The 288,358-nt window shown below is 35.7% G+C and overlaps 1 protein-coding gene across 4 annotated transcripts; it reads right to left on the reverse strand.

The window, feature by feature from the left end:
* Positions 1-99,058: 99,058 nt before the first annotated feature.
* On the reverse strand, positions 99,059-242,667 carry TTC39B (tetratricopeptide repeat domain 39B). Of its 4 annotated transcripts, none has more exons than XM_074197541.1 (20): positions 242,538-242,667; positions 191,329-191,363; positions 149,216-149,320; positions 146,493-146,624; positions 145,493-145,569; positions 141,710-141,777; positions 138,624-138,688; positions 136,305-136,410; positions 135,385-135,450; positions 134,313-134,421; positions 133,517-133,584; positions 133,366-133,425; positions 132,102-132,263; positions 131,476-131,567; positions 127,924-128,047; positions 123,142-123,253; positions 118,883-118,969; positions 113,263-113,380; positions 106,200-106,316; positions 99,059-102,668 (listed from the first exon to the last, which is right to left on the reverse strand). In XM_074197541.1, exons 1-20 carry the CDS (start codon positions 242,577-242,579, stop codon positions 102,572-102,574), a joined length of 1,842 nt encoding a protein of 613 aa, XP_074053642.1. In that variant the 5' UTR covers positions 242,580-242,667; the 3' UTR covers positions 99,059-102,571. The 4 variants fall into 4 exon arrangements, with proteins under 4 accessions (XP_074053642.1, XP_074053641.1, XP_074053643.1 ...); XM_074197540.1 differs by lacking the exon at positions 242,538-242,667 and adding an exon at positions 193,951-194,293; XM_074197542.1 differs by lacking the exons at positions 118,883-118,969; positions 242,538-242,667 and adding an exon at positions 193,951-194,289.
* Between the last annotated feature and the right edge of the window lie 45,691 nt (positions 242,668-288,358).

Below are 288,358 nucleotides of genomic sequence, written 5' to 3' on the forward strand. Positions count from 1 at the left end.
GATATAGGTAATATTGGTAATATTTGACAGATAAGGAAATGGGCTCAGAAAAGTCATCAGTTGCCAAGGGTTAATCAACTGGTAGAATCTGAACCTTGATCTTACTTCCATCAACTGTCAGCAAATAATAGTGCCCTAGAAGTAGAAATGCTTTCCGCACCACCAATCCTGTTTTCCAGGCCAGCTCTCACCGTGGGAGAATAACTCCTATGGAAAAGAGCTCAGCTGTCCCTATTAACTGCCAACCAATTGCCAACCATGGGGAAGAGGGAGATGAGAAAGTATGGACCAAGCAAATCAGACTTCCATCACCATCTTGACCATCATCTCCTCTCAGATTCCGATGGAGACATCCCAGGATCCTGTATCCAACAGCCTTTGGAATGGCTATGCTTCCAATCTGGTACCCAAAGTCATTCCTTGGTGATACACCTTGGCAACTGCTCCTACAAGGGTATAGATACATCCATTAAAATGACAGGAAAGAACGTTCTTGTCACCAAAGTCTTTGGCACTGTCAAATGAATTGGCATCAGAATCACCAGAAACTGATGTGATTATATCAGTGGAAATAATATTACCATCTGTTTTTCCCTTACACTCAAAGGATAATGGGATGTTTTTAATCTCTCTTGTAGCTGAAACCTTCTGTAGGTGTTATCTCCCCCATTTGAAGGTCTGCTCCTTGAAGGCAGGAACTGTTTTACTTTTGTGTAATACCAGCCCTTACCTCAGTGCTTTGCAATTAAATGCTTCATTGTTTTATTCATTTTTTTTTTTACTCTAAAACTAGTACTCTATCTTCTGCCTAAAACTTCCCTTCTAGGATGCCTTATGACAGAATATACTACATGTAGCATTTTATAATATTTATCTATGTAATTTTAAGCTGAAAGTCATGAGAGTAGAAGTTAAGAAGCCTGAAATGCATTCCCAACAGCTTAACTCTGACAACTTTGAAATCATGCATAATTCAACTACATGAACCTGGTGAAGCATTACAAAGCTGGTCACTTGCTAAATTCTTTGAGCTCCTTCATGGAAAATCTCACAGATTGAGCAATAGGATTCAGACTTTTTGAAATTATAACTAAGGCAAATTTAACTGTTTCAAGATGTTTGCAATAACGAAGTACAAGTTCTTTTCACAGAAAAGACTTCTTGTATTTTTGTTGATTTTGTGGGTCACCATAGCCACAAAATTCATCATTTGATGACTTACCTATTGGTGGTAAACCTCTTCATACTCATACAGGCTGATTTTCAAACCACATACCCAAGTCATTGCTGGGTCTGAGCTCAAAGTCTTTAAAAATTGGTAGGACCTATAAGGGTTGGCACTCCATTGACATAACCTTGTAGAAGACAGAAGTACTAGAAGGTGTCATCAGACAAACATGCTAGAATATAAAAATTTTGGCTCTACAGTCTGATTTGCTTAACCTTGGCAATGTAAAAGTGTCTCAAATGTTTCCAAGAAACTTGACAGCTACCCTCTCATTTTAATATCCTGGCTTTAAAAAATATCTAGCCCAAGTGGGTGGAAAATTAAAATAAGAACACAAAAAGCTAGGGTCCACATTTTTTCCACCAGAAGTACACACTGTCCTATAAAAAAGGGGTAAGGTATTGGGAAGGAGAGATTCACATTTGAATAAAATCTATTACCCTGTCAGGCTTTCTGCTGAAAGAGCTCAGTGAGAAGTTCAGAATAATGATACCCAGAGCAAAACTGAGCAGCTGCTATGAGGATCACATTGAGTCCAATTACTCTAATTGCTTCCAGGTCTGGCTTAGCAAGCAGTTTTTTCCAGTCTTAGGATGGATGAGTGCTGCAAAGAAAGCCCTAATAAATGAAAAGGAAAAGATGAAAACCAGTATAGCAGAAAAGTTTTTCAGAGCATCCTTGGACAGTGTGATGATTCTCATAGCTGGCTAGGAAGCAAAGTGGATAGAGTATCTGGCCTGGAATCAAGAAGATTTGAATTCAAATCCAGGCTTAGATATTAGCTGTATGTCCCTAGGAGAGTCTTTTAAATTCTGCCTCAGTTTCCCCAAGCCATAAAATGTGGAAATAATAATAATACAGTACTGCTTTAAGGTTCAAATGATATCATTTACAAAGTGCTTACTGTGGTGGTATCCCTCTTCTCTTTTAAGTTTTGAGTTTCATTTAACTCTAGGATCATAGAATCTCAGAAGTAGGATAGACCTCAGAGATAATCTCATCTACCACCTATGTTGATCATGAATTGCATCCTGCACTCAGGGAACTTAAAATCTGTGAAGTGATATACAAAACACACAGACATATAAGCATGTACAAGTTAATATAAAACAATAATCAAGAATACACTAAGAACTGATGGGATAAAGGAAGGTCTACTCCTTGGGGAGGTAGCACCTGACCTTTAAGAAGTTTGCAGGATATGTAATTGTAGCAACTAGTCTTGGTTTAGGAAAAGAGATGAGAAAATGCACCCTTCTTTTTTTTTTCCTCCATGATCTGAATAATGCCCAGTCAGCTGAGTTTACTGTGTCATTTGGTTTTGCTTAACTGTTTTTCTTGGTTATAAGCAGAGACTCCATGGGTGGGTTTGTGGTGTGAAGGGAAAGAGAACAATGAAGAATATTCAAGAATGATCATGATATAAAAACAAAATATATTAATAAATTTTTTTAAAATAAAATTCTTTTTAAAAAGGCACAGTGATGTAACTATAGCAATTTGAGTTTTCCCACGCAGTTATCTTCATTACTGCTTTATGAGATCCTGATGCTTCCCCTGTAAGTAAAACAATCAGAAACTCATGTGGAACATCTATAGTTCCCACTAGGTACCTTATATGAACCAAGATGGCCCTGATACTACTCACCTGAGTTTAGAGTTGACCTGTGAAGCATAGACCTGATTCTCAAAAGAGCTCTGTTCCCTAGAAAACTGCCTAGGGATGGACACTTTCATAACCTAAGGTTATGAAAATAAACCCATCCAAGAGAGCCAGTTGCATAGCATTTATTCATTCATTTAACATGCATTTATTCTTTCTTTTTTTTGTTTTGTTTTGGTTTTTTTTGGTAAGGAAGGCAATGGGATTAAGTGACTTTCCCGAGGTCACACAGCTAGATAAGTATTAAGTGTCTGAAGTTAGATTTGAACCCAGATCGTCTTGACTACAGGACCAGTGCTCTATCCATGCACCACCTAGCTGTCCCACAAGTATTTATTAAGAGCTTACTTTGTTGTTTTGGGGTTTTGTTTTGTTTTTAAGTTTTTGCAAGGCAATGGGGTTAAATGGCTTGCCCAAGGCAACACAGCTAAGTAATTTTTAAATGTCTGAGGTTGGATTTGAACTCAGGTACTTCTGACCCCAGGGAGGGTACTTTATCCACTGTGCCACCTAGCCACCCCAATAACCTACTTTGGATCTAGAAAGAAAAATAATAATCTTATACTCTATTAGGGAGTAGAATACATAAATACATGGTTAAAACATGAGGTAGGATGTGGTAAATACAAAGGAAAGTCAAAGTCTGTATATGAATGTGGAGGCATGACTTGGAAATATCAGAGAAGTGATCTGGATACCAGCTTCCAGGTAAAATAAGTCAAAAGCTCACCCATCAAAACCCAGGGGAATTCCAGGGGCAGAGTCCTAGGTATGGGTGGGAGGGGGATGAGATGGATGAACGTAGAGCAGGCAGCCTGGTTTGAAAATGAAACATAATGGATGGAAAAAAAAAATACCCAAATGACTGTAAAACTATGCATACCCTTTGACTCAGCAGCAACCCTACTAAATCAGTTTCCCAAAGAGATAAAAGAAAAAAATATTTATAGCAGGAGTTATTGAGGTGGCAAGGAATTGTCAACTGAGGATTTGTCCATCCATTGGGAAATAGTTGAACAATATTGTATATATGATTGTGATGAAAAACCATTGTGCTAAGAAATGATGATTAGGATGGTTTCAGAAAAGCCTGGGAAGACTTAAGTAAACTGATGCACAGTTGTATACAGAAACAGCAAAATTATAAGGCTGATCAACTGTGAAAGACTAAGCTACTCTGATAAAGACAATAATATAAGACAATTCCAAAGGACTTATGATGAAAATGCTATCCCCCTCCAGAGAGAGAGAATGGATAAACTCTTAGTGTAAATTGGAGCCTACTCTTCTTATTTTTTGCAGTATGGCTAATATGTAATTATGTTTTGGATGACTTCACATGTATAATAGATATCAAATTGTTTGTCTTCTCCAGAGTGTGAGGAGGGTCGGAAGGAGGGCAAGAATTTGTAACTCATTTTTTAAATGTTAAGAAAATGTACATGTAATGGGGAAATATTTATAAAGAAATATTTATTTCTTTATAAAGAAAGTATAATATTAAAATACTCTCATAATTATCAAATTGCACTATGATAGAGTCTCTAAAAGGAGTTTGCTTCATTCTTTTGAACCAAATCCTTTTTTTCTGTAAAGAACAGAATCTGCAAGTAAACTGAAGCTTCTCTAAAGGATTCCCAAAGTTGTGACTCAAAGAACAGTTGTGTTTAAAAAAAAAAAACAGAACAGATCTTTATTCTAAAGGAATAACTGAAGCAAGAATGATGTGGGAGGCTCTGTCTCTATCGCCATTCCTTCCAGAGCAGTGAATGGGAAAACAATTTATACTGTCAGGGAAATCATCTCATGGTCTACAGTTCATGTGGAGCTCTAGGCAACATTTTTATATATTTCTGAAGGGATGAATTTGATCTGTCTTCCCTGCTCTGTCTTCCCAAGGACCAAATGGTAAATTCCAACGTGAACTCCCCAACTGGACCAGCTGGGAATCTTGCCGCGGAGCTTTCAAGGATTAGGAACAACAGCAACAATAACAACAAAGAACAGAGCAGTCTTCAGAGACCTCAGCACAAATGTTTCTCCAGAGTAGAGCCCAGGAGAGGAGAGAGTCAGTAGGTGCCTCAGGCCTCTTGGAAGGGTATCAGCTAACTGTCTTTTCCATGACAGAAGCCAGGCAGTTCTCATGGTGGAAACGTCTATGGAACCAGCCACAGGAGACTAAAGTGCTTCTGGCCACTGAAGTTAGGAGTATGGGGGAGGGGGAGAAGGGATTCTGACAGTTTGAAATATTGAAACAGGAGATAAAATTTAATTCTGGATCAGCTCAAGCTGGGCACTATGGCGCAACTGTAGATAAATAAAACCCAACTCTGGCAGCAGGGAGTCCAAGGGGAGGGAAGGTCTAATGCTTCCAAATGATAGATAGTCATCATCATAGAGTTTTAATTTATAGAGCACTTCAAGATTTTTAAAATTGCTTTGTCTCTTATCTTAGTTGCTTTTCAAAAAGAAAATTTGAATTTTTATTTTATTTATAGAGCACGTCAGGATTTTCAATACTTTTTGCATCTGTTATCTTGTTTTTCAAAAAAAACCAAAAAAAAAAAAATAACCCTGTGTGAGAGATGGGTCATATGAATATTCTCCCCATTTTACAAATAAGGAGACTGAAAAGTTCACAGGGAAGCTTTCAGCTACCATATTTCCCCATGTATAAGATGCACCAGTTTTTTAAAAGTTTGGAATCTAAAAACTGGAAGTGTCTTATATGGTGGTAATAGATTTTTTTTTTACTTGAAATTCCTGCTTTTTCACACTTGTTGTCTTTGCGTTCATTGTTATCAGTATATTAGTTTACATTTTGCCACATTCTGCCCAGAAATGATTCAGAAAAGATTTTCATTCAGTGCTGGATTCGAATTCAAAGTGATTCAGTTTGCAAAAGTGAATGGAAATCACACTGCTGAACATCAGTTTGGTCCTCCTCCAACTGAGAAAACAATCTGAGACTGGCTACAGGAAGAAGAAACCCTACTAAAAATGCTATGACAGAAGCAGCCAAATAATCTGATTTAGGGAGGGCATAGAAGAGATGGATTGAAGAGCAAAGGGCCATTGGAATTCCTGTGTCTACAAAGATGGTTCAGCAGGAGGGAAGAAGAATTGCTGATGGAAAAAAAAAGAGATTGATTTCAAAGGAGGATACAACTGGTGCTTCAGGTTCATGAAACAGAATGGACTAAGCATGTGTCCATGCACCAGACTTGCCCAAAACATGTCTGAAAGCTATGAACAGAAAGTGCTTGAATTTCATGATGAATAAAACTTGAGTTCAATAACTTTATGTAGAATTTTTTTCTAATTTCAGGCCCCAAAATTAAGCTGTGTCTTATACATGGGGAAATATGGTATATTCCCAACTTGAGGCAAAATTTTAGGGGAGGCAAAGTCTGTTTTCTGTAAATTTTTAGATCTTAGGTGACTCCAGATGCCTAACAGGCTATAAAGAAAGGAATTAAGGCACTCCAAACTTTCAAGACTCATAAGGTTTAATATGTAACTCTTCTCAAGGATTAATCACCTCTGCTTTTGGTTTTTTTGGGGGGGTTGTTTGTTTTGGGGTTGCTGGTTTTGGTTTTTTTATAATACTAGGCATGAGCAAACAGATAAGTGAAGAGAAGTAAGAAACTAGGACTGAGTTGAAGAGGTTAGGAGTGGAGAAAAGTAGGACCTTGGTAGTAACTCTGTTGTATGACCTTCCTGGGGATAGTCATGATGTTTGAGGTCAAAGATGATTGCGGAGAAAATGGGAAGAGTTCTCTTATCCCACATTATTCCATGGAAGAGAAAATGAAAAAAAGTTCAAAGGCAATGAAGAAGTCAGAATTTGGAAAATATGGTAGGATACACACTTTACAACACAAAACACAATATAGTACAATACTTCCAAGAATCTTTGACTTCTTCCATCAACAATTTGGGTATTTCTCTTCATAAATCATAATTGGGTATTTCTCTCAGTCTAATGTAATCACTTTTTCACATTCTTCCATGGGTCCTAACCAAGAAAAGCCCTTCTCTTAGGGTCTTTTTATATTTCTTAGGTACCAGTACAATATTTTGATTATAACTCTCACTGAGTGACAAGTTCACCTGTTTTTCCCACTTTTTTGTATGTAAGTCATCATTAGAAATATGGTAAATCTACTTTTGGCCACTGTGAGTCTTTTTACTTTCCTTTGAATAACTTGAATCATTAAAGATAATACTCTTAAGATTTAAAACCAAATCACATAATAGGAAGAATAGTTGCAATTCTTTTTAATGAATGGGAACAAGGCTATTTCCCAAAATAAAAACAAACCTACCCTTTTGTTTTCTTTTTGCAGGGCAATGAGGTGAAGTGAGTTGCCTAAGGTCACACAGCTAGGTAACTATTAAGTATCTGAGGCCAAATTTGAACTCAGGTACTCCTGACAACAAGGCCAGTGTTCTATCCACTGTGCCAACTAGCTGCCCCCAACCTATTCTTTTCCTTTTTCTGGGTTCAATTTTGTATAATTTCAGTATCTGGTGAATTTCCAGACTTTGTATACTGAGGATAAAAAGTTTTGCATATGGTAGGTACTTAATAATTTTTGTTGAATAGGACAGAATTTGACAAACTCTGTACCTAAAATACAAATACTAGTTTCTACAATAGAATTTTTTCATCCATTTAGTTTTTTTCAATCTCTTCTTATATTATCATGAATTTCATGGAAGAGGATTGATAATGTTATGAGGTTTGATTCAGCCATCACAAATCATTTTCAGACAGTTACATATTGAGGACCTCACCACCTATAGGGAATATCTCTTCCATTATACTATGTATAAAATAACCTACAATGATGATCATATTTTATGAGAATACATACCCCTCTTTTATGCCTCACTTGATATTAATAATCAGAGGCTTTTTGAACAGAGCTATTATCTTTAGAGTTGCATCTATTAAGAAATTGTTACAGGCCAGGGTACTGTTGGAACTGGGGAAGTCTGAGTTAAGCCTCTGCTACTTCCCTTCCCCTACTCCTCCCCATCCCATTTCCACAACATCATCCAGCACTGTTGTGAGAATAAAATGGCATAGATCTAGGGCAGTTTGAGTTAACTTTGCCCCCAGATGGATTGATCTGTGATCCAGCTTTGAGCCACTTGGGTCAAAAGAATATAAAACTGGTTTCTGGGGCTTTGGAGGGTAGTCCCCTGAGATTTCAGTGAACCTCTGAGACAAACATTTTAAATTTCTTTGCCTGCAGTTTGGGCCTGCTTTTACTTTTTTTTAACTTTCCTTTAATTTTCTGGAGAATAGACTGATCCTGAGGCTATGTGTTTATATTTTATTAAAGGGATTGATTATTTGTATTCTCAATCTCTGAGTGATTCATTGTACCAATTCTACTCCCTGGATGAAGATCTTAAATAATGTTAGTATATTCATAGTAAGTTCATTTAGTTTTCAGTCTGCTCTCCCAAATCAGGTATGGTTGGTTTGTTTTTTGAGGGGGGAGTAGATTTAGTAATCAGCAAAAATAGTATGATCGTATATTCTCTTCACCTTTCAGTCTATTATATTGCTGTAAAGATGTTCTCCATTAGAAAAAATTTTTATGAGACCTAATCCGTGCTTTTCTCATATTTCCACATCAAGAATACCCTCCATACATGTACAGATCATTCTCATAGAGATTTTTTTTAGGTTTTTTAAAGGCAAATGGGGTTAAGTGGCTTGCCCAAGGCCACACAGCTAGGTAATTATTAAGTGTCTGAGGCCGGATTTGAAGTCAGATCCTCCTGACTCCAGGGTCGGTGCTTTATCCACTGTGCCACCTAGCCACCCCTCTCATAAAGATTTTTGTAAAGAACTATAAGATATTAGTTACCCATGATCTCTAGACCATATTTTAAGAGTAGTAATATCATTCATTATTTTTCTCTTTTATTCATTGTGTTATTCTTTCCTCCCTGAGATATCTTACAAATACTTTCAAGATAATCATTTCTACCACAGATTCTTTCATTGTGTATGTGATCTCATTTAGTCATTTGTTCCAACACACACACACACACACACACACACACACAAACACACACAGACACAGACACAGACACATAGACACACACACACACACACACACACACACACTCATGAAATATTATCAGTTCCCACCATATGAAGAATACTGTGCTAGGCAATGGAGAAAAATTCTATATAGAAAAGACATGGTTACTATAGGAAAAGACAAGATAGAGAAATACATTTTTTTCCCTAAATGGGACCTACAATTTCAGTGGTATAGGGAATTCCTGAAAAAACTATTTCCAACTTCACTATAACTTAGTCTTAGAGAGTTATTGCAGCTAGGTGGCGTAGTGGATAAAGCACCGACCCTGGAGTCAGGAGGACCTGGGTTCAAATCCGACCTCAGACACTTAATAATTACCTAGCTGTGTGGCCTTGGGCAAGCCACTTAATCCCATTTGCCTTGCAAAAACCTAAAAAAAAAAAAAAGACAAAGAGAGTTATTGAGAGAGGGAAGGCATTGAGAAGCTCTGTGAATTGCCAGGGACACATGGCCATTGACTTGAACCCAAATTCCTCACTCAGAGTTCTCTCTCCATATTTCCTTTCAAAAAACATTTTAAAATGCATTTTAAATTTTTTTAATTTAATTTTTGAATATAATTTTAAAAATTTACTTGTATGGAATTTAAAATTTGTAAGTGCTCTAGAAGAGGTCTGGGTAGGCTCCTTGAGGATCTCTGAGTGACATCTGAGGCTACTATTCTGGAAAGCAATATGGTGCTATGGAAAGGGGGGTGAATGAGGAGTCAGAAGATCTGGGTTTGAATTCTCACTGGTGTGACTTTAGACAAGTTACTTCATAGCTCTGGGACTGAGTTTTCTCATCTGAAAAATGAGGCTAAAGCAGATCAGAGGTCAGCAAACTTTTCCTGTAAAGGACTAAGATGGTAAATATTTTAGGCTTCATGGAAAAAGAGGCAAAATTGAGGATGTTATGTAGATAATTTTGTAACAAGAGCAAAAATAATTTTTAGCAAATTTTAATTGATAAAAGTCTAAATATAATCATATTAATTGAGTCTGTAATACAGATCTAATAAAAAGAATAGAATGGGGGAATAATACTTAATTTGAATCAAAATTGATTGCAAAAAACAGATTTCATCTGTTAATGCTGATCTATAATGAGATTTTTTTACATATTTCATCTTAAAATTTCTTTTACACAGAGGTACTGTTGAATCTGGATACCAATCCCTGAGCATGTGATTTTAATTAAATATATTCATGGATTGATAGGAATTTATAGAATTCTTTTGCATTCTTCTCTAATATTTGTCTTTCCAAGGACTATTAACTTTAATTTAGAAAAAAACTGATATCTTATTGTCTGATCTTGTTATCTCTTATACTTTATGTTTCTTCCTTAAGGATATGATTTCTCTCTCATCACATTCAATTTGGATCAATGTATACCATGGAAACAATGTAAAGACTGGCAAATTGCCTTCTGTGGGGAGGTGGGGAGGGAAGTAAGATTAGGGGAAAATTGTAAAACTCAAAGTAAATAAAATCTTTAAGTCTAATATTTGTCTTTTAGCATAGTGTATCATTACATTGCATGTTAATCACTTGTGGTTGAAGGTTAGGTGGAAGTTCCTCAACTGCACAGTTTAAATAGATTATAGAATATGGAAATTTCTTTTGCACTAGCATCAAGATCCCCAAAACTTTCTTGGAACTGCAATTTGAAAGCAGAAAATATTTCTGCTGCAAATTTGTATGAGAATAGAGATTGTACTTCTTTTAACATTTGACAAAATAAGAAATATATAAAGCAGTTTGATGTTATTTGTGGTTTGTTGATTGTCAAATTGACTTTACTGTAATAAATTTTGCATATAAGCACAATTTTGCCTTGTAATTTTCAGTTGAATTCATTAAAAACATCAAGTCTGTACCAATGGCTAATTTTCAGAACCATTCAGTATGTTCAATAGTAGTAGTTGAAGACAGTTCTCATTCAGAAAAATTTCAATCTCATCCTTGATTCTAAAAAAATCATAATACAACTTTTATATTCATTCTTCTTTTTATGTGATAGTTATGCACAGATAATTTTTAAACTGATTCTAGAGAGACAGATTTTTGAAACAAATGTCAAATTATAACATCATCAATGCAATCTGTAGTATCTAGGCAGCAGTGTAAATCGATGAGAGTGAAAGATAAGGTCGCTTCCCAAATACTAAGCTCAGCTATTGCAGCATGAAAGTAGCCATAGACAATATGCAAATGAATGAACATGGCTGTATTTCAATAAAACTTCAATGACAGTCATTGAAATTTGGATTTCATACAATTTTCATGTATCGGAGTATTATATTTAGTTTTTTTGATCTTTTGATTATTTTTTCAGTCATTTAAGTTTGCAACCATCTTAGTTGGGGGCATCACAAAAAAGAAATGGTGAACTGGCTTTGACCTGCCCATTAGAATTGGCATGTACCATATTCTATACAATTATCTTATGATCATGTGTATGGGAGGATGGATAGAGTTAAAATTGACAGATACCAGAGTGTTATACTCGTTAGGCTTCTGCCTCTCAGGAACTAGTGTTAACCAAAAAAAGGTCAATATTATGTGTATTAATGCATACCAAGACTCTTGCTCTTTTGAAGTCATTGGGGGATTGTGACTAAAAATAGTCATAACTAATTTTAATACAATTGCTTTCCCCCCTTTATCGAGATTATTCTCTTTTTTTTGATGGAGGAAAGAAGAAAAGGAGACTCTAAAGTATACTGTCTTAGAAAACATAATTACATTCACGTTCAATGGAACAAATTTATGAGTTCCTGAGCTCCCCTCCCAAATTAACACCATTTTAACATCTATTGAAACTCAGTTGAATGTGCAATTAAACCTTTTTAAATGTAACCCCCTCCACCAAATGGAAGAACAGAACAGACAAAAGAAATAAATGAAAGCAATGGAAATGACATCAGATTCATCAAATAAATTGAAAATAAGAAGATGAAGTGAGGGCATCTTCAGAAAAATCACAGCAACACTTTCTTCGTATTGTGGAGAGTGGAGCATGAACTTATCTCTCTTATATAAAAGCAAATCAGAGTACTCGGATGGGAGAGTCTAATGCAACCAATAGGACTTAAACAAGGAACAATTATACAGCTGCAAAGATGACCTGGCTTTCATGGAGTCTGCCAGACCAAAAAAATGCAGAGTCCTCATAATTGCTAAAAAATGCCTGGTGAACTCAAGTAGGAATATTAAATAAAACTTCTTGTAAAGTCAAATCCTCAACTTTAATGGGCTTATCTTGGAGAATGATTAATAACTCACATGTGAAAATTTAAGGTTGTTGGCCTCCTTCACAACTAATACTCCAGCAAGGCAGATTCCACAAGGATTATTATCCCATTTTACAGATAGAAACAGGTCTGACTTGTCCATCACTCTATGGCTAATAAGAGTTTAAAGCATGATTTGAGACTAGGTTTACTGGCTCTTAAGACTGGATAATCTATGCTACCCCTCAACTAAATATGATATTCCTGCAATGGAAGAAACTTTATGTGGAGTAATAAATACATTGATCTGATTCCCAAAACCATAAACGAATTTAAATCATTAACTTTTTGTGTGTTTTCCAAATGTGTCCCAGTCACACTAGGACAAGTATTTGATCAGTAAGTTTCCTGAAGCAATGAGAATGAAAATACTTCCTTTGAAAATTTTTTCCATAACACAGTGAAATCATTTGCAAGGGGATGGGGCAGTGACCCTTTAACTAATCTCCCCTCCACTATAACCCTCTCTTTTACATGGCTAGTCACAAACAAAAATTACAGAAAGGGGAGAAAGTAATCACCTCATGTCCAACAGAATATAAAATACAAATGTAAATTTAATATGTTTCTATTGGCCTTTAAAATTTCTAAAAATTTTTCCTTTCAGCAACCTGATAAAATAGGTACCAAGCCAGCAATAAATCATCATTTATAAAGTACCACCCAGTGTGCAAGGCACTGGAGGTATAGAGACAAAGAATAAAACATTTTCCCCTATTTCCCAAGTGGAGAAACTGAGGTTCAGGAACATTAAATTACTTGTCCAAGGTGGCATAGTCAGAACTAGAATTCAACCACAGGTCTACTCATTTCAAACTTAGTGCTCTTTCCATGACATCACATTGCTTTTGCTTTATTTCTATTATTTTTCTTTTTCATTAGTTTTCAAAAAGTTTACAAACTAATAAAACCTGCTCAGAATAATAGAACTAGAGGAGCTTCAAAGTATCTTCTTTTTATAGATAAGGAAACTGAAACTTAGAATTATTAACTGACTTGCCCAAGGTCATAGTTAATTAGCAACAGATTTGGGGGCTCCTATTACAGAGCTTCCCCCATGGCACCACTATAAATGAATGCTGTGTACTGTTTGTCCTTGTCTGCTGTGATTTTGTTATCTTTATTGAATGAGGGGATAGAAGGAAGGGGTCAAAACTAGGGCTACAATGAGAGGAAGATGGCCCCTGTGGTCTCAAAAAGAGAAAAGCCTACAGGGGAGTAGGTGAGGAGGATGAGGAAAAGATTGAAAGGAAGGGGAAGGAAAGAGGAGGGAAGAAGAGAAACCTTGCTTTGTTGGTAAGAGGGGACTATACTGATGAATTACTTCTATGAATAAAGAGAGATACTCTGTGAAAAGAGAATCATGGAACAGTGTTCTCTCTGACACCTAAAATACCTGGAATTGTTCTGGGAGTGAGGCACAATGCAAAGGGGGAATCCCCTAGTAACTAGGTCTACAAATCAGTGGCAGGACTGCCTAGACTCAAGAACTTTCCATGAAAGTTTTGATTATATGAAGATTATATGAAGAATTGATCATATGAAGATTATGTGAATAACTGTATGAAGAAAACAGAGTTACTAGGGTCATGAATCAGAAAATGAGGGCCTCAAATAGGCAGAGGATTGATATTGAAGAGGGTGAGAGAAATCCTTTTTTGGAAAGAGGTTAAAATAGGAAATTTTGCAAATTAATAGGAGAGGAGGAGAAGAAGGAGTAATCCACTTAACTATTCAAGAGGGGAAAAAGGAAGGAAGAATTACATAACCTGATAAAGGCAGGAAAAGAAAAAGTTATTAATAAGTAAAATCCCAAAGGGAAAGGGATAACAAATGAGAGAAGAGGATAAGGGGTAAAGGAAGAGAGTCAGTGGCAAGAAGGCCTCCTTTAAAAAGATTAGGCTACAGTCACTAAAAGAACATGGTAAAACATAACTCAAAAAAAAATGTTAGACACAGATGGATGAAAATATAAACCTAACTCTCATAACTTTAAATGTGAATTGATTGAATGATCCAATAAAATAAAAAAGAGTGACAGATTGGATAAGAAAACAAAACTACAATCTGTTGCTTATATTAAACATATTTTAAAAAACAAAGATATACACAACATAAAACTGAGAAGGAAAAAATTTTACTATGTGACAAGTGAATCCAAAAAGCTGGGATTGCAGTCATGCTATCTGACAAAGCAAAAACAAACATTTGAAAAATAAAAAAGGATAAGCAAAGAAATTATATTCCCTGAAAAGAACCACAGACCAAAAAAACCCAATATCAGTTATAAACTTAAATGCTCCAAATGCCTTAGCACCCCAATTCATAAAAGAAACATAATCTGAGCTACTAGAAGGCATAGTAACACAAGGCTTTAATATCCCTCTCTTAGTAAGCTTAAAAGATAAATAAAAGGAAAAATATGGGTCTGAATAAATTTCTGGGAAGATGAGTTAAAAGACTTATGGTATCTGCTAAATGAACATCAAAAGAATATACATTTTTCATAGCTCCATATGGATTTTTTAAAAAAATTCTAAATTAACCATGTGTAGTATGGCAAAGAGATTTTGCAAGAAAATATAAAAATACTTTTTTAAGAAAAGAAGGAAGATAGAGCAGTTAGGTAGCACAGTGAATAGAGCAATGGCCCTGTACAGGAAGACCTGAGTACAAATCCCACCTCTGACACTTAATAATTACCTAGCTTTGTGACTTTGGGCAAATTATTGAACCCCATTGCCTTGCAAAAAAACAAAAAACAAAAAACAAAAAAAGAAAAAGAAGGAAGAATCCCAAGAAAGAGAATTACTATTACAAATAACTAAAAATTTCATAAAATATCTGGGGATCAACCTGCCAAAACACATAAAAACTTATATAGATTCAATTGTATAGTGCTCCTTAAAGAAATAAAGGAGGGGGCAGCTAAGTGACTCAGTGGATAGAGCACCGGCCCTGGATTCAGAAAGACTTAAGCTCAAATCCAGTCTCAAACAATAATTGCCTAGCTGTATGACTTTGGGCAAATCACTTAACCCCATTGCCTTAAATAAGTTAAGAAAGAAAGAAAGAAAGAAAGAAAGAAAGAAAGAAAGAAAGAAAGAAAGAAAGAAAGAAAGAAAGAAAGAAAGAAAGAAAGAAAGAAAGAAAGAAAAAGATGGAGGAATATTTTCAGTGCTCAAGCTTAGATAATGCCAATAAAATAAAAATGACAATACTGACAAATTTAGTTTATACTCAATGCTATATCAATCGAATTTATGAAAGGATATTTTATAGAATTTTATAGAACTTGATTAAAAATGACAGCATTCATTTAGAAAAGCAAAAGATTTAGATTATAAGGAAAACTGTGAAGAGAAATAGGGATGAAGAGGAAATATCTTTTCTAGAACTCAAAGCAGCGATAATCAGAAATCATCTGGTTTTTCTTTATAAAATAGAAAGATAGATCAATGGAACAGATAAGAACAAAAAAAGATCAGGAAATTAAACCAGAAAAAGGAGAATCAGAAAGGAACTCAATAGTCCAGCATTTGATAAAGTGAAGCATGCAAATTACCTAGGAAAACAATGCTTATTTTATTTTTAAAAAATGCCAAGAATACTGAAGTAGTCTGGCAGAAATTAGGCTGAGACCAACACCTTACCTTCTAAATACATTATACATAATACATTCCAAATGAATACATGACCTTAATATTAAAAATCATAGCATTTAAACAAATGAGAAAAGGAACAAATCTTATACCTCTTATAGCTATGGGTAGATGTATCCTTAATCAGACCAGAGATCAAGGCTATCACAAAAGATAAAATACATTACTTTGATTATATGAAATAAAAAAAACTTCTGCAAAGACAAAGTGAATGTACCTAGCATAAGATAGGAAGTGATTGAATAGAAAAAAAAAACCTTTGTATTATATTTCTTTGATAAAGGTTTGGTATCTAATATATGTAAATAACATATATATATATATACATATATATATAAAATAGACTAATAACATTCCCCAATAGATAAATGATCAAAGATATGAACAGTAACAGTTATCAAAAAAATTGCAAAAGTATTCACAACCACAAGAATGCTCCAAATCACAAATAAGAAGATAAATGCAAATTAAAATAATCCTAAGGTTTCACCTAACAGCCTGCACAATGACAAAAAATGACAAAAAAAATGGCAATAGCCAGTCTTTCAATGATAGGTTCAGTAATATATTGTTGGTAGAGCCGTGCAATGGAACAAATATTTGGAAAGTAAATAAAGTAATTAAGACATCCATACCCTTTGAACCAAAGACTCCAATTTTGAGTTTGAATAAGAAGAAAATTCTCATAAACTCCAAAATATTTATGGCAGCACTTTTTATGATTGCTAAGACCTGGAAACAAAGTGGGTGCTTATCATTTGGGGAAAGGCTAAGCACATTGTAGTAATATAATGGAATTTTCCATGCTATAAGAAAATATGTGTATATTGAATACAGAAAATATGAAAAATTATATATGAATTGATGTAAATGAAATAAACAGAGCCAAAATAATATATACTGTAAGTATAATAATATAAATGGAAAGAATAAATACATACCTAAAAAGTAAAAGTAACAAAATTATTAAAAATAAGTAAGACTCAATTGGAGAGATATATATATGAAGATAATTCTAATCAAATTACACATATTTTTGAAATTTTTGGAATGTATTGATCAAATGTACTAATGGGTTATCTTTTTCTCTTTAAAAGTACTATTTACTATATGAGATGGCTCTCAAGAGGTGAGAGGGGAAAGGGAGATATACTTGGAATAGTTAGAATGAAATAAAAAGTGGAAGATATCAGTAAAATGTATTTAAATGATAATGAAATTACATGGTTACCCATGGAACATTCATCTATTACTCATTTTCCTTATTCTATGACTAACCCACCTTCTTATGATCATATACTTCTGTCATGACATCGTTTAACCCACTTCTTTTGTTACAGTTCCTTGCAAATGGTTTGGTTTGCCTCTCCATTATTTCCTGGGTGACCCTGAAATTTAATCCTTCTGGGACTAATTTGTAGCATGTAACACAGTACAAGAAAAAAATATTGTTATTAAAAGCATAGGTCTTTGTTTCAGGAAGAAGCTTGGAGTCACTAAGAGCTCTACATTTTCCAAAGGCAATAGAGCCAATCTCTTTTTTCCCCCCTCCTCTTATTCTCTCCTGGTCCCCTGTCATTAATCATCTGCAGTGTTGGTCATTATTCCACATACCATCTCAGTAAATTAGGAAGGGATCAGAAAGTGAAATTGGGGGACTATTTATTCCTTTACATATGCAGATCATAAGATCTAGAGTTGAAAGACAACTTAAGAAATCAGTCAACTGGGTAAAATGGATAGAACAGAGGATTTGGAAACAGAAAGGAATTTCACCTATGCTGCTTACTAACTGTGTAACCCTAGACATGTCATTCAACCACTCCTCATCTTTAAAAATAGGTATTAACAGTATTCCCTACTTCACAAGTAAATTGTAATAATGGTAAAGTGCTTAACAGAGGACCCAGCAACTAATAAATGTTCTAAATGTTATCATAATATTCGAATTAAATAAGATAATAATTGCTAGCATTTATATAGGTCTTTACAAATATTATCTCATTTGCTCTTCATAGCAACTATGGGAAATAAATTATTATCATCCCTACTTAACAGATGAGGAAAATAAAGCTAACAGATGTTAAGCAATTTTCCTAGGTTCATGCAGCTACTAAGTATCTGAGTCTGCATTTGAACTCAAGTCACCCTGGTTTTATAAGTCCAGTATACCACCTACCCTGACACTTATTCAAGATAAAATATATAAAACATTTTCCAGACTTTAAATGCATCATGAAATTGAAGACCAAGAAAATTCACTCAGTGACAACTTCAAACCTTTTCATCTCTAAAACCCTAGTCACATTTGAACAATATGATACATGCTAATCACAATTACTAAGGTTACTTCTACGAACACAAGAGGTTAAATGTTCCAAAGTAAGTGTTCAAATTTTATGTGAAGACTGTTTTATTGTATGCCAGTAGGATTTCTTACAACGGCCAAATTAAACAAATTAAAGTCATGCTGACTTTGGAAAGTTTGATTCATTCCAATGCTGTAAAAAACACCATATTTGCTTCTAACACAATCATTAACTTGTAAGTTTTAACCAGAGGGGTCTATGATTAGAAGCAAAGAGTTGTTCTTATTTATGCTTTCAGTTGGTAATGACCACCTCCAAGGAGGATTACTGACCAGTCTAAAACAGAAATAGCTGAGCTTCCTCTCACAGTTAAATGCCTATTGGCAGCTCCTGGTTCCTTTGACCTGTAATGGAAAGAGGAGTTGCAATGAGAGGATCTGCATTCAAGACCCCAGATCTGCCATTTCTTCCTGTGTAGTCTTAGACATCTTATTTAACTTTCTAAACATCTTTTCTAAAATATAAACTGAGAGTGTTGGACTAGACAACTGTGACATAATGTATTGAACTTGAAGCCAGGAAGACCAGAATTCAATGGTGCCACTCAATCACACAACTAACTAAAAGGTATAGAAATAAAAAGATGTCACTGTGTCTATTTTTTAAAAGCATATGATTTGGTAAAGAAAAATGAGAACTTAAAGGCTCTTATCCAACATGGAGTCTCAAATGCATATATACTAAAATTATATAATTTTCTTTAAAGGGTTGCATTGACCAAGATGATTTTGTTTAACAACCTATTGTTAAATATCAGTTGTTAAGTATCATATAAGGCATAAACTTGCCGAAAGTGTATATCAGCATCATGAATAATGACTCTAAATAGAAGAGATATTTTCTAAGAATGGTGAGGTCCACTAAATACTCTTATTTGTAGATGACATTGTGCTAATTACAAGCAGCATTGAATTTGTGCAGTTTTCTAAATAAGATGTATAAGAGAACTCAAAAGAGTTAAGAAGAATGCTTAATTTCCAGATTATGTTACATAGTTGAATTCAGATTCCACAGAGCTAGGCAATAAATAAAAGATGCATACCTTAGATAGATGCTGCAAAGGAACTATAACTTGGTTCACAATTGGAAAGGAAGAGCAAATAGGCTACATTGCTTTGGAAAAAGCTTTGATAATACCTGTTCTATCTCAGAGGATTGTTATTGCAATCAAATAAGATTCTTTTTGTGAAAGAGTTTTGTTAATGTGCTATACAAATATAAGGTGGTGTTTTTAACAATAATTGATATTTGCTGATTATTCACATACCATTTATGAAAGAGAGAGAGAGACAGAGAGAGAGAGGGAGAGGAAGACAGATAGACAGAGAAACAGAGAGAGACAAAGAGACAGAGAGATAGAGAGAACGAGAACCCAGAGGCCTTGGACAACTTTCTGTTATCTTCCATTTAATCTTAATTCTTGCAGTAAATCCTTCTATAAAGTGAATAACTAGAACTCAATTGATTTTTTTCTTGTGAATTAATTTTCTTTTATTGAAATTTCTTAAGCTTAAGAAATGTGTTTATTTGTCTAGTAAGTTAGAGACGTAATTCATGTTCAAGTGTGGCCAAGATCAGATGGGCCTCATTTAAGTGCTGAGATTTTAAGATGCTGTGATTCAGAAACAAAGTGAAAGAATAACTTCTTAATACCAGAACTCCTTGGTAAGGCTAATAGTCCAAGGATTTAGTGAAAAGTTTAATCACTTTGGATTAACTAGCAACAGGGAGAAGAATATATTTGAAAATCATCAGATGAAGAATTAAATAGTGCTATAATCTTTGAAATTACAATTTGTGCCTATTTTATTGTTGATAAGGTTGTTAAGGGGAGAACTCCAACACCAGGACCTGTATAGATTTTAAAATAAATATTATTATTACTATTACACAAAAATTAAATGAGTGTCAGGTTTTTTTTATTATATGGCAAGATCATTCATGTGTGAATGGAATAATTCTGTTTCTGCTTTACTGAATGACTCAGAATTATTTTTCCAAAACTTTAGTCTTAGAAAAGCCGCAAATGTCTCCCTTCTCATTCCCTTAAATTCATATTAATTTACAAGGAAATTTAATCCATAGGTCTTTGTCTAATCTTCTTAACAAGTCGAAATATTTTCTGGGAGAGGATTTATTTATATTTAAGAACAGTTTTTGTTTGTTTTTCACAGACCACCTGCAAGGAGAATTTTACCAGGACAGGGATAAGAATAATGTTTGTCCTTCATTTTTGTTTTTTTTTCTTTTCTTTTTTTTTAGGTTTTTTTGCAAAGCAAATGGGGTTAAGTGGCTTGCCCAAGGCCACACAGCTAGGTAATTATTATGTCCTTCATTTTTGAAGAAGACTACAACATCAGGGAGGTGATGCCATGACAAGCAGATGAATTGAATTTGAGTGAAGGGGAACCATTCTAAAGTCACCAGTCTCACTTTTTCCTCCAGAGCCATCTCAGTCCAGTGGCCAGATATGAATCAGGATGACTGGAGATGGTCCTAGATGTGAGGTAATCAATGTTAATTTTCCAAGATCACACAGCTAGTAAGTGGCAAATGTCTAAGGCTGGATTTGAACTCCTATCTTCTTGACTCCAAGGTCAGTGATCTATCCACTGAACCACAAAGGACCTAATGAGGGAAGAAAAGACCATAGAATTCTAGAATTTAGAACTAGAAAGGACTTCGACAGCATTTAGTCCAGTGATGTGGGATAGGGGAAAGAGCCATAAATTTGAGGTGAGAGGAAGTGTTCAGATATGACTCAATCACTTATCGTCAATATGACAGCATCTCTTGGTCTCAGTTTCCTCATCTGTAGATGAAAAGTTGAACTAAATAGCTTCTCAGGTTGCTTCCTACTTGTCCTTGGACACTTACTTCTGCATGACCCTGCACAAGTCATTTAACCACTATCTTCCTCAATTTCTTCAACTATAAAAGAGGGATAGCAATAAATTATTTTGTTAAAGAAAATAGCACACCAAATTTTGGGAGTACAGCCAAAACAATAGGAGAAAATCTCTATCTCTAAACACTTTATCAATAAATTAAAGAAATGCAAAAGCAACTAATTGGACAAGCAAATAAAAAGTAGAAAATGACAAATAAAAACCAAAAATGGAAATTCTGAAAATAAAAAAATAGATTATGATTGAAATCAGAAATCTATCATGTTGAAAAAGAAAACTAGAATCTGGTTTATTGAAAATATTAATAAAATAGTTTATTAGCTAATTTAGTCAGAGAAAGAAAAGATGAAAATGAAAGAAAAATGAAAAGGAGAATTTCCACTAAGCAAAGAAAAAATAAAGAAAATTGTGAAAACTAGTTTAGATATTTGCATGCCAATAGAACTTGAAACTTAAATGAAAAGTATATTTTCAAAAATATAAAATAATCAGATTAAAAGAATAAAAATTTAAATAATAAAATCAAAGGAATAGGAAAAAAACCTCACCCACAAACTCCCAAAAGTGGGGGCAGGGAAGACCCAGATAGACATACAATTGAATTTAATAATTAACTGAAATATTGTATAAATTATTTGCAAAAATAGAGAAATAATTTTACCAACTTGTTTCTTTAGACAAATATGCTTCTTTAGACAAATAGCCACTACAGAGAAAGATAAAGCAGGGAAAAAAATTATAAGTATTGCTAGTAATTATTGTTGAAAAATTATAGCAAAGAGGCAACAACAATATATTCAAAATTATTCAGTATATGAGGGTTGGATTTATGCCAGGAATTAAGAATTGGTTCAGTAGTAAGGAAACTATAAACAAAATAGACCATATTATTAACATAACAATAAAAGTCATATAATTATGTCAATGCATGCAAGAAAAGCATTTGACAAAATGAAATTCATTTAATACTAGAAATTATAGAACTAAACAGATCTTTCCTTAGTAGGGTAAAATAGTACCTACCTAAAACCCAGAGATAATGCTGGGATAATGGAGAAATTCTAAAGGCCTTTCCAATAAGATCAGGGGTAAAACTAGAATGTCCATTGTCACCATTATAATTTGATATTGTGCTAGAAATGTAAATTTAGAAATAGTAAGGCAGAAAAAAACAAAAAAAAGTAAATTAAGGTCAAAACAAGGTAAAACAAAATTATCACTATTTGAAAATAAGATGCTGGTTTACTTAAAGAATTTTAGTGATAAAAAAAAAATCAGTGATTCAGCTAAAATTAATTGAAAGCATAACCTCAGTTAAGTAACATGATATTAAATAAGTACATAAATTACCCATCTTTATATATATATACTAAAAAAACTAGAAGGTAGGGACTAAGAATAACAGCAACATATATATGTATATATATATATATATATATAATATTTAAGATTCAACCAACAAAGACAAATAGAAATTAGATGAATACAAGTACAAAAACATTATTTCCTGAAATAAAAGAATAAGAGTGATTTTAAATGTTTATGGCTGTCCATACCAATATAATTTGGTAGTAACCAAATTGATGTATAGATTTAGTTCTATTTTAATTGAGCTAACAATGTGTTACATTATAAAAAAGTCAAAATAATAATAGATTTCATCTAAATTCAAGAATGTCAAGGAATTTCAAAGAAATTATGAAAAAATAGAAATGAAGAAAACAGAATCAGCAGATTTCAAACTAGAGTACTAAGCAGTAATAATCAATATTAAAGCTTGAAAATCTGGCACTGCAAGTGAGGACAATGGAGGGATGGCTGTTGCTAATCATAAGTTTGTAGTGGTAACTCAGCAAGTGGTTATCCTCCTAGCATTAACCTTTAAGCCCCCACCAGTGTGCTTCCCCTTAACAGTCACCTAGTAACCTCAATTCTTTAGGAAAGCCATTTATTCAAATGTCATACCAAAAACATTGATTACAAAGCAATATCTCCTAAAAACTAGGGCATACTCTCTAGCAAATGTGTGCCATACGGATAAGAAGAGGTACCAATTTAAAATATCATGGAAATGAAGCATCCGTGTAATAATACATCATCAAGACAACTCAATATTATGGAACCTCAGTGCTCTCTCTTTCTCTAGAGGAGCCTGGAGTTTGCCATAGGTCTGCTACTCAGTTTGAACTGACTCTTCAAAGGGTTATGTATTCATTGGATGGATAAAACTAATTATTTTATTATGATCTTACCTCTTTATCAGGCTCAGCTCCCATTGGATGGAACAGGTTGTTTCACCACTGGGTTTAATTGTTTCCAGGACATGGTGGATGGTCATTTAACTGCTGGATGGATACTGGATGGGTCCAGGTAAACTACTTTTATTCACCTTTATTTACCAGTTTGACTGATTGGTATTGTGCTCTCTTCAACAGATCTTTCAACTAGGAAAACTGATTTTCATTGACTATATGTTTTAATGTAATAATAGCAGAAATTTAACTTCTTACTCTGGGTTTGAATCTGAGTTTTTCCCTTCTAGGCTAAAGAGGTCTAGTCTTACCTATTCTTTAGCGTTCCTCTGTCTAAAAGCCCTTGCCTGCACCTTTCCTTAGGCTGATCCCTCTCAAATTCAGTCAGTTCTATTCCCCATATTCCTTTTAGGATCTTATACAAATGAATGACAAGGGAACAAGGGAGGAATGCAGCCAGAGTCCTATCAATCAAACAATCAATAAATATTTATTAAGTGCTTACTATGTGTTAAGTATTAGGGATATAAAAAGAGGTAAAAGACAGTCTTGGCCCTCAAGGAGATTTTAATCTAATGGGGAAGATAACATGCAAAAAAATATATAAAAAGCAAGCTATGTACAGGATAAATAGGATATAATTAACAGAGTAAAGGCACTGGAATTTAGGCATTGGGAATGCTTCCTACAGAAAGTGAGATTTTAATTGGAACCTAAAGGAAGCCAGGGAGGTCAGTAGGCAGAGCAGAGGAGGGAAAATGGAGAAGCAGCAAAAAAGAATGCCCAGAGCCAAAAGATGGTGTATTTTCTTATGGAACAGCCAGAAGGTCCAGTGTCACTGGATCAAAGTGTATATATCAAGAAATAAGGTACAAGAAGACTGCAAAAGTAGGAGGGGACTGGGTTATGAAAGTATTGAATGCCAACCAGAGCATGTTAAATTTGCTCCTGAAGCCATTGGAATTTATTGAGTACAGGTGACATGATCAGATCTGAATTTTAGGGAAATCACTTTGGTGTCTAAATGCATGATGAATTGGAGAGACTTGGGCCAGGCAAACCAACCAATAGGCTATAATAATAATCAAGGCATGGGCAGCTAGGTGACACAGTGGATAGAACCCTGGAGTCAGGAGGACCTGAGTTCAAATGTGACCTCATATGCTTAATAATTACCTAGCTGTGTGACCTTGGGCAAGTTATTTAATTCCAATGATTTGCAAAAAAAACAAATTAAAAAATTAAATAATAATCAAGGCATGTGATTATGAAGGCCTACCCCAGAAGGGTGGCAGCAACAGAAGAGAGAAGGGGATGTATTGGAGAGGTGGTGTGAAAGTGAAATCAGTGGACCTTGGCAATGGCTTAAATATGGGGGGGGGGGGTCAGAGGGAATGAGGAATTCCAGATGACTTCTAGGTTGCAAGTCAAAGGAAATAGGAGATTGATATGTTCTCCTACAATATTAGGAAAGAAAGGATGGGGGGGGGGAGGGTCAGGGGGAGAGATAAGGGGCCCAAGGCAAGCTCATTGTCTCACTGACTTTAGTGAGTGTAATTGTACTAAAACTGCTTCTGCTCTAGTCCTTTTCAAGGATGGAGGATGTCTATTTATATCTGAAGTCCTTTTTCTTAACATTTAAATGTTTGTGTCGTTTAGCCCTGCCAGACTCTCAATTTTTGCTGAAGTCTCCTGGGGCAAACCTCTTAGAAAAGTAATGGATTCAAATATATAAAAACAGAAAGTATTCCCCAGTAGGTAACTTGTCAAAGAATATGAATAGAGAGGGATTTTTTAATGTTATTTATTTTACTTTTTCCACATGCAAAGATAGTTTTCAACATTCATCTTTTTTGTAAGATATTGAGTTCCACATTTTTCTATCTCCTTCCTTTCCCTCCCCCTCCACATGACAGTGAGTAATCTGATATAGGTTATAAATATACAATTTTGTTTAATATATTTCCTTATTAGTCATGTTGTGAAAAAAAGAATCAGAACTAAAGGGGAAATATATGGGAAAGGGGAAAATATAAACCAAGTTTTACAGAGTGAAAATAGTATGCTTTGATCTACATTCAGACTCCATAGTTTTTTCTTTGAATGTGGATACAAATTCACGAGACTTTTTAGAATTATCTTTGATCACTGAACTACTGAGAGGAGTAAGTCCATAATAGTTGATAGTCATACAATATTTCTGTTACTGTGTATAATATTCTCTTGATTTTGCTCACTTCATTCAGCATCATGAATAGAGAACTTTAAAAATAAGACATGGATGTTATCAACAATCATATGGAGCTATGCTCCAAATACTCATAGCAAAAATTGTGAATTTAAAAACTTAAGTTTTACCTTCCATCAATTAAATTAGCAAAGATAAAAATGGCAAATGTTTGAAGGGATATAGAATAAATGCACTGTTTGGTAGACCCATGGATGGATAATAATCATTCTAGAAAATAATTTGGAAATATATTTTTTAGGTTTGTTTTTGTTTTTTTCTGCAAGGCAATGGGGTTAAATGGCTTACCCAAGGCCACACAGCTAGGTAATTATTAAGTGTCTGAGGCCAGATTTGAACTCAGGTACTCCTGACTCGAGGGCTGGTGCTCTATCCACTGTGTCACCTAGCTGCCCCTGGAATTACATTTTTAAAAAGTTACTAAATTGTATATACTGTTGGACATACTTGTGCAAAAATATTGATAGCAAAAAAACTGTAAACAAAATGGATTCCCACCAATTGAGTAATGGTTGTAAATCAATTTCATGGAAAAAATTACTGCTTTGTAAGAAATAACCAAAATGAAGAATTCAAAAAAATTAAAAGACATGTGTGAATTAATATATCATGAAACAAACAGAACCAGGATAATCATTCACATGATAAATACAATAATGTAAAGAAAAATATAGAAAGACTTCAGAACTTGGATCAACACAGTGGCTAATAATGACTTGGGAAGACTAATGTTGAAGTAATCCTTTAGTCTTTTGTCTGAGAAGTGATGGACTAAAGTTGCAAAATGAGACATAAATTTTGAGAAGTGAACAATAATTTGATTTGTTTTGTTGAATAATGCCTATTTGTCACAAGAGAGGTCTTCCATGATGAGAGTAAAGGGGTTATGAATTAATGGGACATGATAGAAATGCCGAGAGAGAGAGAGAGAGAGAGAGAGAGAGAGAGAGAGAGAGAGAGAGGACTACTAATAAAATATTAAAATTATAGAAGAAAACAATAGTTATGAAGGGGACCCAAATAAAGACTTTTGTTACTATCTTGCTAAATTTAACATGCATTTTTTAAAATTATAAAATAGAAATGGAGGGTTCATACATAATTCTCTTTTTTGGTTCTTTGTACATCAAACTTTGCTGATAATAATTTAAGTTCATAACCAAAGAAAAAAATATATTTTTTAAAAAGCAGCAGAGCCCTTAATAATTACCTAGTTGTGTGACCTTGGGCAAATCACTAAACCTCCACTGCCTTGCAAAAAAAAAAAAAAGCAGCAGAGCCAAGACTAAAAGAGGTAACATTTCAAAATTCAAAAAATGGAATTACCAGGGCAGTTAGGTGGCGTAGTAGATAAAGCACCGGCCTTGGAGTCAGGAGTACCTGAGTTCAAATCCAGTCTCAGATACTTAATAATTACCTAGCTGTGTGGCCTTGGGCACGCCGCTTAACCCCATTTGCCTTGCAAAAACCTAAAAAAAGAAAAAAAATGGAATTACTATCTGAATGTTAGATTCAGATGAAGACACAACAAAAATTCTAAATTTTTTTTAACATTTTTTATCCAGCTGAGTCACAGCAAATTATTTTGTGTTGCTCATAAGAAAATATGTTTTAATCAAAAGAAAGATTAGATTAGAATCCTCACATAAGCTTTAAACTAAGATTTTTTTTTAATGTGTTATGCTCTCAATCACATATGTTATGATGCTATTTCTGTTTTATTTCTTAAGGATAAACCAGCTGCCTTAGAAGCACATGGCAGCTGTTACAATCCTATTCAGCTACATTCAGATTCTGAAAGTAAGAGTTACTGAGTATAGGAATGAATTAGAAGAATGCATTCTCAGGCCAGAGAAAGAAAAAAAGCAAAACTTGGAGACAAACAGACACTGGTTCAAACTAGACCTCCGACACACACTAACTGCATAACCATGAGCAAATCACTCAACTTCTCTTAGGCTCCAGATGACTCTCTATGATTTTAAGGAAAAGATGAATAGCAATCTGCATTACTGGGGAAATTTCTATACTGGGAGTTTCCCTACACAAATTAGACTCATGAATCTAACAAAAGCAAGCAAACACCCACTGAAGAGAATTTTATAACTGATCCTTGCATTGTCAATTCCTTAATCAAATAACCATGTTTTTTTTATTATTTTTTATAACCATGTTTTTGAATCACAATACCCTTGGATTCAGGAAGAACTGAATTTAAGTCCTGATTCTGCCAAACACTGGCTAGGTGACCCTAGCCAAGTCATTTAACTTCTCTGAGCACTCAGTCAAATCACTAAGTGGTAGAGTGTTTATTCTCCAGGAGTTTCCTACCACCCATCCCAACAAAGGAATCCCAGTACCTCCCACAATACCCTCCCACATCCCCCCAGTAACAAGAATATATAAGGAGACAATGTGAAAAACTCTCCCTCTAAGATCCAAGGACCTAGGGTTCAAATCTTTCCTAAGACTTTCCCTACCTGTGTGATATTGTGAGCAATTCACAATAATTTTCTTGAGTGTCTGTAAAGAAAAGTTAACTGAGAGTTAACTACAGGAAACTTAAAGCACTTTCCAGTTCTTATTCATATTCATCTTGAGTTTACTTATCCATGTTTATAGTGTTTCCTACCAAGAAAATGTAAGCTTCTTAGGGCAATGACTATCATTTTTTTCTAGCAAGTATCTGGCACATGATAGGCATTTAATAGATGCTTGTTGGACTGGATTGAATTGATATGCTAAATTGAACTGAACCTCCTACAACTTCAGTTTCCTAATCTATAAGGTGAGAATAAGAATATGTATAGAACAATTATGAAAAAAAATTCAAAAACCTTAAACTGCCTTATAAATGTTAATAACTAGTCATAACAAATCCCAGCTGTTAAGCTATCAATCATTATAATTCGCCTTCCTATAGTGTTCTAAGGCTTACAGGGCACTTTTCCTCAAAACAAAATAAATAAAGTAAGCAATTATCCTGATTTTACAAAAAAAGGAAATTGAGTCAAGAAGTGTAGAAATTTGCCACAACTAGTAAGAATCGAAGTCAGGATCCAAATCCAGTTCTCTGAACTCCAAACCTAGGATCATACTGTCTTCTCCTCATAAAACTACATTTAAAAAAAGAAGCAAACAAACAAAGAGAGAAACAAAGAAAGAAACAAACAAAAAAAAGAGAATCCCTAAGGTCACAGAAGCACTGATTAGAGAAGGAGTAGAAAGGAAAGAAACTTGAAAGGGAAGAGAGGAGAGAAGGAGAAAGGAAACCTACTCTGACCAATCCAATTTAGGTGTAGATTGAGTCTTGGAGTATAGAGGGAGTCTGTGATGCTTCCAAGGGCCCAGCCACTATGAGCATCTTATGAAGCACATTGCAGGATTGAGCTCTCACTGTTTTTCATGTGCATCATGGAAAAAAGACAGGAAGTTCACTAATTCTACAGTTCAAAGTTAAGTAATCTAAGAATTCCACAGCATTGCCAAGAACCTTCTGAGCTTATTAATGAATGTTAAGGATGAATGAACAAGTTACAGGAGGAGGAGGAAAAGAAAACAAGCTAGTCAAAAGTTCAACTACTTTTCCAAAAAGTTCATTCTTCTCTCATATCTCCAGTCACACCATCTTCTACCCTTCTTCTGTTGCAGCTACATCTTGAGAAATCATGGTGTCATAATGTGTGATGGTTTGTGACTTTCACTTCCACCTCTTTTAACTCTCTCTCTCTCTCTCCTCTCTCTCTCTCTCTCTCTCTCTCTCTCTCTCTCTCTCTCTCTCTCTCTCTCTCTCTCTCTCTCCTTCCTCCTCTTTGTCCTCCTCCTCTTCCTCTTCCCCTACTTTATTGCTCTAGAATATTGCTCCCCCCTACCAGTTTTCATCTCCTCTTTGTTTATTGTCTTTTGTTAAAATGTAAGCTTCTTGAGAGTATGGACTACCTTGCTAGCTTAGTTTTATATTCCATTGACTTAGCACAGGGACTAATATATAGTAAGTGCTTAAGCAAAGTTTATTCTCCATTTTCTCCCTACATTCTTTCCTTCTTTCCCTGACCCATCTCCATCTCTGTCCTCTTTTTTCCCTCTCCTTGCTCCCTCTCCTCCTTCATGTACTACCAAACTAATCTTCACTAATCAGGCTAGCAATGGCACTCTTCCACTCAAAATCATTCAAAAGATCACTAGGTGTGGATGTCATTAGGAGCTGATCCTGCTCAGGGATGAGTTGGTCTGGATGACATATTAAGTCTCAACCAATTTCTAAGATTCCCATGAGTCTTTATGAATCTATGAGATAGGAAATAAGTTTTTTTTTTAGGTTTTTGCAAGGCAAATGGGATTCATTAAGTGGCTTTCCCAAGGCCACACAGCTAGGTAATTATTAAGTGTCTGAGACCGGATTTGAACCTAGGTACTCCTGACTTCAGGGCCGGTGTTTTATCCACTACGCCACCTAGCCAACCCCAAAAGTAAGTTTTTATTCACTATGGGTAGTTAAAAGAAAAAGGAAAGAAGGAAGGAAGAGAAAAAAGATGAGGAGAGGGCACAGAAAGAGGAAAGTGGAAGATAAAATGTAAGGAAGGGGAAAGAGGTAGACAACCACAGAGAGAGAGAGAGAAAGAAAGATAGAGACACAAAGGAGGCCAGAGAAGCAAATGTATAGAAACAAAGAGCTAAGAGAAAGGAAGAGATAGAAGTAGAGAAGAAAGTGGACAGGATCTTGGTAGGTTGTGAAATGGGTGTAGACAGAAAGCTCTTGTCACACTCTGCTGTCCATATGGGTTCTAAGCTTCAGAGAACTTTATTAAAACTGTTTAAGGGAGCAGCTAGGTGGCACAGTAGATACAGCACCTGCCCTGGAGTCAGGAGGACCTGAGTTCAAATTTGATGTCAGACACTTAATAATTACCTAGCTGTGTGACCTTGGCAAGTCAATTAACCCCATTGCCTTACAAAAAGCAAAACAAAAAACAAAACAAAAAAAAACTGTTTAAATTGTAGGGGTAGGGGATGAAAATGTGCCTAGATTGAAATTTCTCCAGTTAAGGAAACTCACACTGTGGAAACTTCCATCTCTGTTGCAGATCAGCAACCAACCTCTAACATATTGTCTTAAAGAGTAGTCTATGGGGGCAGCTAGGTGGCACAGTGGATAGAGCACCGGCCCTGGAGTCAGGAGTCCCTGAGTTCAAATCCGGTCTCAGACACTTAATAATTACCTAGTTGTGTGGCCTTGGGCAAGCCACTTTAACCCCATTGCCTTGCAAAAACCTAAAAAGAAAAAAAAAGAGAGTAGTCTATGGGTATAGAGAGGTCATGACTCAGTAATGGTCCCATAGCATTATATGTCAGAGGCAATACTTGAAGCTGTGTCTTCTTAACTCCACTATCAACCCTTCATTCACTAGGCCATATTTCCTATCATTAATTTTCTTATGAATTCCTTTGACAAGGCTAATAATTAGATGTACCACTGTTCATAGCTCTTCAACCACTTTTACTAAAGTGATGCTGTTCAGATTCCATCCATATCTTCTCAATTCTTAGCATATTAATTAAGCTATTTTATTTTTTCAGTTCAATCAATCTATTAAGTACTCTCTAAGATACTATTTGTGTGACCTGGGTAAATCACTTAATCCTATTTGCCTCTTTTTCTTCATCTGGAAAATAAACTGGAGAAGGAAATAGAAAACCACTCTAATATCTTTGCCAAGAAAACCCTAAATGGATTTACAAAAGGTTGGGTATGACTGAAAAATGACTAAAAAAGAATAACAAACATATGTCATGATGCTAGGTGCTGGGATATAAAGAATAGATACTATACATATTCTGATGTCAAGAAACTTAAATATTTTGGGGTAGAAAGGCAAACACAGACATCACTGATACTAGAGAGACCAAGGAAAGGAAAGATCCAGGCAAAGCATTATAAGAAACTTCACTTTGACCAGGGTTGGAGGTTGATGATAAGAAGCTTCCTGAAGAAAATGGCACTAGAATTTAGCCAGTCCCCAAAGTACAGAGATGAGAGAAGGCAGAACAAGAACAAAGAACAGGGAGCGATTCATTTTGACTGAAAAATAGATGTAAAGGGTAGAAAGAGAGTAGGAAAGCATTTAAAGGATGAACAGTAAATTGAATTGTGAAGGACCTTGAATGCCATCTTACATTTTCTAGATCATATGAAGTCACCAAAGGTTTGTAAGTAGAAGAATATAATCAGAACAGTGCAATGGTTGTCAAAATGATGGACTGGAGAAGGAAGACTGAAAAGGAGAAATAATAAGATCCATTATGGAGTTATTCAATTTCACAAACATTTACAGAATGCTTATTACATACAAGAGACTGGAAAGGAAGATACCAAAAAGTAAAAAAAAAAAAAATGAAGAGTCTCTGCCCTCATGGAATGTATATTTGCCTGTGAATGCAATAATTTATACATAAATAAGTCAGGGGCAGGGTAAAAAGAGATAGTATCAGAAGAGATCTTGAGTAGAAGGTGGGGCTTAGAATGAACCTTAAAAGGAGCTAGAGAACCTAAGAAAGTGAAATTAGGAGAGAGAATATGGCAAACATGGGAGACAGCAGTACAAAGGAATAGAGATGAGAGGTGCTTTGTGGTATATAGGAAATAGGAGAAACAGGCCAATGTGCCCAAAGTATGGAGTTCAAGAAATCATTCTAGAAAGATCTAAAGAAGACAGATTTTGAATGATTTTAAATGACAAAGGAGATTGCAATTAATTAAAAAAGACAATATGGAGCCCCTTCTTTAGCATTAGAGTGATTTGGTCAGATCTGTGTTTTAGGATCAATTTGAAAGTCCTTCAGAGGGTAGATTGAGGGGGGAAAACATGAGGCAAGAAGACCAAGGAATTGAGAAGATGTTTCTCTTTTTCTTTCTGTTTCTCCAATCTTTTTATTTCCTTATTCTTTTTACTGTGTTTAAATACATGTGTAAGAGAGAAACAAGGAAAAGAGGAGGAAAGGAGAGGGAAATATAGACAATATGTATGAAATACTTATGGCCAGGAAGGGTATGGAGGAGGCTTGGACCCCAATAAAATAAGGTTTACCTTAAAGTTGGGGGGGGATCAAGGTGGAATACCAAGAGAAAGAGCTCACATCTCCAAGAGGTAGTTATTATTATTATTATCCTCATGAGAAAACTGAGGGAGATAGAAGTTATCTATGTGGTTCACCTAGGCTCATTAAGTGTACTAAGCATTTGAACTCAGGCCTACCTGATTCTAAGTCCAGTATCCTTTCCACCATATACTATGGTTTCCATCTTCTTAGTACGGAAAAAGTTGAAATAACCTGTTTAGAGTTTAGGTTTTTAGTGAAGAGACTAAACTACATTTAAACTACATTTGTGTAGAATGTGATAGAAATCCAGTAAGAGAAAATTTTTAAATACCATACAGTTGTAAGTACCCAATTAACAAAGCAAATTCATTAGACTCATTGAGCACAGTTTCATTATTTCCACCAGCAGCTTGAGAGATACAGCTGCAAAGGAAACATGGTAAAGCTTGCCTAGGATTTAAGATGGTAGAAAGGGCATTATTGAAACCATGTTGGACTGTTTTTCCTTCATACTATTGGCAAATTGAGTATGGTTCTGAACTGTGCCCTGGAAATGAATGCCAACGCATTATAATTCTAAAAAAAAAGGAGTAACATTGTATACTGGGGCATCACGGGTATTCATTCTTTCCCAACTTTGGGAAGAGCTGTTGCTCCTCACACCATCAAATCTGTTTCTTTCTCAACCCTCACAGAAGTCATTGTGGATAAGGGTTCACTTCTTTCACCACCAGTAGCAACTGTTGACCAACCATCACCAGCAGGCAGATAGACCCAAGAACTTTGGGAATGGCAACACCCCTTGATCACTGATGCCACTTCCAGACCAACCTTCATTCTCAGTAAGGAAGCAACTCCTTTGGAGAAGGAGTCAACCATCTCCACCAGTTACCATCCATCCACAACTCACATAGGACTCTAGTCAGCCTAAATGAAGTGGTAAGGTACTCTGAGGGAGACAAGAAACAGCACCAGTGAAGCAAGTTAAACCAGTCCTACCTCATTGAGCCTTGGGAATAGACATACTTCCAGGCATAAAACCATCATCCTAGGAAGTTATTCCAATGGACATGTAGTCTGACAACTACTGCTACCTGTGCCATAGCCTCCTAAAAACTTAGAAAAGAAAGTTCCTTCAATCAAAGTCTTTGGTACTATCAAGTAGTTCAATATTAGAAACTCATATTTTGTCAATGGAAATGGCATCAGAATTATTAGCATTTGCTTTTCTATATGGACCATGGGACTTTTCCATCTGATTTGCACCTGAAACCTCCCATACATCTTATCTCTCCTATTAGAGTGTGAACTCTGAGAGCAGAGACTAGCTTACTTTTTCCTTTTGTATTCTCAAGACACAGCAGAGTGCTTTGTCCATAATAAGTCTGGCTTCTTTCATTTATTCTTTCCAATTTTCTACCTGAGTTCATGTTAGTTGGTAGAATGCTACCGAAGGGAAGGAGAGAATTTTCCAACCTCCCTAAGTCTCCACAAGCAACTTCACTGATTTGTATCACAGGAAATGGGCTTTCCAAAGCATAGTTTAGTTGCTGTTGAATTGTCAGAAAGTCACCAGATGTTGCTATTACAGCAAATATAAAACATTTTATCTAAATGCGTGTGTGATTAGATCTAGGGGAAATACTCTATCATTACAGTAATGGGGAAGGATTTTTTTCCTATAAAGTTGAATTTTTTCTACACAAAATCTTCTTTGAATGGAATAATTCCCCATGTGTAACCAAAATATTGTTGGTGTCATTGTGCTTGGGGATATTTTTGCTCAAATTTACCCACATGGAAATTTCACCAAAAACATTCCTTGACAACAATTTTTTGTGAGTGAGATAAAAGCACTTGTTTTAAATAGAACCACTCATTCCTTCATTTCCAATACTTTTCTTGAAGCAAATAGGCATCTCCAGCTGCAAGATGTTTAAAAACATACTTCCTATGGAGACTGGAATCCCTTATTCATTCTTATGTAAATGATCTGATGGTTATATTTGTAATATGTGGAAACTAAAGACCACTTCCAAACTCCCAGACAAGCTAATGTTAAAGGTTTTAAAGGAAATGAAATTTTAAATGTATTATATTTATTTGTGGTGTAGTTAGGCGGCACAGAGGAGATAGAGCACTGGGCTTGGAATTAAGAAGACCCATGATCATGAGTTCAAATCCATCCTCATACCCTTACTAGTTGTGTGATCCTGAGCAAGTCACTTAAGCTTATGTACCTCAGTTTCCTCATTTGTAAAATGAACAGGAGAAGGAAATGGCAAACCTCCAGTATGTGCACCAAGAAAATCCCAAATGAGATCAAAAAGAGTCAGACATAACTGAAACAATTGAACAACAACATCAAATTCTTTTACATTTACCTGCCACCGTTTCCTATCCTAGTTCTACTAGAGATAGGGTATTTCGGCTCAGTCTAGCAGACAATTATTTGCAGGGTACCGTGCTAGTCAATAAGAAAGATAAAATCTGGACAAAACATGGTTCCTCAAAATGGACCAATCTGATAAAATGAAATGTAATAAGGATTTCAAAAGTTGGATTGAATCTATTCCACTAAGGCAAATTGGAGAAGGCAAAATATGAAAACTATATTTGGGAATTTTAGTGAACGGCAAACTTGACATGAATAAACAGTATAATACGGGGACCAAAATACAATGTTGACCTGCATTAAGAAATGAACAGCTTCTGAAGTGATAATGATCCCACTATATTCTGCCTTGCTCAGATCACAACTGGAACATTGTGTTATTTCTGGACACATTTTAGGAAGGAAATTAATATATTAGAGATGGTCTAAAGGAAGTCAAACAAGATGGCATAGGGCTTTGAAACCATCAGAGAACTGGTTGACAGAAATTAGAAATGTTTAGCCTTGAGAAGAGAAGACTTGGGGAACATTAAGTGTTTGAATAATTTTTTACATGGAAGGAAAATTAGCTTCATTCTGGTTGACCCCAGAAGGCAGAAATAGAAGCAGTGGATAGAAATTACAAAGAGAAAAATACTGATAAGATGTCAGGGAAAATGTCCTAAAAATTGAAGATATTGAGGACAGCAAGGTGGCATAGTGGATAGAACACCTGCCCTGGAGTCAAGAAGACCTGAGTTCAAATCCAGCCTCAGACACTTAATAATTATCTAGCAAATCACTTAACCTCAATGTCTTGCCCCCTTCCAAAAAAAATTGAAGCTATTTCATAATAGCTTCACACTTCATAAGTTAGAGTATTCTTTCACTGAACACTTTATTAAGTTGTATAAAAAGGAATTAAGTTACAAGTTAGACTGAATAGCCTCTGAGGTCCCTTTCAACAATGAAATTCTGTGATTCTGATCATTCAACCTCAACATGAACACCTCCAATGAAGAGAACCCCATTAACTTCAGAAACAGTCCCTCTAATTTGAGACAGTTCTAATAATTCTTTTTTCTTTTTTTCCTTTTTTTTAGGTTTTTTTGCAAGGCAATGGGGTTAAGTGGGTTGCCCAAGGTCATACAGCTAGGTAATTATTAAGTGTCTGAGGACAGATTTGAACTCAGGTACTCCTGACTCCAGGGACAGTGCTCTATCCACTGCACCATCTAGCCTCCCCAGATAGTTCTAATAATTAAGAATTTTTCCTAATGTGAAATCAAAATCAATTTGTTTTCTAATTCTACCCATCATTCCCTAATTCTGTCTTCTAGAGCAAAGCCACACATAAAATTCCAGTCTTTCTCCAACATGTCAGACCATATACTTGAAGAAACTCATCACATATTTCTTAAATCTTCTCTTCTCCAAGCAAAACTTTCCCAATCCTTTCAATCAATTTGATTTAATTAAATAAAGATGCTTTCCAAATCTCTCTTCCTTCTGGTCTGCATCGAAGTACAGTTTATCAATGTCCTTCCTAAAATTTGACACCTAGAACTGAAAAGCATAATCCAGATGCAGTCTGCTGAGAACAGAGCTCAGATAAGCCTATCATCATTCATGTTTTCAATACTATGCTTCTATTATTTACTCTTATTAAATTTCATCTTACTAGATTCAGCACATTTTTCTACTCCAATACCCTAATCTGTTATCCAATATGTTAACCATGTCTTCCAGCTTTGTGTTGGCTGCAAAATAGTTAAGGCTGACATCTGTGCTTTCATCCATGTGTGACAGGGTCGTGATGCATGCCCAGACCCCCTCAAATGGAGGCACCAATATGGGAGAGACAAGGGATGTGGTTCATCTGGAGTAAGTGATTTGAACTCATTGAATGCTGCCTTACCAGCTCATTTATTTAGGGTTTCAATTCACTTTTAACCATTTTTTTGTTATTGCTTTTCCAGACCCTGTACTGGTTATCTGCACATCTCTGGCAGCACTTATTGAAGAGGACCAAAGTCTCAACATCCAGTTGGGTAAATATATGACATGTCTGACTGAGATTGAGCAGACCAATACAAGCTCAGAAGACTCTGCTCCAGTTCAGTCTCAAATAGTCCATGTGAACTTTTGGAATGGAGAAGTCTCTAAATTTGCACAATTCATCTTCTTTCAAAGTGCTTAAAAAAATTCTTGTCACCTGCCTGATTCTTTTTTTTTAACTTCTCTACCATACAGTTTCCTCATATTTGAACTGAGCAGCTGGAACTAGATTATATTCTATTTCTAAATCTAACAAATGACCCTTGGAATATCAAGTCCCTTGATTTTTCAATGACCCAAATAACCCTCTAGAACTATAAGTTACAGATCAGTTGCCTATTTCTTGTCAAGAATTTTGTACATGAGTGAAATCCTAGGTTCAATATAAATAGAAAAAAGAGGAAGGAGAAATGAAGAGGGAAAGGAAGGAACAGAGAGAAAGAAACAAAGAGAGGGGGAAGAGAGAAAGACAGAAAGAGAGTGTATGTGTGAGAAAGAGAGAGACAGAGAGAAAGATGATCACTTATTTGAATATGGTTCAACATATAAAATGACCAGTGAGGCAGAATTTGCTATTTTTTAAAAGTTTCATTAGAGGTTTTTCTGTTGTTTTTTGCAAGGCAAATGGGGTTAAGTGGCTTGCCCAAGGCCACACAGCTAGGTAATTATTAAGTGTCTGAGACTGGATTTGAACCCAGGTACTCCTGACTCCAGCGCCAGTGCTCTATCCACTGTACTACCTAGCCACCCCTTCGCTAGAGGTTTTTAAGGGTCTCTTTATTAATGGCACGGGGAGCAATATGTGATTAATTCTTACTCAATCTCATCCCAACACAAGTATTATAAGATCTTTAAAGATTTAAGGTAGTTGCATAATAGGTCTGGCTACCCAATTCAGTTGAATTAAATTCAGTTCATACTAATTCAAAATCTTAATTATCTAAGTATGAAAAATGCTGTCCCTGTCCTCAAGGTGTTTATGATCAAAGGGGAGTACATATAGCAAAATACAAAATAGAATGTCATTTAGTTTATAGTATTAGTATTAGTAAAACAAAGCATTTGAAGAAGCTGGAATCAGTTCTATCTAAAGCGATCAGGAAACAATTTATGAAGGAAAGGGACTTCTTAATATGATGTTCAGCATCACATGCCTCAAATATACTGAAAATATACTGAATTTTCACTTTTTATATGGATTTTGTATTATGTAGTCAAAACTTCCTTGCTCTTCTCATTCATTTCAGAGCAGTTTATCTGCTAATTGTAAACTGATGAACTCATAAATGAACATGTTTTCCTCATATCCATTTTAGGACAGTAAAAGCAATTTCAAATAATCTGAAACTGTGTCCAAGGATATTTAACAATTTTGGACTGACTTTAGTTGACTTTCTGTTCCTAATATACGGCATGTATGTAGTAATCCAATCTGGACAAATGGTTCTTGAGTATCATTTTTAATCCATTGGGATATATAAAGTATTAGTACAGTAGCTTAGGCTTTCCATTGACTCTTCTTAGGAGTGACCCAAACTATTCTAATGCTAAGCAGAGGGGATCTGAAGCATCTAAGAATGATGGGACCCAGGCTGAACTAGAAATTATAAAAAAAAAAAAAAAGCTTCTGCAAATTTACGTATTAACCATGGAGTACTGAATTTTGAAGTAATTTGATTCTTTTAAAAATTATCTAAAATTTGATGCTGATTATTTTCCTTTCAAGTGAGTCCCACTCCACTCCATCCCCAGTTTCACACACACACACATACACAGTCACCATACATATGTTGTCATAGGATTATTCTGAAGAAATAATGTGAAAAAAATCATTGAGTTTTCTATGGGTCTGACCTATTACACCAAGGAAAAAATAAGTATTTAATTTTAAAATTCATCCAGGGAGTGGTTTTGGGGAACTCACAGATTTAACTTCTCTGGGTCTCAGTTTAAATAAAGGGTTGAGGGACAGCCGCAGTGGATAAAGCACTGGCCCTGGAGTCAGGAGTACCTGGGTTCCAGGCCGGCCTCAAACACTTAATAATTACCTGGCTGTGTGGCCTTGGGCAAGCCACTTAACACCATTTGCCTTTCAAAAAACCTAAAATAAATAAAGGGTTGGAATAAATGTCCTAAATCTACGATCCTGTGATCCCATGATTACTTACCAAATGTCTTTTGACATATATTCAGAATATCATATGCACCTTCCTTTTTTTAATTGAGCCTCAGCCTGGAAAGAGAACTCAGAGGCAGAAGGGTTTTTTGTTTTTGTTGGGGGGGGGCAAGTTTTAATCCAAGTCCTACTACTTACTACTTGAACAATGCATTTTACCTATTTATTCATCTGCAAAATTATGGAATGGAGCTAAATGACCTCTTAGGTCCCTTTGAGTCCTGAATCCATGATCTCACTTATACCTCTGCAGCTTAAGGCATCCCTTGACTCTTTAGACCTGAGTTTCCTCATCTTGTCCTTTTTGTACTAGTCTTTAAAGTACTGCCTTATTCTAAATCTATTACTTTTTTAATCAGACTATCCAAAGAGTGCCTATAGTAATAATGTATGGTAAATGAAAATGAGAGTTCAGTCTTAAAATCTTTGGTCTCCTCAGAAACTGACATTTTGCTAAACAGAACTCAGTTTGACTAAAACAAAAACTTATTAGGTTGCCTTTTTTTAAAAAGATGGATGCAATTATAAACAGAGAATCCCTAATACATATATATATATATATATATATATATATATATATATATGCAAATCTGAATAACCATATTGCTTTTGGGTATGGGGAATGATAGTGTTGATGGTTTAGCAAAGACTCCAAGAAATGGTACATGTTAGAGAGGTAGATAAATCCATCAGCTTGTGGCAAAAAGATATGTAGTCTTCTTATAACTTCAGTCAACTAATGAAATACTATACTCAAGGCAAAGCAGGTAGGGCTGTTCTTGATTCTTTCACCTTCCCCTGCTCTCTCAGTATCCATGACATTATTCTTTTTTTTTTTTTTTTAGATTTTTGCAAGGCAATGGGTTTAAGTGGCTTGCCCAAGGCCACACAGCTAGGTAATTATTAAGTGTCTGAGGCTGGATTTGAACTCAGGTACTCCTGACTCCAAGGTCAGTGCTCTTTCCACTGCGCCACCTAGGCACCCCCCCATGACATTATTCTTAATGTTACTTCAACATTACAAAAGACAAGGTAGCAAGACATGTATAGTGTGATTTGTTTCTGGACCCACTTTTCCCCTAACATCATAGGATCACAGATCCTGAACTGGAAAGGACCTTAGAGGCTATTTAGTCCAACTCCTTTATTTTACAGGTGAAGAAACTGAAGAGGCCCAGAGAGATTTGACTGTCATCCACTGGGTAACACAAGGAGTAAATGGAGAATTGGGATTCAAACCCAAGGCCTTCTGATTCCATGTCCATGTCTCTGTCCATATAGCCCTCTCTCCATTAGACCAGTTCATAAATCCAGGAAACAATGAAAGAAAATAATCACAACTATTTGAGAAATCTAATAAAAATGCTGGTTGAATTCAAGAATAATATAAAAGTCATTTATATGCACAATCTAATATTGTACCTTCAATAATAATTATAAATTAGTTTTAATTTTATTTATTTATTTTTAAAATTCATTTATAATTGTTATTGAAGAGAATTCTTCATTAATAACAAACAAACCCAGCTTACGTGTCACCTCATTCAAAAAGTCTTTTCTGATCCCCTTCCCAAGCCCAAATCAAGGGGATCTTTCCATCTCAATTTTTCCCCAAGGCACTTTGCCTGACTTTCTTTGGTCGATATGCTGTGTTATGGAATGTACAAGACATAATCTTTCTTTTAGATTGTACATAAGTAGCTAGGCGACTCAGTATATAGAGTGGAGTCAGGAAGACTGGTTCATATCCTGCCTCAGCTACTTAATAACTATGTGATCCTGGGCAAGTCATTCGAGCTCTTGGACTTAGTTTCCTCATCTGTAAAATGGGGAAATAATAACTTCTACCTCATAGTGTTATTATAAGTATCAAATTAAATGATATATGCGAAACACTATACTTCTTAAAGCTGATTATGTCTATTTTCAGCCTTACAACAGCTAATAATTAGGCTTTCCATATATTTTATCATTTCATTTGATCCAGAAAAATCAATTAAGTAAATGCTATTATGATTCCCACTTTATAGATTTGGAAACTGAGACAAAGAAATTTAAAGGACCCTTCAGAGTCACACAATCAACAAGTATCTGAGGCAAGATTCCTTCTCAGGGTTCTCTTGACTTTATCCATGATGTCACCTATTATTATTAGAGTGTGCATTCCTTGAGAAGAAGGACCTAGATGTTTTTGAGTTCCATATCTCCATCAGCATCTTACCATAGTGGTTTTCACAACTTAGGTGTTCCATTTTTTTTTAACCCAACAACATACACTGTGTGATTCTAACTACTGGGAAGGTGAACAGATTAGGTGAGAGCATTACAATAGCTGTGATGCTGTACTACAGGAAAAGTTCAATAGAGAAGTACAAAATCCTCTTTGAGATTTGGGGAGACATATAGGATTCTTGTTCCCCCTTTTCCAATATTTATCCTCACTTCAAGATTTGTTTGGCTTGATTTTTTTTTGATTCAAGATTTTAAATGAAAGAAAACGCTCCTCTTCTAAATGTTTAAGTTAAGATATAAATTACAGGTAACTCCCCCTATAAACACAGCTGCAGCATCTCTTTACATGACATTGAAGACAAACACTCCTGCTCTGGGCTCTCAGGAAATGCAGCAGATTCCTCCTGCCTTTGTGAGAGCAGAATTAAGACTGTCCCTCTGCCACCCCCCACGCTCAGTTCTTTTTGAAGCTGTGGGCAAACAAACTCCTTCCTCCCTTCCACCCACCCCCATCTCTCTTAGGGTGGGAGATAAGTGGGAACATTTCCTCTAAACAGTTTCTACATGAAAGGAAAGGGTTTCCAGCTGGAATGAGAGACTATGTCAATTATAAACACATGAGCTAAATGGTAACAGCACAACAAAAAAGAACAGGGCAGCAGGAGCCTGCCATGAGACAGTTGAGTGTAATGGTGGTTTCTTGTGTTGTTGAAGCATATTTGCAAAGATCAGAGAGTACACAATTCAGAAGTTGCGTCCTAGACAAAGAAGGGTTAATATGTGGTCTTTAAAGGACATTAGAGGGCTACATTGCCTGCCCTGGAATCAGAGGGATAAGTCACTTAACCCTATTTGCTTCAACATCCTTATCTATAAAATCAGCTAGTGAAGGAAATAACCACTCCAGTATCTTTGCCATGAAACCCTCAAATGGGGTCATAAAGAGTTGGACACAACTGAAAAACAAATGAACAACAGAAGATTCTAGCCTTGGTTACTATAAGTTATAAATGGTAAAGGAAAAGGTGGGCTAATCTCAGAGGGAAGGGAATGTATCCATGTGTTCCCATAAATTATTTGCAAATTATGGAACAAATGATTTATTATAAATTCAAAACCAACCAATATAACCATCTAAGCCTATTTTGTTACTACTTACATTTAAATAAATTAATTTCTAAACAAAATATCAAGAGATTTCAGTCACTTCCTTCAACTTTCTATTACGATTCTTTATCCATTATTCTAGGTATTATTTTCTTCTGGTTATTTTTTTTTGTTTAGTAGTATTTCATAAAGTTATTCCCAGATTTCATTGTATTCCTCATACTTGCCTGTCTTAAATTCATTATGCATTTTATTTGCATTAAAGTGCCTTAATTTATGTAATCTTTCCCCCATTGTTGGACATCTATGTTGCTTCAGTTTTTTCCTCCCAATTACAAATAAAGATGCTATAAAAATATTTTAACAGATAACTCTTTTTTTTCCTTTCACTCATACTTCCAGGGCATAATCCCAATAAAAGAATTACTGGGTCATAAGGTTCAACTATTTTCCTAACTTTGATGTTGGTGAATAATTAGGAGAATTCCCTAATCAACCTAATGATCTTGCAGGAAAGTGAACATTTGTTTGAGACATTTTCTATTCAATTGGAGATGAATTATTTAGCTCAGACAGTAACCCTTTTGAGTAGGGTCTATAAAAGGAAGTCAACAACAGAATAGCTACTCCTATTGCCTTTTTATACCCTGACAAACACCCTCCAAGGAACTAACTAATGTTCTACATATAGCCCACTGGAATGACTACATCTAGTGCAATAATGGCATATTGAGAGATGTTGAGTTCCTGGTCTCAGCCCTGAAGAATCAGGGGCAGAATCACTCAAGCCTTCATCTATTTGTTTCCAGTAGAAGAAAACAAGAAGTCAAATAGTGATTCTATAATCCAATCTTCTACCCTGAAAAGCAGTATTTCCCATGAGGTATCAGTATCTTAGAGAGAGAAGAGGATGGTGCATGTAACCCTCTATAGAAGGAAGAATCAATAAGGTACTAAAACCGTATCATGTACTGGGGAGAAGAATAAAAATAAAAAACCTGGAAATTGTCCTGGGCTGTACCTGAATTATTCTAATAGCTCAGATTCAATGGGAAGAGGGTTGCCATATAGAAGTTCATTTCTTTCCCAAGGAAAGTCCAAGCCCTCAAGACAGTAAAGAACATAAGGGTGGTAGTATATATGGGTCTCTAGGGAGAAAGAAAGACTCATCGGGGTGTCAAGAGCTGTCCTACAATTTGAATTTGTTTCTTAGGAAAGTCCAAACCACAGAATGGTGCTCTAAGTCCGGAAAACTGTAGAGCTTTGGTAAAGTTTCGACACACTGGAGGAAGTGAAATGTGTTGTCTATGAACTACTTCCAGTTCCTTTTGTCTTTTTCTGCATTTTTTTTCTGGAGTGAAATAAGGTCTGTCCTACACCCAAATTTGATTTTTAAAATTTGTTCTTGTTTGGAAAGTGAGACCCCTTTAACTCACATTTAGGGAGAACTTGACACGTTTTATTTTGAGATTTCCCAAAATAAAATATGGGCAAGGGCAAAGATTTAATCCACTCTATGTAAACCCAGAATTTGGGGTACAGGACCACAAGTTAGATTTATAACCAAAGGTTTTTTTAATAGACCTATATGATCTTTTTTTGAGGCAATCGAGGCTAAGGGAGATTATGATCATAATATCAATGAATTATCCTTTAACAACTCTATTGAATTTGGAATAAAAACAAGACCCAGTGATTGAGCATGCTTCATATTACTGAAGAAACAAAATCTTTAATGTCTCTGGGATTAGATAAGGAAATTACAATAACAATAGCTCAGAAACACAGATTTTGAGAGTTGGAAGGAACTTCAACAGCTTATCATAACATACCTAACTAGCAGTCAGTCATCTAACCTCAGCTTAAAGACCTCCAAGGAGGGAAAAACCAACACCTCTGCCAGCATTCCATTCCACTTTTGACTACTCTGACTGTTAAGAAGATTTTCCTACTATCTACTCTAAATGGACATCTTTGAAATTTTCTCCCTCTGTTCCTGGTTCTGCCTTCTTGGGTCAAGCCAAAACAAACCTAATCTATCTTCCACCTAATGGCTCTTCAAAGATTATTGAAGACAACTATCATCCTCTTCTTTCTCCCTCCCCTTAGTCTTTTCACCAGTCTAAAAATGACCATTTATTTCAATTGATTTTCATTTATCATGAACTCAAGATATCATCTATTTCCCTCTTCATCTTATCAGTGTCCTTTACTCTTAAACCATGATGTCCTCCAGATGAGTTGACAAAGGCAAAGAGCAATGGGACTAGCCCTAATCCTGAAACTATGCCTCTCTTAATAGAAATTAAAATTGCCTTTGTTTTTTGGCTTCCATACCATTGCAGTTGAAACCTTCAAATCATATTTAAGAACTGCTGAGATACATGCCTCTCCTATCTTATAAATTTGAATTTTTTTGTACCCAAGTGAAATACTTTAAATGTATTCTTATTGAATTTCATCATATTAGATCTGGCCCAAGGCTCTGTCCCATCAAGCTCCTTCTTGATCATGACTGTCATCCTGTATGTTCCCAATCCCAATTTTGTGTTATCTACAAATCTGAAAATCCGATCATCTATGCTTTTATTCCATTCACTAATAAAAATGTTAAACAGCAAATGCATCCCTCAGGTACCCTAGTTGTACACCTCAAGTAATTCATATGTCTTCTCTGATATTCTCATGCAGCTTTGATTGTTTACAGACACTTAGGGTAAGGGCACGCTTATCTTTATGAACTCAGGGAACTGCACCTGTTCACACTCCCCCTCTCAATTTGGAAAGTTCCTCTTCTAATTAGAAATCAGATTACCTAAATTCTATTTTTTCCTTTTAATTAATTGGTCTTATTTCATTAATTGTTTTTAATGTATTAAAAAAAAATCTGTCTCTTCCTATATTCAGGGCCAGGACTAAGTTGAGGAGGCTACTGGTCCCAGTTTGTTGGGCAACTGCCAAGTATTACTTAACAAATCAATATACAAAGATCAAACCTCTGTTTCCTCATTTTATCTTTTACCCTCCACACCTGGAAGGAAGCTTCCTCATCTGTAAAAAAAGGTTTTAGATTAGATGAGCTCACAGATTCCATGACCTACTAACATTCATTGGTTTGTAATTTTTTTAAGGTTCTAAATAGTTGCAGGGAAAACAACATTATTTTACCAGAAGCAGTCATATAAACCATAAAATCTATTACTGGACAATCTCAGTACTGCATACAGTAATATTTTTACTAACATTATCCCCACATAAATTAGCCCAAGGCAAATATGGAGACTTCAACAATGACAAAACATTCAAGAGAAACCTACTATCTTAAAAATACTAGGTCAAGCATAAAAGAAATGAGAGGAAAGAGTCTGGCCTGGCAGCTTTCAGGAAGCATGGGATGTCTAGAGTATGCCCTACAACTGTGTTGGGAGAAGAGATAAAGAAGGGAAGATACAGGAGTGTTTGGAGGAGGATGGGGAATGCCAGAATCACTACCTACCTGCTAGTCAGTGGAGGAATATATATTTCTTACTGTCCTGCTCAGCCCTCACTGACCATCAGTAGAAAGACAGCACCAGAGTCAGACAGTGGTTGCCAGTGCTTTAAAAAGCTATGTCCTCGGTTCTAATATGTTCTCTGTGCATCCTAATGGATTGTCTTATTCGCTCTTCTTGGGAGACCAGTAGAGCATCTTAAAAGACTGGGAAACAGTGAAAAGAATCTTGGAGTATCAAGAGTCCTGGTCTACCATAGATACTCTTACCTATGAGACCTAGAATAAGGTATATTTCTCCTCTGAGTCTCAGTTTTTCTTCTGTAAAATGAGAGGATGGTACCAGGTCATTTCTAAAGTAAGTTCCAACACTGATATTGCCGAATTTTGTGATTCCTTGGTCCAGTTTAGATAACCATATTGGTTTAGGGATACTAGAACTTGATATCCTAATCATATGTCAAAACTAAAAAGCCTAAAGTTAATTGAGCTATATTCAGAGAATCATAGTATTTTAAAACTGAGAGACATTAATCTCCAACCCCCTAGTTTTACAGGTGAGAAAATTAAGGCACAGAGAGATGCAGAGACTTATTTAAGTAAACAGCTACAAATGGAACTAAAATTCTGGACATCTAAATTACAGCCAAGTTATTTTTTTCTTCTTACTATACCTGCTCCTCAATATTTGGAGTCAGGAGTGGAAGATCCTAAGATCATTTTTCATCTCTTTTGGAAGGAAGTCAAAACACTCCCCTTCCCCTCTCAGATTTCTCAGAGAACTTTGCCTCATCTCCTTTGTCCCTATCACATTCTCATTTTTACCATATTAATTTACGTACATTTCACTCCCTTTACCTTTCCAGGAGATTATAAATTCCTTAAAATCAGGAATTATATGATTTTTCATCTTTGTCTCCCTGAGGTCAAACATGGGACATAGTATATAGTAGCACAATAAATGGTTCATGAAGTTAAAATTTTAAATCAACTCCCATAGCTTTAAAGTGATATTTAACACTTTATTTTCTCCTTCCCACTTCTTAAGGAAGTACCATAAACTATCACGTTATCCAAAGCCAAGAGAATACAGCTGCTATGCTGCAAGCAAGCCAGAGGATGCCTCTAAACATTGACCTTGACAAAAATGGGGAAGCCCAATCCAGAAATGAGCCTCCGGGGAATTCCAACTATAATGGAGTACGATTGATCGACAGAGCTGTGCACTGATTCGTACTATAGTACATCCATTTGTCATACAAATTATAATGAATCCTTATTTCTTGATTTACATTTAGGTCTTCACACAATTTGCTGCTCCTGCCATGTTTACATGGACCATCTGGAAGAACTAATGAGCCAAGCCCCACTAGAAATTAGAGTTGCTTTAACCAAACCTAGAAGAGTTTTACTGGCAGGAAATGGTTTGCTTTTCTCAGGAATTACAAAGAGCTTAAAACAGAAGTTTCACTAAATGAAGGAAGAGAATATATAAGCTGAACTCACGGTCAGCTGGCATCCCCATTTAGCTCTCAACTCTTTGGTCATGGCAAAGAGCATGCTCAGACATTAGAATTCATGGGCTGAACCAGAAAGGACCTTCATCTAAGTAAATAGAATCAAAATTGTCATTCATGCCTTCTAATTATTAAATAAGGGGCAGTTTCTCCTTCTAGATTTATTTAGGCATAACACAATTCTAATTTAATTCAACTCTTTCATTTTAGAGATGAGACAAATGAAACTCAGAGAGGTTAATGTAGCTACTCAAAACCACCAGGTAGTAAGAAGAGAAATAGAATTTAAACCCAGTTTTCTGATTTAATATCCGGGGCTCTTTCTATTATTGTATGTTTTCTCTTAAAGATTTAACAAGAAGGGCATGAATGACAATTCTGATGCTTTCTGCTTGCTTAACTACCACCATGGCAACAGTGTCTTCTACAGTCAGATAATCTTGGGACAGGTGAACTGTCATTTTTTTTTTACTCTTTCTCCTATCAATCTTTTAGCAGCTTCTCTCACTAACACTGTTTGAAAAGCCTTACAAAAATAATCAAAAGAAAGAGACAACAAAATGCTAAATATTACTTTAAAGCCATGATATTTAATGAAAATTAACTCAATAAATCATTTATTGTGTCTATCGTGTATCATGTCCTATGCTTGACCTTAAAGAGGAAAAAAGAATTGGTGCAGGGACTTAAAAAATGGTGCAGGTATTACTGGTGCAGGAACTCTGGGGTATGGCAATAAGATTTGTTTTCAATTTCACCTTAAGAAGCATCATGGTATATGAAAAAAGCATTGCATTAGTATTCAAGAATCCTCAGATCAAGTCTCAGTTCTATTTCTAATATTTAATTCACATCATCTCACTGTCTCAGTTTCTTCATCTGTAAAATGAAATTCAGTTATAATTTCTCTAAGGTCTCTTTAAGCTTTACCATTCTGAGTCTAAAACAAGAAATGGAAGTTAACTTATGATTTTCAGATTCCTTGTACACTGTAATAAGTGTGGTCCATCGCTTAGAGAAGAAAAATCCATAATAGGAAATCTTGTAATGCCCAGGATGTTTATTATAGCCTCATTAAAATGTAAGAAGGATCAAATGAAACACCTGGAATCACTTACATAACAGAACTGGTAAATCTTGGCTGTCTACAAGATTCCCAGTAGCTACTACTTCCATTACAGAAACAGAGACCATAGGCTTCTACATGTTCATAGGGTGGGAGAGATTCCCTGTACCATACTAGAAGCAATAACATTCAAGATAACACAGAAGGACCCCCCATCAAAAAAAGAGTAATTTTTTTACACCGGTCTAATTGACGTAACTAAAAAAATTGAGACCATTTACTGGGAGCCATCTCTTATTCCTTTCTCATATTAGATGCCTTTTATGTACTATTTCCTTCACTACTATCTCACATAAAGAGGTGGCCCTTTTCTTTCCCAAAGCTAATGTCTCTATATGAAGGAGTATCTCATTCTATGCTATCTTTTCATCTATCATCCCTACTCTCTTTCTAATTTTTAGTCTCTCCCTGTCTATTGGATGTATCACACCCATGTCTCCCCCATCCTTGAAAAAACCCTCAATTCATCCTTGCTAGATCTCCTATATTTCGCTTTCTTTTCATCGCTTATCTTCTTGAGTTCATCTATATTCTGCCTCCATTTCCTCTCACTCTTCCTAACCCTCTCTAATCAGACTTCTAACTTCATCAATTCCATGAAATTTCTCTCTCCAAAGTTACCAATGATCTCATGTCAAATTTGATGGTCTTTTTCTCAGTCCTCATCTTTCTTGACCTTTCTGCAGTCTTTGATCACCCTCTTCCTGATGCTCTCTTCTCTATATTTTAATGAAGCTGCTCTCTCCTGGTTCTCCTTCTAGCTGTCTGACCATCACTTTTTTCCTGGGTCTCTAGCTAGATTGTGGCTGTTACCTGGAATGTCCCCCAAGGCTCTAACTTGAATCTTCCTCTCTTTTCTAAAATTTTAAAAACCACTTAATAGTCACTATTTAACATTTTAATATAAAATGAGTTAAAAATTAACTTCACAAGCACAATATTAGAGGAGTTATGCCTAAATAATTTTGTCTGGAAAAGATCGGGGTGGGGGGGGTATTGGATTTCTCATTTGAATTCCAAAAAACTAACACTCTTTTTTTTTTTTTAGGTTTTTGCAGGGCAAACGGGGTTAAGTGGCTTGCCCAAAGCCACACAGCTAGGTAATTACTAAGTGTCTAAGACCAGATTTGAACCCAGGTACTCCTGACTCCAAGGCTTTATCCACTACACCACCTAGCTGCCCCTTACTAATGAACTCTTAAAAGTGCATTGAGAGAGGCTTAGCTTTTAGGAATCTGGATGTGATATGATAGCCCCTCTATACTATGCCTGGTTACACTGAACACATTGAACATTATATTCCATTCTAGGCATAATAATTTAGGGAGGACAATAACAAACTGGACAGCATTCAAAGAAGGGCAACCCAGATGGTGAAGTACCTTGAGTTTATGTTCTTTGAGGATCTGTTGAGGAAAATGGGAACATTTAGTTCAGAGAAAAGGAGACTCAGGGGACACAGAATAGCTGTGTTCAAGTATCTAAAGGACCATCATATGAAAGGATTGAACTTGTTTAGTTTGGCCCCAGACATCGGAGCCAGAAGGAATGGGTGGAAATTTCAGAGACAAATTTAGACTCAACATCAGAAAAAATCTTCCTTATATCAAGAGCTGTTCCAAAGTGGAGTGCCAGCATGAAAGGGGTTAGGTTCTTCCTTCTTAGAAGTCTTCAAGAGGAGAATATATGACCAGTTTGAGGACACATTGCATTAAGGATTCCTTTTGGGAAATGAGTTGGACTAAATGTTCTCTGAGATCTCTTCTAAATCCCTAAATTCTATGATTTATTCTTTTTGGCTCCATGGAATAGAACTAGGAGGGCTGAATAGAAGCTACACAGGAGTAGTTTTTGGTTCAATATGAAGAAAATTTGCTAAAAATTCAAGTTGTGGATTATTATTCAGGCTAATAATTCAAAAGTGGAATGAACTGCCTCAGATTTTAGTGTAGTATATTCTTTCAATAAGACCTTTATCTCTCAGCTCTGGGCATTTTCACTACCTGTCCCCCATGCTCAGAAGACTCCCCCTCTTCATCTGGGTCTCCTGGTTTCCTTCAAGTCCCAGCTAAAGTCTGGGTGAGGAACATTTTTTTTCTGTCAAGGACCATTTAGATATTTATAAAATCATTCTCCTGCTATATTTGGTCAAACATTTAAATAACTCACCCTAAAATACTTCTATATTTATGAATTTAGAGTCCCACCTGAGGTTGCCACAGAATCACCAGACCACAGGTCATCTACTATTCTGTAGGGAATACTACTTTTTGTTGATGATTTCCAATTTATCCCAAATAAATCTGGTTTATACATAGTGGTTTGCATATTTTCTCTCCTGAAGTATCTTGAGATCAGAGACTGTCTTTTGCCTTTCTTTGTATCCTCAGGGCTTAACTCTGTGCCTGGGACTAAGAAAGTGTTTAATAAACATTTATTGACTGACTGTGGAAGCTGAGATCTACTCATTTGGAAATAATAGAGAGGATTCCTATTCAGTTACAGATTAGACCAGGTAATCTCAGAGACCTCTCCCAGAATTTAGATTCAATGATTTTTGATTCTGAGGTGTGATCAGAGGGTCAACTATGTCATTCATTGTCCAGTGTCCTTTCCCTCATAAAATTTAATCCTTCTTTAAATTCCACATAACCAATTTAAGATACTAAATAGTTTATTTTCACAAACAGGCCTCAAATATCAACATTTAGAAGGTCTCTGTTGTTTGTTCTTCATTCTGAAGAGGACTTCATGCCATGACATGCAAGTGAATTGTGTTAAAATGAGAGGAGGGTGTGCAGGTACCAGCCTCATTTTCTCCTCCTGAGTTATCTGGGGCAAGTATCCAGATATTGTGATCAAATATGGAAACTAGAATTGGATGATCCTGAGCAAGTCACTTAAAATCTCTCCAACTTCAATTTCCTTATTTGAAAAATATTAATAACACCTACCTCCCAAAGTTATTATGGAGCTCAAATGAGATACCATAGATAAAGTTCTTTGTATACTTTAGAGACATATAAATGCTGGCTATTATCATTATGGGATATAAGCAAATTTTTTTAAAACTTAACAATTAAGTAAAAGTTCTCCCAGGTTCTTCCTCAGCAAACTTGAAAATGTAGCTATGCAGTGCAAAATCCTTTTCTCCTATATGCATAAAGCATAAAAGTGAAGATTTGTCATTAATCATTTATTTCCAAAAGGACATGATACTAATATGGAGAAGTATGTCTCATTCAAAAATGAGATAACATGTAAATATCTTTGCAAACCTTCAAATATTCAAGAAAGGCTGGCTGCTATTATTATTATCTAATGTAAACTTGGAATCAAAATAAATATTACTTGAAAGAACCAAGGGTGTTTAAGCTAGAAAAGAAAAGACTTGGGGAATAATGAGATCATGATAACTGTGTTCAAATGTTTGCTGGGTTGTCACATGGGAGGAAAAGTACATTTGCTCTATTTAGCCTCAAAAGAAAGAACTGGGAGCAATATGTGAATGCCAAGGCAAATTTATGTTTAAGGGGAAAAAAAAATTTCTAGCCATTAGCAAGAAGTAGAATGGGCTGCCCCAGAATCAAAGGGGTTTTTCTTTCCTGAAGGTCTTCAAGAAAAGGCTGGATGAGTACATGTCAGCTTTCTTTTAGAGAAGATTATTATTCATACGAGTCAACGATGGGATATTTTCTGACATTTCTCCCCAAGCCTACAGCTCTGTGATTCTAACCTAGAATCCAGTCTCAGCTCTAACCCTGTCTCGATTTTTTAATATCATAGACAATTTATTTCTCCCCTCTGGGCCTCAATTTTTACATCTGTAAAATAGGGATGTGCACTATTTGCTTCAAATGGTTGATAAGATAAAAGACCTTCATAATCCTTGAAGCAATTCTCCATCTTTTAGGATTAATAATGATAATTATAATAAATCAACATTTAATCAAGACTTTTAGATTTTTCAAAGGACTTCACAAATATTAATTTATTTTAGCCTCACAACAACCTAGGATAGTAGGTGCTGTTGTCATAGGGTTATAGATTTAGATCTGGAGGGTCAGCCAATAAACATTGTCTATTCTCTGCCAGATATTGTGCTAGGCACTAGGGATGAAAAGAAAAGGCAGAGAAAGTTCCTATCCCAGAGGAGGGGACAGCATGCAAACAACTCTATGCAAACAAATTCTATATGAGATAAATTAAGATGATTGTAGATAAAGAGGGGAAGGGAGCACACTTGCAATAAGAAGAGCCAGGGATGGCTTCTAAAACAAGATGGCACTTGAGCTGAAATGTAAAGGAAGCCAGGAAGTTTAAGTGAAATGGGAGAGAATTCTAGACATTAGAGATTGCTAGTGAAAACACTTGGATTGGGAACATTGAGTATCTTGTCTGAAAAAAGTATGGAAGTTAGTGCTACTGGGCAGCAAAAAAAAAAAATTGAGAGGAGTTAGAATACTGTAAAGATAGGAAGGGGGCAGGTAATCAAGGGGCTTCAAAAGCCAAATAAAGGATTTTATATTTGATCCTGGAGGAAATAGGGAGCCAGTGGAATGTAGGGGAGTGTTATCAACTTTAGGAAGACCACTTTCATAGCTGAATGTAGTATGGACTGGAGTGAAGAGAGAGAGACTTGAGACGGAGAGATCTCTTTTTAAGTGAAGAAACTGAAGTCTAGGGAAGGTAAGTAAGCTGTCCTAGATCACTAAGCCAGTAAGAGAATGATTTCAACCCAGGTCCTCTGAGTCCATAGCCCCTTGCCATTTCTATTTCATTCTCCTCTCACTCCTCTAACTTTTTCCTCTTTCCCCTTCCTTTTCATATTTTCATTATTATTATTATTACCCACAATTTAGATTATAAAGCAAAATACCCTAACAAAGCATAAAGAAACCAAGTGGAAATCTCAAATAAAATAAAAGTAAACAAAGAAGAAAAGCACAATTCACCAAAAGAAGATCACATTTAAATGATTTTTCCTTATCTGCTAGCAGCCTCCAGCCTGGCTAGGATCAGTGGGTTTCATGGGACTGAGTGAAGATACAACAAAAACATCTGGATGGAGCATTCCAGAAACTCAGACTGTTAGAGAGGGAGGAACAAGAATAATCTTGACAATTGGAGCACTGGGAGGAATGGAATTCAGATTTGCCTTGGGGCTTAGGCAACAACAACCTCTCTGTGATAAGGCTTTCTACATGATGCCTCCCAGCTGAAGCTTGGACATCTCTTCCAGACAGAGAACAGAGCACAGAGTTCTTTTCTTTCCCATATCTAGTCACCCACTTTTCACTCAGTGACTTTTATCATGCTAAATTAACATGACTTCTATTAGGGCCCTGATTGACCATCCAATAGCCCCAAACAACACTCGAAAGTCCCTTTTACTCCCTACTTCCTTCTATTCATCACCTATAGTCAGTTTAGGATCACAGATTTAAAAGATGGGAGTGTCCTTAGAGTCATTCAGACTTTGATGTAGTGTTAGAGGTTACTGGATTCAAGCACCTTGTTTTAGAAAGAAGGGGAAAAAACTCAGGTCCCCTAAATTGTTAAGAAATAGAGTCAGGATCTGAAACTAGGTCTTTAGAATCCATAATCCAGCTCCATAACCCTGGAAAATGCTGTCCATATTAACTTTTGAGTGTTGTACAAAAGGCTAAATAATAAAAAAAAATTTTTTTTTAAGTTTTTGCAAGGCAAATGAGGTTAAGTGGCTTGCCCAAGGCCACACAGCTAGGTTGTTATTAAGTGTCTGAGACTGGATTTGAACCCAGGTACTCCTGACTCCAGGGCCCATGCTTTATCCACTGCGCCACCTAGCCTCCCAATAAAAAACTTTTTTGAAAAAAATTACTGTGAACAATTGATAAGCATATCAACCATATGTATGCACACACTTAAATTATAAATATGAGTGTTTATATGTATAAGGGCAGCTAAAATAGAATGCCATGCCTCAAATCAGTAAAATTCACCTTCCTAAATTCAAATCTGACCTCAGCTATTTACTGTGTGACCTTGGGCAAGTCACTTAACCCTGTTTGCCTCAATTTTCTCATCTGTAAAATGAACTGGATAAGGAAATGACAAATCACCCCAATATCTTTGTCAAAGAAACCTAAATGGGGGTCATAAGCCATTGGATATAACTAGAAAAAAAAAATATAGATATATATATATTATCCTTGTGTCTAACCTGTCCATTTTGAGATCTTTTCCATTTGAATACATGGACTTAAAAGTCAAAGTTTCCCAATAGTCTGACTTCTAGTCATTTGTACCAAAGCGATCGAAAGAAAATTCAATATATCAATATATATTTTTAAGAGTGTGAGTGTATTTGGGTGGGTGGGAGTGGAGATAGCAAAGAACTGGAAGCACAATGGACAATTGGGAATAGAAACCTAAGATATATAGATGTTACAGAAGATTTTTGTGCAGTAAGAAATGACTAAAAAGAGAACTTTAGAGAGATCTAAGAAGACTTATATGAACTGATGCAGAATGAAGCAAATAGAATCAGAAAAACAATAGAGTGTAAATGAATTGAAAAGGCAGCTTAACCCTGAGTAATTATAATAGAGAACAGATAATGAAACATAACTCTCTCCTCCCAGAGAGGAAACTAAGGGAAGAGGGAGAGAATGGTACTTACTTTGCCAGATATGGACACTGCATTGATTGTTTTAACTATTTTTTTCCTTTTTTACAAAGGAGGGGGTCCATTTCAGGGCAAGAGGTGTTTCCTGGAATGGAACTGTGCTATTAAAAAAACTAACAAACAAAAAACTCAGCAATGAAATGTGTCATTTTTAAGCTTTTTTATTTGTTTGCTAGAGCTTCCTTTTTTTCTTTGGGGAAGCTTAGAGAGTTTGTTGAGAATTCATTTTAACTTAGCAGGCAAAAATGATAGCTTTCTTCATACACTTGGTGACAAAAGGATAGCCAAACAATGTGCCACAGCCCTCTCTTTGTAGAAGGGATGCTTTAAACACTTCCCAGTTTTCCTAGGGAAGGAAACAAAGAGCCAACACCCAAAACCAAGCCCCAGTTCATTGTAACATTAAAGTAGTTAATCAGACCCTCTGAATTCTTATCCTATCATAATCCAAGTATGTCAAGCAAACCAAACATATTTAGCTTCACCACCTGTTCTGGAAATGAAATATCCAGGCCAAAATCTCCCCAAAAGAGTATAGATATTTTCAGAATTCACTGGGAATATTTTCAAGTATGTTCCATATTAGAGTTTGTAAATTGAATTAACACTGAATGCCACATGGTTGATGGGTAAGGTTTTTTTATGCTTTGGGTCTGGGTCCTGAGAAAGCAGGGATCTGCTTCCCCGTCCAGGTTTTTAATTAAAATAATAAAATCTCTTGATAAGTCCCTTCCTTTATACCCCCCCCAAAAAAATTCAACCACTGACAAATATTAATGACCTACCATGTGTTTAAGGCAGCACAGTGAGTGAATAGAGTTCAAAAAGTCCTAGTCAGGAAGACCTGGGTTCCAATTCTACCTCAGACTATATTTCATGTTTTCAAGGTGTCTCCCTCATGACACCCTTTGAGCTCCTTGGGAGCAGAGGCTGTCTTTTGCCTTTATATAAGGGGCAAATTTTATATGATAATGGGCAAATCACTTTCTCTTTTGTGAAATTAGGGAATTGGACTAGATTATCTCTAAGATTCTTTCTAGCACTAAATCTATGATTCTCAGTTATAAAGGACTTTGTGGATTTTTGTGAGTGTAGTAACATCCTCCAATCATAAAGATACATAAAGTCCTTTATAACAGAAGATCATTTCTTTTTTGAGGTCAGTGTAGTAATATCCTCTAATCACAAAGATCCACAAAGTCCTTTATAACCAAGGATCATAGATTTAGAAATGGAAAGGAGGGATTGTAGGAAATTTGAAAACAGTAGAAAATATGCTCTACCCTCATGGAGCTTACAGTATAGTCAGATGATGAGACATTCACATTTAAACAATTAACACTCCTGTTCCTATTATACTTTAGGGTTCCAACCTTTCCTTTCACAGACTTTATAAATAGGTATCATGCATGTTTGTACAAATAAATTTAATGCAAGTAAGAGTAGAAACAGTGGACAAGGGAAAAAACTCTGCATTTTTACATTTCTCTAATAAGGATCTGATATCCAAAAATATAGAAATAGATCAAAAGTCATTCCTCAATAGGTATCTGATCAAAACATACAAATAGTTCTCAAAATAAGAATTACAAACTTAACAATTATAAAACAGAAGAGTTAAGATTATGAATAATAAGAGAAATGCAAAACAAAACAACTTTAGAGTTTTCATCTTATATCAGGCAAATTTGCAAAGATGATAAAATAGTGCATTGTGGGCAGAGTTTAATGGTGGTCCAACCATTCTGGAAAGCAATTTGTTATGAAATGCTATGTAAAAAAAATTTGGAAGTGACTAAAATATTCATAACCTTTGACCCATGCATAGGTTCCAAGGAGCTCAATTATAAAAATAAAGTTGTCACATACAATCAAATATTTAGAGCAGCACATTTTGTAATAGTAAATAACTGAAAACAAAGCAGCTGTTTAGGGAATGGCTAAACAGGTTGTGGTATAGTCTATAAGGAAACATCACTGCACCATGAGAAACTGGCTATTGCAAACACAGAGAAAGATGGGAAAAATGCTTATATGATATAATGCAAAGTGAAGTAAACAGAACCAAGACCACCACATTTGGAGTTCCACAATGTAAATGGAAAGAAGATCTACAAAAGAATCAAATTTGATGTTGTTATATTGTTATATTATATCGTTTACTTTACGTCTTTAGACCTCAGAAGTGGACAATCAAGGAAACAGCAGCTAGTAGCCTATATGAATGTCAGAATGAGAATGTGGATTCTATGTGCAAAAGGAAACTTCAAGGGGTGGCTAGGTAGTGCAGTGGATAGAGCACCAGCCCTGGAGTCAGGAGTACCTGAGTTCAAATCCAGCCTCAGACACTTAATAATTACCTAGCTGTGTGGCCTTGGGCAAGCCACTTAACCCCATTTGCCTTGCAAAAACCTAAAAAAAAAAAAAAAAAAAAAAAAAAAAAAATTCGGTAGGATTTCAAATAGGCAAGTAAAATGCTAAATATTTTGCATTAAAAAGATTAATCTGCAGATTAATTAACAGATATGAGGAGGAAGAGGTAAACTGCCTTCAGAATCAATTCATAAAAAAAGTAAATCTCTGATCTTAATAGTCATTCCTAGGACTTGACTAAAAGTAGTATTATCTGAGCTTCATCACATGTTTTATTAACCAAGTTCTATTTCAAATGACTTCACTGCTTCCAAAAATCCAATCTACCCTCCAATGAGGAGGATTTGCCCACCATTGAGGATATTCAAAAGAATGTGTGTCTCTGAAAAAAAATTCCAAAAGAAGAAATAATTTTGAGCAGACAGTATCATAGAAATAGTGAATGTTTAAATAAAGAAAGGCAGCCCTCTACCATCTAGACTTCCAAAGAAACTCCTTTGAAGGGGACAGTGATCATTTGGATAGATGAGTTTTTGCAAAGCTGTAATTGGCATGGCGCAAATGGGGGATTGCTTCAAGGCAACGTCTGAGGGAATAAGTCTCTTTGAAGGAGGCTTTCTTCCTCACTTCAAAGTCCTCTTCTGGTTCATGCTAAATACAGCAAAACCAACCCCAGACCATACCCCAGGGTCTTATCACTTGGTCATCCTCTTACGGGTCCACAGGTATAAGAGTTTTAATACCTCTCTTCTGGTCTAACTGCACTGATGGTCCAATTGTCTTCTGCAAGTTGTAAAGAAAATGCTCCTAATCCCTGTTCTGAATTCTGAAAAACTTCTTAAAAATGTCTATTCAATGTTTCTTACGTATAATATTACATTTTCCACTTTCATGCCTTTACTAATACATGGTTAGAACCCTCTCTATCATCTTAGAATGTTTAGTTTCCCTTCAAGGTTCTGATAAGACCCTATTTCCAATGACTTTTTCTGATCTTCCAGTATTGTTTACTCACTATCCCCTAAAATTACTTGGCTTTTTCTGTATATTTACTTATTCCTTTCCCTCTTTAGAATGTAAGTTCCTTAAAGGGAAGAAATATTTCTTTTTTGTCTTTTTAAGTCTCTTACTCCTAGAACAAGTACCTATGGTTATTGTTCTTAGGTCATTCAATGATGTCCAACTCTTCAATGACTCCATGGAGTTTTCTTGGCAAAGGTACTACAGTGGTTTACCATTTCCTTTTCAGTGGATTGAAGTAAGCTTAATTTATTGAATGACCTGCTCAAGGTTACATAGCTAGTAAGCACCTGAGGTCCAATTTAAACTCAAGTCTTCCTGACTCCAGCCCAGTGCTCTATCCAATGAACCAACTAGCTACCTCCATCTTCAACTTAGTAGGGACAAAATAAATTTTCATTGAAATTAATTGAAAATTCAGTCTGAAATCACATTCTCAGGCACCTGAAAGTGGAGATATGAGATCATTCCAGCTTATACATGTGCAACCTATGAGGCAGATTTATAAAATATGTCCCATATTCATAGATCATACACTTAAAAGACTGGTTATGACCCCAGGAGTAGAGGAGAACTGTCTAACTATTTGGGCTGGGATTTGAGTCCTTCACTAAGAAAGATCCCTCTCTCCCAGATGGTTCTCATTGTGTCCTCATGCCATATACCAAAGGACATCAGACAACATAAGGACAGGTTCAGAGAAATGATATTAAATAAACATTCAAGTAAATATTAAACTAAATAAATATTAAAGAATTAAGATTTGACTGTTTTATTTTCCAACATAAGGATTATATGAGAAATAATATTAAATCCTACAAATATACTCTTTAATAGAACAACTTCAAAAACCCCCTCAAAATTAAGAATAAGAAAAGCTAGACTAGGTTAGGGTCCGGCCATGGCTAAAATTGTTTCAACTTTTTCTATGGAGCCAACACCTACAATAAAAATACAGTTGTGCACACCTATTTAGATATCATTTCTCATGGTTGAAAGAGAGGAACTGTATCTGTGACAGACACCAGCTGCTGACAAAGTCGAGGTACTATCATGGGATGACCTTCATCTCTCCCTTTTCTCCTCATGATTCCCAAAACTCCTTTTGTCACATTGTGAGGAAAATCTCCCTCCATCACCCCCACTTTTAAAGTTCTGATCTTATGATAGTTTCCTCTCTTTCCAAACTGGAGAGTACGACAGATCCAAAGGATTTTTGTATCCAGTCAACCCATTGGCTTGGATTGTTACTCATAGAAAGAGATAAATTGTGAATTGTACTCTAAAGGCCCTGATCAACATTGTTTAGTGGCAAGGGACAGTTGCAGCAGTCTAAAGGAGCAAAAAGTCAAAAAAGCTATGTTCCTACTATTGAAATACTTGGATTCTACCCCAAACCAAAGGAACAAGAGGCTAAAAAAACAATCCTTATGTTGGAAAATAAAACAGTCAAATCTTAATTATTTATGCAAAAAGAAGAAAAGAGAGAAGAGAGGAGGGAAAGGGAGTACAGGAATAAATAATATTTCAGGTCAGCATTATAAATCATGCTTCTCTTTAAAAAATGAGTTGCTCTGTTTTACATGACTGTTTTACTTTAACACAAGGGAATTTTGGAAGAATATGGAAAGGGTATACCAAGAAATTATATACATATATATATATAAATATATATATAAATTACATATATGCTTTGAAATATGGCTCTGTTCATTTGCATTCTTAATTATACTTTTTAAATAAAAGGTTTTGTTTTATGTTGAGTGTAGTGGTGGGGGAGGTGGAGAGGTGATCAAGTCAAGCCTAGTCAGTCAGCATTTATTGAGCATCTACTGTGGCTTTTGGTGGATAAATGTTTTAAGTATTTATTCATCGATTAGGAGGAAGTCATGAATTCTGAAATTTCAGCAGCAAAATGTGGGATTTTTTTAAACATCAGTAAAACAAATAATCATGAGTTATTCAAACAAGACTTAAAAATCTTTGCATAATAGAGACAGCTGAAACTAACAGTATTTGAGCCCAAGGTAGATAGGAAAAATGGAGGACACTTGAAAGTCCTTGATGGGAGGGGAAGCAGAACTGGGCAGGAGGACATGAGGGAGCAGCAAACCAAGGGTGCAGTTATAGCAGAAATTATTCTTACTAATTCTGTGCTTGGCTCAGAATTGGCTAAGGCATCCCAAGTGCTATCACTGCCCTCCAAATTGGGGGAGACCTGGTTGACAAGGCCCTAATAGCCTTATCCTATTATAGCTCTAAATTTAAATGGGCAATATTTAGCCTCTTCTCCCCAAAAGAATTATCACACAATTGGATTCAATAAGATCAATTCCAATATATTTGACATTTTCCCATATTCACTTCCTATTAGGAACAACTGCTGTCAAAATTCAAAATTTATGACTTCTTCCTAATCAAAGGGGAAAAAAACTTGCAATTTTTGTATATTTTGTAAAGTATTTCTTGTTCCTTTCGTTATGTTAGGTTTTTTGGTTTTGCTCTGTGACTAGAAAGATTCAAATATAGCGCTAGACACCTCCCAACTGGATGCCTAATGCTATGCAAATCTCTTTCCTCTCAATCTCCTTCCATTTGCAAAATGGAGATAATTTCCATTTTCATAAGGTGTTATAAGGATCAAATGAAAACTATAGGTTAAATTGGTAGTTTGTAAATTATTATTATTATCCTTATTGTTAATCAAATCACTATTTCTCTCAACTTCAGTTTCCTTAGCTATAAAATTGTCTTTAAGAGACCTTCAATTCTAACATCTTATTTATCTACAATCTCTCTCTCTTTTAATACATTCTAGCCATTACATCACAAGAGCCCTGGGGAAGGGAAAGATTTCAAAAACAGATTATTTAAAAAAAAATTTAGTGGGGAGGGGGGGGAACTAGTCAGATTTTTCCAGAGACAGAAAACAAGAATAATAGTGGGAAATTTTTTTTGGTGACTCCAAGGAAGCAAATGTTTCTGATTAGTAAACAAGATCAGCTGAGGCAGTTTGCCCTGCTGCATCTGTGGCTCCCATTATAGAGTCTGAATTATTGATATTTAAAACAGCCCGATGATGATGAGATCGTTTGTGAAGGATGCCATCTAACGAGGATTGGAAGAAAGCACAGCCACACTCAGAATCAATAGGGGGAAAAAAGTCAGAAACGGGGAAGGGGCAAGCTTACAACATTGTTCAAGTCTCATTTGTAAAAAACAGAGACTGAGGCAAAAACGAAAGTTTTTGGTGTTGTTATTTGGTTGGTTGATTATTTTTTTATTTGTCTAGACCTGGCCCTCTGATTTGGAATAGGGATGTCCCAGTAAGGAAATGTTTTCTATACAACTTACAATTGCCTTTGACATTGCTTGTCCAAGTTCAAAAAACTAATGTCTGAGCATGATTTGACTCAGGTTTTCCCAACTGCAAATCCTTTGCATGGTTTTTTTTTAACTTAGAATGGTTTTTTATTAACGTATAACTTTATTAATAAACACAATTGAAGAAATATTGTCTATAATAACTAGCAAAAGTCTCCTGCCATAATTTTTATTAAAAGTATAAAATAATCAAGGCAGCTAGGTGGTGCAGTGGATAGAACACCAGCCCTGTGGTCAGGAGGACCTGAGTTCAAATTTGACTTCAGATACTTAATAATTACCTAGCTGTGTGACTTTGGGCAAGTCACAACCCCATTGCCTTTAAATAAATTTTTTTAAAGTACAAAAAAATTCAAATATTAAATTTTACAACATTTTGCTAAAAAACAATAATGACAACAAAAAAACCCAGATGTGTATACTTTGTGAAATCTATATTATAGTGCCATTAGGAAATAAATGGAATTCTACAAAATAGAAAATTAAGATTGACCCTCATATCCCAGTCCCTGATCTAAAAGCCTTATTGATGATTCTCTCAGCTTCTATAACAACTTCCTTTCATCTTTCTTAGAAAATACCATATAAAACTTGTGACACTCTGAAGAAACCATATCAGCAAGCTGGTGCTGACCAGTACTGTGAAAAATTGTGTGAGCAGGAAGCACATCATTGGCAGGCAAAGCCTCTTCAGCAAAACCATCTGATGGGCCTTTTTCAGCATCTTTTCTGATATCTACTAGCCACCGTCCATCAACAAGCAGGGATGCCAAAGTGCTTTTTATATACTGAGAAAAAGAGCAGGAGAAGATCAGCTTGAGCTGCATCATAAAAAGAACAATAGATTTGGAGTCGGAGGTCCTGAGTTTGGGTCCAGATACTTCCTACCTGCATGGCTTGGTCACATTCCATAAGATCATAGGATTTAGACCTAGGGTGATCCTTAGAGACAATGTTATTCAACTCCCTCATTGGGTTGAGGAAACTGAGGCCCAAATAGAAGAGAAAAGATTTCTCTAAGGTCACTAGAGTACTTTTGATCCAGGCTTCAAAGTTATATTTCTTCTCATGGATTAGTAAGAAATTTGGAATCTGAAATTCTGGTAACATTTATTCTTAAATACTGAATGAGGTTGTTAGAGATTCTGGGGTAAGTAGCATTGAAATTAATTTTGAAGATAGTCCAAAAGAAGCTTACTTGCATCTTGTAACAGATCACATGATAGAGACATGAAAAAAAGTTGAGTGGTTTGTATCAGTCTTCACCTCTCTTTCTCTATCCCCCAATAACATGAATAGTTAAGAACCAACTAGACTGTAAGATAGGCTTTATAATTTACACATCACTCTTTATTATGTATTTTTTATTTCAGTAAATATTTTTCAATCTCATTTTAATTTGATTGTATAGCACTCAGAAGTATTGGTGAAAAGAAGGGAAGGAAATAAGCTTTTGTATGGTACTATATACACAACTCTTGATCGTTTCCTATACAGATATACATACATGCATATACGTATATATACATATATGTATATATACGTATATATATATATATTTACATACATAGTTTTTGCATCTTATATTCCTCCCTATCCTCCCTCCTAGAAAGAATATTTAATTTTAATTTTAAAGACTGGGTCTCCCTATTTCACCCAGGCTAGCAATGCATCAGTCACTCTGACCTGACTCTTTGACTTAGAAGCTTTGATTTGTTGTTCTGTTTCTGACCAGGGCCTGTTTGTCCAATCTTTAGGCAATCTGGTGTCATAATGTTATCACTGTTCCAGAATGGACTCAGTTCAAAATCTGTCTCTAATAGAAAACTTTCCTTAAGAGATCTGTAAAAGGGGGCTAGGTGGCACAATGGATAGAGCACTGTCCCTGGAGTCAGGAGTCCCTGAGTTCAAACCTGGCCTCAGACACTTAATAACTACCTAGCTGTGTGGCCTTGGGCAAGCCACTTAACCCCATTTGCCTTGCAAAAAAACCCTAAAAAACAAAACAAAACGGAGATCTGTAAAATGAAGGGTTTGAATTCTAAATTCTATTATTGTTATCTAGAAGATTTTTAAAGAAGTGAGAATTCAGAGAGAGAATGGGAGACTTTGGAGGTTAGTCGTCTAGTTCAACCCATACTTCAGTGAGATTCCCCATAAAATCTGACAAGTGGTCATCTAACCTCTGCTTGAATATCTGCAGTGATGGTTAGCCCATTATCTTCCACAACATACAATTCCACATTGTTTAGCTCTAATTGCTAGGAAGTCTTTCCTAATATTAAACCTAAATTCTATTACTTCTGCCCAATCACTTAGTTATGTTTTTCTTGGGCCAACAAAGTGCAAGCCTAATTACTCTCTTCTACATAAGAACCCTTCGATACTTGAAGATGGCTATCATTTACAAGATCTTCTCTTTTCCAAGCTAAATATTCCCAGTTCTTATCAATCTTCTTGTGTCATGAACTTAAGATCAAAGAAATTTTGGCAACAATTATTTTTCATCAAGAATACTATATGTATCCCAGACTAAATGTGAAATTACTACCTTGGGTCTAGATACTCAGTTATTAATGCGCTAACAGGAACTTAGACAAATATTAGCAAATAATTTGGTTTTTTGAAGCATTTAATAAAAATGACAATGGACAAAAATATTTTAGATATTCTTAATGAACTCTTCCCAAATAAATGTACTTCTATTTTCCCTTTTCAATGACAAATTTAGAGAGTAAGCTCCTCCTTATTCAGGTTCTCAACTGTAATTTATAGAAAACTATACAATATTTTATCACCCATGAACTTTATTGCTTATGGCTTTGGGTTGTACTTTCATGCCACTTTCTAGCTCCTTTGCCTGTCCCTCTGCTAAAATTCTACATAATGTCTAGCCACTGGAGGATTCTAGTATTATCTGTCACTCTGCTGTCTCACTTCCTCATATCTTTGCCTGCATTCAGTCCAGAAGTCATCCTGTTCCTCTGTTTCTACTAATATCAACTGTTCAGGATTCTTGCTGTCTGCCAAATTATTTTCCAACTCTTTCAAGAAATGGAGCAATGGAGATAATGTCCCATGTCAAACTGGAAGCATTCAACTTTTTAGGCAGCTCAAAACTTTCCAGATGCCATATTTAGTCCATGTTTACACTTGGCTTTCTTTGGGTTTGACTCCTCAGTTTTTTTTTCCTAATCCAATATTTCCATAGTTTTCCTCAAAGAAATATCTTCTCGTAACCAAGTACCCATATTCTGGTAGAAGAAATCCTGGTTTTTGCTTGTCTTGCATCCTCAAAGCTTTACACAATGTCTAACATATAATAGGAACTTAATAAATGCTGGCTGTTGATTAGTTAGATGAGTTTGTTTCTGTCACATAGTATAGTGAAAATTATTATATTGTCATCACCTGATCCACCCATTATGCTAGAATGCTACAATCATACTCATCTTAGAGATGAAGAAACTGAGGCTCAGAGAGATTAAGGGATGTCTTAACATTATTTTCTTATTTTGTTTTGTTTTGTTTTTGTCTTAGCATTATTAAATGAAGCCCCCAAGCCAAATGACAAACATCCCTTACACCCAAAGTCAAGGAATAATAGTATCAGAGAATTATGATTCAAACCTGGGTCTTTCCTAACTACTCATGTACTCTTTCTGCCATATAATCTTTGCTTCTCTTACCTGAGTCAGTTGCTTTCTTAATTCCTTTGAGATTCAGTTTCCAATATTCCTCCATTCTTTCAATTCAAAAAAATACTTGTTAAGGATCCTCCATCATAGGGTAGACTTTTTTTTGGTTTTTGAAAGGCAATGGGATTAATTGGCTTGCCCAAAGTCACACAGCTAAGTACTTAGTAAGTGTCTGAGGACAGATTTGAACTCAGGTCCTCCTGACTCCAGGGCTGGTGTTCTATTCACTGTGCCACTTAGCTGCCCCTATGGGGTAGACTTTTATTTATTTTATTTATTTTGAGTTTTATTTGGTTTTTTTTTTTTTAGATTTTTCAAGGCAATGGGATTAAGTGGCTTGCCCAAGGCCACACGGCTAGGTAATTATTAAGTGTCTGAAGCCGGATTTGAACTCAGGTACTCCTGACTCCAAGGCCAGTGCTCTCTATCCACTGCACCACCTAGCCACCCCTGGGGTAGACTTTTAAGACATTAAGGATGACGACAAAGACCTTGTCTTTTAAGTGGACAGAGTGTGTAGGGGATGAGAAAGGAATGTAAATTCAAGGTAGAGTATGAAAAGTTCAAACAAGAAAGCCAGGCAAGGTGAAACAAGAAATTTGATGGAGAGAGCAAGTGACTTCAAGGAGAGTTTCCTAGAATGCCCTTTTCTCATTCCTGACTCTTAGAGACCCTAACTCTCTTCAGAGTTCAACACAACTGTAAACCGCTTCAAGAGACCTTTCCTAATCTCTCTAGGGCAGGGTTTCTTAACTTTTTTTTTGGGGGGGGGGGGTCATGGCAGTCAAGTGAAATCCATAAAACCCTTCTCAGAATGATTGCTATAAATGTGTAAAATAAATATATAGGACGACAAAGGAAATTAATAATTCTTGAATATATTTCAGTTTTTTATTCAGATTTATTAAGCACTGTGCTAAACGGTGACAATGAAAGATAAAAAAAACGCTCTACTCTCAAAGAACTTACATTCTAATGGGGAAATATGCAAACAATTATATTTTGGTTTTACTGTTCAGTCATTTCAGTTGTGTGCAAATCTTTGTAACCCCATTTGGAGTTTTCTTGGCAAGAATATTGGAGTGGTTTTTCATTTCCTTCTCCAGTTCATTTGAAAGACGAGGAAACAGGCAAACAGGGTTAGGTGACTTACCCAAGATCACACAACTAGTGATGGTCTGAGATCAAATTTGAACTCATGAAGATGAATCTTTCTAACTCTAAGCCCAGTTCTTTATCCGCTGTGCCACCTAATTGCCAAACAACTATGTTTGAACAAGATAGATGGATGAATGGATGGATGGATAGATCTTATGTATGAATTATGAATATATGTATTAAGTTGGGGTAGCACTAAGATTGGGAAGCACTAAGATTAAAGAGGACTGAGATGTTTATCAAAATATAAGAAAAAAGATTTTAGGGACCACCATTTTAAGAATTTCTGCCCTAAGAATATGAGTTTTCTTTGACCTTTATCCCAAATCATTCTGTATTTAGATAACATATATTTCCAAGAGTTGTTTTGAGTTTAAAATGAGATATTTTTAAAGTCCTTCACAAACCTTTAAGGATGATATAAATGCTAAAAATAGGTACTTTATATTTATTTCATATTTACTTATATGTGAACATATGTCCCTCAGAGCAAAGGTTGTTTCGTCTTTCTATCCACAGTACCTAGCACAGTGCCTTGCCATGGAAGACGCTTAATAAATGTGAATGGAATGAAAAGGGCACTAGGAAAGATGGACATGCAAGGGGTCACCATTCCAGACATTGGAGACTGCAGAAATGTATGGGAGAGTAGAACAGGAATGGATCACAGAGTAGTTTCTTCATATGTAAAAAAAATAGAGAAAATCAGCCTTATCCCTCTTTCCACTAAGGGTTGTTGGGAAAATCAGAGAATGTATTTAAAAGGTTTTGTACATGTTAAAGATGCCAGATGTCATTCTTTGGTTGCCTTCTAAGGATTATAGTCTTGATCCATGTCTACCTCTACTGGTTAAACTAAGGAACAGCAATTAAATATCATTTTTTCTTATTGAATTCTCTCCAGTTTTTGTGTTATTTTCCAGACTTTCCTTTACTCTTTCTTCATTCCATTTCATGAGATAAAGACTTTATTCATGATTAAAGCCTACTGGTGTAGTTCTCTGTCTAGTAATATTAACTAATTCTGCTTTGGAAATGTCTTTCCTAAACTAGATCAGTTGATCTAAGTGAAGATTACTCTCAGAGGTTCTCCAGTTTCATAAATGGGTGCCACTCAGATAGGGGTAAAAGAAAAAAAAATCTATATGAAGTACACAGTTCTTTGTTTTTCCTTCCTAGTGAAGTTAAAATAAGGAGAAGCTTCTTTGCTTCCTGAGTGTGTTTATAAACCTCTTCTAAAATTGGAAGTAATTTATGACTGAATGTTCTGTAAAATTCAGCTGTGTATCCATCTGGTCCTGGTGCTTTATTACCTGATATGTCTTGTAGGGCATGTTTTAATTTCTTTTCATCCAAAGAACTTATTTAATTTTCCTTTGCGTCTGGCTTTAATAGTGCCAAAGGCTTTATTTCATTTCTTCCTCCAGACCCTCTCTAATCACCCCCTCCATGCAAACACACCCAAACCAAAGCCATCCTATAATCCTAATATGCTATCTTCCAGAGTTCCTTTTTGAAAGATTCATCAATCAACTAGATGTTATACTTATATGAGTATAGAGTACCTGAAATAGCATTGGTCCTGGGAAGATCTGACTTAGGTCTTGGTTCTAACATTTAATAGCTATGACCTTGAGCAAACCAGATCATCTCTGAGCTTCAGTTTCTTCTGTAAAATAAATAACTAAAAAACTTAAACTACTTCCCTCTAAAGCAGTAGTTCTGATATGTGCACATACACATATAAATATTTATGCACAGATATACATATACATATGTGTTTATCTATGGCTACTATTTTGTTAAATATTAAAGTTAAAAGAAATGCATATATATATATATATATTATAATATGTATATGAGAAAGGTCCAGAATTTTTTTCTTTTTCTTTTCTTTCCTTGTTTTGAAATTCTACATAAAGAAACTTTATTTTTCTATGAACATATAAAGCAAAATGTCAGATTTAAATGACATCCCCTCTCCCCTCTGTTGGGGGGGTTCCTCTGATCAGACCTTCTTGTGAGGAGGGAGGTGCATGGAGGCTGTTTTAAATTTAACAGAGTAATTTTTTCCACCATTAGTACAGGACAGAAGCACCTGGACTCTGCCCTGGGGTTTCTCCTTGCGCAGTCCCAGGAGCCCCCACCCTTTCCCCATAAATACAATCCTACATGTTATGTTTTGTATACGGATGTTTGTATTTTTTGATGTTTGTGAAGTTCATAAATAAAAATGAAGGTTTAAAACTACCATCAGAATCAGATATAATTCAGGAAATTTCACTATATCTGCAAGAGTGACATCTGGTGGGTTTCAAGACCTATTGCAGTTCCTTATGAATATAGAATTTAAGCAAAAATGGAACAGCTGTAACAATAGTTCTGCAATGAATATAGCCAAAATAGAGGTAGCTAGAATCTACAGACTAGTCAGACCAATGGAGCAATGTACAAGTACTGGACAATGGGAAAAAGCATAGACAGGTGGGTAGGAAATGAGGATAATTTGAGCTTAATTTGGCATCCTAAACTCAGCATGTTCCAAATTGAACTTACCTTCCCTTTCTGCCCTGACTGCTTCTCCAGTTTTCCATTTCTGTTAAGGGCACTATTATCCTTTGAGACAGCAATATTTGCAATCTCTGAGTTATCACTGATTTCTCACTATCATATAATTAGAACATCATTTGTTCTTCCAAAGGTTTGCAAACAACAAAGTGGGATTTTCTGTCCTCTCCACCTTAGGTAAATGTACTGATGTGGTCATTTGCAAAGAAAAATTTTGCAGAGTATCATTTGCAAAATCCTGAACATTCCCTTCTCTTATCTGCAGCAAGTATATTCTTAGTGCATACGTAGATGATTCTCATAAAATATTTTAGAGGTGGACAAATAAGTGTATAGGTCAGTTGTTAACATTGTCTTATTTGTCTTTTTTATGAAGTCCATGGTTTTTAGTTTCTTTCCCTCTTTCAGATATTATGAGAATTGCTTCAATTACCCTCAAAAAGATATTTATTACCTCCAGTTCTGTCACTTTTTTTGAACACTTGCTTTAATATAGACTTTTTCTGTTTTGTTCAGCATCATTTCTACTTCTAGAAATTCTATGAACTGTGATATTAACTTTTAAATGAGTTAGCTCCTTTGTCCTTGACAGTGAAATGTTTACTATAATAAACTTTACAGATCTTTCTATTTTCCTTTTGTATATTAACCTTTACCCAGTTTCATCCTTAAATGCCTTTGGAATGACTTTATTTTAATTGGGTTTCTCCCCAGCTTTTCCTTAAACTTTTCCTTCCACTAATTCTTCTTTTGATAATCATAGTGCTCAAAATTTTCCACTGTTCTCCTCTATTAAATTTTATAATCCAGTTTATATTCTAGACTGGTTTTGTTCTTGGCTGCCATCTCTTTATTAGACATGAAGGAAAAGTTGTTTGAGATAGTTAAAACAATAAAAAATTTTTTTAAAAAAGAAGTGAATGAGATAGTTAAAATAAATCATCCATTAAACTTCTTGACAAAATGGTTTTCAGTCATAATGTCCATTCTTCCATCTTTTTCTTTTTTAGTGTCAATAGTTTACTTAAATAAATTATGCTGTAGTTCTTTTGGTTGCACACAGAGCCATTTCATATCGCACAAGAATATTCTATTTATGTGTGACAGTTTTTTCAGCCATTTCCAAACTGATGGACATCCATTTTGACTCATTTTGTGCCACCATTCTACTATAACTCTTTGCTAGTAAGGAGATAAAGTACTTCACAATAAGAGTCACTATAAATAATTTGGTACAAATGAGACCTTTCTTTCTGTCTTTGACTTCCTTGGGACCCTTGATCAGTAATGGAATCATTGGGTGAAAGGGTATAAATAGCTTAGTATCTTTTTTTTTTGCAAATTGCTTTTCAGAATATCTGTACTATTAGTTCAAAGTTCTAGCAATAGTATCTTCTTTGGGGTATTTCCACTTTTCAACATTTTATCAGTTTGATGGGCAAGAAATGAAACATCAATGTTGCTTAAGTCTTTATTTCTATTATTAATTATTAAGAGAGTTTTCATATGGTTTTTGATGGTGTCCTTGTTTTTTTTTCTTTTGAAAAGCTTGCTAATATCCTTTCACCACTTGTTATATTTGTGTCAGATTTTTATGTACTTTAGACATCAGATCTTTTTTTTGGAATATTTTTAACAAGGTGGTAAAGTGTTGGGTTTTTTCCTTTGATGTAATTTTAATTTCTTCAAAGGCTATGACCATGTGTAACACTATCCTTATTTGACTCATACAATCTCAGAGTTGGAAGAGACCCGTGTTCATTTAGTCCAACTTCCTTCTTTGTTCATGAATTCCTTCTATAGGAAATGGAAGCTCCCATTTTCACAGCTCTCATGAAACGCCTAAATAACAACCATCACAAGTAATAACAACTCCAGTGTCTGTTCCACATTATTGTCCAGAAGCCCAGGCTCACAAGCCAACTGCCAGCTCACTCAGTCTTGCTGTGAACTATCCATCTCATTCTGTAGCTAGGTCTGCCAGGGTACCAAAGGAAGATGCTAAACTGTAACAAGCTTCAGCTTTGTCTCCAGGTCCTCACCATGGCTCCTCTGGCAAGGACACATTCTAAGATACAAAGGGACCTGGGGCCAGGCACAGAGAGGCTGGTGAGTCTAGGAATGTTAGCAGCATTCAAGGAGAAGCCAACACAAAGCAGCAATAAGGAGACAGTTAGTAGCTGGCTGGGCTCTAGAAGCCATCTGGAGTAAGAAATCTGTTAACAGCCTTGGAGTGGGAGAGTTTGGGGTTTGGAACAAGCTACACTGCCCCCTCCCTTACAGAGTAAATTATTTCCCAAACACATCAAGAGACAGAGAGGTACAATGAAGAAAGGGTTGGACTTGAAGTTATGGGTTCAAATCTTTCGTCTGAAACTTGTTGGTAATCATCTCCTTGCGTAGGAAGACCACTCAACTTAGAGCTGGAAGACCCGGATTTGAATCTTATTTCTTTTACCTCCTACCTCTGAGCAACCTGACCTCTCTGGGTAAGAAATGAGTTGGACTAAATAATCTATAAGATCCCTTTCATCTCTAAATCTATATCAAAGAATACTAGGACCATAGTCTGTTTCCTCAGTCTTAGAATGGTTATAGTAATTTCTGTATCATGAACTTCAAAGGGTTGGTAAAGCCAAATAAGAATATATATATAAGTGAATGGTATATGTATAAGTCAGGTATCAAATGAATAACCTTATATCAGGATAAAAGGGAATAAACTATTAAAATAATTGGCATGGCTCTTTCTATGAGACATTAAAGCTTTGTCTTTTTAAATAGGAATCTAAGTAAAAGGGAATTCCAAAGATATGCAAACTAGAAAATTTGAAATGTTGAGCTATGTTCATTGGACAAGAGCATAAGGAAATGTTCATTTGACTTCTACAAAAATATAACCATTTGCCAAAAATTGGAGTCTAATTCTTTCTCCAGCTTGTGAAAAATCATGATGACCCTTTGTTCTCCATCCAGCAGCAAGTCTCCCACCTAGTTTTTTCCTTACCAAAGACAAGAGAAACCACCAGGAGGGTCACACTTCATACATGCTTGAGTCCCTGGAAAATGTGTCAACAAGCATTTAAGTTTGCTATGTGCTTACTTGTCTTCAAAGAGTTCTCATACAACATGCAACAACATGCAAAAAACTGTGCATACAAGATATACATGGGAAACTGGAAGGTGATTTCAGAGGGTAGAAACTAACAGTAGAGAGTAGGTCTCCTGAAAGAGGTAAGCCAGAGAAGCCAGTAGGTGGAGATGAGGAAGAAGGACATTCCAGGTATAGGAAATAGTCAATAAAAAGGCATGGAGTCTAAGGAGTTGAATATTGTGTGTGAAAAGGCATTGTCACTAAACCACATAGTACATAAAAGGGAATAAAAAGACTAGGAAAGATAGGAAGGGGCAAGGTCAAAACAGGTTTTTAATACAAAATGAAGGATCTTATATTTCATCCTGGAGGTAATAGGGAACCTGGAAGTAAGAGGAATAGTTTCCTGAGAGAGAGGGTGACCAGATCTATGCTTAGGAAAATCATTTTGATATCTGAGGGGAGGATGAATTAGGGTGGGGAGATGTGATTTGAATTTATTCAAAGGCTATGACCATGTGTAACACTATTCTTATTTGACTCATACAATCTCAGAGTTGGAAGAGACCTGTGTTCATTTAGGCCAACTGCCTTCCTAGTTCATGGAAAAGTTAAAGATCTGGGATTCCAACATAGATCTTCTGCCTCCACAACCAGTTCTCTATGAGAAAGTATTCATCTGAGGCACTGAGTATCTATCACCAGATTTCATTGCTATAATTGATAAATTTTCCTTCTCAGTGCAATGAGGTCAGGTTCATCCTACCCTAAGTTTCTTCTCTAATATGTATTTGTTGGCCTCAGGGGCGGAGCCAAGATGGCAACAAGAAAGGATGGAGACTTAGGCACTCTCTGATAAAACTTATAAACTAAGGACTCTAAATAAACTTTCCAGAGACAGAACCCACAGAGGGACCTAGTGAGGCAGTTCTAATATGTATTTGTATGAGTTTTAATATCAATTTTTTCAAAGAGAAACTAGGTTGTTAGTCCCAGTTTTTGTTGTGCTGTGTGTATTTTTAATTAATATTTTATTTGTTTTCTAATTATTTACAACAGTAGTTTCTACACATCATTTTCTATAAGGTTTTGAATTTTACAATCTTTCCTCCTCCTCCCTCCCCTCCCGCATCCCCCACAGAAGGCAGTCTAGTAACGTTTACATTGTTTCCATGCTATATATTGATTCAAATTGAATGTGTTGGGAGAGAAATCATATCCTTGAGGAGAAAATAAAATATCAGAGATACCAAAATTATGTGCTTCATTAGACACTTTTTTATAAAAAAAATTGAAAGTTATAGACTTTGATCTTTGTTTAAACTCCACAATTCTTTCTCTGGGTACAGATGGTATTCTCCATAGCAGGTACTCTAAAATTGTCCCTGATTATTGCATTGATGGAATGAGCAAATCCAATAAAACTGATAATCAGCCCCATGTTGTCATTAGGGTGTACAATGGTCTTCTGGTTCTACTCATCTTGCTCATCATCAGTTCATGCAAGTCTTTCCAGGCTTCTCTGAATTCCCATCCCTTTTGGTTTCTAATAGAACATTTCTAATAGAACAATAGTGTTCAGCCATTTCCCATTTGATGGGCATTCACTTGATTTCCAATTCTTTGCTACCACAAACAGGACTGCTATGAATATTTTTGTACAAATGATGTTTTTACCCTTTTGCATGATCTTTTCAGGGTATAGACCCAGGAGTGGTATTGGGGGAATCAAAGGGTATGCATATTTTTTATTGTCTTTTGGGCATAATTCCAGATTGCTCTCCAGAAAGGCTGGATGAGTTCACAGCTCCACCAACAATGTATTAGTGTCCCAGATTTCCCACATCACTTCCAACATTGAACATTGTCCTTTCTGATCATATTGGTCCATCTAATTGGTGTGAGATGGTACCTCAGAGCTGTTTTAATTTGCATTTCTCTAATCAGTAATGATTTAGAGCAATTTTTCATATGACAATGGATAGCTTTGATTTCCTCATCCAAAAATTGCCTTTGCATATCCTTTGGGGAATGACTTTTTTTAATAAATTTGACTCACTTCTCTATATATTTTAGAAATGAATCCTTTGTCAGAAATATTATTTGTAAAATTTATTTCCCAAGTTACTACATTTCTTTTGATCTTGATTACTGTGGTTTTGTTTGTGCAAAAGCTTTTTAATTTAATGCAATCAAAATTATCTAATTTGTTTTTAATGATGTTCTCCATCTCTTCCTTGGTCATAAATTGTTTTCCTTTCCATAGATCTGGCAAATAAAATATTCCTGGATCTCCTAATTTGCTTATAATATTGTCTTTTATGTCTAAATTCTGTAACTATTTTGATCTTATCTTGATATAGGGTGTGAGATGGTGATCTAATCCAAGTTTCTGCCATACTAACTTCCAATTTTCCTAACAGTTTTTACCAAAGAGAGAAGTCTTATCCCAGAAGCTAGACTCTTTGGATTTATCAAACAGCAGATTACTATAATTGTTTCCTGTTGTCTCTTTTGCACCTAATCTATTGCAATGATCCACCACTCTATTTCTTAGCCAATACCAGACAGTTTTGATGACTGATGCTGTATAAATTTAGATCTGGTAAGGTAAAGTCACGTTCTTCTGCACTTTTTTCTTCATTAAATCCCTGGATATTCTTGACTTTTTGTTTCTCCATATGAATTTAGTTACAATTTCTTTTAGCTCATTAAAGTAATTTTTGGAAGTTTTATTGGTAAGGCACTAAATAAGTAGATTAATTTAGGCAGAATTGCCCTTTTTATAGCCCTCAGTTATCCATAAGCAGTTGATATTTGCCCAGTTATTTAATCTGATTTTATTTGTGTGAAGTGTTCTATAGTTGTTTTCATAGTTTTTTGAGTCTGCCTTGGCAGGTAGACTCCCAAGTATTTTATATTGTCTGGATTCTCTTTCTAGCTCTTGCTAGTATCTTGCTATTAATATATGAGGGTTTATTTTATATCCTGCAACTTTGCTAAAGTTGTTAATTTTTTCTAGTAGTTTTTAAATGATTTTTTTCAGATTCTCTACATCATGTCATCTGCAAAGAGTGAAAGTTTTATTTCTTCCATTCCCAATTCTAATTTCTTCAATTTCTTTTTCTTCTATTGTTGCTAAAGATAACATTTCTAATACAATATTAAATAGTAATTGTGATAAAGGATATCCTTGTTCCACCCCTGATCTTATTGGGAATGCCTCTAGCTTATATCCCATTAAGTATAATGTTTGTTGATGATTTCAGATAGATACTGATAATCATTCTAAGGAACAATCCATTTATTCCTACACACTCTAGTGTTTTTAGTAGGAGTAGGTGTTGTATTTTGTCAAAGGCTTTTTCAGCATCTATTGAGATAATCATATGATTTCTGTTAGGTTTGTTATTGATATAGTCAATTATATTAACATTTTCCTAATATCGAATTAACCCTGCATTCCTGGGATAAATACGGCTTGGTCATAGTGCATAACTTGCTGAAATCACTTTGCTAAGATTTTATTAAAGATTTTTGCATCCATATTCATTAGGGAAATTGGTCTATAATTTTCTTTTTCTGTTTTGACTCTTCCTGCTTTAGGAATCAGCACCATAAAGGTGTCATAGAAGGAGCTAGGCAGAGTTCCATCTTCACCTATTTTTCCAATAGTTTATACAGAATTGGAACTAATTGTTCCTTAAATGCTTGATAGAATTCACTTGTGAATTCATCTGGCCCTGGAGATTTTTTCCTTAGGGAGTTCAATGATAGCTTGTTGAATTTCTTTTTCTCAGATAGGGTTATTTAGGTGTTTGATTTCCTCATCATTTAACTTGGGCAACTTATATTTTCATAAATATTCATCCATTTCACTTAGATTATCAAATTTAGTGTCATAACACTGGGCAAAATAATTCTGAATTATTACTTTAATTTCCTCCTTGGTGTTGAGTTCACCTTTTCCTTTATGATACTAGTAATTTTTTTCTTTCTCTTTTTAAATCAAATTAACCAAAGGTTTATCAAGTTTATTGGGGGTTTTTTTCATAAAACCAACTCTTGGTTTTATTAATTAGTTCAATAGTTTTCTTGCTTTAAATTTTATTAATTTCTCCTTTAATTTTTATAATTTCTAATTTGCATTTAACTGGGGCTTTTGATTTGTTCTCTAATTTTTTTGAGTTGCAAGCTTAGTTCATTGATTTTCTCTTTCTCTGTTTTATTCATGTAAGCAGTTAAAGATATAAATATACCCCCCCCAATAACTGCCTTGGCTGTATCCCATAAGTTTTGGTATGTTGTCTCATTATTGTCATTATCAAGGATGAAATCATTAACTCTTTCTGCAATTTGTTGTTTGATCCACTCATTCTTTTAAATGAGGTTATTTAGTTTCCAATTAGTTTTAGGTCTGTCTCTCCATGGCCCTTTATTGCCTGTGATTTTTATTGCATTATGATCTGAGAAGGAAGTATACACTATTTCTGCCTTTCTGCATTTGATTATAAGATTTTTATGCCCTAGTGCATGGTCAATTTTTGTGTAAGTGCCATATACTGCAGAAAAAAAAATTATATTGCTTTCTATCCCCATACAACCTTCTCCAAAGGTCTATCATCTCTAGGTTTCTAACATTCTATTTTTACCTCCTTAACTTCCTTCTTGTTTATTTTATGACTAAATTTATCTAAATCTGAAAGAGGGAGGTTGAGATCTCCCATCAGTAGAGTTTTGTTCTCTGTCTTCCTGTAGTTCATTCAGCTTCTCCTCTAAGAATTTGAATACTATACCACTTGGTGCATACATATTTAGTATTGAAATTGCTTCATTGTCTATGGTACCTTTTAGGAGGCTATAGTTTGCTTCCTCATCTCTTTTAAGGATATCTATTTTAGCAGCTGCTTTATCTGAGATAAGGATTGCTACCTCTGCCTTTTTCACTTCAGCTGAAGCAAAATATATTCTGCTCCAATCTTTTACCTTTACTCTATATGTATCTCTTTTGCTTCAAATGAGTTTCTTGTAAGCAACATATTATAGGATTCCAGTTTTTAATCCACTCTGATTCACTTATGCTTTTATGGGAGGGTTCATCCCATTCACATTCAAAGTTATAATTACTAACTCTTCATTGCCCTCCATGTTGTTTTCCCTCTCTTTGTATTTTCTCCTTTTTTTGTTTTATCCATATTTTCCAGTATTTTACTTCTGAATACCACCTCCTTCAGTGTGTTTGCCCCCCTTATATCCATCCCCCTCCCCATTTTTCCCCTTTCCTTATGCCTCTTCTTCCTTCCCTTCCTTCAGTTAGTTCCCCTTTTCCTCCCCCCTCCTCCTTTCCCCTTTTAATATTTGAAAGGTTAAGACGTTTCTTTAACTGAGTGTTGTGTATGTTAATCCTTCTTTAAGTCAAATCTGATGAAAAATTCAGATAGTTTTCACCTCTGCCCTTCTTCCCCTCTATTGCAATAGGTCCTTTGTACCTCTTCATGTAATATGATTCACCCCATCCAATCTCCTCCATCCTCCTGTCTCTTTACTGTACCCCCCCATTAAGGAATTGTTTTTAAATTATTCTGAGTCACAGACAAGTCATGAGTATCAATTACTTCTGCTAAGTATATTCTCTCTAATAGAGTTACAATTCTCAAGAGTTATGAGAATTTTTCTCCCAGGTGGAGAGGGGACATAGCCAGTTACATCTTATTGGATAGCAATTTTTATTCTTTTACCTTTTTTACCTTTCCATGAGTCTCTTGGTTCTACTGTTTGAAGTCCAAATTTTCTGTTTAGCTCTGGTCTTTTTGTCAGGAAAAGTTGGAAGTCTCCTATTTCATTAAATGTTCATCTTTTTCCCTTGGAAGAGGCTTAGTTTTACAGGACAGTGAATCCTTGACTACATTCCAAGCTCCCTTGCCCTTCAGAATATCATATTCTAGGTTCTTTGATCCCTTAATGTTGATGCAGGCAGGTCCTGTGCAATCCTTACTGTGGCTCTTTGTTATCTAAATTGCTTCTTTCTGGCTGCTTGCAGAATTTTGTCTTTATCTGAAATTTGGCCACAATATTCCTTAATGTTTTCATTTGGGGATCCCTTTCAGGAGAGGAAATCAATATATTTTTTCCCCAATAACTATTTCTGGTTCCACAATATCAGTACAATTTTCCTTCAAAAGATCTTGAAATATTGAATCCAGGCATTTTTTTATCCTCAATATGTTCAGGAAGCCCAATGATTCTTAAGTTGTCTCTCCTGGATCTATTCTCTAGGTCAGAGGAGGTATTTTATGTTTTCTTCTATTTTTTTCAATATTTTGGTTTTGTTTAAAAGATTCTTGTTGTCTCCTGAGGTTTTGAGTTTCCACAGATTCCATTTTTTTTTAGATTAAAATTTTCTTCATTTACCTTTTGTATCTCCTTTCCCAATTGGTCAATTTTATTTTTGAAGGAGTTTTCCATTTGCCCAATTGTGGTTTTAAGAGAATTAATTTCTTGTTGTGAGATGTTAATTTTCTCTTGGGTTTCTTTTCCCACTTTTTCCAATTGGTTTTTAAACTCCTTCTTGATCTCTTCTAAGAAGTCTTTCTGAACTGGAGACCAATTCAAACTCTCCTCAGAAGTTCTAGCTCTCTCTGAGTTGGGGGCTTTTGTCTTCAAGATAGTTTTCAATGGACCACCCCCTTTCCATTGACCTTTCTTCACTTTCCTACTTGTGTTGGGGGAGGAGCTGTTTCATAGACTTTTGGTTTTGAAAACCCTAGAGGCTTTGCTGACTGGGTTTAGTAACTCTAAGTGGACCGGCCACTAGGGAGTGCTGGAGGCTTTCTCTGAAGTGTCTATAACCTTGATTTGTTGCCCACTCCCTAGACTTGGGGGGGGGGGGGGGAGCAGCAGGGTCTGAATTATCCTTGAACAATGTGAGCTGGGCCCTCAGGCTATGTAGTTAATATTATTATTCACTCAGTACTGAGACAGACCTGTTGCCCCCACCTGGGGGGGGGGGGGGGTGGAGTTTGTTACTGTGTTTGTTCTGGGAAGAGTCCCTTTCTCTCACAGGGATTGAAGGGAGGGGCTTAACTGGAAACACCTGGACTCTGCTGAAAATATTGCCCATGACCCTGGTCCTCTAAATCAGCAGAGCTGACCAGATATGTCTAGCCATGCTGGAACTCTCCCTCCAACCTCGCTGGAGCTCTCCTAGCTGATTACAAAACCAAAAACTTCTGAGGTTAGTCCGGATCTCACTCCAGCACCCCTGTGCTGGCTCTCTGCCCCCTGGCTCACCCACATTCTCCTGAGACAGACCTTGTTGGTAGATGTTCTTCTCCTTTGCTCATTCTGGATTTTTGTGGATTTGAATTCTGTTGAGAGGCTCATTTCATATTAGCTCTGAGGGAAAGCCAGGAGATCTTAGCACAGTGCCTGACTTCTCTCCACCATCTTGGCCAGAATATGTTGTGAGAATTTTGATCAATGCCTGTTGCTTTGTACCTTTTTGTTGTAGCAGAGAACTAGGAAAAAAGTAGATTCCCATTGACTGAGGAGAGACTAATCAAGTTACAGCATATAAATGTAATGGAATGCTACCATTCTGTAAGAAATAATGAATACTAATATGTAACAGATTCATACAAACTGATATCAATTACAGTGCCATACTGATAATAAGCATTTGTTGAATTGATACAAAGTGAAGTGAGCAGAACCAGGAAGACAATATACACAATAACTACAACAGTGTAAATGGAAAGAACAACAACAAAACAATTGACAGTGAAAATTGAGAAATTCTAATGACCAAGTTTGACTGCAAAGAAGAGATAAGAATTTTTTCCCCTTATTTGCAGATTCTGGGGATTATGGTTATAGAACCATGCAGATTTTTTTCAATGTGCTAGTTAGTTTTGCTAAACTTTTTTTTATTCTCTCACTTAAAAAAAATCTTTTATTTCTTATAAATGCTGACTCTCATGAGGTTTCATTGAGAATGTCAGCAATATAAAGTAAATATAAAGCAAAAATAAAGTAACAAAGCAAAAAAAAGAAAGAAACAAGATTTAAATAAACTGGGGGTGAACCATAGAGAATTGGGAAAATATAGATCTATACAATAATGACTTAGAAAACACGATCAAAGATATGTTTAACTAGGAAAAAAATATGATTAATCGTATAGCAAAGAATGTAGAATCGGAAGGTACCTTAATGTCCATCTAGGTCAATTAAGATCTAAAAAGCAACCTCATCTATAACATATCTGACTCATAGTCATTCAGACTTTGCCTGAAAACCTCCATTGGGGTGGAATCTTCTATCTTCAAAATAGCCATTTTCACTTACTGATAATTCTAATTGTTAAGCAAGTTTTTTTTTCTTATCTTCAGCATGATTTGATCCCTTTACAATTTCCACACACTTGTACTAGATCTTCCCTCTGAAGCCAATCAGAATAACAGAATAATCATCTGTCTTCCACTGAAAACCAATTACTGGCAGCTCCTTCGACTGATCCTTCTATTCTTCAGGCTTTTAATCATCCTAGTTGCCAGCCTCTGGAAGTTCTGCAACCTTATTAATGTGTTTCTTCAAATGTGATATACAATGTCTAGATCTGGTCTGACTAAAACAGAGTACAGAAGGATTATCTTCCTTCTTGATCCTGGATTCCATGCCTTTCTTATTTTTAATTTATTAATTTTTTTATTATTCTTCCCCCCAGCTATATGCAAAAATAAGTTTCAACATTTACTTCTAAAACCTTGAGTTCCATATTTTCTCCCTTCCTCCCACCCCACTCCCCTTCATTGAAAAAGCAAGTCATTTGGTATAGGTTTTAAAAAATGTATAGTCATCAGAAACATTACTACAACAATCATGTTTTAAAAGTAAACATAACACCCCCCCAAGACACAAAAAAAAAGAGAAACTTCAAGAAAAATTAAGTGGAGGGGAAAAAGCATGCTTCAGACACTATCAACTCTGTTTTGGGCAACTCCATGCCTTTCTTAATTCATCTGAAATCATATTAGGCTTCTTGGCTGTCGTATACTACATTGCCAGCACACATCAAGCTTGCAGTAATTCACTAAGACCTCTAGATCTCTTTTTTTTAAATTGTCATCTGACCTTGCCTCCCTCAATTGGTATTTGTTGATTTTTTTAAACCCAAGTTAATGCTTAACCAATATTGCTTATTTAATTTTGGCTTTAGAGGCAATTTGGCATAGTAGATTAGAATACTGGTCAGGAGTCAGATTTAGTCTAATATTCTAGCTTGATGAGTGACCCTCTGGTCACCCTGAGGATAAGTTTCTCTGAATTTGGCTATACTGTTCCTTAGACAATAGAAATCTGTTCAGTCCTTCACCAGGTCCATATGTGAAGCTTTACTACCTTTGAGAAATCTGCTGTCTAATAATTCAGAAATTCTTCTGTGAGAAACAATGGTCTTTTCTTACTTTAAACCAGGATTTTAATTTACAAGGAACCTTGGAGATTATTTGCATTACTGTGTAGATGAGTAAAAAGTGTCAGAAAGAAAAAGGGAGTTGTCATGATTATAATTCAAGCCTAATAAATTAAAATGTAATGCCCTTTCTACCATACTATCTTGCCCTTTATAAATGTATGCTAGAAAATATGAGAGATGGTCTATGTTCCATTAGCTCCATGAGTCATGGGGTTGCTCAATTTGAAATGTCAAAATATAATATCATGAATGAGCTTATTTCCTATATTGGCTTAAAAGGTAAATGGTGCATTTTTAAGTCCACACCTGGTTAATGAATTACATCAATTCTGCCTGATTAAAGACTTCTAGAAAAGCTCGTCTAGAAAAACTAACATATTCCAGTAGATATTTTGCCCATCCATAGGCTAAAACAGAAAAGATGCAGACAAAATTTCAGATCTTATTACTTCCTGCTCAAAAAGGCAATGCAGAGAAAGTGAACAACCATGAACCCATGTGCCTACTTCCCCATTTTTATAAAATACTTATGAATATAATCTTTCATAAATTAGGGGTATACCCAAGAATTTTAGAAAGGAACAAGTAAGTTTGATATATAATACCTCATGGTAGTCATACCATCACACAAATGACTGATGATGCAGTAAATATGAGATCTCATTGTACATTTTTATTGACTATATGAAAAGTAATTTGGTAATGATAATAACAGGTAGCATTTCTGTAGTTCTTTAAGGTTTGCAAAATACTAACACTTCTTATTTCATTCGATCCTCACAACAACCTCATGAGGGAAGTGCTAGAGATATCTTCATTTTTACGGATGAGGAAACTGAAATTGAGAGGTGACTCACTTAGAGTTACATAGCTAGTATGTATCTGAGCTAGGATTCAAGCTCAAGACTTCCTAACTCCAAGTTAATACTCTTCACTGTGCTACCTACTTGCCACTTTAAAGGCTCTTTGTTCAACAAAATTTCTCCTAAATGAAAAATTATTTAAAGTTCTTTGAATGATGTAAGAACAGAGACAAATTGTATTCATAAATCTCTGATCATTAAGATCAAATGAGACACATTCGCCAAAGGTATCAGCTATTGTCATGAAAGAGATCTAGCACAAAGTCTAAGTAGAAGAGGAATACTTTGAAGATTAAGAGTTTATCCAAATGTTACTTTTACATAATATTTTGTGCCAATTACAATAAACCCTGGAATACTGCAGACTCCTGAAATTCATGCCCCATTCCCTTAGCTTAATTATCTACTTGAAAGATACCTACAATCCAGACCATGCTTCTGGATGGAAAACTTATAGAATTTGTTCACCAGCACATATCTTGAAATGATGCAAAATGAACAATGAATTAAGCCCAAAATTGAATAGGATTACGGTGAATCGAATAGGATAGCTTTGGGGGAACTACAAGTTCTTTTAATGATGTCAAACTTGTCCATGCAACAAAGTCCCATTTTTAATCCCAATAATTCTACTAGTAACTAGTAAGTATGACTGCTAGCAATTGAACACTACAGTCCCCAAAGAATTAAAAATAAAGCTTACTCAGAGGGCAATGAGAACATGTACAGGCTGTGAACCATAAAAACAAAGAAATAAGTAATAAAAATATTAAAGGATTGCAAAAAATATATGATCACAGAAGAATCTGGTAAGATAATTAGACAGCTCCTCTGCTATTTTTGCAGCTGGAAGAAGAGAACTCCCCCCCCCCAAAAAAAAAGTTGACTGAAACTGTCATGACTTTATAGAAGGGTATGGATGAGAATGACACAGAATGGGCAGGCAGGGATAGATTGCAATCTGCATACCCACATCAATGAGATCATAGATTCACTTTGTGTTTAAATAAGGAAATGGGACACATTATAAACAAAAGAGAGAAGAAACAAAAGACATGAGGCTTGAATGTTGTTGGATCTTTTGGGTTTTGGTTGGTTTGGGTTTTTTTTTTTAACAATTTAATGAATATCTTAGACATGCAATAAAGGAAATTTTGAATAAATTATAAGTTTATTTATAAAAAGGGCAAGTATCCCAGCTGTTGTGGGCTAATATCCAGAACTACAGATATGATTCATCTAGTTAGTTCAAATTCAAAACATCTCTGTCAGTTGTTTTCAGTTATGTCCAACTCTTCATGACTCAATTTGGTGTTTCCTTGGCAAAGATACTGGTGTGGTTTACCAATTCCTTCTCCAGCTCATTTTATAGAAGGAGAAACTGAGGTCAACAGGTTAAGTGAACAGTCACACATTTAGACTTTTTCTGTGGGGATATTCCTTTTCAAGAACGTGAGTATTCCTGACTCCAGGTCTAGAACTCTATCCACTGAGCCACCTAGCCGCCCATCAAAAATGTTGTGTCCTAAATTTCATGTGCCTTAGGCATTAGTAAAAGTAATTTAAGGTGTTTCTTATGCCTTCTTATAGTTCTTTCAATTCTGTTCATTCTTTTTTTTTTTTTTTTTTTTTTTAGGTTTTTGCAAGGCAAACGGGGTTAAGTGGCTTGCCCAAGGCCACACAGCTAGGTGATTATCAAGTGTCTGAGACCGGATTTGAACCCAGGTACTACTGACTCCAGGGCCTGTGCTTTATCCACTGCACCACCTAGCTGCCCCAATTCTGTTCATTCTTGTATTAAAAAGATAAACTTCCCTTATTCAGGACATTTTCAAATTGAAAGCCTGAATTATTTGTAGATAGAAAATTGTATATGTAAAGAAATTCTTTAATAGTCATGGAAATTAGCCTTCTGTCCTGTTCAAGTTATGAAATGTCTAATACTTAAATATAACCTCCCCTCCCCCCAAAATTCTAAAGAACATGGATGTCTTTAGAGAGCAGTGTGGAAGAGAGGAAAGAGCAGTAAACCTGGAGTTAAGGGAGCTCTGGATTCAAATGCCACTACATCTAACAATGAGTGATCTTGGGCAAGTCACTTAACCTCTCTAATAGTGACTACAATAATCTATAGTATTTACCTCATACCAAAAACTAAATAGTAGAATGCCTGCAAAACTCTTCTCAGCCTAAGAACTTGACCTCACGGAATCAGAGCAGTGACACTAGATTAGAAAAGAACTGCATGAAATTTATAAGATATATAATAGAAATTTAGGGAAGATTAGAAAGTGGTACTGACACACTACTTTGCAGAAAATAATGTTAATACAGTGATCATCAGAAGAATTCCAAATGACAGTCTTCCAGAAAAGTTATTTTACGAACAAAATAAGGATAAAGTTTGATCAATTCGCCTAACTAGCTTTCATGAGTGTTCAATTCCATTATTTCCAAACTCACTGCATGCTATCTGGATTCCCCCCACCCTCTAATTGAGATCTGAGTATTTGGTTTGGTTTTAGGGTTTTTTTTAATTAATGTTTTTAATTAGGGGAAGAGGAATTCAATGGAGATAAATCAAAATTATTCTTTTAACAGACATTTATGATGAAATTTTACTATGATGAATCAATGGTTTTACCTCAAGAATAAATGATCATATTCTTCTGTTTAGGCAGATTATCTTCCAGTACATATTGTAGCTTATCCATACGTTCTCATCCCATGCAATTCTTGATCATATCTTTCCTATCTTCTTCATAATGTATCCACCTAACGTATTAGAGGTATTTCTCTGGTTCAGTTAACATTTTGTGAAATTCTATTATCCCACTTAGTGTCCATTTGCTAGATGATCAGGGAACCTCCTTTTCCTGTTATGTTTTAACTTGATGTCTTTATCCACTTCTCCTAAACAATGCTTTTAACCCTCTCAAAATTTTGGATTGGAGAGGTAGAATAACATTCTCTTTGTTAGTAGGATAAATAAAAATATTCCCAATTATTTTATCATCCTTGTTCAAAATAACTATCAATTTCAAAAAACTTAAATCATTAATATTCGTTCTTTTAAGTGAAAAAAAGGAGAAAAGTTTCTGGGTCTAAAATACTTTAGTGAAAAGTTTATGGGCATAGTACTCAGTTTATCTGGGAAATTTCTTCTCTTCTGTAGATTATTTTGCTAGAAACAATCCTTGGAGATGATTGCAAATGCAATAATTACTGAGTTAAATGAAAATAGATTTTTGAACTAATTCCTTTTCGTGTTATTTTTGGCATGCTTGCTGGAGCAGTGGCATGGTGTAATGTTGACATAACTGGTTTCTTGGAAAACAAAATTTGTGACAATTTGCTCCATTCTGTTCCAGAGACAATCTGAGGCTTTTAAAGTGGGGCTAAAAATGCACATAAATCTGCCCACACACAGCTGCTTCTTGTTTGACATTGTCAAATTTTCTTAATTAAAATTTGAGGTTTTATGCTCAGCCTTTTTTTTTTCTTTTGTAAATTCCAAATGATGATAAGCTTCTTTTAGATCTCTGGAAGCCTGTGAAAAGTCAGATTACAAAGGTCCTAATTGTTTTATCTGAACTCCCGGTTCTTAAGTTTATATTTAGTGCAGTTATGTAAATTTTTTTCCATTCCATCAGAGCTTGAGCAGGCTCAGCTAAGCCTTGGTAGGGAAGAGGACATAATTCATAGTATAGACAGTGGAATACTGGACTTGGGAGTCAAAAAGACTTGGGTTTAAATCTCATTTCTGACACTCATTTTGTGATCTTGGGCAAGTCATAACCTATTTGAACCTTGGTTCCTTATTTGAAAACTGGGGGTTATAGTACCTCCCTCACAGTACTGTTCGTTAAGACTTAAATGAGGCAGTGTATGTAAAATACTTTGCAAAACTTCAAAGGATATATAAATATGAGTCATTATTAAACTTTAATAACATTATTTTCTGGCAATTACTACATAAAATATTCATTTCTAGGAATAAAATGTGGCTTAAAGGATAAAGGTGCTGAAATGAATCCAAAATTAGAACTATTGAATTATCCTGCATTTGACTACTTACCTAATTAGCAGAATATTGGGTAGGAATAAAGATTAAAGCAAGAGTGACCTACAGTCTAAGGCTTTCACCTAAATTTGAATTTGTTTAATAGATGTTTGTATCAAGTTCTTCACAACTGAGACAAGTAGGAATCTTACAATAGAAACTTTCTGGATTACTCTAAGAGACCCCTGCTTTTGAACCAAGAGGAGTCGATCACAAGAATCCTCCATATAACATGGAGCAATATGGATTATATGTAACTGTTATGGCCTCTCTTTTCATACACTTTTTTCAGTCCTTTGTAATCTTGTTTCCAGCCTCGTTTCTCAACTGAAAATGTTCTCTCCAAAGTTATAATGATTATCAATTGCTAAATCTGATGTCTTTTCTCAGTCATTATCCTTTTCAATCTCTATGCCAAATATGAAACTATTGAAGACCCTCTTCTGGATATTCTATCTTCTCTGGGTTATGGCAACATTGCTTTCCTTTTAGTTCTTTTCCCACCTGGCTATGACTAAATTTCATCAGTTTCTTTTTCTAAATAAGTATCCATTACAACTCCAAATTGGGAGGGAATTAGAAGATTCTGCCCTGGACTCTTCTCTTCTCCCCCTCCCTCCCTCCCTCCTTCTCCCTCTTCTCCCCTTCTTATCAGCCCTTCCCTCCCCAAGGAGTTAATTGGCATCTGTGCAGCAGACTCCAAAATGGAAATTTCCAATCTAGTTTTTCCTCCTGAGCTTCAATCCCACATTACCTACTGCCTATTGAAATATTTCTAACTTTATGTCCCATAGGCAACTCAAACTCAACTTGTTCAGAATATAATTTAACTTTTTCCCCAAAACCACTGTCTCTGGACTTCCCTATTTCTAAAAAAGGTATGTACCATCATCCTGAGAGACTTCAAGTTTTGCAACTTTGGTGTCTTCATAACAGCTCTTTCCCTAATTCCATTATTCAATAAAATGCCAAATCTTGCCATTTTTAATCTCTTCCACCTGTCTTCCCCATAAAGTCAGCACCCCGGTTTAGGTTCTCATCACCTGTCACCTAGACTATTACAAATAGCTTCCTAAATGACTCTTATCTCTCTCTACTCTTGTCTAAACTCCAGGAAGCTGATTTTCCTAAAGCAAATACATTTTTCCATCAATAATCTCCTGTGAATCCTTCTAAGCTTTTTTGTTCAATCATTTCAATCCATATCCAAGTCTTTATGACCCCATTTGAGATTTTCTTAGAAAAGATACTGAAATGATCTATCATTTCCTTCTCCAACTCATTTGACAGATGAAGAAACTGAGGCAGAGGGTTAAGTGACTTGCCCAGGGTAGGATCAATATATAATCTACTTAACATTTAAAGTTCCTTACAACCTAGCCCCAATCTATCTTTTAAAAATTCTACCTTCCTTCCCTTTTTGGTTGAGTAAGTTGGGCCTTTTTGCTCTTCATTCAATGACCTCATTTTCTTCCAATCTGCCTCTTAGAATCCCTGTCTTTCAGGGCTCAATTCAGTGCTATATGAAGCCTTTCAGAATTTCCCTTCAATCCCTCAGTGTTCTTCCATCTGACCCTGCAGATTATCTTATATCTACCCTTTGTGTGTTATAAGAAATACCCCAATCCCTCTCCATCTTAACATGTAGATTACTCTAGTTTTTCCTTTAAAAGTTTTGAGACAGGGGCGGCTAGGTGGCGTTGTGGATGAAGCACCAGCCCTGGCGTCAGGAGTACCTGGGTTCAAATCTGGTCTCAGACACTTAATAATTACCTAGCTGTGTGGCCTTGGGCAAGCCACTTAACCCCATTTGCCTTGCAAAACCCTAAAAAAAAAATTTTTTTTGAGACATTCTTTGAGATTTGGTTGGTTTAGGGAACTAAGGGCTCAGAATATTGATGTCACTTGCTCATTACCTAAATCCAAATGTCTCATTTTATGCCAGTTATCAAACCTAAACTACCAGGGGACAGGTCTGTTCAGGCCCAGGCCAGAATACCCTGGTTTTGTTGTCATTTTTCATCCTGTCCAACTCTTTTTGACCTTATTGAGTCTTTTCTTGGTAAAGATACTGGGGTGATATGCCATCTCCTTCTCCAGCTCATTTTACAGATGAGAAACTGAGGCAAAAAAAAGATTGAATGACTTGCCCAGGGGTAACATCTAGTAGATGCCTGAGATTCTGTTGAAATGCAGGAACATCAATCTTCGTGACTCCAGGCCTGGCCCTCTATCCACTGTGCCAGCGAGGTGCCCACCCAGAACACCTTACTAAATTCCTCAAAGGCAAGGACTATTTCTCTTTTTGTTTCTCAGTCTATATTTCTAATTGTTCTCTGAAACCCTATTCTTCCCTTGAGGTTAATCTCTTGCCATTCACTTCCATGTAACCTGTGATCATATATCTGGAATCCCAGGTTCATTCTAAAGGATCTTTTTTAAAAAATATTTTACACCCCCTGTTGCATGTGAAAACAATTTAAGCATTCTTTTTTTTTTAAAGTTTGGAGTTCCAAATTCTCTTCCTCCTTCCCTCCCATCTCTTCTCCCTGAGACATTAAACAGTTTGATATTAGTTATACATGTACAGTCATGTAAAACATATTAGGCATTTTGTGGAAGAAAACTGAAACAAAATCAAGTGAAAAAGTTTGCTCCAATCTGCATTCAGATCCCATCAATTCTCTCTCTTAAGCAAAGAGCATTTTTCATCATGTGTCCTTTGGAATTTCATCATGTGTCCAGAATTCCTAAGTCACTCACAGTTATTCCCACAATGTTGCTGTTACTCTGTACAATGTTCTCATTCTGCTCACTTCACTATGCATCAGTTCACATAAGTTTATCCAGGTTTGTCTGGAATCATCCTACTCGTCATTTCTTAAAAGCACAATAGTAATTCGTATACCATCTCTTGTTCAGCCATTCCCCAATTGATGGGCATTCCCTCAACTTCTAATTCTTTGCCACCACAGCAAGACCTGCCATAAAATATCCTTGTGCAAATAGGCCCTTCCACCACCCCAAAACTTTTTTAAAAATCTCTTTGGGATTTTAGATCTAGTAGTGGTATTGTTGTTTGGGTATAGTTCCATATTGCTTTGCAGAATGGTTGGACCAGTTCACAACTCCACCAAGAGTGCATTAGTGTTACAATTTTCCTACATCCCCTCCAATATTTATCATTAACCTTTTCTGTCATATTAACCATATCATATTTGATAGATTGGCGATACCTTAGAATTGTTTTAATTAGCATTTCTCTAATCAACAGTGATTTGGGGAACTGATTTCTTGTCTGAAAATTGGCTGCTCAGAGCATTTGACCATTTATCAGTTGGAGAGTGAGTTAAGAGAGACCATTTATTAATTGGGAATGACTTATTCTTGTAAATTTGACTCTATTCCCTATGTATTTAAAAATGAGGTTTTTTATCAGAGATACTTGCTATAAAAATTATTTCTCAACTTTCTGCTTTTCTTAAAATCTTGGTGGCCATTCTTAGGGACTTTAATAAGACGTCCTTCCTATATACCAATGTACTATTGGTGGAGCTATGAATGGATCCAACCATTCTGGAAAGCAATTTGGAATTATGCCCAATTATAATTAGGCAATAAAGCTGCATACCTGGAATACCATTATTAGTTCTGTATTCCAAGGAAATCATAAAAATGGAAAAAGGAATCACATGTACAAAAATATTTAGAGCAGCTCTTTATGTAGTGACAAAGAATTGGAAATTGAGGGGATATCCATTAACTGGGGAATGACTGAACAAACTGTGGTATATGAATGTGATGGAATACTACTGTTCTATAAGAAATCATAAGCAGGGGCAGCTAGGTGGCACAGTGCACCGGCCCTGGAGTCAGGAGTACCTGAGTTCAAATCCAGCCTCAGACACTTAATAATTACCTAGCTGTGTGGCCCTGGGCAAGCACTTAACCCATGGGGCAAAAACTAAAAAGAAAGAAAAAAGAAAAAAAAAAGACATCATAAGCAGGCAGATTTCAGAAAAACTTGGACTTACATGACCTCATGCTGAGTGAAGTCAGCAGAGCTAGATCATCATTGTACACCTTAACAGCAACATTAGGTAAGAATAAACTATGATAGACTTGGCTCTTCTCAGCAATGCAGTGATCAAAGACAATTCTAAAAAACTTGTGATAGAAAATGCCATCCTCATCCAGACAAAGATCTATGGAGCCTGAATGTAGGCCAAAGCATACTATTTTCACCGTTTAAAATTTGCTGTATATTTTTTTCTTTCTCATGGTTTTTCCCTTTTTGCTCTGATTTTTCTTTCACAACATGACTAATATGGAAATGTGTTTAACATGATTTTACATGTATAATTTATATTAAATTATTCATTGTCATGGGGAGGGGGTAGGAAGAGAAGGAGAGAGAAAATGCAGAACTCCAAGTCTTAATAAAAATGAATGTTGTGAACTGTGGTTGACTGAAGTGAGCAGAATCAGAACAGCAACATCGTGTGAAGACCAACTAGGGCAGACTTAGCTCCTCTCATCAGTTCGATAAGCAAGGACAATTCTATAACACTTGTAATGGAAAATGCCATCTACATCCAGAAGGGAAAAAAACTACAAAATCTGAATGCAGACCAAAGCATATTATTTTTACTTTTGAAATTTTTTTTTCCTTCTTATGGTTTTTCTGATTCTTCTTTCACAGCACAATAGGAAAATGTGTTAAATATGATTGTACATAGATAACCTATATCAGATTACTCATTGTCATGGGGGGGGCAGGAAAAGAGGCAGAAATATGTAGAACTCAAAATCTTACAAAAAAATGAATGTTGAAAATTAGCTTTACATGTAAATGTAGAAAAAATTAAAATATAAAAGAAATCCCTCCTTTCCGGGGCTCCTCCAGATTACTGTTGATGCCATATGTGAAGGGAGACTTCCTCCAATTCCATTATCATTGGAAAAACTACAATGTATTGGGGGTGAAAGGGGGAAATTGCAGTTATTCTGGACAAAGAATTGGAAATTCCAAATCTCAGCTATGCTCCTTGCCAAGGTGATACTAGGCAACCTACTTCACCCTTTGTAGCTGTCTTCCTCTTCAAGATGAGGAGACTCTACTAGAGGACATACAAGGCTCCGGATATCCTCTTAGTAAATGAAGAAGTCAAGAAGTATTTTAAAAAGGGCCTTCAAGGTCCCAGACCCTGTGCTAGGAAGCTGGCAATGCAAAAGAAAAAAAAAAAAACAGTCCTTGCCCTCAAGTAGTGTACATCCTCATGGAAGTGTGACAAACAGCCAAGTTGGAGATCTCAGAAGGAAGGCACTCAGTCTGAGGAAGCCTGGGAAAAGCTTCTTGCAGAAGGCTGAACTTTATCAGAGACCTTGAAGGCAGGGAAACCAGGAGGTAGAGATGAGGATCGAGTTCCAAGCACAGAGGAAAGCTAGTGAAAATGTCTGATGTTGGGAGATAGAGTATCTTATGCCAATGTCAATGGACTATGGAATATGTGGGGGAGAGGGAAGTAAAGGACAGGAAGATGAATGGTAGGAAAGGGATGGATTATGAAAGGGTTTTTAAAGCTAAACAGAGGAAAGCTAAGAGATATGCCCACATAGGCAAAAGTAGTCAAAAAGGAAACTGTTTCCTAAGATATATTGAGTCATTAAAAAGAAAAAACCATTAGGATATATATCCTTTCCCCACCCCTTTCCTGTCAGAAGTCTAGTAAATAGGTGAGGGTTTTATATCTGAGAAATGAAGGTTAAAATAAGATGAAAATCCCAACTAGAAACAGAACTTGAATCTTATCATGAAACATGTAAAGCATAACAAAGCAAAACTGCTAATTAGCTCATGTTACCATGGATCAATTGTTCTTATAGTGTGATGTGGGAATCACAGAGTATCAAGTCCCCAAGATTCATTCAGGGAAGAGTTCATGAGGTCAAAATGATTTTCAAAAATAATACTAAATGTTTTAATTTATAATATGGTAAATATCAGTAGATGTAACCCAAAGAAACAAAAACTTTTGGAGGTCCTTCAATAATTTTTAAAATCAAAAAGGTTTGAGAATTACTGCCCTAGAAGTTTCAATTTGTTTCTTGGATCTATGAGCTGATCAAAGAGAATCAAATGGTTGGTTCTTTCCTTATAAGTTATGCAGAAACTTAAATCAGAGAAACAAAGACATAGGACTATAAGACTACTCTAGAGACCAAAATAGCTAACCCCTTTATTTTACAGATGAGGAAACTTTAGCCCAAAGAGATTAGAGTGTTGAATTCAAAGACCTCTTAGGTATCTTCCAGCTCTTAAATCAATGACTTGCCTAAGGTCACAAAGTAGTAAGTAGCAGAGTTAGGAACCCCAATCATTTCCCTCCAAATCCAATGTTCTTTCCAGTGCATCACACTACCATTCCCTCTGACTATGGTGTACTTGATGGAAAGCCACATTAAATGGACTATGGGACTGGAAATGAAAAAATCTGAAAACCAAAATAGTCTCCTAGAAATGTCAACCCGTAATATAAAAACAGAAATAAAAAGTAAAAAAAAAGCAAGTTTGTATCTTTGGAGATGAAATAGTTTATTAGATACTTAAAAAATACAGCTTTGTATGATATGCTTTTTAAGTTATCTCATTATTAAAAATCAAACCACAGGAAACTCTTGTCGTCATCTTAAGGGTCAGAACCCATATAAGGATCTGCTTACAACTGACAGGATGAAACACAAAATACTCCGAGAAGAATATAGGATTAAATAGTATAGAATACTCATTGGAAATATATTAACTTTAAAGTATTAAAAATATCTGAGGCTCATATTTTTTTTCTTTTCTGGATTAGATCATAGAAAATTTTCATATCTGTAATTGTTTTTTGGTTACTAGATTCCTCTCCTATTTCAACAATAAAGGATGTTACTCATCTATACTCACATTTATCTTCCAAAAAACTCAAATAGCTTCAATTTCTTATTCTATTTTTTCTATTTGAGGTTCAGAGAAACAGGAGAAAGAAGAGGAGGAGAGTAGGAGGGATAAGATATTGACATTTGTCTAACATTCATTATAAAGTGCATCCATGTGACTTTAATGATTCATCACCAAAGAACTAAGCTAACACAGCGGCCCGTTATATAAACTCCATGTGATGGCACATGGCTCCTGTTATCCCTCAATCTCAATTTATATTTTAGTATATTCATTCAAAGAATGCATCAACAAAAGATAAAACTACATGGCTTGACAGAAGTCTCAAAAATCTCTCAACCTCAACTTATAATACTGGTTTAAAAAAAAAACTAAGAACAAAAGCAAACAGCCAGTTCATGAAATATCAAAAACGTGCATTAAAAAGCAAATCAGAGTTTCCCAGGTAAAGGTACTACAAAAATAACTGAAAAAATAATTTTACTTTGAAAATGAATTGCATTTAATGAAATAATACTCTTTACTTTTAAGTTTTGTGTTTTGTCTCTATGTGAATTCTAGCTATTTACATCCAAAAATCTCAAAGTATTTTATGAGCATTAACAAATGAAGATTCAAAACACTGGCATACAAGTGAATCATTTGATATTCATTAAGGTGCTGGGATACCATCTGTCAGAGAAAGGGGGAAATGGTACAAAAAAATAAACCTAGATATAAAAAATATCACCTAAAACATTGAAAGAATACAGCAGTATTAAAAATTAACTGATTTTTCTGGACAGCACAGAGCAGTGAAACATTCACATGAGCTTTCATTCTGCAAATCTTGTTTGTACAGAGGACTGAATAGTTCCCTGAAGTCTCTCAATTTTTAGACTTGTACAATATTAAAAGTTACATATGTCATAATCTCTTTTCACATAAACCAGTTTCTTAAATATGAAACACACTGATAAGTAAAAAGTATCTGACAGCCATGAAGGATAAATCATTAAGAAAAATAGTATTATAATAAAACACTTCCCTAAATCTATTGAACCAAACATTGCCACTTGGACAATTGATTCCATTAAAGAAATTTTTTAAGTAAATTATCTCATTATTCAATTTGGGTAGAATTTCCTATATTTCAAAGGACAACTAAAGAAATAAATGTTGAATTATCTAACTTTATACTTAAATTTTCAACTATTCTAAGGTTTTAATTCTTCCATCTCTAGAACATTTCTTTTTAGCAAATATTTTGCCATTAATTGAAGAAAATTTACTAATAACTACTAAATAGTAAAGTAACAGCTCTTAAGAAGACATCAAAATTCTTTAAGCTCTCACACTAAGTGAGATGTGTAATAACTATTTCAGAAAAGGCAAACTGTTATTGAGAAAAATTTACTTAAAGCTTGGCATTAAATTACCTTACCTTATTCTAAAGTGCAATTTATAAGCATTCTTTATCTAAATACAATTAGCCTACTGCTTTGATTTTCCTGGTATACAAGGTTGTTAAGTATTATTCTGTAAAATATAAGCAAATTTGCAAATTGTGAAAACAATGAAAAGGCCTATTGAAATTTCTCAGAAAAGAATGGGTGGTTTGTCTTACTCTGATGATAGGTCTATATAGTCAATCTAGACAACACCAAGCACATACTCTATCCACCAAATCAGCAGGGACCCTATGTTAAATAGTTGTTTACTACTACTACTACTACTACTACTACTACTACTACTACTACTACTACTACTACTACTACTACTACTACTACTCCTCTTATAGGAAAGCAAAAATAATAGCCCTGGAAGAGACTTAAATTATCTGGTCCAGGCCCTATTTTCATCAGAATGTCTAAATCCTCGATGGATGTCTATGTCTCCGTGAATTAAATAATGGTCAACATAAAAGTTAATTTCCAAATTCTTACAAATCATTCTCTCTCAATCTTTCATTCAGTAATTTAAGACAAAGAATAATTGTTCACATTTCTACAAAATAGTTCATGAAGCACTTTTCCCACAACTCTCTACCTGTAGGGTAGGTAATAATAAATCCTAATCCTAAAAAAAAAAAAAAAAAAAAAAAAGTCTAATTACGATAATGAAAGGCAAAAGTATGAAAGGTATTTCCCTTCCCCCTAGACTTTTTTGGTGGAGAAAGGAGTATAAACGGAGAATAGTATAACAAGCATATACTAGTCTAAACAGACACTATAAAATTACATATGAAATTTAGAAAAATAAAAATCTGGGGTGGAACTTAACTTTTTTAAGGTCGGAACTCGATACTGATCTGTTTTTGCATACTGATACATCAGAGATCTGTCCAAAGAGGAAAAGCCACATTCTAAATGTATTTATGCATAACATTTAGCATAAAGGCATGAAATTAATATTTTAAGTAAATATCTTACCATATTATTCTCTAGTTTGACTATGGTATAAAAATATTTGCAGAGGATTGATTAACTTAAAGACTAGCACTGAAATGCTAAGTCCAAAATTAGCAAAGTAAAACTTCCCCACACACACACAAAATCTATAGAATCAAATGCTTTTTTTTTTATCTTAAGAGATCATTTTGCTTAACCTTCTTTGAAAGATGAATAAAGAAGCCCAGAGGAGGAAGGACAATTCTCAGGCCTTCCACCTGATCACTTACTGCCACCAACTCTGTTTCATAAACAAGCCAAATCAATTCCATAACTAAAGGGTGGATGAAGGCATGTTTGGGTTGGATACTCTAGTTTGAGAGTGATAGGATGCACATTTAAATTCCACTGCCTCTTACCCCAGAGTCATTTTGGTCAGTTTTCTTCTCTTTCTAAGGCTGCTTTTTCCCCTTTGGAAAATGTAGGTGTTGACCTAGACAATGCCTAAAGCTTATGATCCTAGCTCATTAATGTTAGACTAAGTTGGACTAATAATTATAGCATAGGTCATAATCACGATGGTCAGTCAAATAACTATTTAGAAGTCATTTAAGTATACTGAAGACACTATAACACTGGTCCAGGAGTCCAGGCATCAAGTGAAATTATGGTGAATGGACACAATTAGGATATGATGGCATCCAGTCAGCAATTCTGGAAACAACTTCAGTGAAGAGTTCCCAAGGCTTGTTATGCTGATCTCTACACAACAACTTATATTGAAATTACAGTTTACGTGGTTTGGTTGGTGCAATATTTTACTTCCTGTTCCCAAATGTTTAAAAAATTTGCCATAAAGAAAAATAAACTTCCCCTAACCCACAGAAAAATGAGAATAAAAATTAATCTCCCAAGAATTAATTTACAATTGATTAGTTGTATCTATAAGCTGGGAATAAGGAGATAAGAATATGGAAAATACATGAATCCAGGGCACTTCACTTAAGAAAGGAAAAATAATCAATACAAATACTTTTTTTATACTCTGAAGCAAAATGGAAACATCTAGTAATCTCATTTAGTAGTCTACACAGTAGAGGTGTCAAATACTAAGTAAGCTGCAGCAGCTGGAACTAGATTAAAATGTAATTGGAAAATAGTTAATAAAATAAAAATACAACAGAACATAGAAAATGCTAATGTGTTTTTCAAGTCAATATGAGGCCTCCAGGAATCTAGTGCTGTACTTCAAAAAAAAAAAACAAACCTAATACTGAGAGGAAAACTAAAATACAGTATAACTGAATCACGAATTAATCCTCCAGTAATTAGCATTAGGTGAACCAATTTGAAATACCATAGCTAAAGGTATGATATAAATGTTAAACAATTTCTAGAGAAGTGCTAAAAATAATCACTGATGGCAAGGGAATTAATTCTATTTCTTTTTTTAAAAAGTGAAATGAACAAGTTTTATTTAGTCGAGAGAAAATGAAGATGAAGATTATAAAAAAAGACATTCCCAGCACATGAAGTTACTGTTGAAGCTAACAGCGACTGACTGTTCTGCTTTCTCTGAAGACAAGACATAGAGTTCAAACTGTACCTGATTACATTTGGATCAGATTAATAAAAAATTTCTTGACCTTACCAAAGCAAGTCAAGAATTTTCTTCTGAAGAAATATTAAAAGGATTAACCAATACTCTAAGAGATACCATACTAAATTCTGTACAAAACCAGGGGTATTAACTGAATGATGCCTTAAGAGCTCTTCCAGGTTTTATGGTTCATTAATATTAAGCATTAACAGATACTAGACTCACTGGAATAAACAGAACAGAGAGGTAGATAAAATCAAGGACAAATTAAAAAGCATAATTCCAAGACAACTTTAAATTTTGTCAAACTATTTTTATATAAATGAGTAAAATCATTAACTCTTATACATACAATACAGGTATCAAAAGATTAATTTGAAAAGGAAAAAAGTATACAGTGCTTCAAAAATGAACAATTGTGACTGTCTGAATGAGTCATAATAAGATTGTCAAAAGATAACTTCTAAATTAAAAAAAAAATCTCCATCAGAGAGAGAGGGAGTTTTTCCACAGAATACCTTTCCCCATAGTTTCTACCATCACACCCAACTGGAGATTGTTAGATGCACAAACAAATGAAAATATACAAGATTAAGGAATGATTTTTCATTATCAAGTATTAATAGACAATTTCTCTGTCAAAAGATTTAAAAGAATATAACTTCTTGGCATCTCTATTTAGACTCTATTATCATTCTGGTGCCATCATCAAAAAAGGAAGGTTTATTAGGTACCCTACAAGTTCTCAAACATACCGATATTGTATAATCACAAGTCTTGACCAACATGGCTCTCATTTCAAACACAGTATGATCAATAAATGATTTAGCAAGCTACTTTGTAAATAATAGAGAGGGTTCATAGTCAATTCAATTTGTTCATTTATTATGCTCCTTCGGTGTTCACATCACTGAAAAAGGTCTTGGGGGTTACAAAGATTAGTAAAGTAAGAATCCCTGCCCTCAAGGAGTTCATAGTTTAATCAGAAAAATAAGACTTACACACAAATGAATAAAATACAAGTGATGACATACCAACAAAGAGCAATGGAAGATATGGTGAGGGATAAATGAAACCTGAACTTTTTTTCTTTGAAGTGGAAGAGTTGCCTTTCAACAGATAGAGAACAAGAATTGGGGGGAGGGAGGGGAGGGAAAGACAGCAGATTAGAGCATTATATGGTGCTTTAAGGGAAAGACAAAATGATTTCCTCCTAACATTCCTACAAAGGAGTTAGAGGATGACTAAGATGAGTTTGGGCCACAAGGAAGGATGCTAAAAAATAAAGTGCAGCCTTGTGAAGTTTCTTGAATATGGGAATAAGGAGACTAGACTTTACTCAGCAGACAGTGGGAACTCAATGAGGGGTTCTGAGTAAGAGAGTGAAAAAATTATCAGTACTGTACATTAGAAAGACTACTCTGGGGCAGGTATGTGAATAAATTGGATAAAGGAGAAACTGGAGACAAGGAGATGAATAAGAAAAGTACAGCAATAATTTAAGTAGTATATAAGATGATGGAAATGAAGAGTAAGGGACAGATATATAAACTATTTCACTAGTTGAGAGGATCTGGGAAATGATTTCATATGAGGGAATAGATGTTTGGAAGAAGAAGAGTCAAAGTAATACCTACATTTTAAGTTTTGAGTTATAGGGGAAATGGTTGTGCAATGAACAGAAATGGAAACATTACGAAGTACAAATACCTGCAAGATGGAAAAATAAGTTTTAGAGATAAATTTGAGGTACTATCTGGGCAACGTGGTAGAGATAGTTAAAGATCAAATCTGAATATATAAAATTGAGGACCAACTATAGGTGATTATGGTGACAACTATTCACAGAAATGAAAGAGAACCCCCAAAAGAGAGACTCAGAAAGAGAAGGAAAAGGACCAAGGATAATCCTAGGGAATTCCTATATCTACAAATAGGAAAAAGAAGAATCTGTAAAAGATAAAAAAAAAATGACCAGGGAGGTAGGAAGAGAACCATAAGAGACTGGAATGGAAAAGCAGAAAGGAAAAAGTTTTAAGGACAGGTAGTCAATGATATCAAAAAGTTGCTAAGGCGTCAAGGAGAATGAAAAATTAAAAAAAAGGCCATTAGAATTGATAGTTATAAAATTCATTGTTGACCACCAAGATAATCGTTTCAGTCAAGTAACAGAAATGGAAGCAGAATAAGTGTTTGAGAGAACAAGAAGCAGCAAGTTGTAGAAACTGTTACTGGTGCCTAAAGGTATGCCTTTATAAAAATTGGTGCCTAAAAAATATTTGAAGACTGAATGAATGAACCATATTAAGGCCTCTAAAATTAGTTCTGGCTGATTTATTCATATTGCTTAGCATTTTAGGAAATAAAAGTTGAAGGTAAATATGAACATCAATTACTTTATAGTTATCAGATTTTTTTTAAAATGTGGTAGGCAATTTAGAAATAAAATAGTTTCTAAAACCAACAGCACAGGACTTACCATGGCTTCTAAAAAGCTGCTTGCCTTTTTAAGAGAGAGGGATATTTTTACTGACTGTGCAGTTCTGGATACTGCCTGAGGGGTGCTCAGTTAAAAATGAGGCAATCAAAATAATTCCAAGTAAAGCTATAAAACAGTTTTGTTTTAAATGTACCATCCAGGAAAAGTAAATGTAAAATTGTGGATTACCACACTTTTCCAAGCTAATTGCCATAGCTGAATTTTAAAAATTCTTTTTCTGAGTTTATTCTATAATTAGATATACTAAATGTACTCATATTAGTAGACCAATGAAAATTTATTAATATGGTATTAAGTGTCCCCATTAAATATCATATACCTGCTCAACAAGAGTTAATAATTATAAACAGGAGAATTAATTTCTGTTCCCTACATGTCTTGTTATCTATTCCAATTTGGAGGTGTGAATGAAAAAGACAAACATCAAGTAATTAATTGTATCCAAGCACAATGTATTTTTTAACTTGATTAGTTCCATGAGTCAATGTAAATGTGTTCGGATTTTCTTATCTTGCAATTTACAAAGGACTACTTGGACCAGACAATAATCATGTGCCAATACCATCCTCAAAGAAAGAATATTATTTTCTTAAAGTAACAAATAATACTTCACAATATAAATAAAAGAACCATGCTACATACAGGAACTACCTGACCTTCCTGATTATGGCCATTAGTAGCTGGTATTTGGTCCTAAGCCTCCCCTCAAAAAAAAAAAAAGTGGTGGCTACTGTGAAAAAAAATATTTAAAATACCATGTATTATGTATTTTGATATCAGCTATTTTTGAAAAATGAATGAAATGAATATTAATGAATATTAAAAATATTAAGCCCCCAAGACTGTAATTTTCAAATAAAGAACTGAATACATATTACTAATGTGTACAAATAGAATTTTAAAAAAAAACTAAGAACAATGAGAGATCACAAAATCAAACAATGAATTAAAAAGATAGAATTATATTGTACAAGCAATGTTAATTGTGCTTTGCATCCTGAGGAGACAAAAAAAATAATCAAGACTACTTTTTTTTCTCGCTACTGACTACTCAGGAACTTCAGGAACTCCATCTACCTTTTCAGCTTAGAGACACACACACATTCTGGGAAATACAAATGATTTCAATACATTCAAGGAGAGGCCAACATCTCTCTCAAAAAAAGGTTGCTTCTCTTATCAAATGGAAGAAAAAAGGCAACATTTTGGTTTCAATTCAAGTGAGGAAATGTCTTTAAGCCTATACAATCATTGCAACAATCATTCCTGACCCTCGCTAGTTTTGTACCGTATTCTTCAGAAGGGTATATATCTGTAAGCAATTTTTGTATTTCTGGATGAAGGCAATTTTTATTTTTGTATTAAAACATCTGGATGTGAAATGCTCATGGAGAGTAATTGGCTGATAGGAGACTCAACTCTGAAGTCCAAAGGTTGTGAAATAGCCCTCGTCAGAAATACCATCTCCCCTGAATCCTCCAGCTGTGATCCAGGATCATAAAATTTCATCCTGCTACTTCAACAATATCTGCAGATAGAAAAAAAATCACCTAAAGTAGACTTTATTGCACCTGCAAGTCTTAAAATAAAACCCCCACACCTCAATTCAAGTCTAACATTAAGACTCTTCTTGTGAGACAAAATAAAGACTTTCTAATAACAGACTGAACAAAGCTATGGTAAAATTCCATAGGAAAACATGGAAACAAAAAGACAACATCAAAACAGACAGATGAAAGAAAACATTGATAATAAAATCAATTTGCTTTTTCCCTCTCTCTCATGTACATGATCATTTATCTACTTTCATACAAGGACTTCTCTAGAGTAGAAGCTCCTGCCAGTTGAGAGAACTCTTCCTTGAGTGTAGCTTCCATCAAGGAGTAGAAGCAGGAGAGCCTTTCAAACTGCTGAGGGCTGCGTGGATCCTAAAGTGCAGTCTAGACTCCATGGAGTAATCTTTGTAGTTGGTTCTGAAAGGCAATAAGAACAAACAGGAAATTAGAGCCCTTCATGCTCTGACTAACCTTCCTTTTGAACTTGGGTTCTCTTTTCTCTATCAAGCACATTTCATGAAAAATATTAGGTATATAAACTATTCCTAAATTGTGTCAGCTCCAATTAATTTAGATGGAGAAATCTAGGGCAGACTACCTCTAGCTCTTTCAACATATCACAGAATCAGAACAAACACACCAATGTTAAATGACACAAACCATTATAGTAAGTTTGTATTCTAAGAAATGACAGGCTATATTCTAAAATTCAGGAAGCTGAGGGGTACAGTGGATAGGAGTGCTGGGCCAGGGGTTGGGAAGACATATTGAGCAGTTCAAATCTAGCTTTAATTGCTATGTGATCCTGAGAATGTCATTAACCCTCTTTGCCTCAATTTCCTCATCTGTAAATGAACTGAGGAAGGAAATGATGAACCATTCCAGAATCTCTGCCAAGAAAACCTCATATGGGGTCATGAAGAGTGAAACAAAACTGAAACAATTGAACAATCCCAAATTCATTTAAAGTGAGCACATTTTTTCTAAGTGCCTATTATGGGAAATGCTCAGCGGTAGGCCTTTAGCATCAAAGGAAATCATGAAACATTCACCAAGTTGAACTACTAGAATATAGCAAATAATCTCAGTTAATTATTAGGTGCTCTCACTTTTCTGCTTTAAATAACTATTAAACTGCTTAACTAACTGTGTAACTAACAAAAAAAAAAAGAAATTTAAAAAGAAGCAAGAAAAAGAGAATATTTTCAAAATGTTCCAGTCAATAATTCTATTGTTTTTGGCCTCAACAGCTCTGACTTCAAAATTACCATATCTCTAAATTTGAAGGGATTTAATAAATTACTAGTTCATAATTTGGAAATATGTTAAACATGATTGTACATGTATAACCTATATCAGATTACTCACTGTTGTGGGGAGATGGGAGGGAAAGGCAGGAAAATGTGGAACTCAAAATCTTACAAAAAAATGAATGTTGAAAACTACCTTTGCATGTAATTGGAAAAAATAAAATAACATTTAAAGAAAAGAAAGAAAGAAAGAAATGACATAATCCAAATCCCAACCTGAAGCACACTAGCTATAAATCTATGATCGCCTAAAGGGACTTCTCATCAATTCACCCTTCATATAAGGCAGATGTAGTTTGTTTACTGACGTGATTCCACTTCTCAAATAATCTTCATGGGCATCCCCAGAGGAAAGCTCTAGCTCTCTTCTCTGTCTTTTCAGAGCTTTCACAATCTGCCACACTACCCTCCCTTTCCAGTCTTACATTACTCCCCTCAGCATACTCTCCAGAGTTGTGTCCCTGGAGTCTTCTCCCTCCCTTTTCTTGCCTCCTGAATCCCTCCTTTTTCAAGGTTGGCCTCCAAAAGTCAAGTCCTCCAAGAAACAGTCCCTGCCCCCCCACTGGCCATCGGGCACCTCCCCCTAGACCCCTCCTGGGTATTTTCCACTCCTCCCCCAACCCAGGCACTGAGCACAAGTAAGCAAAGTGCCCTTCCTTATCATCCAGGACCCCTCCTTGAGGGTGATAGCTTAAGAAATAACAGAGAAAATGGAAACACAGTTCCTATTTAGCTTCTATTTAAGTGGCAAGGGGTACACAACACAGGGTCCTGAATACAGAACCCATTTGATAAATGTGTGCTGTGTGATTGAACTGAGGGGAAATTATCTTCAGTTTGAGGGGAATGAAACAAAAATTGTGAAGGAACTGAAGGATAAAAGAGGTGTGGACTTTTTTTTGAGGGGGGGTCACTGTGATGTATGTAAGGGACCTCTGAGTTTGAATTCAGAATACTAGACTTTGTTCAAGACTGTATAACCATGAGAAAATCATTCAAAAGATTATTTCCTTTCAGTCTTTGAACTCCCTATTGCCCAGTACACTGCTTTGGTGCTTACCAAACAGCTAATGAATTTAACTGGGTTTCTGTTTTATCATCTATAAAAAAAAAAAAGTTTTATCTACATGATCTAAAAGGCTTCTTCCACATCAGAAATTAGGATTCAATGATTTTACAATAGTAACAGAATTTTATTTATCTAAATAATTTTAAATATCCTAGCCTAAATAAATCAAATCCAATGCACTAAAATGATTTCTACCATTTCAATTATCACATCATCAGTGATTTTTAAGGAATTATAAAGTCCAGAAGTCCTGTAGAATCTGAAATGGACAAATTTACTAATTTTTTAAAAGAGCTGATAGATTTTTCCAAAGTCTGGATTAGTAACCTGAAAATTCATACCTACCAAAATTCTAGAAAGTTATGTTTAAAAAATTTAATTGTGAGCACTTAGGGGAAAAGTACCAATAATCCGATATTGACATAGATTCAATATGACACCTCATGCCACTTCCTTTGGGCAGTGTGGGGGAGAAGACAGAGGTCTCAACTTGCAGTTAAAGTTGGTTCAAATCCCACTTCTGACACTAGCATTGTGACCAGCCAAATCTCAGGTACCTGTCTAAGATATATCTATAAAATTATAGACAAGCTGTGATTCCTGATAACTAGTATATCAGGTGAATGTTAGAGTTAAAGCATTTGAAAATAGGTATTCCGTGATATAGTCATTGTCATACCATCAGAATTTAAGCCAAATATTTATCTAGGCTGAATGTTAGCCTAATCAGTAGATTCACAGCTGGCTAAATGACTGTAAAAAGTGTTAATTAATTTGGATGACTACTATGTCTTCAATGGTAGTCCACCAAGACTGCCCTCATTTACGTTTGTTTTAACATTTTTATCAATGCCAAAAACAAAACTGATACGTTTATCAAATCTGTGAAAGATGGGAAACAGGGAATAAGAGCAAATATGGTAAATGCCAGGATCTGGATTTTAAAAGATCCTAATAATCCTAGAAGAATGGATGGATTTTTTGTGATTAAATTTAGTAAAGATATGCCAAAAATCTTTTAATTAGGTTTTAATGATCAACTGTGTAAGTAGAAGGGTGAAAAAGGGTAGTGGGGGGAATACAAAAAGAAGGAAGTTGGTGTGAGCACCTGACATTCCACCATCTTTCCCAATGTGTCTGAGGCCAAGCTTTACCTAAGCATTAATGTAGACAGAGAGATCCAGAGAAAGCAGAAACAGATAAAAACCCAACGTAGAAGTAGTGAGAAATTACAGTTCTGAATGTATCTGTGATTTTGTTGGCTACAAGAACTAGAGCTCCATTCAAAACAGGAAATATTTATATAACATAGAGACTATGCTCAAAAAACATAGTCTCTCACTCTCAAAGAGCACAAAATACTTAACAATGATTGAGGAGAGAGGAGGACATGGCAGATAACTAAGATTTAAGGTAGAATGTGATGAGACAAAAAAAGAGACCTGAGTAACTCAGAGAAAGTTTTAGAGAAAGATCACTTTAAACTGAGGTAATCTGAGAATGCTTCAAATAAGCACCTATCCAGCGACTCTCCAACCAGTAATGTGAAAAGCTACTAGCACAACTTACTTTGCAGTCTCTATTATCCGTAAGGCCTTCTCTGTGTCTCCTTGCAGTTGGTATAAAAGTCCCAGTTCATAAAGAGTAAATGGCACAAGATAGTGGTCAAATTTTAATTGCTTCTCACTAGAAATAAAAATAAATTAGTTGGTTTTGACATAAAAAGGTATAAAATACACCAATATTTTATCCATTCTTCATTAAAATATATAAAATAGGCCTATTTTCTGAGCAAATTATTCTTAAATTGATATGGCATACTACACATAAAACAAAGAAAAGCTTTTTCACATAAAAATTATTACTTTTTATTTTAGGCAAAATATTGTTGCTGATCTATCAGATATATAGATATAGATATATAGATATATATGTGTGTATGTGTGTGTGTGTGTGTGTGTGTGTGTGTGTGTGTGTGTGTGTGTATGCCAGAAATACAAATCTCCATTCTGAACAAAATCATAACATATTTAGGAAAAGGTTTCCTTTTAATTCCTAAAGATGATTTTGGAGGCCAAAACTACTTTGTTTTATTGGGCAAAAATAAGGCAATTGAGAAAGGCAATATCTGTTTCCAAGCCAACAATCTAGTAACCATTCTCTGATTACAAAGTTCATTTCTTTCAGTTATGAGACTATGCAATGAAAAAGAGGGTATACATTTCAATCCATCTCCTTCAAATATTTTGATTCTAAAATCCTCAATTCTAACTTTTACTTTTTCTTATTAGCATCTAAGACTGAAAGCTACGGAGGCTCACAATTCTTATATTTTAAGCACCTCAGAGCTTTATTTTTTATACTTTTAGTATTTCAAATAATCTACAAATAAATTATTAAAGTTAAAAAAAACCCTAAGCTTTTTGTCTCTTCTGAAACAATTTTAACCAATTCCTCATATTCTCTAAGAGATAGAAAAGGCACTACTGCCACCCAAAGAAAACAAGTGAAATCACATCTTGTATTTAATATTGAAGCTTTTTTCCCTAAGAGTATTTCACTAAAAATGACTTTATCCATAACAAATGATAATCTAATCTAATCTAAAATAAATTAATCTAACATTCTTGTTACTTTAGGAATTTTTTCCATTTTACCCCAAAATTTTCTTTTTTAAAATTTCTTTTTAAGGGGGAGGTGGAAGGGGATCAAAGTAATCCTAGGATTGTGGATTTGTTTTAAACAACATATCACACATTAAAATTAGCTCCTATTTCTAAGTTTTGGGGGGTTTATAATGTTGCAGAGAATGACTTGGGTCTCCTAACTCTAATTCTTCACAGGAGGGAACAGAGCTTGGAGCAGCTGTGCAGTCAGAATACAGATAAGGTGCTGAAGTCCTCTTTTTTAAAAAAAAAAAAGATTTTTGCAAGGCAAATGGGGTTATGTGACTTGCCCAGGCCACACAGCTAGGTAATTACTAAGTGTCTGAGGCCGGATTTGAACTCAGGTATTCCTGACTCCAGGGCTGGTACTCTATTCACTGCTCCACCTAGCCTAGCTACTACCCCTGGAATCCTCTTCAGTCTAGCAGCCGCCTCTTCTCATTAGCTCATCAGAACGTGGCTCTCTGGCATACACAATCAAGTTTACTCTTCCTGGGAGTCAGCTTATTGGGGTATCCAAAACATCTTGGTATAATTTTTAAAATATAATAGCTCCAAACTGCATTAAGACTTTTGGGACACCACAGAGAGCTCTAGGCTACAACCTTCAGTTAAAACAGTTGCCTTGTGCAACTCTCAGAACAAAGAAATCAAAGCTATCTATAGTCATATGAAAAATTGCTCCAAATCATTATTGATTGAAGAAATGCAAATTAAAGTATCTCTGAGGTACCACCTCAACAACTCTCAGATTGGCCAATGTGACCAGAAAGGACAATGATCCATGTTGGAAGGGATGTGGGAAATCTGGGACACTGGTGCATTGTTGGTGGAGTTGTGAACTGATCCAACCTTTCTGGAGAGCAATTTGGAATTATGCCCAAAAGGCAATGAAAATATGCATACCCTTGGATCCAGCAATGCCACTGTACCCTTAAGAGATCATGAAAAAGGGTAAAAATCATATAAGTACAAAAATATTCATAGCAGCTCTTTCATGTATAAAAGAATTGGAAATTGAGGAGACACCCTTCAATTGGGGAATGGCTGAACAAATTGTGGCAAATGAATGTGATGGAACACTATTGTTCTGTAAGAAATCATTAGGATTGGGATTTCAGAAAAGCCTGGAAAGACTTGCATGAATTGATACTGAATGAGATGAGCAGAACCAGAACAACATTATACACACTAACAATAACATAGGGTGATGATCAACTATGATGGACTTGTTCATTTCAGTAGTACAATAATAAGAGACATGTTAAGGGAATTGCAATGGAAAATATCCAGAGGATTGTGGAGTCTAAATGGAAGAACAAAGTTTATTCTCTTCAATTTTTAAAAGTCGTCTTATGTATTATGTTATTTTGTTATCTCTAATGCTTTTCTCCCTCCCTTTTGGATCTGATTCTTCTCTAACACTATGTTCAATATCAATCATTTTTTGCAAGGTTTTGCATTTCACCAGTTTTTCTCCCTCCCTTCATTGACCCTTCCCCTGACAGAAAGCAATCCAATACAGGCTTTACATTTGTCACCATGCTAGACATAGATAGTAGTTGGAAAAACAAAATATTTATACAAAATAAAAAAAAAATTGCCTTGTTCATTTAGACTGGAAGGTACAAAAAGTAAGACACTGTGGTAGAATAGATATAGTTGGCACTGGAATAATCTGCCAAATTCATTGCATGACCTTAAGCAGAACATGTAACCTCTCAGGGCTGTAAGCATCTGATTAAAGTTCTAAGTTGCCATCAGAGTTCCTAAGTGTTTCTAATGCTGTTACTGCATAAACTGTTCTAGTTCTGTTCAGTTCACTTTCCATCAATTCATACAAGTCTTCCCAGGTTTTTCTGAAACCATCCTCTTCATCCTTTCTTGTAGCTCAACAGTCTTATTGAATATATTCATATACCATAACTTGTTTGGTCATTCCCCAATCAATGAGCCCATTGATTTTTTTCAAATCCAAAGTATAGAATATTGTCTACATTATGAGAAATGGAAACAAAACATAAAATAGTGGCAAGAAAATGACCAGATTCCCGTCCCAGCATCTACTTCTACCTGGACCTTCATCAATGGATTCGGACTCTCGGCTGACCCGCTCTTCAGCCTCCCTTCCTTGGAAGCTACTGATACACTGAAAGGTGCACTTGGTCCTCCAAGCTCAACAAAATACTACTTAGGAGTCTGGAATCCTGAAGAGCCCAGACACCAGAGCTGCTTGCCAGCAGAACCTCATCCAAGACCAGGACACGAGGCTTGACCAGGAACTATTTACACGATGCACAGATAAATATCTTTTGTATATGTTCCATCATCCCCTAATCTCTTAAGATGAGAAAAAGAAACCAAGGACTTATCTACCCTTATTGCTGAAGCTGTTGTCTGGCTCAATTCCTTCTGCCCTCCTTAAGGCAAGAACAGACTGAAATCACCCTTGGCATCCTCGGGCCTGAGTGTGAGAACACCAGGAAGCATTGATCCTTGCCCAGGGTTAGCAGACTTCTACCCTCTGCTTCCTTCTAACCTCTCAGTGAATCACTGTATCCAGAGGAGAAAACCCCCTTCTATAACTTCTCTCAGATACTGGCTCCATCCCTCCCAGATTCCTAGCTTGCTCTCTCCTCTCCCATTGCACCTTGAATAGTACAGGAGGAAGCTTCTCTAATGCACTCAGACAGTACATAAGGAAAAGAACAGGTACCTTGCATCTCACTGAGAGCCTCCTACTGCCAATACTCAGAGCCTCTCCCACTTTGCAGTTCATCCCAAACCACTGTTTCTCCCACTTCAATTCAGTACACATTTATGAAATAATGTACTGGAATGATACCTTGTTAAGCACTGGTAAATTTAAGAGAAAAATGAAACTGGTCTCATCTTGAAGGAGTGCTAATATCTCCAAGTCATTCTCCCACTTTTCTTGAGTTCAGTAAGTGAGCTCAGCTCACAGACTTCCTCTCTATTCCAACCCCTAATTTTATACTCAGTAACTGCAATATACTCCCTGATGTTCCCACAATCAACAAATTCCTCAGCCTTATCATTAACTAGAATCTGTACCTTAATTCTACCTCAGTCACACATAGTCCATACATGAAGTCAAACCTTTGTCATCAATGGCAACAAGACCTCCATGATCCCAAATGCTGAAGTTCCTTTCTCTGATCCTACCCTCTTAGCCATCTGTCTCCCCAATACAATCTTTCCTAATTCTACTCATCCCCTTTATCACAACCCCTCTATTCTTCCCAATACACCATCCTTCTTCTGGACTCACTTTTTTGCTTTGGCTCCATAGTTTATCAGTTCATGCACAGGCTTGTTCCTTTGTCCTATTGCTACTCAAGTCTTCAATCAAATAAATTACACAACTGAATAGAGTGAAATCACTATAATCTATGCCATATATTCTTAACTAGATTCTCACTGCAGAATAGTGATATTTATATGTATATATTCTTCTCTGATTATCCCATAACTCAGCTATTCCAAACTTTTCTTCACTCAATTCCACTAAGATTATTCCCTGCTTCTTTCCTCTTAGCAGTTAACTTTGCCATGAGCTCCCTCTTCTTTCTTAGTCTATATCTAAAACTTCTCAAAATCATTTCTCAATTTCTCTTTGTTTCAATCTTTGAATAAGAGGTGGTTTTTTCCTTGCCAAGGCCAATGTCTCTTATTTGAATTAATTTCCTCCCCTATTCTCCTCCATTATCTCTTGAAGTTTGTCCTTTCAATCATTCCCCCTCACACTTATTGTCAATCTTTCCTTACCTAATGGCTCCCTCTCCAATATCATTCCTATAAATTACACTCTCACACTGCCAACTTCTTAATGGATATCTCTGATTGGAAGGATATTCTATTAGCATCTCAAAGTCAACAAGCCCAAAATAGAACGGTATATTTATGATCAGCTGGCAAGTTTTATTCTTCTATCACTCACTACAACATCTCTTGCATCAATCTTTTTCTTTCCATTCGCACAATGATATTTATCCTACTTCAATTCTGCTCTCTCACTGGGACCACTGCAAAACTCAGTACCTCTCCTGGAAAACTGCAAAATCTTCAGAATGAGTCCCCTCTCTAATTCATCCTTCACATAATTACCAAAATATTGGTAAGGCTCTGCTCTATGACTATTCCCAACTCAGAAATCTTCAGTAACTTCCTGGTGTCAACTCTCAGTATGTAAAGTCATCAGCAGCTGGACCCTAATCTACATTTGCTGACACACTGCACAGTACTACCTTCTTATATTCCACCTTCCTGCCAAAGTAGCTCACAAGCTGTCTGTCCCCTGACCTTGGAATTCCACCTTCCATTTCTATGGTGGGGATGGGGGGGGCCAGGTGGTTGTAAGGGTCATTTTCAGTTGTGCCCAACTCTTCATGACTTGATTTGGAATTTCTTGGCAAAGACATTGGAGTGGCATACCATTTTCTTGTCCAGCTATTTTAATGGATGAGGAAACTGGGGCAATAAGGATGAAGTGACTAGATCAGGGTCACAGCTAACAAGTGTCCTAAGGTCAGATTTGAAATAATGAAGGGGTTTTCCTGATATTAAGCCTGGCCTCCTGTACCACCTGCCCATTCATCTAGTAGATATGAATTAAGTGTTGATTAAATTCAAAGTAAAAGGGAAAAAGAGTTATATGTGCTTACTATTACTAACAATGCACTTTTCCATACTTCCCTAAGCCCACCCAAAATGAATTTAATATGGACATTGTTTAAGAGTCTGAAAGTCTATGACTATGTGAAGCAGATCTCATCCTAACAAATAAGTCATTTCCCAAAGCAATTCTCAGCTCAGTTAAACAAAGATCACTGACTCTAATATTTGAAAGTAGAAGTGTCTAGTTTACCCTTTGTCCAGAGTTAAAAGCCCTAGATGGACAATAATAAACACAAAATCATGCTTCTCTCTTCAAGGTCCAAATCTACATATAGCAGGCCATCAGTCAGATAGAATTTACTCCCCTTTCTTCATTAACTCTTTCTTGCTCCCTGTGAGGGAGACTGTATACTACAGTCAGTCTAGCACTGAAAAGTATAGTAAAAATGGTAATAGCAATAAAGAGGCCACTGTTAAGGAGATCTAGACACAGAAAGAGGGCGGATTCAGGAACAGAATCACAAATGTGCTTGACCACACTAGTGGAAAGAGAGTCACTTCCATCAAAGAAGATGGAAATGTACTACAGAAATAGCAAATACTATTGAAACTTGTCACTTGAAATTCTTACCTAATCTGGAAATACACTAGTTAAGTAGGTCAGAAATTAATTATTTCAATGTAAACCTTAAATAGCAAGGACAAGGTACCCCCAACTTGTGTCCATTGTTCAAGGACCAATACTAGCTAAGTTTAAAAATAGTTAGCACTTGAGTGCTGAACAGCTTTTGTGAAACTTTTTATGGGTTTTTTTATTTAGGTTTTTTTTGGGGGGGGGGGGGACAAAGCAATGGGGTTAAAGGGCTTGCCCAAGGCTACACAGCTAGGTAATTATTAAGTGTCTGAGGCCAGATTTGAACTCAGGTACTCCTGACTCCAGGGCTGGTGCTCTATCCACTGCAATGCTTAGCCAATTTTAGGGCAGGGGGTGCAAGAGAGGGATAGAAGGGCAGAGCAATTTGTGAAACTATTTATAAAAGCACATAGTTTGCAACTGGGAAGAGCGGGGGGGGGGGGGGGGAGAGAACCTATACTGAAAATCCATAGCTCTTTTCAAGTAAATTCAAAGGCATTAGGGAAAATTCAAACTTGAATTCAAACAACATAAAAGTTTTCAAGAAAATTATACAAACATAATAGGTCACCACTTTGTATTATCAAAAAACAAAAAATTGTAATAACAAGAAATCAGAGTATTATGCAGTCATCTCTCAGAGCAACCCCCCAAAAACCAACAAGATGTCTTTGAATGGTTTTTTTATTTTTACCTTTGAATAACCTGATTGAAACACAGTTCAGCTTGTAAGAGTCGGCCTAAGTGCTTCAGACAGAGACCCTTCAGTAACTGCACCAAACACTGGTCATCCGTGGAGTAATCATTGCACTCTTAAAACAGAAATGGAAAGAAAAGTATTTTAAATTTAAATTTAAAATCAAAAACCAAAGCTGTCATTTGTGAAATTTCTAATAAAGGACCTCTTTAAATTATAGGAAATGTTTGTAATTTCAAATTACAAAAACTGAGGCTCTTTCTCTCAAGATAGTGCTTTAAGATATTCCTAGAGATATCAATCAGAGTTTAAAAATAAATATTTTTCTTAAAGGATATTAAACTTTATGAATTTTATTGATCGAGAATTTAAACTCTATCTTTGTTTAAAAGGATTTGAGAGACCTGCATCCCAAATTTCAAGGGCCCAAATACAATACTAGAGAATCTGAAAGGCTAAAAATGCCCAGAGACCTAAGAGAAGGCTCCAGGAAATCTCTAAGAGGCAAAGCAAGAACAAGGAGGCTGTCTTAGCTTGTTGTTGTGCCTCATAACAGTGTTGGCTGCACCGGGAGGAGAGGGTAACACATACATATGGAGAGACAGATGGCTTCAAACCCATTAAAAATTCAGAAAGTAAAATACCCTCTTCAGATCATCATGTTTACAACTCATTATCAATTCTCCTAGGTTCCATTCTTTTTTGAAAAAGAACTACCAAATAAAATTAGACAAAACAGTGCTAAGACAGATGAAAGGCATTTTAGGATTTGATTAAACTCCTGACTAGTTGAAAAAAATATAAAGGACTTTTCTTTCTTCTTTAAAGATTTTTACTTTATACCAAACAAAGTGAAAACTTATTTTACTTTTTAAGTTAGGGAACAGTGTGCGATGTCCATCCAAATAAGAAGGCCTTGGATATGTATGATCTTTTTGCTGTGTTTAATTTTGTGTACCATTTTAAAATATTTTTTCAAGTGAGGTATGGAGGAGAGGATTGGGGGATGCAAGTGTGCACAATTGAATTTTTTAGTAATTAAAAATTCAGATTAAATGAGATTCTATAGACTAAGGAGGGAAGGGGGAAATTAAGTGCAAATTCAAAGACAGGCTAAAAATTTCTAGCCCTGAAAAAGATAAAAAAAAAAAGGGAGGGAAGGAAGAAAAGATGGAGGAACCTGAGAAATATTTCTTAATACCTACTGAAAAGCATAATGTTTTAGAGAATAAGTTGCTACTTTAAGGGAAGTTGATGTTACAACATAGTGCCCTAAAAGTAACTCTCTTACTTTGAAACAAATTCATTTCCATGTTCTAGCCAACTTGGAAATAATGCTATTTTATCAAAGGTTGTGCTAAGAACACTCAACTATGTTAAGGATCCTTTTAAAAATACATACTTAAGAAAAACTTTGGTGATCTAAAAAGATAACCCAATTTCTCTAACAGGTACAATGGAATAATTTGCAATGATATTCCTAGTAACTCAGGTGGATTCTCAATCTCATGAGGAATCCACAATAATAAACATCTTTTATTGTTGTTAGTTATGATTAGGGAATTTTCACCTTGAGCAAATTTTAGTGTTCAAAGATTAAGAGTTGGAAGAGAGCCCAGATACCATCTAGTTTAACTCACTCATTTAACAGATAAGAAAACTTGGGCCCAGAGAGGGGAAGTGACTGTGCTCAAGGTTAGCCAGTCAAACAAAATAAGCAGTGTGGCCAGGATTCTTCCTCAAGTCCTCCAACCTCAAATCCAATGCTCTCTCCTCTCAATCATACTGCTTCTGAAGAAGATGGATATCAATGAGAGAATGAGTAGCAGAGACATTCTAAGCATGTCCTCTGGAAACAACGGCCTTCCTTTCATTTAAGGTAAGAGTGATGGCTCAAAGTTAACTTATTTCTCCATAATCCTTGCTAAAATCATTGCTTTTTTCTTCAAGTGGCATGGCTTTGTGAGAAATATGATAGTTATTTAATTTAAAATATAAATCATGAGATCACAGAACACAAAATTAGAGAGAAAGACTCTTAGAGATTTTACAGATGAGATAACTGAGTCCAGGAGAGGGGAAGTGATTTGTTATAAGTCAGGTTTTAGACCAAATTCATTTGATTCCAAATTCAGTTTTCTTCCACTATACAAAATAACTTCAGAGATTAGAAAACATTTACTTCTGATGTTGAGGAACAAACTGTCCCCGGGCCCAGTTTTCATTTTACTTTTGGAGTTGGTTAAAGATTAATGTGCTGAATCATATATTTTCATCCTCTGAGACCAATTACTGATATTTGTGTTATGTTAAACTAAAGGATACATTTTTGTTGTTGTCCAGTCATTTTTCAGTCAAGTCTGACTCTGTGTGACCCCATTGGGCTTTTCTTGGTAAAAATATAAAAGTGGTCTGACATTTCTTTCTCCACTTCATTTTACATAAGAGGAAACTGAGGCTAACAGTGTTAAGTTACTTGCCCATAAACACACAGTTAATAAGACCAGTATCTGTACTCAGGTCCTATCCACTGCACCCACTAGTATGCCCCGAAAGGATACTTTACAAGACATTATCAGGTCTATATAAGTAAATCTCAAGTGTCACAATATAGGACTTTAATTTGTATATAAAATTCATTTTTTTTTTTTTGCAAGGCAAACGGGGTTAAGTGGCTTGCCCAAGGCCACATAGCTAGTCAATTATTAAGTGTCTGAGGTGGGATTTGAAGTCAGGTCCTCTATCCACTGCGCCACCTAGCTGCCCTAAAGTTCATTTTTAAAAACATAAAATAATAGAAAGTGAATAATATGAGCAATAACAAAGGAAAACAGAAGACTTCCTTTTCTGTAACTCAAGTAATCTTTATGACGTGGTAATGTACAAAACTGAACAGAAAAACTCAAGTTCTAGGCTTACCTGTGATGTATACTAAATGTGACTATGGGCAAATCACTTTAACTCTACAGTGCCCCCCAAAACTGACAAGGATGAGAAGTTACAAGAAATTTTTGTCAACATAATTAACGGATGGAGGGATTTCCCTATACTAACAAAAATCATAGCTACAACTCCATCTAATAAATCTTAATTACATATTTTTCATTAAGCCAAGTAAGTTCAACAAACCATAAGTTAACTGAAAGTTCCCAAGATTAATTATTTTAAAATTTTAATTAGATCTCTCCTGGAAATGATTATAGGCTATGACTCCATGCTGGCTAAAATTCCAATTTTTATAGAAGATCTAAAAATCAATCTTCAAATGTCCCAGGCAGAATATGACAAGAGAAAATATCAAATTCTTCTACCATCATCTTTAATTCGAGTTATTTTTTTATTTCCTTTAAAACTTAGATACAGGGGCAGCTAGGTGGCGCAGTGGATAGAGCACCGGCCCTGGAGTCAGGAGTACCTGGGTTCAAATCCTACCTCAGACACTTAGTGATTACCTAGCTGTGTGGCCTTGGGCAAGCCACTTAACTCCATTTGCCTTGCAAAAACCTAAAAAAAAAAAAAAAAAAAAAAAAAACCTTAGACACAACAAACAAGTCACCCACCAAAGGCAGGAAATGGTGAAGCTGAGCTAGCCAGATTCACAATTCCATACAATTATTTATTACCCCTGTATAGAGAGAGGTATGGCTAAAAGGTCAATGGCTAGTTGACCTTTGGTTAACTAGAGGGAAAAAAAATCTTCCTTCATATAGAAGTTGATCAAGAAACCGCTATCATCCTTGTCAGTGTGGAACAGTGAAAAGGTTCAAGTTAGAATCATGCCACAGCCCAAAACGATAACCACGGGCAAAACACAAAATCTGAGCCTCTACTTACTCCTCCAAAATGTAGATAATAACACTTGCATTAATAAAAATCATTAACACATGCATCTCTCCAGGACTGTTTTTGGGAAAGCATTTTACGACCCATGAAGCCCTAATATAAATAGCAGGAATAATGATGATGTCATTTACAGCAGTTGGAAAGTGACCTTTAAGAAAAGACCAATCAGGGCAGCTAGGTGGCGCAGTGGATACAGCACCAGCCCTGGAGTCAGGAGTACCTGAGTTCAAATCTGGCCTCAGACAGATTACCTAATTACCTAATTACCTAGCTGTGTGGCCTTGGGCAAGCCACTTAACCCCACTGACTTGCAAAAACTTTAAAAAAAATAAAAAGGAAAAGACCAGTCAATGCTTTCAGCCAGTGATCTACAGTAGCCTCTTCCTATTTCTAACCACATTTGCACCCTTGATGATACCTTCTACCTGCTGCACCTATCATCCCAAGATGTCAGTATAGGAGAATATGAGAAACAGAAGATGGCATTGTGAATTCTGTAATTATTCTCCTCTAAGAAATTATTTATATTTTACCTTTTTTGTTCATATTTTAATACTAAGTATTTCTTCCTATATTTAACTATTTTTCATATCAATAAGAAGACACACTAGCATGTATGGAGAAAACCTGTTTGATTTGGTAATGGTCATGGTCCTCTCTGTCAGGAGTCTAACTACCCAAAGTTTAAATTGCTCTCAATTAGTTTGGCAGTGAGACCACTGAAAGAAATGAAGAATGTTCTCAGGCCCTAAATAAAAAGCTTACAATGAAGAAAATTTATAATTAGAAATTTATTCTATTGAACCAACTTGTAAGAAGAAAAAAATCTACATTAATTATTGCTGCTATTTCCAGAAAAATTAAGAGATGTTCTGTAGGGGAAAATTATAATAATGGATACTTTTCACTCAGTGAAAAATAATTTCTCCACCTTTCATCCCATGGACATTCATTCATTCATCCAGGAAACAGTATTTTTAAGCGTCTTAAAGATAGCTAGGTGGCACAGGAGATAAAATGTTGGGTTTGGAGTCAAGAATTTGAATTCAATCTAAATTCTGTCCCTAAACTCTCTCCCCCTCAACTTCAATGAATAATAATAATAGCACCCATCTCATAAGGCTGCGGCAGGGATCAAATAAGACTTGTACGTATAAAATGCCTTATAGTTTTCAAAACATTATAGTAATTATTAACTACTTTAGTTGATAGAGTGAAATATGGGCCACATTGTGCTGAACATTGAAGGATGGGAGAAGGTGGGAATGTGACTTGAAGATATGTCATGAGTTTTATTTAATATGTCTCAGGTTTGTCTATGAAATGAGGATATTATCAGTAGCTCATGGGGTAGCTGTGAATAGAGCATTTTATAAATCTTAAACAACTATATAAATATCAGTAGTTGTTAGCAGTAGTATTAGTAGAAGTGATTGCCTGCACATATATATTTAACCACTGCTGTTGATCTTTAATTAGTTTTTAATGCCTAAGGACAGGAGTAAAGGGCCTTTTCTATGTGATTTGTTTGTGCTCTGTAAAACTGCATACTCACAAATTAATGCATATGACCAAATTAGGTGAAAAAAAAGTCGGAATAACAAGCATTTCGATTCGTTTTGCCTTAAAACCAAGAGGAAGCTCTTTTAAATTGGTAGTTTTACATCTATACAGCAGGTCTGTCAGATTAGTATGGTTATAAGGTTCTAAAGCTGAAGACAATACAGAGGAAGAAATGTTTCATTTTTATAGTCTAATCTGTACTTATACATACTTTCACGTGACTCTTTTCCAAACCGTGAAAATCTTTCCCTCCTCTTTGTGTGCTCCCATCTTGTTGCATTCTCTTCTCCATGCTTCCCTGTAGCCCAGAATTCAAAGGGATTGTTTTTATGTCCATTGCTCAATCCCTGCAGATGAACAATTTTTTTGACTATTCTACCTAAGCTCCAGCCCAGCTATGGTACTGAAGTTTTATAACTTTTCTGTGAAAAGGGGGTGGGGAAAAAAAGAAAAAAAGGAATTTCTTTTAGCTGTATTAGTTACTCTTTTATAAATTCATTCTCCTTCATATAAAAGATGACATTATTATTCTATTTGTCAGTAAAGTTATTTTGAGTTTTTACAAGTAAAAGAACAGAGTCATCCATTATCTCTTACCCGATCTTCCCTGTGACCAATGATCCTAGCTGTGAGATAACTGGATGAGGTTAAAGGCTCAACAGTTGTCATTTTTACTCTGTGCTTCTAGTTTAGAGGCCTATTTAGGGTCTTTAGAATATTATAATCTTAGAGGAGAATGGGGATTTTAGTTTATACCTAGTCCAGGGGTTCTTAATTTGGGGGACATGAACCCATAAAGGTCTATGGAAAGACTTAATGAGGTCTAGAAACTTGGATGAGAAAAAAACATTTAATATATTGGTTTCTATTTTAATAATATGCATTTTATTTTATATATCTTATATATTTAAAAACATTATGTTCAAAAGCTTCAACAAACATCCAAAAAAGGATCATGATGCAAAAAAAAAGGTTAAGAACAGCTGATCTCATATATCTTTCCAAACAGCAAAGGAATCCCTTCCTTAAAAATTGTTTAGACTTCACTTACATAACTCCAATGACAATGAGCTCCCTAATTTGCAAGAGTCTGATCTGCTGTTGAACAAACTCTAAATATTAGAAAAATCCTTATGAAGAACCATAATCTACCTTCCTTTTAATTTTACCTCTACCTTCTGGGGGTGACACTGAATTACTATATTCCCACTTTCCTACTGTATAGTTTCAAATAATTAAAAGTGCCTCTACCTTTTCTTTTTCAGCTAAAAATACCCAGATTCATCAAACATTTTTCATTTACCATGTTCTCTAAATAATTCAACCTTCTGGTTACTTTTAAAATAACATTCTCTAATTTAACAAGACTTTCTCTAAAAAATGCAGCTTTCAAAACTAACCATAGCATTCTATATTGGTTCTGTCTAAGGTAGGTACAAGTAGTGTGAATAATGAATTCTGTGAATGGACCCACATATTCAAATTCACATTACTGGAAGTTATAATTATGTAAATATGATGAATCATTCTAGTCCAATGGAAATATGCAGTACATATTTAAATGATTCATAAAATTCACTATTCTCAATAATTGGTACCAAGTTAGAGTAAATTATGGGAGGGACACAAGATCCTCCTTTTCTGAATGTGTTTTTAAAAAATCTACGTTTGCATGAGTTTTTATTAGCTGTTGTATCACACTGGCAGTTCACTTTGCAATCAACTAAAAATCCACAAATCTTTTATTGTTAACTTCTCTTCAAGTCTTTCCCCATCATGTAGCTGTACAATTCATTTCTTAAAACTAAATACAGGACCTTATATTTATCCCTGCTAAATTTCATTTTGTTTATTTCAATCCAGCATTCTAGCCAATCAGCATCCTTCTGAACTTTGACTCTGTCAACCAATATATTAGCCATCCTCTATGCCTATAAATTTGATAACCATGCCTTCTTTGTCTTTATCTAAGTCGATGACTTTTTAAATGTTGACCAGTAGAGAGTCAAATATAGAGTTTCAGACCTATGTCACAAGAAAATTCTAAAATCCAGAAATTTTATCTCCTAAGTGAATATAGTCTGCTTTATCCATCTTGTTTCACAAGGATATCATGAAATATACTCCCAAATGCCTTGGTAAATTAAGTAATGTAAATGTTCTATAGAGGTCCTCTGATCTACCAATCATACGATGAATTTAAAAGAAGAAATAGCATTTTGGTTTAATGTTCTTAGTGAACTTTTGTTGATTCTGATCATTACTGCTTTCTTCTTTTCTAAGTGTTATGAACTAATATTCCACTCTAGAATTTTGCTAAGCATCAATATTAACTACACCAGTCTGTCCCATTATCTTAAATTTATTAACAGTGTGCATTAACCAAGGTAAATGATTTAACCATTATTATTTTGCCATCAATGGAGGAAAAATGTAATTTATGTCCAATTACCAGTAATTTTAGGAACGATAAAAATTCTTTCACAGCCTGACCCCCCTTTTCAGTCTTCTTGCCCCTTACTCATCCCCAGCTTCTTACTCTGTGATCCCATAACACTGACCTCTTTCCCCTCCCTCACACAAGATGTTCTGTCTCGACTCTAGGCCTTGTCCCCCAAACCTGGAATGTCTCATTCCCTATCTTCCTGTCTTGGCTTCCTTGAAGCCATAGCTGAAGCCCCCTCCTTCCCAGTTCTCCTTAGTCTTAAGGTCTCTGCCCCTTGAGATCACATCTAGTCTAAACTCTGGATGTGTATAGAGATAGATGCCAGGATAGCTGTAAATCCATCTTGTTTGAACATGGCTGCTGTATGGTGTTTCTCATAATGAGTAGGAGTGTCTTTTGCCCCTCACAGTGGGTCTGTTTAATAATTGCTTGCTGAATAAGTGCAATTTTTTAAATGTGCCTCATGTTGAAGAATCAATTTAAGTACTCAACATTTTGGTTTAGCCAAGGCATTTTTATTTTTTGCTCGCATTAAAGAAACTGGAATTTTGACACTCAAGTAGGTCCCAATAGATATTTTCTTTTCTCAAAGAGAGTCTGGCTAATCAATTTATCTCTTACAATTAGTTTGAGAAGACAAAGAATAAATTGGGGGTTACAGAAATAAAAGAAGAATAGGGCCCAATGAAGTGCTAGAACTTGGAAACACAAAGTAAGGTGATCAAGGAAGGTATAGAATGCAGAACTGTGACTATCTTATGACTGGAACATTCTAGGAAAAAGCTCTACAAATAGAACAGATGCTGTCCATCCACCATTCCACCTTTTATTTAAAGCAGCATTGTCTCCCATAGGAACACATTTCCCCTAATTTTTTCAAGGCAGTAATGCCAACATACTCATAGGTTTTTGCGATGCTATAGGTCTTTTCAGAAGCAAAAAATTAGAAAGGCCATGGCTTCTAATTCCCTATTTGGTATCAGAGAAGAAGAATGAGAAAAAAAAAACAAGTCTTCCATTTTAATTTGGTTCTTGCAGATAAAAACTGAGAAAAGCACCTGAACTGAGTTCTCATCCATCAATCATAAAGCCACATTTATTACTATCTATCAAAATGGAATCAGATCTGGTTGGTCAGTAACAGTTTTGATTCAATTATAAATTGAAATTTGGACCAAATCAAAGTGCCAACTCAGAGATCCTCGAGAATCTTTGCTCTTTATGATCTAATAAGCTGCATTTGACAAAATGTAATTCTATCTACCAAAACAGAATCAGATTAGGTTAAGTGGTAACTTTCAATTCAACTATAAAGTGAAATTTGAACCAAATCAAAGTGTCACTTCAGAAATCCTCCACTCTTTACAATGTAAGAAGTTGCATTTAACAGAATACAATTCAGTTCCAATATATAAATCATGACTTTTTCCCCCCAATAATTTCTTGAATTTTGTGTTTATATATTGATCATTTTGATTGAATTTCCAAGCAATTTAACTACCCACATAAGTCATGATGCTATTAAAATATCCCAAGTACTTATGGTAATCCCTTTTCTCTGGGAGCATTTGAAAAATTATTTGGAGGCTGTTGAAATATGAAGGCAATAAGCCTTGGAATTCAACAAAGACAACACCTTAAAACATAGTTTAGAAAATGTAACTCTCCTTCCTAAATAGAGGAATGTTTAAAATTTGAAAAGATTTCAATTTGCAAACAAACATTTTACCTTTGACTTCCCCAAGGTTCTCTAACAAGCCCCAACAAGAGTTTATGGAAATCACAGACAATCAGAATCCAGGTTAAAGCAAATTTGCCTGGTGGTGCTCTAACACAGTAACAATTGTTCCATACAATTCATATGAACCAGAATTTTATGGAGAACTACACTTCAATTTCCCCTCTTCTCTTACAATGCTTATCTATGGCACATGAATTAACCTCATTGGCAAATGAGCTAGAAGTACAAGAGAGAAAGAGAAAGAAAGAGATACAGCTTTCATGTTCTTACCTTTCATACTTACTTGTTTCATTTTGTAAAGTTGTTTCTGCTTTTTCAATGGTGATCAATAGATTTTCTGTGAGATCAGGTCTTTTACCCACTACTGTAAAACCATTCCAGATGTACATCATTTCCTAAAAGGGGGAGAAGGGAAAGAAGGAAGAATTATATTTAACTGATCCTATATGATAAATAATTCTGAATAATCTGGATATCTGCTAATTATTTTTAGCACATTTTTAAAATGTATGCCTGTTTATATAAAAGGTTTCTAAGAAATTTACTGAAATGAACATTAGGAATATTTTATTGGGTTCGTGTTCTTTTATGTCATTAAAACCTTTTGCAGCCCAGTAATGTAATCCAATATGTGGAAAACTAGTTTATTTAAAGACCATATGGCTAAATGACAGCTCCTGAAAATGTAAACTAATGCTTTCTCACTGCAGGTTACATTTAATAGGCCAAGAGATGAGAATTTTTTTCTGACAAAAAACAAATGAGCTTTTTCCTGGAAATATTTCCCTTTTCTAACTGAGAGAACTTGAAGGACATAAACACCAGGCAGGAAAAAAACCCAAGAAAAGAAAAAAGTAACATATTCTCTGAAAAAATTTAAAACTGAGAATCAGTAAATTGGAAGTGAAGCTTTAGAGGAAAACAGCAAGGGAAAAAAATCATCTTCACTTAAAGCACTGAAAACAATTATATTGAATCCAACTCTGAAAATTATTTTAAAGACAATAATTATGCATCTCCAATACTGCAAGTAGTACCTTCAAGGTGGTGGCTGCTGCACTGTAAAAGGGGAAAGCTACAAAGAAGCAGTTTTCCTCCAGAAGTGAATAAAAGCCAAGCCTTACAGGATAGGCTACAGAGTCAGGATACATTTATTCCAATCTCCTACACGATTTCCTCTCCTGAGCTAGAATACTTGGGATGTTTCATTTAGGCACATTCAGTTGTATCAGTCAACAAGCAACCACTAGATCCTTATTGCCATAGGGACATATTTTAGAAAGACTCTACACAAGCACACAAAAAAACACTTATATAAAAGTACAGGTTGGTGATTAGGTAAACAGCATCTTCTGCAAGTCTCTCTCGATGCTCACAAGCAACCTAAGACAATAAATTGCAATGGGTTTCCTACAGCCCAGAGTTAAATCTGATTAAGCAATATCCCCAGAGTTTTGTACATATTGCCTCTGGGTCTCATGTTTTCATTGTAAAATGAAGTGGTTTAAACTAGCCAACCTCTGAAGTTATATCATGTTTGAATGCTGCAATCCTATAAGCCAATCCTCAAGCACAGTGGCTAACTGAAGTTTTTATGTAGTTCCTTTCTAGTCATAATTTGTCATCAAGCTATATATATATATATATATATATATATATATATATATATATATATATGTGTGTGTGTGTGTGTGTGTGTGTATACATATACATACATAGGAGAATTTGAAAGGAAATGAACATGATTTTTAATGTCAAAAGTCAAACTTTTAAGAAGAGCTCATATCTTTCAATTATATAAAATCAAGGGGAGAAAAAAATCTCACATCTAGAAACTATGAGCCACCAACAGGGTTAAACAGCTGAAGAAATAGCAGAACAGATCTAGTAGAAAAGGGAGGTAGTTCCCATTCTTGCAAGGGGAATGGTTGATCACTAAGACAAATCAAAAAAGGAAGGAAACCACAAATGAAACAAAGGTAGCTTACCTTGAGGATTGAGTGAAAGGACCACAGAATTCAAGCTTGAAGGGATTTCTGGGGGCTTCTGGTTTTACTCCCTCGTTTTATAACCTGAGACTCAGAGGCCATGTGACTTTCCCAAGTCACATAGTAAAGCGAAGATTTGAACATAGAATTTGGTCTCTATGTATAAAACTCCAAGCATTCTGGTTAATTTGAAATTTCAGATTTAGCCTCTTTTAAGGGCTCTTCTACATTAAGAGTTGCCTGGGACATAAAGAAGTTACCTAGGATAGATGCTGGTTTCAAATCCAGAGCTGACCACCATCATACCATACTTGTCTTCCTACTGTAGGGAAGGTATTGTGGTATGATGAAAAGAGGTCCTGGGTTTGAATTCTGATCTACTATTTACCTGTCTATGTGACCTGAACAAGTCTACTAACTTCTTGGCCCTTAGTTCCTTCATTTATGAAATAATAGGGTTGTAGGACTGGATTAGCTCTAAGATTAATTTCATCTCTATGATTGTCCTATTGTGACACCACCTCATTTATTTTTTAAAAATAAGTTAGAAAAGAGTCAATTAAAACAAGTTCTAGTGAATTAAGTAGGATTGGGGTACAGGAAGGAAAGAAATTATTTGAACAATGATACTACTTTGTTCAAACTCCTGACAGAAGTACACAAAATTATCTTGAAATCTTATTGTACCACTGTCTATTGTAACAGTACTATTTCTTTTTATAAGATCCAGAGTACTGCATTTACATCCCTGCTAATCTCTAACAACTCTTCAAAATACAAGAACTAATATGTCTTACACACACACACACACACACACACACACACACACACACACACACACGCACAGGTGTGCACATGCAGATTTAAGAAAAAACATCTACTGGAAATGGGAAACATTATCATTAAACTATATGTATACAGCTATAACTTTGTACAATTAAAAACACTAATTTTATCAGGAATTATAGCTTGATACTAAAGCACTTGAACTCCATCCCCTAAGACCCATGATCAGGGTAGTGCAAAATTTCTTCTTCCACAATGGTGAAGAAAGGCAGTAAAACCAAGGATATAATCTGGGTCTCAAATATCAAGCTAATGGAGCACAAACTCTGGTGGTCCAGTAATGCTGGGAAAGGTTAAAGTTGAGATCCAGGGATGACCAATATGTCTGGCATCTGAGGACCAGCCTGACCATGTTCAAAGAGGTACACCATCAAGATGATTGTAGGGTAATGATTTTTTTCATTACGTTAACCCTCTAATACGTATCATCAATTAAGTCAAAAAAATTCTTCAATCAATTGGCAGAAAGAGAACCTCCACAGTTGAAATCAGAGATCACTTAAATAAGTCTCTTAAAGATAAAGAATCTGAGATTCCTAGAGATCAATTGGTTAATCAGGTATTAGAGTTGGGGCTGGAATCTGGTCTTCCTAACTTCAAATCTAGAGCTCTTTCAACTACACCATGTGGCAGTTAATTTAGTTGCGCTGATTAAGTGGAAATGATTTAGCCAAAAATCTCTGAGAGTCTGTTCTCCTGGGATCAGGAAAGTTACATCTTGAACACAAACATTGTGCTGTTCTTGAGAAGGGCAAAAAATCTAACCAGGATTCATTTTTGTAACTGACAGTTATTTCCTGTACAACCTTGTGTAAGTCAATTGACATCATCAATAAATATCCTTATTTGTTAAGCAACGCTATTGATGCCTGCAGAGCTGTTCAGAGATCTAATGTCAGGGAGTCTTTAGTGAATCTTAACTCACACCTATATAGTACCTCATGATCATCTTAACAGATGCTAAAAATTAAGAGGGGTACTCAATTCTATACAATTTAATTTATACAGCTCAGATAGTTGCCTAAGTAATTAACAAAGGACAGACTAAAAAAGGGAAAAAAGTACAGCTCAGATGATACTTTCTTACAATATTCTACCAGTCAGAACTGTATACATTTAAATTTACATGAGATAATCCAGATGCTTAAAACTAAGCTCAGGAAGAAAATATTTCCCACTTGAATTGTCAGGATAAAAATAAAACCACAGGGCCTAAACTCAGCACTTCTGATGATAGCTGGCATTTCTGCATGTTTTGTGTATGCAATTTAACTCCCACAAAAACTAAAGTTTTAAAGCTACAAATAGTAATTTTTATGAAGAGAAGTTTCTTTTGAGGTTCCATTTCTTTTTAGCTTTCATTAAGAAAATCCCTGCATTTTTTCCCTTTGTACTTAAAGATTTTATTTATCTTGAGTTTTACAATTTTTCCACTAATCCTACTTCCCTACCCCCACCCCCACCCCTCACAGAAGGCAATTTGCCAGTCTTTACATTGTTTCCATGGTATACATTTATCCAAATTGAATGTGATAAAAGAGAAATCATATCCTTAAGGAAGAAACATAAAGTCTAAGAAATAGCAAGATCAGACAATTAAGATATCAGGTTTTTTTTCCCCTAAATTAAAGGTAATAGTCCTTGGTCTTTGCTCAAACTCCACAGTAGTTTCTCTGGATACAGATTCTCCATTGCAGACAGACCCAAATTGTCCCTAATTGTTCCTGCAGTTTTTTAATAGGAAAACAACCTGAACCTAAATGTGAAGTTACAGAAATTCTTTTTTTTTTTTGGCAAGACAATGGGGTTAAGTGACTTGCCCAAGGTCACACAGCTAGGTAATTATTAAGTGTCTGAGGCTGGATTTGAACTCAGGTCCTCCTGATTCCAGGACCAGTGCTCTGTTTACTGTGCCACCTAGCTGCCCCAAGAAATTCTTTAAAAATATATGAAACTACCAGGGCGGCTAGGTGGCGCAGTGGATAAAGCACTGGTCCTGGAGTCAGGAGTACCTGAGTTCAAATCCCATCTCAGACACTTAATAATTGCCTAGCTGTGTGGCCTTGGGCAAGCCACTTAACCCCATTGCCTTGCAAAAACTAAAAAAAATAAAAATATGAAACTAAATAGAATTGCTCTACAAAAATTAGATGGAAACTGCTTTTTGCTTCCACAAAGACACTACTTTTTCTAGTCTTCAAACACAAGTGAAAAGAAATAGAAGTAACTACCAGAGCAGGTAAGATCAGCTTTACAGGAAAGGTCGCACTGGAATAACGCCGGGACTTCCTCACTGCAAACTTCTCCGTTGGGATAGACTTGCCAGCAATTCTCTGCTTCAAGCCCTCCACCTGCCTGTAATAATTCCCAGCCCACAAACAGAACAAAAAGAAAGGACAATTAAAAGACAAATATCTGCAAGCCTATGAGCTATCATTTTACTAGAAGAGTAGTTTGACATGTAGTAATCTGCTTTCTACAAAGTTCAGACATGATTCCAAAATGTCCTTGTGTCACTAGAGGAGAGGGAAATAACATGCTAAGAGGATCTTCTGTATTTACCTGCAAAGTTGAATAAAGCAGCTCAAAAGAATATCTTTAAGCACAAGTCATTTATTTAGTCCACATCAGTCTTAAGGAAATGAGGACCTCTGGAAAGGCAGAATGTACATGCTGAGCCTCTGAAAAACCATTTTGTTATGCTATGAAAGATGTCACAGAATTAACAAAATCAATCAAATGAAAACAGATAGGAGAGGGTCTGGCACAGAGGAAGGACAGGCTGGCTGCTTGTTTGGTTTCATTACTTGCTAGGGTAGGTACACTGTCCACTGGTGCAAGTCCTCTCTAGCTTGGTATCTGCTCTGAGAGTGGCTGTGGTTATAACCTGAAGCCATCCTAGTAATGTGCCTGGCCAGACCTTAAACATAGGCCCAGAGAAGAGAGGTTGAAGGGAAACAGGCACTATGATGCATTGTCGGTGGAGGGATGACTTCGTCCGGTCATTCCAGAGAGCAATGTGGAACTATGCCCAAAGTGTTACATGCATGCCTTACTAGGCCTATATCCCAAGGAGACCAAAGAAAGAATGTCCTAACGTCACAAAAATTACTCTTCTTGTGATAGCAAAGACCTAGAAACTAAGAGGGAGGGAGGAATGAAAAGGGGAAAGAATTGTCCATAAATTGAAAAGCTAAACAAATATAATGGAATACTACTGTGCTTGATGAAAGTAAGGAGAATTTCAGAGAAACCTAATAAGACTTGAATGAATGGATACAAAATGAAAAAAAGCAGAACTAGAAAAACAATTAATACTATAACACCAATATTATAAAAATGAACAATTCTTAAAGACAGCCATTACAAAATCTTAAACAAAGATTAATCACGAATCCAGAGAAATGAAGGTAAAGAATGATGCCTACCTTATAACAGAAGTGATAGATTAATATGCAGAATGAGATAAACATTTTCAGATCTGAGGGGTTTTTTTTAGCTTGACTATGCTAATTATATGGTACAAAAGACTATTTTAGGAAGAGCACATGCAAGGCAAGTGCTCACATGGAGATCAGAAGAAGTGAGACATGACACTCTCAAGATCTCCCTGAAGAATGTTGAAATTGGTTACATGACATGGGAGAACTGGCAAAGAAAAGTCTGTCCAGCATGACATGCCCACATTAAAGGAAGCATCATGCTTTATGAACAAAGCAGAACTGGAGTAGCTCAAAAGAAATGTGCAATATTGAAAATTTAAAGACATCTCTACTCCAAATGGCATGATAGAGCCTTCCAAGCTCATATTGGTCTGATCAACCACAGTTGACTACTTTATACCTTGACCTCAACATAGTGATGTCATTTTGGTTCTCTTTGAAAACAAAGGACATCAACCAATGTTAGAAGGGTTTTATATTTCTTATTCTCCCCTCCAGTAGAGTGAAAGTGATAGGAGAAGCAGAAAAAATAAATACTAGTTAAGTGGGTGAAAAGTTATTAAAAATTTTTTTAAAATGAAAAAGCAGAGCTACATTTGTGCTCTGATAGGACACTAAAGGAAGACATTATAAAGAGAGTATCATCCCTCTATCCTCTCACAAAGATCTGATTCTGAGTCACTTGAAGTCGTGTGCACAAGAAGATATAAGCAAGTTCCAGCAATTTCTACCAAGTTAGAAAGGATTTGACAAAGGGCCCAGAATTAAGGGGCGGCTAGGTGGCGTAGAGGGGCGGCCAGGTGGCATAGAGGGGCAGCTAGGTGGCGTAGAGGGGTAGCTAGGTGGCGTAGTAGGGGCGGCTAGGTGGCGTAGTAGGGGAGGCTAGGTGGCATAGAGGGGCGGCTAGGTGGCATAGTGGATAAAGCACCAGCCCTGGAGTCAGGAGTACCTGGGTTCAAATCCAGTCTCAGACACTTAATAATTACCTAGCTGTGTGGCCTTGGGCAAGCCACTTATCCCCGTTTGCCTTGCAAAAACCTAAAAAAAAGGGGGGGGGGGCAGAATTAATATTCGATGCGGATGTTGTATAAAGACTGGAGTAGGATAAGTTTGGATAGGCTCATCACCAGGTCAGATAGAGGATGATGAATTTTCCAGCACATTTCCAGTACACAGACCGCATAAAATACCTAGTAAGGGTATAAACTGAATAAGCAGGAAAAAAGATCTACACTGATGAAATAACAAATCTCTAAAATTCTTAAGTTAAAAAAATCATCTAGGAAACACTGTTAATAATCACCTGAAAAAATGTTCAAATTATTCCATTATTTGAGAAATGCAAATGAAGACAACTATAGGTTATCATAATATACATGAGAATGGCAAAAATAATAATGATGATGATGATCACTGCTAATTTTGGCACTATTACAGGGAAAACAGGTCACAGAATTAGTGCAAGAAAGAGCATGATTTAAATTCTGGCTCTATAATTTCCTGCCTATATGTCTTTTTGAGCAAGGTACTCAACTTCTCATCTATAAAATGAGGAGATTGTTGTGCATGACTTGTCAAATCCCTGTATAACTCTAAATCTCTAATACCAAAATAGATATCAGAGGAATCACAAAACTGATAGCTCTGGACCTAACAATTTCATTGCTAGGATTCTACTGCAAAAACCAGATCAAAAAAGAAAAATAAAAAGGACTCATGTCTACAAAAATATTAATAGATATTCCTTTTGTAATAGCAAAAATAACTGAATAATGTAATGGAATATTATGGTGCTATAATTTACTAGCCATGTGACCCTGGGCAAGTGGCTTAACCCCATTTGCCTCAGTTCCTTCATCTCTAAAATGAGTTGAAGAAAATGGCAAACCACTCCAGTACCTTTGCCAAGAAAACTCCAAATGAGGTCATGAAGAGTCAGACATAATTGAAATGACAGAACAACAAAATAAAAAAGATAACCATAAAGTATATAAGGAAACAGAAAGATGAAAAGCCTAACTGGAACCAGAGACACAACTAACAACAACCATATAAAGTAAAAAAAGGAAGAAGGAAGAAAAATAAGACCAAAGACTGGAGATAATCCAGCATCCCTATTTTTTGATTTTGATTCTTTGAATTTCTTTGGTTTTACTTTGGTCAAGTTTAGTGGTTTGGAGTAAGATGCTGTTTACTGCACTAAAGAGGTTAGGGATTCCTGCTCCAAAAAGACTATCCTAGGAAAGGAGGAAAAAATTGCTGGTAGGGAATACATCAGTATATTGATGATAGCTAGGACCTGTAAATGACTTTTTGTTACAGTGAAAATATCCTCTTTACCTAAACAAAGCCACAATATTCTCTCCAGTTGGTTTCACCTCTTCATCTGGGAGCATACTCAGAATTGCAGCTTTTTGAAACACATATATTGCCTTTAAAGAAAAAAAAAGAAATCAATTTTGATGCAACCCTAAATTCCTACTACTTTCAGGAATGATGTGCAAATTTTCCAGAAACTACATAGAAATAATACTATCAGGAAATTTTAAAATATCACAAAATGAGAAATTTGACCAGTTTCAATAGACTCTGCTAAACCACTAAATTCTAAACTACAAATAACAGTTCACTTCAGTGAAAGAACAATAGAAATTAACTGGTTATTGTCACATTGATGCTCCTAACTATTCATAAGTTTCTTTTTAAAGACAATCAATTCTTCAATGATGAGAAAAATGCAGGAAGCAGAACTAGGACAAAAATTCAGGTATTATGACTCCATCCATGGTCAGTAAGTACACTTTCTACCATTCTATGCTGATTCTTAATATTATCTGATTTTATCAACTCCATGTGTGCAACTGTGTATTTTACTATACTTTATTTTACTATATTCTACTATATGATGTTCAACCAAATGCAAGGACATTATGAATCCTATGGATAAGTGCACTCATTCTCCTTACCTTGGACCATCTACTCTCTTTGCAAAGCAGATCTGCATAATGATATGCCTTAAGCCATTCTTGCTGGAATGTATAGCACCACATCAGCTCCCAGTAACAGAGGTGATGAATCTGTTTCCATTCTTCCTGAGATTTAATACAGTTTTGGAATATCACCTGTGCCTACAATTGAATGTTATAAATTTGATCATGAAGTTATCAGACAAAGGTATAAATAATAAATGAGAAAATTCATAAAATATTTTATATAAAAAAGAATAAAACCTACTACTCATTTTATCATTCAATAACACAACAGTTTTCTTTCCTTAAATAAAATAATAGTCAAGTACTATATTTAAAATTAAGCTTTATTTTTTCAATCAGCAAAAATCTTCCTTCTCTCCCTCTCACCCTCCACCCACAATTAAGAAAAACAAAATCCCTGCTACAAACAGTCAAGCAAAATAAATTTCTATTCAACAATCCCAAAAAACACTATACTATGTCTCAATTCGCACTCTAAGTCTTTCATCTTTCTCTCAGGAGTTGGATAGCAGGTTTTTATCATGAGCTCTCTTGAACTGCACTGATCAGGATCCCTAATCCTTTCAAAGTTATTTGTCTTTTTAATATTATTATTACTGTATAAATTGTTGTCCTAGTTAATCTCACCTTACTCTGGTCTGAACCAACTCATACCTGTATTTCCATCTTTCTCTGAAACCATATCCTTCATTATTTCTTACAGCATGACAGATTCCATCACAATCATATACCATGGCTTTTTCAGTCATTCACCAATTTACCTCAGTTTTTAATTCTTCATCACCACAAAAAAGAGCCATAAATTGTTTATGCACATCTTTAAGTCAAGAGATTATTTTGCTTAGGACTAATTCCTTTTATTTTTTTTAAGGATTTTACAAGGCAAATGGGGTTAAGTGACTTGCCCAAGGCCACACAGCTAGATAATTATTAAGTGTCTGAGGCCAGATTTGAACTCAGGTACTCCTGACTCCAGGGCCAGTGCTCTATCCATTGCACCACCTAGCCACCCCTAGGACTAATTCATTCTTGACCTACCCTTCCTCTTATTTCCCCCTTTCTGTTTGCCTCCTGTCTTCCTATGGCATGAAATGTATTTCTGCACCTGAGTGCAGGTGCTCCTATGGTCCTTGCCCTGAACTGTGTATAAATATATATATGTAGTATACTCCTCCTTATAGCAACAATGTCAAGGAAAAACTAACATCAGAAGGAATGAAATAGAATCTGAAATTACCTTTTCAAAATTCCCTTTGAGTAGCTCTATTCTTGCAGAATAAAACAAAATCAGAGAACCCTAGAGAAAGAAAAGAAAATCTCCTATTCAGTAATTCCAGAGCTAGTTGACTAACTGTGACTGGAAAGTACATTAAAAGTACTTAGCATACATTTGGAAACTTCTGGAGATAAGGTTCAAGGAGAGTCTCAGCTTCCTCGATATTGGCTTCTCCTGTACCTGGAAACATACACAAAAACAATCCTCAGTCTCAATGGAAAATAATGTGCTTACAACCAACCCCTTAAATTTCATTACTGCAAAGATGCATACCTAATGAACTGATAATTTCATATGAAAGGAGAAAAACTATTTTTGTGACATATTAATTTCTATTTGGAAAATAAGATAAATATCATTAGACTTTAGCATAAGATTTCCTTATGGACAGAATGGACAGAAGGAAAAAGTAAAGAAAGATGCTATTCTTAAATTCTAAATCTGATTTTTCCTGTTTGTTTTAATGACAATTCTAACCATCACCTTCAACTTTATGCTTGCAGCTCTGGTTTAAAGAAACAACAACTAGAAACCAAATGATTAGAAGCAAGCAAACACTTTGTAGAATCTCTTACAACAAAAGTCTAGCACTGTTACTACAAATAAAAGCAAATCAATTTAGCAATTAGTATATAAGGACCTACTCTGTATCAGATACTATGCTAATTACTGGGGACACAAAACCAAAAATGAAACAGCCCCTTGCTTTCAGAATGCATGAGGCTCCATGCACATCTGATTAAAATTTAATTGTTTGTTCCCTTGATGCTTTAAGTCTTAGAACAAATATAGATCTAACAAGATGTTTATCAGCTGCTATTTCTCCTTACTGACTTTTCACAATGATTTATTTTATTCATGAAAAATAACTGACTTTCAGTGAAGTTGAAATGCAATTTTATCCTTACCAAGGACAAGTGAGACATAAGTATGAAATAAGAGTAAAGTTAAACTGCATAGTGTAGCCCGCAAACTAGATCCAGATGCACCTTCTCGCAATTGTACGAGGCCCAGATCCTGCAGAGAACAAAATCTGATTATCTGATTTATAAAGAGAAGACCATCATTATAAAGCATTACAAGTTATTTTTATTCAAAAAATTTTTAAATATAAATCCCTTCTTTTCTACCACTTTCAGTTTATCAATATAGTTTATAGCTTCCATGTCTGTTTTATATAATGAAAATGTATTTTTGAAATTCTCTGACAGAAAAGAATAGTCTGTTTGATTGTTTTTGAAAGCATAAAGGGAATCTAACAATATTTGATACTAACTGATTTAGCAGTTTCAGGATACAGTTTTCTAAGGCAGATATAAATAATACGGATATTAAAGCAATAAAGTGTCCTAAGACTTTTGGTGATATTCCCCCCCCAAAACAAATAGTACAAATATAGTGATGAGAAAATTAAGACATATTTAAATAAGTTTCTCTGTGCTTGTTTTCTTGAGTATATATTTTGCAATGGGGAGATGTGTGATAAGATGTGTGATAAACCAATTACATCCTATAATAGCTGTTTAGGAAAAAACCATGATAAACATCACTAAAATTAATTAAATTCAGGGGGGAAAAATGTTCTCTCATTTAGTGTTATATACAACATATAATAATAGGAATGTTAAGTACTATTGCCATGTGTAACATATAGCATTTGAACCTTACTAGCATTTTTTTGAAATTATATACCACTTAGAATAGTCTTAAATTAGCATGTTACCATGGTGGTAAATATTATTTTTGTATAAAACAGCTTTAAAAGGATAAAAGATTAGATCAAGTATTTAATTAATCATAAAATATTTATTGTTCACCTACTATGCATTAGGTAATGTGGTAGGTGTCATATTGATAATTATGTGATCAATAACTGGCATCCCTTAGACTGATCTCAAACAAATTGCTAAGTTGATTAAGTTCTATGAAGAAGACATTTATTATCTTCCCTCTGTCAATACTTAAAAGTTAAATGTATACCCTGTTGCCAGAAAATCCAATAAATTCTAGCAGTCGGAGAACTCTTGCTGGTAAAAGAGATAACATCTGAAAAAAAAAAACAAAGGGGATAAAGAAATGTTAGACTACTGTGAAATGTCAAACATATTTCAAAGCCTTATAATTAATATGAAAAATTAAAATAAAGTGAAGATTAATAAATGCCACCAAGAGGAAAGGCAACTGCAATCAAATAAGTAATTCTTTCACTGCAGGAGATGTACAACCAATAACCTCAGGGGGAAAAAAATCATAAACTTTCCCAGAAGATGTTTATTCTCCCACTAGCCTGAATGATAATGGTTAATTCCCTGCCTTCTCATTCTAAGCCCAATTACAACATGGATTCTTTAAAATGGACTTTTGAGGGTTGATACAAAGATTTACCAAACTGTAAGTGGTCTATATGATGTTCTTCTTTAATACTTCCAGAGTTATACTATCAATTTAAGAACCAAAGAGAAAAACAGGATGTCCCAAAAGTGATAGTGTATGCTCTAATAAACTGCATTAAGACTGTCTTTAAACTGCATTAAGACCTTTGGGACACCTATCTATTCAGAACTTCAGTTCCAATCATCTCTCCTGAGTTCTTCCCATCCTACTTAAGTCTTTCCACTATCTTGAGCATTCATTAGCAAAGCATCACCTATTTTTCATTAAGAGCTCTGAGTACCAGTCTTGTGCTTCTAGAAATTCTCCCTTCAACTTTCACGTCCAATAAGCTTTTTTGGTTTTGAAACTTATAGTGGCAACCAGCAAAGAAAGCACAGTATGAGCCTGTGAAACGTATGATGGTGCAAAGCAGTCCAGGGAGAATCTAAGAGAAAGGGTGGTATGAATGTGGTAATAAGCATCATTTTATCCAGTAGGCTTCTGGTATAGATACAAATATATCATACCAAATTAAATGCTCCTATTCCAAGCTTCACTCCCCCTTCAAATTGATAATAGGTTTCCTTCTGTTTTTTGGTGCCCTGAGTCATCTGTAGAACAGAATAACATTCCCTGGATTGAAAAAAAGAAATAAAAAATATTCCATTTGTGTGACATTTTAAAACAAACCTAATTTCAAATCAAATTTCACATTTGTATAACAGCAATAACAAAGTCTACCTTCCAAAATATTAAGGGAATTTACAAACTGCTAAAGCTGAAGCTATATTAAACTATTCCAACTACTAACAAACTAGAATCACCAAGGCAGGGCAGTTCTGCTTTTTGAAGCAGCAGATACTTTTATACCATTAGCTCAAGACATGATCCTAGCAGCATCTTTGATCAAAACTGATATTTCAGTTGTAAATCAGAGTGTTAATTATGAGAGTTCCAGGGATCAGTCACCCAGGAACATCACTATCACTAATAGGTGCTTAGATGGAAGACAGAAAGAGAAAAGTTTTTCATTTCTCCAGATACACAGTTTGGCAAAATTGTTCATGGCCTAAAATCATATCCTCTCAGAAGCAACCAGGAAAGAGACCATCAGTAAGTTATGAACTGCAGCATGTAAGTGTTCTAATCATTTTGGCCCCAGAGTGACTCATTCAAGTTATTGAGTTTTGCTTTGAGATTACAAATGAAAGGAAAATGATTATTTCTACAATTGTCTTTTATCTCTGCTCTCATTTTGCCTTTTTCCACAAAGGATCTCTCCCCAACTTTCCCTTTCAATTTTTAAATATTTTCTTTCTATCTTCCCCTTTCAAACCTCAAAAAAAATCACCTTACAAGTGAGATTTTGCAAGGCTCTTTCTACCTGATATTAAAAGAATGAGGAAAGGGAGAAACACAGATTCTACCTTAAAATTCCTAGCTTCTTTCCAAGGTTCAGTTATTACCTCCAACATGAGACTTTTTCTGATCCTTCCCCTTTTAACCTTTTTTTTTAATTATCTTTTGAATACGTTGTCTTCCCATCTCAGAACAATGTTAAGTGCCTTGAAGACAGATATAGTTTCACTTTGGGTATTTGCATGTCCAGCATTGCACCAAAACGTCGGTCAAGGTGAAATATTATGAACAATCTCTAAGCAGATCTAAGTGGATGTAACTAGTAATGTTTGAGTTATTGGATGATCAGCATCAGCTGGTTCTAGATTAATGTACTTCACATACACAAAGTGATGCTGACAACACCAGGAACTGTCCTGGTCCTGAGCTTCTTCTCTGATCTTGTCCTCCTTGTGGACTATCACTGTCTAGATCACCGATGAAGATTAGAGGTGTAACCTGGAGCTACAAAGTCCATAACTGGTCCATATAGATAATGAGTCTAAAATCATGACTCCCTCAGTACTGACCTCCAAGAAGTTTATCTTAAGACCCAGAGCAGTAGTAAACAACCTGGAGATATAATCATTACTACCAAGGCAATTTCAGATAATCAATTCACAAGTTTTAGGAGTAGGGCTACCATACTGAATGTGAATATGGACAAATGTGACTACATTCTAGTCACTATATCCTACACTGTATCCTTTTTAACCAAAACATGATTTCATAAGGTTCTTAACATTGTTTTAAGACTGAATAAATAATAGCAGTTATGTATCAATAATAATGCTGCCAGTCACTAACATAAATTATCTAATTTTTAGACCTCCTTAAAACGATATATATATATATGTATATATATATACATATATACTGATATATACAATTTTGCATATATATATATATATATATACTGATATAATGTTCTTTGGCACATTATGGATACACTGGCTCAGGACTATAAGGCAGAAAAGTTATCAATTTTGAATCACCAACTATCGGGCAAGATGCATTAATTACTTCATTACTTTTCAAGGACCCATGATTTCAAAGTAATTATTGCCTTCACTGATAGAACCCCTCTACAACTTATTAGGTGATCAGTAAAAGTTGCCTGGCCATAAACTGAATACCCTGAAAGCCCATCTGATGATAAAAATTTATGGCCTTGCCCAGACAAATAATCAAATAGATAGCAAATATTCAATAAGCTGTTAGACCAGCAAAGTCTTTTCACTTTCACAAAAAAACAACTAATGTTTTTGTCCATTAGCCTAACTATCAAAAACCCAGTTCCATTTGGATATCTCAAGGTATTTATGGAAGAAAAATTAATTTTTTAAAATAAAAAATCTGACTATACTCAGATTATAAGGGCTGTGGAGATTAATTTTAATGGTCTGAATCATAGCAGTTTATTCAAAATATGTGAATTTTTAACTTACTTATATATTTGGTAACTTGTTCTAATTTTGAGTCCACCTTTGATGAAGTTGATCATGTTTTCATCCTGAAAACCATTTAATGAATAATTAGGTCATTGCACCAAAAAAATCCTTGCACTGTCCCCACAACTGTGCCTAGCACAACAAATTTTTAACTTTGGAGACAAAGATTTTCAGATCTTTCAAGAAAACATCTTTTCCAAGTACATTTTGAAATAGCTTCTTTGCTGTTTTTCCCTAAGTTGGAAAGGGAAGGGAAAGAAATGAATTTTTACAAATGCATTTCAACATTAATTACTCACAAAGCAGTCACTTTTAAACTACTAAAATGGTGATCTCTATAATTCAAGGATTGTGAATCTTTTTAGAAAGAGCATAAATTTAAAAATAGTAAAATGTCTTTATCTTTTGCATTCAAACAGCATTCTAAAAGGTTTAAAAGCTATGCTGAAAGATCGACCTTTTTCTTTTCTCTCCAATAAACACTTATTTTTAACTGCTCATATTTCTCCTTCGAGGAGACTTGTCAAGTGACTTCTGTTTCATATCCTTTCCAATCCTAAACTGTAGTGTGAGTTCTGCATGATCCTCTTTGGGTAATTCATTTAAATATGCCTGGGCTTCATTTCTATAAAAGTAGAATGTTGCATTACAAGTTTGTCTAGGGTCCCTTTTAAATGCAAATTTCTTCCATCCTTGAGTTCTTTAAGTCAATTCTAAGAGATATCTGTTTGAAGGAAGTATATCACCAGGAGATGGTGCTGCAGCAGCAACATGTAAACACTGGTAAAAATCAGAATGTCAGAATTGAAAGGGATCTTACAGATCATCTAGTATAGTCATCCATAAACCCAAGTGGGCTGGAGTCAATTCATACTATCAGTGAAAGCTGACTCCTACATTTTCAGTGTGATTATTTACATCTCTAGGGATCAGGAAGTACAAATCAGAGTTTGATTATCTTGATTGTCTTGATTTTGGGAAATGATGGAGAAAATGTTAATAATATAAATTAAACTTAAGGAGTATATCAATACATATATTGTGTTTCCTTGGAGAGCCAGCTATTAAACATTTACCAACATACTACTGCCCATAAAAAAAATAAGTATGGAAGTTTAAAAAAAAAGGAAGTAATATTCAAGTCTTCTGACTCTTATCATTACAATTCTCTAAAACCCAGTAATTTCACTTTACAGTAATGTTGGGAAGACTCCAGCATTTAATTTCTTGTTTGCCTAAGTGTCCCTCTAAAGTTAAAAGCAACAAATTTAATTCTACCATCTTCATTTAAATCTTCATTTCAAACAAGAGTACCAAAAAGACTCAGAGACTACCACTTTATGCATAATAATCATAAATAAAAGTATTAATGCTCATTTAAAAATCTAAACATTTCAACTAAATAAATACAATTTTTAGAGAAGAATTTTCTAAATTATGTGAGAACTTCCTTCAAGTAATACCCACATGATACTTTACAGTTTAGTTTATGAATCCCCAAATAGGTATGAAAAGTTATACAAGTCTGAATCTCCAATTTTAAAAATTAGACATTAAGAACAATTTTAAGGATTCCATGTTAAATACCAAGTTAGCATTGTTCAACCAATAACCCCCAGTAATTTTTAACAATCTGGTAACATATTATTACAAAGATTTAAGAGCTTTCCCCAAAGAAGCCACAGACCTATTCATTTAGACCACTGAGTCCAGTTCAAGAACATCTTCACTAAGAAGAAAAGCACCTAACAAGCTAGAAAAAATGAATATTTAGGGCAGAACTGAAATAGTATAATGTCTCTGTTCGAAGCTCCTGGACTAAGGTACCTATTGTAACTATTAGGAAGATTTGTTATCCAGTTTACTTCCACCTCCTTCCTACATCTCATCCTTCTCACTTTGTGGTACTTGCCACAATTCTCCAATGTGTCAAAGATTTGGTTTTTAAAAGATCAAGAAGGTAGTGATGGACCTGATGACTCCTGAAGCCTGGAGTACATACAACTCTTTCCTGATCAAGGGTACTATAGCATGCTGAATAACTGAATCAAATTCCCTCCCCAAAAGAGTCTCCTAATCCAAGAGAACAATGAACCCACCAGAGTGTCCTGGCACAACCTGGCTGGGTGACCGAGCAGGTGACTCAGGGTGGCAGTCCCCTCAGGCAAACTGCCAGTTTGTATTAGCAAAAGGAGTTTCTTGCCAGGGAGTTCTCTACAATTAAATCACATTCTCTCAAAATAGGAATGAACAAGCATGTATGAAGAAATGAAAATATGTGAATATGAAAATAAACATTTGAAGTGTAAAAATTAGAATCACCATATTATGTAAACACTAGCATATAAAATTTAAAGAAGTTTGAATGGGGGTAGATTCAAATGATGCTACGTCTTAACAATTATTTATATCTAATCTTCACTTGAAAATAAGCTAGGAAGAAGTATCACTTAAAAGTCTCCATGATGTGGGTAGCTTTCTAATTAGTCAATCTAAAAAAGGGTTTCTAGCCAGCACTCAGAGCTTAAAATAACAATGACTAATTCCCATTCCACTTAAAAGGAACCCTAAAGAATTTCTAAAAACAAGGGCTGTTCACATATAATTATCACAATCACTTTCCATCAGACAAAAGAGCAAATAACTTTTAAAATAAGACTTAATCAAAGCAGTTACAGCCTCTTTTAAGTACAAAAAATAATGAAAAAGAAGTTTAATAATGTATCAGAACAACTACTCCACTATTTTTATGCATGAAAGAGCCCAAAAATCATAGTTGCTCTAAGGGTTTTTATTTAAAAGGTGGTTATTAACACCAGATGGAGTTTAAAATCAGACTAAAGACAATAAATGTGAATAAGATAGCTACCTCTGGGTATCCAGGAGGTAGAGGAGGGTAGGAAAGGTGACAACCCAACAAAAATGAAAAAAAATTGGTTCTATCAATACTTTCCTTCATATAATCTGTTAAAATTATCAAATAGTTCTAGAGAAGAACATTCATTAAAACAGCAGATTCTACCTGCCTTTTGCTGTTAAAATGAAAAGCAAAATTGGACACTGAATTTCACAATATTCATTACCTGTAAAAATGTCAATGCTGCTTTCTGGAGTAGACATTCCGCATAACAGATTTCTGCGTGCATTTCCTCTATTAATAAGAAACAAAATATATTCAAGAAAATCCCTGAAACATCACATGCATTTTGTCTAAAGATGCTCAAATGAGAACTACAGTAATGCATAGGTCTCTAAAATATGCCTCTAATATATCTCTAAAATCTTCAGAAACACAGGGCAGCTAGGTGGCACCAGCCCTGGAGTCAGGAGGACCTGAGTTCAAATCTGGTCTCAAACACTTAATAATTGCCTAGCTGTGTGACCTTGGAGCAAGTCACTTAACCCCACTGCCTTAGAATAATAAAAAAAAAATCTTTAGAAAAAGTACTGCCAAGGAAGATTGGAGTTTAGGCATTACTTGTGGCACTTGGAAACTATTAAGACCATGGACAAGTCATTTATTCTCTCTAAAGATCAGTTTCCTCAACTGTATACAATGAGGAGACTGGCCAATAAAGTCCCCATGCGCTATCTCCTATAAACCCAGGATCAGTGATCCTGCTTTCAGGAATAGGACCCCATCTCCAGCCTCCCATAAAAAACATTCACACATCCTCAGTCTTTTAACTGACTATGAGCTAAACTGAGTGGACTTATAAATGTTTGTGAGGAAGCTCATGCACTCTCCTCTCTCCCTCTCTATCTATGACTCTCTTTCCAGAAAAAAGAAAAAAGAAGTGACAAAGAAGAAACAAGAAATGTGAGAAAGAAGAAAGAGAAGGAAGAAATACTGGGAGGTAAAATTCAACATCAGTGTCTCTAAATACATTGTTATTTCTCTAGACTTGTGTTTATTCTTTCTTGATTCTAGGTGATTCTCAGAGACAGAGATGACAAGGTTACAACTCTGGGAATTTTGACAGAAGAGACATCAGACTAGCTACAGAAGTTATTGCAGTTTGCCAGTATTTTCCTTTGTATCTTTGATGTTAAAATTGAAAGGAAGAAAATTTTAATATATTCAAAAAAGTTTCTTCTTAACCAGATTTCACGGCAAGCTCTTATAATCTGACTACATCTCCTCAACCACCCTTATAGCCCACACAGAACTTGCTCACTCCTGCTTCTATATTTATGATCCTATATATTCATTATAATACCTCAATCCTTTCCACTTATTTCTCTGTCTCTCCCTCTCCTTCTCCTCTCTCTGAAATGGCATGTGAATAAGCAGTAAATATCCAGACAAGAGTCAAAATATAAGAATTCTTTACATTAAATGTCTAATTTTAACACCTACATAAAACCAGTTCAGTTCAGGGCAATATGCCAGTCAGCAAAAGTATTAGGTGGAAACTTTTATCAAATGTGGAAATGATGAGTGGGTGCATAACACGTTAAGCTCATGGAAACTTTAATTAAATGTATGCTCTACTGCAAACCACCAGCCATTCAAGAATGTAAATGAAAATTACCAAGTGGAAAAATAAATCACATACAAATGCTACAATGTTTTGACTCACTCTGTTGGAAAAAGAAAGTCTGTTTGGGTTGTAGTGGTAACCAAACACATACAGTAGAAATAAAGTGAAACAATTCATAAAAAGCCTGGACTTAAGTCTTCACTTCATTTTTGTTTGCACCACTTTATTGTGCAGACCAAGATGAGCAGAAGGAAAATTCTATTACCTGCCCAAAACCTTCACTTCTGAAGACAAACTCAAACAATTTCAAAGGGTTATAGTGAGGAAAGGGCTTAAAATAATCCAGAAATGGCCCCTGGGCATGTGCTAGAGCTGGCTGCTTCCAGAGGCAGATGGGAAGTGTCAGAAGAGGGACTCAATGCTGACAGTCTTCTGTCTGGAACCCCCTGCACAATGGACTATCTCTTGTAAACAAAAGAATCTTAAATAATCCACATTTATGTAACTCTTTAAGGTCTTCTAGCACAAATGGTTTTAAACTGTTTCCCTCACAATGTGAGATAGTAAAAATAATATACTCATTTTATATATAAGGAAACTGAGTCAGAGAGGTTAAATTTGATCAGCCACCCAGTATGCTGGATCTGAAAATAAATCTCCTGACTTCCAGACCAGACTCTTACATTGCAATATTCTTACAAATCCTCAACAAGCCTGAATCCCAGTGCTCATAGAATAGGTAACAAAAATAAAAATCTTTTTTAAAACAGTATTCAGTAGATAGGCACTTATTAGCCCATTTATTTTTGTTTGTATAATAACATCTCCCAAGGATAACACACAAGATATACCAACTGCCTTCATCTAAGTGTTCATGCCTACAATCGTCTTACTGTGTGACCTTGAACAAGTCACTTAACCTGTCTGCCTCAGTCTCCCCAAATGCAAAGTGGGGATCCATGACAGCACAGGGTTGTTGTAAAGTTCAGAAAAGATGTCTATAACATGCTTAGCATAGAGTCAGGCATATCTGAGGTGCTTGATAAACATGCACTACTTCTTTCCTTCCTTTCTATAGTACCCCCCAAATTATCCATGATTTCTTAATAGATAAAAAGAATTTGAGTTATTCTTCACCATAGGAAAAATATTTCCAAAGGACAAATTTCTAACAAAAAGGAGAGAGCAAGATGGAATAAAAGACAGCAACAGAAAATAGAGAATTTTACATTTGTCTTGATCCTGATACCTAATTCCCTAGAATTATAGTAATAATAATAACAGTCAAGATGGTAGGAAATAGGTCATAAGAAAATGATTTGAAGAAACAATAACTTTCTTCAAGTATATGAAGGATTGTGAGGTAGAAGAAGCATCAGATTTGTTCTGCAGGGCTCCATGAAGAAGAAGAATTAAGAATAAGGGGGGAAAGCTGCAAAGCATTGGATTTAGGCTTGAAGTGAGATGAAATTGTATAAAGTTGTTATGGACTTCCTGGAGAAATACTGAGCTCCCCATCACTGAAGTCATTCAAATAAAAGCTGAATGAGAACCTGTCAAGGGACATTATCTTGGGATTTTTCTGTCCTGGATTCAGTTTTGAACAAATGGTTTCTAGGGTTCCTTCTGAGATTCTGCTTTAAAACCATCATATGTATACCTGAGCAATGGGAATAAATGAAGACTCAGTAACTACGCTTACTTCAAAGAACCATCATGGCTGCTGGTCCTCAATGAAGATAGTGGAGATGAGCACAACCCAACCTTAATAGCAAACCCTTTGTTCACACAGTAGACAGGGTGTTGCTCATTTTCCTTTTTAAAAGCTATAGATGGGAGGAAAAACAACAGTTGCTCTGAGCAAAGGATATGAGTTCAGCTCCCACTATTGTAGCTTTTCACCCTTGACTTTGAACAAATCACTTAATTTCCCTGGCTTGTTTCTTCCCCAATAAAATAAGGGGTCTGGACTAGCTTCTAAGAGGTCCTTTGGAAAGGCAAGATTTATTCTCTGACTGGTCACTTTAGTAACTTCTCTAAGTTTAATGCTATAAAAACTCATCTATTTTGAAACATCTCCCATGCCTAACACAAGATGAGAACTGGGTTCTCTTGCCCATCATCAGCCTTATCAATGTTATATAAAAATCCATGGGTTCTTAAATATTCATAAATGTCCACATTTCAATTATTACTCCCTACTACCCAATATGACAATGTTCTCAAGAGATTTCAAGATGCTGAGAGGCCATCTAGTGAAAAGGATGGTATATTGGGCTTAAAAGTCAGGAAGTAGTGGGTTCAAATCCCGTTTCACTTATTATCTAGGTGATCCTGAATAAATCACCTTCTTGTCTTAAAGCTTATGAAGTTCTGACTTACCTTCACTTAGTTGATCCACTGATGACTTGGAAACAAGACTTGACAGAGATTCTACCACTGTGTTTCTTTTTCTGAATCTACATCAAACAAGTGAAAAAAAAAAAGAAAGAATAAAAGTATACAAAATGAGCTGAATTCATTTCCTTTTCATTTAGTACTCATCTCAGATACAATACCTAAAAACCCAAAAGATACTTCTACTCAACTACATAAAGAATGATCAAGCTAGGACCCTAAACCTTTTAGATGGCTTTCCTCAAACCCACAGGACAAGATCACTATTTCTATGGTAAACATACAATTAATAAGCAACAGAAAAATCTCAAAAGCCTCAGAAGCTTGGGAAAAAAATCAGATGCTTGAAAGTTCTCTGCATCTGGAGGGGACAAGAGTGGGAGGGAAGGAAGAATGCTCAAAATACGAGATCAGACTGATCCTTAGGAATTTCAATACTAAAAGAACAGCACCTCGTGAGATATTCTTCTGTACTTGTACATCAAAGCCAGAAGCAGGATTTTTAAATCCACCTAATTTTAAGTTATCAAAAAAAGGTTCAAAGATGTTCAAAATAAATCCTAAGACTCAAAATGCTACAAATGAACGTGTAAAACATAAAACAAGAACACCACATTACTGGTTAAGCTTAACTGCATTTCCTGAATACTAAAACAACAAAAATGTTAAGAGACATATTTGCTCAAACCAATAAGTTGTCAGAACCATGGATCAAAATAAACAATCAAAGCAGCATTTAGCCAAATCTATCTGTCCTTTAACCTACCTAGAAATACTATTTAATCATTTAAAAAAAATCATCACTGAAAATATAGAGAATAAATGAGCATAGGAGGTGAAATCTACCTTTCTTTTCCTATCTAAAGTAAAACACATCAATAAAGAATACAGTTCTCTAATTTTTCAGTCATCATCATCAGTTTTGTCACACAAAATTTAAGGTTGGTACTCCCTCCTCTCTCATAGTTAAATGACTCAAACCTACTTTTGACAGGTTTGTAAAGCTTCTTTCATTGTGGAAATGCCATTTTGGATGTCCTGGTGCTCAAAGGTCATTGCTGCCTGCATTACTAAAATAGTGCTATAGCCCAGAGCATGATACATGCTCTCTTTCGACCTGAAAAAGAGAAAAGAAAACAGAGCATTTAAATTAGATTCCATAACTTTAGAACTGTACATAAAATTATAGATATATCTATTACCTCTCACACTTGCAGTAGCATTTTAGGTACATTGCATTCTAAAAACTCAGCCACCTAAAAACTATTTTGAAGACTTTTATATTTAGACAAAGAATAATTATCTTAAATGTCTGCTTCAATTTGCACAACCTGATCCTTCCTTCACCACAAGGGGGCATATTCATTATGAACTTAAATTTTTTTTTTAAATGTCAAACAATGCATTTTTCCCCACATCTTTACCTTTTCAGTAATCAAAGATCAAACCATTCATTGGATTAAATACTTGAAAAAAATTCTACAGAATGTTCCCTTACATTAAAAACATGTTCACCCATACACACACACACACACACACACACACACACACACACACTTTCTCTTCCTATTACTTACTTCCCTTTTTGTTTCTCATACCCAAAAAGTCAGACATAAGAAGTAAAAGAAAATATTTACAACAGCACTTTTTTGGAGATAAAAACTGTAAACAAAATGGGTGTCCCATCAGTTGGGAAATGGAAATGATCTTTTCCTGTTCTTTGTAGATTTAGAAAGGCTAATTTTTGTTGATGTTTATCAAGTTCATAAATTAAAATTTTTTTCTGCACTAGCAGAAAAACAATGTTTCTCTGGATTCATAAGAAAAGTAAAAAATTTGTTTTTTAAAAAAAGGCAGTTGGTTCTATGTGGGAGTGGCAGGACTCAAGTTCAAATCTGCTATAAGTTATTCTTCTTCACTCAAAGTTCTTCTACATCTGAGTCAGTTGAATATTCCTAGTTCTAGTTCTAGCTCTAGTTCAAAAGATTGCCCCAAAAGTCCACAAATCATAAGATCAGACAGCTAGGATCCAAGGAAATACCAATCTACAAGTTAGATGGTGTAGGATGGATCCAAGTTCAAATCCAACTTCAGACACTTGATACTGACTAGCCGTATGAAATTGGGCAAAACTGCCCACCAAAAGATAAAAAGACAGAAGGGGGAAAGTTACGTTAGAGAAGATGAGTCAATCAAAACTCAGAACATATATTAAGTGGTACAGTAATCTTCAAAGTATGTGACCAGGACAAGCCAACAATTTATTTATCTTGTTACAAAAAAAAAGGCGAAGAGGAAGAGATCGGGAATTGCCAGGTTCTTGAAGTGAGGAGAGTGGCATCCATCAGGAAGACGACTGGCCGGGCTGGGAAAGCAGACAAGCATCCTTAGCATAGCCAGGAAGACAGCTGAGAGGACAGGCCATGGCAGCTGCTAGAGGGGAACAGGAGCTGGAGGGCAGCAGCTGGAGGGATAGGGGAGCTGGAGGGATGGAGGCAGCTGTAGGGATGGGGGGTAGTTTGGAGGGATGGGGAGGTGGGTTGGAGGGATGGGGAGGCAGCTGGAGGGATGGGGGGGCTGCTCAGTCTCCCCACAATGAGATGAGTCACATCAAAGCTATCTGCCCTAGAGCAAGTGAGTCCCTTGACTGTATCTTCTTCGTGCCTTCCAGTTTCATGTCCCAGGAGATTCTGTGATCTTTATGAGCAAACTTTAGAAACATTTTTCATTTCATCTTCCATTTAAATATTAATACCCAAATCGAGCTTCTATACAAACAAGCCCCAAACACATCAGTCCTTTCCTGAATAGGGGAGTCAATCTGCCTCTTTGTTCTATGTGCATAAAGCACAGGTTGTTCCAAGGCAAGCCAGGGCCAAGAATCAAGGGGAAGGCTTTACAGAACATTAACTGTGGTTTCAAACCTCAATTCGGTGACCCATAAAAATACTTCTTAGCATAAAATTGTTGCTTTTATTATTATTTTTTCAAGTGAAAATAACTTTTTCAGTTAGAAAACAAGTATTTCCATTGCTTGTGTAGCTAAATAGCTAATAATTGCTTTAGTGGCAATAGCACCCTTACCCACCTACCTTCATCCTAAAAACTGGAGTAGTCCTACAGTGTGGTAATACCATTATGGAGCACTGGAGTATTTTAATGGCATTTTAGAAATAGATAAAAGGAAGAATGGCAGCATTAAGTCAAATGGGAAATATATTTTGAAAAATCAAAATGAACTAAACTAAGTTTGTTTTTAAGAATAAGTGACACAGAGACAATGCAGATCTCTCAGAAACTGCAAATAAGGAATGGGGGGGAGCCATTTCGTCCCTAAAAGCAAAAAATATATTCTTCCTAATCTGTTACTCTAAAAGTCATACAGATGGAGTAAAAAAAAAAGAAAATTATAACACTACATGCTCTGTTATAATCATAGCTCTATTCCAATTGCACTGCCCAATATATGTGTTGAATATATATTTTTTTAAGATTAAGGGATATTGATTCACACAAATAAAGTGAATAAAGAGTCATATACAAAAAGCAACTCACCTATTAATTTAAGAAATAAAAAGCACACTATTCCATCAGGAAGGCAAACAAAACTTTATGTTAACAACATAAACAAGTAAAAGGTACAATGTTCAGAAAACTGGATGACAACTATTTGCATTTCTTATCATTGAAAAGAAGAACAAAACTTACCATGGACGAAGTAATTCCAAGGCTTCTGAGAATCTATTATTTAGAAATAAGTTTAATGCCATTGTACACTCTTCAAGGGAACACCTAAGATCCATCTTGTTTGCCCTATAGATCAAGATACATAACATATGTATTTACTATTTGCATTGGTTCATGGTCTTTACTTACATTTTTAACGCAAAATCTGCACAAATATGGAATTGATTTTAAAAGAAGAAACCACCTGCAGAATTTTAGCTTTTCAAAGTGCTTTAAAACAGACAAATATTTCAATAAACAGATGGATAAACCGGATAATCTGACAAACAAAGCTGCTACTGAGAATATGCTACAAGTTTAATACTCAACACTAGAAAGCCTTTTATTTGGAAGCTCTAAGCCAGAAAGCTTACAAATTACACCAAACTATACATCTGAAAAGCTAGTAAAATGAAACGGTGCTCAAATATCTACACAATTTATAGGATTTATATTGGAAAGGACTTTAGAGATCACCTCTGAAGTTTTCAAAATTGTGAGGTATGCCATAATGGGAGACATTCTCTCTTGTTGGCATACTACAATGGCCAAAATTAGTCATTATGTTCAAGTATAATTTGCATATAAATATATTTTTTCAATTAAAATAAAGTTCATATTCAAATTAACAAAGCATACTCAACAGAAATTTCTCTCCAACTAACAATTAATGATGATGCTCAGCAATTATTTAATACAGTCTGCACAAACTGGGTAGACCATCCTATCAATAGCTTTAGGCTCGTGACACAGATTGTATCATCATACAAGCTCAAAGCTAAGCAATTTTTGTATGTACATTTAAAGTATCATAGCATCTATTATATTTCTGTGTTATTGATTTTGGCAACTCTAACACAATAGGTAGTTTATTAAAAATTTCAACCTTTTAATAGCTAAAATAATGAAAATAGTAAACAGACAACTGCTTTTTCAGTAATTAAGCTGAATTTGTCTTATTTATCTCTAATTTTTATAAATAAAATAATTAAAATACTATCCTTTCATAATATACAATATGAAGGAAAAAATCTAACAGCAGATCAACAATTTATAGATAATTTCTCAGATAAAGGTCTTGTATCTCAAATATATTAAGAACTTTATCATATGTATAAGAATAGGGGCAGCTAGGTGGCACAGTGAATAGAGCACCAGCCCTGGAGTCATAAGGAAATGAGTTCAAATCTGACCTCAGACATTTGATAATTGCCTAGTTGTGCGACCTTAGGCAAGTCACTTAACCCCATTGCCTTAAATAAATAAAAAAACTTTTAAAATGCTTAATAATATGAGTCATTTCCCAATTGACAGATCAAAGGATATGAACAGACAAGTTTTGGGGGAAGAAATCAAAGATTATATATACATATATATATATATGTATATATATATATATATATAATCACATAAGAAATGATCTAAATCATCATTGATTAGAGAAATTAAAATTAAAATATTGAATAGTTTCACACACACATGTGTATATCTGTGTCAAATGCTGGCCTTCTCTATTACTGGGAGGGAGGACAAAAGCAGCTTAAAACTCAAATGAAACCCAAAAAAAATTCTTTAAAAAAAAAAGATACAATTTGATATATTTTTCTTGGGATTCGCAAGTATTATAATTAATAGAGACAACCACCACCAATGACAGATTGATTTATGCAAATATATTTTAACTGCAGATATCATGAAACCTCACACGTTGAACCATAAGTGTATATTATAATAAATATGTTGACAATATAAGATTTTTCTAATAAAAATTAGATACTTTTAATATGCAAAAGTAAACTTTTTTCAAATATATCTATGACATCAAAAGAATCACTTGTATCATAGAAAGTTGTATATAACTGCTAAATGTAAAAATCTTCATTTCAAAGGAAAAATATGGAAGCTTACCAGCAGTTACAGGCATAGTCAAAATAACACATGGAGAATGATAGCCAAAGCAGTTTCAAATAACTCCACTTAAAAGGTAATAAATATATTTGGAAAGAAAACTGTCCATCTGTCTAAAAACCTTGAGATTCAATTAACACACTAAAATTTTTGTATTTAGTACTACAAATAAAGGAAGCAACAGGTGCACATCACACACACACACACACACACACACACACACACACAAACACACACAAACACATGTTATTGATAATGTTAGAAATTTGTTAAAGTGCAAACCTATTGGGTGGCTAGGTGGCACAGTGGATAGAGCACCGGCCCTGGAGTCAGGAGTACCTGAGTTCAAATGCGGCCTCAGACACTTAATAATTACCTAGCTGTGTGGCCTTGGGCAAGCCACTTAACCCTGTTTGCCTTGCAAAAACCTAAAAAATAAAAATGAAAACCTAATGATAGCAGTCCCACTGACGAAGACCAGTTGATGGCACAAACAAAATGTAAGTCTATATAATCCATAGCAAAAAAAAGGTGGAAATTTCTTCAATTTGGATACTATTTAATAAGCATGCAATCCTTTATATGAGGAAATTAAGAAAGGAATTTTGTAGCTGTTAATCCCCAAAAAAGAGTAAAGTCTAGTTATTTTTTTAATTTATTAAAAAGAGGACTCTTACAAAATTCTGTGAAAACATAGAGGAAGAGTCTTAAATATTATTGTGAAACATGGTGGTTTTATCATGGAACTTCTTTCAGCATCTGGGTGCTCCTCATCTTGAGAAATCACACTGTCGAGACTGGTCTCTTCTCCCACTAGTGAGTTGCTCCTGGAGTCTCCATTATCAGAAGAAGTCAAAACCAGCCTTTACTCCCTTCCCAGTCCTGACCTTGACCTTGTTCTGGCTCCAGATAAATCCATGAAATTACATAGAGGGTCTTCCCTGGAATCCAGGATAATATCAAAGTTGAATACAGAAGACTAATCCATAAAGTTTGGATGAGAGGGAGGGGGTTTAGGGCAAGGTTCAAGAAACCTACAGTCCATGGACTTTATTGGTCTGGCATTTACAAGGAAAAGGCAGACAATAAAATTCAATAAATCCAACAACTTTTGGAGGGTAAATAAACGTTTGCTCAAATATAGTCAGAGAATGATGATATAAATATCCAAATAGCCCTTGGCAGAAAAAAGTTCCCCACCCCTGGTTTTGAGCAAAAGATAATGAGTTCGATTTGAAATATTTTGAACTAAACTCTCTCCAGGATATCCAGCTTGAAATAGTCAATAGACAATTAGTGATACAAAGCTAAAACAGAATAGGGCTATAGGAGCATATATAGATATAGATCTGGAAGTCATCTGCATAGTTTTATTTTGAGATCAAAATTCCAAAATCTAAAAATTTTTAGAAAGAAATTTATTAGATAGTTTAGCAAAAGACAGAAACCATGTAAGGAGGTTTTGGCTCTGGGAGGTTTACACTGCTAAAGAATTACAATGAGGGTATCCACATATGATCCATCATGGAGGGCAACTTGAAAGAGCAAAGTAAACTGAAATGGACATTAGTAAATATAAACATTCAATAAAATTTGGGCAAATTCAAAATACAAGGGGAACCCACAACACAAGTTTGGGAGGATCCAAAACATTTTGGGGTGGATTTGGGACTTGGGGAAACCCAAAATTTCATTCAGTCATCTCTGGCATTCCAGGAAAATTACTGAGGTTAAGGCGACATTCTAGGTTTAAACAGCCTCTTATCACATAAAGTTAGATTTAAAGTATAATGATTAATAAGCTACCAAACAATAAAAATAAAGCAATAGACATGATATTCAAATCCCTAGGGAGCTTAATGACTTTTTTTCGAGAGAAAGAATAGACAGAACAAAGGCCATAGGGAAGAGCTTTGTAGAACACCCAAATAGGGGCAAGTTAGGAATGATGAGTCAACAAAAAAGATAGAATAAGCAGTCATGTAAAAGATTAGTCAGAAAGAATGATGTCATTAAAATTCAGAAAGTATAAAATATCCAGAAGATGATCTACAGAGTCAAAGGCAAGAAAAAGTCAAGGAGGACCAGGACAAATTAAAGACTACTGGATATGGCAATTATGAGTTAACTATTAACTTTGGAAAGAGAAGTTTCAGTTGAGGTCAGAAAGCATACTGCAAAGGGTTGAGGAGTAAAAGAAGTGAAGGCAGTGAATATAGAGTTTTTAAAAGATCTGAACAAGAAAGAATGGAGATTCAGAAGATATAGGATGGATTGAAATAGAAAGAATTCAACAAATCCAGTTTGAACAAATATTTGAGGATCCACTGCAAGTCATAAAAAAATAATAATCACAAGCTGTTAGATCCAGGAAAGATCTTGGAGATCATCTAAGTCTAATCATCTCATTTTATAGATGAAAATACTGAGTCTCCAAGAGCAATTAGATAGCACAGTGGATAGAGCATTGGTCCTAGAGTCAAAAAGATAAAAATTCAAATCCAGCCTATGAGCTGTGTGATCCTGGGAAGGGAGGGAAGGAGAGGGAAAGGAAGGAAAATATTGATATCCCAAGAGGTAGAAGGGTCTACCTATGCTAATACAGCATCAACCACAGACAAAAAAAAAAAAAGATCTCTCATGCCCATGTATTCCCATTATATTCCTACAGCCTCTAAAAGACAAGCACATTCATAAAGCATTGTGCATAAAAATCATTGAAAAGTTTCCTTAGAAAAGAGTATAAGGCTTGTTATTACCAGTGATAATGAAGATTATAATTTATGTTATGCTTTAAGGTTTGCAAAGTTCTTTACATATGTTAACTCATTTAATACTTACAACAATTCAATGAGATAGAAACTATTTTTAAAATGAAGGACATTGAGACTGAAAGAGGTTAAATTTCTTGCCCATTTCTTGCTCATAATTTTGTTATTTAGAGGAAAATATACACACTAATATTTGGCCTCAAATAAATTACACATTTAGAAATAGTCTTTGTCTGGATCATTCATTTTCATTGATTGTTTTTGTCAATGCTTATGGTTAGAACTATCTTAAAGATTCAAAATCTCTATGGTAAGCTTTAGGTCTTTGGTTCAAAAATCCTATCCATTTCCTGTCCAATTCCTGTCTTAATTCTTAAATTTACTCTTAACTACAAGGTGTATCAGTTTCACCTTCCCCCTAATCAGCTTTACCTGTATTCTCTCCCTCATGCTCTGAGAGTAAGGTTCAAAACTGATTGGTGTCACACCCCCACTGGCAATATTAAACCTTGCCCAGCAGTTGACTATACAGCAAGTGCTGTCAACCACCACACATCTAATTCAGTCTACTGCAGCCTGGGAAGTGTGCTTGTTAAAAATATCCAGATGAATCTCCAAGTACAGGACTCTGGTGAACCATAAAGGGAGTGGAAGAGGACTAACTATGAGGAACTTGATGATGTTGAGCTGTTTGTATTCCTGCATGGGAAGAAGATATTGATAACTCATATGAACCTTCTCATTTATAAGAGCAGTTAGAAGGAGCATATATAGATAGGACATAGGAAGGAATAGAATATAATGGTATGATGTGGTAAAGGGATGGAGTCAATGGGCGATGGGGGAAAGTACTGGAAGGAAGGAAAAGGAGATGAAGAAGAAGCTGAGAGATTTCACATAAGAGTCAAAAACAAAAAGCCTTTTCAGTGGAGGGGAGGGGGGAAGGCAAGGGGGAATGAGTGAGCCTTCATTCTCATCAGAAATGGCTCAGGGAGGAAATGGCATACGCACTTAATAGGGTGAAAAAATCTGTCTTGCCCTGGAGAAGGATGGGAGGAAAGGGAACGGGTTGAGGGGGAATGGGGGGGGAGGGAAGGGGGGAATAGGTGACAGAAGAGAGGAAAGATCAAGGGAGAGGGTACTCAGATGCAATAGCTTTTGGACAGGGCCAGGATGAAAGGAGAGAAAGAATAGAATAAATAAGAGTAGGGAGGAATAGAGTGGAGGGAAATACAGCAAGTAATAGCAACTGTGGGGAAAATATAGAAGCAACTTCTCTGGTGGATTTATGATAAAGAAAAGAGCCACTGGAATCTGAACACAGACCGAAGTACAATTTTTTTCTCTCTCTCTCTATTCTTGAGGTTTCCCATCTTCTTGGGGGGGAGGGGTTTATGTTTATTCTTACGTTTTCACTTATAACATTCAATTTACATCTATGTATGGCATGGAAACAATATAGAGACTGTCAGCCTTTGGGGGGGAGGGAAGGGAAGAGGGGGGAAATTGTAGAATTCAGAGCCTTGAAAAAAAATGATGGGTATAATTTACTATTGTATAAAATTGGAAAACAAATAAAATGTTTAAAAAATAAAAAAAATATCCAGATGAAAAGTAACACCCCCAAGAAATCAGAAACCCAGGGATTCAACCTGCAATAAATTCAATCTCTTTATCCTCATTATTATGCAGTTAGTGTGGCATTAATGTGGAAACAACTTAATTGATATTTCATTTTTTGAAAATTGATTACTTAGGTGTCATCTCAAATCTTTTTTTCCTGATGTGGATTAGTTCCTAATTTTGGACATTTACTTTGTAATTGGGGTTGTTCAGAGTAATACTCACAATAATATTTTACCAAGTGTCCTCTCTGTGATCATCTGCATACCCCTAAATCACATTTGAGCAATGGAGGAAACCTTAAGGGGTCTCCTGAATTTTTCTTTTGCAGTTGCATATATTTCAGAAACATCTGACTCAAATATACAGGAGGTCCTGAATCTTTCAAGGAAGGAGCTGCCTGCTCCCCCAGCTGATATAATTTGTTGTTTGCTTCCCAAACAGGACTCTCAGTGTGTCCTTGGGGGGGTCAAGGCAGGAACCTAAGCTGAAAAAACACTTGTGCTTTGGGACTTCTATAGATAAAGAAGCCATCATATCTTCATGGTCCAGCAGACAAGGTGGAAAAATTGCTGATTTTTGCCATTACCAGGGCTCCTCTCCTTTGGGAAAGGTTTTGTCCTCTCCCCTCTTTTCCTGTAATTTTCCTTTTCCCATGGCACACCCCATTAGGTGGAGAATTTCATTTCCACCTCCTTCTTTTGTTGTACTGTCATAAACATGCAAATTTCTGTAAGGACTGTGAACTCTTTGGGTTCCACATGCAAGTTCATCTAAATAAAATAAAGCTAGTTTTTATGTAAGCTCATGAAGTTGGAACACTCCTAGTTTTTGATTGTGGTTGCTATCATACAAGAACTAATTCAATTAGCCCTAAACTTTAACATTTCTAGACCTTCTCCTTCCTATCAGGTAAACTCTCTCAAGTTTTGAGGCTTAGATCCTACTTCTGCAATCCTCAACAAAGCTTTTTGTGACCCCACCAAATCCACGTCTCATGAACTTTGTATCTCTCCTCTTCAGTTTACCACATTTTGCCATATATCACATTTATTTACAAACATATATGATCCCTCTGATACAAAGGTCTGAAGGCTAGGCCTCCAAGCTTCACATGTGCAGCTTCCCCAATTCTACCACAATTATTTACATATACATCCAAAATATACATATATATATATATATATATATATATATATATATATATATATATATACACACACACACACATATATATATAAAGAATAATCAGATCTGGAACCTACTGAGATCCCTCAGTCCCTGGCCTTTCTCTTCGCACATCACTCCTTGCTCTCTATTGCCAATCTAGATTTCCCTTTACCATCATTACTTAGTATCCTCACCACCTTTGAAGTTCATTGTATCCCACCCAATTTAGATCTTGGCTGTGCTGTATATCAGATACCAGGTTCTTTTCCTCGAGTTTAAGGAGTTCAGCAACTGTCATATTTTCTCCTTCGTCCCAACTCTTACCCTTATACCAAGAAACGACGATGACATCCATGTTGATGTTCCCACTAACCTCATGTCTTCAGTCCCATTAACTCTTATGACTCAATCAATCCCTCAGTCCTTTTCAGTCACACACAGGAATTGTCAGCCACAGAAACTCAACAATATCCTCAGGTACTTTTCTTCCCTAACTGAAAACTGGACATTTATCTGACTATAGCTTCCTCTCCTCCCCACCTGATCTGTCCCTGTGCCAAAGCATCACTCTCTTCCACTCCTCAATACTTTAGCTGGTCACTACCCCTACTCTGACTTCACTCTCCTCTCTTCCCAAAACTGCCCTTAGAGTTAGGCAATGCAACTCTATACAGTTGTCTACACTTGAAATCTCTTCCCTAACACCAGCCAACTTGTCCTATTTCTATTCATCCCTTGCTAAACCTCAGCCCTGGATTACTTTCAGCATCTTCCTCTCCTGCTACTTAGGAGCAGCTGAAAGCAACCAGAGAAAGTCATTCTCATGTGTTCACTGGTCCATTACATAGTATGATACCTAGGCTGGACCTTCACTGCAGGATGGCAAGCCTTTTAAACAACCTTAATTGATTTTTTTATTTTACTCTCACCCAGAACTTTTCCAGATCTCTCTACCACCCTCTTTGCCCTCTAATAGTTAACAACTCTGCCTGCTATTTCATTGAGAAAACTGAGGCCACTAGTCATGAGCCTCCCTTCTTCTCCTTTCTTGATTTCAAAACCTTTTAATATCATCCCTCCAATCTTTCCTCCATTCACCTAGAGACTGACAAAGAGATTGTCCTTCTTGCCAAGGTCATCTTCCTGGGCATTTAATCCCATTCCCTCAAGCTATCATTCTTCTCCATAACTCTCCCTTTCTTAGATCAAGTCAGTGATCTGAAATGGATCTTTCTGAAATGACCAGTGACTGCTTTATTATCAGATCTGATAATCTATTTTCAATCTATCCTCATTATTATGCAATCAGTGCAGCATTAATGTGGAAACAACTTAATTGATAATGCACTTTTTAAAAATTGATTACTTAAGTGTCATCTCAAGTCTTTTTTCAAAAAAAGAAAAAAGCTTTACAAACTTTAGAAGGTTTATATAAATGCTTCTATTCTGGGTTGGCTGCCCTGTACTATCCACCCTATAAACTTGGCTCCAAAGTGATCATGGCTCAAGCTCCTATGTCCCAAGGGATCTCCTCTGGCACCTGAAACCAGGGAGGGAAAAAATCTAGAACAGAAGCAAACACCCTCTGATCCATTGGTGAGGAGAAGCAAAAGAGAGGAAGAAGACGAGGTGAAAGCCCTTCCCCTCACTAATTCAGTTCATGATACTCAAGTTGTGGGTAAAAGAGGATCAAAGTAGGAGGCTACATTCATCCAAATGGTGTCTCTATGTCAAACTGGGCAAGCCCAAACAAGGCCAAGTTACACATAGAAACTCATACTTTATAATATAAAAATTATTTCTCATATTAATTATTTAAAATAATATTCTTAAGTGGTTTTAATATAAAGTTTTACCATGTGATTCATGATTTTCTACATCTATATCTTATATGAAAGACTTTTGTGATACTTAGAAAGAGTGAGCAGGGGCCTCTAGAAGTAGTTTCATCTATGTATCAGCATGTGGGTGAACAAAATAGTATATAAGAAGCCTAAATGAATTTTATTTGAAAGGCCTTATTCCTATTATAGAACTAACTGCTATTCTTGGTTTTGAATCAGAATTCATATTTAAATTAACAGTTTAGATACTCCAAGATGGCGGAGAGAAGACAGGCACTGTGTTAAGTGCTCCTCTATCCCCTCAAAAACAACATGAAAGAAACCTCTTAACAGAAATTCAATTGACAAAATCCAGAAAGAGAAACTAGAAAAAGAACACCTACCAAGAAGGTCTGTGTCAGGGAACCGTGGGTGAACCATTAGACAGGAGCGGAGGGTCAGTGCAGTTGGGGAAAGCCGGAGGGTCAGCCTCAGTGGTAGAGACTCTGGTGAGTGGTGGGTTTAAGATCCAACTTTAGCTGAGGAGTCTTTTGGGGGAGGGGGGTGTTATGGAGGGTGAGTTCCAGCACAGAGTTTCAGAGCTGGGCTAGAGAACAACCAGCTGGGCCTGGGACCTGAGCTCCATACTTTCACTGGAACCCTTTGCCCAGAACAAACAACAAGCAAGCCCCCACCCCCTAAAGTTAAGACGTGGTGAACAGAGTTCACTCAACGGAAAGAGATTATGTCCCACCCCAGGGCCCAGCCCAGTGTTCAAGGTCAACTCAGACCCTGCTGCTAAAGGCCTCAAACACTCCAGCGCCCCCTACTGGATGGCCCTTGGAATTACTAAGCCAAGTGAACAAAGCCTCTAGGATCTTCAAAAGCAAATCTCTGAAAGCCAGCTCCACCCCCACACACACACAAGAACCTAGAAAGATAAAGAAAGGCCATAGAAAGGGGGGCCAGCACTGCTAAGGAGAATATGACTTGGTCTCCAGCCCAGAAAGACTTCCTTAAAGAAATCAGGAAGGAGTTTAAAAATCAACTGGAAAAATTGGGAAAAGAAAATTAACATCGTGCAGCAAGAAAACAAGTCCTTGGAAAATACAACTGGACATCTACAAAATGAGAATAATGCTCTCAGATCTTCAATTGGACAAATGCAAAGAGAAAATGATCCTCTCAAAACTACACTTGGGCAAATGGAAAACTCCTTCAAAAATAGACTTGACCAGCTGGAAAAGAAGTTACAAAAGATAAATGAAGAAAAATCTTCTCTAAAAAAAAAGAACGGAATTAGTGGAAACTAATGACTTCATGAGACAATAAGACTGTGTTAAACAAAAACCAAAAGATAGAAAAAATAGAAGAAAAGGTAAAATACCTCATCAGCAAAACCACTGACCTTGAGAACAGATCAAGAAGGGAGAACCTGAGAATTATAGGCCTTCCTGAAAACACTGAAGAGAAAAGAAGCTTGGACATAATATTACAGGATTTAGTGATGGAAAATTGCCCTGATATCATGAAACCAGAGGGCAAAATAGTTTTTGAAAGAATACATCAATACCCTCTGGAAAGAGATCCTAAAATGAAAACACCAAGGAACATTGAGGCCAAATTCCAGAACTATCAAATAAAAGAAAAAATCCTGCAAGCAGCCAGAGAGAAAAAAACTAAATACCAAGGAGCCACAGTAAGGATAACGCAGGACCTGGCCACAGCAACATTAAGGGATCAAAGGGCCTGGAATGAGATATTCTGAAGAGCAAGATAGTTTGGAATGCAGCCAAGAATCCACTCCCCAGCAAAGCTGAGCCTTCTCTTCCAGGTTTTCGGAAAAGATAAACATTTAATGAAATGGGAGACTTCCAATATTTCATGATGAAAAGACCAGAGCTAAATAGAAAATTTGGACATCAAACAGGAGGCTCAAGAGACACATGAAAAGGTAAAAAGAAAAAGGGGGAAGGGTAAAGAAAAAAACTGCTATCTAATAAGATGAAACTGGCTATATACCCACTTGGGAGAAAGAGTCTTATACTCTTGAAAACTGTAACTCCATTAAAGAGAATATACTTAGCTAGAAGTGATGAACACTCATAATTTTTCTGTGATTCAGAATGATTTAAAAACAATACCTCCTTAAAAGGGGAGACAGTAAGGAGGTGGGAGGATGGGGGACAATGAATGGGGGTAAATCTCATTACATCAAGAGGTACAAAAGATCTATTGTAATTGGGGGAAAGAAGGGAGGAAATGAGAAATATCTGAATCTTCATCTCATCAGACTTGGCTTAAAGTTAACTTAGACACACTCAGTTAAGTTAAAAAACTTATCTTACCTTTCAAGCATTAAAAGGGGAAAAGGGGAGGGGGAGAAAGGGGAACTAACAGAAGGTAAGGAAGAAAGGGAAAGGGGAAAGAAAGGGGAGGGGGTTGATATAAGAGGGCAAACACACTGAAGGTGGCGATTTCAGAAACAAAACATTGGGGAATGTGGATAAAGGAGGAAAAGGAGGAAAATACAAACAGAAGGAAGACAGCATGGAGGGTAATAAAGAGTTAGTAATTATAACTTTGAATGTGAATAGGATAAACTCTCCCTAAAAAAGCAAGCAAATGGCAGAGTGGATTAAAAACCAGAATCCTACAATATGCTGCTTACAAGAAACACATTTGAAGCAGAGAAATACATAAAGAGCAAAGGTAAAAGGTTGGAGCAATTTTGTTTCAGCTAAACTGACAAAAGCAGGGGGTAGCAAACCTTATCTCAGACAAAGCAGCTGAAAATATAGATAGCATTAAAAGAGATAAGGAAGGAAACTATATCCTCCTAAAAGGTACCATAAACAATAAAGTAATTTCAAGACTAAATAGGCATGCACCCAATGGGACAGCTTCCAAATTCTTAGAGCAGAAGTTCAAAGAGCTACAGGAAGACATAGACAGCAAAACTTTACTTGTGGGAGACCTCAACCTCCCGCTCCCAGGTTTAGATAAATCTAATCATAAAATAAACAAGAAGGAAGTTAAGGAGGTAAATAGATTGTTAGAAAACCTAGAGATGATAGAGCTATGAAGGAAACTGAATGGGGATAGAAAGGAATATACCTTTTTCTCTGCAGTACATGGCACTTACACAAAAATTGACCATGTACTAGGACATAAAAACCTAATGATCGGTTGCAGAAAGGCAGAAATAGCGAATACATCTTTCTCAGATCATAATGCAATAAAAATCACATGCAATATTGGGCCAAGGAGATGTAGACCCAGAACTAATTGGAAACTAAATAACCTCATTTTAAAGAATGAGTGGATCAAGCAACAAATTATAGAAACAATTATTTCATCCTAGATAATGACAATAATGATACAACATACCAAAACCTATGGGATACACTCAAGGTGGCTGTCAGGGGATATATTATATCCTTAAATGCTTATGTGAATAAATTAGAGAAAGAGGAAATCAATGAACTAACTATGCAACTAAAAAATTAGTGAAAGAACAAATTAAAAACTCCCAATTAAATAGCAAATTAGAAATTCTACAAATTAAAGGAGAAATTAATAAAATCAAAAGCAAGAAAATTATTGAACTAATAAATAAAACCAAGAGCAAGTTTTATGAAAAAACAAATAAAATTGATAAACCTCTGGTCAATTTGGTTAAAAAAAAAAGAAAGAAAACCAAATTGCTAGTATCATAAATGAAAAAGGTGAATTCACCACCAATGAGGAGGAAATTAAAATAATTCTGGATTATTTTTCCCCCAACTCTATGGCAATAAATTTGACAATCTAAGTGAAATGGATGAATATGTACAAAAATATAAGTTGCCCAGGTTAAATGAAGGGGAAATTAAAAACCTAAATAAGCCTATCTCAGAAAAAGAAATTCAACAAGCCATCTTTAAACTCCCTAAGAAAAAATCTCCAGGGCCAGATGAATTCACAAGTGAATTTTATCAAACATTTAAGGGACAATTGGTTCTAATTCTATATAAACTCTTGGGGGAAAATAGGTGAAGATGGAACTCTGCCTAATTCTTTCTCTGAAACCAATATGGTGTTGATACCTAAACCAGGAGGAGTTAAAGAAGAGAAAAAAAATTATAGACCCATCTCCCTGATAAATATAGATGCAAAAATCTTGAATAAAATCTTAGTAAAATGATTACAAGTTATCACTAGGATAATACATTATGCTCAAGTAGGATTTATCCCAGGGATGTAGAATTGGTTCACTATTTGGAAAACTGTTAGTATAATTAATTATATCAATAACAAATCTATTAGAAATCATATGATTATATCAATAGATGCAGAAAAAGCTTTTGACAAAAACACAGCACCCATTCCTACTAAAAACACTAGAGAGTATAGTAATAAATGAATTGTTCCGTAGAATAATAAGCAGTATCTATCTGAAACCATCAACAAGTATTATATGAAATGGAGAGAGGCTAGAGGCATTTCCAATAAGATCAGGGGTGAAACAAGGATGTCCATTATCACCACTACTATTCAATATTGTATTAGAAATGTTAGCTTCAGCAATAATAGAATTAAAAGAAATTGAAGGAATTAGAATTGGGAAGGAAGAGACAAAACTCTCACTCTTTGCAGATGACATGATGGTATAACTAGAGAATCCCCCAAACATGTAAAAAAACTACTAGAAACAATTAGCAACTTTAGCGAAGTAGCAGGATATAAAAATAAACCCTCATAAATCCTCCACATGTCTATATATGACTAGCAAGATACAACAGAAAGAGCTAGAAAGAGAAATCCCATTCAAAGTAACCTCAAACATTATAAAATATCTGGGAATCTACCTGCCAAGGCAGACTCTAAAAACTTTTTGAAAACAATTACAAAACACTTCTCACACAAATAAAATCAGATTTAAATAACTGGACAAACATCAACTGTTGATGGAAAGGTCAAGCTAATATAAGAAAAATGACAATTCTACCAAAACTAAACTACTTCTTTAGTTCCCTACCAATCAAAATTCCAAAAAATTATTTTAATGAGTTAGAAAAAATTGTAAGTAAATTTATATGGAGAAATAAAAAGTCAAGAATTTCCAGGGATTCAACAAAAAAAAGTGCAAAAGAAGGTGGTTTAATCTTACCACACCTAAAATTACATTATAAAGCAGCAGTCATCAAAACTGTCTGGTATTGGCTAAGAGATAGAGTGGTAGATCAATGGAATAGACTAGGTGCAATAGCAGGAAATGATTACAGTAATTTGGTGTTTGATAAACCCAAAGAGTCCAGCTATTGGGATAAAAACCCTCGCTTCCATAACAACTGTTGGGAAAATTAGAAGTTAGTATGGAAGAAACTTGGACTACACCAACACCTCAAACCCTATACCAAGATAAGATCAGAATGGACACAGAATTTAGACATAAAAAAACAATATTATAAACAAACTAGAAGATCAAGGAGTAGTTTACCTGTCTGGAAAGGGAAGCAGTTTATGACCAAGGAAGAGATGGAAAACATCACTAAAAACAAACTAGAAGGGGTGGCTAGTTGGCACAGTGGATAAAGCACTGGTCCTGGAGTCAGGAGTACCTGGGTTCAAATCCAGCTTCATTCACTTAATAATTACCTAGCTGTGTGGCCTTGGGCAAGCCACTTAACCCCAGTGCCTTGCCAAAACCTAAAAACATAAAATAAAATAAAAACTAGATAAATTTGATTACATTAAATTAAAAAGCTTTTGCACAGACAAAACCACTGTAACCAAGATCAAAAGAAATGTAGTAAATTGGGAAACAATTTTTTGTAACTAGTATTTCAGACAAAGGATTCATTTCAAAACTATACAGAGAACTAAGTGAAATTTAAAAAATAAAAGCCATTCCCAATTGACAAATGGCCAATGGATGAACAAAGGCAATTTACAGCTGAGAAAATCAAAGTAATCTATAGTCATATGAAAAATTGTTCCAAATCATTACTTAATAAAGAAATGCAAATTAGAGCTTCTCTGAGGTACCACCTCATACCTCTCAGACTGGCCAATATGACAAGAAAGGACAATGATCAATATTGGAAGGGATGTGGGAAATCTGGGACACTAATACATTGCTGGTAGAGCTACGAACTTACCCAACCTTTCTGGAGAGCAATTTGGAATTATTTGGAATTATGTCCAAAGGGCTACAAAAATTTGATCCAGCAATAGCACTACTGGGTCTATATCCTGAAGAGATGATGAAAAAGAGTAAAAATATCACTTGTACAAAGATATTCATAGCAGCCCTGTTTGTGGTGGCAAAGAATTGGTAATTAAGTGAATGTCCTTCAATTGGGGAATGGCTTAGCAAACTGTGGTATATGTATGACATGGAACACTATTGTTCTATTAGAAACCAGGAGGGATGGAAATTCAGGGAAGCCTGGAGGGATTTGCATGAACTGATGCTGAGTGAGATAAGGAAAACCAGAAAAAAATTGTACACCCTAACAGCAACATGGGGGTGATGATCCACCTTGATGGACTTGCTCATTCCAAAAGTGCAACAACCAGGGACAATTTTGGACTATCTGCAAAGGAAAATACCATATGTCCAGAGAAAGAATTATGGAGTTTGAACTAAGACCAAAGACTATTACCTTCAAATTAGAAAAAAAAAACATTATCTTATTATATAATTTTGCTATCTCATACTTTATTTTTCTTCCTTAAAGATATGATTTCTCTCATATCACATTCAATTTAGATCAATGTATACCATGGAAACAAAGTAAAGACCAACAGAATGCATTCTGTGGGGGGTGGGGATAGGGAAGCAAGAATGGGGGGGGATTGTAAAACTCAAAATAATAAAATCTTCCTAAAAAAAGAAAAAGATAGGGATAGCAATCCTTATATCAGACAGAGCAGCTGCCAAAAATTGATCTCATTAAAAGAGATAAGTTAGGAAACTATGTCCTCCTAAAAGGTACCATAGAAAATGAAGCAATTTCAATACCAGGTATGTATGCACCTCTAGAGGACTGAAGCAGAGAGTGCAATAAACTGGTCCAGGTTTAGTATTAGCTGGGATCTGTATTTGTAGTACATTCTCCAAGATTGCTTCCTTGCAGTTCTCCATGAACCCTGAAGATTTATGCAATGCTAGATAAGGACCCTGAGAATGGAGAGAGTATCCAACTTGGGAAGAAGATATGCCTGAAAGTACTATGCAGTTATGCAGGTGCAGAGACCAGTACTGAGTTAAGACAAAATAAATCCTGTATCCAGGACATGGGAAAATGGTACACAGAGGTGTACTCTGGACAATAAACAGATTGCTCTTTAAAAAAAAAATTTAGTGAGGGATAGGTAAGACACTGAATTGGGCTAGGCAGGAGAGCATCTGGCCATGAGAGCCAGTGCACTCAATTTATGAATAAGCAGATATATGGGGGGGGGGGGCAAGTTGTTAACTTAAGGGGAGAAAAAAACAAAGACAAGGATCAGAAGACCAAGAGTCCAAGAAAGAAAAGGTTAGGTAATGAAGCAGGTGAACATGAAGAAGTCCTGGGTATTTGGAGATCAGAATTGCAACAGATATTCTTCTGTAAAATAAAAATAATAATATTTGTATCCCCTAGCTCACACAGCTCTTGTGGTAGTTTTTGTATAGATTTTACAGCACTGCACAAGTATTTGTTGAGGTTGGGCCTGGATACAAGTAGCACCACATACCATTGCCCTGCCCAGGCTTTCTGAAGGAGGAACATTAGCAGTAGGCTGGGAGGAGGGAGGAGTGTCCTTTAATCTCCTTCCACTCCACCCTCCTCAGAACAAGGAGAAGTGAGAGGAATGAAGACCCAATAAAGACACTAGTTACAGACTATGAGCTTTATTTTTCAACTACCATTTGTTATTATCACTAGCAATTTTCCACTTGTTTCTCTCCTTATTTATGCAAATCATATCCATCACCTTTTCTCTCCCCAGGTGCTCCTCAAGTTTACTGCACCTGTGTCCCACTCCAACCATACAAAAAAAAAGCAAAAAAAAAAAAAAAATAATAAATGTTACTGGGGGGCGGGGGTAAAATGAGATCTCAATTTAAAGCAAGAGAAAGAACAAATGCCTTATATCACTGAAGGGCTACATCTCCACTGTCGATAAGGAAGCAAGCTAGAAATCAGAAATGTGCAGAGGAAGTCATCTCCCCTATGTCTATAGCCCCCCTCAGAACAAGTGTCTCTTCTGAAGGATGCGGCAAACCATGCATATCTCCCTCCCCAGAGTCTAGTACCAATTCTGCCCCTCATGTAGATCCACAGCTGGCTCCAGTTATCATTTTCTACACCATCCTATCTACTAATATTTCTGGTAGCTAGGAGGCACAGTGGATAGAGTACCAGACTCAGATTACTGAGTTCAAATCTAACGCTATGTGATCCTGGGCAAGTCACTTGACTTTGTTTGCCTTACTTTCCTCATCTGTAAAAATAAGCTGGAGAAGGAAACAGCAAACCACTCCAGAATCATTGCCTAGAAAACTCCAAATGGGGTCACAAAGCTCAGATACAACTTAAACAACTGAACAGCAACAACACTAAAATCCTACTCAAGTGCTTCACAGTAGCAAAATAGTGATGTGAGGTTCTCAAAGATTATACCAAAAGAAAACAATCTTTTTTTGTTAATTATTACTTGAATTTGCTTCTTTTTTAAAAAAGATTTAATTTATTTTGAGTTTTACAATTTCCCCACATTATTGCTTCCCCACCCCCACAGAAGGCATTCTGTTCATGTTTACTTTGGTTCCATGGTATACATTGATCTCAGTTGAATGTGATGAGAAATCATATCCTTAAGGAAGAAAAATAAAGTATGAGAGAGTAAAATTACATAAAAAAGATAACGGGTTTTATTTTCTAATTTGACGGTAATAGTCCTTGGTCTTTGTTCAAACTCCACAATTCTTTCTCTGGATACAGATGGTATTTTCCTTTGCAGATAGCCCAGAATTGTCCCTGGTTGTTGCACTTTTGGAATGAGCAAGTCCATCAAGGTGGATCATCACCCCCATGTTGTTGTTAGGGTGTACAGTGTTTTTCTGGTTCTGCTCATCTCGCTCAGCATCAGTTCATGCAAATCCCTCCAGGCTTCCCTGAATTCCCATTCCCTCCAGGTTTCTAATAGAACAATAGTGTTCTATGTCATACATATACCACAGTTTGCTAAGCCATTCCCCAATTGATGAACATTCACTTAATTTCCAATTTTTTGCCACCACAAACAGAGCTGCTATAAATATTTTGTACAAGTGATGTTTTTACCCTTTTTTATCATGTCTTCAGAGTATAGACCCAGCAGTGGTACTGCTAAGTCAAAGGGTATGCCAATTTTTGTTGCCCTTTGCGCATAATCCCAAATTACTCTCCAGAAAGACTGGATGAGTTCACAGCTCCACCAACAATGTATTAGTGTCCCAGATTTCCCACATCTCTTCCAATATTGATCATCGTCCAGAAAACAATCTTGGAAAGAGTATCTAGAAGGACTTCAAGTACAAATTAATGCTATCCAATGTGTTCATTATCCAAGGACTTGCTCAGCTAAGTTCAGAGTTATCGCCAGAAGACTGGCGACCAAGTAATCAAGTTTTTCACCTAAGTAACACATAAAAAATCCACACTAATAACATCCTTGATCCTTAAAGTTACTTAATTTATTTCCTGTACCTTTTGACATTCAAAATATTGCTTACTAATTTGGGTTTTTGGACTGAAACTTCAAAATCTATTTCAGAGTCTATTAGGGAAGTGATAAGATATAGTTAAACAGACAAGTGAGAAAAACAAAATTTTTTGAAATAATTGCTAATAGTTTTCATCAGGTATGACAGACTACATTAGAAAAGTCAAAAACAGTTACAAAGTAACAAAATCTGTAAGTTAGATGACCCAAGTTTGAGGTCTGTCTCTGTTTCTAATAGTTGTAATAACCTCTCAGGTCTCAGGTCTGCAATTATAGAATGAGGGGAATATACTACATGATCTCTCAGATTTCTTCAAACTCTTTAATTTTATAATTTGAAAGGACCTCCATTTCTTTGTAATTTCTATTAGGACATATGATTAGAGCTTAGAAATCTTTTTTTGTTTTACAGAGATTTTTTTTGTAATTTTTTTGATATAGTAGGAACAGAAGCTTTTCTGAGCATCCATTCCATGCTGTGTTCTAGAGAGAGGACAAAATAATGCAAAAGGATGAGGTGACTGGGTGGAGTGGGAAGAGCAACTCATAAAATATGGCATCTGATCTGAGTTTTAAAGGAAATCAAGGATTCTAAAAGATACTGGTGGTGAGGAAATAAACTACAGTCATGGAAGATGCTTGTTCAAAGAACAATAGATACTATAGATAGAAGGCAAGAAAGTGTCCAGAGAAGATAAATTTGGCAATGCAGTTTAGAGAAAGGTGTGAAGGCATTAAAGTTCCAAAAGAAGTTGTATTTGATCCTAAACCTTAAAAAGAAGCCCAAGAGTTGACTGAGGAGGGGAGCAGCAGAGTCAGATCTGTGGCTTTAGGAGGGGCTAGAACTTTAGGCAAAGAGAACCAAATATTGGGGATATTCTCATAGACTAGAAGATGAGAGAAGGCCCTGAGCTAATGTGATAGCTATGAATAAGGAAAAGAGAGCTTATTCCTTCAAAGTACACCCAGATGTCCAAGGGACCTTGAAGGGCACAATATGCAAGAAGAATGAGAATTCTCTTAGAACACCAGAAAAGACTGTTTCAGGTTTAGACAAGAAAGATGTATGATGACATGCAAATATATGATAGTAAAGAGATCAACAACAGCAAAGTTGGGATATCCTGGAGCCTTGTTTAAGTGGTAGTTTGGAAGATTTGAGGGAGAAGTGATGGCTATAAATGTCACTGTTATAAAGAAGGGGGATTTCACCTATGCTGTGAAATGCAAGTAAAAAGAATTCCCACAAAAAAAATTTTCCAAGGATAATGTCCTGGAGTAGAAAAGAACAAAAACTATACCAAGAGAAAAGATTCATAAAATACCATGAACTACAAATTTAAAGTTTCCAAGATATATAACTGTCAAACATGTAAGCTTTAAGACAAAATAAATCACAAACCAAAATTACCAAGAATTTCTCCAGACTTTACAAAACCCAAGGTGAAGTTATCTTACACAAAACCAAGCATATCTTTTACCTCATCTATTATAACCTTCACTTGAAAACCTTCAATAAAGAATGCTTGAAAACAGGCAAGATAATAACATTTAAATTAATTTATTTTTTAAAAGCTTGCTGATTATTGAGAAAAATATACAATGACAAAAACCTACTAGCAATTAGTAAATAGAGCACTAACTTGGAAACAGGAAGATGTGAGTTCAAATACAGCCTCCAACACTTGCAATGTGATTTTGGGCAAATCACTTAACTTCTCTCTCAGTCTCAGTTTCCTCAGCTGTAAGATGAGGAGATTAACAGCCTCTACCTTTCAGGGTTGTTGTAAGATGACATAATCTTTGTAGAATTCCTAGCATATTGCCTGGCACAGAATAGGTACTCTATCCAAGTTTATTCCCTTCCCTGCCCGCCCCCCCACAAGGCTGATAATGTTAAAAGAATATATTTTATTAGTCACAACATTGTAAGTTGAAAAGAAGTTACAGAGATCTCCCTGCTTCCCTTTCAATAGCCAACAAACCTGAAGCTAAAATATTAATAAACTGCCATAAGGCCTCAGAAGTTACAGTCCACTAAACATCACAAATGTTGCTCTACCATCAGATATCAAGCCTGAAACCCCATCTCCACAGCAGAAAGGCATGACAGCAGACAATTCTGAAGTCCATCTCTGGATTAGATCCTGCCTGCCAGGACACAAAATGGGGAGGAGCAACCACATTCTGCAGAGGCAATGTAGTATATTAGAAAGACTTGAAACAAAAGATCAAAGTTCAACTTATTGCTCCAGCAATAGGAACACACACACACAAAAAAAAGAGGAGACAGTCTAGTAAAGTAAAAGACACACGCAATTTGGAATCAAATTCCAGTTCTATTGCTTAATATCTGGGAGACCATAGTCAACAATCACTTTTTAAAAACTTTTTCTCCCTATGCCACAGATGACTGGCACAGAAACTTTAACCTGCCCTACTTTTAAACTAGGCTGGCTCATCCTTCCTAAGGCGGTCAGTCTAGTAGCATCTTGCTCAGAGACTCCCTCAGCTCCAGATGTACAGGTGTACAGCAGGACTAACTGGATCAACAAACACTTATTCAATGCCTATTAGATACCAGACTATGGAGATTCAAATGAAGAAAGAAACCATACTTACTCACCAAGAATTTACATGGGAAGAATCTAAATATATGCAGAATAAATGTGAAGAAAATATAAATATACACAAAGTAATTAGGCAGGGCAAATAGGGAGGGCCTTCACAATGTCATACTCTGGTGTCTCATAGACTTCTATTATGCTCTTGAAGAATAAGCCAATGGGGTGCAAGCTCTGGCAGGTTCTATCACACTAGAAAAGAATGGCCTTTTCATGTAACAGATGGTAACAGATGGAAGTCTGGTTACTGAGGACCCACCAAGTTGACTGTATAAACGCACAATTACCAGGTTTCTAGCCACCTGGCAATAGAGTTTGTTTTGTTTTTTTAAACCATGGCAACCCATGTTACATGTGAGTAGGTTGTAACATATAACCAATATTGAATTCTGAAGAACAAAAATAACAGACAACAACAAGGAATTTAATAAAAATAAAAGACAGAAATCACATTATAAGAATAAAGGAATTATAGGCAAACAGTCAAAGTGTTCCACTGGACCCTCTGCAATATTGGGAAAAGAGAGGAAGGCCTCCAGTAGATTAGATGGAAACTTTAGCCCAACTTTTAGGAAAACTTGGACCTGAGTCACATAGGATGAACAGGCTTGAATATAAACTGAAACTTGCATCATTAGTGGAACTTCCAAATAAATGAGATCCTGGACTCATCTGAGTATGAGAGTTAAAGAGAAGAAGCACTAGCAATTGGGGGTCATCAAGAAAGGCTTCATACAGAAGATGGCCCTGGAGTTTCACTTCTAAAAAAAAAGTGATTTCCTGTGGTAGAAGTGAAAAAAAGAATGTATTCTGAACTTTGTAGGCCAGTACAAAGAAATAAAAACAGGGTGTGCTCTGAGGAGAAAAGCAATGGTTAGTTTGTCTAAATCAGAGAGCAAGAGGAGGAATATTATACAAAGAAAATTGTAAAGGGCTTTAAGTCCTAACCAGAGTTTCTATCTATTTTATGTTGGAAAACACTAGGGTTCACATATTAGAGGAGTGGCCCAGTCAGATTTATGTCTAAGTAAAATCACTTTAGCAGTTGTTTGGAGGATAGATGGGAGTAGGGAAAGATCTGCAGGGGAAGCAATCAGGAAGTTCTTGCAATAAATAATCTAAATGAGTAGTGTTGAGCTGGGCTTGAACTAAGGTGGTAGCTCTGTGACAAGAGAGAAGGGGATGGATTTGGGAGATGTTACAGAAGTAGAAACAGCATGCTTTGACAACTGATTCAATGAAAGGGAAGGAGAGATGAGTCAAGGATAATAAACCAAGGAGATTGGTAAACTTGAAGTACCTGCTATAGGAAGAGATCAGTTTGTATAATAAACTTCACTCTTCTCAGTTATGATGGAAAAAATCATTCACATTGAATGGATGCAGATGTCTGAATGCAGAACAAAGCACACAATATTCATTTTTTTAATTTGTTTTTTTCTTTCTTGTGGTTTTTTTCCTTTTCTTCTGATTCCTCTTTCACAACATGATTAATTTGGAAATATGTTTAACATAATTGTGCATATATAACCTATATTAGATGATTTACTTTGGGGGGAGGGCAAGAGAAGGAAGAGAAAAAACTAGAACTCAAAATCTTATAAAATAAAAACTTTATATGCAATCAGAAAAAACACAATACTATTAAATGAAAAAATAAAAATACATAAAAAGTAAATTTGAAAGAGAAGTAGGTTTGGGGTTAACAATAATAAGTTTTATACTAGACTAGTCCAATTTGAGGTATCTCTGAGACATCCACTTGAAAATGTCCTATAGGCAGTTAATTGGCAATGGGAGGCTGAAGCTCAGAGAAGAAAAATGAGCTGGAATAGGTCAATCATTTCACTCCTCTGGGTCTCAGTTTCCTCATCCATCTGAATGGGGTGGGGGTTCTATACACAAGGAGGTTATTTTGAGAAAAGGTACTTTTTAAATCCTTTAAGTGCTATATAATTATTTTGAATAAGATGTTAATTAACTAAAACTAAAATATCCTTAGAGATATAAACTCATTCATATTAGCAATTATAAAAGATTATCCTGGAAAAACTTCTAATGTGCAAAAATATAACTTTTAAAAACCCTTTTTAGTAAGAGGGCACATATTAAGAAATTTTTTCTCTGGTCTAAAGGCCCTTTACTAAGATGCCTCCCTAGTCCCCACATAAGCCCCATTAAAAATGTGGTTAACAGTTTGAGAACAAAGGACCTCTCTTTGAGAAACAAATAAAAGGGTAAACTTCATAAAATCATTTACTTCTTGGGGGCAGCTAGGTAGCACAGTAGATAGAGCCCTGGCCCTGGAATCAGGAGTACCTGAGTTCAAATCCAGCCTCAGACACTTAATAATTACCTAGCTGTGTAGTCTTGGGCAAGCCACTTAACCCCATTGCCTTGCAAAAAAACCTAAAAAGAAGATTACTTCTTTTCTGACTCATATCATTGTGCTTAGCACTCTGTCATCACCATTCCCAAGTTTTGAGCTATATTCATATCAAGACAGTTTCCTCTTTTCCCATATTTGGAAATGATATCATAATATTCATCTTTCTCCATTCAAGAATGATGATGCAGATACTGAACTAAGGGGAAGAGACATTTTTTAATCCTTGAACTGTACCAGAAGGAATTGAGTTGGAACTACTGTTTTGGATTATTAATTATTATTAATTTAATTAATTATTAATTATTAATCCCAAACTGTATTTTAACATATTTTGATGTCTTCCTTGTTCAAGATTCTTATAAATGCTACCTCAAACTGTCTTCAGATAGAAATATATTAAATTAGAGTCTCTGATAAAACATGCTTAAAAGTCTGAGGATAAAATTACTATTTTCTCTTTGAAAATGTATATAAAAATCACCAGAAATAGCATTCTGATATATATATATATATATATATATATATATATATATATGATTTAGAGTTACTAAGAATTATATCATGTGATGCCACCACCCAGGGAAAAACAAAGCTACTACTGCTCACGCATAACCTAAGTGTTCTCTGGAAATTTCTCTCATTTGCTTCCACTTATTCCCTAACCTTCTACAGCTCCTCCTCCCCAAAATTTTCACCTCGACATAAATAGGCCTGGCAAAGTGAAGAAGCAGGTTAAGCACTAAGTTAAAGGCTCTGCTCCCTTTCCATTTATTCTCTGCAGTTTGACTTCTAACCTCTTCATCCAACTAAAACTGCTCAATCCAAAGTTACTAATGATCTCTTAATTGCCAAATCAAATGGCCTTTTCTCAATCCTTGTCATTCTTGACTTGTCTAGTCTTTGTCTCTGATAGTCTATTTTCTCTGTTTAAGTGAGGCAGTTACAGGAGGTACTCAACCTTGCTCTCTTCTATAGTTGTCATAGTCCAGTGACAGGACAGAGCCAAGACAACTGTGATGGCTCAAGATGCCAGGGATGACCTTGGAATTTTTTGGTGTCTTACCAAGCTCTAAGAGGAGCTAGGTGATGCAGTGGATGGAGCACTGACCTTGAAGTCAGGAGGATGGGAGTTCAAATCCAGGTTCAAAACACTTACTAGCTGTATGACTATGGGCAAGGCAATTAACCCTGATTGCCTCGATCCAGGTTAATCTCCCATCAACCTGATTCATATCTGGCCACTGGACCCAGATGACTCTGGAGGAGAAAGTGAGGCTGGTAACTTAGCACAGCACCCCCTACATACACACTCAAATCCAATTCACATGCTTGTCATGGCATCACCTCCATTATTGTCATGGTCTTCGAGAGTGAAGAACAAACATCATTTCCCAGTTCTCCTCTCAGTGGAACATTTTCTCATCCTCCTTTGCTGAATATTCATCCAGGTCATGGTCATTAATCCAAGTCTCTGTCCTGGGCCCTCCCTCATTTCTTCTCGCTCTATACTATTTCACCTGATCATCTCACAACTTCCCTCTTCTTAACTTCCCCATTACTATATGGAGTACCACCATCCAGTCACTCAGGTTTGTTCCTGGTTATCCTTGGTCTCCTCTGTTTAGCTTCCCAACTTTCCAATCTTTTCACACCTTCCCCAAGTCTGTGATCCAATGTCACAGGCTTCATGGTAGAATTTTCAAACTTTTTCAAGGATTTAAAAACATGTCACATTTGTACTTTATTCAGGAAAATAATTTTCCAGCTTCATCCAGCAGATCAAAATTCCATAATTTTGGCAAGGCACAAATTCTTTACAGATATCATAGCACCTTTCACTGAGCAAATGGAAGGGAACATACAAAAATAGTCTACGGGAACTACAACAACTCACTTACCTCTGGACCATGGTAAGGCTTTTCAGTCACTCAATCAAGAAGCATTTATTAGCCAACTACTATGTTCCAAGTACTCTTGGTGAGCACCGGAGTTATCAAAAAAAGTGAGACTGCTCCTGCCCCAGAGGAGCTCAGAGTCTAATGGGGAGCAAACGTGCAACAGCTACATACAAACAAGCTGTAGACAGGACGAAGAGGAGTGATCAACAGAGGGAAAGGCAGCAGAACTGGAGGGACTGGGTGATAAACAAAGGATACAAAGGATACAAAGATCAAACTCTACTTTCAAGAAGCTCACCTTCTGATGCAAATTAGTTTTTAGGGCACTAGAATAAAAATTTTAAATTCTTCCCTCAGAAGAAATATTTTACAAGATAATTTCCCATGATAGCCTGCAAATGTCAACTAAACCCAGAATGAAGCTAAACCATCCACCAGGATTAGATCTGGGTGCTGCTAACAAGGTGGGAAGAGAAGGGGGGAGAAGGGAAGAGGCTGTTCCCTATTTCCTGGGGGACTGAACCTAACAAAATTTAGAAAATCTTTATCTTTGGTATGTGTTGCCTCTAACAATCATCCTATTTCTCTCTTAAGGTATTCCATATATTCCAAAATTAGTCACTTTAACCCCCAATTACCCAGTCAATCTTAACTAGATGTTAGACAAAATAATCTTCCTGGATTGTAACTACTTAAACCTCCCAAGTCATTTGATTTTGTAAAAGAGAATATTTGGTAACATCAAGGAATCTCTAATGAAGCTGAGTTTTACCACTATAAACCCCCCCAAAAAATAAAGATGGGGGAAAAACATTCTAACAGTCCTCAGGAAAATTTTGAGTAATCTCCCGCCACCAGGGTCAGCTCCCTGATTTGTACTGTACTGAACAATGTGGCACCTCATCTTCAACTTCCCATCCCAAATATCCTGGAGAGAGAGGGAACCTGGATTAAGAGTAGGAAGGCTATAGAAATTAATGGTACCATGGATCATTGATAATTTGTCTATTGATAGGTCAGGGACTCTCTATTCCATAATTTTTCAATGCTAAATTCAAAGTGGCAGCATTTAAGGTATAATAAAATCGTTTTAAAAATAAAAACGGCAGCTGTTTTTAACTCTGGGGGGATAAGGGAATTAAAAAAAATTCACACTTTGGAAAACCAAACAAAAATATAGCAAAATATATCAGTGCAAGTCAAACACATTTGGCATTAACAGAGCAACCAGGTGGAGTTTTTAAGTATTTTGACCATTGAAATTTCAACAGAATAACTATTGTAGTTTTAACTGACCTTTAAAAAAACAGATAAAAGACTACCAAGATCAGCCATCAAAACATACAGCTATTTTTCTACATATGCCATAAAAAGAGAGAAGCCAGGGAGGAGAAAATCAATATCAAATCACAGGACTCAGAGCTAGAAGGTGGTCCTTAAAGATCATTTATTTCAAACCCCACATGCTACATATGAAGAAAAAGAGACACAGGGAAAGGAAACTGACTTTCCCAAGGTCATACAGGAGTGAATAAGACCAAAACTAAGGTCCTCAGACTTAAAATCTCATTTACTAAAAAAATGTTAATGATTAGATAATAATTTAGATATAATACATATCTATTTTCCCTCAAATTCCTCTGAAGTAAAAATGTTGATGCACACACATAGTGAGGACACAATGAATTAGGCCAAATGTTTATGATTGTAGGAATGCGCCATGGAAAGCTGGCACTGAATCAGAGACACAATTAGAAACGAGTAGTAATGCAAAGGCCACTTTTTTTTAAAACTCTAAATCACTGAAATCCACTACAAGGGAGAAAAGCAACTAACCTTGCATTATCTGAAATTAAACTCTGTAGAGAGAAATGATACTTTTTTTTTCATGAAGGTTTGAATCACCTAAACACAAAAATCTAACAATATAAATAATAAAATACCTGACCGAGTCACAGGAAATGTGAAGTGAGCCATTCCTAAGCTGCTATTGTTCTATGGCCAAAGTCTCAGCATCCCTAAATGCAAACCTTGCAGCAGCTGAAACCCAGCCTTAGCATCCTGGTGGATTAAAACACAGACAGCAAGTGGCAAGAAATTCTGTTAGCTCAGAGCTCAAGGCTCTTCCTTAGTAAAAAATAAAAATAAGTGAGTCAGGAAAAGGATCTAGATGTATGTTCTAAATTAAAATGCAAACCCAAAACCTCAGATTTAAAAGGACATTAAATTATTCTGCCACAGTCACAATCACGACATAATAAAAATGACTCTAGAAGTTGTTAAAATGAAGCTAAAATATACTTACAGATTTTCAGTAGCAATTACTTTGAAGGAATAAATACAGTTCACTAGGAAGAGAAGTCCTTCTTCCCCTCTGACCTAGCAGATTATTTTCAAGCCAGCAAAAAGACAAAGAAAATTCAGTTTCTGCTTTGTCCTCTGATGTCCATGAGGCTCAATGATTCTCAAGCAAAAGATCAAAATAAAATTAAAGCGTTTACCAAGCAGAAGCTGTCTGTAGCATCGCAGGACGCTCCATATCAAAAATTAAAGCAATGTCAGCTGGAGTGGAAGCCACCGCTCCTGCTGGAGCTGATGCCTCAGCAGCAAGAGGATGCTGGGAGATTTTTTTCCAATCTGTACTGCAACCTAATTCTAATCCATCAATGCTTAAGTACCAAGAGGGAAATACAAAGGAGAAAAATAGGAAAGTTGGATTCTAAAACTAAAGTTCAATTAAGTATGTTCATGGAGATTACCATAAAGAAAGGGGGAGGAGCAGAAAAACTATTCAGGGAGAAAATGGAGTTAACATTCTCCTAATTTGTTTGGTTTTCTGGTAAAATTAGAAAACAAAAGAAGTAAATATCTAGGTAAATATGATGACTCATTTCTTTGTTTAAAATCTAAATGGGCAAATAAAACACACACAAAAAAACCACATGTTAACTGGAAAGACCTTTAGAAACAAGATGAGTGGGTGGTGGGTCACATTAAAGAGAAGCACAGTGAGAGAACACTGGAGTCCAGTACCAGCAGAGAGGGTACCGGACATGGGCTGACCCTTAAGCGAAGGTTTGGGAGCCAGATGGTTCCTTAGAGAGCATCCAGTCTTAACACCCTTATTTCTCAATAAGGAAACCCACTGAAGTCAAAGAGATTCAAAGACCACACAGGTATTTAGCAGTGAACTAGATCTGACAATTTAACACCAGAGTGCTTCCCCACAGTCCCAAACTCCATTTAGTATCCCCATTAGTATGCAGATTTTACTGACTATAAGGGAGCAGAATAGCAAAATGGGATCAAGAAAAAGAAGGCACAAGCACAAAGCCCTATTTGGCCTGAAGCACCTCTACACTCAAATCCTTAGACTATTAATGAAACCTCAAGCAATTAACCTATCTGGGTTCCAGTCTCTTTTCCTTTAAAATGTACATGAATTCTAAGGTTTTGCTTAAGTCACAATACCTTGGAATCTTATGAAATATTTTTAGTTTACTAATTTTGAAACCAATCGATTCATGTGTGTATACACACATACATACACACATATACATACATACATACACACATATCTGTTATTCTTCCAAAACTGGATTAAAAATAATATCTTACTCCAGAATTGAAACTAACAAACTAGAGTAGAAGATCGGGTTCTGGGTTCAAATTCCAGCTCTTCCATTTTCTACCTGTGTGACTTTAGGCAGATCACTTAACTTTTGTAGACTTTTAATAACAGTAATGGCATTTATAGAAGGCTTTAAGGTACAAAAAGCATCTTACATATATTAGTAGATTTTTTGCATGCATTTAATCAATTACAATTATGATTCTTTGAATAGATACATACGTATATACTTTTCAAGGAAGGGGATAGGGGATGGTGGGAAACTAAACAAAAACTAAAAGAAACAAAGTTAAGTCTTAAAATACAAGGCAGCTAGGTGATGTAGTTCACTGAGTAGCATCAGCCTTGAGTCAAAAGGACCCAAACTCAAATCCAGGCTCAAACATTTGCTAGGCAAGACACTTAATCCTTTCTCATTGCTTCAGGTCCTTATTGCTAAAATGAGCTGGAGAAGGAAATGGAAAATTACTCTAGTATCTTTGCCAGAAATACCCAAAATGGGGTCACAAGAATCAGAAAAAGCTGAAACAACTCAACCACAACAACAAAGCTCAAAAAAGTGTGCTGCCTAAACAATAAAATATTTCAAAGAAGTCTATGAGATATTTGCCTAAAATATATCCATTTGAATTATAATAAGGGCTAGTAATGAGGTTTGGATTTTCCCTCCTTACAAATGTGTAGGAAGGAGGCAAAAGACAATATCCATTTAGACATTCAACTCAGAATAACTAATCAAAAGTAGGCAGCAAGCACCAGTATAAAGAGCAAGTTATATTCTACTTTTTTGTATTTTGAAAATAGAACGCTATTCTCTATCCTGTTTATTCTGCGCTTTTCAATGAGTTTTGTGACTTAACTATCACTTCCAGAATTCTTATACCAGTTCCAGGTATAATAATCTGGTAAAAATTTCACTTTCAGACCCAAAACTTGCATCTAAATAACCCTAAAGAGCAAAATAGGGTTAAAAATATAAGTAGTGAAAATAAAAGTTAAACCCAGTATTTCACTGTTAATAAATCATTTCTAATAATTTTATTAGGTTTAATTTTTTATATCAAACTAAACTATGTGATGAGAGTAACTATGTGGGTAATTATTTTTAAATTCTTTTTGTATCCCCTTTAATTTTTTTTATTCACCTCTCTGTATTTATTTTCCCTTCAGCACAGTCGGAATTGGTATATCCTGATTTGTGCATATCTTCTTTATCTTATATCATTTCACATTTTTTATTTTGAGAATTTATTAATTTTAATTAGATGAGCCAGTCCCCAGTTGTTTTCTTCCCAGGTGGGGAAGGGGAGTAGTAGCCACAAAAAAAAAAAAAAGACTGCTATAAACAGTCTATATAGCTCTTCCTTTTTTTCCCCACAGTTGAGGGGGGAGGAAATATCATAAATCTATGGTATCAAAAATTCACTCTTCTAGCTTCAAATAATCAGGCAAATTTCTGCTGATAAAATCTCTAGAATTAAGAAAAAGTTCATGTCTCAAAAATGTCAGGAAAATATCACAAATGGAAAGAAGCAAATATATCCTAGTTCCAGCAACTCCAAGGGAAAAATTTTACACATTTATAGGATTTCCATACATGTCCTATACATGAATGTCCCAGTAGCACTTTAAATTCACTATTTCCAAAATTTAACTCATCTTCCTCCTCCTCCTCTCTCACGAAGAATTATTACATACTTCCTTGTAACTTTCTTCATGCTACAAATGATAGCACCAATCTCCTACACACTCAATTTTTTCCCCCTGTGGCAATTCCCTTAACCCTATTTGTCTCAGTTTCCTCATCTACAAAATATGCAAGCAAAGGACATGACAAGACATACCTAAAAACAACAAAACAACAGTTACTGGTGAACAGAATGTGAGATTGCACATGGAGAGGGTAGGAAAGACATGATACAGTGCAATGCCTAAAGTATTTGACACCACCAATCTCCCAGCCCCAGGGTTTGGATCCTCTAAGTCATCTTTGATTTTTCCATACGTTTCACATCCAAATGAGTAGCCTTAACCTTTGACTAAGTTTTACACTCTCACCAATGCCACCCCCTAGATCATGCCCTCCTTCCATCTTTCATGGCTAAGAGAATGGATATGAGTCAGGAGACCTGGGTTTCCACTGTGTTATGTGCCCAAACTAACAAACCACAGAATCACAGTTTCCTCATCTATGGATTTAATACCTGCATTCTTTCTCTCTCATTGGTTATTATAGGGAAAGTACTCTGTAAACTGGAAAGCACGGTGTAAATATGAGCTCTTATTATTAACATTAAAAGAAAAATCTACCTCCTTCTTTATAACATTCTTTCTATAATTGCCAAAGTAGTATTATAGTGCTAACCAAACCCACAACTCCAACTATTATTGGTAAAAACTTAATACATTACAAAAACTTCTGGAAAAGCTATAAAGCAATCTGGCTGAAATTAAATGTATTATCAATATCTCATAATAAATCACAATGAGCCCCAAATAGATAAATGTCATAAAATATAAAAAGTAATATAAATAAATTTGAAAGGAAGAATTTTTTCATATGGGAAAAGTCCATGGCCAAACAAGAATACAGGAGATTAAAAAAAGGCAATTTTGACTATATAAAATTTAAAAGTTTCTGCACAAATAAAATCAATGGACTTATATCAGAAAGAAAATAGTTAACTAGGGGGAAAAAAATTTGCAACCATACCAGAAGGTTCTAATTAAGGAGGTGGTTTCTGTATAACAAAAGCCAATGAAACTATAAAATTAGATCATTCATTCTAGGGAGAAAATTCATTAGTCTGTTATTAAAAATAACAACTAAACAATAACAAAAGCAACGGTTCTTTCAACTCATTGAATCTTTTTCCACAGATATAAAAATCATTACTGAGACTCAGTAAGTATAAAATTTCTAACATGTGCAGGAAATATAAGAGACTGAAGGCTTCAAGCTTGAATCCAGACCTTAAACTGAACCAATTACAAAGGTGGTATTTTCAAAAACCTTGGTCTCCACACTTCTCAAGAACAAAACTATCAAGGAAAAAACCATTGATCTGTTATAAAATGAACATGTATCCTGAAATCAAAGATAAATAGGAACATATTAAAGCAATTAATACCTATATAACACCAATTTCAATGTACACTTTCTGACAATAAAATGAACAACAGGGGCAGCTAGGTGGTGCAGTGGATAGAGCACCAGTCCTGAAGTCAGAAGGACCGGGAGTTCAAATGCAACCTCAGACATTTAATAATTTCCTAGCTTGGTGATACTGGGCAAGTCACTTAACCCCATTGCCTTAAATAAATTTTAAAAAAATTTTAAATGAACAATAACATATTTGGAAAATGTCAACAAAAATCCATACAATATTACAATATGCATACTTACTATCTTAAGAAAACAATTTTATTGTCCACTTCCTAATCAAAAGCAAGTTAAAAATTCATAGATATTCTCAGAGACATCATAAACAAGCCAAATCCTAAAGGAATACTTTTGGAACAAGCATACATCACTGCACCAAACAACAGTAAAGTCTCACAACAGGTGTTTGCCAACAGGTGCGTGCCAATGGAATTGTCAAATATAACCTAATGCATTTTGACTCCAGATAGAGCATATAAGGCAGTAAAAATCTCATTGATTTTATTGAGCAACTTCTACATGAATGCAGGTACCAATATTGACAAAACATCAAAAATTGACTGGGTCATTCAGTACAAGAATTTTTTTTAAGAACCTGTCAAGCACACTGCTAAGCATCGGGCATATAAAAGACAGTGCTTAGTCTTAAGGGGATATTATTCAAACAACTACATATATTTTATATATATATATATATATATATATATATATCAAGTAGATTTATTTGCTCATGGAAAAGGATGGAGGAGTTATGATATCAATTCAAGAGGAAGTCACTGCCACCAGATTTTACAGAAGGATTTTATATATAATATATATATTATATAATATTATAGTGACTATATTATACTATATAGACTATACAATATTATATAGACTTGTTGACTAATGTAATTTATATAAGGAAAAGGTAAAATATAACTTCAAGTTATAAAATTTTAGAACTAACTAAAATATCTAACAAAGATATGACCTGTTGATTAGAATTAAACATCAAAAGTAAACCATCTTTCATGGATTGACAGCAAATCCCCATACAACAAAATATTCTGGAAAACTCAACTAACAAACATACTAGAATTGCACCATTATCACAGACCAAACTGTTGCCCACAATCATCTTCACAAAGCACTGATTCATAAAAATTTAAGGAGGTGCCACCATGCCAAATATTCAATCTCCAAGTCACATGAATAAAAAGTGGTCGGTATATAGGGACCCAGAAGGAAGAGATCAAAATCATGTAAGAACAAGATGAGATGCATGTTATCCTTTCTGCTTTTAGAGTTGTACTAACTAAAATTTGACACTTTCAGTATAACTACAGAGGATAAACTTATATTCTAATTCAACTACTATAATCAGTAATTTTAGTGACATTTATAATATTATATAATATTCCATAGAATGTTAAATATTATAATATATGTAATATAGACTAATATAAAGGTTACTGACTTGTCCTCAGAACTATTTCTAATTAAACATAACCAAAAAGAAATGAAATCTAGTGGCCTTGGGCAAGCCACTTAACCCCATTTGCCTTGCAAAAAAAAAAAAAAAAACACCTAATAAAAAAAAGAAATGAAATCTCATGAGCTATAATTAATACTTTGCAAAGTACTTCCCCCATGATAATGAAGTAAATAATACAGTACTATTACTATTACTTCCAGTTTATAAATGATATATGACTTGTTCATATCTATATACAGACTATAAGCTTCTTGAGGGCAGAGACTCATTTTCACCAGCAATCTCTCACCCCTGGAAAGTACTCCCTCCTCAACTCCACCTCAGAAAATGCCCTCTTCCTTCAAGTTACTGCTCAAGCACCATCGTCAAAAAGAAACCTTTCCTGATCCCCTTGACTACTTTATATTTAACAACCATATATTTATTCTCTTTATATTTATTTTATATATATTTATACATATATATATATATATAGGTTCTGTCATTAGAATATTAACTCCTTGAGAAAGAGGTAACTTCATTGTTTGTATTTTTATCCTCAGCAATTAGTGCAGTGTCTGCACATTATAGATCCTCAATAAATGTTTTTCATTGACTGATTTGCATTCCTAGCACCTATCAGAGTATCTACCACATAATAAACGCTTAATAAATTTGTAATGGTTGACTAAGTTACAGAATACCTATCCTCCAAGAGCCAATTCAAATGCTATCTCTCTCATAAAAGGCATTCCCACTGGGTTCAGATCCCCTATCTGGAAGGGATTCCTCCTTCATCTGCTCTCCTATTACTTGATATCTTCCTTATGTGGTTACTATATCTAACCAGTATTATATTTTTACACCTATCTGTTTCTTCCTATTATACTGTAAAGTTTTTGCAAGTGTTTAAAAACCTAAAACCCATAACTTATCTATCTTTGTAGTTCACCAACTACTGTTCCACTTCCTATAATGCAACACTAATAATAATTATGTTTGTCCTTCTTGAAGAGGACCCATGTCATCAGGGGAGATGAAGCCACAACAAACACAAGAATTGGATTTGAGTGAGGAAGTGCTGTGCTAAGGTCACTAGTCGCACTTACGCCTTCAGAGCCATCTGGGTCCAGTGACCACATGTGAATCAAGGTGACTGGAGATGGCCCTGAATGAGAGGCAATCAGGGTTAGGTGACTGACCCAAGTTCACACAGCTAGTATCAAGTGTCTGAGGTTGGATTTGAACTTCTATCCTCCTGACTCCAAGGACAAGTGCTTCTAAGGTCTATTTAATATAAATTTAAACTTTAATAAAAAGATTATCGATTTTAAAAGATGATTAAAATAAAAATTTTACTATCTTTTCTCCTAGTTACCTTTTTGCAGCAAAATTATCTTTATTGACAAAGTATTAAAAGGTTTGCTTCTTTCTATGCAACTGCATTTAATTTTTGAAATTCATATTCTCAGTCAGATTTCTACTTCCTTTCATCCACTGAGGTCTTAAAATTGGTATTTCAAAACAAATACAATGACAGCTGGTACTTCAAATACTATTTGACCAGAGGCACTAGACCAATTTCATGTACAAATGATATCATGCCATATCAGAACTACAAAACCTGCATTTTATTTTAAATAAAAAAATAAAACTTAATTATTTTATAATTATGGAAGACAGCATACTAAGAGCATTTCAACTTGGAATTTTAATTTTTAAATATAAAGAAGGGGACAGCTAGGTGATGCAGTGGATAGAGCACCAGCCCTGGAGTCAGGAGGGTCTGAGTTCAATTCTGGCCTATTGCCTTAAATAAAAAAATAAATAAGGAAGAGCTGTATTAAGGAAAGATTAACCAAAAGCAAAGTTGTTTATCAAATCCTGTTTATAAGAAATCTAGTAGGATTAGAAGAAACTATCTAAGTTCTCATTTTATATATATATATATATATATATATATATATATATGTATATAAAATCTTTAAATCCAGTCTTTTGATGGTAAAAAGTCTTAGATACTTTCAATACTGCTCTAAGACAAATTCTACCAGAACCTATAGGGCTTTCCTTCTCCTTGGCTCTTCCTTCATATGTACCTGTCAATTTTTATTGGTACACATAGAGCATGAAGCATAAAACTAGAACAAACAGGCTCTGAGTTAGAATCACAGGTAATAATCCTGTTCTCTAGGATTCCTCTTTTGCATGTTATCTTTGAATTCTCAATATCCACTGGTTTCCTACCACTTTCCTACTAGGGTCTCTAAGCTTCTGGTCTTAGACAGTTCTTTTAAAAGAATAACAATCAAGACCATTCCTCCTTCCTGCACAGGTCGACTGAATAACTATCTGTTTGTGAGACATCACAGGGCCTCAGGTGGCAGAGAGCTAATTCTAGCCTCACTATAGTCACAGCTCATGAAGATGAATCATGAGAAATGGTTTACAGGAGAGCTGTCAAACATACAGCAAAAAACATTCCAATGAGAACCAAACCAGCTTAAAAATATCATTGAGGGATATTTAACAAAATAAATAAAAACCATAATAAAACTTAGCACTGCATTTTAAAACCAAGCTAATATGTAAGATTAGTGGCCCTATTTCTTCTGAGTTTGACACCACTGGGTTCAACTATCTCATTTTTAAAATGCGATGAAGAGACATACAAGTGGTAGGTAAACAGAGCAGAATTCAACCCCAGATCCTGACGCCAAATCTAGGGCTTTTGCCAGTTTGCTACTTTCTTGATCAACCCAAACCATGGTAGATTACAAACTTCTCAGTCTAGGCCCATGATCCTAGAGCATTCTCCTTAGAGTAGTCTCTTAAAATTTTCTGTTCTCAGAACCCCAAGTCAAGGAACTAAGGATCCTGATCTTCTTGGTCTCTGAACCACTTTATCCTGTTCAGTATAAACATCTACCACATTTAATCTCTACTTTTCTTTACCTCTTCTGCCCCTGCTATCATAAATGTCAATTCTATTATTCACTTCTTTCCCATTCAAGCTGGACCACAGCATGGGTTTATTCATAAGAAATACATAATAATATAAATTCAGAAATAATAAGGGAATAAGAATTAGAAGTGTATATAAAGTAAAATTACCTAGACTTATTTAAAGAGTGCTTAAACTTTCAAGCCTCGTCTTTAATTCAAGTATTGCAAACTCAATTCAGTTTTCAGGATCCTCCGTCTAAATCACACTCTGTAGAACCCAAATCTGAAAGAATTTTTTTGGTTGGGTTTTTTTTTTTGCAAGGCAAGGGGGTTAAGTGACTTGCCCAAAGTCACACAGCTAGATAATTATTAAGTATATGAGACCAGATTTGAACTCAGGTCCTCCTGACTCCCACCACCTAGTTGCTCCCCAAAAGCAAAAGGACTTAAAAAAAAACAATCATTTATAACCAAAATTGTCCCTAGAACCCAGACATCTATTCACTTCTCTCTACCTCTCTAAACTATACACAACACATATATACATACACAAACACACACACACACACACACACACACACACACACACACACTCCCAAAAATATCAACTGCTCCATCCTTTGGAATGTCTGTTTCAGAAAACAGTCTGTATTAACTTAACTAAAGATTTACTTAAACTCAGTCACACAAATTACAACAGAAAATTAATTCCCTATTTAACAAATATAGCATTTCAAAAATCTGTTTTTTCAGGGATGTCATATCATGACATGCATTACATTTCATCCAAAAATTTACCAGCAAATAACCAGCCTACTCTTATTGGTGATGAGCTTATTTGCACTTTGTTATAATGATCCTTAGCAAACATTCAAAGATTATTGCTGGTACTGTATATGAAGTCTTTCCAACATGGTAGAATTTGTCAAAGACCAAAATGCACCATTGCTGAGGCTTTTGAGAATCCATGATCACCTCCATAGTCACTATGACACATCAGGATTTAACTTATGGATAGGAAGGATAAGCATGTGTGTATATATATATTTCTGTATACATATACATGTGTGTAGGGGCATATATGTATAAGTTAACATGAATATATTACTGGAGAAAACTCCAAGTCAATATCATAGATCCATGAGTATGAGTTCAGTTTTCAAAGCATTTTCATATGAATATTATCTTCTTTGGACTACACAACAAATTTTATTGGACTTCATGAGTGGAAATTGTATTCCCATTCTATAGATGAGAAAACTGATATATGAAAGACACCCTGGATCATGTGACATTGTGTTCAATTAAAAACAGCAAAATAAGGGAATTATCTAGAAATAATTGAATAAAACTCAGTCTTTTTCAACTATGGTGACAGAGAAAAGGGAGAAAGAAAGCATAACAGATTTGGTACCACTACCACGGTGCCAAGCTGTTGGGACAACAGATAAATTATTTGATCCATTCAAGTTGAAATTTTAATTCATAAATCAACAGAGAAAAAGTACATGGACTCAAAGGAGATAATTCTTTTCCAATAATAGGTAAGAAAAGTTATTTGAGGGACAACTTTACTTTTGAAGAGGTTCAAAGATAAGGAAAGTACATAGTCATGCCTTATTTATGTGAAATCAAGAGGAAATGAGATATGCAGTTAAATTTTCCAGATGAATGAAACTTATGCCTTTTAAATATTAACATCTTTAAAGACCTTTTGGGGTATAAATTCTTCTAAATTGTGGCATGTTTTCCTCTCTTCTGTAGCAGAGCATACTGAAGATAATTGTCTTTTCCTTGTTCATTCAGAAAAAAACCTTAATTATCAAAGTGAACCAAAACACTGACAACTTCAAGGGTTATTGAGGTATGGAAAGTTGTTTGTCTCTATAATGAATTTGCCAAACAGCTGTGATTTTTTTTATTTTACTTTTAGGCTATTTTTGTAACTCTTACTCCTCTCTCTCTTTAAGGCACCCAGGTCTTAGGAATCTCATAATATTCTTTTCGTTCCAAAATTTTCCAAGAAAACTCCTCTACCAGGAGTACTCTGCTACTAACATTCATATATCCTCCCATCTTTATTACCCACCTTAACCATGGACTACCAAACTGGAGAAATTGGGAGTGTAGGCTAAGTTTAAGAAACAGTTCATTCCAAAACATAGCTTATACTCCTTCCCAAATTCTACCCTATTTAGTAATCAAAGCCAAATAATCCAAAACATTCCAACCAAAAACCCATAGGTTTGTTATGGATCAAATCTAGAATAGGCAAAGGCTGAAATTAACTGACTATTCAGAGTCATCAACCAAGATGGTTGCTAAGGATCAAAACAATGTGATTTTTCTATAGAAAAAAAGAAGATTTAGAATAAACATGTTATTTGTGAACATAAAAAAATTGTCAAAAAGAGCCAAACTTATAGTTCTATTCACTCTATCATTAAGATAATGCAGTTTGAAAAGGTGGAAAGAAAGTTGGCTTGGGAGGCAAGGACTTGAGTCTAAATCTCCACTTTGCTACTTATTATATTAGATAAATTGCTGAACTTCCCTAGGCCCCAGTTTATTTATCTGTCAAATGAAGGATTTGATCTGAGGTTCCATACAGCTCTAGACCATCAATCCTTTCACTTGTTTCTCAACTATCACTTCTTTCTGCTTGTCCTCTTTGCCTCTAGTAGTCCTCAACCCTTTAATATGCCTTAACTAATCTGCTGTAATCTGAAAAAAAAAATCACTAGCACTAACAGAACTGTGTTCAAATTAAGAGCAAAGCATCTGAGCAAGAACCTCAGTTTTAAGTAAAATATATGAACTGCAACATCCATTTTGACTGTTCAATATTATTTGAGGGGATTTTTGCTTTCATTTCAGAAATCAAAATGAGGAGATTATAGATCATGAAAACAAACTAAATTTTAGCAAAAGTAAAGAATTTTATATATTTTAATGGATCCATCCATGATCTGGCTAATTTGGGTATCTACTATTCTACATTTTGTACAGTTGTCTGGCTTTACATTTAACATTTTCAAACAAATTCCAGATTTTCCATTAATTTCCCCTCCTTTTTGCTACACGAGTAGTCTACCTTTTCTTCTAATTATTTGTGTTGTTTATGGTGTGATAGACTATAGTCCATGGTAAGGTCTAAGGGAATGATCAAAATTTGAAGGGGAAAAGTTCCAAGCTCTGGTGAGAATAAAATTTCTGATGAAAAGCCTCTAGTCACAGAGTAAATAGTATTACAAGGTGTGTGTGTGGGGGGGGGGGAATCTAAAGTAATGCATAAAAGTTTCTTTGTTTCATATGTAACTTAAGGCTTTGGTATGGTAACATAGCATCTAGTAAGAAAACATCCACCCGGGGGGCTCTGTGCAGGCCTTAGATTTGAAGGTTCTCCCCCACCATGCCAGTCCCATGACTGATGACCACTACTAGTAAATGGGAAAGGTAGACTGAAGAAGGAAATGGCATTGAAATGAACTAGAACTTTTAGGTATTCAGCACTGTAGCCATATGAAGTAAGTAAACCTATTCTCTGATCCTCCACTTACCACTGTCAGGGCAATCATTTATGCCATCTGGAGAACTGTGCTTCCTGAGCTGCCTAGCACAGATGCTGTTTTATATACCACCTTGCACTCATCATCACTGGAAATATACTCCAAGCCTACATACACCCACAAAAACAGACTTAGGGAATAGAAAAGACTTTAGACATCTAGCCTGGGAGTTCATAACTTTTTGATCATATACTTCCTTTGGCAGTCTAATGAAATCTATGGATCTATACTTTTAATTAAAGTGTTGCTGAGTATATGTAAGAGGTGATGAAAATAAATATAAAATTTTTTTCTCATCCAAGTTCATAGGCCCTCTTGAGCTTATATACAAATCCCTAAGAGGATCCACAGACCTTGAGATAAGAACTCCTGATTAAACCTCATCCTTTATTTCATGCAAATAATGAATCTAAAGCCCAGAAAGGCTAAAATCACTTTTTTCAAAGTCACAATGTGGCACAAAGAATAGGGATATAATCCTAGGTCCCCCGTTGAGAACTCAAAATGAAAACTGACCAAAGATGATTCTAAGTACTTCAAAGATAAATTTCATCAAGGAGAAACCTCTATACGAGCTATTTGGAAGATGAAGTCAGACATGAAGAATTTGAGAATATGAAAAGTTCATATTCAATATATTTCAAGCTAAAGGAAATGGAAAAACATTAAAATGAGAGACAAAAAGAAAGGACAGTGATATTAAAGAATTTTTCTTCTTCCCCCGTAGACAAACTTGAATATGCTCAAATATAGAATAAAAGGATCCAAGCCAAGCAAGGCTATCTTTTTTTCTTTCTATACCCAAGATTTTTTTTTTAGGTTTTTTCAAGGCAAATGGGATTAAGTGGCTTGACCAAGACCACACAGCTAGGTAATTACTAAGTGTCTGAGACTGGATTTGAACCCAGGTACTCCTGACTCCAAGGCCAGTGCTTTATCCACTAAGCTACCTAGCCGCCCCTACTCAAGATTTTTTACACAAGTAAATGTACTAGGTATCTCTCACACAGCTGACACAATGATAATACTACATTTCAAAATATTTCTTTAATTGCCACTTTTCTATAAAGAACTAGGTTAGGGTTAGCTAAGTGATGCAGTGGATAGAGCACCGGCCCTGGAGTCAGGAGGACTTGAATTCAAATTCGGTCTCAGACACTTAATAACTACCTAGTTGAGACCTTGGACAAGTCATTTAACCCCATCACCTAGCAAAAACAAAAACAAAAACAAAAAAGATCTTAAATTGTGAATTAGGTGAAATGCCTTCCCAGTCTTGCCTAAATCACCACAATAACCATCACCAAGAGCAAAGGTGAGAATAAAACATTTCTTATTTTAAAAATCCTCATAAAATTCACTTAAGAAACATGATGTACTTACAATGGGAAGTTTTCAAAGGCATCTTCAAAAGTTTCCTGGAAAAAGAAAATAAATACAGTGAGTTTGCCATAATCTCTAATTATGTAAAGAGATGTACTTGACAGTGAGAAAAAACAAGTAAAACTCAGTAATTAAATTATTTTAATACAAATCAAATTACTGATTATTTAATAACATGACTATTCAATAATTTTTTCATGTGACCTTCCTGGTCAAACACACTAACATCACAAGCATGTTTTTAATATAAAATCACTCTGCCCAGTCACAATTGTGACTGGGAAGATTTCTCTTCTCATTTCTTTTATGGTATGACATGCACTTTAGATATTCAAAAAGCAGATTTCAAAGTATTCAGAAAGAGAGAAACTCAAGAAGTCAACCCAGAAGGGATGGAAAACTCACAAGACTAAAATTCTGAAAAACAAAAAGGGAAATATCAATAAATAGAAAAAGTCAAAGTTTTATGTAATAAGGAGGTTTTTTTCCTCTTTTTAATTTAATTCTTCTTTCACAACATGATTAATGTGGATATATTTTAATGGAATTTTATATACATATATGTATATATATATATGTATATATATATATACATATACATATATAACCTATATTAGATTGCTTTTTGTCAGGAGAAAGGAGAAGGGAAGGGAAGGGTGGAAGGGAGAAAAATGTCAAACTCAAAACCTTACCAAAAAGATTGATGAAAACTTTGCATATAATTGAAAAAGTAAAACTCAAATAATTGTTTTATATGAATTTTCTCTAGATCTTTAAAGTAAGTTCACAATAACAAAAAGTAACATAGTTTAGAAGACAGACTGACATCCTTGAGGCCAGGTCTCTGGGTTCAAGTTCCATTTTTGATACACACTGGCTCTTAAACACTGAGCAACTCTTTCCTTTCGGTGGACAAGTCAGTACATTAGGCAACTCTCTTAAACTGTAAGTTGCTGAGAAGATAAAACTTGCATTTGTTGAGGGAGTTCGTGGTCACCTTCCTAGATGTCCTCCAATGGATGTTCTTATTTTTGATTTATGTCTGCTAAAATGGTGTACCCAGAATGAAACATCAAACTTAAGATGTGGTTTAAACAGAGAATAGTACAAAAGAACTAGCATCTCTTTATTTAATGCTTGATATGCCCCAAGGCTTTATTAGCTTTATTGATTGCCATTATCGTACATACTGTTAACTCATACTGAATTTGTAACTCACTAAAATTTCCAAACCTTTTTCTAGACAAAAGGACTATCTAGTCATACCTCCCAATCCTGTACTTGGATTTGAAAAATCACCTTCAAAAGTATAAGATTTTATTTTATTTTTCACACATATATGTTTACAGGATATCACAAAAGTCAGTCCAGTTTTAAGGTTTTTAATCTTCATTAAGACTTTTAGTTTATGCTGTTTTTCATCATATCAACTCAAATCAATGCCCTAGCCTGACAAGATCTTTTTGAATCATAATTATATCTTCTAGTGTGTTAGTTTAGAGACTTAAGTTATAAAAAGTTATAAAAAAGTACAAATGACTTTCCATCTCCCCATTACATCATTGTACTTAGTGACACCTGTATTTAGCATTAAACACAAAATAGGTGTTAAATAAATGATACTTCACAGGCAAGTTCAGCCATTCCCCAAATGATTCCCCTCCATTTCCAATTCTTAGCAACCACAAAGAATATAAATATTTTTCTTCTTTGGTCTCTTTGGGTTACACATCTGGCAATGAGTATTATGGAGTTTTTTTTTCCCATTTTTCCAAGTGGGGGTGAGGAGGGGAGGGAAAGAGAGAGGGAGAGAAGACAAATTTTTAGTGATTGAAAAAAAATTTTAATTTTTAAAAAGGTATAAGAGATAAAGGATAATTGAATAGGAAGGTCAAAGAGGAGACAAAAAGTGAAAAGGAGAAAAACAGAGAGTGTACTAAAAGAGTTACAAGTATGGAAGGAGGATAGAAGCTCACAAATGATCAGGTCTGTCCAACTTTACTTTTAAAAGTTTTCACTGAAACAATAGACAATATATTTTCATTTGCTATTTTAGTGATTTTATTCAGCCCTCTGTGGTACCTATACTAAAGCATTTAGTAAACCCACAGGGGGCCAAATAAAATCACACTGCGGGGGCATAGGTCCAAGGGTCGCATTTTGGACACCCTGATCTAGATTAAAATCAGCTGTCATCAGTTGCTGTATAATTCTGGATGAGGCATTTATTACTTAGTAACTATAGTTGAGGATCTCAAAGATTAATCTAAGCTCTGGGGAGGAGGGGATGACCTAGGATGCATATGTTTACATCACTCTAGCTGTTTTACAGGATAAGAGTACAATGGGAAAGGTAAGTTGACAAAAATAATGGAAATATATGGTATTTAAAACAATGATTCCTTACCTAGTTTTATCTGATATGAATGAGTTCAAATGATAATCAAAAATTCATGTTAATTTGCCTTAATTTTTTCCAAGTTCATGGCTTTGATACTTTTAGGAGAAAAAAAAGGACAAAAGAAACATGTGAAGCAAAAGTCAAATATGAGCCATAAATCCCAAGTGAGAGCACTTCCCTCAGGAAGTAATTATCTATGGCCTTATCGTCTAACAACTTACCTCTAGCATATTATTGTCCTCAATAGCTAATTCCATAAAGCCTTGTGATAAACTGCCACATGGATCTTCATAGTTGTTCATTTTATGAGATTAATCAACTAGAAGATGTGCTATGGTTTTCCAAAGACCTTTATACATGAATAAGTTATCCCAATCCTGATGTCCCTCAGCCTTCCACACCAGCTTTCACTAAACATTCCACTTGTCTCTTCACCAATGAAAGCTGTGTGTTTAGAATAATAGAATCAAAGAACCCTAAGGCTGTAAAGAGAATGTTGAAAGGTCACAGAGTCCATTGAGCTCCACACAAACTATACTAGCACTAAACTTTCTATTTATTTGTCAAGACAGTCAGAGGAAACATCATAGCATTTTTCTCAGAATTAAAAGCAGCATGTAGCCTAAGGGAAATGGAAAGATACATCAATCTTGAACTCAAGCCTGGTCTCTGACTATACTGAGTGACCCTAGGAAAGTCACCTAGCCTGGAAGTCATCTCTCAAATCAGAAGTGATAAAGAAGGTATCTGTTTGTCCTATTAGAGGGAAGTGCCTCATCCAACTGTTCTTTTGCCACGGAAATCAAAGACCCAGTCCTCATCAATCAACTAAGTGTTTATGATGTGCCAGGCCCTATCTTATAGCTCAGGGATTAAAGTACAAATAAATAAACAATCTCTAGTTGCAGGGAACCTAAAGTATCATGAGGGGGATAATAATAACATATAGAAACACATAAAGTATAAAAATAAAAAGAATAAATAAATGATATACAAAGTCATATATTTGATAGTTTGGGAGGAAGGTCATTATTAGTTGAGATTATGAAAGGATCCATACAGAAGATGGTACCTGAGTTGCATTTTAAGGAAAGAAAGCACTTCAGTCTCAGAGGCAGGAGAGAGTTCAACTAGGAGGGAACATCCTCCGTGAGGAGCATCTTTTTCAAGGAGCAGAAAGAAACCAGTTTAACTAGATTGCCAAGTGCCAGGTAGGGGTGAGGCTGGGTTTGGGGGTGGGGATGGTAGCATCCAATAGTTTTGGAAAGATAAGTACTAGTCAGGTGGTAAAGGGGTGTGTTTTTTCTTTAACATTTAGTATTTTATTTTTCCCCCAATTACATGTAAAAAACAATTTTTAACATTTTTTTAAAACTTTGAGTTCAAAATTCTCTCAATTCCTCCCTTCCCACGCCCTCATTGAGAAGGCTATTCAATTCAATATAGGTTATACATGTGGAGTCATGCAATATATATTTCCATATTAGTCATATTGTGAAAAAAAAACACAGATCAAAAAAAAGCCTCAGGGGAAAAAAAGAAAGTAAAAAAGTATCCTTCAATCTGTATTCAGACATCAACAGTTCTTTGGGGGATAAATAGCATTTTTCAACATAGAGTAGCCACTGTACTGCTGAGTCATTCACAATTTATCATCTTACAATATTGCTATTACTGTATACTGACTGGTGGAGGTTTTTTTTAACTTTAAAAGAGGAGTTTATAAAAGTTTATCCTTGGGAATTCTTAACATTTTTTTTCTTTCACAGATCCCTTTGGCAGCCCAGTGAAACTGACAGACCCCTTTTCAGAATAATGGTTTTAAATAAATAAAATATATAGGATTACAATTATAAAATGTTATTTTTTTACTACACAAGTTCATATACCTTTTGAAAATTATCCATGAGGCCCAAGTTAAGAACTCTGTAACTTAAAAAAAGAGTATATAAGTAAGAGAATTTTGAACTCCAAGTTTTTTTTAAATGTTAAAAATCATGTACTTTGCACTAATGTGCCTTATAAATTGATTGAAAAGGTTTTGATCCAAAACCATTGCAACCAAGATCCAAAGAAAAGGAGTAAATTAGGAAACAATTTTTACAACTAGTGTTTCTGGCAAAGGACTCATTTATAAAATATATAGAGAACTGAATCAAATTTATAAAAAAAAAAAAACAAGTCATTCTCCAATTGACAAATGGTCAAAGGATATGCAAAGGCAATTTATAGATGAGGAAATCAAAGTTATCCATGGTCATATGAAAAATTGCTCCAAATCATTACTGATTAGAGAAATGCAAATTAAAGCATCTCTGATGTACCATCTCACACATCTCAGATTGGCCAAAATGATCAGAAAGGACAATGATCAGTGTTGGAAGGGATGCGGGATCTGGGACACTAATAAATTGTTGGTGGAGCTGTGAACTCATCCAACCTTTCTGGAGAGAAATTTGGAATTATTCTCAAAGGGCAATGAAAATGTGCATACTCTTTGATCCAGCAATACCTCTCCTGGGTCTATACCCTGAAGGAATCATGAAAAAGGGTAAAACATATCACTTGTACAAAAATATTCATAGCAGCCCTGTTTGTGCTGGCAAAGAATTGGAAATTCAGTGAATGTCCATCAATTAGAGAATGGCTGAACAAATTGTGGTATATCTATGTTATAGAACACTACTATTCTATTACAAAACCAAGAGGGATGAGAATCCAGAGAAGCCTGGAAAGACTTGCATGAATTGATGCTAAGCAAGAAGAGCAGAACCAGAAGAACATTGTACACCCTACCTGCAACATGGGGTTCCAGCAATACAATAATTAGGAACAATTTTAGGGTATCTGTGATGGAGAATACCATCTGTATCCAGAGAAAGAACTGAGGAGTTTAAACAAAGACCAAAGACTATTGTCTTCAATTTAAAAAAAAAAAGTTGTCTTATGTACAAAAGATTTTGCTATCTCTAATATTTTATTTTTTCCTCAAGGATATGATTTTTCTCTCAACACGTTCAATTTTGATCAATGTATAGCATGGAAACAATGCTAAATATAAAGATTATCAGGGGGCAGCTAGGTGGAGCAATGGATAAAGCACCAGCCCTGGAGTCAGGAGTACCTGGGTTCAAATTCGGCCTTAGACACTTAATAATGACCTAGCTGTGTGGCCTTGGGCAAGCCACTTAACTCCATTTGCCTTGCAAAAAACAACAACAACAACAAAAAAAGATTATCAGACTGCCTTGGGGGGGGGGGGGCGGGTAACATTCCTAGTGAAGTCCTCTCAGGGTTAAAAATAATTAAAACAAAGACAGACTATTACTCTTAGACTATTCTTAGAAGAGGGAAAGAGGCCATGCATTCTCAGTCTGACACCCTCCAGATTCTGCCTGGGAGTGAAACAGTGGACTATTTCCAGAAAGACCTTGTATTGATTCTGTTAGGGAGGGAAATAGTGGAATACTTCCAGAGAAGAGACCTTGCAGTCTTAGTAAGCCACCTATTTGACTGTGAGAACAGTAGCCTGGCTTCTCTTGTTTGATAAGTACTAAACTAAGAAGATAGTAGAGTTCCTTAGAAGACCTTACATACTCAGACATTAATTCATTTAACAGAAAGTCATTGGAAATCTTCTGATACCCTTACCATCTGGATGGTGAGGTAATATTTTATGAAAACTTTTTATTCTTCTCTTTGTTGCTGGGTAGATTTTTTGCATAAAGATTGTAAATGAAAACCTTAACCAATCAGGTTGGAAGAGAGGGGGCTAGGGAGAGTAGAATCACGATAGGCCATATAATCTTGCTTGACTTTCACCTTGGGGCAGCTCCTCGATCTTCACTACCTTTGTGAGACTTGGAATATGCCCTTTTCTCGAGAAAAGCCAAAATAAACTTTCCTTTTTGCCCAGAGGAGTCTCTATATTTTTTTAAGTGAATTCTTATCCCACATAGGAGGGAAATTGTAAAATTCAAAACATTACAAAAAAATAATAGGTAGAACCTATTATTGTATATATAATTTGAAAAGAAATAAAATATTTATATAAAAAATAAAATAAAATACATTCTGAATAACAGAATTACACAGAAAATCCCTGGACTCCTATCAGTCAGTCAACCAAGAAGCATTATTGAGTGTCTACTATATCCTGGATAAAAAGAAAAGAAAAAAAATCCCTGCACTCTAGGGGAAGTCAGGAATAGGGCCTGGAGCTGTGCTTTCACTCCCATCTGTGAAGCCAGAGCACATGGGACATCAGTCCCTGTTCCTCCATCTAGTCAGAAAGAACTTCCTAGGGCCTCCACAGATTAGGCAGGTGACTAGCTCAGGGTCACAAAGCCAGGAGAGTCTGAGGGACTTCAATATAGATCTTTCTGGCTGCAAGCCTCTTGTGCAAGACATCATGTAAACAAAGAAGTACATACAAGACATAACCAAAGGATGGATGTCAACAGTAAAGGATGAGGCTCTCAAATAGCTGGAAGGAGAGGAAAGGCCTAAATATAAAAGATGGTGACATTTGAGCTGAGTCTTAAATGACAGGCAGAGGGGAAAGAGAGAACAGAAATTAGCCCTCTTATTTCCAAGAAAGAGGAATTCATATCAAGCAAGAGATCAGATTTCCAAGATTTAATTCAATAAATCCATTTTTTTTTCTTTTTGGGTAAGGACTTAGGTTTCATTGGGCCAGGAAACTCCCTCTACAATGGAGGCAATTGTTCTGCTATTTACAATCTTAAAAAGTTGTTTAAAGCATTGTTGGATTAAGTGACCTGTTTGCCATCATAAGAGCTAGTCTTTTTCAGAGGTGACACTTGAGCCCAGAACTTGACTCTGTCAAAGTCCTGCTTTTATCTGCTATAGCTATGAACTTTAAATGACAAAGATAATTGTGGTATACAGACAATCAACAGACTACTGAGAAATACCATTAAATGTGATGCTAGGAACATAAGTAGATATGTATCTCTGCCCTCAAGAAACTGGTATTCTTTTGAGAGGAATAAAATGTTTATGTAACATATATATATATATTAAATATATTTATACAAAACAAATAAGTTCCAACTAATAATGAATCCAAACTTTCACCTCCTCCTCATCTTAACTAATTTGTTTTGAAAAACCTACAACGGATAGGTATCAGAACTAACTCGCGCTAGATACAGCTAGAGCTGCCAAATATTATACTTAATCTTTTTTCATAAAAGTGGGGGGAAAACCCTGTTCCTAAATATTGCTTTAGAAAGCATCAATCATCTTAGATGAAATACAAAAGTAACTTCTAAATGTGATTTCTTAGAATCTTAGAACTTAGAGTAGAAGGCACATAGAAGCTGTATTATTTATGTTGTAATAAAATAGCACACATATCAAATTGAAGCAGAAACTGATGAATACCTTTTCCCTCAAAGTTAACTGCAGCTTAGTATAAAAAAGGAATCTTGAAGGCTGATCTGGGCAGGGCTGATAAAATAACTACAGAGTTCTGCAGCCTATTTAATCAGAGAAGTCCTTGCTAGATTAGAATTTAATATCTGTGGCACTTTTATTGTTCTTTTTGCCCCTTTTCAATTTTCCATGTACCTTACACCATGTTCTCACAACAATTTCCACACGTACTTAAACTGATATCAACCTTCTACCTGGAATATTCATTGAGTATTAAAATACATGCAGCATATACTTAGTCTATAGTTGTAAAACATCTATGCTATCCATTAGTATACCAAACTCCATTTTACACAAAGAGCAGAATATACAATATATAGGCAAAATTTTGATTAAATTTATTTGGAGAAAAGAATAATATTTTTCTAAAAATTAACATCTCATACATTCTATACCTGAACAATTATTTTCAAAGGAATTATTCTTAAACTCTCCTAAATACACTCCCCCTTCAATTTGCATAATAAGGACTTATAAAACCTAAGAGTCAAACCCTCAGCTCTAGGGTAGTAGTTGGGTAAGTACCAGGACTGAGCCTCAAAAAAGTGAAGCACAACAAAGGTCATCCTGAGGAGATGTACATAAGCCATAAGCAAGGAAAACCCTCATTTTTTTAGTGTCAAACAGTGAAAAACAGTGACATCTGCAGCACAAACAAAAACATTTCTACCTTGAAAATGCCGTGACTCAAACCAACCAATTTACCCAGTAAACTTAGAATCACAGATTAGAGCTAGAAAGGGAACCTTGGAGGGCATCAAGATTAAGTGGTTTGACTTTTCAGAAACATAGTGCAAAAGTAGTCTAAGCCATAGGCCTCAGTTTCTATTTCTCAAGAATCAGGTGAGCGTGAGAACCCAGATCTCCGGCTAGAAAAATCATGTCACCCTAACCATATAAGGTGTAAACAAAGACTAACTTTTCTGGGAACGCTTAGGTATACTCCCGTTCTTTTCAAACCAACAAGTTTGACCAATTGTTGTAAGAGTCAGAAGAAAAGGGGGGGGAATGGGTTGTGGGTTTTGTGGGGTTTTTTAACCCTGCTTCAGCTTCTGTAATTCGACTTTTCCTGCTCTCTCTCTCATACAGAGTTAGGAACTGCCCCGCTTCCTGCAAGATCCGAATTAAATTTTAATTCTTTGCTGCCACTTTGAGATGACTCCCAGTAGTCATTTTGGGTTAGGGTCTCAATACCCATACAAACTGGAACCTAACTTGCTATGTTCATCTTGAATAGGAAGCTGTTCTCACAGTGGCAGGTCTAGATTCCTAGAAAACTACCACTTTGAGGTTACAATTTAAATTCACTAAGAATTAAAGAATGTACTCTCTTTACTCAATACTACAGATCTGGATGATGCACTTTCAGTTTAAGCATAACTGGATGACATCATAAAATCTGAAATGTAACATTTACAAAACAATAAGGGAAAACAATAGTAATAGATGCATCATAGGCACCTAATCTAAAGCAAACTCAGGAAGAATAAATGCATCATCATCCACACATAGTCCACATATTCTCCCACCATTGCAGGAATTAACTGTGGGGAGAGTGGGTACAATTAACAGATACCTGTAGGGGAGATACATGATAAAGAAAACCCATGTGCTTAGGCTAATTCAAAATTCCGGACTACAAACCTTGATATCATGGGTCCATTTTGCTACACCAATACCACAAAGCTTCTTCTCTTTGGATTAATCTCTTTCTAATCCTCACAAACTTGTTGGGCAAATTCTTTTGGACTCTAACTGCTAAAGCCTGACAAAACTCTTTAAACTCTAATCCCCACTAGAAGGGCTCTGAGAAAGAGTAATGCTGTTGCATGGTCTAGTTATTCCCTTAAACCAGGGAAAAAGTAAAGCTCATTAAGCAAACCCTCCTTAATCAGGATTCTTTGGCAGGCCAATCAGTAAGTCAATCCAAAGGCAAATCAGCTCAACACTCTACTCTCTTTTTCTACTTTGTCTTCTCCCACTGGAGTGATGTAAAGGGCTCTAAGCACCTAGAAGAGGTTGTTCCTTTCTCCTACTGTAGATGATAATAAAGGGCACCAATCAACAACTAGAAACTCAAGCCTTCTTATCATCTGAGTCTCCCACTGTAGTTTCCAATAGAGCTGCCTTTTCCATTCCCTTCTCAGGTCTCCATCCTCCTCATTTCTTCATTTTAACCTTTCTTTAGCACCTATAGCTCAAATCAAAAGCTTCCAAGGGTTCAGTAACTCTTTTCCTTTTTTGTTTTTTATTCAACTTTGAATTTAATTATAAAAAAAAACATTTCCACATACACAGTAGAACACACAAAAAAAAGATTCAACATAAAAACCTGAATTTTCATTTCACACTTTACTTTTTTTATAAACTATGTAATTTTTGAAAGCTACCCTGCTTTTTTATGCTTTCAACTGTGTTTTCTTTTGTTCTCTGCCGAGCACTTTTTTTCCCTCCCTCCCTTCCTTCCCAATACTTAACTCTCTTGAAGGCTACCATTAGACTGTGTGTGTGTGTGTGTGTGTGTGTGTGTGTGTGTGTGTGTGTGTGTGTGAATAAAACTATACAATACAAACTTCTATTTATCATCACATTCATATACCACAATTTCTTTCTCCTTCCCCAACTGAAGAACACCCCATTCATTTCCAAATCTTTGCCACAACAAAGAGAACTGCTGTAAATATTTTGTTAACATCTAAGTTCTTTTCCTCTTTCCCTAATCACCTTGGCATATAGATCTAATAGTGGTATTTATGGGTCAATGGGTATATACAGTTATACCTCACTGGGCATAATTCCAGACTGCTCTCCAAAATGGCTGGATCAATTCACAATTCCACAAACAGTGAATTAGTGTATCAATTTTCCCACATCACAGGTATAAGATATTTCAAAAATGTTTTGATCTCCATTTCTCTAATTCAATAAAGATTTAGAGAACTCTTTTTCAAATGACTACAGTTTTGATTTCTTCATTGAAAAACTACCTATTCATATCCTTTGACCATTTATCATTTGGGGGAATGACTCGTATTCTTGTAAATTTTACACAGTTCTTTATATATTTGATATGGGGGCAGAGCTAAGATGTTACAGAAAAGACAGGAACTTAACCAAGCTCTTCCCAAAACTCTTCCAAACAACTTTAGATACTGCCTCAAAACAAATTCTGCATTAACACCCCAAAAAGAAATAGTGAAACATATTTCCAGTCCAAAACAATTTAGAAGGTTGGCAAGAAGGATCTGTTGCCCTGGGATAAGAGTGGAGCACAGGCCAGCACAGGCTACATCCCTGATAATCAGCAGTAGGCTGTGGAGGTAACTGAATCTAAGGCAACAGAGGCCATTTCTGGACCTCTCAGACCACTGACAACTGATCAGAAGGCAAGTGTAAGGGTCCCTTTACTGGCACTAGAGGCGGGACTCTGGGCAATGGAACATACTTGTCCATACTTGGCTTTGGAACATAGACCCAGGGTAGCAATCCCAGGGTGAGGAGAAGCATTAGCATAGCAGAGCTTACAGCCTCAGGGGAGATGGGACCTTGGTCACAGTTCTAGGTCAGAAAAGAGAGCTTGTTGGTCACTCACAGTTATTTTAAATAAAAATTATCTCTTACTATCTCCTCTTTAACAGTTTTGTTGGTGATATCTAGGAATGCAATGAATTATGTGGGTTTACTTTATATCCTGCTACTTTGATAAATTTGTAATTGTTTCCACTAACATTTTAGTTAAATCTTCAGAATTTTCCAAATTATATCATCTGAAGAGACAGTTTTATTAGTTCATTGCCCATTCTGATTCCTTCAATTTCTTTCTCTTCTCTTATTAATACCGCTAGCATTTCTACTAAATACAGAGTAATATGGTGATTATTGTATTCATCATAGTAGTTTTTCTTTCACAGTCAATCATTATTACCATATTGTTGTCCCAGGTTTTTTTCTGAAATTATGCCCTTCTCACAGCACAATACTATTCCATCACAATCATATGTCATAAGTTGTTCAGCCATTCCCAACTGATGCATATCCCCTCAATTTCTAACTCTTTGCTACTATAAAAAAAAGAATTTCTGTGAACATTTTTTGTACAAATAGGTCTTTTAGTTTATCCCCATTGCAAATAATGCTTGTGATGGCTTTGGGGAGCTGTTTCTTACAATTTGAAGAGAAAGATTCATTTATACTTATGCTTTTGAATTTTTATAAAGGAATAAGTGTTGTAATTTATTAAAAGCTTTTTTTACATCTATTGATATCATCATATAATGTCCGTTATTTTTTGCTATTGAAATAATCAGTTATATTATAGTTTTCCTTCTGTCATTCCATCCCCTACATTCCTGGTAAAAATCATGAAGGTAATAGGAAAGTCATTGAGGTTTACCAAGTTGATGGGTGAGATGATCAAACTACATTATAGGAAAATCACTTTAACATCTATAAAAATGACACACATGGAAGACAAATCTTGCAACAGTCCACATAAAAGGGGATGAGAGGTTGAGCTAGTATGATAGCCATGTGACTAGACAAGGGCACATAAGTGGTGTCATAGATGTAGAAATATTAGAATCGGGTAACTGTGGATGGGGGGGAACCAAGATGGTAGAGGAAAGAAAGCAGCCCAATCCAACCTTCTCAACATATCTTTCCAAACAACTTTTAAATGATGGCTCAAAACAAATTCTGTAGTGGCAGAGCTAGTAAAATGTCAGAGTGAGGCATTTCTCCTACCTAGGAGGTCAGCAAGAAAAATCTGTGAGATAAGAATGAGGCTGGCCTGTGAGTATACACAGCTGTAACAACAGTAGAAGGCCCTAGGTTCAACAGAACAGTGGCCTCCACAACAGAGGAGCTCACAGTTCAGAGACAGACAACTGGTCTGCAGGAGACCCTTTGCTGGTACTGGATGCAGGGCCTGGCACTCTTTGGAACTCTATAGTCCATACAGAGTTTTCTTGTGATCCATCAGAAGGGAGAAGGGATGTTACTAGCAGCAGTGCCATAGCAAAGGAGTGCTAGCACTTGTGCCTGAAGGGAAACAGGGGCCCTTCCTGCATAAAGACCAGAGTGCAGACCAGAAGAGCAGTAACCACTCTCCACAGATCACATCACCTTGAAGTCCCAAAACTAGGTCTGAAAACAGCAGCAAAAAAAAAAACAACCTAAAAATTGAAATACTGCCTCCTCATCCCAAAGAGAGTAACTTTAACTTAAAAGTTCAAAGTCAAGAGAAAGGCCAGATAAATTAGCAAACAACAGAAAAAGAACTTGAACATCAAAATCTACTACAGAGGAAGGAAAAACAAAATAAAAAAATTCAGAAGGAAAGAAATATGAAAACAGCTGCAACCAAAGCCTCAAAGAAAAAGTACTAATTGGATGTAAGCCCAACAAGAATTCCAGGAAAAGTTAAAGGAAGAGACAATAGAGATAAAAGTAAAATGGGAAACGAAATGAGAGATGCTAGAAAGTATGAAGATAGAACTAACATCCTGGTACAAAAAAAGGCACAAAAATACTGAACTGCACTGATGGTAAGAGGTATAATAATTAAAGAAAAAGAACTTTAAAAGCAAAACTGTTCCAATAGGAAAAGATACAAAAATTCACTGAAAAAAATCCTTAAAATTGAATTAGGCAAATGGAAGCTAATGATTTCATGAGACATTAAAAAAACAATAAAACAAAGTCAAAAGAATTTTGAAAAATGGAAAATGTGAACTATTTCAGTGGAAAAACAACTGACATAGAAAATAGATCCAGGAGAGAACATTTAAGAATTCTTAGACAATATGAAAACTATGATTGAAAAACAAAAGCCTACATACTATATTTGAAGAAATTATCATCTTAGATCCAGAGGGGAAAATAGACAATGAAAGAATTCACTGATCACCTCCTGAAAGAGATCCCAAAGTGAAAAACTTCCAGGAATATTATAGTCAAATTCCAGTGCTCCTAGGTCAAGTGAAAATGCTGAAGCAGTTAGAAAGAAATTCAAAGATCAAGGGCGGCTAGGTGGTGTAGTGGATAAAGCACCAGCCTTGGAATCAGGAGTACTTGGGTTCAAATCTGGTCTCAGACACTTAACAATTACCTAGCTGTTGTGGCCTTGGGAAAGCCACTTAACCCTATTGCCTTGCAAAAAACTTTACAAAAGGGTGCATTAAAATGTTAAACAATACATAAATAAATGATGTTTTAAAAAAAAGATTTGACAACTGAATGTATATATGGATTAAGGGTCAGGTACAAAACCAAAGATAACAAAACCTGGAAAACTAGGAGGATGTTGGTACCTTCAATAGAAATAAGAAATTCAGAAAGGTTTGAGTTTTAAAAAAAATAAATAAAATCTGGTGTGAATATGTTGAGTTTGAGATGGCTACAGGAAATCTAGTTTGAAATGTCTAGTAGACAGCTAGAAATTCATGACTATAGCTCAGAAGATAGTAGGAATAAAATGAGTTGACTCATGATTCATTTGTACTAACTTGTTAGTTTTTTTGTAGCATCTTTACCACAACTAGGTAAAGTATGCCTTTTAAAATTATGAATTTTAATATTATATGTAATATGTTTGCAAGACATTATCTTTTACCAACCTCACAATGAATCCTAAATTAGGAATGCCACACCTCATTTTAAAAGCTTACCAAGTTTATAGAATAAAAATGACACCAAGTATTTGCTGCTGTTTCACACATTTCAACATAGGAATATCAGGTGTAACCACCTAGACCCCCCTCTGCCCCCCCAAAACAAACATGACAGGACAAACTCATCCATTTTCCTACCTAGGAGGTAAGGACACATACAGCCTCACTGAAGTAAGGCCTTCAGAGTCTCTCTCTTGCTCTGGATATAATCTGCCTGCTTTAGAAATCTATAATTACTGACTTCATTTGGTCAATGTTGGAAACTTTAACTTTTAATCAGCCAAATTACACCATTCCATGTAATAGGAGCTAAGGTTTTATGAGGTCCATATGAAAATAGTTGCAAAAAAATTAAGAAATATACAAAGAAAAAAGTTATAATTTTCTAAGATGAACATGGGGAAAATGTATACATTCATATAAACTTTATATATAATTGTTTCCAAGGGATTTTTTTTAAAAAAATCATACACGTTCTACATGCTCTTTAGAACTACATCAAAAATATAACTATTCATTCCCTGAATTAATATGAAATGAACACGAACCACAGTATTGAATATATACATATACATATATATATATATATATATATGTTAAAATCCTGGAAAAATTTAGACATCATTTTGTTTCATCAAGTTAAGGTCACTTACCACCACTAATTGAGTGTGGTCCAGTGGAAAAGTACTAGCTACAGTACTTTAGTTCAGACCCTGCTTCTGAAACTTATTCCCTAGTGTTACTTTGAGCAAGGTATTTAACATCCCTGGGTCTCAATTTCCTCATCTACAAAAATGTGTTGAACTAGATCACCTCTGAGAGTTCTACAGATCTATTATCCTGGGTGACTAAACCCCTAATCAACACCTGTGTTCACCACAGGACATAACAACTTTTCCATGAATACTAAGGAGTCACAGTTCAATACAATCATTCGTGGTTTCAAGAACCAGGCTTTCTTTCCTAATGCTGGAAAACAGCATCCTTGTATCTACTACCAAAACCTGCTGCTTTTCCTTTTAAATCTTCAAACCTTCTGACTCTTACTTCTTCAACCTTATCAACAAAGTCACAGCTTTAGTCCAGGACCCAAAACAGCTCTTCCTGCTAGACTACTTCTAGCACTAACAGATTTAAAAGGAAGAAATAGAGAAGGAAGGACTCAGCAGTAGATTAGATTAGTAGAATTAAAGCACACCTAAATTTTCTTCCTTAACACACCAGAGGAATGGTTAGCTTTGTCTAATAGACTGGAACAAGGCCAAATAAACTATATTTACACACACACACACACACACACACACAAAAGATGGACAGAATGCTCTCTCTATACAGTGTAAACAGGAACTGGGGATAGAGCAATCTAAATAGGTGTTGGCACTGCTACAAAAACTTAACTGAGGAAGAGACATTGACATAAAGACTGGCATCTTTGAATGTAACGAATAACAGGGAAAACTAGCTAACAAATTAGGGTACCAATCCTACAGATTTTTGGTAAAATAATTGGTTAATTAGAGATAAGACTTCATGGTTTGATTCCATCTGCTAATCTTTAAAAATATCAAGGAACATGACAAGGGAGGAGACAGGTCTTACTAGGGATTCAAAACAGATTAAAAATCAAGGTCAAACTTATTAATGGGCACTAAGAAGTACTAACTATTCATCACATTAATACAGTGCTTTATAGTTTATAAAGCACTTTTTCCACAACAATCCTGCAAGGTAGTTGGGCAAATGTTATCCCCATTATATAACTGAAGACACTGAGGCTGAGAAGGTAAGGTAACTTACCTAGGGTCACATAACTGATGTCAGAAGTCATAATTTAAACCAACTGGTTTCCTATCTCCATGCTCACCCTGTCTAATAAATTCTCCAAAAATTAGCACCAGCAAGTAAAAGGTGAACCATGAATGATAAATTTGCTGTTTCTTTTCTTCAGAATTAGAAGTAATTAAATCCATGCTTGGTATTCTGGTAAATACTTAGAAATAATAAGATCAAAGACCGAGCCCTATTTGTATCATCCATGAAAGTTATCACACTGAAATATATATACAGACAGTAAATCCAGTGAGGTTAGGACCCTTATGTAGGAAACAGCTTGTCAGATAAAACTTACCTACTTAAAATCATAATGGAAGATCCTTGCCCAATGACCAAAAAGCACATATACTAGTGGAGTTCAGAATCATCTTAATCTTATATTCTAGCTATTAATAAAACAAATCAGAAGCAAATTACAACTAAGTGAAAAGATGATTCAAGACTCTCGTCAGAGTCAAACAAATTGCCAAAATTGGCAACAATAAACAATAAACATTGCATAGGGCAGGGTTAACATACTACATTGTTCATAATAAGTACATCTACAGGATCACCATAAAAATAATCACAGCATATATATAACTATATATTTCACAATATGAAACTGAAAATTTTCATAAACTTGATAAAATAACTGCTGGCTTTGGTGATTTCAATGCCAAAGTTAGAAGATAAAAAGCAGGAAGGAAAATAGCAATGTAAGAGTAAGACAGCAAGCAGAGGGGTCAAAAAACTTCTAGACCTTACATTTATCTATAACTAACTAAATAATTAAAGTTATAGATTAGAAGGATCCAAACTAAAAGATCTCTAAAAAAACACATTTTTGAAAAAATAATTGCATTCTAACAAATATTCATTTTAATGAAATTATTTCACATTTCTCTGTACAGTCAAGATCATAGACTTGTTAGAGCAAAATTCCAGATGAATCTAAAATTAGGAAAAAAAATAAATGGCTTGAAACTCCAATCTGATCTATTTATTCCTGAAGCCAAAAAAATGGGAAATGGGCAGGAGAAATAACATCAACATGCTTATAAAAATTTCATAAATCAATTACAAAAACAGAAATACCAATTTGCCAAAAAAGGCAAAACCATCATAATAAGTATTTGACTTGTTATTTTAGAAAGATATGATAACTATGATCAAAAGCTTAAAATATGAATAGATACATAAATCTTTTTGAAGAATGACTAAAGATTTACTTTAAAGATTTTAAAAGATTTAAAAGATTACTGCTTCATAAAATAGCAGTAGAGGAAAAACCCAGTTTAGAGAAAGTTTGGCAAGAGACACAAATAAGCAAAATCATTCCTAGGAAATTTAAGGGTAGAAATGTAGGGAGAACAAAATAACCAATGTAAGGAAAAGAAAATACTTATAATAAGTAAATACAAACTGAAAAGAGCACTTACAACCAGGAGATTTGGTAAATGCCTCAATGATATGGGGGGTGATGCCATGACATATACGTGACTTGGATTTAAATGAGGGAGGACTGTGCAAAGTCACCACTTTCTCCATCTGAGCCATCTGGGTCCAGTGATCAGATCAGATATGGATCAGGACAGATGGAACTGGCATAGGATGCAGTGAGAGACTGACCTTTTTAAGATAAAGTATCAGATTTCAGTGTGACTAAAGCCCAAGGACCAGTCAGTGATTACAGTTGATAAGAAAAAAATGAAGGAAAAAAATGGTCACTTTTACCAAGTTTAAAAAAAATCAATTTGGGAGGGGAAGACCTTCAGAGTTTCTAACCAAAACAGAAACAATAGCTATTTACATTCATTCACTGTGAGTCAATCAGGCCCAAACAAATGGTTCTTGACTTGACCAATCAATGAGAGCCAGTGATTTGGGGCCAGTAAACCCCAAGATATCTTGCCAGTTATATGAGTTGTTAAACAGCACAGGAATTCAATGAACTTACTCTAGAAAACTAAATTATATATTCAAATAGGTAAAGGAGAGGAGGCCGAGTATTCCAGACATGCTGTGGAAGGCCTAGGCAAGAGGACAGAGATAAGAGACTTTATCATCTGTGGGGAACAAGTAAGCTAGTATGGCTGAGGAAATGAGGGAGTAATGTTAACTCAACAGGAAAGTACAAATAAGAACTAATTATGAAGGTCTTTAAATGATAAACAAAAGATTTTGTATTTTATCTCAAGGTGATATAGAGCCACTGAAACAGCAGTCAGATAAAAAAAGCAATATTATAAGCAAACTAGAAGATCAAGAAGTAGTTTACCTGTCAGATCTATGGAAAGGGAAGCAGTTTATGAACAAGGAAGAGATGGAGAACATCATTAAAAACAAACTAGATAATTTTTACTACATTAAATTAAAAAGCTTTTGCAAAGACAAAACCAAGATCAAAAGAAATGTAATAAATTGGAAGCAATTTTTACAAGTAGTATTTCTGACAAAAGACTCATTTCTAAAATACAGAGAATTGAGTCAAATTTTCAAAAAAACAAGCCATTCCCCAATTGACAAATGGTCAAAAGATATGCAAAGGCAATTTATAGCTGATACAGCTAGTCATATGAAAAATTGCTCCAAATCATTACTTAATAGAGAAATGCAAATTAAAGCTTCTCTGAGGTACCACCTCACACCTCTCAGACTGGCCAATGTGACCAGAAAGGACAATAATCATTGTTGGAAGGTTTGTGGGAAATCTGGGACACTGTTATATTGTTAGTGGAGCTATAAACTCATCCAGTCTTTCTGGAGAGCAATTTGGAATTATGCTGAAAGGGCAACAAAAATGTGCATACCCTTTGATCCAGCAATACCACCACTGGGTCCATATCCTGAAGAGATTATAAAAAAAGGGTAAAAATATCACTTTTACAAAAATATTCACAGCAGCCCTGTTTGTGGTGGCAAAAAATTAGAAATTAAGTCAATGTCCTTCAATTGGGGAATGGCTTAAACTGTGATATATGTATGTCAAGGAACACTATTGTTTTATTAGAAACCAGAACGGGGGGAATTCAGGGAAGCCTGGAGGGATTTGCATGAACTGATGCTGAGTGAGATGAGCAGAAATAGAAAAACATTGTTCACCCTAACAGCAACATGGGAGCAATGATCAACCTTGATGGACTTGTTCATTCCATCAGTGCAACAATCAGGGACAATTTTGGGCTATCTTCGATGAGAATACAATCTATATCCAGAGAAAGAATTGTGGAGTTTGAACAAAAACAAAAGACTATTACCTTCAATTTAGGGGAAAAAAACCCATTATCTTATTATGTAATTTTGCTATCCCTTATACTTTATTTTTTTTGCTTAAGATATGATTTCTCTCTCATTACATTCAACTGAGATCAATATATACCATGGAAACAATGTAAAGACTGACAGAATGCCTTCTGTGGGGTGTGGGAGGAGGGAAGCAAGAATGGGGGGAAAATTGTAAAACTGAAAATAAATAAAATCTTTCTTTAAAAAAAAGAAAGAACAAAACAACAGTCAGACCTTGGCTTTAGTAATATGATCTTTTCACTTAAATAAGTGTTTCTCGAAGGGCAGCTAGGTGGTACAGTGGATAGAGCACCAGCCCTGGAGTCAGGAGAACCTGAATTCAAATATGACCTCAGATACTTAATACTTACTTAGCTGTGTGACCTTGGGCAAGTCACTTAACCCCATAGCCTTTCATAAATGTTTCTTAAGAACTACTTCCACAATATCAAAACTATCATCATATTAGATAAGAACAACTGTATTCACAATTGTATTATTCCAACTTCTCTTTTCTTATCTATCATCTTAAAACATAAAAGTCAATGGGGGGAGGGGGCTAGGTGGTGTAGTGGATAGAGCACTGGCCCTGGAGTCAGGAGTACCTGAGTTCAAATTCAGCCTCAGACACTTAATAATTACCTAGCTGTGTGGCCTTGGGCAAGCCACTTAACCCCATTGCCTTGTAAAAAAAAAAAAAACCTAAAAAAAAGAAAAAAGTCAATGGGGCCTAGTTGATAAAGAAACGTCAGGCAAATAGACAATGAAATTGCAGAATAGTTGTAGTTCTGAACAAACCATCATAAGCCCCAGTTCTGGGTCTGCTACAGATAAAAGTCCATCCTAGGAATGCTTTTCCAATTTGCAAAATGATATTTTCCCTTATTTCCAACATCCTAGAAACATTAACTATCAACTTCCAATCGTTCATCTTCTCTTTTCTGAGATAGAAAGAGAATGAACTATATTAAATGGTACTTACTATCTGTATAGTGTTTGCTAAGTCAGCTATCAGTAAATATTTAAGAAATAAATGATAGAATCAGGAGGGACCAGTTAAAGAGTCATTATTTGAACTTCTACAAGTACTATTTTTAAGCAAAAATATCAAGATTTTCTCTGTTTATCTTAGGAAGACAAAAAAAATCATTTTCAAATATACTTGGCTTTCCCTATTTTTTTATATCCAAACTTTTTTTAAAATTTAGTATTTCATTAACTCAGAATTCCTACAGATGCAATTTTTAGGAAACAAAAAAATATAAAATGTACACTGATAAAGTAAACTGCTCATTACAGTTAATGATAAAAATAAAATCTAATCAGGAAGCAAAAGTTTTAGAAGTCATCTGCTTTTCAGAATCTGAGTGACACAAGCATTTTTAAATGCTGAGAAATTACTAGTTCACATAATTCTTTATTGGAATTTCCTACAACATCTAGGGGCAAAAATTTGAATCAACAATTACCAGAATTATAAAGGAACCACCAGATGTCACTATTAGTATTAATATTAACCTTTAAGCTCAACACTACATATGCAACAGATTTTTCTAAATCAATAAATTCCTAAGTAACTGGAATTGCAAACTGGTCCAACTTTTCTGTAAAACAATTTAAAATTATACTTCAAAAGTCACTATGACCATTTTTTTTAAATGTAAGGTATTTTTCACTTTTTTGAAATTTATTAATATTTTTGTTTTTATATCATAAATATGTCCTAACAAAGACTCAAACAAAACTTATAAGTTCTGTAGGCTCTTCTGACAATTAAAAAAGTTCAAGAGATATAATTTCTGGGTAATTTAATCATTTTATTATTGGTGCCATTTCTTTTTTTTTTTTTAAGGATTTTGCAAGGCAATGGGGGTTAAGTGGCTTGCCCAAGGCCACACAGCTAGGTAATTATTAAGTGTCTGAGCCGGGATTTAAACCCAGGTCCTCCTGACTCCAGGGCCGGTGCTTTATCCACTGCGCCACCTAGCCGCCCCTTATGGTGTCATTTCATTATAAATGCTAGCAGTTTAATAAAAGAATGGTCATTTGGTCATCTCTCTTAGACCAAAGACTATCATGGCAATGAGCTCAGTGTTTATAATATGTCTTTTTGGAAGAGAAAAGTTCACAGGGTGGCAATCACCCGTGACTGGATAATAATTATAAGAAAATAATATTATAATGAGAGACTGGACCTGATTATTTTAATTATTCTTAAGTTAACCCCAGGCTAGGACAATCTTGTCAAAGAATTTATGCCCCACTCAAACCAGATCAGAACACAATATCTATCCTATCAGGATATGTCTTAACAAGAAAGTTAACATTCTCAACAATGTCCTTCAAGTGAAATGAACTTTAGCTTACATGAACTGATGTTGAGTGAAGTCAGCAGAACCAGGAGATCATTAGTATACCTTAACAACAACAACACTGTGTGATAATTAACTGAGACTGGACTTTTCTCAGCAATACAGGGATCAAAGACAATTATAAAATACTTGAGATAGAAAATACTATTTCAGGAGAAGCTAGGTTGTGCAGTGGATAGAGCACCGGCCCTGGAGTCAGGAGGACCTGAGTTCAAATCCAGCCACAGACACTTAATTACCTAACTGTGTGACCTTGGGCAAGTCACTTAACTCCACTGCTTTTGCAAAAAAAATACTATTCATATCTAGCAAACTAACCAATAAAAACTATTTTCACTTTTTTCAATTTGCTGTATTTTCTTGTGGATTTTTCCCTTCTGTTCTGATTTTTCTTTCATTTATAATATAGAAATAAGTTTTATCAAATTGCTTACCATCTCAGAGAGGGGGAGGTGAAAGAAGGAGGAAGAAAATTTAGAACTCAAAACTTTTTTAAATGAATATTTAAAATTGTGTTTACATGTAATTGGAAAAAATAAAATTTTATTTAAAAAATATAAAAATAAATTTCACAATACACTTTTACATAATTCAATAAAATCAATTCACATATATGCAGTTCATGCCTGAGAATGTATCTGTTCCTGCAGTTAGGTCCATTATCTCTGTCAGGAAATGAGTAACAGGTTTCATCTTCATTGTTTTGAACTCATGATCACCAGTGTTGATCAATGTTCTGAAATTCTTCAGTTATTTTTCTTTGTAATGTTACCATTGTATATATTGTTCAGGTTCTGCTCTCTTTACTCTGCATCAGTTCTTAAGATCTTCTGTTTCCTCTGAAATTATCAATCTCATCATTTTTTTGCACAATAATACTTCCATTATATTCATATGCCACAATTTTTTTAGCCATTTCTCATTAGTAAAATACTCCCTTAGTTTCACAGTTTGTGGCTACCATTAAAAAAAAAAAACCAACAGCAAACTTTTTGTATATACAATGCTTTCCCTCTTTCGTTGATCTCTTTCAAATATGTTTAGTTTTCTGGGCATTATTCCACATTGCTTTCCAGAATTCACAGATGCATCAACAATGCACTAGTGTCCCACAGTCCCTCCAAAATCTGCTGTCATCCTCTTTTTGACATCTTGCGTGCACACAAACACAGCTTCATACAACATACATTCCATTCTAACACTGCTCTCCAGGACAGCTTATGGATGAACTCAGACAGCACATGTTAAACATCTTGCCTTACTTTGCTGCTTCAGGATTAAGACTAGGCAGGCTTGTCTCACTGTTAACCCCTACACTCCTCAGGAGTTAGGCTCCACAGATAATAGTATCATATCTAATAACAGTTTTCCCTCTTCAAAAAGAAATAGTTTTTGGTGGTTTACTGTTGCCTCTCCTTTCCTATCACATTTCAGATTATTCCTCTCTGTTCACTCTTCATTACATTTAAACTAGCCTATCCTCATTCCCTATAGCCTTCTGCCCCCCTCATCGAGTTGCATAAACTGCTGCCAATACCTGAAAGTAAACCTATTTTCCCTTCAAATGACAACTTTAAAACACATCATCTACACAGAATCATAAGGTTAAGACAGCTTACTATGGTGGACACAGTATCTGGAATCAAGAGACGCTGGGTTTGAATCAGAGCTTTACTCCATCATGATTTGCAGGTTGGCATAAGAAATTAAATAGGAATCTGGGGGATTTTGTAGAAACTGCAGACAACATGCAAAAGGCAGCAGATGATGCAGAAAAAAGTTTAGAAACTTAGAAATGTCTTATCAACTCAAATTTTACAATAAATACTGTAAACACCCGGTAAAAGAAAAAGAAACAATTCAAACTTCTCTGGTAGGAAGGACCAAAAAATTTTACAAAGATTTTCCAGCTGGGGGGTGGGGCGCACCACAACCCTAATCACCCCAATCACCCTCTCCCACGATATGGAAGGAGTAACTGTATTAGTGTCCATAGACAAATCAATTAAATTTCTATGAGCCTCAATATCCTCATCTATTAAAAAAAAGGAAATTGCATTAGATAGCTTATAAGAACTCCTCCAACCATGAGCCAATCAATAATCATAACATAGCTATGTGATAAAGTAGACAGAATATGTTCCTGAGATAAAGAAAACCCGAGTTCAAATCCTGCCTTAGACATACATTAGTTTTGTTCCACTAAACAACTCATTTAACATCTCTGGGATTCAGTTTTCCCAGCTGCAAAATGAAGGGATTAATAGCATCTAATTTCCAGACATATAAGAATATCTATAAAGTATTTTATTAATCTTTAAGTACTCTGTGATTCTAGTAATTAATAATGTAGAGCCCAGAGCCCCCACCTTCACTCTCTGCCACTCCAAGAAATTTTTTTAAAGCTTGGGGGTGAGCCTACTCCTGGATACATACCTTTTAGGGGGACCCTTCCCACTCTCCCCAATTCAGAGCAAGGTCAGATAACCTTTGACTGCTTCCTTTCAGCCCTGAAAACCCATTTAAGTGTCTTCTTTCCCTTGGTACAAAGCCTCCTTGTGAGGTCTCAAAAGAAAGTTGGCATCTTCCCCAAGTATCAGTATAAATAGCTACTGGAACAGTTGTGGTAGAAACAGTGTAAGGAGGTCTGACTGATTAAGAAGGAAAGAGTCATTCATAGTGAGAAAGACAGGGAAGAAGGTGTCCATTCATTATGATTAAGTTGTACTTGATCTTGGAGAAGTGTAAAAGAGCTCCCAAGCAGTCTGGCTACAAATGAATCAATAAGACTGATCTACTAACCCCTCAGATGACTGCAGTCCTAAGATTGTTTACTACTTAGCTCTGGAGCGGAGGATGTGCTCAGGGAAGACCAGACCTCTGGTGCAGGGCTGCCCAGCCCTTTTCATGGCTGCTTTTCACCTTTGGTGTCCACCTGGTCCTCCTACCTCTCAGTGGTTCTAAGGAGCTGTGGGAGCCACCTCCCACCTCCGTATAAACCATTTCAGACAGATGGCTAGAGGGTAACCAGGAGTTCTCATCCCTGCTGGCAAGTTAGGCAGTGCCTACCCAAAGCATGTCAAGACTTACCCTGGTGTAAAGGATGCATGAGAACAGCTTGTTCTAATGGCCACGAAGGCACTATAGAGTACTTGGAGCTTGGTCTGATGCCAAAAACCAACAAGGCCATCCCTAGCATCTCAAGCCATCACAGTTGTCTTGGTTCTGTCCTGCCACTGGACTGTGGCGACTCTAGAAGAAAGTGAGGTCGAGGACCTCCTGTAACTCTGCCTCACTTAAATCACAATTTATACATAAATCAAAAGAAACTACCCGAAGCATTTTCCTATCTTAAAGTCCTGGGACAACAGGCAGGTGATGAGCAGTAAGTGAGGATATACTGGGAGCTGCAGGCACAACCCCCACACAAATGTTCCAGATCATGGGGTTGTCTTCCCCCTGGAAGCAAAAGTAGGATTCAGTAGCCATTTAGATGTCTGAGCAGCCTTTTAAGGATCCACTGTTCCTTTTTGGTATAAGGAAGGGGCTAGAAAAGGTGCCCTAAAAATTATCTGCTTACCTGGCCTGATTACGTTGACAGGAGAGGATTCTGCCCTACAGTAAAGACAGACAAGACACACACACACACACACACACACACACACACACACACCTTGTTTATACAGTATAACCTATATCAGATAGTCTGCTGTCATGAGTAGGGGGGAAGGAAAGGAAGAAGGGGAAAAAAATTGGAATTATTGATGTTCTTGTCGATTTAATTCATTTAAACATTAGATTAATTTAAAAAACTTCAAAAAAGTAAAAATAAAAAATACAAAGTAACAAACATGGGAGAAAAATGACTAAAAACATCTGCAAAGATGATTCCACTCACATCAATACATGGAATGTATTCATACTTACAGACAACACAAAATTCAATAGAACTGAAAAATGAATAGTTCTTGTGAAAGCATTTAGCAGGGATCACCTCCAAATAATAACCCTGAGTGAAACAAAGCCAGCAAAAATAAAACCAGCTTCCCGAGGTTGTAGCTGGACACTCGTTTTCTAACAGTGGTCGCAGTGAAGGGGAGCCCTTCAAGCTATATTAATCTACTCAACAAGTCTGCAAAGGGGTGGATGACAATCTCATGACAATGTAATTTGCCACTTACAAGAGAACACCAAGCTCCCATAATAAGTGTCTATGCTCCCACCAAGACAAATGCTGATAAGTTCAAGAAAAATGTTATGAAATTTTATGAAGACCTTATAATCAACATGCCAAAAAAGGACAAGCTTAATATTTGAGGTGACATTAATGCTAGAGTAGCCTCAGACTTGAAGACATGGCAGGGAGACCTTGAGAGGAATGGAGTAGCCAACATCAACAAGAATGGTCACTTGGAACTAAAGACTTGTGCATCTCATGACCTCATCAACAACATTTTCCTTACCTAAACTAAATATAATTTTGTGTATGCATGCTCAGAGCAAAAATTGGTATTTAATAGACTATGTGACTGAAATAAGAAAAAACAAACGGGATGAAAAAGTGAAGATGGCAATGTGTGATGCAGAGGTTGGACTGATCATAGACTTATCCTCTCCAAACCAAATATTTGCCTTCACCAAAAGTGGCAGTAGGTGAAGGCAAAATGACTACAAAGACTTAATGTCAACAGATTAGAGCACTTCTCTGACAAGAACAGGGAAATTTGAGTCAGCACAAATTTGCCAACAGTAGAGCAGAAAAGAAGTGAGCAGTTTTCAGAGATAAGGTATAAAACTCTGCATTTGCTCATCTGGGTCAGAACACTCACAAATATCAAGACTGATTTGATGAAAATGATGGGGAAATACAGAAGCTGCTAAAAAATGAAAAATAAGAACTGTACAAGTCCGCCTCTAAAATGGCACCATTTAACTCCATCAAAGTAAAGTTTAGAGAGATGCAGGATTCTTAGTTCTTTAAGAAAATAGATGAAATTCAGTTTTATGCTGATCGTCACAATCCGTAGTACTATTATGGGCTAAAGTCATACAGTTCAGCTCAGCTAATCAATGCTGATGGAACCACATTGATTAGTGATAAACACATAATGTTGGAAATGGGTTGAACACTTCCATAGTGTTCTCAACAGGTTATCTTCACTGAATGCTGAAGCCATTGACCATTTACCTCAGATTAAAGTCAATCCCTCTCTAGACAGTTTTCCAACTAAAGAAGAGTTTTGAATGCCAGTAGGCTCCTCTTCTGTGGCAAAGTACCTGATGGAGACATTATTCCAACTGAGATTCAAGGTAGGAGGTTCACTGGTCATACAAAATCCCACTGAAGAGGAGATACCCCTCAATTGGAGAATGACTGAACAAACTGACAAATGTACTGCTAAAGAATACTATTCTGCCATGGGAAATGATGAGCAGGATAGGATGCTTTCAGAAAAACCTGGAAAGACTTACATGAGGTGATGCAAAGTGAAATGCGCTGTGTACAAAGTACCAAGAATACTGTAAGATGAGCAGATGTGAATGACTTAACTATTCTCAGCATACAGTGATCCAAGACAACTCTGAAGGACTTATGATGAAAAAATGCTATCTATCCCCAGAGAAAAACTAACATCTGAAAACAGATTGAAGCATACTTTTTTTACTTTCCTTTTCTTCTTACTTTTTTTTGATCTATGTTTTCTTTCACAATATGATGGAAATATATTTTGCATGACTATACATATATAATCTATAATGAATGGTTAACCTTCTGAATGGGGGGGATAGGAGGGAGGAAGGGAAAGAATTTGCAATTCAAAGTTTTAAAAACAAATGTTAAAAATTATTTTGACATGTAACTAGGGAAAAGTAAAATACTACAGAAAAAAAACTGACTGAAATTTTCCAGATTATAAGGCAAGAGGAGGTTATCCTCCAAGAGTTCAAGGACACTTCCACTGTCTACTTCTATTTAGAGAAAAGAAATAAGTAGTCCTGTGACAATGGTGGGGAAGGAGTGGGGGGGGGGGGGGTCTGTCTCTCTTAGTCAGTGCTAGCAATATTGTTGTCAGAATACTCCTCAATAGGTTGATTCTTCATCTGCAGCTCTCTACCTGTGAGCCAGTATGGCTTCAGAAAGTGTCAAATAACAGTCAATATGGTGTTTCCTGCCTGACAACTGGAGGAGAAATACTAGGAGCAGAACAGGGGTCTGTACAAAATATCCGTAGATCTGAACAAGGCCTTTGACACTGTCAATTGTGATGGCTTATGGAAAATCATGACCAAATTTGGTTACCCAGAGAAGTTCATTAGTATTGTATATCAATTTCACAATGACAATCTTGCCCAGGTTCTGAATAATGAAAGATGCTCTAACAATTTTCCAGTTACCGATGGAGTGAAACAAAACTGTGTCCTTGCTCACATGCTTTTTAGCATGATGTTTTCAGCTGTATGACTAAATGCCTTCAGTGAGGATGAACATGGCCGCAAGGTCATCTACTGCCCTGATGATAAATTCTTCACCCTAAAAAGGTTCTGGAGGGAGCTAGGCAGTACAGTGGATAGGGCACCAGCCCTAGAGTCAGAAGGAACTGAGTTCAAATCCGGTCTCAGACACTTAATTACCTAGCTAGGTGATCATAGGCAAGTCACTTAATCCCACTACCTTGAAAAAACAAACAAACAAATAAAAAGAAAGCAAGCAATCAAGAAAGAAAGAAGAAAAGGCTCCAAGCCAAGACCAAAGTGGAGGGAGTGTTGGTGAATGATCTTTAGTTTGCAGATGATTGTGCACTCAATGCAGCCTCTGAAGCTTAGATACAACACAGTATAGATGGATTCTCTGCTGCTTGTGCTACTTTTGGCCTAACAATTAATTAACACCAAGAAAACAGAGGTGCTCCATCAGCCAACACCACACCATCCACATGTGGAACCATCAACTACAGCAAATGGAGAAATTACACTGTGGACAAGTTTGCCTACCTTGATAGTATACTTTCCAGGGAGACATACATGATAATGACGTTGACACAAGCATAAACAACATTGCTCTTTGGGAGGCTCTGCAGGAAAGTGTAGGAGAGAAAAGATATTAGACTGACTACAAAACTGAAGGTCTGCAGAGCCATTATGCTGATCTCATTGATGAATGCCTATGAAACCTGGACAGTCTACCAGTGCCATGCCAAGAAACTGAATTGTTTCCTTTTGAATTGTCTTAGGAAGACTTTGAAGACCACCTGGACAGAGAAGATGCCATGCTGAGGTCCTTTTTTTTTATTATTATATAAATATTTTGTTTTCCAATTATATACAATAGTAGCTCCTATCTATTATTTTTGTAAGGCTTTGAATTTTACAATTTCCCCCACCCTCCTTTCCCGCCTCTCACCCCCCACGGAAGGCAATCTGATAAGCTTTACATTTAGCACTGTTTCCATGCTATACATTGATCAAAATTGAATGTGTTGAGAGGAAAAATCATATCCTTGAGGAAAAAATAAAATATTAGAAATAGCAATATTATGTAGTACATAAGACAACCTTTTTTTAAAAATTGAAGATAATGATCTTTGGCCTTTGTTTAAACTCCATAGTTCTTTCTCTGGATCGAGATGGTATTCTCTGTCACAGATATCCTATGATTACTGCGTTGATGGAATGAGCAAATCCATTAAGGTTGATTATCACCATGTTGCTGTTAGGGTATATAATGTACTTCAGTTTCTGCTCATCTCGCTCAGCATAAGTTCATGCAGATCTTTCCAGGCTTCTCTGAAATTCCATCCCTCATGGTTTCTGATAGAACAATAGTGTTCCATAACATACATATCCCATAATTTATTCAGCCATTCCCGCAATTGATGGACATTCACTCAATTTCCAATTCTTTGTCACCACAAACAGAGCTGCTATGAATATTTTTGTACAAGTGATGTTTTTACCCTTTTTTCATGATGTCTTCAGGGTATAGACCCAATTAGAGGTATTGTTGGGTCAAAGGGTATGCTCAGTTTTATTGCCCTTTGGGCATAATTCCAGAATGCTCTCCAGAAAAGTTGGATCAGTTCACAACTCCACCAACAATGAACCAGTGTCCCAGATTTCCCATATCCCCTCCAACATTGAACACTGTCCTTTCTGGTCATATTGGCCAATCTGAGAAGTGTGAGGTGGTACCATTGAGGTCCTTTCTTGAACTATCCTGCCAAGCATCCTACAGCAAGCACAATTCCTGACCACATTATTCAAATGTCAAACCAATGCTTGCCTAAAAGACTATTGTATAGAAAGCTCACATGAAGCAAGCACTCACAGAGGAGTCAAAAAAAAGCAAGACAAGGACAATCTCAAGGTCTCTCAGACCTTAAGAACTCTGAAATTGACTGCAGCATGGTTGACACTGGCACTGGCCCGCCCAGCATGGCATGCCCTCTTCAGAAAAGGGGCTGTGCTCCGTGAGCAAAGAACTGAAGCAGCTCAAAGGAAATTCAGGATGCATAAATTGAAAGAATCCACCCTAAATGTTCTCGTGGTCTCTTTGTGTCCAACTTGTGGCAGAGCATGCTGGTCTCATACTAGACTGATCAGCTACAGTCAGATGCATCATAATTTGATTCTAACATAGTGATGGCATTTTGCTCTTCTTCAAGAATGAAGGATAACAACCAAAAACCATCACCTAATATTCTCTTTTCTAAGTGAGAATAAAACTGATTTTCCATACCTGATTTATTTTTGTAATTGGAGCAACTTTTTACTTCGTCCTCCCCATTAGAAAAGCCTCCTTAGACTAAAATCAAAAAATAGAGGTGTTCTTCAGGAATCTGATGGGAGCTGGGAGGAAGTGAAGTTCCTAGCTCCCATGCTGAGGAGACAGGACTCCCAGAACAACCCCAAGGTAAGTCTGAAACAGATAAGGGACAGAACTATAGAAGGCCATCAACCTAATTGTGCCTGGCGATATATTAATTTTTCAGGCTTACTATATTTGTATCTGGAAAGGACTGAAGAAATCATCAAATTCAATCTCATTTTAAAGATGAGGAATACATGCTATTTTTCTTGATTCTCCCATTATTAGTGTGAGTTTATATTATTTGGTGAATATATATTTACTTATCTATATTTGTTCTGTATCTCCATTTCCCCAATAGACTAGAAGCTACTTGAGAGAAATGATGATTCACTTTTGTCTCTATATCCCCAGTTCTAGCACAGTGTCTTGCATATAATAGGTATTTAACATGTGTTTGTTGAATTTATTGAAATGAGCAAGTATACTTCAAAAGTAGTGATTACAACAAGCTTTTTTCTCTTAAATGGACACAAATATAGCCAAGAATGGATATTTTAGGGATGTCTCGACAATTAGAACCAAAAGTCTAATCATAATCAGCCTTTTCATATAAAAGACTCTCTTGACATCAGAAATATTCAAGAATCACTTCACACACAGAACTATTCAATTATCACCTGCATATATTGAGTGAACTTCATGAATAAGAATAGCATCAAATAATAAGTTTTAAAAAGAGCTTATAGATAGACGGACAAAATATCATTTGTTCAGGTGACAAAAGGTATATGAGTCATTCAGTTAGATGGACAGGACTATTCTATAGCTTCTAGAGATTGGAAGTCTAATAGAAGTAATGAAATTTTCAACCTTAAATCTTTCTGGTTTCTGAAGCAATTTGTTTTGGCATTCAGATTTCAATGCAAAAGTATAGAAAATCCTCCTTCACAAACATCTTGTATGGGAAGTGGAAGCAAGCATTTCACAGCTTTATCAAACAGGTCTGAGTAGAAAATGACCATGTAGCCCAGAAGGTCAACTAAATGTATTTGTGTGAAAATTAATTTTCCCATTAGGTATAAATGAAGCATCAAAAATATAAAATATCAATATACAAACCATTATGTATGTCAAATATTTCATTGGAGGTAAGTACAGCTCAAAATGGCACTGTCTGTTGCCTATATGAATTTGTGGACCTGCTACAATAAATTCCATAGCCCCTGATAAGCCCAAAGGTTAGGAAATATTGATCTAATCTAGTGGAAAAATAACTGGCCTGGCAGGCAGGAAGCCTGGCTCTAGTTGCTGACTCAGCCAACATTTAGTTCTGGCAGATCACAATATGCCTATACTCAATTTCTTCAATAGTAAATAAGGAAAATAACATCAAGACCATGTGAGGATAAAATAAGAAGAGATATAAGTACACTTTGAAAACCCTTTAATAACTTTACATTAGGAATTATTTATTTGTTTAAGGTTTTTTTTTTTCATTTTTTATTTCATGTATCACATTTCCAAATACTCACCACCCAGGTAGCACATAATCTCTTATATTCTTAAACCAAAAAACAAAAAACATGAAGAGGATATGTAACAAGAGTATGCATGCTGAAAAACCCAATGTTTGAATGTTTGAAGGGAAATGTTTGAATGTTTGAAGAGGAAAAACTGATCCTATTTCAACAAGTGGGTTCATATTGTTAAAGACTAAGCTCTGAAAATAAATTTCCCTCAAAAACAACATTAATCACTTGGGGTGGGACAGGGAAGAAAGAAGAGAAGCTATCCCATAACACTAGTTTTCAAATTGATTAATGTATACCATCACTACAGGTCAAGGGTTCCTAATCTGGGGTACATATAAAACCAGGAAGTAGGAAAAGCTTGTCAAGTTACTTGTATGGAGACATGGGGAAGACCTAATAAACAATAATGTTTTGTACTAAATAATTTTCCTTATGGAAAAATTACTCTTTTATTTCTATGAGACAACATGTCACAGAAACTTGAAAACCTCAAAAACAAGTATTCAAAAGTTCAAGTCTCACTTTTTTTTTAAGTTTTTGCAAGGCAATGGGGTTAAGTGGCTTGCCCAAGGCCACACAGCTAGGTGATTATTAAGTGTCTGAGGCTGAATTTGAACTCAGGTACTCCTGACTCCAGGGCCAGTGCTCTACCCACTGCACCACCTCAAATCTCATTTCTAAAACATAACTAGCAAATCATTTAATCCCTCAGTGTTCTAGGTAGCTCTAGAAGACCCCATAGCAAAGAAAATGAATGTCAAACTGTCCTGAGAAACCTCATCGGGGAGTTTCCTGTACTAATTAAATTACTAGACTATCTCAATCCTATTTTAGTTCTTGTGTACACATATCCAGTAAACTCTGGAATTTATTTCCTTTCAAACTTAATAAAGTGAACAGGAAGATTAACTAAAATTCAAAGGACACAGAAACAGGAAAGGGTTGCAAAGCCCTGCTATAGGTCATATACAGCATGGATTCTTAACCTGTTGTCCATAAAATAAGTCTGATTTGTTTTTAATATTTTAGTAACCATTTTCAATACATTTGGTTCCTTGGTAATCCTCTGAATTTTGATTTATGCTTTATTCTAAGAGGTCCAAAGATTTCACCATAAAAGGAGTTCATGACACAAGAGTAAGAAGCTCCATATACAGTCTATGTGGACACTTAAGCATATAGAAGAATTCAAAAAAAACAAAATTAGCTATTTTATATCATTGTTTCCTATTAATTGATACCAGGCCTAATTCCTTCCAACTAATTGGTCCATCTTTTTTATTTAATAACTGGCTCAGTAAGGTATTTTTTAAAGTTCTCACACAATCATCAAAAAACTTAAGAGTAAATATAAATATAGCTATTAGGTTTCATTAAGGATATGATACTTCTTTGTTGATTCCTATAAAAATTATGGTCAATTCCAAACTCCAAAAATGAGATAACATTTTATTTCTCTCTCTTCACTAAGCTCTCCAAATAAAAACTTGATGGTTTAAACCATTTATATACTTCAAAACTTCAATGGATCTGGGGTGGCTAGGTGGTGCGGTGGATAAAGCACTGTCCCTGGAGTCAGGAGTAGCTGAGTTCAAATCCAGCCTCAGACACTTAATAATCACCTAGCCGTGTGGCCTTGGGCAAGCCACTTAACCCCATTTGCCTTGCAAAAACCTAAAAAAAAAAAAAAAAAAAACTTCAATGGATCTATAACTCACTGAGGTGTGTACTCTCTAAACAGTAAAGATCACAATCCTTCCCATCCTACTAATGTCCTCCCATAAATCCATTACAGGGGGTGGTCCAGTCAATGAGCTGGGAGACTTCTTTTAAGATTCTTCTGATTACTATTTTGTTTGACTTTGTAAAGGGTGGGAGAATGGATGGAGGGAGGGAGAGAATTTGGAACTCAAAATGAATGTTAAAAAATACAAATAACAACAAGATTATTGTAGTAATGTGAAAATAAATAAATCATGAAAGATTTAAAAAATTAATTTTAAAATGTTTAAATAAAAACATTCCAGTACAATATGTAAGCTATTAACCCTAGCTCTGGCTATACAAACCAATTCCTTTTCTAGTTTATCCACCTTTTATCTTTTATACCAATTCTAGAATGCAATTTATTAATGGTAATACATTACAGTTCATTTGTCTTCTGCATCTATCTTTTCCACAATTATGCTTCCTTGGTAGATTCCTAGTAAAACTCTGATGGCTCAAAACTTTGATTCACAGTTATATAGCACCACTGGAAAAAATCATAAATCTATGAGGATCTGTGAACTTTCAAGATGAACTTCCAACATAGGACCTCTTTCCACCAAAACAAATAAGAGTTTATGCCTTAGTAGACCAAAGGGAATTGCCTGAGGCACACAAAAGTTAAATAATTTTTCTAATGTCACATAGCTAGTATCTGAGATGGAATTTGAACTCTGGCTTTCCTAAATCCAAGCCCCAAAATTTTATCTATTATGAACATTGTTTCTTATCAACCAGAAGACTCCTGATGTTAAAAAAAAAAAAAAAAGCTAGATTTCTGTTTCAGGGAGAATCTCAGTTATTCCAACTAAAAGATTTCCCAGGGGGGACTAGGTGGCGCAGTGGCTAAAGCACCAGCCCTGGAGTCAGGAGTACCTGAGTTCAAATCCAGTTTCAGACAATAATTATCTAGCTGTGTGGTCTTGAGCAAGCTACTTAAACCCCATTTGCCTTGCAAAAACCTAAAAAAAAAAAAAAAAAAAAAAAAAAAAGATTTCCCAAAGCCATCCATACTGCTCTCTTCCATTTATTCAGGTCTAAGTCCAACCCTCTTCTCTCCTCTCCTTCTGCTTATATAGAGAATCATACTCTTACTTGCTCTGCCCAAAGGAATATAAATTTTAATCACTGAAACCTCACAAGATATCTGGAGGGGTTTACAGATTAGATATCTTTTTTAAGGACCAGATTTTAACCAAATCACTCTCTCATTGATTGGCTGACAACAGTTCAAGTTTTGATCATAGTTTAGATTTGATGCCTCAGAATATAAATATCAATTATTTCTGTTTTGACCAGAAATATAAAGGTCTTCCACTCTCAGAAGTTTTTTTTAAACTAGGTAAAAGATGCTATGTTTTTTTTTGTTGGGTTTTTTTTTTTTTGCTGCATTTCTTACCTACTCGTAATCACTGAATGGTCAGCTGCCTCAAACAAACTAAGACCTGGGAAAGACTTTAGCTTTAAAAGGTCAAGGTCTCCCACCACTTCATCCAGAACCATGTTCAGTCATGTTGATCTGTATCTTGCAACTGGACCTAGATGGCTCCAGAGGAGAGAGTGAGAATGGTGACTTTGCATAGTCCTCTTTCCCTTACATCCAAATCACTTGCAAGTCATGACACCACCTTCTGGGGGTCTTTGGTCTTCCTAGAGAATGACAAACCATGAAACCTAGTCCACTGTGAATCTAAAGTGTCCTCCAAGATAGGCGCATTGATGAACCAGTTTTTAAAATCATTAAATTACATATCAAAGTACTCCTCCAAAAAGTAATCTCTCATAATAATAACAGAATAGAGAACATCTCCATAGTGCTTTAAGGTTTGCAAAGCACTTAAATATTATTTTGTTTTATCCTAACAACAACTCAGGGTAGTAGATGCTCTTATTATCCTCGTTTTATAGATAAGAAAACTAAGGCAAACAGACATGTTAAGTAACAAACTCAGGGTTACATAGATAGTAAGTCAGGAGGGCCGGAGTTCAAATCTGATCTCAGATTAATAATTACCGAGTTGTGTGATCTTGGGCAAGTCACTTAACCCTACTGCCTTACAAAAAGCAAAAAAAAAAAAAAACACATATACCCACACATAAAAAAAGATGATTGTCAGTGAATGTAGAATTTTTTTTTGGTAGAGTTTTAAAACCATAAAATGATGATAGATACAAATGTAAATATCTGATCCAATTTCTCTTTTAAGCTTTTAGGAAGTTGGCATTTTAAACTGTATAAAAATGCAATTTGCCTCAGAAAAACATAACAGAAGAAGCTAAAAGCATCAGTCAATAAATAAATTAAAGGCTGGTTCAAAATAATTAGGAGTCTAAGTCCGTGCTTATAAAATAGACAAACTGAAATTTCATTCAACATTTACTGAGTGCCTATGATGCCCAAGATAACATGCAAGTAGTCTAGGGAGATTCAAAAGCTTTGGCCAATCTTTTTTGGTACATGGGGTAAGGAAGGTAAGCCCAGAAAGACAGAATTTGAGTCATATTTGGAAAGATCTGTGACCTGCCAGGCTCAGAAATCATAGATATCTCACAACTGGAATGGCCACAAAAATCATAGACAATAACAAAACTGTCTTCTGTTTCCCCAACCTTTGGCACAGAGTAGAAATTCAAAAAAACACTAGGCAAATTGAATAGAATGTTATATCCCCTACTGAAGCAAGAAAACTCTTTACAACAACTGACAAGTAGCCTTGAAACTTCTCCTTGAATTCCTTCAGTTATGGACAATTCACTACCTCATTCAGGCATGAACAACCATTTTTAGACTTCTCTAATTGCTAGGAAATCCTTTATATTTAGCTGAACTCTACCTTCCTGTAGTTGCAAATAGGAAGTGAGACACAAAATCTGAGTTGGAAAGAATTGTGGAGGTCACCTAGTCCAATCTTTATCTGAAATATAAACCAACTCTCCTATACTATTTTTAAGTTAAAACATAATAAAGCAGATCCTACTAAAGATGGATGTCCCACAATGGCCATCCTAGACCCTCCTCTCTTCTCCCACTGTACTATATAGTCTCTTCACTCTTAACAGCTCCCTTGGATTTAATTATCATCATTATGCTGATGAGTTTCAAATCTACCTTTCCTGCCCCAACCTCTCTGCTGATCTCCAAGTTGCTCATCTCCAAAACCATCCTTCAGACATTCTAACTGGAAGCCCAGTAGTCATCTTAAACTCAACATGTGCAAACCCTGCCCCCCCCATCTTCCTACCTTCCCTAGTACTACTGAGAGCACTCCCTTCCTTCCAACCCCTCAGGCTTACAACCTAGGTGTCATCCTTGGCTCATAACTCTCACCCCCCACATTCAAGCTCTTCCTAAGACCTGTGGATTATTCATCTTTGCAATATTTCTTCACTAAGTTCCCTTAGCTCCTCTTGTTCTGCCACCACCGTGCAGCACCCACGTCACCTTAGAGCTAGGCTACTGCAACAGCCCCCTCCCCACTCCAGTTACTGTTCGCTCGGTCACCAAAGTGATTCTACTAATGTACTTGCCAGACCATTTCTCACCATAGTCAGTATGTCCCTATCACCTCCAGAATCAAATACAAAATCCTGTTTGGTGTTCAATGCCCTTCAATGCCCTACCTCTACTTTTCTTACACTCTATTGTCTACCACATATATTTTTAATATGTTTTTTCATTAAATATTCTGAGGTACATGGAAAAAATGTTTTAACTTTCTTTTTTTAAACTTTTGAGTTCCAAATTCTCTTCAGCCCTCCCTCGCCCTTTGAAAAGACAAGCAATATGATAGCAGTTAAATATCATTACCCACTTTTCAAATCAGTGACACTGATCTTACTATTTCATATTTGAGCTACCAACAAAGGAATAGGGGAGAAGGAAAGATAGAAAGAAGCTTTGTAAACAAATTAAAACTATTAGTTATTCTTGGGAAATAGCAAGTGAACCTATTTGGTTGATGCAGACATTGGGCACATGAAGCCCTGGCTTTCTTTGCTGAAGCCAGGTCTTGAATGCTAAGCTAAGAAGTTTAGACTTGATTCAGGAGGCAACAGAAAGCCAGTAAAGAAAGCTTTTGAGCAGGGAACTGACATAATCAGGCATCAAACAAAGGCCAATCAATAAAGCATATTTTAACTACTAGAGGTGTATTTACTTAAATGTTTTAAAATACAAAGATGCTGGTTTAAAAAATGGTCCATTTTCTAAAATTTCGTTCCACTAATAAGGACACTGGCAGTGATGTTTTTAAAGGAGAGAATTCAAAGTCTGTAATTTTAAAGTTGATTTTGCATAGTAATATAACGAAGTCATTCCAGAAGAAGTGTGAGTTCCCATCTTATTTCCCCCCACACAAATAGAATTAGGGAGGACCTTTTATTTATTTGGTGAGTTGTTGGGTTTGGATTTTTTTGTCTGTTTGGGGTTTTTTGGGGGGGGGGATTGGGGAGGAAGAAGTTCTAATATTGTTTTTGGTAGAATACATGCATCATAGACTAAAAGAATCTAAATGCTATGAAATTAGATAGTTCTGTAAGAAAATAAATGTAGAGAAAAGACTAAATGGATTCTTTAATGTAACATGGCTATTAATTGCTGACTTTCTCAAACTCTCTTAAAAGTCAATACTCCAAAACCTAAAAAAAATAAAGTCAATACTCAAAAAAAAGTTTATTTCACTGCTTTAGACATGCCTTCAAGCAATACTAATAGATCCTCACCTGAGCACTTAGTCTTTATAAACAGATGTGGTTGAAAAATATCATAACCAGATGACAAATCCTCTGATTATAAGCCTCTCTGAACTGAACTCAGTAGTAATGATGAGAGACACAAGGTACAAGAGGCTGAACTCAAAGGTATGATTTACTGACATGGTCTTGAAGAAGTCAGGATCCAAACAAAATATTTATAGTGGAATTTTTTTGTAGTACCCAAGAACTGGAAACAAAGGAGGCATCAGGGAAGAATTAAACAAGCTGGGCTACAGAAATGTCAGTCAGTCAACCATCATAAAGAGTCTAGAGAGAGTGGCATAGGACTTGGAATCTTTTAAGACTCAAGTTTGAATTCCTCTACAGACTCTTACTAGCTGTGTGACCTTGGACAAATCACCTAATTTGCCTCAATTTCACCAGAAAAAATGGATATAATAGTATCTACTCCATAGAGTTGAGGCTCAGTGAATTCATAAACATAAAGTACTGCTTCACACCTCAAAGAGCTATATAAATACTAGCTATGATCATTACTGTTGTTGTTTTATGTATAGTTATTATTACTACTACTACTATTATTATTATTATATCATGTGCAAGGTATGATACTAAGTGCTGGAAATACAAATTGAAAAAAGTGTCTGCCTTCAAGAAGCATTCATTCTAAGGGGAGAGAGGGGAAGAAGGGAGAGAAAGGTAAATACTAGGTATATATAAGATATATATATAGACTAGATGGAAGATAATCAAGTAAGGGAGGCATTAGCGCCTGTGGGGAGCTCTGAGTTGTCTTAAAAAACCAAGAAAACTAAAAAAGTGCTGACAGACATCTGGGACAGCCAGTGAAAAGGCATAGATAAGGGAAATAGAGTAGCAAGGTAAACAGCAAAGTAGGCCATGAAGAGCAAATTAAAAAAGAAATTAGGAAAAGACTGAAAAGTTGGGAAGAAGTCAGTTTATAAACCGGTTTAAATGCTAAAGGGCTGTAGCCAATCCTAGAAAAAAAGGGAAGCAACTGGAGCAATGTGATCAAGGAAGAGTGAGATGGTGTGCTATGATCATGCTTTCATGCTTTAGAAAAATCATCATCTGGTTTCAGAAAAAGCTGAGACTTATATGAACTAATGCAAAGTGAAATGAGCAGAAGGAAAACATTGCACACAGTAACAGCAATAACAATAATGTTTATCCTTCATTCTCAAAGAAGGCCACAGGGACAACATCAAGGAGGTGATGCCATGACAAGCTTGTGGATTGGATCGGAGGGAGGGGGATGTGTTAAGTCACTAGTCTCACTTTCTCCTCTGGAGCCCTCTGGTTCTAGTGACCAGAAATGAATCAGAACAACTGGAGGTGACCCTGGATGTGAGGCACCCAGGGTTATGAGACTTGCCAGTAAGTGGCAAGGGTCTGAACTCGAACTCCCATCCTCCTGAATCCAAGGCCAGGTCTATCTGCCATTAACAGCAGTACTATAAGGATGATCAACTATGAAAGACTGATCAAAGCTGATTCTAAAGAATCAATGATGAAAAATGCTCTCCACTACCAGAAAGAAAACTGAAGGACTCTGCAGACTGAAGCATGCTTTTTTTTAATTTATCTTTCTTGGGTTTTTTTTTTGCCTGCATTTTCTTTTACAACATGGCTAATACAGAAATATATTTTACATGGCCTCATATTTATAATCAATATCAAATTGCTTCCTTAAGGAGAGAGAAGCAAGAGGGAAGGAGAGAATTTAGAACTCAATTTTTAAAAATGATTGTTAAAAATTGTACATGCAATTGGTAAATATTTAATCAAATAAGTAAAAACATTTAAAAAAGAAAAAAGATACATCATCTTTACTGAGTGGAGAATATATGGATTGAAGTGACAAGAGAACTGAAGCAAGAAGACAAATTGGAAGGACATTGAAGTGGTCCAGGAAAGAGGTCTACAGGGTGGAACCAGGGTTATCATTATGAGTGGAGAGAGAAGAGAATGTACTAGAAATGTTGTAAAGATAGAAAAGATAAGACTTTGCAAAAGATTAGATCTATGTGAGGAGAGAATGAGATATGAAGACAACATTGAGGTTAAACAATGCTGATGACTAAGAGAACAATTACCTCAAAGAGTAATAAGGAAGTTTAAAAGTGCAAAAGAACTTGAGGAAAAAAGATAATGAATTCTGTCTGGTTTGGACACACTGACTTTGAAATATCTGCAAACCATCTAGTTAGAGATGTCCAGTAGGATGTCCAAGAAACAGAAAGGAGAAAGATTAGAGCTAGATATACAGATCAGGGAATCATATGCTTAAAGATGATAATTGAACCCATGGGAACTGGTGAGATCACAAAGTGATGTAACATAGAATGAAAGGAGACCTTGGGGAACCTTGGCAAACTCCCATTAGTTAGTAATGGAATGAAATGGAATATCACAATACTAATAAACTATTAATACAATGAATATAGCAAAATGTACTAAGATAAAACAATCCAAACTGAATGCTGTGAAATTATAATGACCACACCTAGCTCTAAAGAAGAGATGAGGAAAGGTGCAGAACACAACCTAATTTCAGACTTTTTCATTTAGTTGATTAGCTTTAACTTTTTTCCCCCTAAAGAATGATTCTCTAGAAGGAGGAAGGGAGAGGGAATACAGTGGATAATACATATGAGATAACAGCAAAAGACACCAAAATGACTTTTTTTTTTTTAGGTTTTTCCAAGGTAAATGGGGTTAAGTGGCTTGCCCAAGGCCACACAGCTAGGTAATTATTAAGTGTCTGAGACCGGATTTGAACCCAGGTACTCCTGACTTCAGGGCTGGTGCTTTACCCCCCATGCCACCTAGCTGCCCCTAAAATGACTTTAAAAAAAAAAAGAATCCAATCACTGTCAGAAATTTGAGGCATTCAAGATAAATAAAGTCATTTTTGTATTTCAGGTGCTGAGTATAAGATGTATGTTGACAGAATGAAACAAAACAAACCTAAGTAATTAAATCCTGAAATAAATCTAGTTTTTCTAAATATTTTAATATAATTTTCAAAATTACTTTAAAACTTTGAAATTTCAAAAGTGAAAAGAAACCCTACTAGATTTAAATTCTAATAGGTATATTTACCTATCTAATTAGGTATACTTACCAGAGAGAGGGAGCAATACACATATCATAACTAAAGTTACTACATGTTCCCTACTCCCCTTCACTTTGTCATAGTTAAAACAGATCCAGACAATTACATGTTTCCCTTCTAGTAAAATATTTTTAAAATACATGAATCTATATCGAAAGAAAGACTCACAAGTACATTGTTGGTGGAGTTGAAACAGCTTAATCATTCTGAAAATAAATTTGTAATTACACAAATCACTAACTATTCATCTTAGACCCCTAAGAAGTTGAATTCAGAAACTATATATATATATATATATATATATATATACTTATATATTCATATAACAAAATACTAAAGCAACATCTTTTATGATTGCAAAGACATAGAAACAAAATAGGTGTCCATCTATTGGAGAATGATTGAAAAAATCTGGGTAAATTAATGTAAAAAAAATTATTGTTCAGTAGGAAATGAGAAATGTGAGGGATCCCAAAAAATGTGGAAAAATTTTTGTGAACTGATTAGAGTCGATTTCTCAGAAATTAAAAATATAGAACATAAATAAAAGGATCATTAAATGGAAGTTGAGCCCAAGAATAAATCTTAAAAACCAATGAAGAAGAGTAGCCTGTCATAGTTGATAGAGCTGAGCTATGAGCCAATCTGTACTACTTTTAAGTCCTGCCTCTGAAACATGCTAGGACTATGACCACTGGCCAATCACATCACTTCTCATCACCTCCAAGGCAACTAAACTACATTGAAGAAGCAGTTCAGAGGCAATTAAGTGGTGCAGTGGATACAGCATTGGCTCTGGAGTCAAGAGGACCTGAGTTCAAATCCGACCTCAGACCCTTAATAATTGCCTAGCTGTGTGACCTTAAATAAAAAAAAAAAAAGAAATTCAAGAATACCTCCACTGTCCATCTCTATACATTGATCTATGACAATCACAATCTCTCTTAGGCAATACTGGAAAAATTCTTGCCAGAGTCCTCCTTAATAAGTTGGTTCTTCACCTGGAAGATGGCCATCCACTTTAGAGCCCACATGGCTTCAGAAAGGATCTGAGGAACAGTCAACATGGAGTTTGCTGCCTGACAACTCACAAAATGTTTATAGATCTGACAAAGGTCTTTTGATACTGTCAGTTGTGAGCTATATGGAAAATTATGTCAAAATGTAGTTGCCCAGAGAAGTTCATTAGTATTGTACATTTATTTCATGCCTGCATGCCTGCCTGGGTTCTGTATCGTGGATGATGCTCTCAAGTTCACCAACTGAGTGAACCAAGGCTGTGCCCTTGCTCCCATGCTTTTTATTATATTTTCAGCCATGTTATCAAACACCTTCACTGAAAATGAACATGGCCTCAAGGTCAGTTACTGCACTGTCGGTAAATTCTTCAACTTGACAAGGCTCCAAGCCAAGAACAAAGTGGAGGGAGTGTTGGTGTGTGCCAGTCTGTTTGCAAATGATTATACACTCAATGCAGCCTCTGAAGATGAGATGGACCTAAGTATGGATTGATTCTCTGCTAATTTTGGTCTAACAATTAACACCAAGAAAACACAGGCGCTCCATTAGCTAATACTACATCATCCATATATGGAACCATCGATCACAGCAAATGGAGAAATTATACTGTAGATAAGTTCACTTACCTTAGCAGTGTCCTTTCCAAGGAGGTACACATTGATGAGGAGGTTGACACTCACATTGCTAGAGCTAGCTCAGTATTGGAGAAACTCCAAAAGAAAGTATTGGAAAGAAGAGGTATTAGATTACCAAACTGAAGGGCTACAGAGACATTGTGTGCTGACCTCATTGCTATATGCCTGTGAAACCTGGACAGTCTAACAGCGTCATGCCAGAAAACTGAATGGTTTCCATTTAAATTATCTTAGGAAGATTCTTAAGATCACCTGGCAGGAGAAGATAGCAGACTCTGAGATCTTTCCTCAAACTAACTGTCAAGCATCCAAATTCTAATACAGAGTGTGCAACTATGATGAGCTGACCATTGTACAAATACCAAAGCTATATTTGCCTAAAAGATTATTTTATGAAGAACTCACATAGAGCAAGTCCTCACAGAAAAAGCAATTACAAGGACTCTCTCAAGGTCTCTCTGCAGAACTTTGGAATTGACTGCATGACATAGGCCCACCCAGCACCACATACCCTCATCAGACAAGATATTGGGCTCCATAAGAAAGGCAGAATTGAAGTAGCACAAAGGAAATCTGAGATGCCAAGTTAAGAGAACCCACCCCAGGTGTTCACATGGACTATTTCTTGTGGAAAAGCATTCTGAGCTTATACTGGTCTGTTGGTTACAGGCAGACTCACTCTAACTAGACTCTAAGGTAGTGACCAAAAAAAACAAGAATAAAGGAAGACACTCAGACACACTTAATACTTACTAGCTGTGTGGGTAAGTCACTCAACCCCACTGTCCTACAAAAACAAAAACAAAAACGAATAAAGGAAACAGCTAACACTGACAAAACCACAGGTTTATTATGTTTTAAAGAAAAAATCTAGAGAACAGAAAATGAGACAACATAACTCCTTTTTTACTCAACAGAGGTTAGGCAGAGAAATCTGAATCATCATGAAAGCAAGGAAGATCTAGAAGGTAGGAGATCTAATTTCCAATGAAAAAAATAGTAATATTTAATTAATTCAGTAAAAGGAATATTATAACAAAACAAAAGTTTATATTCTAAGGAATTCAGTATCTCTACAATAAATACCCAGAAATTTTAAGAGCCTCTCTCCCTGAGATCATCACTCTCACTGAGAATGTTAAATTGAAGAGAAAGCCACAGAAAATTAAAAGATCAAAAAATTCTTAGTACTAGATACATTTGTTCAGCAAATATGTGTTGAGCACTCATTACATGTAAATGTACTGTGCTAACAGAGTCAAGGAAAGGCATTATCCAGACCCTAGGTAATATTGAAAAGTCAGGACCCTTGTGAACATTAATAGCCTTCACTGTAAAAGATGCTATGTGAATCTCTTAAAATAACATCATCATCATCAATATCATCATGACCAACTACTCACATTTATGTAGCACTTTAAGGTTTATAAAGCACTTTTCTTAAAACAAGCATTTGAGGGATGTAGTTTTAAGCATTATTATTAGAGCTATGCCTCTTCACCATTACATTATGCCTACAGAACATAGAAGAAGTAATATGCTGCTATTTAAATATATTTTCATAAAAATAGCCAAGTCTTTCTTTTTACTTTTCCCTGGGTTATCCCTAGGGCAAGGCTAACTTGCTCAGCTCTATGGAAGTTATAAAGAGAAATAAGACAAGGACCCTTAACCCCCCCCAAAAAGAAAATACTTTTACCTTTTGGCTGAGCAGACAAGTACACAAAAATATAAAAATAAATGAAGACTATGATTAACTGTAAGAAAGGTATAAACAAAATGCTATAATATAGTAAAGTTTTCTGAAGAGAGAGTTATCTTCTAGCATCTAAGAAAGCTTTACAAAGATACATAGGTAAACAGACAGACAGACAGTTATATGGAAAGAAAGAGAGAGGGGGAGGAAGGAGGGAGGGAGGGAGGAAGAAAGAAAGAAAGAAAAGACAGACAAGCAGAAAGACAGACATCCTTGCCTTAGCAACAAACCAAGGAAAAGTACAAAGAAAGACTTTTGGCTATTTTTATGAAAATATATTTAAATCTCAGCATATTACATGTTCTGTAGGCATAATGTAATGGTGGAAGAAGTACACTGCCCTCATGTCCTAAGACCCACACTTGAGTCTTGGCTCAAGTACTTATTACTTGTTGATTCTGGGAAGATCATCTAATCTCCTTGAGTCTTTCATCTCTAAAACAATAATATATGTGGAGGCAGATATTAAACCATATTTGAAATTGGGAAAGGTCTCAGGAGCTATTTAGTCAAATTCCCTCATTTTACAGATAAGGAATCTGAGACCTAGACAGCTTTCCCAAGTAAATAATAAGTAAGACACTTGAGATCCAAGACAAATTCCACCTGCACTATTTAATTTTCATCTGATCTTATCACTCAACATCTATGGGTCTAAGTTTCTTTAACTGCATTGACCAGATGATCTCTAAGGTCTCTTCCTGCTCTAAATATATGATCCTATGACCCTAGAGTCATCAAAATTTCTACCATACCAGACTTCATAAGAAGTGACATTTGAGTAGGCCTTTAAGAATGGGTAGGATTTCAAGACAGATTAAAGTATAAAATATTGCAGGAAAGACAAATTTGTTAACCTGGGCTTGAGTTGAGAATACTGGTAAACCTTTGTGTTTTTCTACTCATAACTTATATTATCAATTCACAAATATCAGTTTATATACTTCCCCTCTCAATAGGAAAATTAACTCATGGGAAATAATTTTATATGTTTTAGCCTGTTCAATTTTATCTAAGTTTAATTATGCTTAATAGAGGAAAAAAAAGCCCCATCCAAATCATTAGATCTGTCAACATTAAATTTTCTTAAAAAAGCCTGCCTCAAATCATACAGACCTTCTTTCTTCACCCTTCACCCTTCCTGCATCCCTACTTCCACTCCAAGAACCTAAAAGAAAAATATTAATGTCAACTTAACCTATTCTAGTATTGATAATTTTAATACTCCATTATATCAAGCCAGATGCCAATTAGGAAATTCCAAAATCATTCCCTTTAATAACTTCCCAATTAAAAAACACAATATGATCAGAAAAAAGTTTGAAAGCCTTTCCAAAAGTTTACATTAGTGTAATAATTTTTCCTTAGCACTCACATACACTATGAACTGTTAACAGAAACAAAGGGGAGAGCTCTTCTGTCCATTTACAAAGGGGCCTTTCTCTATAAATACACCTTAATAGTCTATCCAGGTAGAGGTCTACATTCTATGGCCTTAGAACTATTCCCTAGATGTTTCATGTACTTATCTTTTTCTTCCCAAATAAGGATTTACTTGAGGGCAGAAATAATTCTTTTAATTCTTCAGCACTTATTGAAGAACTGTGAGAAGCATCTTTAAATGTTTGTTGAATTCAATCCTGTGAAGAAATCCTAAAGTGTCCAAGGAGACACTTCCTTCTTCTGTACTCATTTTTTTTAGGTGTTTTTTTTTTTGTAAGGCAAACGGGGTTAAGTGGCTTGCCCAAGGCCACACAGCTAGGTAATTATTAAGTGTCTGAGGCCGGATTTGAACCCAGGTACTCCTGACTCCAGGGCCGGTGCTTTATCCACTATGCCACCTAGCCACCCCAGGCTATGCCACCTAGCCGCCCCTCTTCTGTACTTTTAAACCTACCTTTTATGTTCCCCATTTTAGAAATCTAAGAGTTCTAATTTCCCCAATGCTCATCTTATAGTTAGTATGTTTTGGTCACATAGGGTTCCTCACATTGAACTGGAAGTGAAGAGGCAAATGACAGAAATTATGGAGGAGGAAATGTCTGGGGTGAAGCCAGGATAGAAGATACAGTGGGAGATGTGAAGTAGATAACTGAGGATCTTAGCTAGGAATTCACAGACCTCCAAAGAACATGACTAGATTTGGGGGAGTAAATAAACTTGGGATGGAAAAATAAATTACATCTTTATTTTCACTAACCTCTAACTGAAGCTTAGCATCTTCTTTAATTATCTGAAAACACTATTCAGAAAATACACCAGGGGCAGCTAGGTGGCACAGTGAATACAGCACCAGCCTTGGAGTCAGGAGTACCTAAGTTCAAATCCGGCCTCAGACACTAAATAATTACCTAGCTGTGTGGCCTTGGGCAAGCCACTTAACCCCATTGCCTTGAAAAATCAAAAAAAAAAAAAAAAAGAAAGAAAGAAAAAGAAAATACACCAAGTGATCAAAGGGGACTCTGATACAGAAAATGTTAAGAGCTACTAGTATAGATGGACAAATTGGCTGAGTAAACTACACAGCTAAACTTTGGGAGGAAAATTTCACAAATATGTCAGACTTTTAAGAGTTTTAGAATCACTAATCTAAATTAGGCACAGAGACCTGATTTTCTGAAAGGATTTTGTACAATCAGTCTCTGGATTATCCAGACCCTTCTCTTCTTTCTAGTTTATTCTGCTAACCTATTCACTGTTTATATGAAAAGGTAAGGAAGTTTCTCCAAATAGACTAGGAAAGAAAAAGAAAAGATGGCCAAGTTCAGGTAAGTAACCTTAGCTCCCTGTTAGCAAAAATGACAGCCAAAAAAAAAATGTAAATTTGACTATAATGACATTTCTGGACTTTGTATATTTTGCTTACATATCCTATCAAACTTAATCCCATTACTTTATATGAGTAAGAATTAGGGAAAATGAATTTCTTCTCTATGGATTTAGGATTCCAATGGTCATTTAGCCTGTCTTTCATTCCACTGGTGCACTTACATAACCCTTGCTGCCTACGCATTTGCTCTTTAATTGCATACAGTCTTCAAATAATTTTATGGTTTAACAAGATGTGGTTTTATACTTTTGTCTGTACATCCTTTATGTGGTCACATATAACTATTCAGTCTTTTGTAGACTCTAACTTCCAGAAGGCAAGGATAATTTTGTAACTCTCTTTGTCCTAACACAGTAGGAATTCAGTATTCAATATATACTTATGTGATTGGAAAAAAATGAAGATGATGAAAATGATCATGTAGCTATCTTAAGAAAACACTAGAAGAAATCAACCTAGGAAGAAAAAAGTTGCAGATATGAAATGAGAAAGTAGGTTACAATAAAAGAGAAAATGGGGGCAGCTAGGTGACAGTGGATAGAGTACCGACCTTGGATAGATAGATAGATAGATAGATAGATAGATAGATAGATAGATAGATAGATAGATAGATGGATGAATAAATAAATAAGAAAAAGATAAGAGAGGGGGTTAAAAAAAATCAAGTTATAAGGATCATACATGCTCATTTAAATATATTCTTCCCTATTTCCAAAGTATCTTTCTTCTAAGAAACTATCTGTTCAACACAGTATTTCTCACAATGGCCCAAGGAGGAAGTTAAGTTTTTATCACCCTAATTACATAGAAAAATTAACCAACACATAAAAGGAACTTGCTAGCCCAGGATCATGCCAAAAAGACAGCCAAAAGCTATGAATAATAAAGAGGTTGTAATTCCTAAATGCAGACTTGAATGCCAATAAAGAATCTGTTTAAAATTGTGTTTCATCTTTTGCCTTCTATGTGTGGTTTACAAGTTTCATAAGCAATGAAGAGCTTCAATTAAATCACAAGATTCTATGCTTACAGTTTTAGCATTTCTATACTGGACAATGTAATTAAAAGTATTCTCAAAAGGTAGGTTCAGGTTGGAAAATTCTCTAATACATCAAAACAGGGATCATAATGGCACCTATCTTGTGGGGCTGTTAGGAGGAGTCAGTCAACAATCATGTATTCAATGCTTCCTAGGAGTGAATAAAAGCACCGGCCCTGGAGTCAGGAGGACCTGAGTTCAAATCCACCTCGGACACTTCATAATGACCTAGCCGTGCGGCCTTGGGCAAGCCACTGAACCCCATTGCCTTGCAAAAAAAAATAAAATAAAGTAAAAAATAAATGCTTCCTAGGTACAAGGAAAAGGTAGCCAGGTGCTGAAGATGGGAAGACGTGAAGCCAAATCCAGCCTTGGATGCCTGCTAGCTGTGTGACCCTGCCTGCCTCGGTTTCCCCATCTGTAGAACCGGCTGCGGAGGGCAGGACGTTTTGCCAAGTAGAGGAGAGCGGGCAGTGCCCGCACGCGAGGGGGAGGCAACACGCAGCCCTTCATGGGCGCCGCTGCCGCTCGGGACCGGGCACCGGAGCCGGGGAGGTGCGGGAGCGGGGCCGGGGCCGGGCCGGGGAGGTGCGGGAGCGGGGCCGGGGCCGGGCCGGGGAGGTGCGGGAGCGGGGCCGGGCACCAGAGCCGGGGAGGTGCGGGAGCGGCTGCGGCGCCCGGTGCGAGCCCCGGCCTGGCCCCCCCGGGCCGGCGGCTGCGCATCGGGGGTCCGGGCAGCCCGAGTGTCCGCGCCTCGGCACGGCGGCCTGAGGCTCGCCCCCGGCGGGCACAGCTTCTGCCGGGCCGGCGCCCCTTCTCCCCCTCCTCCTCCGGGCAGGACCCGGCCGGGGCTCCACAGGTCCGGGCCGCCCCGCTGCCACGGGCCGAGGGTAAGCGGCGGGGGCGGGGCGGGGGCGCGGGGACTCTGCTCCCCTTCTTCATCGCCCAACGTGGGGAAGCCAGGGCACACGCAGACACAGACACACACACACACACACACACACACACACACACACACAGACACACACACACAGACACAGACACACAGACACAGACACACAGACACAGACACACACACACAGACACAGACACACAGACACAGACACACACACACACACACACACACAGACACAGACACACACACAGACACACACACACAGACACACAGACACAGACACACACACAGACAGACACACACACACACACACACACACACACACACACACACAGACACAGACACACAGACACACACACACACACACACACACAGACACAGACACACACACACACACAGACACACACACAGACACAGACACAGACACACACACAGACACACACACACACACACACAGACACACAGACACACACAGACACAGACACACACACACACACACACACACACACACACACACACACACACACACACACACAGACACACACAGACACAGACACACAGACACACACACACACACACACACAGACACACACACACACACACACACACACACACACACACACACACACACACACACACACACACACACAGAGACACACACAGACACAGACACACACACACAGACAGAGACACACAGACACGCACACACACAGACACACACACACAGACACACACACACACAGACACACAGACACGCACACACACAGACACACAGACACACAGACACACAGACACAGACAGAGACACACACAGACACACACACACACACACACAGACACACACACACACACACACACACACACACACACAGGAGAGCGGCGCGGCAGGCGCAGTCGGACCCCGCGGCGGCCCCGGGCTCCCCGGCTTGCCCCCTCCCCGGTCCTCTCTCCTCCCCTCCGGCTCCCAAGTTTCTCCCCCGCCGGGACACAACTTGCCTCCGGGCTGGGCCCGGCCCCCCCCGGGTCCCCCCCCGGGCCCCCCCCCCCCGGTGCCCCCCGGCCCCGTACCTCGTCGGCCCCGTGCTCCGCTCCGTTGCCCACGAGCGCCATGTTCCCGCCGCCGCCCAGCCCGGGCCCCCGCTCAGCTCCGGCCGTGGCGGCGGGCGCAGCCTCCGAGCTCCGGGCGCTGCCGGCTCCGCGGCTCGCGCCGGGCTGCGGGCGGGGGCGGCGGGGCGGGGCCTCGGGGAGCCCCGCCCCCGCCCAGCCCGGCCCCGGCCCCGCCCCCGCCCCGCTCAGCCCCGCCCCGCTGAGCCGCGAGCGCCGGGGTCCTTTACGTTACGGAGCCGCGGCCCCCCACTTCCCTCTCCCCAGGCCCGTCCCGGCCTCCGCCCTGCGAGCCCGGGGCCTGAGCGCGGCGGGAGGCGGCCCCGCCCCCGCCGGCCCGAGCCTTCCGGAAGATGAAGAAAAGCCGGGCTGCGCTGAATGCGGGCTGAGGAGACCCGGCCCGCCCCGGCCCGGCCCGCCCCAGACAGAGCCCCAGAGGCTGCTTTCGAGCCCGAGCACGTGCGAGGCCCGGGCCCCGGGGGCGCAAAGCGCCGGCTTGGGAACCGGAACCCTGCGTTTAGCCCCAGCTCGTGCGGCCTCGGCCGAGTCCCTCGGCTCTCCTGAACCCCAGCCTCCTCCTCCTCCGAGGGAGGCTGACGGCCGGGGGTCCCTAAGGCAGCTTCAGTCCTGAAGCTCCGTGTTCTCGGCCCCGTTGGGGCCCGCGATGACATCTGGAAACTGAGAAGCCGAAATGGAGAAGGGAAATCCAAGTTAATGAACAAACATCCTTATTTTCAGCCTTCCACATTTAGGTGTCACAATTTTCCTTGAAATTCTATTTTTTGAACCAAACACTCCCTTAATTGAAAGAGACATAAAAGAACTTTTGCTCAGAAATTAATCAGATAAAAAAAATAACTCAGAATCCGAGTACTAAAGTATAACTTTTTATGCATCAAAGCGAGTCATGACTTAATCATGCATTATGATTCATTTATACGGCTTCATTTCCAAATAGAACTCTTTAGAGTACAATTTTCCCTCAAAGGTGGCAGCTCTCACTTATCCATAACTATGAAATTCTCTCTTGTTTATAATTTTCATCTGCTTAAATTCTGAAAGGGTACAAAAATGATTTTATTTGTGAGGATAAATATGCAGTTTTAAAAAAAATCTAATCAAAAAGTTGTCTGATTCCCTCAATGGATCCTTGACATAAAGAATCTAATCCAAAGTGAATTAATTTTTAATGTATAAAAATCTAATTGCTTTTAAGCTCAGGAGGCTGGAAGCAGAGCCCCTTCCTATCTCTTCCTCACATCCCCTTGGGTCTTCTTGCTGGGCTCAGGAGAAGCCTGTTGAGAGTCAGGAAAGGAGGTTTGTGGGTGTATGTGTGAGGGATACACCCCCAACTCAGACTTCCTCTTGGGTGCTTCTGTCTGAGCCCCATCAGGGCTGGCTTCCAGACCTGTTGAGTCTTCTCTGCTATTACATTCTGTGACCATAATATTCTTTGAGATATATATATATATATGTTCCATGAAAGCCTTTCTGATGATGCTGAATCATCTAGAATTATGTACCCCTTATTCCCACTCAGTCAAAAAGTCCTCAGACTCGAGTGACTGGATCAAGAGCCTCCTTCCTATTTCTAGACTCTTCATCTTCAAGGTTCAAAGATAAAGGCAAAAGACTGGGACATTAAAGTCACCTATCCCAGTTATCTACTACCCCTTCTCTCTCTTTCCAGCAAAGCAGTCACAGATGACCGATGTATTCACCACTCTTTCATGTTGGTTCCTTCCAATCCTCTCCACTCCCTTATCCTTTTCATTACTCATACTTCCTGACCCACACATAACCCCATTTTTTCCAAGAATATATCAGTTTACTTTCCCGAATGCTCATCTCTGTCCACATAATAACTATGGTTCTGTCCACACCCCTACCTGTTGCTCCTCTGGGAGATCTGAAGCACTTACAACACACACAAACACACAACCCTTTAGTAATCACAAGGTGTTGATCAATCTGCATTCACAAATTCCATAAATAAACTCAATCTCAACTGAAACATGAAATAAAGAAAACACTATTTCATAAAATATATTAAGAAAAGAGGCTATAATGAGCTTTCTTAATATATTTTATGGAGCAGTGTTTGTAGTGAATTCAAGCACCTAATATAACTTCCTCAAGAAAAATCTCAATTTCCTTTTTTCTGTATAAACGTAATTTTGCATGAATTACAAATGTAAGCCAATCCTTATTTCATAAAAGAATAGATTCATCTTCATAATGGATTTCTGCTGCACACATTATTTCCTTGCCAGTATGCTGTTATATCACATTCTAATAGTCAGATGAGATCCCTTGGATATTCTATTTCAGAAGAGTAATTACCATAAGAATTATGTATTTACTGTAACTGAATTATTTTGATGGCTCTCCTACCAAAAGTCATTTGTGATTATATTCATATAATCCCATATGACTAAGAGAATTTGATTTTTAGTTTTTATTCCTGAACCTAGTGAGAGTCACATTCAGGATGATTTTATTGGTCTTTTGTTATTGTTATTTCAACTATAAAATTATGGTATGATGGAAACAATATGTATAGGATTTTAAATAAAAGGCTTTAGGTTTTATTTTTTTATTTTCCTAATGATTACACTTTGCCTCAACTTCCTCATCTATACATAAAAGGTTATATAGTCCAACCCCTAAGATTTCTTCCAGCTTTAAGACACATGATCCTAGATGTGTACCTTTGAAAAGAAAATGAAATTTGTATGCATAAATGAAGATGACACAGATAGTAATATATCCAGCCCCCATCTCTGATCTGAGCTCCAGCCCTACATCACCAACTGCTTATTGGACATTTCAAACTAGATATTCTGAATCCAGATCTCAAATCAAGCATGTTCCAAAAAGAATTCGTTATCTTTCATCCAAAACTTTCCATTCAGTAAAACTTATTTCTGTCCAAGGCACCACCAATACTCTAATTTCTAAAAGTCATAACCTCAGTGTTTTAATCAGTTCCTATGTCTGGAATTCTCTTTCTCCTCATTTCTACCTCTTGTCTTTCCTGGCTTCTTTCAATCCTCAGTAACTTTCTCCTTCAGAGCCATCTGGGTCCAGTGACCAGATGTGAATCAGGATGACTGGAAATGGCCTTAGACTGGAGGCAATCAAGGTTAAGTGACTAGTCCAAGGTCACACAGCTATTAAGTGTCAAATGTCTGAGGCCCGATTTGAACTCAGGTCCTCCTGATTCTAGGTCCAGTGTTCTATCCACTGTGTCATCTATTCTTTTGTTTGGCTCTTAAAATCCTCTGAACTCCCCACCCATCTTTCCAGTCTCCAACATTGCTACCCTCCTCTGCACTCTGTGATCCAGCCAACCTAGCCTTCCCTCCCTTCCTCAAACACACAATAAGGACTCCATTCCCTTTCCTTTATGCCTTCTCATTAACCATTCCCATCAATCAATAAATATTTATTAAGCACTAGTACCTAACAAATGTTTATTGATTGATGGATAAACACTTAGGATTTCCATACCTGGAAGGTTCTCCTTCCTCACCTCGACCTCTTGAAATCCTTCACTTGTTTCAAGAATTAAAGTGTTGGGGCGGCTAGGTGGTGCAGTGGATAAAGCACCAGCCTTGGAGTCAGGAGTACCTGGGTTCAAATGTGGTCTCAGACACTTAATAATTACCTAGCTGTGTGGCCTTGGGCAAGCCACTTAACCCCATTTGCCTTGCAAAAACCTAAAAAAAAAGAAGAAAAGTGTTTTAAGTACGATACCATATCTCTGTCACTGTCCTAAGAGGTTTACAAATATTATCTCATTTGATCCTCACCATAACTTTGAGAGGTAAATGCTGTTACTATCCCCATTTTACAATTGAGGAAACTTGGACAGATAAAGGTTAAAAGATGTACTCAGAATTACACAACTAGGAAGTATCTGAAATCAAGTCTTCCTGATTTCAGAATCAGAACTCTCTCCACTGTTCGGTTTAGTTACACATAGCTCCAAACTCTATCTTTTTAATAGGAGATTTTTACTGATAACTCCAACTTCCAGTGCCCCAAACTTCCATGTATTTTTTGACATATATTCATCCTGTGTATGTTCCTAAATGTACATGACAGATTTGTTGTTTAAATGTCTATTCCTTGAAAGGAGAAATTGTTTCATATTTTTGCCCTCAGATCTTCAATGCCTAGAATATTATCTGGCATGTTGAAGACACTCAGTAAATCCTTGTTGATTGGTTAATAACAAATACAGGAAATATATACATAGGATGAAAAGTAATAATTCTGGAAATTTACCTTCAAAATATATTCATTTCACCAAAGTAACTAAAGACAATATTTTTGTGGACCTAGTTTTTCTCATCTATAAAATGAGGATTTTGGATTAAATGGTCTCCAAGTTCCTTTCCAGCTTTGACTCTGGTCTTATGATGCTGTCTTGAAAACTGGAAGCAGAACCCATATTGCTCAGATTAGAACAAGCAGTTCAATATACAATACATTGTGTTAGCCTACCAGGCACTGCTGATGGAAAATGGAAACCGATCCAAGGAAGAGATCTGGTTCGCTCCCATTTGGAAAATCGTACAGCATTTTCAAAGACCACAAGCTGTTCTTTTTCTCTAGAAGCCAATGCCTTAGTTGACAAATAGAAAGGGGTGTAATGGAAATCTTTCCATTTTCCAGGTATAATGGATTAAAGCTAACTGCACTAAGACTTTGAGAACACCTTGTATTTTCCCCATGATGCTACAAAGATGCAGAGTCTGAATTATGATCCCAAAAGAATAAATATTACTGCTGAATTAAAAAGACTAGTGAATGATGTCTGGAGTCCTAACCTGGAAAATTAAAACATAGAATATTAAAAATTTCAGGGGAAGGTTTCAGGCAGATTGAATAGTTCCTCTACAGAAAATTTACAAAAAGAGATGGACATAAATAATATAAGATGAGGTTTCCCTGGGTTCAAATTACCATTAATGAAGGTAGTGATCACTTTGATGAGACTGAAGTATGTTAAAATATTTTCTCCAACATCCATGGTAGTACTGTGTAGATATACATTTGACTTTGACTTTTTTGGTCTAATCCACAGGATTGATGTAGGAAATTTCCCATAAAGAAACTTCTACCAAAGCAAATTGGCAACAGCTCTACAGCTTAAACAGTTTTAAAAGTTCCCCAGTGGAAGTGAGTTTAAATAAATTTGTCTAAGACCACATGATTATTATATATCAAAAACTAGACTTGAACCCAAGTCTTCTTGACTCTGAGACTGGTTTTCTTTTCACTAGGTCAGGCTACTGCAATTTTTAATACCATAATCTAAATTACAATAATAAGAAGCATTTATTAAGCTCACACTACATATGAGGCATTATACAAAATCTGGAGATACAAAGAAGGCAAAAAAATGCCCCCCTCAGGCAGTTCACATTCTAATAGGGAGATCACATGGAAACAACTATAATCTTGCATTTCTGTACATACAAGATACATACAAGGTAAACTAGTAGTAGGAATAATGGAAGAAATTAGGAGAGACCTCTTTGCAGAAGGTAAGGTTTGAGCAGAGTGAGTAAAGGAAACCAGTGAAACCTAGGAGACAAAGAGAGAACATTTCAGGTCTGGGTGGGAAGGAAAGCAGTCAGTGAAAAAGCATGGAGTACAAATGAAAAAAGGTCAAGATTATTGTATCATAGAATAAGGAGAGGAAAAGAAAGAATAAGAATAGAAAAGTAAAAAAAGGAGCCGGGTTACAAAGGTCTTTAAAAACCAAATAGAGGGTTTTATAACTGATCCTGGAAGTAATAGGGAGCTATTGGATGTTATTGAGTAGGGGGTGAGGGTGGAGTGACATGTTATGATCACTTTGGCTTCATTTTGCCAACTGATTGGATGAACTCAAGTGGAAAGAGATTTAAGTCACAGAGAATAAGAAAGTTCTTGAAATAAACTAGACATGAGGTCATGATGACCTACACCAAAGTGGTTTCAGAGTCATGAAAACAAAGGGGATAAGAGATCTTGTGAATGTAGAAACAAGATTTGGCAGCAAATTGAAAATATGGAGAAAGTTCTTGTGAGAAGTCAAGGATGATACTGAGGCTTCAAGCCTTAGAGACTGGAAGGCTATTGGTGTTTTCAGCAGAAATAGATATGTTTGGAAAAGGAGGAGGGGGTTGGGGGGGAGATAATAAATTATGTTGTGCATTTTTTGCTTAAAATATCTACAGGATGTTCAATAGTTAGTTGATGATATGATATCAAAGAGAGAGGTCATGTGATACAGGAAAAAGGTTAGGAGTGGAGAGAGACTGCAGAGAGACATCTAAATCAATGGGAGCTAATGAGATAGGATGCAGGAAAAAAAAGAAGAGGGTCTAGGACCAGTCCTAATGGGACACCAATTCTTAGTGGGTATGACCTAGAGGAAGATCCTGAGGAGCAATCACAAAGAATGTAGGAGAACTAAAAGAAAGCAGTCACACAGAAAATAAGGGATAAGAGAGTTTCAAGTCCAGGGTAGTGACTGAGGGTGTCAAAGACTGCAAAGAGGTCAAAAAGGATGACCATTGAGGAAAAAATCATTCTATTTGGCAATTAAGAAGTCAGTGGTAACTTTGAAGAGAACAATTTCAGTTAAAGATAAAGTCAGACTACAGTGAATTAGAAAGAGTGGGAGAAAAGGAAATAGCGACACCTGGGAGTGTCTGTAGGTGTCAGGGAATCAGCCCATAGACAGAAAAAGATTGAATATTAGTGAGAGAGTAGGGATGATTGAGGGAGCAATATGCTACCAAAGGCAGAGTAAAATGGGATCAAGGATACATGTAGAGGAGTTCAAGGAGAAGGATCACTTCTTCAAATGAGATAAGGGTGAAGTAAGTGATAGTGGAGGAACATAAAGGTGATATGGAATGAGGAGGAGGGAGAAAAGGATCATCCCAGTGAATGGCTTTAATTTTTTCAATGAAAGATGAAGCAAGATTCTCACCTAAGAGGATAGGGGTAGTAGGTGCCCATAAGAGATTTGAAAAGTGGTGCCAAGGATTGGAAAAGTCACTGTGGGGGCGGCTAGGTGGCACAGTGGATAAAGCACTGGCCCTGGAGTCAGGAGTACCTGGGTTCAAATCCAGTCTCAGACACTTAATCACTTAATAATTACCTAGCTGTGTGGCCTTGGGCAAGCCGCTTAACCCCATTTGCCTTGCAAAAACCTTAAAAAAAAAAGAAAGAAAGAAAAGTCACTGTGGTGCATAGGATAGTGAATCATTTAGGTGAAAGTTTTCCCATGAGGGTCCACTTAAGATTACATAATATAATTTTGTAGTGAAGCCAGTCAGCATGGTTTCATTACTTTTCTAGAACTCTAGTCACATATGAATAACCACAAATGAAGCAGGTGGTATCAGTTATCCCTAGTTGGAACTTGCTAAGACATGGTCAGAGTAATCAGATATGGTAGCAAATGACTCAAGTTTAGAAAGTAGTATAGAGATGAACTACTTCACCAAAGTGTGGATACAGGGATAGAAAATTCAATCCAAGAAGTTTGGAACTCAGAAGACTGATACCTAATCTGGGAATCATTTGCATAGAGTTGATAATTTAACCAACAAGGAAAGGAAAGGATAGAATAGAGCTTTGAAAGACAACCACAGTTAGAATTCAGGATCTTAATTCCAAAAAGATAAATGACAAATAGGTGGAAAAAGAAAAAGAGCAGAAAGCAGTCTAAATGACTCAAAAGTAAGAGCATATAGGAAGAGAGGGTCTTCATCAGAGGTTGACACTGTAGAGAGGTCAAGTGAGATGAAAACAGATTTAATAATTAAAGGATCATTAGTAAACTTGGAGAAAGCAGCTATAATTGAGTAGTAAGATGTAAAACTAAATTTCAGTCATAATGAACTAAGTTGAGGAATTTGAAACAATCAGTGTAGATTGCCTGTGAAGTAAATCAGTATTTTCCAGAAATTTGACTTTGCAAGGGAGAAGTAATATAGAATAATGCTTGAGAAGATGATTGGGTCAAATGAATTTGTTTTGATTTGTTTTTAATGACTAACAGAAGCTTGCCACCTCTCTGAGCTCCTATTTCCTCATCTATTAAATGAAGAGTATGGACTAATACTCCTTTTAATACTACATCCTAAGGGTTCACCTGACCCCCAAATATGGTGTCCTGGTTAACAGTGAAACTCTGTTCAAGTTATTTTTTCATCAGGTACATATGCTCATATGTTGTTATTATTTTAAAGAAATAACAAGACATGCAAAAAATGTAAACTAAAATATTTCCTTTTGATATTTAAAATGTATTTTGGAGCTTTTTTTTGCTTAACTCTTTTCTATGATTTCATAGTCAGAAATCTTTAGTATCCATACAGATAAATTTTTCAGTTTTAGGGTCCAGTGTGATGGCTTTAATATCTTATATATCCAGTGCCTAAAAAGACTATGGTAATATAAGAATATCTTGTGATTAGTAATAGTATTTCTCACTTTGAAGATTTTGATAATTCTTTTTGTTTTATTTTGATAATTCTTTGAATTCCCTAGGACCAGGAGAAATAGCATGGAGCTATGTAGTTCACTGGATTTATAGGGAAAAAAAAAAGAATTTAGAGCTTCTAATTTCAATCCTTTACAGCTGAGGAAACCAGCTCCCATAGAGGTAATGGGATTTACCAAAGGCCACACAATTAACAAGTGGTAGAGATAGAGTTGTTAAGTTAAATATTCTGACTTCAATTTCAACAATTTATTAAAGACCTATGTGTTAAGAACTAGGAATACAAAGAAAGGTAAAAGCCAGCTCTGATTAAAGGAGTTCACAATCCAATGGGAGAGAGAGAAAACAATATGTTCAATATAGGAAGACCAAAGCTGGAGACAGAAAACAGAGTTCCAAGTCTATTGGACAGAAGGGGTGTTGTGTGAAAGGAGTATAAGGAGGTATAAAAAGTCTGTTTCACCACTAACTTCCAAAATCTTGAGTTTCAAATTTTCTCCCTTCTTCAACCCTACTCCCCCCATTGAGAAAGCAAGTTACTTGGTGTAGATTAAAAATGTGTAGCCATAAAACATATGAAGAAGTCTGGAAAATCTAGAAGGAAGTATGATTCTTAAGGTCCTTGAAGACCTTTGATCCTAAAAGAAGTAGTGTGCAGGAGCTAGATCTAAGCAGCTCTCAAAAGGCCTATGGTTAAATATTCAGACTGAGTATTTCACCTCAGAAATCTCAAATGTTAAAATCAAATCTTGGCTTATTGTCTTGTTGATTATATAGAAATAAAAAAATGAAGAAAATGTTAATAATGCAGATTAAGCTTTTAAAGTATTTTCTGCTGACTTCATTCCTTTTCTCCCCCTCCCAATCATCCCCACACTCTACCTACCCAGTTGTTAAACATTTACCTGCAAACCTCTTCCTGGAGGTGATAAGTGGCCCCTAGAGATTATTGAATGAGAGGGTGATATTTAAGAACAGTACAGCCTGGGAGAGATTTTCTGCTTTTAAAGACCATGTATTGAAAACGTTTTGGCAGAGAGTAAATGGGTTTACACAAGGCTGCTTACCTAAATAGAACCAGCATTCCAGAGAGAATTCTAGAAGGAAGCATCATTCCCTTCACTAGAGGTCTATTTATTTTTTCTAAGAAATGGGGCCTGTAAGAGGAATTTTTGCCTAAGGAATGCAGATTTTAAATTTATTTCATGAAGATAATGAAATTGGGACTGATAATGATTAATAATAATAATAATAATACTTCACTTTTATAAAGTACTTTAAAGTTTCTAAATTATTTGTATGCACTGTTTCATTTGATCCTCACAACAAACTTGGGAAGCCTTCTTGAACTCTGAATTCTAGACCCCTGAAAAGGTGACCTCCAACAGAAACACCCCCTCCCATCTCTGACCCACTCATTGGTTTCCATGAGAACAGATAATGCCAAGTTGGGCGGGCACTGCCTGCTTTTCAGAAACTGGTGATCATGTGGACAAAATGTCTACTTTGACTTAAAATGAATGGATATTATTAGATCATAAGCACTCTGCCAAGACTCTAGCAAGTATAACTTTGGCTGAATGCCTTATAATCCACCATCTGAGAATTCTGTTCTTCCATCCAAGAGACTGATGCAAAGGGTAGGTTTGAAAAGGTATAATTTGTAGCCTCCCTAGATTGGAAGTCAAGCCAAGTATTGAGACCCTTAAATTTGCTATGTTCTGTCCAACTGCAAGACTCTACTGAGACTACTAAAAAACGAAGCCAGTGGCTGAAGGGGATACAAAGGTATAAAAAAATTAGCTTCCACAATCATTATAGAGTTTCTGGGTATACAAGAAGGACACACAGGAAAAAATACTAGACTATTAACTATAAAGACATAGAGTTATGACTGAAATATATCAAAGAAAGGGGAATTCAAGGAAAGTGTAGCCTGAGAAATTTTCACTGTGTAGATGAGATTTCATATCTAGATATTATAGAAACTTCAAAAACCTTTATAAAATAGGAAAGTAAGCAGGTACCTAGGGAAAGTCTTTGCATCTAATATCTCTAATAAAGGTTTGATATAAAGAATATAAGATAAGAAAAACAAACATATAAGTTCAGGAGCTATTTATTTCCCCAATGGATAAGAGGCTAAAGGATAAAAATGAAGAGTCTCAAAAAGAAGAACTACAAAGATTATTGGAAATCAGTAAGAATGAGAGGAATACAAACCAAAATGATTAGGTTATGGGGATAGGGGGGAGGAAGCAAGATTAGGAGGAAAATTGTGAAATTCAAAAATAAATAAATTTTTTAAAGATTCAAGTTTTAGGGGTGGCTAGGTGGCACAGTGGACAGAGCACTGGCCCTGGAGTCAGAAGTACCTGAGTTCAAATCCAACCTCAGATACTTAATAATTACCTAGCTGTGTGGCCTTGAGCAAGCCACTTAACCCCTTGCAAAAACCTTAAAAAAAAAAAAAAGATTCAAGTTTTACTTCATACTCAGGAACTTGATGGAGATATTAGAGATGATAACAGTTAATATTGAATGGTCTATGGAAAAATTGACACCCCAATGCACTCTTAGTAGAGCTATAAATTAATCCAATCATTTGATAAAGCAGTTTGGAATTATGCTAATAGATTGACTAAAATTTCCATTTCCCTTTAACACACCACAAGAATATATTCTAAGTAAATGAAAGACAGGAAAAAAAAGTTCTATACACCTCAATACCTTTTTGAAGTAGTAAAGAGCTGAAAACAAAAGTAGATGCTCACCTCTTGGGGAATGACTAAACAAATTATGGTACATGAAATATTATTAAATCATAAGAAACAATGAATATAAAGAATTCAGAGAGTCAATGAGCAAGACTTCTATTAAACTAATGAAGGATAAAGTAAGCAGAAACTGTAAAACATTATGCACAGACTTTGAGTGTAACTGGAAAGAACAACAAAAAATGTTAAATAGGAGCAGCATCTAAATCAAAATGTCCAAATTTGGTCCAAAAGAAGAAATAAGAAAATGTACCTTCCCTCTCTTCTTTGCAGAGATGGAGAACCATGTGTGTGTAGCTTTGTAAAACATTGAAAGTACTGTCAGATTCAATGTGTTGGTTTATTTGATGAACTGCTCTTTTTTCTCTTTATTGATTTATTCTTTGTTATAAGAGATGGCTTGCCAGCTAGAGGAGTGGAGGAGGAATACATTTGGAAATAAAAAGTGATATAAAAAGACAAAAGATATAAATATTTTTTCATTTTAAAATGTCATTACTTCAGTTATAATGCAAAGCAAATGTTGTACAAGTAGAATAAGCCCCATTTAACTTCCAAGTATGCACAATGACCATGAACAATTTTGAAACTAATTCTAAATTTTGTTTTATTGATACATACTTAAAACATCACTTCCTAGAACAAAAATACAAGATTCCCATTATTTCTAGAAATAAATACATTAAAAAACTAAATAACAATATGAGAAACTAGCACAATATAAGATCATTGTATTTTTCAGATTTTGACCAACAGGAGCCAGCCAAAGAGGATATCAAATCTAACATCCTCATTTTACCCATGAAGATAATGAGGCACAGAGAAGTAAGGTGATTTTTTTTTTTTTTAGATTTTTCAAGGCAGTGGGGTTAAGTGGTTTGCCCAAGGCCACATGGCTGGATAATTATTAAGTGTCTGAGGTGGGATTTGAACCCAGGTACTCCTGACTCCAAGGCCAGTGCTCTATTCACTGCACCACCTAGCTGCCCCGAAGTAAGGTGATTTGACCAGTATATTTTAACAACAGTAGATGACTAATTTCTAAGTAAATAGTAGAACAAAAAAAGTGTTTTGAGTTCAGAGAAGGTATAAATTATACAGGCTGAAGTGATATTAAAGACTTCATGGAGGAGAAAATATTGATCTGAACCATCAAATGGAAATTCCACAAGTGGAATTTTTAAATACTTAGAGGCCAGGAAAGTCATTTCAGATGGGAGAAAACTATGTGAGCAAAGGCCAGGTGATGGTAAAATACAAGGTATCTTCTGGGAATAGTTAATAGGTTTGCTGGACCAGTGGGCAAAGTTTGTATTGGAAAACAGGGAGAAAGGTCTATTTGAACCAAACTGAGGACAGTAATAATAAGGCTAAGAAATTGCATTCAGTAGCTTAGTGTTAATTTTTGGTTTTATTCAGACTGGTTTTCTGCCACTATATCATAAGTTGTGATAATATTATCTACTGAGTGCCCTATCATATGGTATGGAAGAAGTCCCACCTTCTACAACAAGTCTTTCCTGGTCCTATATAATCTTAGTTTCTTCTCTTTAAGACCATAGCAATTTATCTTGTATATAGCTTGTTTGTATATTTGTCTGCATGTTGTCTCTTCCATTAGATTGTGAGCTCCTTGAGGGCAGAAACATGGTTTTGGGAGTTTGGGGGTTGTTTTTTGGGGGAATGGGGAAATTGGCGTTTCTTTTTATATACCTGATATTTATTAAATGCAAATGAACTGATATGTAAGTTTTCTTCTAGCTCTAAATCCTATGATTCTAAGAACAGTGTGAGATAGCATGATTTTCCCCATTCTACAAATTAAGACTTAGTAGGTTCAATTCAAGGTCATTGTTGGTTTTTTTCTATATATTCTATATATTCTATATATTCACATTTTTTTTTCATCTCAGTGTTTGAGACTCAGCTTCACTTTTTATGTCCTATGTACTATTGTGGATTTAGGGGCCAAGTCTTTTTTTTTTAATACTGCCTTTTGAACTCAATTTTTAAGAATTAAATTTTCTGAGACACGTTTTTATGGCAATGTATTATTATGTTAAGAGAGAGGATGTTAGATTTGCTTGAATAGCAACCTATCATGTTGGAGTACATGCTCTGTTCAAGAGTATTAGCATGCAGGCTAATAGAAAACAACCTCTAAATTCAATATAGCCCAAGCTCACCTAGAAAGTCAAAGCTAAGATGCAAATCCATTGTTTCTGACTCCAAGACCAGAGCCCTTGACACATGTCTCTCTATTCAGCTCTCTTTTCCAGACTTCATGGAAAAAGAATATCATTCACATTGGAATAGTAATATTTTTAAACTAATGAGACCTCAAACTAACAGAGAACTTCCCAGTGTAAATAAAAGAGAGCTTCCCTCAGGACCTGTGCCTTCTCATAGCTTCTAATGGACTATAAACTATGATAAATTGCTGTAACACTCTGGAACGTAACACAAAGATTTTTGTTTTTCTTTAATTCTATTTCTGTACTGTTTTCTTTGGCAAGACTTTGGCTTTCATCTGTGTGTCTAGAAATAAAATGAGTTTAACCTCCAATTAGCCCAAACTCACATTTCTTGGGATTTCTCATTTCATCTTCCAGAAGAAGTTAAATTATAGACAAGGACATGATATTCAGTTACAACAGCAAAAAGCAGGAATAGCACAACAGCAAACAGAATCTAGTGAATTTCCAATTAATCTTTGAACTCTACATAGTAGAAAGACTATAACCTTTCAGGCTGGAGATATACCTTATCTTCTCCCTTGCTTCCTTAAAGAGACTCCAAAGGCTAGGCTTCATTCAATATAACTCTCATCATGAAGAGGTACCTGACCTGATCTTCAGAGAAAGCATGTGAATTAGTATCTGGGATTTGACTATAATCTCATTATTTCTGAGATAGCTTTTCACAGATTTGGTAGAAGGAACTAATAGAGAGTCATTAACAACTTCTTCTGTGGCTTAGGTTAAGAAATGCTGAAGAGGAAAATGAAATGACTGTGAAAATCTTTATGATTTGCCTTATTTTGCTGGGGTTCAGGTCTCCATGTCACTTTCCTGACTGCCCCACTATGTTATTGGCTGAAAACAACTCATCCCCTTTCCAGTTGTCTTAGAGATGACATTGGAATGGAAGTTCTTGCTAGGACAGACTATCGTGCTTACTAACATTCATATCTCGAGTGTTCAGCAGTTATTAGCACATAATAAGAGCTTAATAGTTTATCTATCTGTCCATCCAATCATCCATCCATCTCTCCATCTAGTTGGTCAACCAGTATTTATTAAACTTTTGCTATGAGTCAGACATTAGGAATACAAATTAAAGTAAAGCAAAGAACAGTCCCTGCTTTCAAAGAACTTCCATTCCAATAAGGGAAAGCTTTTGGATTACCAAACTGAAGAACATTTCTGCAAAGCAAACACACAGCAATGTTGACATTTTAATATAGTAGTATTAATTCATTTATCCTTTAGTTCCCTATAAAAGAACAAGAGGGAAGATGAAGGTACCTACAGCAAGGTATCATAGGGTCTCTCTATCCCCTGAGACATCTAGGTATTGATAATCTGATTGCAAATTTGAATTAAAAGTGCCAACTGAAGGGCTGGAAATCGTTATAATTCAAGGTCATTGTTGGTTTTTTTCTATATATTCTATATGTTCACATTTTTTTTCATCTCAGTGTTTGAGACTCAGCTTCACTTTTTATGTCCTATGTACTATTGTGGATTTAGGGGCCAAGTCTTTTTTTTTTTTATACTGCCTTTTGAACTCAATTTTTTAAGAATTAAATTTTCTGAGACACGTTTTTATGGCATATTATTATGTTAAGAGAGAGGATGTTAGATTTGCTTGGATAGCAACCTATCATGTTGGAGTACATGCTCTGTTCAAGAGTATTAGCATGCAGGCTAATAGAAAACAACCTCTAAATTCAATATAGCCCAAACTGAACTCTTTATCTTTCTCCTAAAACCTCCTTTCAAATTCCCCGATTATTCTCAAGGGCACCAATGCCCTTTCAGTCCCTCAGGTTCACAACATAGATGTCAGCCTGAATTCCTCATTCATAATCAGTCCACATATTCAATTTGATGTTGATTCTTGCTATCTGTCCCTTTGCAACATCTCTTCTCTAAGTCTCCTTCTTTCCTCTGACACTGCTACCACTGTGGTATGTTGGTATTACATCATTACCAGGACTATAGCAAATCTTCTCATTCTCCTTGTCTCTTCTTTTCCCTTCCAGTTTACCCTCCGTTCAAGTATCAAAGTGATCTTCCTAAAGGACAGATTCAATCTTTTCACTCCTATTTCAAAAACTACAGTGATCCTTGGTATCTCTGAGATGAAATATCAAATCCTCTGTTGGACTTTGAAAGCACTTCATATCTTAGACCTTATCTTCATTTCCAATATTCTTACACCTTACTCCTCAGCCCTCCATGCTGTTCCTCAAAAAAAAAAAAAAAAAATAGTCCTAAGTCATTGCATTTTCCTGGCTGACCTCCATGCCCAGAATGCTCTTGCTTCTCATCTCTGCCTTACAACTTTCCTGAATTCTTCCAAGTTTCAACTAAAATCTCACTTTCTCCCAGAAGTCTTTCCCAGTCCCCAATGATTTCTAATTTATTTTGTAAATATCTTGCATGTATGCAATTGTTTGCATATTGTTTCTTCCATTAGAATATGAGTTTATTTAGGACAGGAAATGCTTTTTACCTTTCTTTAAACATCCAGCATCAAGTCCAGACAAGCCACAGAAAAAATATGAGTTACCTGGCTGAACATAAGCACTTTTAATAAAACCCTAGGACCTGGGACACTACCAAGCCCACTACCTGGGACACAGCTAGTTTTCAATGCCTAGAAGACCCTCATACCTACCCAATGCCCATATCCTGATCACTGATTTATGAGGTAGATTAAGTATTGGCTATTTCAATCTCATTATTGGAAAGATGAGGAAAATGATGTCCCAAGTGGTTAAGAGACTTACCCAAAGTCCTCCACGTAGGCAAACAACAGAGTTGGGATTTAAACCCAGGACTTCTAGCTAAAAATCTAATGCTCTTTAAATTGTGAGTTCCTTAGAGGAAAGTCTGTGTTTTTTTTTCTTTCTTCATATTCCCAGAACTTTGCAAAAGATCTAGCAATACTTAAGGTTAATTAAATGCTTTTTGATTGACTTACTTGCCACTAAGTCCTTATCTCCCTTCTCCTTTCTGTTCTACATCCCATTCCACCAAAAATACTCTTTTACAGAGAACTAAAAGATAAATGAATTCATACTACTATATTAAAATGTCAACATTACTATGTGTTTGCTTTGTAGAAGTGTTCTTCAAGTCTGATAATCCAAAAGCATTCATCAGAAGATTTTCAAGTATCCTGAGAAAGTTGTAGGAACCCTGGGAAAGACCAGTGAAGACATTTTTTGCAGCCTAATTTCTGTGAGGCAACTTTACATAAGGGTTATAAAGTCTAGCCAGAAGACCAGGGTTCATATCCCTTCTCCAACACATACTAGTTTTTTTGTCCCTGAGCAAGTCACATAATCTTTGAGTACTGACAATTCACTAAGATAACAATTTGTAGAGAATATACTGAGCTGCATTTATAGAGGAACTCCACCAATGAAATTACTATAGTCTATTCCCTCCTCTTATTACTCCAATTATTTCACATAGATCTAGTTCCAACCTAGTTCTATTCCCAGAAGGGAAAAAACTGGAATACAATGTCGTTCCATGTAGAACAAAGGAGTTGTTGACAAGCTAATCATTCTAAAATATATTTTTTCCTTTCCTCTTAGATTTATCCATTTATTCAAATAGGCTTGTTTCAATCTGTATTTTAAGCCCTATCATTTCTTTGTCAGGAAGTGAGTAGTGTTTTATCTTCTTACTTTTGGATCAGTGATTTATCATTGTATTGATCAGAATTTTAAAGTTTTTCCAATTTTTTTTTCTCTGCCTTGTTACTTATTGTTCTAGTTCTTCTCACTTCACTATTTATCAGTTCACAAAGGTCTTATCAGTTTTCTCACAATCGAGTAGAAAAGAATGAATAAAGAAGGTAAAGATACAACTGGTAAACTGCCCTAAAGCGCCAGGGCAGAGCCTTCAAGTGAGAAGTGCTTATTATTTCATTGCCTCTTCTGTTTTCCTGCATAGTACTATGTGACCTTACTGTTCTGACCTGCCCCAGGACTTTTGCATGGGTTACTTGACTCTAGATTTCTTTACCCCAGTAACTTCTTTATCTTGAACCCAGTCCAACTTTCAGTTCATAACCTGGGAGTCACAGTTGAATCAACATTTTCCCCCATAGCTCTGATCTCTCCCTTCAGGATCATGAATATAAATTTTTCCTAATGGATAAAGGAGGCCACCAGTCTTTCCTCACAAACATAATAATTGCTAGAGCATTAGAGCTGAAAGGAAACATGGATCTGCTCATGTTATAGAGAGGAGAAACAAGCTCATGCAACTAATAAGGAACAAGCTTTAAAAAGCCAAGGTCTCCTCTGCATCCAGGGCCAACTCCAGTCATCCAAACCTGGCCACCGGACCAAGATGGCTCTGGAGAAGAGGAGGCTGGTGAATTTGCACAGCCCCCTCTTCACTTAAATCCAGCTCACTTGCATGTTAAGGCATCACCTCCCTGTTGTCATGACCTTCTTTGAGAACGAAGGACTGGTAACAACAAGGAAGAGAAACAAAATCAGGACTTGTGACTTCCTACCCTGGGCTCTCTCCATGGAGAGTCCATCTTAATTTGTTTTCCTTTTGAATAAATAGGCTGGGTGTCTATTACTTTAGCTTTCAAGAAAAATTAAGCATCCCAAAACCAGGTTTTATTAATATGAAAATCCCCAGGCTAAATCAAATCTAATATGACTTTTAAGAGAAATTATTACTGGATCAGCCTTTCATCCTTGTAATTAAAGTGTGTCCTAAATAAAACTTTGCCTTTCAAACATTGTTTTCTATCAACACAGACATTCAGCTGGAACTCTTGTTGTCATGGAGACAGAGACTTGAAGTCCTCTATCAGATGTGTTCCACTTTTTTAATGGATTCCTGATGCTAGAGCTACTATTTAGCAAACACATGGCTTTATTTTGATCTTCATCTGCATCATCTTTAAACTGACATCCTATTTCCTTTCAGATTACACATTCAAAATTATTTTATTTTGAGAATTTTTTGTGGAATATTTTTCATTTTAAAAATCAGTATGTTTTACCTCTGAGAAGCAGTTCAGTGTAACAAATAGAGGGTGTAGTCTGAAAATCAGAAATGCCATGAATTGGCAAGTCACTTCTGAGTCTCAGGTAACTTTTTTTTTTCAATGATATTTTTCTACACATTAAACAAGTGCAACTAGTTAAACTTGTTTGGCAACTATATGTATTTAAATACATGAATTTGTATTCACAAAACCTCATTTTCAATCGCTCTCTCCAATTCTCTATTAATGCATTTATGCAAGTATTTTGTTGTTTTCCCATTTATTGTTCTTGCTTTATAACAGTCATTTACATAAATGATCTCATTTGATTTCATTATACCATCTTAAATTTGTATGATGTTTTTATATAATTCTTTTTAAAAATGTGATATAATTTTTCCTATGACTGTCTCCTCCACAGTATAAATGATTAAAAAAATACAAAGCAAAACTCTCAGAACTAGTGATCCAGCAAAACAAATTTCTATATTGGTCATATTCAAATAAGCATAATTCATTCTGTATTTTAAATCTGTCATCTATCTGTCCCAGAGGTGAGTAATGTGTATCATCTTTGTGTTTTTGGACTCATGGTTTATCACTATGTTGACAAGCATTCTAAGTTTTTCCAAGATGTTTTTTTTTCTATAATGATAGATACCATTACATGGATTGTTCTGGTTCTACTCACTTCACTAGGCTCAGTTGGAGAATATCTCTTTAGTTTCCAGTGTGTGGCTATCACAAAAAGAACTACTCATAATTTTTATACATATAAGAACTTCTTTCTTTCTTTCTTTGATCTCATTCAGGTATAAGCCTTACAGTGATGTAATTGGGTCTAAGGGTATGCACAAATTGATAATTTGGGGGGTATAGTTCCAAATTTCTTTTCAGAAAGCTTAGACCAATTCACAGCTCCACCAATTATTCATGTGTGCCTGTTTTCTCACAGTCTCTCCAACATTTGGCATTTTCCTCTTTGTTCATCCTTAACAATGAATATAAGCTATAATCTTCCACTCCTTTTAATTTTTATTCATTAGTGACTTAGGACATTTTTAAAGACTATGTTATGAACAGGATAAGCAGGTTCTAGAACCTCCAGCACCTTGAGCAGATCCTTTGAGGAAGTATTGTAGATAGAGATAAGAATCACTTAGGAATAGAAGAAGTGAAAGATTTTTTTTACCTCTGCTAATGAAGGAAATGCCTGCAGAGATGAGATTGATGGATCATCAACAATAAAACCAACAAAATCACAATTCCTTGGTCTGTTTATGTGTATGTGTTATCACATTCTAATCAGAGATCATGGTAAAAATAATGTTGACTTTTGAAATCAATATTTCATAATCAACAAATAAACTGAAAAGCTGTCCCTTGCCATAAAAATCTCATCTCTAACACCAGCAAAACCCCAGGGGTGCCATATAACTATGAATCCAGGAATGCTAGGTAGGATGTGAGAAGAATCACAGCATACAGATGATTTAAAGGGTAATGAAAAGATGTAAAGTAGGTATGAATAGGTTGTGGCTTATAATTAGTGATGACTTCTCTGGAAGAAGGTGAGAAAGACATAACCAAGGACTTGTAAGAATGGAAAAGACATAGGTCAATCCTGGAAGAAATCCTGGGAGACTCAAGAGCATCAAGAAATGTTAAAGAACAAAGCAAAACAGAAGACCTCCAACTCCTTGAGCAGACCCTTTGAAGAGGGTGTAGATAGAGATAAGAATCACTTAGGGGTAGAAGTTAATGATCTTTTTAACTATACTAATGAAGGAAATGCCTGCAGAGATGAGATCAGTGGATCATCAACAAACCTTTGAATTTCCTCCTCTTGATAAAATAGCTTTCATTCATCATTTTTCAAAGAATTACTCTTCTTTTATAAAATCAAAAAATTTTAAATTATAGATGAATTTTTCTCTGGTATTGTTTTTTATAATTTATAATAATAATAATAACAATAATAATAGCTTAATAGTACCTTAAAGTTTGCAAAACACTTTTAAAATATTTTCATATTTGATCCCCATACCAACCTGAAAGGTCTTGCTATTATCCCCAATTTACAGATCAGGAAACTGAAGCAGAAAGTAGTTAAATGACTTGCCCAGGGTCATGCAGTCAATGTCTGAGACCAAATTTTAACTTGGGTCTTTTTGACTCAAGATTCAATGCTGTATCCTCTTGACCTTTTAGTTGCTATTTAAATAATTAATTTAAATAAATTAAATAAATAATAGGATCAAGTAGAGGAAGTTAAAGTGTCACAGTGAATAATGCCTTAGACTTGGAGACAATAAAACCTGGTAAAGAGACTAAAACTATGGGGGAAAAAATCATTGTCCCAGACCAATAATATTTAGGAGGGAAGATATATGTTAGTTTAATCCAGTACCCTTTTCTCTAAGAGAATAATATGGCCAGCTTCATGTTCCTTCCTCTAGGCAAGAAGTAGTCTCTCTGAGACTTTGCTGACTGAAATATTCTTCTCTGGCCACCAGGTTCCTATATACTTTATCTCCTCCTTTAAAATGTAAGGAAATGTATTGTTTCTGCTCTCTGAGTTCAAACAAAAAAGAATTGAATCTCTCTTCCACATGACAGGATTTGAAGAAACACTTCAAAAACTCAGAGAAAGCCATCATGATCCATAAATGGGGTGATCTCTCTAACATTATTTTGCACTAGTAATCCAGAGTCTCTGTCTCTCACCAGTTTCATGTTACAGTCCATAGAACCATATAGAGATGCAATTATCTAGTTGCCTTAGATTTCCCAGGAGTCTTCAGCTCTAACTTTAATTTTGATAGCTGGCAAATTTATTACCCAAAGTAGAATGCAAATTTCTTGAGGGCAGCACTTCTTTTGGCTTTGCCCTTGTATTCCTAGCATGTAAAACAGTGCTTGCAAGAGAAGAATCAAATCTAACCTAACGGAGGAAAGAAAACATTAGAGGGAAAAAAAAAATAACAATTATAAGACAACTTGTAAAAAATGAAAATAATAAGCTCTGTTCTTCATTTAAACTCTACAGTTCTTGGGGCGGCTAGGTGGCACAGTGGATAGAGAACCAGCCCTGGAGTCAGGAGTACCTGGGTTCAAATCTGGTCTCAGACACTTAATAATTACCTGGCTACAGTGTGGCCTTGAGCAAGCCACTTAACCCCATTTGCCTTGCGAAAACCTAAAAAAAAAAATTATCATTTGCTGAAATCAACAAGTCCATCAAAGTTGATGATCACCCCATGTTATTGCTAATGTGCATAATATTCCTCTGGTTCTGTTCATTTCACTCCACATCAATTCATCCAAGTCTTTCCAAGCTTTTCTGAAATTCTGTCCCTCATGATTTCTTGTAGAATAATAGTATTTCATCACACACATATTCCACAATTTGTTCAGCCATTCCCCAATTGATGGGCATCCCCTCAATTTCCAATCCTTTACCACTACAAAAAGAGCTACTATGAATATTTTTGTACATGTGAAATTTTTACCTTTTTTCACAATCTCTTCAGAATACAGACCCAATTATTGTGGGGCAGCTAGGTGGCACAGTACATTAGAGCACCAGCCCTGGAGTCAGGAGTACCAGAATACAGACCCAGTATCAAAGGGTATGCACAGGAGAACAAGACTATAATCAATCAACAAGCATCTATTAAACGCTTACTATGTGCAATGTATTTTGCTTTGAAGGCACAGACTGACTTTACTTTCATATTTATATACCCTAAGACTTAGCAAAGTACTTTGCATACTGTAAGTGCTTATAAATTAATTTTTTTTCATTTATTGATTTATAGTAAATGAAAACAGGCATATTAGGACAAGATAAAAATATAGATAACTATAATCAATTAACAAACATTTATTGTGACCTTACAATGTGTCATGCTCTTTGCTAACACTAAGGTTCAAGGAAAATGAAAAAACTTACACTATAGCCTGTGCTGTAATATATTTTAATCCTATGATATGATAAATGATATTTCATAAATGCATCAAAGGAATACAAAATAAAGTACCTGTCTGAGCATAGAAGGTCATGACTAATAAGAGCACTGAATCAGGAAAGGCATCTTTGATGGAATCATCTAGCTGCCTTAGAAGACTTCCCAGGAAGATTAGGGGTGGCTGGGTGGCATAATGGATAAAGCACGGGCTTTGGAGTCAGGAGTACCTGGGTTCAAATCCGACCTCAGACACTTAATAATTACCTAGCCGTGTGGCCTTGGGCAAGCTACTTAACCCCATTTACCTTGCAAAAACCTAAAAAAAAAAGAAAACAAAGAAGACTTCCCAGGAGTCTTCAGCTCTAACTTAAATTTTGACAGCTGGCAAATTTTTTACCCAAGTAGAATGCAAATTTCTTGAGGGCAGGGCTTCTTTTGGCTTTGTCCTTGTATTCCTAGCATGTAAAACAGTGCTTGTTATTTATTGGGAGTTTAATAAGTGCTTATTGAATTGTGTGCTGTGATTAAAAAAATTATAAAGAACTCCTCATGCTATGAATGAAAACAGATCAGAAAAATGATACCACAGAAGAGACATGTGCATCGATGTACTATACTATACTATACTTCAGATAGCACACTATTCTCTCTTGGAGTGATTTTTTAACAGGCTTACCCAAAAAAGCTGATGGAAGTTGTACATCTTGTTCAAAGGCAGTAGCCACCTGGATGTTTATGAGACTCTCAATATGTGGAAACTGAAAAATTAAACATATATTGATTTTCATCCAGAAGAAGGGATGAAAAACTTATCAGATCCTCTGAAATTTGTTTTCTTAAAAAGATTACCTTAAATTTTTTTCTAGTGACTTATTTTTTAAAAATTTGTTTCCCTAACACCTAGAAGAGTAGGGACTTAATAAATTTTTGTCAGCCTCCTGGAGAACAATTTGAAACTATGCTCAAATTTGAAAATTTGCCCCAAAACTATGCATATTCTTTAACCAGCAATACCACTACTAGATTTGTATTGCAAAGAGATCAAAGAAAAAGGAAAAGGACAAATATATACAAAAATAATTGTAGTCATTTTTTAATGATTTCAAAGAATTGGAAATGAGAGGATGCCCATCATTTGGGGAATGGCTAAACAAGTTGTGGTATATGATTGTGATGAATATGACAAAGCAGAATGGTTTCAGAAAAACCTAGGAAGTTGTATATGAACTGGTACAAAGTGAGCAGAACCATGAGAACATTGTACACAATAAAAAGCAATTATGATCAACTGTGAGTGACTTAAATTCAAGATGAAAGTCATGCTGAAAAATGCTATCCATTTTCAGAGAAAGAATCAAGAACTCTGAGAGCAGAATAAAGCATGTTTTTATTTTATTTTTTGTTGGGTTTTTTGCAATAAGGTTAATAAGGACATAAGTTTTATATGAATTCATATGTATAAATGATAATATATTGCTTGCCTTCTCAAGAAGTGGGGCAACAGGAGAAAGGGAGAGAATTTGGAACATAAAAAAATTTTCTTAAAAAGAATGTTAAAAATAAACTTAATTTTAAAAAATAAATACTTGTTGGATTGAATTGAAGATTTCTTATTCATCTCTTTCCCTCCCTGTGTGTCCAGAAGGAAATTAGCAAGAGAAAGTAGGAATCTTTGGAACATTCCTGTAGAATTTCTTAGACTTTAGTGTTTTAGTAAAGGAATGTAGACTGACACATAGATAAGGAAATGTAAATACACACACCCAGGAGACAGGTGCAATGGCTGGAAAAAAAGACAATTTACAAGAAAAATTTTCACAGGAAGACGTATAAAACTATTTCACTGAGACACTATTGCAGTGACTTTTAAAGTGTGTGATATAGTTGTCACTCTGGTATACTAAAAATGCATCTAGTCTTCCGGCTTAATGTAAGAATGTTTACTCTTACTCATATATACCAGCTGTGTGTTCCTAAGTAAATTATTTAATCTGCTTGCCTCAGATTACTCATCTTTAAAATTACCCATCTTTAGCTACTACCTCCCAGGGTAGTCATGCTATAAAATGAAACAATACTTGTGAAATCCTTCACAAACCTTAAAGCAACTAATAAATGCTAGCTTTTATTATTATTGCTATTAACAGCAACTATAGCAGCTGCAGCAATAGTAGTAGGAGTAGGAGTAGGTAGTAGAAATTGTTGTTGTTCAGTTATTTCAGTTATGTCTGATTCTATGACCCTATTTGGGGTTTTCTTGGCAAAGATATTGGAGTAATTAGCCATTTGTTTCTCCATCTCATTGCATTAAGTGACTTGCCCAAGGTCATACAGCTAGTAAATGTCTGAGGTCAAATCTGAACTTATGAAGGAAGAAGGAGTTGTAGTAGCAGTAATACCAGTATCAAAAAAGGAAAGAGAGAGAAAAAAGAGAGAGAGAGAGAGAATCTCTGGGTTATACTCTCAGATAAAAGTAGACTGAGGGTCAGTTATTAGCAATGATTTTCCATCCACAACATATTGAGGTTAGTTTCTCAATTCACCACTTCTTTTGAAGATAGGATTGATTTTTAACTGGAAATTAAAGGAAATCAGAGTAATCAGGAGATGGACATGAAGAAGGAAAATATTCCAGGCATGGGAATTCCAGTGAAAATTTTCAGAACTAGTAGACTATCATGTGTGAAGAAGAGAAAGGAGGGCACATCACTGGATAACAGAGTGCCTTAAAGGGAGTAAGGTTTAAGAACACTGGAAAGGTAAGAAAGGTCCAGGTTTGGAAGATTTTAAATGTCAAGCAGAGGATTTCATATATATGATCTTGGAAGCAAGAAATGACCACAGGCAATAGTTGAAAAAGGGAAAGGATTATGGTCAGACCAAAACCTTAGGAAGATCAGTTTGATAGATGAATCAATTAAGAGGCTATTGCAATAGTTCAGGAATGAAGTAATAAGGATCTGCATCATAAACTTTGGGACTGGATAAACAATTCAAAATCATACATAGAAATGATAATTGAATCCATGAGATTTGAAGAGATCATCAAACAAAATAGTGAAGAAAGACTAGTCTTAGCCTTGGGAGACATCCAAAAATAGTGGGTGAGGGCTGCTAGTTGGCACAAGTAGATAGAGTACCAAACTGGAGTGAGTTCAAATCTAGCCTCAGTGTGATCTTTGTCAAGTCATTTGTCCCTGTTGTCTCACCAGAGAGAGAGAGAGAGAGAGAGAGAGAAGGAAAAAAACAGTGGGGAAAAAGGGTTTGACCCAGAGAAGGAGTCAACAAAAAGAGGCTAAGGAGTTGCTTTCTCAGTGGAAGGAGAACCAGGAGAAAGTAGTATACAAAAAACCTCCAAGGGGCTGCTAGGTACAGCAGTGGATAGAGCACTGACCTTGGAGTCAGGAGGATCTGAGTTCAAATAAGACCTCAGACATTTAATAATTACCTAGCTGTGTGGCCTTGGGCAAGTCACTTAACCCTATTGTCTTGCAAAAAAAAATACCTCCAGAGAAAGGAGTGTTAATAAGAGAGTGCATGACTACAGGGAATTCAAGAAAGAAGGAATGAGGAATCTTTTTAATGGTTATTAGATTTTAATAATTATTTAATGGTGATTAAATTTGATCAATTATAGGTCACCAATAACTTTAGAAAGAACAGTTTTAATTGAATAAAGAAAATTAAGAAGTGAGAGGAAAAGAAGTGGTGGCACCAAATATACAATCTAAAGTTTTATGTTGAGTTCTGGGTGCTATAATGATAGTGTGGAAAATAGCCAAAGGAATGCTGATAAGTCTTGAGATGGTACTGTACAAAAGATCAATTAAAGGAAGAGATGTTTAACCTGGAGCAAAGAAGACTTAGGGGATACATGATAGCGGTCATATAATATTTAAAGGATCATCTTATGGAAGAATCATTAGATTTATTCTCCCTATTCCCAGGAGGAGCTAGGGATAATAGTTTGAAGGAGTAGAGAGGTAAATTCTACTTTGATATAAAGAAAAGTTTTCTAACAATTAGAATTATTTAAAAATGGAATGAGTCAACCTGCTTCATGTTAGGATTTTCCTTCTTAGCTATGTCTGACAGGTTATTCTCAACATACTGAGTTACCTTCTGTTTCATATGGGAGTGGTAGTGCCTAAAAACCTGCCCCACCCCCTACTGACCAATGCAGACAGAAAGAAATTTCCAGTGAGTCATTTAAGTAGAATGAAGAAATAACTCTGTTAATAGGGGAAGACCCAAATTAATCCAAAATTGGCTCAACTCATGCAAAGGAGAGAGTGAGAAATGTCACACCTTCATTTGTAATACCAGAACTTAGCATAAGTAAATGTAGTAAGCCCTTAATAAACGCTTTATTCATTTATTCCCTTTTTTCAAAAGGGAACATTGAATTTCAGAGATGACATAGAATTTGGAATTCAAAATGTATGACTTTCCCTTCAAACCCCAAAAAAAGAGGAATCAAGGAGCAGGTCTAGATTTTAGTGAAAATCAAAATGACTAGGAACACATGAAAAGAATGGAATTAATAAGCAATCCTGGAATTCAGTCCCTCAAATTTCTGTCCTTGAAATCTCTCTTAACAACTAGGGGGAGAGCGAGGAGGGAGGTCCAGGAACCCAGATGCAAGTTCACTACCATTTTTTTAAATCTATACAAATGCAATTGAGCTATTAAAGCCTCAGATCCTTTCTAAGTCTGAGAATGTTTATTTTTCATCTGAAAACTTTTCCTTTATATTTGACTGTCTCTTTCAACGACCTTGCATCCTCAGAGCACACTTCCTCTTAAAACAATAAGGCATGAAAAAAAGATATGGAAGAGATACAATTATAAATTAAAAGGCTAAAAATTACTATTTGTAGATGACAATTATATACTTAGATTAACCAAAGGAAAAATTAAAAAATCAAATCTCAGAATAGCAGATAAACCCACAAAAATCATTCGGATTCCTATATATCAATATAAGTCATGAGAAGTGAGATTTCATTTATGATCATGAGAAAAAAATTTGATTATTAATCCACCAAGATAATGCAAAAAAATTTTGAAAGAAAATTTTAAAAAATATTGTTGATAGAAATAAGAACAGACCTGAGCAACATGTGGGAAATTATTGAAAAAACTGAACAGAATAAAATGTCAATATTTCTCCAAACTATCATTTAACATAAAACTAATAAAAGTTCTAATGAGTTGAATTACATAAAGGGAGAGCAGGGAAAGAGAAGTAAGTACTCTGAAAAAAAAAAGAAGCTGAAAAAGGTAGTGAACTCTTCATGATAGACTTTAGCATTTAGTATAGAATGATTATTTTTTAAAAACTCTTTAGCATGAGAACAACTGTGAATCATAAAGGGTATCAGAAAATTCATCAATGATGCAAAGGACATGGAAAGACATATGGTGGATATAAATATTCTAGTAATAAACTCAGTAGACTGAGAAGTGACAGAAGCTACTCTGGTCTCCATTCCCTGGTCAATGAATTACCTGGGGTTGACATTATCATTTTCAACTTCTAACGTCTAGATTATTTGGTTGCCCTCCAGAGATTTCCAAGTTTTCTTTATGGATTTTTGTTTATTATGTAAAACAGTTTGCCAGGGAAACAGTGAGATGCCTAACCCCTCCTATAGCAGCCTGGCCACTCCCTTTACCATACCCCTCCCACTTGGGTTGGCATTGCCCTCAGTTTTATTACCCTAAGTAAATGCTATTCCCAGCAATCATTGTGTGGCACTTTGAACTGCAAATCACTTGCCCTAATTAAAGACCTCCATTTTTATTATATTGACTGTTTTCATTAAAATTTCATTTAAAAAAAATGACACTAGCATATTGATGTAGCTCCTTTAGATTTGCAAAACACCTTACAAATATTATCTCATAGTAGCTTCACAATAACCCTCAGAAGTAGTACTATTTTTAATCCCTATTTTATAGATGAGGAAACTGAGACTGGGAGAGGTTAAATAATTTGCCCAGCTAAGTAAGAAGAATCTGAGGCAGGACTTGAATTCAGAGATCCCTGATCCTTTCCACTTTTTCCACTATTCTGTCACTTGCCTCTAATGATAATGTTGATATTAATAATGTTGTTATTCAGTTCTATACAACTTTTTGTGATCCTGTGGATTACACTGTCCTTGAGGTTTTGGGGGGAAATAAAAAAATTAAGGCAAACAGAAGTTAAGTGACTTCCCAGGGTCATATAACTAGTAAGGCCAGATTTGAACTCTATCCACTGCACCACCAAGCTGCCCCATGATCAATGGGCAAACCATTCGAGGGGATGGGAGGGAAGAGAGGTCATTAGGTCACTCACAGAACTTCATTTGGAAAGACTGCTACAACTGGGATTTAGAGAACTTTCACTCCTAAAGTTTGGACATTTGTTAAAAAGACATAACCAACAATAGCAAAAGAAGCAGTCCTTTTTCAATGACCAAACTATGTAGACTGGTGGTGGATGGGGATGCCCACTATGAACAAATGAAAATAAAAAACTTAGCTCAGTTGAATTTGTTTACCTTTGAATAGAATTTTGATGTAGAAACAATTAGTTTATTTTTCTTTGTAGTAGGTGGCTGGCTGGACCGGTGTGCGTCTTCCATGGAGCATAATATACATTATCTGAGCCCTTGTTAAAAAATAAGCATAAGGGCTGCCAGGTGGATAGAGCACTGACCTTGGAGTTAGGAGTAGCTGAATTCAAATCCAGCCTCAGACACTTAATAATTACCTAGCTGTATGGCCTTGGGCAAGCCACTTAACCCCACTACCTTGCAAAAAAAAAAAAACTAAAAACTAAAAAAAAATAAGCATAGGTAGTGTAGTGCAAACCCTGAAGTCAGGAAGCTCTGAGTTCGACTCCAACCTCAGGCACCTAATAATTACCTAGCCCTTGTGTGATTTTGAGTTCCACATTTTTAAACCCTCCCTCCTCTCTCCCAAAGACAGCAAGTAATCTGATATAGGTTATGCATGTACAATCATGCTAAACATATTTCCACATTAGTAATGTTGTGAAAGATGAATCAGAACAAACAGAAAAAACCATGAGAAAGAAAAAGCATAGAACACATTTTTAAAAGTGAAAATTGTATGCCTTTGTTTGCATTCAGGAACCATAGTATTTTCTCTGTATTTAAATGACATTTTCTATCACAAGTGAAAAGTTTTATCTTAAACTTATGTCCACTACTTTGTATGTTGAATAATATTTTTCTAGAAAGGCCTCAAATATAACATCTGAAGAAAGCCCAGAAGATAAACTAAACCTAATTTTAATTTTTTATTTTTAATTAATTTAATTTTTATTCATTTTTAAAATATTTGTTTTAAAATATATTTATTCTTTTTTATTTTTAAAACCTTTTTTTCCCCACCTAGTTTTTTTTGGATGGGGACACAATGAGCCAGAGAGAGAGAGAGGAAAAGACTGAATCTCCTCTTTAGATCAAACTCCCTCAGAATAGGACCGATTCAACCTGAGCAAAGAGTTGGAGCTGCTTTGTAGGACTCTGCCCTTCCCATGGGTAACAATCTCAATGTTATTTATTGTTTTACATTGAATTGTCGCTTATGTTCTGCTCTGTACATGGAAATGTTCTTTTTTGTTGTTTTGCATTTAAGTTTAAAATGAATTAAAAAATCTTTTTAAACAATTTGATTTTCTATTTGAATCTGTGAAAAATAATATAACACATTAAGTATATTTTTATTTTATTTTATTTTAAAAATCTAATCAGTGAGCACTAGCAGAATATTTACCCAACAGTGAAGCATAATTTCCTACTAACATACCTAAACAATAATTCTCAAACAATAACTAAAAATTTATCCTTTAAATACCTGGGGTCCTAAATCTGGAGGTCCATTTAAAAATAATGACAATTATTTTCCTAAAATTGTACTTCAGAACTTTTAGAAAATGTTTTATTTACAACTCAATGATGTAAGAAATAAGACTGCATTGTTCTGTTTTACAAATAAAATTACTGGAGCTCAGTGTGCTAAAACCAGCTCTTAGCTGACAGCCAACAGCCACTTGTTAAATTTTCAATATGAACATTTACACCTCAGAAATTGGCAAGTGAGATTCCAAATGAGGATTTGATCTATTATTTTATTGATTATTTAGACTTAAGAAAGTGATGGGGGTGGCTAGGTGTCTTAGTGGATAAAGCACCTGGCCTTGGAGTCAGGAGTACCTGGGTTCAAATCCAGTCTCAGACACTTAATAATTGTGTGGCCTTGGGCAAGCCACTTAACCCCATTTGCCTTGCAAAAAAAAAAAAAAGATTGAAAGAAAGTGATCAATCAAATGTTAATTTAGATAAAATTTAAATGTACATTTTTTTTCCAGAGATCCAGGTGTTAAACATTTACCAGAATATACCTGCCTACAACTTCAGTGGACCAGGTATACCCTTTGAGAATCACTAAGTAAAATATTACAAAAAAGAAAAAATATCAATAAAACAGAATATGTCATACAAAGCAAATATATGGGAATGGTTAGTGTTAGATATTAAGTAGTAGAGTAAAAAAATTATTTAATAAATAATTAAAGTGTTGTAATATAAATTAAGAATTTAATTAAAATAAGAGGGCTAAATGAAATTATTCATTCAATAAACTGACAAGTATTTCTTAAGTACCTTCTAAATGCCAGATGCAATATTAGGGGAAAAAAATGAAACAATTTCTAATTTCAAGTAGCTGAAAAGATGGGTTGGGGTAAGGTCTTGAAAAACTTTAAAAGTTAAAGCCCAGAAGCAATAGGGAGTCATTAGAGTTTACTGATTAGGGAAATGATATAGTCGGACTTGCTTTTAAGAAAATCCCTTTGGCAGCTATGTAGAAGATAGCTTGAAACAGGAACGAATTTAAGGCAGGAAGTTCACTAAGGAAGACATCAGAGGGTGAGAAGAGATAAGGGATCTTCTAGATTAAAGCGGTGCCTAAGTAACTACAGAAAAGGAATCAGATGTAAAAGATGTCATAAAGGAAAAAATAGCAAGATTTGGCAACCGAATGAATATGTGAGATAAGAGACCCTGCAAAGGTAATGATGACATCAAAGTTACAAATCTAGGAGATGGGAAGAATAATGTTGTCTTTGACAGAAAAGGGGAAATAAATAGAAGAGAGAGAGATTGAGGAGAAAAGATAAAGGACATGAGTTCAAGATGTCTCTGAGATATATACTTTGAAAAGTTTTTTTTAAGGTTTTTACAAGGCAGTGGGGTTAAGACTTGCCCAAGGTCACACAGCTAGGTAATTATTAAGTATCTGAGATGTGGTTTGAACTCAAGTCCTCTTGACTCCAGGACTGGTGCTTTATCCACTGTGCCACCCAGCTGCCCCCCTCAAATGTATAATAGGCTATTGATGATTCAGAATTGAAACTCAAGGAAAGACAGAGCCTGAATATATGACTCTATGAGACATCTGCATAGTGATAAGTAAACCCATGTGAGCTGATGAGATCACTGAGAAAGAGTAGAGAGAAGGAAAGAGGAACCAGAACCAATATTTGAAGAATACCTAGTCTTAGGGGGTGTGATATGAATGTTGAACTATCAAAGGAAACAGAGAAGTTATCAAGATGAGTAGAAGGAGAACCAAGAAAAAACAATCATTGAAATCTAAAGAAAAGAGTATTCAGGAGGAAAAGGTTTCTGGATAATAGTAACAAATACTGTTAGAAAAGTAAAAAATGGCAACCAAAGAAAGAGAATTAAATTTATGGATTAAAGGATCATTATTAACTGGAGGGGGGGAGCCATTTAGGTTGATTGATGAGGATTGAAGTTAGACAGAAAAATGATTAAGTGGGTGAGAGAAGAGAAAGTAACCATGTTGTCAGAGTTTAAAATGGCCACATTAGTAACTATCAACAACCTGGGGACAGAATATAAGAGCAACTCAGCTTACACAATTCAAACAAATAACACTACATAAAATCTGACACCAAGAGAATTAGAAGACAATTTAGAGAAGTATAATAATGTGGAATGTTCACTATCTGAGTGGGCTTATAAAATTTCTGTTTGAATTCTGCTCTGCTTCCTACAAGCTTACTAGTGATCCTGAACAAGTAATTTCACCTCACTGAGCCTTAGTTCTCCCATCTGCAAGTTGGAAGGGGAGAGGGGGGGAACATGCGCAGCTTTTAACAAAACACAGCACCCATTACTAATAAAAACACTAGCAAGTATAGAAATAAATGATTTTTCCATAAACTAATAAGCAATATCTGTCTAAAACCATGAGCAAGCATTATATGTAATGGGGATAAACTAGAATCATTTTCAATAAGATCAGGAATGAAACAAGGATACCTATTTTCACCACCATAATTCAACATTGTGCTAGAAATGTAGCTTTAGCAATAAAAGAAGAAAAGGAAATAGAAGGAATTAGAGTAGGCAATGGGGAAATGAAAGTCTCACTCTGAAAGTGATAAGATATATACAGAGAATCCTAGAAAACCAACTAAAAACTTGAAATAACAACTTTAGCAAAGTTGCAGGATATAAAATAAGCCCACATAAATCATAAGCATTTTTCTATATTATCCACAAAGTCCAATAGCAAGAGATAGAAATAGAAAGTCCATTCAAAATCACTTCAGGCAATATAAAATATTTGCGAGTCTACCTTCTAAGACAAACCCAGAAATTATATGAATACAAATGCAAAAGACTTTTTACCCAAATAAAGATTTAAACAACTAGAAAAATATTAATTATATATTGATAGATACAGTTAATATAATAAAAATGACAATTCTATTTAAATTAATCACCTTATTTAGTGCCATGCAATCAAACTAATGAAAAATATTTTATAGAGCTAGAAAAAATTAATATCAAAATTATCTGGAAGAACAAAAGATCAAGAAAATCAAGGTAAATAATAAAAAAGTAAAGGAAGGTGGCCTAGCTACACCATATCTAAAATTATGTTATAAAGTGGCAGTTATCATTTGGTATTGACTAAGAAATAGAGTGATGGATAAGTGGAATAAATTAGAGTAATAAGATACAGTAGTAAATTAATATCATATTGTTTGATAAACCCAAGACTCTAGTAAGAACTCATTAATTTACAAAAACTGCTAGGGAAAACTAGAAAATAGTGTGGCAGAAATTAGATATAGACAACTATCTTTCATCCTATACCAAGATAAAGTGGAAATTAGTCTATGATTTAGACATAGAAGGTAATACAATGAGCCAATTAGGAGAACAAAAGAATTAGTTTTCTGTCAGAACTATGGAAATGGCAGAAGTTTATGACCACACAAGAGAATATTATATATATATATATATATATATATATATATATATATGATCAAAACAGAAAACATTATAAAATGCAAAATGGATAACTTTGATTACATTAAATTTAAAAGTTTTTCCACAAATAAAAGCAGTGCAACCAAGAATAAAAGGAACGTAGGAAGTTGAGAGATAATTTTTACAGCCAGTGCTTCTGATAAAAGACTCATTTCTGGCCTCAGATACTTACTAATTGCCTAGCTATGTGACCTTGGGCAAGTCACTCAAACCCATTGCCTTAAATAAATAAATAAAAATTTGAAAAAGGATTCATTTCTAAATTATATAGAGAACTGAGTCAAATTTATAAGATTATAAGTCATTCTCCAACTGATAAGTGGTCAAAGGATATGAATAGAAAGTTTTCAGGTGAAGAAATTAAAGCTATATATAGTCATATAAAAATGCTCTAAATCGTTATTGATTAGAGAAATGCAAATCAAAACAACTCTGAGGTATCAACTCACTTCTATCTCAGTGACCAATATGACAAAAAAGCAAAATGATCAATGTTGGAGTGCATATGGGAAAACTGGGACACTATTGCACTGTTGCTGGAACTGATCCAACCATTCTGGAGAGCAATTTGGAACTATGCCCAAAGGGCAATAAAACTATGCATACCCTTTGATCCAGCAAAAACACTACTACTAAGTCTGTATCCAAAAAAGATCACAAAAAGGGGGGAAAGACCCACATATATAGATATAGTCATAGCAGCTCTTTTTGTGGTGGCAAAGAATTGGAAATTGAGGGTATAGCCATCAATTGGGAAATGTCTGAACAAGTTGTGGTATATGAATGTGATGAAATACGATTATTCTGAAAGAAATCATGAGCAGGTGGACTTCAGAAAAGCCTGAAAAAACTTATATGCTGAAGTGAACAGAACCATGAGAACTTGGTTCACATTAAGAGCAACACAGTGTGATGATCAACTATGATGAACTTAGCTCTTCTAAACAGTACAATGATCAAAGACAATTCTAAAAGATTTGTGATGGAAAATATCATCCACATCCAGAGAAATCACCATGTAATCTGAATGCAGACCCAAGCATATTATTTTCAATTTTTAAAATTGTTTAAAATTGTTTTATGCATTATGATTTTCCCTCTCATAGTTTTTTCCCCCTTTATTCTGGTTCTTCTTCAGAGCATGATTAATATGGAAATATATTTAACATAATTATACATGTAAAACCTATATCAGTTATTGATTGCCAAGGGGAAGGGGAGGGAGAAAAATATTGGAATCTATTTGAAATCAAAATCTTCCCCAAAAAAGTCAAAAACTATTCTTTCATATAGTTGGAAAAATTAAATTATTTTTTTAAAGAGAGTGATATCATAAACCGATTAAAAAAGCAAGAAATCATTTGTCTGTCAGGTCTATGGAGAGGAGAAAAATTTATTATCAAACAAGAGAGAGAGAATGAATAATTTTTATTACATTAAATTATAAAGTTTTGCAAAAGCAAAACCAATGCAACCAAAATTAGAAGGAAAGCAGAAAGCTGGAAAACAATTTTTATAAGCAGTGTTTCTGATTAACTCTTTAGCTCTTCTCAGCAGTACAATGATTAAAGACATTTCTAAATATAGTTATAAAATAGATGGAGAACTTAGTCCAATTTATAAAATTACAAATTATTCTTCCATTGACAAAAGGTCAGAGGACATGAACAGGCAGTTTTCAGATGTAGAAATTAAATATCTCTATGAAAAAATGCTCTAACTCACTATTAATTGGAGAAATGCAAATAAAACAACTCTGAGATACCACCTCTCATCTATCAAATTGACTGAGATGACAAAAAAAATTAAAATATTATATTTCAGGGGATGTGTTAAAATTTGTACACTAATGCATTATTGGTGGAGTTAGAATCTGAACTAATCATTCTGGAAAGCAATTTGGAACCATGCCCAAAGGCTATTAAACTGCATACCCCTTTATCTAGAAGTACCATTATTAGTAAGTACCATTTATTATCACAAAATGATCATAAAAAAGGGGGAAAGACCCACATGTACAAGAATCTTCATAGCAGCTCTTATTGTAGTAAACAAAGAATTGGAAATTGAAGGATGCCAATCAACTGGGAAATAACTAAGTTGTGCCATATGAATGCAATAAGATATTATTGTTCTATAAGAAATTAATAGGCAGATTTCAGAACAACCTGTAATGTCCTACATGAACCGATGATGAGTGAAGTGAGCAGAACCAGGAGAACATTGTATATAGTGACAGCAACATTGTATGATGACCAAGATAGACTTAGCTCTTTTTAGCAAATAGTGATCAAAGACAATTCTGTAAGACTTGTGAATTGAAAATGTCATCCACATCCAGAGAAAGAACTATGGAATCTAAATGCAAATCAAAGCATACAGTTTTCACTTTTTAATTTTTTTTTCTTTCTTGTGTTTTTTCCCTTTTGCCGTAATTCTTCTTTCACAGCACGACTAATTTGGAAATGTGTTTAACATGATTGTACATGTATGACCTATATCTGATTACTTGCTATCTTGGGGGGAAGGATGGGAGAAAACTTTACAAAATGAATGTTGAAAATTATCTTTAATACCATTGAGAAAATAAATAAAAAGAAAAATAATAAATAAAGGGGGGGGGAAGCAATACCTACCTCATAGAGGTTGAAATTGCTTCAGAAAAAATTCACCCAGTGGAAATCAACTTATCATCCTAGTATTTACCTACCATAAAAGTCAAGAGAGATCATTTCCCCCAAGGGTACATAGTCAATCAGATACTGATATACACAAGTGTGTTTATTAAGCACTCACATTAACCACCCAGGATCATTCTTAGGTCTTAAGAAACAACGAAATGTCAACCCAAAACATTGTGTATAAAATGTATAAAGTTAATTTTACCTCTGATTTTTACTTTTTTGTGAGTTTTAAAATTAGGAACATTGTCTTTTACTAGTACTTTACATATCAACAATCTCTAAATTAAGAAATTTAGAGAAAATGTCACACATATCACACTGGCTGGTGGGTGGTACTAGGAAAGGATGTGAAACAAATGTTGCTTTGAGTAAACCCTTGGAGGGGGAAGGGTGGGAAATCCAATTATTTCTAAATAGGAGTGGGAATTTGGCAGCTGACATAATTTTAGACATCTCCAACAGCCAAAGAGTTCTACTTACTTCAAATAACTGAAAGGTGGAATATTTCCTCTAAACTGAAAAAAATACATATTTTCTTTGAAATTGAGGAAAAGCCATAATCCATCAAGAATTAAGGATTGATTGAAGACCTACTATGTGTCAATCACTGAAATTGTTATGGGACATACAAAGAAATCCTTGCTTTCAAAGCGTTCATAATCAGGTTTAATAAGAGAAAAATGAAAATTTATCTATAACTACTCCTTTTATATTTTGGTTGTAGTTAGATAATATTTAGAAAAGACATAGAGGGGTGGCTAGGTGGCTTAGTGGATAAAGTATCGGTCCTGGAGTCAGGAGTACCTGGGTTCAAATCCAGTCTCAGACACTTAATAATTACCTAGCCGTGTGGCCTTGGGCAAGCCACTTAACCCCGTTTGCCTTGTAAAAAAAAAAAAAAAACCTAATAAAAAGAAAAGACATAGAATAAAGGCAGAGTGTGAGGGAACTCTTTTTCTTTTTCTTTTCTTTAAAAGACTGGGTCTCCCTCTTTTGCTCAGACTGGAAATGTAGGAGATATGCAAACTCTGATGTGACTATTGATTGGCATAGGGACTGCATCCAGCTGCCTTTCCAGCTTAGGCTATCTTACCCCTCCTTAGACAGCCTGGTTCCCACCTCCACCCCCTACTCTCTCCTAAGAGTTTAACATATGGTTGCAGGACTTAGTGCTATCACCCTATTGACTTAGTTCACTGGAACTCAGAATTCCCAAACTCAAGCAGTCCATCTAGCCTCAATTTCCCCTAGTACCTGGAAAGCATGTGGGGTTCCATCTGGCTAAGAGGATCTCTTTATTCACAAAAATCACAAAATGTCAGAGTTGGTAAGTACCTCAGAGGTCATTTAGTTATACCTTTATTACCTTTTTTTAGGTTTTTGCAAGGCAAACAGGGTTAAGTGGCTTGCCCAAGGCCACACGGCTAGGTAATTATTAAGTGTCTGAGACTGGATTTGAACCCAGGTACTCCTGACTCCAGGACTGGTACTTTATCCACTATGCCACCTAGCCGCCCCATGACACCATTCTTTATTTTTTCATGGATTAAAACACACCTTCCTATAATATAGTAAAATTTTTTAAAAGATGCTTGTACATGAAACAACCAATCTACCATGTATAACACGCTATTCCTTTTAAATATATACGTTATCATGCAAGTTTTTCCCCTTCCTCCCTTTATTTACCATTAGACATAAATCTGTATTTATAGGTCATCCATTTTTGCTTGAAGACTTCCATTGAGGGGGAACTACTACTTTGGGATTGTTCTGTTTATTTAAGTTTTCCCTATATCAATTTGAAATATCACTAATTCCACACAATGATTCTGGTTCTGTCTTTAGGGGTCAAGTAAAATAAGTTTAATACATTCTCCATGTGACTACCTTCCAAATACTTGTTCCCAGAACCTTTTCTTTTCCTCTAAAGGAGAGCTGTTGTAAATATTATACAACATTTGGATCTTTTCTTTTTTCCCTAATAAAGGCTGCTTTAATCAGCATTTCTTTAATCAATAATGATTTAGAGCATTTCTACATGACTATAAATAATTTTGATTTGAACCTCAAGGGAAGGGGAAGGGGACAGGCTTTTGCTAAAATGCTTATATGTTAGGTACTTTATAAAGAGCTATATAAACATTATCTCATTTAATCCTCACAAAAAAAACTTTGGTTAGTTAATGCTATTTTTTTCTTAAGTTTTGAATAATCATTTTTGTAGTATTTTGAATTCCAGTTTTTTTTTTCTCCTCTTTCCTCCTCTCTCCCCAAGACAGCAAGTAATCTAATATAGGTTATGCACGTACAATCATGTTAAACATATTTCCAAATTATTCATGCTGTGAAAGAAGAATCAGAACAAAAGGGAAAAAACCATGAGAAAGAAAAAAGATACAACAATTTTTAAAAAGTGAAAATAATATTGTTTTTTCTGCATCCAGACTCCATAGTTCTTCTCTGCATTAGAATGGCATTTTCCATCACAAATCTTTTAGAATTATCAGATCAGTATATTATTGAGAAGAGCTAAGTCTATCATAATTGACCAGTCTAGTATTATTATTACAATTTTGTTGTTCAGGAAATCGAGAGAGAGGTTAAGTGACTTGCAGAGGATCATATAGCTAAGAAGTTTGAACTGAAGTCTTCCTGACTCCAAACCTATCTCTCTATTTACTACACCATTAACTAACTACCACCAAGTCAAATCTTTTGGACATTCCCCTAGAGACTTCCTGCCAAGTTTATATATCCAATCTTTAATTGGTCATGTCATCTAATCAGTCCAAATTCTTCTAACTATCCTATCATCTAATCCCTATTTCTCCATCTTTTACACAAGTATTACATGGAGATGCAATCAAATGCTTTGCTAAAAACTAGGCAAACTAGAGCACTGGCCCTGGACTCAGAAGTACCTGAGTTCAAATCTGACCTCAGATACCTAAGTGGCCTTGAGCCAGCCACTTAACCCCATTTGCCTTGCAAAAAAAAAAAAAACCTAAAAATAAAACTAGGTAAACTGAATCCACAACATTCTCATGAGGTAAACCATTCTTATTTTAGTAACTGTCAAAAAAGGAAGTGAGGTTATTCTGGCATGACTTACTTTTGATGAAGTCCCACTGACTCTTGGTAAATGCCCCTTTTGGGATGTGCATTATTTCCTTAACACATTCTAGAATTCTTCCAGGAATTGAAGACAAACATTCACCTCATGAATGAATCCTTATAAATCCACCTTCAAACTTATCATTCTTTTTTTTTTTTATTTTTTTGCAAGGCTTGCCCAAGGCCACACACCTAGGCAATTATTAAGTGTCTGAGGCTGGATTTGAACTCAGGTACTCCTGACTCCAGGGCCGGTGCCACCTAGCCACCCCCAAACTTATCATTCGAAGAATCTGTTATTGTCCATGAAAAAAATTAGGAAATTTGCCTTTCTCCAATCATATGGTTCATTTTCCTAATTTCTATGAGTTTCCAAATGTCTGACAATGTCTCAGAAATCATAGATTCCAGTTCTTTAAGGCCTCCAGAATACAGTTCTTTAATTCATCAAAGTCAATAAGGTATTCTCTTACTAGCTCCTCACTTATCTTGAATATATACTCCCTGATGGCCATTTTAGTTCTGCCATTTTCAGTACAAAGATCTTTCTCCTTGGCAGAAGCAAAAAAATCAAAATAAGATTTGAGTAATCTGCTCAACAATCATCAGCCCATCCACTCAAGGAAAGATACTGTTCCTTTATGTAATGTTCTTTTTTCTCTCCCAATATAGTTTTTAAAAAACCCCAAAAGTTTTTATTGTCCTTAGCTTCCCTAGACATTCTCAGATCATGCTGAGCCAGAACATTACCAACAGTTTTATAGGATGATGCAATTCTGCTCTATCTTCTGCACATTTCTTTTTCTAACTCTATTTGTTTTCAAGTCATAGACATCAGTCCCTTCAGACAAATCCCAATTTTCTTCCTCTTTGCAATGGTTTTCTTTTATTCTTTTATTTCTTTTATTTTTCAGAATTTCGTTCTTGAAAAATCTTTCTTTCCTCAATTGATTTAACATAGTGTAGTAGAAAGTGCATTGCAATTAGAGTTAAAACAGCAACAACAACAACCTGGGTTACTATCTTGTGTTTTTTTTTGTTTGTTTTTTTAGGTTTTTGCAAGGCAAATGGGGTTAAGTGGCTTGCCCAAGGCCACACAGCTAGGTAATTATTAACTGTCTGAGACCAGATTTGAACCCAGGTACTCCTGACTCCAGGGCCGGTGCTCTATCCATTGCACCACCTAGCCGCTCTATCTTGTGTTTTTTGTTTGGTTTTTGTTTTGTTTTGTTTTAATTTTAGTTTTTGTGAGGCAATGGGGTTAAGTGACTTGCTCACAGTCACATAGCTAGATAATTATTATTAAGTGTCTGAGGTCAGATTTGAACTCAGGTCTTCTGGGCTCCAGGGACAGTGCTCTATTCACTGTGCTACCTAGCTGCCCCCTAATATCTTGGTTTTGCTAACTTTTATGTGACTTTCAATAATCTGCCACTACCCTATTTGGGCCACCATTTCTTCATTTATAAAATAGTACTATATGATCTCTCATGTCTCCTAGTCTCTGAATCCTGTGTTTTATGAGCTATTATTTGGTTTGGGGTTTGGATACTATCTCCAACAATAGAAATTACAGTTCTTTGATAATTTAATATATTGTCCTTTGAGAGTTACAGTGACCAAAATAAAAGTCAACCCTTTGACAATGAGCTTCTCTATCCTTAGCTATGCTATCCCTCAGAAATCCAATATAAAGTCTTTCAAATTAAAGATGTTCCCTCTTAGGAGAAATTGCCAGAGTTTGCATTTGGCTTGCTCAGTCTTTGGGAACTTAGGGTCACTTTTCAATGGTATAATGAGCTGTTGGTAGGTTTTCATGGTAAATAAACAGAACAGGGGCAGCTAGGTGGCACAGTGGATAGAGCACCGGCTCTGGAGTCAGGAGGACCTGAGTTCAAATCCGACCTCAGACACTTTATAATTACCTAGCTGTGTGACCTTGGGCAAATCACTTAACCCCATTGCCTTAAATAAAATTAAAGAAATTAAATAAACAGAACAAATACATTATATTAATCAACCATTCTTAGTGATGTGGGACTGGCAACCAGAGTTCTTAGGAAATATGACCTAAGTGAATGTGGTTATACTCTATAATCATGGCAGTTGGCTCTAGTCTAGGGTTTGATGTGCAAATGTAGCTAAGGCAGGATTTCTAGTGACTTTTAATTATTCTGTATAACTGGATAACCCTCTGAGGTTCCAGCCAGTGAGAATGGATGGTTCCTCCTGGGAGAAGTACTGTGTTTATTTGTTTCCTGAGCAGAGAGCCCTCTGGGGAGTTATATTAGTCTTATCTGTATGTAGTCAAGTGATTGGATCACTGCACTGGGAAGTAGAAGAGAGTACAAGATGGTGCCATGAATGGCAGGTAATATTTGCATTGCAATTAGAGTTAAAACTATTAAAATATTGCCTCCATTATGGGGAATGACTGAAGAAAGACAAGGAGTGGATTCCACTGATATTTCTCCAAGAATATCTAAAGATAGTAAAGGATAACAAGGAGGCTGGTGCTTTTCTGATTGATATGTAGAAACCCATCTATATCTGAATGGTAGAAAACTTAGTAATAAGAGAAAGTGAGAGTCAGGGATGAGAGTCTGTAAAGCAAGACTGAGAGTACCTCTGTGCTGTGTTCAGTTCCTTTGTATCATTATGTGATAAGGAAATATGGATGGGATCAAGATGGTCTCAGAAAATGACATTTTTTTGCATTTTTTAAAATTTCTTTTCATTTTCTTCTGACTACATGTAGTTTAATTTTTTCTTTGTAATTACTTATCTGAATATGAAAAAGTGTACAAATTGAAAGGTACAAAATAAAATAAATTTATTGAAAAACAATAAACTTGTCTTATATTTATATATGATTCTGATTGACGATACTTAATCTTTTAGGGGGCTTTTTTTTTGGTAACAAATTTTTTCATTTCACTTTTATTTGCACTCTAATGTCATATTTACTCTGGTGCCATAAGCTTTTGTTTCTTCAGTTTCTTCTGGGATATCTTTTTCTTTTGAGCAACTTCCTCTTCTGGTTTAGGAACAATTTGTTCCTTTTCAGTAAGTATCATCTTAATATGGCAAGGAGAACTCATGTATGGGTTGATTCAGCCATGAGCCCTGTAAGTGTGCCGTCTCATTTTGGGAGCCTTGTTAACCTGGATATGCTCAATGACAAGAGAATCCACATCCAAACCCTTTAATTCAGCATTGCTCTCTGCATTTTTAAGCATATGCAGCAAGAACTCAGCACTCTTTTTTGGCCAACGACCCTGTGTCCAACCCCACTGCTTAGCCTGGGCACACCTGCCAACGCCACCATTATATCAACGGAATGGAACACATTGTTTCCTTCAATGTGACATCTTTCAAATACTTGGTAGCTTTTCAGATGTGCATGCCCTTGATGGCTTGAGCTGTTTCACGGGTGTTCTTGAAGTGGACCCGGAGATTTGAACCCCTTGACTTGCATGATTTTGTGGGGTTCTCTGGATCAAGAGAATACCTCACCATTTTAAATGATTACCTAGGACAGCTCAAGGGAAGAGCTTAGGGGGTTTTTTTTTGCAAGGCAATGGGGTTAAGTGACTTGCCCAAGGTCACACAACTGGGTAATTACTAAGTATATGAGGCCGGGTTTGAACTCAGGTCCTCCTGACTCCAGAGCCAGTGCTCTATTCACTTCACCACCTAGCTGCTTGACACTTAATCTCTTAATACTCCTGAAGATTTTTTTTTCTTTTTAGGTTTTTGCAAGGCAAACGGGGATAAGTGGCTTGCCCAAGGCCACACAGCTAGGTAATTATTAAGTGTCTGAGGCCAGATTTAAACCCAGGTACTCCTGACTCCAGGGGTAGTGCTCTATCACTGCACCACCTAGCCACCCCTCCTGAAGATTTTTTAAAATTATAAGTTCAGGAGAGGTACCCACCTGAACTAGTAGTGAGAGTTTTCTCATCCAATAAAATCATAGGTCTTATAAAATCATAGTCTTTATATCCAACAACAATCTTATAATTTTTCTACCTTTAAAAATTTTTTAACATGTAATATATTTCCCTTTTTTGTTATGGTCACTTGTTTTACACAATTTGGCATTGACATCAACAAAATCTTAGATTTTGACACATAGACTTCAATGTTTCTTCCAAAAAGCATATTTTTATCATATTGAATATTAAGTGTATCTTTAATGAACATTCTATTTTTTCTACTTCTAATCTTCATTGTCAGTCATTGGGGTTTTTGTTTTGTTTTTGTTTTTTTAGTTTATGCAAGGCAGTTGGGCTAAGTGGCTTGCCCAAGGCCACACAGCTAGGTAATTACTGTCTGAGGCCAGATTTGAACTCAGGTACTCCTGACTCCAGGGCCAGTGCTCTATCCATTGCACCACCTAGCCACCCCTAGTCATTGGTTTTCAATGAGGTTAAAATAAGTGAATTTTCAGGCCTCTAAAGTCTATTTATTTCCATTTTTTGGACATGCAGCATGTTTGCAAGACTGTGTTCTACCTTCTTTTCTGTAATGGTAATTTCTATAATTTTTAGTATATCAAAATATTTTTAAATGAATCATTCCCTTAATGGGAATAAGACTTCCAGGATCTCCAAAAGTAAAAAAAAAATCTACTAAACATTTTTTGTGGTAGATGTTTTATTTCTGATGAAGATGCCAAGATTTTATATCCTTACTCGACCTTTCTATAGACTTTCAAATTCACATTACCAGTTGTCCATTAGACATTTCAAACTAGCTTTCCCATAGATATCTTAAACCTCTGATTTCTGATAAACTGATTAGGCCTCACTATCTTTCTACCAACCATTCCCTCTTCCAACTTCACAATAACTATTGAGGGAACCATTTTCCTCCCAGGATACATGCTCACAATCCAAGTATCATCCTCCATTTCTCACCCCATATCTACTCTGTTGCTAAGGCTTGCTAATTTTTACTTTTATAACATCTCTCCCATATGCCACCTTCTCTCATCTAACATTGCTACTACCCTGGTCAGTCCTTATCATCCCACACCTAGATTATTGCATTAGACTACTGTTTGGTCTCCCTGCTTCAAGTCTTTCCCTCTCCAGTTCATCCTTCAATCAGCTGTCAAATTGATCCTCTTAAGGTTCATGTTCCATCCCTTTTCAATAAATACCAGGGATCCCTTATCACTTATAAAATCAAATACAAAATCCTCTGTTTGGCATTCAAAACTCTCAGTAATCTAGCATGCCCATCCTCCATTCTAGTCTTTCTAGTCTTGTACTTACAAACTAGTGACATTTGTCTTCTTGCTGTTCCAATATCAAAATATTCATCTCTTGCCTCAGGGTATTTTGGCTGGCTGTCCTCCATACCAGGTATGCTCTCCCTTCTCATCTCTGCCTTCTGACTTCTCCAGTTTCATTAAAGTTCTACCTTCTATGGGATGCTTTTCCAATCCCTCTTAATTCTACTACCTTTCATCTGTGGATTATTTCCAATTTATCCTGTATATAGTTTGCTCTTACATAGTCATTTGTAAAATGAACTGGGAAATGAAATGGCAAACTACTTCAGTATCTTTGCCAAGAAAATCTTCAAAACAGGGTCACGAAGTCAAACAGGGCTGAAAAATGACTGAACAACAGCATAATTGTTTGCATGCTGTCTTTCTTCTTCATTGGTCTGTGAGTCCTGAAAGTAGAGTCTTTTCCCAGTTTTTTCCCCTTTTCTCTGAACTTAAGACCAGACCTAACTTGTAGTAAACACTTAATATATGTATATTGATTGACTGACTATCCCCCATATCTGGAAATACTTCCTCTTTTCATCTCTACCTCCTGATTTCTTTGGTTTCCTTTCAAGTTTCAGTTTCTGCAAGAATCCTTTCCCAGTCCGCCTTTGTGAGAATGTTTTCCCTCTGAGATTTCCTCCAATTGATATAGTATATATTTAATATGTACTTAGATACTTATGAGTCATTTCCTCCATTAGAATGTGAACAACTTCTTGGCAGAATATTGTTAATACATACCAAACAGTAAGAACATAATAAAACCTCATTGACTTTCCTCGTCTAA

The sequence above is a fragment of the Macrotis lagotis genome, chromosome 8, assembly GCF_037893015.1.
Source record: "Macrotis lagotis isolate mMagLag1 chromosome 8, bilby.v1.9.chrom.fasta, whole genome shotgun sequence".
Taxonomy (NCBI): Eukaryota; Metazoa; Chordata; class Mammalia; order Peramelemorphia; family Peramelidae; genus Macrotis; species Macrotis lagotis.

Bases quoted from the DNA above. Each gene is read 5' to 3' on its own strand.
- TTC39B (XM_074197540.1), bottom strand. From the start codon at position 194,031: ATGAACAACTATGAAGATCCATGTGGCAGTTTATCACAAGGCTTTATG. The intron at 131,568-132,101 runs GTAAGGAGAATG...TTTTCTTTAAAG, and splicing joins AAGAGAGTAGATGGTCCAAG to GCAATATATGTGTTTCAAAA. The intron at 123,254-127,923 runs GTAGTTACTTCT...TCCCCCTTTTAG, and splicing joins AGCTGATCTTACCTGCTCTG to GAAATGATGTACATCTGGAA.